The sequence below is a fragment of the Halichoerus grypus genome, chromosome 1 (genome assembly GCF_964656455.1).
Source record: "Halichoerus grypus chromosome 1, mHalGry1.hap1.1, whole genome shotgun sequence".
NCBI lineage: Eukaryota > Metazoa > Chordata > Mammalia > Carnivora > Phocidae > Halichoerus > Halichoerus grypus.
The window spans coordinates 152,706,625-152,950,417 of NC_135712.1; the positions used below are offsets into that span (position 1 = coordinate 152,706,625).

Consider the following 243,793-nt stretch of genomic DNA (forward strand, 5'->3'; position numbering starts at 1 on the left):
CAGGACCCTGGGATCATGACCTGAGCTGAAGGTGGACGCTTAACTGACTGAGCCACCCAAGGGCCCCTCTTTTTTTTTTTTTTTTAAGATTCATTTTCGAGAGAGAGTGATCGTGGGTGGAGGGGCAGAGGAGGGGCAGAGGGAGAGGAGAGAGTATCCTCAAGCAGACTCCCTGCTGACCACGGAGTCTGTCACAGGGCTCAATCTCCTGAGCCAGAGATCATGACCTGAGCCGAAATCAAGAGTCAGACACTTAACCGTCTTAGCCACCCAGGTGCCCCTGGATTGTTTTCTAAGAAAAGATAACTGGAAATGGGATTACTGAATCATTTTAGGACATTTGATACATAGCATTAGCGTGATTTTATTACCATTTAAAATATGGTGAATATGATAAGCTAAATGGTATCTCAGATCACTTTTTACGTTTTCCACTGGATATAATATTGAAATTATTCCGTCATGATTTATTACTAATTGCATTTCCTCTTCTGTGAGTTGTCTTTTTTCATTTTGCCCAATATTGAAGTCTTAATGTTTTTCTTATACCTTTATATATAAACCACTTATACTGTAAAGATATTCACTCAACATACAATCTTGAGATTCTGTATGTATAATGCTGTTCTATGTGCTGAATGTATAGTATTTAGCAATCAGGCAAAATTTTTTGCACTCATTTAGCTAATTTCAAAAGTATGAGAAAATAAGTAAGAAAATAGAATAGTATTTTAAATATTAAGAAATGTGAAGAAGAAAAAGAAAAGCAGAGTGGAGATGGAGAGAACATATAAGGGGGTTGAAATTTTAAAAATGGGGAAGTAATTTTTTGGTAAAAACTTGAAGCGAATGAGACAGTTTACTGTACATATCTGAAAGACAAGTATTTGAAGCAGGAAACACCAAATGCAAAAGACCTGACGTAGCAACATGCTTGGCATCTTTGAAGCAAAGGTAGACTGGAGAGAGAAAGGGGAGATAGTGGGAAATGAAGTTAGAATATTAAGGGTAGATCATGTAGTCAAAATAGGGGTGCTGACTTTTGTGTATATTTAACAGTTTCATTTAGATATAATTCACATACTACTAAATTCACCTTTTTAAAATGTGTAATTCTGTGGTTTCTTATATACTGAAAGAGTTGTGCAACAATTATCACATTTTATTATTATTATTATTTTTTAGTTTAAGGAGTAGAATTTAGTGGTTCAACACTTACATACAGCACCCAGTGCTCATCACAAGTGCCCTCTTTAATACCCATCACCCATTTAACCCATCCCCCCACCCACCTCCTCCCATTATTACAATTTTAGAAACATTTTCATCACCCCCAGAAGAAACCCCATACCCTATTAGCAGTCACTCACTATCCTCTCACTCTTCTGCCCCAACCCTATGTAACCATTCATCTTTCTGCCTTTATAGATTTGCCTATTCTGGATATATATATAAATGGAATAATATCTGTTTTTTTGTGACTGGTTTTTTCACTTACCATAATGTTTTAAAGGCTCATCCATGATGTAACTGTACTAGTATTTTATTCCTTTTTATAGTTGAATAATATTCCATGGTATGGATATACTACATTTTAATCTATTCATCATTTGATAGGCATTTAGATTGTTTACCCCTTTTTGGCTATTATGAATAATGTTTCTATGAACCTTCATGTGCAAGTTTTTATATGGATATATGTTTTTATTTCTCTTGGATGTATACCTAGGAGTGGAATTGCTGGGTCATATGGTAACTCTTCTTAATTGGGGAATTGCCAAACTATTTTCCAAAGTGGCAACACCATTTTTCATTCCCACTAGTAATATATGAGGGTTCCAATTTCATCAATCCTTGCCAACACTTCTTACTATTTGTTTTTTTGTTTATAACCATCCTAGAGGATGTGAAGTTGTAAATCATTGGAGTTTTGATTTACATTTCCCTAATGGTTAATGATGTTGACCATCTTTTCATGTGCTTATTAGCTGTTTGTATCTCTTCTTTGGAGAAATGTGTATTAGCCCCTTTCTCCATACTATATTTGGTTATTTGTCTTCTTACTGAGTCATAAGCATTTTTATATATTCTGGATAAAAGTCCCATATCAGATAGATGAATTACAAATATTTTTTCCCATTCTGTGGCTTCTCTTTTTACTTTTGTGGTGGTATCCTTTTTAAAAAATTTTTATTTAAGTAATCTCTACACCCAATGTGGGGCTCGAACTCAAAAGAATAAGAGTCGCATGCTCCTCCAACTGAGCCAGCCAGGCGTCTCTCACCATATACTTTTTGGAGAGAGAAAAGTTAAAATTATTTAACTTAATAGTATTACAAAAAATACCTGACACCTTGAAAGAATGTTGGAGCCTGTTAGGGATCCTAGGACCACACTTTGGGAACCACTATACTATATATATACACACACAAATTTTTGATCCAACTCAATATCAGTATTTAGTTTTCATATATGACTTTGAGTTTATTTTATTTATTTATTTATAGAAGTAGAATTTAGTGATTCATCAGTTGTATATATCACTCAGTGCTCATTACATCAAGTGCCCTCCTTTATTTTATTTTATTTTTTTTAAAGATTTTGTTTATTTATTTGAGAGAGAGAGAATGAGAGAGCACATGAGAGGGGGGAGGGTCAGAGGGAGAAGCAGACTCCCTGCCAAGCAGGGAGTCCAATGCGGGACTCGATCCCGGGACTCCAGGATCATGACCTGAGCCGAAGGCAGTTGCTTAACCAACTGAGCCACCCAGGCACCCGCCCTCCTTTATTTTTAAAGTGAGAGAGAGCACATGTGTGCATGCACACACACAAGCGGGGGCGGGAGGGGCAGAGGGAGAGGGAGAGAGAGAATCTTAAGTAGGCTCCACGCCTAACACAGAGCCCAACGTGGGGCTCAGTCTCACAACCCTGAGATGGTGACCTGAGCTGGAATCAAGAGTTGGATGCTTAACTGACTGAGCCCCCGGGCATCCCAACTTTCATTTTATTTTACTTTATTTTATTTTATTTTATTTTTATTTTTATTTTTTTTAAGATTTTATTTATTTGCGAGAGAGACAATGAGAGACAGAGAGCATGAGAGGGAGGAGGGTCAGAGGGAGAAGCAGACTCCCCGCTGAGCAGGGAGCCCGATGCGGGACTCGATCCCGGGACTCCAGGATCATGACCTGAGCCGAAGGCAGTCGCTCAACCAACTGAGCCACCCAGGCGCCCCATTTTATTTTAAATGAGTACATTATATCTATTTTTAACTTTTTAATCCTGAACTCTGTGATGACAAGGCTACACATGCATATAATCAATCAGGCTGTGGCCCTTAAAATAACTGCCAAAATGAAGCAGGACATTTTAGTTTGGGGGCAAGAACAGTAATAAAGATCTGCCTGCCATATGATGTAACAGCTGGGGTAATATCTTTATCATGAAATTAATTATGTGAATTTTTCTAGGTTTTAGGTTACAGTAAGATTTTCTCCCCAAATATTTCAAGCTCTATCATAATAAACTGACTGCTAAACCATAAGGTGTGTGGGAATGATATTGTTGGTGATCATCTTGATATTGTTGGTGATCATATGTAAGAATTCTGAAACTTAGTTCTCAATTTCATGAGAAGGAATATATTTTCATACATAAATTTTCCACACATCTAAGAATGATAATATTCTTTGGATCCTCCAAATTCATTTTTGAACTTCTGAGTCTAAATGTTAGATATAAAATAAGATTGAACTAAAAACTGCTTACATTACTTCATAGCACACAACCCATGAGAGGTCCTAGTATGCAGATGAGGATGTGACAGTGAGTTTGGAGCGAGAGTCAATTCTGGAGGCAATAGAAGCGCCAAACAGAAACTCTTAGAGAAGCTGAAAGAAGCTAAAGCATTTTAAAACATATGAAATGGGTGAGTTTTTTAAAATTTTATTTTATTATGTTAATCACCATACATTACATCATTAGTTTTTGATGTAGTGTTCCATGATTCATTGTTTGTGCACAACACCCAGTGCTCCATGCAGTACATGCCCTCTTTAATACCCATCACCAGGCTAACCCATCCTCCCACCCCCTCCCCTCTAGAACCCTCAGTTTGTTTCTCAGAGTCCATCGTCTCTCATAGTTCATCTCTCCCTCCGATTTCCCCCCCTTCTAAATGGGTGAGTTTTAATAGTATAATTCTAATATGGTTATTCCCTTATTTGCAAAACTTAGTTGATTATCAGATTTGCCCATGATGTTACACTCAAAGTGGAAAATGCATTTCTTTGTTTCATGATTCTATTTTTATTTTTAAATTTTTTTAGAGAGGGAGAGAGAGGTGGGGGAGGGGCAGAAGGAGAAGAGGAGAGAGAATCCCAAGCAGACTCCACGCCCAGTGCTGAGCCTGACGCAGGGCTTGATCTCACAACCCTGAGATCATGACCTGAGCTGAAATCAAGAGTTGGACACTTAACTGACTCAGCCACCCAGGCGCCCCTGTTTCATGATTCTAAAATCAGTTTTGTATGTTAAAATATGCTTAATGTAGCTTGACTGACACTTTTGACCAAATCGGTTCCACTTCTCAATTATATGAAGGAGTGATTGTTTTCCAGCAGTCAGTAACTGATTACAACCCCTCCTCATTTCCTCCTTAAATAAACCAAGATATTCAAATACATCTTAGAACTGCTAACACCGTGCTCTTGTCTCATAAAGTAAAATGAGCCCAGGTTCAAAAAACATATGAAGGAGCCAGGGCTTTTATGATCAAGACATACTGTTGTACCATGGATAACTCTTATTACATTTGCTTATTATTAGTTCAGGCCATTGTGTAGATGTGAGTATTGCTCATGTAATAATTTTTGTACCCAAAAGTATATTTATACAGGCACCCACGCACATAAGCTAACACACACACACACACACATTTTTGCTTGATAATATCTTCACTATCATATTGTGTTATTTTTTTTTTTTAAGATTTTTTATTTATTTGCGAGAGAGACAATGAGAGACAGAGAGCATGAGAGGGAGGAGGGTCAGAGGGAGAAGCAGACTCCCCGCTGAGCAGGGAGCCTGATGTGGGACTCGATCCAGGGACTCCAGGATCATGACCTGAGCCGAAGGCAGTCGCTTAACCAACTGAGCCACCCAGGCGCCCTATCATATTGTGTTATTATATAAAGTTTAAGTATTTTCAGAAAAGAGCAAAAGTTAATGTTTTCTACATAACTTTTTTTAAAGATTTTATTTTATTTTTTTAAGTAATCTCTACACCCAACATGGGGCTCCAAACTACAACCCCAAGATCAAAAGTCACGTGCCGTACCAACTGAGCCAGCCAGGCGCCCCTCTACGTTCTGTTTTAAAGTACCTTTGATAATGTATGAAAGATGTTTTTTGATTAAAAATGCATTTTGTTTTATATTAGGTATCAATTCTTATCTTGAAATGTTCTTAAATACTATGGCACGAGAGAACCACGGTGGCCATGTGGATGTAAGGTAAATGCTCAGCCATTCCTATTGCATCTCCCTCTCCACATGGACTTCTGGCACTCAGGGAAGCTTAGTACATCCCAACCCTGAGCCCTGTGGGGCTAACATTTGAGCAGATTCTGGGCCTGAGTGTTGATGTGGGAGTGTCAGGGAAGTGGCAGGGCTGGAGGAGCCTGGGGGAGAGTGAGGAAAGGGCTATCTCTTTCTCAGGGATGGGAGAGATAGCGTTTGACCCCTGGGAGCAGTGAGGAGGGAGTAACCCTAAAGGAATATGGCCCAGGGTTTCTCCCACTGCTTCCTAACAGTCTCATTTTCCTTTGTTGCAAGCCTGGGTTTTGCACTCTGAGGCCCCATTATTTGGGTCATTGTGGTGCTATTATTTTCTGACAGTTTTCTTGTTTGTTTTTCTTTTTCCCCTAGACCAAAAAGAGATGGCAGCGACAGAGCATGGTGCTCCTCAGCAGCCTGTTTCCCAGTCTCCACAGCCACGTCCTGCCTCCCCAGGTCCCACCTAAGGATTCTCAGGGCTGCAGGAATGAAATTTTTTTTCCAACTGCCTTCCTCATGGTGACTCCGCATGTCATCTTGAGGGCCGTCGTAGCTCTTCCTCTGTAGTAGTAATTCCTGTGATACTCTTTTCTCTACCCCTCTCTCATATATGACATGACAGTATTAAAATTGCTTATACTGAATGTACTGTCATTTCCAAACTTATTTGCATGGTGAGCTAAAAACATACTCTTTAAATAAACAAATCTGTATTTGTGTGATTTGTGCCTCCCACTATGCGTAGCAAGGAAGGGATAGCACCGTGGGTTAAGGAGAGAAGCTCAGCAGGGCTGGCAGACTTAAAAGTAGAAAGTCAGGATTAGAGGGAATTGGTTACTACAGACGGAATTTGGTGGATGGTGTGTGTGTTGGGTGGTAGTCCCTGGAGAAGAGAATGGGAGTGTGCGGAGTATATGCCCTGCAGGACTGTAACCCTTGGGTGATGAAACATGTTGGTATCTAGCTGTATGGAAGGGACCATTCTTCTTTGGACTCTAGTTGCTATTCCATGGAAACTCTGCTGCTCATCAACAGTCTCCCATTGTTTTTTTAATAGTGGTTCCCAGGGTCAAACAACTGCAATTTCACCAATTGGGCTATAGTCTGGGGAGTAGAGCATATTTGGGGGGCTTCCTAATAATGTAAAAATCCTATCTCTGGAACAAAGTCATTGAAATTGGTCTCCATAATTGACTGATTCAACAAGTAAACCGTAGATCAAATGGTTACATATATGTTTCTGTTGATTAGGCATAGCAAAGATTAAGAGGCAGGAGTGTTTCTCCAGCCCTGCTCTAGTCTTTGGCACTCTTTATTGGGGGAATTTGAGAAAATGGATGAGCATGTTCTTAGATCAACCATACACCCTTATCCAGAATCTTCCCAGTTGTTCCATCACCCAAGGGTTAAGATAGAAGCAAGGGCAATGGGATGAGGAACTCTACCACAGGGGTGGCTGCTGGGAAGAGCGGCAGGTGTTTCCCCTCTCCTACTGGTCTCCGTGTTGAGCCATGATTGACGGCATTGCTCACTCCAACCTGACACAACCCCCTTGAAGCTCGCCAGGTGGCGCCTGCTTGGCTTTGATAGGCTGCAAGACTTATGCCCCTCCATGTGCCATTCAGACAGGGCCCTTGTGAGCTGAGACTGGAGAGAAAGAAGCCTTTCAGCAGTTACCCACATTTTCTCTTCCTCCTTGCTGGCCAGCTACTGGGTTTTGTGTTGGGATTGGGGTAGAGGAGGTTGGAATTCAGAGGCTCGAAGGTCGGTGAGAGGACCAGGCCTCATTCTCCTCAAAGCACCAGGGTGCACACTACGGGGTGGGCTATAGGGTCACCGAGGCTTACTGCCCCACCCCCCCAAATCTGCTTCAGGGGATAAAAACACCCTGGCTGATGCCCTGGGCAATTTCTTCTCCTCAGTGAGTCTCTGTCCATGGGTACAGTCTGGGTGGGAATAAGGCCGTTGGGGTCTGGGTCTCTTCTGGCATCAAAGGGCTATACTCGGGAGAACTAAGATGTTTCATTAACCATCCTTTTGAGGTGACTGGATTTGCTCTTTGATGAACACTGACCTCTTGACTTCACACAAACAGTTGATCATAAGATAAAACTGCATGTTTTATTCCTCAGGTTTTAAAGAAAGGTACTTGTGTATTATATATAGTTCCTTGGATGCAAAGAGGAAATTTACTAGTGCCTCCTATCCTCACTTGAGTGGGAGGAAGAATTGTCAGGGTTAAATCCAAAGAAAGGTGCTGCAGGCTGGCTGAGCTAGCCCTGGTGTGCTTGGAGGAAGAGGAAGACTGGCCTTTGGGGCAGAAGAAAACCATCAAGAGCTCAAAACAAAACAAGGATGTGGAAGTTGACTATCCCATGGGGTATTTCTAAGGGCTACCTACTGGATGAAGCCTTAGACACATCTGCATTACTGCACTCAGAGGTGGAGCTACCATTCAATATGAAAGAAGACGTAATTTATTTATTAGAGAGCAAGAGCGTGAGAGAGAGCGTGAGTGGAGAGAGAGCATGAGCTGGGGGAGAGGCAGAGGGAGAGGGAGAAGCAGACTCCCCGCTGAGCAGGGGGCCCCATGCTGATGTGGGCGGGGCTCAATGTGGGGCTCAGTGCCAGGACCCTGAGATCATGACCTGAGCCAAAGACAGACGCTTAACTGACTGAGCCACCCAGGTGCCCTGAGATTATGGTTTTTCTTATTTCAAATAACACTGATGCCAGTGATGACTTCAGCCTATGTCTGATTTCAATTACCATTAATATCAACTGCAATCTACCACACTAAACAGTACCATCCACAAACAGGCTGCCTGGATTTTCTCTATTCCTTCCTTGTCTCTGACCCCACCATTTCCTTTGCCTTGCCAGTCAGTACTTACCTCAAGCCTTCATCTGGCAAATATAGTTGGCAAATAGCAGCTTTGTTCCTTCCTACAAACCACAGCCTGTTCTGTGTTGGTAGAATTGTGCTCAAATCTCACTTCATTATGACACTTGATAGAGTTAGCAATTTTACTATGTAATTCTGTTCAAGTTTGTTTGTACATATTACACTCTATATTGTAACTATCTCTTCGCATCTTTGTCTCCTCCACTGGACTGCAAACTGGTGCCCTGAAACATGGACATTTCATCTTGAAATCTCCATTGCTCGCTATGTAGATGTTCAGGAAATCTTGATGAATCACTGAATGAGTGTTCACTGAAGAGAACTGGCCATAGCTTAAATTCCTAGGAAGAAATCTCTTGGTCAAAGAATATGAACAGTTTAAATTTGAAACACATACTGCCAAATTGTCCTGCTAAAAGATTGTTCCCATTGATATTCCCAAACAGAACTTTTCTGTGGCTACATAATGTCCCAACAAGCTGTTTTAGCTTAGTTTACATTGTTGTGATCATAGTTATGCCATGCTTTGTTACATTCGATATGTAACCATTTTCATTTATCACTACATTGTCTTCCTAAACAATTTTCATGCCTATATAAATGGTTCATAAAGTGTTCCTCAGTTTACTTAGCTGTTCCCATATTGTGGAATTGGATTTATTATCATTCTTTCAATATTACACATAAATTAACCAGTGATCACCTTTACACATAAATGTTTTTGTGTGTTTTCTCAGGGAAAACAAATGTTACTAGGTCATTTCATGACTCTCCATACATAGCCTCAGTGTGATTTGATTACCTCTTAAAGTGTTTGTGAATAGGATGGGATAAAATGGTATCTCAGAATAATTTTAACTTTTTTTCCCCTTTACTAGGAAGATTGAACATTATTCCATTATCATTTATTGCTAATTGTATTTTCTATTTGGTGAACTGGAATTTTTATACCTTTTGCCCATTACTGAAGTCAAGTGCCTTTGTTATTTCATATAAAGTAATTCATGTAAGATATTCATTCGGCAAATAATTTTGTGCATTTCTCATGTGTGTGACATTGTAATAGATGCTAAAGATATACTAGTTAACAAAGAAACAAAAATTCTTGCATTCCTGGAATTTACATTCTAATGTGTGAGAGAAAAGAAATAGAATATTCAGTTTTTTATTTGTTTTTAAAGATTTTATTTATTTATTTGAGAGAACGAGAGAGTGAGCAGAAGTGGGGGGTGGGGGCAGAGGGGCAGAGGGAGAGGGAGAAGCTGACTCCCTGCTGAGCAAGGAACCCGACGTGGGGCTCAATCCCAGGACCCCGGGATCATGATCTGAGCCCAAGGCAGACGCATAACCGACTGAGCCACACGGCACCCCAATATTCAGTCTTTTAAGTAGTGATAAGTACTTTTGAATTGAGACACTTTTCTTTTTTTTTTTTTTTTTTAAAGATTTTATTTATTTATTTGACAGAGAGAGAGCGACAGCAGGAACACAAGTAGGGGGAGTGGGAGAGGGAGAAGCAGACTCCCTGCGGAACAGGGAGCCCGATGCGGGGCTGGATCCCAGGACCCTAGGATCATGACCTGAGCCGAAGGCAGACGCTTAATGACTGAGCCACCCAGGCGCCCCGAGACACTTTTTCTTTTAAAGATTTTATTTATTTATTTATTTATTTATTTGTCAGACAGAGAGAGCACAAGCAGGGAGAGCGGCAGGCAGAGGGAGAAGCAGGCCTCCTACTGAGCAGGGAGCCCGACGTGGGGCTCGATCCCAGGACCCTGGGATCATGACCTGAGCTGAAGGCAGACGCTTAACTGACTCAGCCACCCAGGCGTCCCAAATTGAGACACTTTTATTCTTTATATTTTTTCTTCTATTTAAAAAGTTATATTCTATCCTTTTAGAGTTTTCCCTTAAAATTTAAACTACAAAGTTTACTAATAAAGTTTTAATATAGGACTTTAAAAATGTGGAACACTTTAGTTCTGACCATTCTCCTCTTTGTTTTATTTTATTTATTATTTATTTATTTTTTCAAACAAAAGTTCTCACGTTTATTACTGAACCAACATACTAGAGCAGAAGGCTAGTAGAGAAAAGTCATTTCCCCAATAAAACATGTCTATTGTTCAGGTAGTAGTGATGTTTACAGAGTGATAGGATATGAACATGTGACCTTCATGCAGCATAAATATGTGCGCCATCTCATGTGCGATCCTTTATAGACCCATCTTGGTTCTTCTCCAGTGCCTCCTCTCCGAGTTGTACCTGATTTTATTACCAATTTTCATCTGAATCCCCTGGGGAATGGGACAATTTTGTTTTTGTTTCTTGGCCAGGAATCCCTTGATCCTGAAGGTTTAGTGAAAAGACATGGCAAGGAATAGTCAGCTGCACACACCACAATGGCAGAGCGAAGGAGAGAGCTCCTGGTAGTTTATATTTTATTTTTGAACAATATTTTAATTCTATCTCATATTTACTTATCTTCCAAATTATACAATTTTTCTTGTTTTATTCAGTTAGGATTTTTTAGTTTGTGATAATTTGTTACAGCAGCAACAGAAAACTAATATAGTGATATTTTGATATTAGGTAATAAAATGTGGACGATTTCACATTTTCTTAATTTTCATAATTCAGCCTAGACTAAACCTTGACCAAATTGATCCCACTTCTCAATTATATGCAAGAGGGGTCATTTATCAGCATTCAGTCATTCATAACCTCTCTCCTTATTTTCTCCTTTTAAAAAGCCAAAAGACTCAAAGAAATATTATTATCTCAAAATTGTTAACAATGGACACATGCCTCATACAGGAAAATGAGCCCAGATCCCAAAAAGATGATGCTGAGGAGTTTTGTGATTGGGATGTACTGTTGCACTGTGGATACATTTTATGACATGAGCTTATTCCCTCAGCTTCTTGTGTAGGTGTAAATATTGCTCACATAAGTAGTCTTCGCACTCATGAGTGTGTGTATACATAGGTACACATACACACGTTCACACACATATATTATATATCATGTTATTATATAAAGCTATAGATATTTTCAGAGAACGAAAAATGTCATTTTGTTCTAAATTAAACTACCATTTTTCAGTACCATTAGAATTATGTGAAAAAGGTTTTATGATTAAATGTAATTTCATAGGAAGTGTTACTTATCTTGGAATGTCCTCAAATATTATGGCACGAGAGAACCACGGTGGCCATGTGGATGTAAGGTAAATGCTCAGCCATTCCTATTGCATCTCCCTCTCCACATGGACTTCTGGCACTCAGGGAGGCTTAGTACATCCCAACCCTGAGCCCTGTGGGGCTAACATTTGAGCAGATTCTGGACCTGAGTGTTGATGTGGGAGTGTCAGGGAAGTGGCAGGGCTGGAGGAGCCTGGGGGAGAGTGAGGAAAGGGCTATCTCTTTCTCAGGGATGGGAGAGATAGCGTTTGACCCCTGGGAGCAGTGAGGAGGGAGTAACCCTAAAGGAACATGGCCCAGGGTTGCTTCCTAACAGTCTCATTTTCCTTTGTTGCAAGCCTGGGTTTTGCACTCTGAGGCCCCATTATTTGGGTCATTGTGGTGCTATTATTTTCTGACAGTTTTTTTGTTTGTTTTTCTTTTTCCCCTGGACCAAAAAGAGATGGCAGCGACAGAGCATGATGCCCCTCAGCAGCCTGTTTCCCAGTCTCCACAGCCACGTCCTGCCTCCCCAGGTCCCACCTAAGGATTCTTAGGGCTGCAGGAATGACTTTTTTCCCCACTTCCTTCCTCATGGTAACTCATCCTGTCAGCTTCTCCAAGGCCATGGTAACTGTGTCTCTGTTACTCTCTTTCACTTACCATCCCCCTCATATGTAAAATGAGACCATTAACATTGTTTATACTTTAAAAATATACAAACCTGTGTTTATATATTTTGTGTCTCCAATTGTGTATAACAAAGGAGGGATAGAACATTGAGTTCAGGAGGAAGAACCTCAGCCAGGACTGACTGAAAGGTGGAAGAAGGGAATTGGTTATTCCGGAGACAGAATTTGGTGGTTTGTGTGTGTGTCAGTTTGTGGGGTGGGAGGTGGTGCAGAGAATATGCCCTGAAGAATTGTTTATTTTTTTAATTTTTAAATTAAAAAAATTTTTTTTGAGCGGGGTAGAGGAGAAGAGGGAGAGAAAGAGAATCTTAAGCAGGCTCCGTACCCGAGCTGAGCCCGATACAGGGCTTCATGTGGGGCTCGATCCCACAACCCTGAAATCATGACCTGAGCCCAAACCAAGAGTCGGGCACTCAACTGACTGAGCCACGCAGGCGCCTCCGCCCTGAAGAATTGTAATCTGGGTGATGAAGTATCTCTTGGGGGCATTTGGAGGTGACAGCTCTCCTCTGGGTTTTAACCTATTAGTAGTATCTCTAGTTATATTGTTATGTTAGTGTCTTGGGGGGGAGGGTGGTTGATTTCACACATGGGGTTTCACACATAAGGTTTCTGGGGAGTAGGACATTATTGGAGATTTTTTAAATAATAAAAAACATATTTAGTCTGTCTCTGGGACAGTCACTGAAGTTCATTTCTGGATACTTTATTCTGTTTCTATTTTCTATCCTTGTACCAGTACCACCAATCAGATTATTTTTTCTGTTGTTGAGTTGTAGGAGTTCTTTATATGTTTTGGATATTACTTCTTATCAGATGTATAACTTGCAAATAGCTTCTCCCATTCTGTAGATTGCTTTTTCCCTCTGTTGATTGTGTCCTTTGATGCACAGAAGTTTTATATTTTGGTATAGTCTTTAATCTATTTTTATTTTTGTTACCTGAGTCTTTGATGTCATCTTCAAGAAATCACTGTCAGATCCATTGTCATGAAGCCTTTCCACTATGTTTTCTTCTATGAATTTTATAGTTTTAGCTTTTATATTTAGGTCTTTGATCTATTTTGAGTCAATTTTTGTATGTGGTGAAGCTAAGGATCCAGCTTTATTCTTCTGCACCAGGATATCCAGTTTTCCTAGAACCATTGGTTGAAAAGACTTGTCCTTTCTTTATGGAATGATCTCGCACCCTTTTTGAAAATTATTTGACCATATATGTGAGGATTTATTTCTGGGCTCTCTGTTCCAGTTCATTGGTCTACAGGTCTGCCTTTATGCTGGTATCACACTGTTTTGATTACTGTAGCTTTATAATAAGTTTTAAAATCAGGAAGTGTGAGACCTCCAACTTTGTTCTTCTTTTTCAAGATTGACCACTTCCGGGTTCCTTAGGTTCCATATGAATTTTAGGATGGGGGATTTTTAAAAATTATTAATTATCTATCTATCCATCTATCTATTTACTTACTAGAGGAGGGAGGGGCAGAGAGAGAGAGAGAATCTTAAGCAGGCTTCACACCCAGCACAGAGTGTGATGCAGGGCTCGATTTCACAACCCTGAGATCATGAGCTGAGCTGAAATCAAGAGTCGGACTCTTAACTGACTGAGCCACCCAGGTGCCCCAAGATGCTTTTTTTTCTATTTCTGCAAAATACACTTTTGGAGTTTTGATAGGGATAACATTAAATGTGTAGATTGATTGGGTAATTCAACATCTGATTATTTAGTCTTTCAATCCATGAACATGGGATGGCTTTCCATTTATTTGTGTCTTCTTTAATTACTTTCAGCAACATTTTATAGTTTTTAGAATCCAAGTCTTTGACCTGCTAGATTAAGTTTATTATCAGTATTTTATTCTTCTTGATGTTATTGTAAATGGAATTGTTTTCTTAAGTTTTTTTAGATTATTGATTGTTAGTATGTAGAAATGCAACTGATTTTTGTGTATTGATTTTGTATCCTGCAACTTTGTTGCACTCATTATATCTTTTATTTTAAAATCTTGTCTTTTTCTACCAGCTCTGATAGAACTGGTGCTGGTGGGCATTTCTAGTCATGGTCCTGATTTTGAAAGGAATGGCTTTTGCTATTTACAGTTAAACATTGTTTTTCAGAGATTTTCTATGCAGATACCTTTATCAATTTTAAAAAGTTCCCTTCTGTTCTTAATGTCCTATGGTGTGTTTTTTTTCCCCAAATCATGAATATTGTTCTACTTATTCAATGCTCTTTTTATGTCAGTGGCTCTTCTCTTTTATTTTGTTAGTGTGGTGATTTGCATTAATAGAGTCTACAATATCAAACCAACTTTGCATTTCTGAAATGAACTAATTTGGCCAGTTTTAGTGTTTGGTTTGTTAGTATTTTATATAGGATATTTGCATCAATATATTCAGGAGTGAAACTGAATAATTTTATTTTTTTCATACAGTTTGGTTATACTAACTTCATAAAGTGAGTTTAGGAGTATTCTTTTTTTGTAATTCTGGGTAAAAAAGGTGTATGAGATTAGAAATATATACATTGCAGGTTTGGTAGAATTTTCCTGTAAGTCCATCTGTCCTGAATTTTTTTTTTACTTTGTTTTTGTGCAAAGCATTTAAAGTACTGATTCAATTTTTTAAAAGATTATAAGTCAGATTTTGTATTTATTTTTGGGTCAATTTTGGCAAATATGCTTTCTAGTAATTTATCCATTTTATCTAAGTTTTCAAATTTATTGTGATGCAATCATTCATAATGTTTCTTATCTTTTTTAAAAAAAGATTTTATTTACTTATTTGACATAGAGAGAGAGTACAAGCAGGGGGAGCAGCAGGCAGAGGGAGAGGGAGAAGCAGGCTCCCTGATGTGAGGCTCAATCCCAGGACACTGAGATCATGATGTGAGCTGAAGGCAGACGCTTAACCCACTGAACCACCCAGCTGCACCCTCTTATCCTTCTTTTTAAATTTTTATTTAATTAATTTATTTTAGAGAGAGAGAGAGCGAGTAGCGGTAGGGGTAGAGGGAGAGGGAAGGGTAGAGGAAGAAAGAGAATTTTAAGCAGACTCTGCACTGAGCACTGAGCCTGATGCAGGGCTTGATCCCAGGACCTTGGGATCAGGACCTGAGCCAGAATCAAGAGTCGGCTGCTCAACCCGCTGAGCCACCCAGGTGCTCCTGTTTCTTATTTTTCAAATCTCTGCTCTGTATTTATATCTCCCTTTATGTTCCAAGATTGCTTCCTTTTTTTTTTTTCTTTACCTATCTTCCTAGAGGTTTGTCAATTTTGTGTTTTCAGATACTGTAATGGGTCTATTTTACTTTCAAATTTTGTTTAATTTCTGCTTATTGTTTATTTCCTTATACCATTTTTGACTTTATTCTACAATTCCTTTTTCTACTGTTTTTTTTTCTAGTTGAACAGTTCTCATCCTTTCTTCTCTTCCGATATAAACATTTAAGGGCTAAATTACCCTTTCAGGACCACGTCAGCTGCCTACCATAATTTTGAATAAGTGATAGTTTATTATCATTCAGTTACAAGTGTTTTCTATATTCCATTATGATATTTTCTTTGTCCAGGTTACATGAAAATGTGTTTTTTAATTTTTAAATGTGCAGGGAGTTTTATTTCTCTCTTTAAAAATCAATTTCTAATTTAATTGTTTGCAATTTTCTATTTCCTTACCAGTTTTGTCTGTGTAATCAAACCTCCCTCGTAAAATGGCTTATTTGTTTTTTCAAGTGCTTTCTTGATCCAATTTTGAGGCCCTGGCTAGAGGCCGATCAGTTCCCCTTTTTGAGCAGTCACTTCCTTATCAGCATCTCTGCTCTGGGGCTACTGTCTACCAGCCCTAATCACCCTGGGACCAGATACCAGAGAGCTAGGGACAGTTCCTCTGCCCCAAGACCTCAAATTATCCAAATTAGCAATCAACAGAGAACCTATGAAAACTAACCTCTCCCTGCTTGTCAAACATAAGCTGCCCCCTCTAGCTCCAGCTTACTGTTGCTCAGTCGCTGGGTACGATGCCCTGGGTGGTTCTGCCTGGCAGCCTTCTCTCAATAAATGAAAGTAAACAGGTCTGAACTCCAGATCTTTGATGCTTTCTTTTTTTTTTAAGATTTTATTTATTTATTAGAGAGAGAGTATGAGTGGGAGGTGGAGGGGCAGAGGGAGAGGAAGAGGGAGAAGAAGCCAACTCCCCTCTGAGCAGGGAGCCCGGCCATGGGGCTCCATCCCAGGACCCCTAAATCATGACCTGAGCCAAAGTCAGATACTTAACTGAGCCACCCAGGCGCTCCAAAATCTTTGATGCTTTACTACCACTGCTGTGCAGCTGAGTCCCGTGGAGCTCCTCCTGAAGGCGTTGGGAGTGGCTTCCAGGGCCACCCAGGCTGGTTCCTGTGGGTTGGTGTGGCATGCATGGCCTGGGGAATATACTTTAGCGTTTTTGGTGTTGATATAAGGTTTGGTACACCAGAGGGCGCTGTAGGCTTATGTTACGGCTTTCCTTCCTGTTGGCCGCTGGGCTGGGCAGCACACCACCTTGCCTCAGGGGAGGGTTTGCCCTGAGTGTATTTTGCTGGTCTGCTCCTCTCTGGTCTGGTTTGAGTTTCTCAGCCCAGTGGAAGATAGTTTCTGCAAATGTCAGAGCGTACGTGTTAGCCCCGACTGCGTCTCAGGCTGTGCTGCCCTGAGCATACCCTGTCCCCTTCTAGGTTCCTATTTCCCCATCTATGAAACAGACATTAGTAAATATGTGATCTTTTTTTGGGGGGGAGTATTGTTTAGTTTTGAAACCCCTACTGGAGGGAGAACCTATTTAGTGTTTCTCCAGGACAATTAACATTACGACTTTGCAAACCTGAAGACTGACTTTCTCCAGGACAATAACCGTTGCAACTTGGAAACCTGAAATGTGCTCTTCACTAACTCAGAAGTGGAATGTGGCGCACTGAGTCGGCATCCAGGTATCTCCCAGATTCCTCGCTGTGGCTACGGGCCACCCGCCAAGCTCAGCTACTTCATGAGAGAAGGCTAGTACTGTGCATGTTGTCGGCGCTACTGATCTTCAGCACTAGTGATCGGGCACCAACATTAGCTCGCCGGTCCTCTCAACGTCCTCATGCAGTAGCACCCCTTTTGCAGATGAGAAGACTGAGGTTCACATAGCTGTGAAGTGGTGGCACTGGGATCCAAAGCCAGACGGAGCAGGCCTCAAGGCCGGTGCCGTCAACCAACACAGATGCTGGAACTCATGTTCTCATGTTCTCCCTCACTCGGACCCGGCGATGCTTCTCATGCAGGCAGCTTCAGTCGAGGGAGCATTAACTGCCTTTCAAGGGAACTTCTCCAGACCCACAGTGACCAATGATAACACATGATCATTGGGACCTCTGGCTATCACATGTTCTAGAACCCTAACACCCCAAAGCCAGGTCCACGGGGGCTTAGGCGCTGTGCTCAGATGGGCTAGACCAGGGCTTTCCCAGCTCCCAGCTGTGCCCCCAGCTCTCTAACTTGTCCCTCAAGGCCTGGTATTCCATGATAGAAGCTTCCTCAGGCTCTGCATTTCTAAAAACAGGGAGTTTTTGTGGGTTTTTTTTACTGCTATAGTCAATGAAAGGGATACTTTATTGAAGCCCTAGGGCCTTGGGCCTTGGGCAGGAGGCCACCCTCCGGTCAAACGGGCCCTATTTGACCTTCTTGGGGCACAGTTTGTTGGTGTGGCTGCACTTCTCATGGCAGGTGACAGAGTGGGGGTGCAGGGAGCATTGTGGCAGATCATCTTGTCGCCGTTGTATTTCTGGGCCACTTATGGAGGGGAGGCTCGATGAGGCCACCCCGCAGGTGAAGCACCAAGGGCAGGGTTCACTCTTTCTGGATATTGTAGTCCAGCCATTTGCTTGCAAAAATAGATGCTGCTGGTCAGGCAGGATGCCCTCTTTGTCTTGGATTTTGGCTTTCCATTCTTGATGATGTCACTGGGCTCGACCTCAGGGGTGATGGTGTTGCCCATTGGGGTCTTCACGAGGATCTGCATTTCTGCATCTGCTGCAAGGCTGCCTTCACCAAACCTTACCTGGCCACTCTGTTGAAGAGAAAGAGGGTGGCAGAACCTAAAAATATGTTAATTCTATAAATTACCCTGTGTAATGGGCATAGATTCACTGGCCAAATATGTTAGGGACTTTTTTATTCTATATCTGCTTCCAGAGTTCACAGTGATATTGGCATTGGAAAGCCCCAAGACTGCTGCAGTCTGGAGCGGTGTTTAACCTGAACCCAAGCCCAGAGTTCCCCGTACTGATTTGACCTCAGATCTTCATTTCTTTTTCTCAGGGTATCTGTGAATCTGGTTCCCCAGCTACACGCTGGGGATGGCTGCCCCAGCTCAGGTCTCTCAGCCTCAGCTCTGTTGACATTCTAGGTGGGAGCACTCTTTGTCATGGAGGGCTGTCCACTGCCCTGTAGGATTTTAGCAGCATTCCTGGCCTCTTCCCGTTAGAAGCCAGAAGCAGCTCCTCCCATCCCCAGAGAAAGTGTCTCCAGATTTCATCCATGAGCCCTGGGGCCAAAGAACCCCTGGGGACCCACCACTCTAACTCATGCCTTCTTACTAAAGGCAGCATTGCCCTCAAGGAGGCAAAAATTGGTTTTGGGGGGTGAAAAAAAAAACCCTTCTCTTTTTATGTATAAAGCACTGATATACACATACCACATCATAAACAGTATTAAGATTTCATGGGGAGGTGATTTAAGAAAAAAAATAACTGAAAAGACTCTTTGGAAGAGGTAATAATGAGCAAAGGGTGATAAACGTGGCTCTGGCTCAGTTTTTTCATTCCTTTTCCTGCAAACTCCTTAGGGAAAATGACCTTTGTGGCTCTTTTAAGCCGAACTGGAGAGCTAAGCAACTGTAGACAGTAGAGGGAAGACGTCTGGAAGCCGGCAGAAGCTGAGGCGGTGACCGACAGAAGATAGGACTGCTGTCCGCCGCTTGGCTGTGACTGCCACGTGAACTCAGAGGGACTCGGCCACGATCACTGTCAGTGGGAGCCCCACGATTTCCAGGTAGAGGGCTGTGGGGAGGGGTCTTCCTGTTGCAAAGGGGGCTTGAAGCTAGGTTGTCGGATGCCACGTTACACCCAGTTATTGAACGTGGTTGACTAAAGCCCTCCGATTCCCTCCTGGACACACACATTCACATCCGCGTTTCTCCCCTCTGGTTACCCTTTCTCCTGCATGTGTCTGGCCTCCCCCTCTGGCCTCCTCAGATCCCACTTGTTGGAGGATATGGCACATCGTGGTTGCCCACCACTGCACGACCTCCGGAGGCAAACAACGGACGGCCCACTGATCCAGAACATAAAGATCATTTCTACTGCAGGTAGCCGGCCAAAGGCAATTTTTTTAAATTAAAAATCCAGCAAATAAATGTTTAAAAATCCAGAAGTTTCTCTTTTAAAAGAAAACTTACTTCATTTTCCTCTTTAATCTAGGAGAGAGCAAACCTTCCTAGCTTTCAGTTTGGGGAAATGAGTGACTCTGAGTCACTCGTTTTCTGCTTCTTACTTCTATCAAAAAAACCCACTTGAACTCAGCATAGATGGGTGAGGGATAGAGCTGGTGCTCACAGGAAGCCACGCGCCCTTCAAAGGCACCTGTCTTTCTTAGCGCTGTGCTTCTCGAGCAAGCCTGGCACTGGCTCACAGACCTTCCTCAGAACCACTGTCAGAAAAGCAAGGTAAGTGGGGACGGGGCCATTCCCAGGGCCTCAGGCCACACACTGCTCTCTAGACACTGGACAGGTGTGTGGACTTTGGAAGTGCTGTAAGCTGGCCCGCTGCCCACCCAGTCCCAACACTCAGGCATCTCGGGCACTCTGGGGCTCCCAGCGGGCTCTTGTCTTGGAGCTCACACACCATCTACTTCTACTCACATCCTCCGAGCCCTCGTCTGAGGGGCATTCGTAGACGCAGGGCTCTCTCCCTGCGCACCTCTGGCCCAAGTCCACATGCTCAGAATACACAGATAATTTTTTTTTATCAAACATCCACATTTTTCTGCTTCTTGCTTCTATCAAGATTCCCAGGCCAAGAAAGCAAATAAGGCTGATTCCCACCACTTACCAGCTGTGTTTCCTTTTTTTGTTCTCCTGATAATTTCTTAACTCCTCAGCTTCGTCTATTCCTTAACCTTTCACAAGCAAAATGGTGGAGAGAGACTAGGATTGTTATTTATTTAACTAGAATTGATAATCATTTTACAACATTGTTTCAGGGGCTCTGCAATGCCCCAGGTCTTCAGTTATCTGTTTGCAGGAGGAGATCCAAATCTCTCTCTTGAGAAACCAAACATAGTTTGTCGTTTGAGTGTTTGGGCTTGTGGTGGTGAGGGTGGTAGGGAGGAGATGTGAATTACCAAACAGTATTGTAATAAGGAACACAGGCTGCCATTAAGAAGGAAGCAAGAGGAAGTAGCCTTGAGTCAGAAAGCCCTTCATCCCTGAATTGCTCTGATTCACATGTGAACATGTGAAGGTTTAAGAAGGTTTTAACTTTAAGAAGGTTTTAACCTCTTCACCTGCCCATTTAGATAGGAAATGAGGGTGGTTGGGAGATAGAGGGATTTCATTTCTGGCTCTGATGTGCCTTTTCGAGGTCTGTCAGGCTAATTCCCTCTGTGATGGGATTCCGTGCACAGGACTGATTTTTGCATGCAGTTTTGATGAAAAGACCAAAAAGTTCCCTCAAGTTACCATCTGAGTGCTGCAAAATGATCTGAGTGCTGCCGCCTTCAGAAGGGCCTTAGCATCAGACTGGCCCAGAAGGAGCCTGGAAGGCCAGGCATGTTCCCATCTAAGATGGTGTTCTAGAATGAACAGGGGACCGGGTGGTGTATGCCAGAGACAACTTGCACCAACTCAGGACTGCTAAGATTCAGGAATTTTGTGAGGTGGTTGGTAGCTGGAATTTTGCCATGGTGGAAATATCTGCACCACAGAAACCAGCAAACACCATAGATCAGAGTCCCCTACCACCCAACCAGCCCCTACCGGGACTTGGGGCCCAAAGAAAAGTTCTGCATATAGCTGTGTGGCCTCATTTAACCTCTCGGAAGCTTTCATGAGTCATCTACACCACGGTTCGGTATGCTTGCTTGGCTTAGAGCGCCTGATTTTTGTTGGGAGGGTGGTGGGGGACAGGAGCATGGAATTAGGATTCAATGCACAATACCAGGGAACGTACTTTGAAATCTATGTGTCAAGGTTGCAGGAGGAATTAGAATTTTTATATAAAGGCAGGTGACGAACCTTCTAGCCCAATGATTGTCTAAGCAATTCATGAATTTTGGGAGCTATAATCTGAAGGGGAAACCTGCGTAGATTTTTCATCTTTTTGTTTTTTCTTTTGCTCTTATGTCACAAAGGTGGTTCTGGGTGTAGGACTGTTGGAAATCTCAACTGGCCTGCAAATGATTCAGTAACTGCAGACTACTATTTAGAAATGCATCCTTGAAAAAACCTCCTCAAGAAGGAGGTTTTTCTGTCCCCACTTACAAATGAGAGAACGGAAGCTCCCCTCAGAGGGATAGAAAAGGGGCAGAGCTGGAACGTGGAATCTGCTAAACTCCCAAGGGCAGCGTCCTTCCATTTGGCTGCACTGCCCTGTGGGGAATGGAGCCCTTCAACTTGGGAAGGTTGGGAAGGGTGTGTGATGATCCGGGGCAAAATATTAAGCAACTATGCTCTGTATTCAGCACCACTTTGATTTGGTTTTGTTCTTACAGAAATCTTGTTTGCTCTTCCCCTCGTTAGCTTCTGGTTGGGCTCAGACCTGAGTCAAGGTGCTGGTAGATTTGACAATGAACCCCACGGATATAGCGGACACCACCCTGGATGAAAGCGTCTACAGCAATTACTATCTCTACGAAAACATCCCCAAGCCTTGCACCAAAGAAGGCATCAAGGCGTTTGGGGAGCTCTTCCTGCCCCCTCTCTACTCCCTGGTCTTTCTGTTTGGTCTCCTTGGAAATTCTGTGGTGGTTGTGGTCCTGTTCAAGTACAAGAGGCTCAAGTCCATGACGGACGTGTACCTGCTCAACCTTGCCATCTCGGACCTGCTCTTCGTGCTCTCCCTCCCTTTCTGGGGCTACTATGCTGCAGACCAGTGGGTTTTCGGACTAGGTCTCTGCAAGATTATTTCCTGGATGTACTTGGTGGGCTTTTACAGTGGCATCTTCTTCATCATGCTCATGAGCATCGACAGATACCTGGCGATTGTGCATGCGGTGTTTTCCTTGAGAGCGAGGACCCTGACTTATGGGGTCATCACCAGCTTGGCCACGTGGTCCGTGGCTGTCCTGGCCTCCCTTCCAGGCCTTTTATTCAGCACCTGTTATACTGAGCGCAACCATACCTACTGCAAAACCAAGTACTCTCTCAAGTCCACGAGGTGGAAGGTGCTGAGCTCCCTGGAGATCAACATTCTTGGACTGGTGGTTCCCTTGGGCACCATGCTGTTCTGCTACTCCATGATCATCAGGACATTGCAGCACTGCAAAAACGAGAAGAAGAGCAAGGCGGTGAGGATGGTCTTTGCTGTGGTGGCCCTCTTCCTGGGGTTCTGGGCACCTTACAATGTGGTGCTCTTCCTGGACACATTGGTGGAACTGCAGGTCCTTCAGGATTGCACCTTTGAAAGGCACCTGGACTATGCCATTCAGGCCACAGAGACCCTGGCTTTCGTCCACTGCTGCCTCAATCCAGTCATCTACTTTTTCCTAGGGGAGAAATTCCGCAAGTACATCGTACAGCTCTTTAAAACCTGCAGGGGGCCGTTCATGCTCTGCCAATATTGCAGGGTCCTCCAACTCTACCCGCCTGACACTCCCAGCTCGTCCTACACGCAGTCCACTGGGGATCACGATCTCCATGATGCTCTGTAGAAAACGAAGAGGCAAAAGATGGAGTCGAGCGTCCCGTGTCAAGAGCTTAAAATTGTATTATAGTAAGAGTTCCTGAGCAAGTGGCGGGAAGGAGACTTACATCCACAGCCAAGCGCGGGCTTCTCACCCCGCAGTCAGCTTTTCCTCTTGCCACAGGCGAGTTCAGTGCAGGAAGAGCTCAATGGGGCTGCGGCAGCCCTCCTCTCTCATGGCCTGCCTGCAGGGATGAGTAAACCGAAGGAGAGCGCTAAGCAGCATTTCAGTGAGGCTATCCATAATCCTGTAAGGGAAGGACCATTCATTCCCTTCTAACTCGAACTGATGCCGTTCTCCAGGAGGAACTGTGGAGGATTGACTGGTGCAATCAATTGCTACTCCTTGCTGCTCGCTGTGAAAAATGGGCCCTTTTAATGAACTTCTAGCTTTTGTGGAACAATACAGAAAACTTTGGCATGCCGTCCTAGGGTTTTTCTAATAATATATCCGAAGCATGGTATATTCCCGGAAGCCAGGTGTACTCAGAAACAAATAGCGAAGTAATGAACCTGGATCTTGAGTCTTTTATTTTAAAGGATGATTTGTTAATGGAAGCCAAACTTTTGATGCTGATTACAAGTATAAGGATGTGAAGGCATTAGCGTGGTCTGATTTCCAAACGTGAAATACAAGGCATTAAAAGATCCAAACACATTTGTGGAGATTCAAACACACTTTCATATGCTTGTGAGCATGTTTTGTTTTAATTATAACAGATGAATATTCAAATTTCACAAATAATATGTAGGTGCAGATACATTTATTTAGGGTCTCTTATTCGTGTACAAACAGAACCTTCAAAACTAAAAATAACGAGGGCTAATAAAGTATGACAATGCTTCCTTAATAAGTTTGAAGTGCCTGCCATCAAGCGAGGCAAGAATAATCAACTAATGGTTATTACTGATGTGGCATAAACTGGACCATCAAAAAATTATGAAGTTGTGAAAAATGTCATCCTGTCTTTTAAAATATTGGCCTCCTTTTTAACTGTTGGATGACTCAAAATTTCAGTCATTTCTTACAAGTCATAATCATGTAATTAATTGTTTGACACCATTAAAATAAATTTCTGTTCTTCCAGCCTTAATTAATCAGAATTAAGTAGAGACTTTAATCAAGTCGGGAGAGACCTGTAATCCCTCCCCCCAGAAAAACCTGTCTTGCAAACTATTAACTGAGTTATCTGTTCAAATGCTTCTGTAAATTTACACATTATTACATGCTCTACATTTATAAAGGACGCATTTCCAGAAAGTTGGTTTTCAGAGAAGTGATTTTAGAAGGGTAAGTGGATGTTGCCTTTATAGACAAAAATAAACTTGTATATAGTCCCACAGAGCCTTTTTTCCTGATCCTGTTTGTATTTGGTTTCCTTTTATTTATTTATTTATTTATTTATTTATTTATTTGCGAGAGATAGCATGAGCAGAGGGAGAGGGAGAAACAGATTCCCCGCTGAGCAGGGAGCTGGTCGTGGGACTCGATCTCACCACCCAGGATCATCACCGGAGCCCAAGGCAAACGCTTAACCGACTGAGCCACCCAGGCGCCCTGTGTTCGGTTTCCTGACGGGGCTGCGGATGCCAGCTGATGTGGGTGTGGTGCACTGGGCTGGCAGCGGGAGGAACCAGAGGGCAACCTGTCTAGGCAGCCACGTGGGGCGGGGGGGTGGCGCCATGGGCAGCAGTGGCCAGGAGGCTGGGATGCATGGCAGGGAGGGCTAGGCTGGGTTCACGGGCGGTTTCCCCAGAAAACCTCCCTTCGTGTGGCCTGCCCCACCCGGCCTGCAAATCCTAGCTCTGCACTCCCGTGTGAACCTGAACACATTACTTTCAGCCTCAGTTTTCCCTCATCTGTAAAGCGGAATATATTCCAGGGTGATGGAAAGAAAGATGATTATTCCCTGACAGAGCTTGTAATGGTATTCATTTAATCACAGCAAGAGGGAAATTTTAGGGCCCCGAAAGACAGATGGACTGAAGGGGTTTCACTGTCCCTTTGTCCCTCTGAGCACACAGTGGTAGACAGGGTGGGGTGCAGTCTGCCCGCTGCCGTCCCTCGTCCTGAGGGGGGTCATCCATCACCTCAAGACCCTCAGGCCTTCCCTTGTCCCAGAGCTTGGGCGGATTCCCTCAGGATGGGGAATTTGGAAGCTCCAGTGACACCCCGACATGACACTCTCAGAACACTGACAAGAAAGTGTCTTCCCATTCAGCACCAGAAACGTGAAAACAAGCCAGCGCGATTTCCACACAAAGGTAGTACCACAAAGGGGAGGTTAACTCTCCGTTCTCAGACACTGGACCCATCCCTTCCTCTTGGCAACATGCCCAGCTTCTGGGGAACGCAGACTCGGTGCAATTTGTTTAAGAACAACAGTCGTGGTGGTTACGCAACACCGTGAACATACTACGTGCCGCTGAATTGCACGTTTTTAAATGATTAGTTTGATAGCCTGTGAAGTTTATCTCAAGAACCCTGGGCAATAGCCCTGTGAGTATCTGTCCCATAGTAGGCACTCAAATTCTACCGAATAAATACATGTCATCTTCTTTCTGGGAGAAGAAAAAAATACTGGGTGTTGGCAAATGGTCTTCAGACCCTTCGGGAGATTTTCCTTGAGAAACTCTCTTCATAGTTTGGAACATTGGCTGCAATTAGTTCCAGTTGGTTGAATGTCTATTTTGTGCTAAGCAGGATGCCGGGTTACGGAGAGACTAATAGGATAAAGGAGGAAGCTTGTGGAATTTACAATCTGCTAAAGGGAAAACACAAACACTAGATCAACTCGAATGCAAGCAGGACAGATAGGACAACAGAGCAACAAACACAATGCTTTGGGACTTCCGGGGAAGGAGAAATGGGTTCAATTTCCAATTTCAGCATACAATTAGCTTTTAAAAGGACCGTAATTTTGTTTTTTTTTTAAAGATTTTATTTATTTATTTGACAGAGAGAGACACAGCGAAAGAGGGAACACAAGCAGGGGGAGTGGGAAAGGGATAAGCAGGCTTCCTGCGGAGTAGGAAGCCTGATGCGGGGCTCGATCCCAGGACCCTGGGATCATGACCTGAGCTGAAGGCAGACACTTAGCCATCTGAGCCACCCAGGCACCCCAGGACCGTGATTTTGATGAACAGAAGGGGGGAAGGACATTCGAGGCTGATGGAAAGGCAAGTGGTGTTAAGAGCATACTGTGTGGTCGGCGGGGGGTTGGGGGAGGAGTGGTTTGGGTAGTTAAAAGAGAATATGTGGGGGGTGGGAGGCAGCAGCAAAATAAATACTTGCCCTCTTGCCTTAATTTGGGACAACTCTGACAGGCCCTTCCAATTCCAAGCACCCTGTACGATTAGCTGGGGCATCTGTTGCGGCCACATGCTAATGCAATTTTTCCTGTTGTTCAGTCTTGCTTCCTTCACGCCCTCATAGATGTTGTTCCCAGGACGACTCCCCATTCAATCTGCCGTATGCTAATCTCAGAGTCTCAGAGGCTGTTTTCAGGAACCCCAGTCTACAACGAGGACTTCAGGATCACACAGGGGCAAGTGAGCCCCTAATACAAATGGAAATTGACCCCCAGGTGTGGGGAAATGAAAAGGCATAATCTCTGCCCCGGGGATGTCCTTCATTCATTGCTCCCTGGCCATCAACCCCGTCTGACTCTTGGTTCTTATGCTTCCATTTGTCAATTGCACCTTTGCCCCCATAATTTGCCTGCCTCACTCCCAGAGGCATCTCCCTTTCCACTACTGTTGTGGTCATGGACCATCTCCACCTTTGCTTGTGCTATAGCCTCCTGACATCCTATATTCCGTACCCATCAGTGACTTCCTGGACTCAAATGAACCAGACACAAGCTCCACCCATTTTTTGTGGTCACAATACTTTACTCCTTAAAAGCTTATAATGGCTCCAAATTCCCCTTTCAGAAAAGCAGAAATCCACCAAGTGTTTTCATATACTGAAACTCAATTGAGCTTCATTGTAAAGTAGATAAGGTTGGGTTTACCCCAAGAAACTGAGGTTCAGGGGGAATAATATTCTAATCATGAATTAAACTAACTCCAACGGTAACCACTACCTAACTGCCTGGCAAAATGCCTAGCACAAAGCAGTTGTTCAATTATTTTCTAGTGAATGAGTGAATTTCCTTATCTCTTAATTAAGCCCTCTATACTGGCAATTCAAGTTTCTATTTCACTACACAAAGTTCAGCAGTCTTCTCTCCAAAATCCCCACTATGTTTCTAATAAAACTTTGTGTGACAGAGTTCAAAGATTGATTGAATTGCCTCCTAGTTCCAGAAATCAGTGGGTGTTCTTTGGGTCAAAAATTACTTCATTAAAACTTTTGCTATGAGCACAATTGCAGAAGTCTGCATTTTCGCCTTCTCTAGGACCTATAAAATAACAGCAAGAAGAATGTATTAAAAAGCCCACAAACTCCATTTTTAAAAATTCTTTTTAAGTAGGCTCCACACCCAGGGTGGGGCTCGAACTCATGACCCTGAGATCAAGAGTCACATGTTCTACCGACTGAGCCAGCCAGGTGCCCCACAAACTCCATTTTCAGTCAAACTCGGAGAGAGATAGTTTCTCAGACTTCAAAATATATGTAAGAGCTACTAAAAGCAGCCACTCTCAGGCAAGAATTATGGGGGAGAAGGTGAAGAAAAGGGCAGTCCGAGGGGCGGCGGGACAGACTTCATACAGCCTGCAAACACCTGTTTCCTGAGGGAGGGGTGCACCATGAAGATCAGGAGCTGCTGACACAAACATGCTTAACAACCCAAAGCTAGTCACTAAGAAAAATAACACTATCATCAGGGTAGGATAGAAGTGTAGGAATATAATATTTTATTACCATGACCCAATATATCAACCTCAGCTCAAAATGCTTCCTGGGGCACTCCAGAGGTAGTCCAGCTAAAAACAGAAGAAAAGAAAGCCTGCTATCACTTCTACCAAACATCATACTGAATATGCTAGCTCCATGCTCTAAGAGAAAGAAATCAGTCGTATAAAAAGTGGAAAAGGGGGCAAGTTGACAAAATACCTGCACAGTACCTTTCAAAACTGAATGTCATCAAAAACAAGGAAAGTCTAAGAAATTGTCACAGGCAAGAGGAGCCTAAAGAGAGAAGACAACTAAATGAATTAGTTCTGGAACGGAAAAGGACATTAGCTAAAAACTAAGGAAATCTGAATAAAGTATGGGCATTAGTTAATAATAATGTATCAATATTGGTGCATTAAATATAACACACCATGCAGGAAATTGCATGTGGGGTGCATGGGAACTGTTTGTACTTTCTTCGTGATTTTTTGTAAACTTAAAACTGTTCTAAGATTGGAAAAGAAAAGACAAAGTATCTCTAGTTGTAATGATAGTATTGAATAACTGGAAAACACAAGAGAATCACCGGAAAGAACTATTATGAATAACAAGATAATTAAGTGAGTTAATAGGGGAAAGTGCTAATACATAAAACTCAATTATATTTATATTTACAAATAACTACTAGTTAGAAGATGTGATGGAAAACCAGACCTGCATTTTAAAAGAGAATAGAAAAAAAAAATCCTAATTAAGATACATATTATAGAGGCGCCTGGGTGGCTCAGTCGTTGTGTCTGCCTTCGGCTCAGGTCACGGTCCCAGGGTCCTGGGATCGAGCCCCGCATCGGGCTCCCTGCTCCGCGGGAAGCCTGCTTCACCCTCTCCCACTCCCCCTGCTTGTGTTCGCTTTCTCGCTGTCTATCTCTCTGTCAAATAAATAAACAAGATCTTAAAAAAAAAAAAAGATACATATTATACATATGAAATATATAGGAAATAGATATAAATATATGAAAAACCCCCACTTTAAAGCACTATTGCTGAACACCAAAATGATGTGGATGAAAAGGCCTAGATGCTCTTTTGCAAGAGGACTCAACGTTATAAAAACGTCAGATCTTCCTAAGTTAAATGATTAAATCCAATGTTATTCTTCAAGACACATCAGTGGTTCTTTAAAAAGAACTACATACACTGATTTAAAAGCTTCTGTGAAAATGAACAAAAAATGAACACTCTGAAAAGAAGAGCAATAAGGATGTCTATATTATAAATTACTATGTATATTAAATTAATTAGTTAATTAAAATAGTACGGCAATGGACCAGAAAATTGAGTGGAACAGAATGAGAAATCTAGTATTAGATCAAAACATACATGGGAATTTAGCATATATTAAAGATGGCATTTTAAATCAAGTGGGGGATACAATAAATTTCTTATTTAAGGAGTGAGCCAAATGGACTATCATCTGAGGAAAAAAATTAAGCTTGATTCTTACATCACACTGTACATGGTTAAACCTCAAAAATATATTTAAATGTAAAAGTTGAACAATAAAAGTTCTAATAGGAAAAACAGGAGAATTTCCTCATAATTTCGGCATGGGCAAGGCCTTTCTCAAATTCAGAAGCCTTAAAGAAAAGATTAATAAATTCAACTATGTGAATATAAAAATATGCATAACACAAACATCACCAAAAGAGAAATCAGAAGACAAATAACAAACTGGGGAAAATGTTTATATGCAGTTGAACATTTTCTCTAATAACTAAGTGGCACATGCATGTTTATGCCATTATTTTTTTTTTTTTAAAGATTTTATTTATTTATTTGAGAGAGAGAGAATGAGAGAGAACACATGAGAGGGGGGAGGGTCAGAGGGAGAAGCAGACTCCCTGCCGAGCAGGGAGCCCGATGTGGGACTCGATCCAGGGACTCCAGGATCATGACCTGAGCTGAAGGCAGTCGCTTAACCAACTGAGCCACCCAGGCACCCTGTTTATGCCATTATTCTCAGTACTTTTCTATATGGTTGAAATATTTAATAATAAAAAAATAATTAATTACTGTGTATCCATACTATGGAATGTGATGCTATTAAAAAGAATGCTTTCCAGCTAGATACCTATTATCATGCAGAAATGTCCATGACGTATTAACAGCATTTTATTTTATTTTATTTTTTAGACTGAATTACTAATAGACACATTGTGTTATTGAAAGGTGACTTCATGTGGTTTTCCCCTTAAAGACAGTACTTGCAGGTACAAAGACGCTGAGATGTCTATAGCCTTCAGATGTTTACTTGAAAAGTTTGATATTAGCTTTCCTTATCTAGCTGAGGATTCACAAATTCTCCATAATCAAACTGACATCTTTGATAGATGACTAACAAAATTTTTAATGAATTTTTAAAAAAGATTTTATTCATTTATTTATTTGAAAGAGAGAGAGAGAGAAAGAATGTGAGCAGGGGGAGGAGCAGAGGGAGGGGAATAAGCAGATTCTTTGCTGAGCGCAGAGCCCGAGGCGGGTCTCTATCCCAGGACCCTGAGAGCATGACCTCAGCCGAAATCAAGAGTTGGATGCTTAACTGACTGAGCCACCTGGGCACCCCAACTAACAAAATTTTTAGTAATCTGGCTAGGATCTCCCCAAGGAAGAGACACACAAATAGGACACATCACAGGAGTGATCTGGAATAGGTGATCACAGTTACAGCAATCCAGTAAACGCTGTCTGGTAAAGTGTGATTCTTGACAAAAGGGACCCTTAAAGGTGGGATGCCCAGAACTTGTGTTCTTGGCTCAGTTGGTTAAACGTCGGACTCTTGCTTTTGGCTCAGGTCTTGATCTCAGGGTTGAGTTCAAGCCTGTGTTGGGCTCCATGTAGAGCCTGCTTAAAACAACAACAACAACAACAAAAAACTCATTAGGGGCGCCTGGCTGACTCAGTCATTTGATCATGCAACTCTTGATCTCAGAAGTCACAAGTTCAAGGCCCATGTTGGGCATGGAGCCTACTTAAAAAAAAAAAAAAAGAACTTTTATTCTCTTTATAAGTTTTTGTATTATCAGATGTAGATCTTTCACTCCTATTACTGTTCCCTACTGAATATTGAGAGATCTGAAATTTTGGAATGATAGAGAAAACACCATATTCATCTTGATACTTCTTACAAGATTTGTAATGATGTCTCATGTGGTAGAATTTTTTTTTTTTTAAGATTTTATTTATTTATTTGACAGAGAGAAACATAGCGAGAGAGGGATCACAAGCAGGGGGAGTGGGAGAGGGAGAAGCAGGCTTCCCGCCGAGCAGGGAGCCCGATGCGGGGCTCGATCCCAGGACCCTGGGACCATGACCTGAGCCGAAGGCAGACGCCTAACGACTGAGCCGCCCAGGCGCCCCTCCTGTGGTAGAATTTAATCTGTTTTGCACAGCATCTGCACCTACCGGAAAACTTCCTCATGATAATTTCAAGGTCTAAGGCCTCTCTCTCTTCTAGTCACACCTCCACGACAGAGGAGACAATGTATTCCGCTCTCTCTCATTGCAGTCAGGCTGGGTCCTCATGGGCGTTTTGAGCACCTCCTGACAGGGTAGTAAAAATCATCTTTGGTGTGGGATGTGGCTGTGGAGAGCTCCTTGGCCATGGTGGTGGAGGCATTGGGGGATCAGGTGATTACCATCATAAGACTCTCTATGAGAACTATTAACAGCATTCTAAAAACCTGGAAGGATAAACCTTAAACTTAACCCCCAAAATGTTAGTCATTAAAAATAATTTTTTTCCGGATTTATCGAACTATTACTGATGTTAGCCATTTCATAGAAGGAAGAATGATGCTTTATACATTCCAGGCTTCTTTATTTCTTTAAACAAACATGGATTACTTTCATAATCTGCCAAAACAATAGAAATATTTCCATTTTAGAAAAGAAAAAAAAGGAGATCTTCGTGATTATGGAAATTGACTAATGAACCACAGAGAGATAGTCTAAAAAAGGGGGCTCACAGGTGAGGTGAGCAGGTGGATGCTCATCCTGATATGACGCCGGCCTTCAGAGAGATCAGTGTGTAGCCGAGTTCGTGGTGGGAGATGTGTACGAGATAGCACTAGGAGCCTGCAGAATGTTTGCTTTTTTTGATCTCACAGGAGATAAACGAGACTATAATTGGAGCCCAGCTAGGCAGGAAAAACGTCTCCATCATCGTGCACTGTACAGCTTCCTCTCCATGGTGGCCTTGGTTAGAGGGATTCCTCGTAATTTTGATGACATTACCATGAAAATATCACATGTAAACAAAGTGAACAGTGGATCAGGTGATGCATTTTGTGGTCCAGCTGGGCTCCTCGTGGGGGAATAACTGAGGAGGAGTTAGAGAGGGTTTGTGCAGTGGACAAAGAGTGAGCTTATGAGGGAACGGGCACATTAGGGCACATTTCAGTGTGCCTTGAAAACTTATTGAGGGTCACAGAATTGCTGAGTTATTCACTGGGAAGACTTCTAATTGAGGTGCAGCAAAAGTTCACAGTTTGGGGGGGTCTTCCTGTCTTCTGAAACTTACTGAGATGACAGATAACATGTAATAAATTTAAAAGATGGTTCTGTACAAAAGCCACTTTGGGAAATAGATTGACAGTTCTTTGTAAAGTTGAACGTATACCTACTCTGTGATCCAGGGATTCTATACCCAGGTATTTACTCAAGTGAAATGAAGACCTCAGCCTTAAAATCTTAAAGACTTACTCAAGAATGTTCATAACAGGGCACCTGGGTGGCTCAGCCGGTTAAGCAGCTGCCTTTGGCTCAGGTCATGATCCCAGGGTCCTGGAATCGAGTCCCGCATCGGACTCCCTGCTCAGCGGGGAGCCTGCTTCTCCCTCTACCCCTGCCTGCCTCTCTGCCTACTTGTTCTCTCTCTCTCTATGTCAAATAAATAAATAAAATCTTAAAAAAAAAAAGAATGTTCATAACATCATATTTAATGGTGAAAGACTGAGTGCCTTCCCCTTCATAAGATCAGGAACAAGACAAGTACATCTGCTCTTGCCCCTTCCATTCATATTGTACGGGAGGTTCTTGGTAGGGAAAAAAGGCAAGAAAAAGAAATAAAATGCATCCAGTTTGGAAAGGAACAAGTAAAACTATATCTATAAGATGACATAATCTAAGGAATCAGTAAAAAAAAGTATTAGAACAGATAAGTTCAGCAAATTATGGGATAAAGCATCAATATAAAAAATCAATTCCATTTCTATATACTGGCAATGAATAATCAAACATGAAATCAGAAAACAATTCCATGTACAAGAACATAGATAAATTTAACCAAAAAAAGTGCAAGATATGTGTACTGAAAGCTAGAGGAGCCCTAAATCAATACAAGGACATTCCGTGCTCACTGGTTAGAAGATTTGGTATTTTAAAGATCTTTCAGGGCGCCTGGGTGGCTCAGTTGGTTAAGCGACTGCCTTCGGCTCAGGTCATGATCCCGGAGTCCCGGGATCGAGTCCCGCATCGGGCTCCCTGCTCGGCGGGGAGTCTGCTTCTCCCTCTAACCCTACCCCCTCTTGCGCTCTCTCTCTCTCTCAAATAAATAAATAAAATCTTTAAAAAAAAAAAAAAAAAAAAAAAAAAAGATCTTTCAGGGGCACCTGGGTGGCTCAGTCGTTAAGCGTCTGCCTTCGGCTCAGGTCATGATCCCAGGGTCCTGGGATCGAGTCCCACATCGGGCTCCCTGCTCAGCAGGAAGCCTGCTTCTCCCTCTCCCATCCCCCCTGCTTGTGTTCCTGCTCTCGCTGTCTCTCTCTCTCTGTCAAATAAATAAATAAAATCTAAAAAAATAAATAAATAAATAAAAAATAAAGATCTTTCAAAAATGTCAATACTTTCTAAATTGATTTCTAGATTCGATAAAATCCCTATCACAACCCCAGCTGACTTTTAAAAATTTTGGGGGAGTAGAAATTGACAAGCTGATTCTATATAGCAATGAAGGGGATCCAAAAGAGCTAAAACAACTTTGAAAGGAATTAAAATTGGAGCACTCACACTCCCTGATTTCAAAACTTATTACCAAGCTACTCTGAGTAAGACAATGTGGTACAGCATAAGGATAAACATATAAATCAAAGGATTAGAGTTGAGAGTGGAGAAATAAATCATCGTGTTTATGGTTCATTGATTGTTTGACATGGGTGTCAAGATAATTCGATGGGGGAAAGAATGGTTTCTTTCAACAACTGGTGTTAGAACAACTGGATATCCACAGGCAAAAGAATGAAGTTGGACCACACTACCTACCCCATACACAAAAAATTAAAATAGATCCCAGATCTAAATGTAAGAGCTAAAACTGTAAAGTTCTTAGAAGAAAACATAGTTGTAAATCTTTATGACCTTGGGTCAGGCAAATCTATAGAGACAAAAGTCAATGAGTGGTTACCCAGGGCTAGGAGAAGAGGGAGTGGGGAGTGAGCACTAATGGTACGGGTTTCTTTTGGGGTGATGAAAAGCTTCACAATGTAGATTGTAGTGACGGTTGCACAACTCTGTGAATATACTAAACATCATTGAATTGTGCATTTTCAATGAGTAAATTTTATGGTATGTGAATTATATCTCAATAAAAATATTTAATAAAAGAATGTGTGTAATAGCTTTATTCATAATAGCCAAACATTGGAAATAATCCAACTGTCTGTCCATTAGCAAGAGAATGGATAAACAAACTTGGTATATTCATGCAATGGTATACCACTCAGTAATGTAAATCAAGGAATAAGTCACTTAAAACATTGATATGCCTAGAAACATTATGTTGAGCAAAAGAAACCAGACACAAAGTGGCACATATTGTAGTATTCTACATATATGAAGCTTTGGAACAGGCAAAACTAATCTATGGAGAAAAAAATTACAACAACGGTTGCCTTTGACGTGTGGTAGAGTATCAGCTGCAAAAGAATACAGAGCAATAAACTGGTGATGAAGACTTCCTATATCTTATTGGGTGTGGATGACCTGGAGAGATACATTTATCAAAATTTATTGTACTATACACTTAACAATATGCATATTTTATGGCATGCAAATTATACATCAATAAAAAAATATTACAGAAAAATTACAGGATTAAGTATATCAGAGGACCGGAACTGGGAAATGAAAGCAAAGTGGTGAGCAAAGCTGAGACCTCAAGTCTGCTGGGTCCTGGGACCTGAGGCTGGTAGTAGCTGTCAGGAGTTCTGATCCTGTGGGGTAACTCTGCTCCATATGATATGGGGGGTGGGGGGGAGGGAGTTGAAGCCAGAGGCTGGATCGAGGCAGGGCTATCTCACCTCTGAAAGAAGAGGGAAGAACTGCTGGTTGGCAGCTGTAGGCCTTGTAGGCTGGAGGATAAACACAAACTCACAGCTAAGATTGGAACTAAGCCCCAAGCACAGGGCTCAGTGGTCAGATCTGTGATACCCTCAGAACTGTAGGACTTGAGATTCAAGCCACTAATAAAAGACTTGGTTGTAGACTTTAACTCTAACCTGCTAACTGGAATGAGTCGTAAATTGAATTCTCTTGAAGTAGAACCTGGACAGGGATTCCCTTGCAAGTGGTTTACTGGGGGCTGCTCTGTGGAGAAGGGAGGAAGGATGTAGGGTAGGAAAGGGGAAGAAGGTAAGCAAAGATGTGTTCTGTATTAGGGTTCTCCAGAGAAACAGAACCAATAGGAGGTTATTTAACTATCTGTCTATCTACCTATCTATCTATCCATCCATCCATCCATCCATCCATCCATCATTTATTTAGAGACTTTTCTAAGGAATTGGTTCATGTGCTTATGAAGGCGGACAAGACCCAAGATCTGCAGGGTGAGTTTACAAGCTGGAGAGCAGAAAAACTGATGGTATAGTTCCAGGATGAAGGCCTGTAGCCTTGAAACCCAGGAAGAGCCAGTGTTTCAGTTTGAGTCCAAAGGCAAGAAAACAAACAATGTCCTAGTTTGAAGGCACTCAGGCAGAAGGAATTTTGCCTCTTTTATTCGTGGGAGGGTCAGCCTTTTTGTTCTATTCAGGTCTCCAACTGATGGGATGAGGCTCACCCGCACTAGGGAGAGCAGTCTGCTTTTCTCAACTTAGAGATTCAGATGTTAATCTCACCCAGAAACCTTCACCAGAATCATGTTTGACCAAATGTCTGGACTCTCCATGGCCTAGTCAAGTTGACACATAAAATGAACCATCACAAGCTCTCTGCATGGGCTTGTCCCCACAGGGCCTCTTGGGCATGAATTGTACCACAGAATTAATCCCACTTTGAGGCAAAGGGTCTGGTCTTTTTTTTTTTTTTTAAGATTTTGTTTATTTATTTATTTTTTAGAGAGAGAGAGAGAGCACAAGTAGGGGGAGGGGCAGAGGGAGAGGGAGAAGCAGACCCCCCGCAGAGTAGGGAGCCTGATGTGGGACTTGATCTCAGGATCCTGGGATCACGACCCGAGCCGAAGGCAGATGCTTAACCAACTGAGCCACCCAGGCGCCCAGGGTCTGGTCTTTTGTGTCTGCATGTCAGTGAGGCATCTTCCTAAGTAAGCCCAGACTAGTTCTGCGGGGAAAGGAGCGTCCAATGCTCACAGCAGAGGCAGGAAGGGTGCACCAGCAGGCAGAGGCTTCTGGGTAGGGCACCAACAACATCCTGTACAGAAGCCACCTCAAAATTCCTATATAGGGATGGAGGAGCACAGAGACAGACAGACAGGCAGACAGAAACAAATCTTTATGACAAACTAACAGAAAATTTCCCAGTGAAAATGAGCATGCAAACCAAAATTCCATAGTTTAAGAAAAAAAATATAATTCTAAAACAATGAACAAGATCAATAATCAAAACAAGAGCTCACTTGAGATGAACTCAATATAATAGAATAGTGTAGAAAATACTTTTAAATAAATATGTTGATTTTTGAGGAAGTAATAACACCCACTAAAATAACAAAAGATTCTAAAACATTTACTGACACCAGGAAGGGCCGATCCTACCAGAGGTGTTAAACGAGATACACATGGGTGTCAACAGTAAACTTCCTTCTAGAACTGAACTTCTTTTCTATTTTGAGACCCCAGTTCTCCCAGAGGCAAAAACATAATCTCAGTCAATTCAGGGTCTCACCTACTGCCCCCCGCACCGTGTGGGGTTACAAGGGACTCTGGTCTTCGTTAGCTGGTGATGTCAGTACTGCTGAGATGCACCTCAGCCTGTCCGGGCCTCAAGCATCAATCCATGAAGTGACCCGCTGAGTTGACCCGCCCTCGCATAGGCTACTTATCAGATCCTTTGGCACTCCTCTTGTGACACAGGAGACACTCCATTTTCTCCTGTGTTCCTCTGTGGCCTCAGAGGCTTAGTGAGGCCGTCTGGATCTTCGCTATTTCATGCTGCGCCAGCGGGCATAGGAGACCTTCCTACTGCTCTCCTCTCCCGGTCTGGCTCCTGGGAACCCTCCGCGGCTGCGTCGGCCCGCGTGTAGACACCCATGCTGTGCTGCCTCCCCCCCGGCACCGTGAGGGGGACCTCAGGGGGCTTGCTGCTTCCCCGAGCTCGGCCTTGGGAATGATGGCTCCAAAAGCCCCATTTGCTGAGATACCAAAACCTTGGTGGGGATGCTATTATGCTGCTTAACCCCAAGGACTGGGTCGTGGGAGGTGGCAGTGCTAGAACTCTTCTCAGGACTCAGGGATGTTCACACAATCTGCCTGTTTTGCTTTCCTTCTGACTTCTCTCCTCCTCTCTCTCAGCTTGCCTCTAGGGCCTCTTCCAAAGAAATTGAACCTGGAGGGCAAAGGTGAGCATGTGTCATTTCAGGAATACAGACGGAATATGTTCATGTTAAAAATTATTAGAAATTCAGAGGTGGGGGGCACCTGGGTAGCTCAGTGGGTTAAGCATCTGCCTTCAGCTCAGGTCATGATCCCAGGGTGCTGGGATCGAGTCCGGCATCGGGCTCCCTGCTCAGTGGGGAGCCTGCTTCTCCCTCTCCCTCTGCTGCTCCCCCTGCTTGTGCTCTCTGTCAAATAAATAAAATCTTAAAAAAAAAAAAAAGAAATTCAGAGGTGGGAGTAGACAAAGAAGAGGAGAGAAGATAAAAGGATGGGTAAGCAATATGGATGATGGGAAAGTGTCTTGTGAAAACTAGAATATCTAGGGGCGCCTGGCTGGCTCATTTGGAAGAGCATGTGGCTCTTGGTCTCGGGGTTGTGAGTTCAAGCCTCATGCTGGGTGTAGAGATTACTTTAAAAAAACCCTGGAATATCTAATATTCAAAACTACTGAGCTTATGCTGTTGCAATATGGACCGCCCCAGCCCACAATCTCTTCAAAGCATCTATAAAGTTCTAAAGATAAAAAGGCCCGATGTGGGTGAGGTTTTTGTGAAACTCAAGGGACTCAGCTCCACATTTGAGTCAAGATACTGCAACAGGGCGTGTGGGATGGTGAGATGGTTCACGAACTGAACTAATTCAGTGGAAGCCGAGGCAGAATGTCTAGCCAGAGGAAACTGTGAGAAAGTGAGGCCTCCAGGGGTTCACAGAAACTTGGGAAGGTTTTAAAGACAGATCTTATCTAGATTCTTCAAGAGAAGGACACCTGCCCTCACATCTGTGTCAGACATGCCGGAAGGAATGCTGGAGACACGTGGACACCCCCTTAATCTGTGGGCATAGTCACGGAAGTACTCTTTCACCCACAAAGCATTGATTGAGAACCTTCTAGGGGCTAGATGCGCTGGCCTGGGTACTGAGGATACAAGAATGAAAATCACATGTACCTTACACGCAGGCTCTCTCGGTCAGTGGGAAACAAATGCGTAGACTATTCCGAGCTACGGGCCATAGAGAGGAATGTAACTGCAGAAAGAATTAGCAGCCCCTGCACAAATCACCTTCAGGGCAACCTCGCTCTTCAGGCACCTGTGGGTGCTTACTATCTGCCCTACACATTTCCTCTTCTGCCCCCAAGGCTCACAGAATGTTTTGCCAACGTGGTCCCAATCTGCAAGTCTGCATTTCTGACACCGCGCCCCGGATATTTACTTGTGTCCTCTGCCTAATTAAAAGTGGGACATTTCTCTTCTTTGTTGGGTATTGTGATCATCAGGAACGACTGCTTTGGGAGACCAGGGCCACACTGCAGAAGCTCCACGATGACCACTCTCTGACATCGGGAGAGTACAGGCGAAGTGTCACCAACGGTGTCGCCAAAACAGGAAATTGCCCCTCATCTCAAAAACCCTTGGGTGAGATAATTGCCTTAGCGTGCAGAGTTAGGACCAAGAAAAACAGCCTCTTTCTGGAGAGGGGCCTCTGTCCCAAGGAGACTGAGCTTCTTGGTACATTTAGTGTGAAGATGTGGGGATTTTCAGGGACATGTTTTCTCCGGGTGGGAGTTGGAAAGAACAGCTCTCCCCCACCATTTTCCATAATAACAGCAATCAAAATAAAACAAAAGTTATAAGTTTCAAGAGTTGAGGAAGGAAATAAGTTCATGTATTGTAGATTCCTGCAAGAGAGGAATTCGTGGGATTCTGACACAAAAGGAATTTTGTAACAAAAATTCCTGCAAAAAATCCAAGCTTCTACTTCCCTTTTCTTTTTAATGGATGAACAAATCAAAATATTCAAATAAACAAATCAAAGGCAAAATATTCTTCAAGACGACTCAGCAGAGAGGCAGCTCTCCCCAGTGGAGGCCTTGCTTACCCGCTGGAATAACTGGGGAAGGTAGGGGAGGGGAGGACGGGGCGGGGGGGGGTGGGGGAGGCCACAGGTGAGCTGGACCTGAGCCCTGGCTTTGTCTGTGCTGACAACTAACTGGCTGTGTGGCTTTAAGTCTGCGTTTCCCCTCTCTGGACTCAAAGTGCTCTGCCTTCATGGTACAGATGAAAATTTAGCTACTTTATTTTGTAGTTCCCAAAGTTCTATTTAGTTCTTTCACAAATCTGTGAGGTCTCATCATAGCTTCCTATTTCCTGCAGACATTGTTTATTGGTCTTTAAATATTGTATTTATTTTAAAATATGTCTCATAATTTCAATATCTGAAGCCTGTGTGGGTCTGTTTCTGCTGGTTCTAGTTTATATTGCTTTGTTTTTGTGTGTGTGTTTGCTTATATTTGACTGTGACTGCTCTTTGACCCTGAATATTATTTGGGGGGATTTCCCAAGATGTGGGAGGAAGCTGCCCTTATTCCAAAGATGATTCTGAGTTTGCTTCTGTCAGACACAAAGGGGCATTATCAGTTTTGCGCAATACTTCAGCTCACAGCCTGATGTTTAGTGGACTAGCTCAGTAATGCAAGTTTAGACCACAGATCCACACAAGGGCTGGCCTGTGCTCACAACCTCAGGGAGGGGTCCTATCACTTATTCCTGTCTTGCTGCACATCCAAGCTCTTGTCCTTCCATCCCCTGGGATTCAGACAAAGGAAGGTGGTTTCCATTTGTTCCACTCGTACCCTAAGGATCAGAGCCCCCCAACGTAATGTGGGTCTGGCTCCTATTGGACCTCCCAACCTTGAAGACCCCTGCCCCCCATGCCTCACGAAGCCACCCCAAGACAGTTTCTAGTTTCCCTGTCAGTTTACTTTGGATCGCCAAATGCAAACATGTCTCTAATGATTTATCTCCGTTTTACTATCCCATCAGCTTTTCAGGGCTCTCTGATAAAGGGTTGTCCATTTCTCTTTATCGTTCTATCATTTTTCTCTTTATATATTTTATTTATATGCATATATGTTTAGGACTGATCTATCTCCTTGATGAAGAGTAATTTCAGCATTTTTGAGGTGACTTTCTATTCCTAACGACGCTTTCACAATTCAAGTCTGGTTTTTATTGTTGTTGTTTGGGGGGTGGGCTATCACTGCACTTTGGCAACTATGGGAGGAATGCTCTGGGTGGTGGCTGTTCTGTCAGCCTGGGGCCTTGTGTGAAAACAACCGAGACCCCCGACAGATGGCAAAGGATGTAGCAAGAATAAGAAATAATCTTGCTTTAAACTACAAAGATTTGGGTGTTTTTTGTTATGTGATGTAACTTAGCCTATACTGACTGATACAGAAATATCGGGCTAATGCCTCAAAAATGTTACCCTCATTATATACAATCATATGAGACACTTCACATCAGGTTCCCGGACACCTGTGCACCCCCTGTGTTCTCAACACTGTCCACCTGCATCACCCACATGTCTGGGCTGGCCTTGCTCTCTTGTGTCTCTGGCCATCTGCAAATACAGTCAGCTTCACCCAGGACACTTTCCCCACCCTTCAGGGGGCCCAATCTTATCCTTCAGGCCTCAGTTTAGAGACCTATAGCAGATGCAGATGATGCCTGCCCCAGTCTCCAGCGTCTGTGAGCACTGGTTGCAACCTTGCAGACGCCCCTCTTCCCTTGTTTTTGGCTCCCCTCCACGAGTCCCTCAGAGCACAGCTAGTCCCTCTCCCTGCCCATGGCAGCCTGCAGCCAATGGCTGGCTGACACAGCTTCGGGTAGTAAGTCTGGCCCCCCTGACTCAAGGTGAGACCAACTTTGTGATACGATGAATATGTGTGTTTCTCTGGAACTAGGTGCCTCAGCTGACTTACTGCCTGACCTCAGACATGGCAGTGAGACCAGCCAACATCAGCAGAGCCTAGTCCAGACCAGACCTGCCCAGCAGAATTGTGAACTAAGTAAATAGTGGTTGTTTTTGAAGTTAGTCTCCTGGCTTATCTTTATTCCCCTGCCCTTGTTCTTCCCTCACTCCCTCTCTCCTCGGAACATCCCCTCTCTAAACTGCATGCACCAGAGCCCTCGTCTGAGGTCCTGCAGTATGACAGGGTCCCCGACTGCCTGCCCCTGGACTATGAGCTTGGGCCAAAGGTGACTAGGACTCAGTTCATGCTCTGGGGGTTCTTAGACTTGGAGTGGGACAGATAGAAATACACAAAACTGGCTGGGCTACCCCCCAGCACTCTATGTACCTGTGAGAGGGTTATTATCCTTTGTCCTTCCTCCTATCAAGTGGTGGGACCTCTGGGCCCTCCCCTTGAGTCTGGGTGTGCAGCAGAGTCCGGTGGAATTGTGTGGCTCCGAGTCTGCGTCTCGCAGGCCAGGCAGGTTCCGCCTGGCTCTCCTGGCAAGCTTGCTCACCCTCTCAGGACCCGGCCGCCGCACCGGAAAGCCAGAGCCTCTCAGAAAGGCCCCACGGAGTTGCTTCAGTGACAGTCCCACCGGAGCTCAGACGTCAAGTCACGCCAGCCCCAATGCCAGACTGGAGTGAAGGAAACTCCAGATGATTCCAGGATCCTGCAGAGGCCCCAGCTGTCACAGAACAGAGACAGGCCATCCTACCCGCCCCTGTCCAGATTCCTGATCCATAGCATCATGGGCAACACAAAATAATTGTTTTGTGCCACTTACACAAACTTAATTGAAGTGCTTTATATACAATAAACAGACAACAACCAAAACAGTACACAATGATGAGAAAGCCCTTTGGGCGAAGAATTCAATACATTGGCACTGGAAAGCTTCCCCCCCCCACCCTGCTTCTTCTTCTGTAAAGGTTTTATTATGCACAGAGCTGGAGGAGGGGCTGAGTCCTTCTTGGCAGCCTTGGAAACCTTCCTATGTGGCTGGGACATTACTCGGCTCCTCGCACTTCTTCCTGGTGTGGATGTGAGTCTGGCCCCTTCTTGATGAACTTGAGGGCCCACTTGTCCTTGGAGACCTTGAGCAGCTCCTTGGTGCATTGCTCATAGAGGGCAAAGCTGCATACCCACTGAATCATGTCCTGCATGAACTTGGCGTGCTTGGTGAGGTGCTGTGGGCGGTCGTGGTGCGTCAGCTTGCTCACATTCTTGGCTGTCCTGTGGCCCCTGTGAAGACCCATGGCCATGGGGTAGCGCAGAGCCATGGCAGCTTCTCTTCAATGGCTGCTGTGGCAGAAGGGCCCTACTTAGGTTTTGAGAACAGGAGTCTTTTCCATAGGCTGGGGCTGCCCTCCAGTCACTGCCCACCACCCTCTCCCCCCTCAGCGTCATGTTAATGCTGGAGGGTCTTTTTTTTTTTTTTTTAGATTTTATTTATTTATTTGACAGAGACACAGCGAGAGAGGGAACACAAGCAGGGGGAGTGGGAGAGGGAGAGGCAGGCTTCCTGCTGAGCAGGGAGCCCAATGCGGGGTTTGATCCCAGGACCCTGGGATCATGACCTGAGCCGAAGGCAGCTGCTTAACAACTGAGCCACCCAGGTGTCCCAATGCTGGAGGGTCTTGACAGATGACACACCTTCACTCTTTGTGGAACCTCCTCTTCCACTGCCAGTCTGTGTCCATATTTCATACTAGACTGTCTCCTTCCCCTTTGCATCCTTCAGTCAAGCACAGTGCCTGGTCAGGAGAACCAGCTTGTTGAACTGAACACAAAGGGGTACAGGGTAGGGACGGTGGGTCCTAGGTGGCATTTCTTCTCCCCTTGTCCCTCAGGCTTTCAGATGATGGCTTACTAGCTTCTGTGGGGGTATGTCATAGGAAAGAATCCAACTAGCATTCAGTAAGCACCTACTACATGGCAAGTGCCATCTGAGGTGCGTTTAGGATTACTGCATTGGATTTAAAACCCCATGAGGTGGGGAACCACACACAAGAGATGAGGAAATTGAAGATTATAAGTGAATTGCTTGCTTGAGACCATGCCAGTGGTAAGTGTTGGAGTGGGAACAGGAACCTGCATTTCTGTCCCAGAGCCTGTCCTGTTTCAGCTGGGGATACAGTGCTTCTGCTTGGGGGAGTTCAGGGGAATGAAGCTCGTGGGAGGCTTCCTCACGTGGGAAAGCCCCTTGGGATGCAAGCAGAGCAACTGTGTGGTGCGGAATCTGTTCAGAATCCTCATGGGGCATTTACACAGTGGCTGGGTGTCCAGTTAACAAACATCACTGCCAGAAGGCTGGTGGGCCAGGGGTGACCCAGAATGTAGTGCTCAGTCAGACCAAGAGCAGAGCCAGGGCTCAAACCCAGAGCCACCCCGTCTTGTTGGACACTGACTGGACTTTCCTCACGGCCCACGAGATAGTGGTTCACATCAGCCAGCTAGTCTACCACAGACCAGACAGAATCCTTCACAGTGACTAAAAAAGCGATTTCAGAAAATGACTTTTTTTCTCCTAAGGCAAGAAACAAAGACCACACAAGATCATTTCCTATTTGTGTCATTTGACAGAAGATACATTGCTTGTTGGGGAAACAATGAAAAAAACCCAAACTCAGATGAGCACTAAACAATTTCATTCTGAATAAACTGAGTTTGCTGAGAAACAAAGACTGACAGGTTAACAGAGACAAAAAGAGAGACGCTCACAGGGGTGGAGCGGGGAGAAGAGGGGACAGAGGACAACTCTGGATGGTGCCAAGTACACTCTGCTGCTTCTTTGGTCTTCGCTAGCCTCAAAAACGATGTTCTGAGATTGTCTGGCAGTTTCTTAAAAAGTTAAACACACATTTACCATATGACTAAACAATTCTACTCAGGGGAAATGAAAACATATGACCACACCAAGAATTGTATATGGATGTTCACACCATCATTATTCAGAATAGCCCCACACCTGGAATAATTTAAATGCTCATCAGTCGACAAACAGATAAACAAAAGGTGTTGTGTCTGCACAACGGAATACTCCTCAGCAATAAAAAGGAACAGATTCCTGAACACGCTACAGTATGGATGAACCTCAAACTCATGCTGCCACGTGAGAGAAGTCAGACACGGAAGGCCGCATATTGTGATCCCAGTGATAGCAAGCTCCTATAAAAGGCACAACCATAGAGGCAGCAAACAGATCGGCGGTTGCCTGGTGTGAGAGCGGGAATGAAGACTTCCTGCACGGAGAACTTTCTGGGGTGTTCTAAAACTGGACTGTGGTGATGGCTGCACAGCTGCATAAATTTAGTGAAACTCATCAAGACTGACCTTCATATGGGTAAATTTTATGGTATGTAAGTTACTTTTCAATAAAGCCGTCTATTTATTTTTTATTTATTTATTTAAGATTTTATTTATTTGAATGAGAGAGAGAGAGCATGTGTGCGCGCACGGGGGTGGGGGCAGAGGGAGAAGCAGACTTCCCGCTAAGCAGGGAGTCCGACGCAGGGCTCGATCCCAAGACCCCGGGATCATGACCTGAACCGAAGTCAGATGCTTAACTGACTGAGCCACCCAGGCGCCCCCAATAAAGCTATTTATTTTTTATGCAAGCACACGCTCTCTCGAGGAGACCCCGCTCCACTGCCTGAGTCTTCTGGAGTCTCGACAGGGAGTGTCTAGAACAGTGCAGGTGCAATTACCAACACACATAATGCTTTGCAAGGAACTGTCTCACATTTCTTTCTAAAGCTTATAACTGGGCACAGTTCTGGAGTATCATTCTATAAGTTTTTGGTAACCAGCAGTGAAAGGAGGAGTAATGAGAACATGAGTCCACGCAGCACCTCCTTTGAGGCCCTGCAGTAAGCCTCAAACATCAAGTGCAGGACATCTAGACAAAGGTGCTACGGAATACGGTCCTAAGTAAAGTTCTAGTCTCAGTTTGTCTCAACCCAGAGATGTCTCCGGCAGCTGGCTTAGCCAGAGCTCTGGTACTCCCTGGTGAGTCTCACATATTTGTTATTGATGTCTACGAGACAGGGAAAATGACTCTATCGTGAAAACATGTTGTAGATTAGCATCAAAAATCTCTCCTTTCTTCCTCCTTCAAAAACTTTTACATCTTTTCTGTAAAGGATTTAAAACTTGGGTGAGCAATAAAGAAAAAGTAAACTCTCTCTCAAATCCTTACCACCCAGTTACGATCAAGTAACATTTTGGCTTACGTCGTTCCAATCCTTTCCGGTGGGAACATAAGCATGTATTGATATATTATGTGTGAACTGTGTGCCTGGACACTCGCACCAAAGTGGCTTGGCTTCCAGTGCTGTCTCTACCACTTACAGCTGTGTGGCTGGGTAAATCGGGGAAGATGCTAGTACTTTCCTCAGTTCTCTCGAGGGATGAGTGAATGAAATCTATGATATGCTTGGAAATGGGCATGGTGTAGGACAAGTGCTCAACAAATGAGAGCTACGGCCCCATGGCAGGACAGGCATATTCTGCGATGCCACGTCCCCGTGTATCCGTGTATGCACACACACCCACGTGTATGCGTGTCCACCGACGTGCGTTCAGGCCTGTGCTGCGTGGATACGTGCAGTTCTGATATCTAAACACACCAAACGGGACCAAATTTAAGGTAATCTGTTTTTTTCACATAGCAGATCACGAAAGTGTTTTCATCTACAGATCTACACCAGCATTTTCGTGGTTACGTGGCATCCCGCCGTGCAGAGGTGCCACGTTATGTACACTCTCCATGGCTGATCATTTAGGTGGTTTGCATAATGGTTTTGAATCGCATTTATGGGCCACCTAATAGACATCACAGAAACACAAAAGGAAGTCAAATGAGGATCAGAGAAGCAGTAGTCCACTAGATCAAACCAAGATGATTTTCCATTCCTTTGAACCGCAAGTTAGTGAAGTGGCTTATTCGACCCACTCAAGTCTAGTTATGATTTAAATCAGAACTTATAATTTAATACCCACTCAACATGAAAAACAGTAACATCACTTGAATACAAATTTTATTTCACAAAAAGATAACATGATTCCTCTGAAATAAAAATCAGGAACACCTTTAAAGCTTTCATTCCAACCGGGCAGATGCATCGTGCCTTCCTGTGCCACCAGGCTCATCACACATTCACGGTGGTCCCTGCCGGTGGAGGGCTGGGCACCACGAGGCTGCCCGGAAACCTCCGGAGAAAATGCACATGCTAGATCTATTTTCCAATCGAACTTTTCAGTGAATGTTGGCATTACCCGGGGGTATGTGAGGTATGTGTAAGGCCGAAGAAACTCCAAAGGGTCACAGTGGTTAGCTATCAGACATAGTCCAGTCCCCAGTGTTGATAAGGCAGGTCTAGAGGGGGATGACTGGGGGTCGGGGTGGCACTGATAACTGGCCTGTCCACAAACTCCACAGTGCACAGCTCCGGGCCGTTGTCGCCACAGGGCGCGTGCTCCAGTTCCAGCACCATGATGGTGTTTGGGGCTGAGGTCACCAGGATGTGCCGTGGCACAAACAGAGTTATCTGGGGGCCCCGCGCTGGCCAGTATCGCCCCAGGTTAAAGCCATTAATCCATACCTGACCCTGGAGAGAGAGAGAGAGAGAGAGAGAAAACCATCAAGCCCGGCTGCACCGACAGCCCTGGGGGGGTCTGACGCTTGGGGCCAGCAGCGGCAGAGACAGGAAGCGCCCTCACGAAGATGTGCTCGAGCCCTAGGCCCACACCAGCCTCAGCTCCCACACCCTGCTGAGATGACTGGCTGAGTCGGGCCGGGGCTGGAGGGCAGGAAAAACAAAACGTTGCCCCAGACACCCGTTCCTGCTTCAGGACAATACACGTTTGGTGCTTCTGCCTGGTCGGTATTGGACAGTACCGGACAGCACTGTGGCAGTTTCGCCGGGTTTCGGAATGTTGTCCCGGGTCCCGGGGGACTGCTGCCTCCATATGCCAGGCCCTCCCTGACTTCTCTGTCCACAGAGAAGAACTGCTGAGCTGTGCCCCAAGGAGATGAGCTCTAGTTCTTCGCTCCCCCTCCCAGAGGCAGGGCTCAACCATGTCGTCTGCATGCATGGGATGAACACAAGGTCTGCAGCAGCTTGGGAACCCAAGCCCCAGGAGCCATCCTCAAACATGGTGGGAAGGCCACACTTGCTCCCAGGAGCAGACGTGATCCCACATGCTGCAAAGACCATTTCTGTGAGTAGAAGTTCCCTTCCCTATAAAACTGAGAGAAGAGGGACGCCTGGGTGGCTCAGTCGGTTAAGCATCTGCCTTCGGCTCAGGTCATGATCCCAGGGTCCTGGGATCAAGTCCCACATCGAGTCCCCTTGCTGAGCAAGGAGCCTTGCTTCTCCCTCTACGTGCCTCTGTCTCTCTCTCTCTCTGATAAATAAATAAAATCTTAAAAAAAAAAATATTAAAACTGAGAGGAGAGAAATGCCTAAAGAATAGGGACCACGTTTGGGTGTGTCTACACAGCCCCCCTGCCTGGCCTAGGGGTTGCTCACAGGGGAGGACTTAACACGTGGCTGAGTAAGTGGAACATTCTATTACAAAGAAAGGCGGGGAGGAGGGGAGATCACACACACACACACACACAAACACACACAGAATGAATATACGGGAGATGAAGGAAGGAAGGAATAAAGGGAGAAGGGAAGGAGGGAGAAGTAAAGAAATTGCTATCCACAGTGGCCGCCCTGGATATGGACACCCTGGATACCTCAGCCCTGGGGTCACCTGCTGAGCCCTGACTCCTGCACGCTTCATGACCCAGCTGCAGCCGCTCACCTAGAGTGACTCAGCTGCTCACTTTGGGTATTTTTCAGCCTCCAGGTGTCCCCTTTATTCTCCCTCCCTCTGGATTTCCTCCCCGGGTTCCCATCTTAGTCCTGCTACTTCCTGGCTGCCGGATGTCAGGCAGGTGACTGGGGACGGCGGAGGAAGCAGCGCTGGCTGGCGGTCAGCACGGTGGCTGGCGCTGGGGACAGAGCCCAGGGAGCATCAGGCTTCTCACACTAACAAAAAAGATCATGGCGCTCACATGCCTACAAAGGAGGCCAGTGATTGAAAACCATCTGTCTGTTGAATTAAGTCATTTAGAGAAAGGATGACAGTTTCATGGTTCTCAGAACTATTTTACTCTTGTTTTTACCACGGGATATGCTCTCTCGATCCTTCCTCCCGGGCATGGGCAATGACAGCTTTACCAGGTCCTTATCAGCTGAAGATCTGCCGGGGCCTTGTTTTTGCAGTAGTAGAGAAGGGCAGCACTTCACTTTCGAGGCTGAGGGGGAGACAGGTTCAGAGGGAGAGCAGCGGGAGGGCTATGAGCGCCCCGGGCTTCACAGGTGTCCTGACCAAAGCAACGCCCACTCCCAACCCAATGACCAGGTAGACGAAGTGGAGGCCTGATCCCCTCTCGCCTGAAATTCCCTTTCATGAGGATCCAAGGGACCGTCCCTCACATCCCTTGTGCTGAATTGGGCATGTCCATCTGGAAAGCTGGGAACCGTTTCCCTGAATCCCCTTTGCCAGAGGGTTTTGGGTTAGAGTTGGTCAAAAGAGGACCCTGTTTGAGACTGGGCATGTGGAAGGGAAGCGGAGGCCACTGCTCCTGGGGGGGTTATCTCAGACACACGGCTGACAGAACCACAGGAGCACCTACAGGTTCAGCCTGTCCTCGCTCCTCTGCTCCGTGTCCGGCTCATCTTCCTAAATGCTGCCCTGCCAACCAATCGTGCAGTAGCCTCCCTGAGCAATAGTCCCAAAGACCTCCTTGTGAGCTCCCCAAAGTACTACTCTGGCAGCTAGACTTGCTTCTGAGGGGCCCCGGGGCCGGCTTGACCAGCTTGGCAGGGATCTTAGTGTGTCTGCCTTTGATTCCCTGGCCCCTCTCCAACTTTCACTTTCCTGGCTCATCCCACATTCGTGTGAGGTCTCACTCCTTCTAGGGAATACTCATATCTCCACAGACTGCACTGACAGACAGACAAGATCCCAAATTTTCGCTCCTGGTTGCTGATCAAAGTTGATAGGATTTTTCTCCTAATTGCTACCTTAATTCTGGACACAGCATGATCTAGTCCAGTTATTCTTTTCTCCCCCAAATGATCCACTCCCATACGAACTCTGCCTCCTGGCCCACCCAGATGATGCCCCAGTATGTGGGCATCGTGCCTTGCCCATCCCCTCTAACTTTCCCCGAACCCAGGGTTATACCTTCGGTGGCCTTGGTTAATTCTGGAAAGCTGTGAACTTCTTCAGGACAAAATGTCCCTCCACTCTCAGCTCCTAACAGAATGGGCATTAAATGAAGTTTAAGGTGGCCTAGATGCCCTTCCAGGACAGGAATAAAGCATTTGGAAAGAACAAACAAGGAATTTGGAAAGAATGGGTCACAGGCCCCTAGCTCTGAAGCACCCGGTTGAACGGAACTCTCTGCAATGATGGAATGTTCCACACTGCCCCAACACAGCAGCAACTTGGCAATGGCTACTGAGGGCTCGAAATGTGGCTACTGTGAGGAGGAACTGAATTTTTGCTTTTCATTAATTCGCATTTAAACCTGAACAGCCGCGTGTGGCTAGCACAGCGGCGGAATGGTGAGGTGCCTGGCATCTCGTTGTCAGACCACAATGTCTCTGCTTCTCTTGGCCCTCACAGCCGTCTTCTAGAGAAAGTCATAATCGATGCTGTCTCAGACTCCTGCAGCCTCCTCACAGGTCCCCCGACGCCCTTCATTAACTCTAGAACCAAGGCTCGCCCAGCAGCAAAATGAAAATCAGATGATTTGGGGGCGTTCTTGCCTCCGACCTCCTCCCCAAGGGCCCCAGGCGACCGGTGCCTGCTTCCTCCCCGCCCGGTCTGCACCACTCTCTCCCCACCTGCCCACTCAGATCCCCACTGGACTTTTCCCCGTCACCTGGACACACCAAGCTCGTCTCCCCTGTGTAGTAACTGTTCCCGCCACCTGAAGGGCTGTTCTCCCAGATCCCGAGCCTTCTGATCGCAGAGATCTCAACCCCACCAGCACCTCAGGGACAGGAGCCGTGGACATCCTCAATCCTGGGCCTTCCAGTCCAGGTCACACACTACCCCCTCAGGCTCTTCTTTCTCTTCTAGTTATTGTCATTGTTTGATCTTTGTATCATTTGTTTGGTCATTGGCTTATCAGCTATTTCCAGCATAGATTCTATGAAGGAAAAAACTTGGTCCATCTTGCTCACAATGGGAGGGACTCTCCGTGCTCAGCGCAGTGATAGTTTATACCTAGCAGCACCCGTCAGGGAAGACTGGCTGATACTTCTGCCTGAGGGCAGATTCTACGAACGGGTGACATGAAGTCCAACTGAAAGAATATTCCAGGCTCCTCTGCTCCCAACTTAACAGTTTTAGAGAATCCTGTTCTCTGGGAAGAAAAATAAAATATTTGCATTGCTCCTTGATTAGCGCTGTGATTTTTTTAGTTGTAAAAAATTACTTTAAAAGACCCAAATTTTAGGAGCACCTGGGTGGCTCAGTTGGTTAAGTGGCTGCCTTCGGCTCAGGTCATGATTCCAGGGTCCTGGGATCAAGCCCTCCATCGGGCTCCCTGATCCGTGGGGAGTCTGCTTCTCCCTCTCCCTCTGCCCCTCCCCCCTGCTTGTGCACTCTCTCTCTCTCAGTCAAATAAATAGAATCTTTTTTTTAAAAAGTCAAATTTTTAAAAATTCTATTTAAAAATACACACACTGACTATTGTTTCTCTTTAAAAAGTGATGCTGAAATTATTGGGGGCAGGAGGAAAGTATGCACATGTTAGTAAAAGTAGACTCACTCTTAATACAGTGAGCCCCACTGGGGCCCAGCATTTCTAGAGTGAACACCAATGGCTTCTGGGACTTTGTGGGGGCTCTCCCAGCTAAAATAGTTCCATGACAAAGTCTGACTTTCTCTGACCATGGCTTGACCCCTGGCAGACTCCCCACTCTATTATCACCAAGGTGATAATAGTTCCAATAAATGTTAGGTTCCAGGAAATATGTGACCTTCTTTGTTAATCAGACAAATGTGTGTCTGTTTTAAATTCTCTAGATAAGTACAATCCTCGAACTTAAAGCAAAAATTTCAATGCTGTTTTAAGTCACAATTTAAAAATTTTCAAATGTGCTCCAGTGTTCCTTCAAAGACAACAAACTCCGGTTGAACACACTGACTCGGTCAATCTCTGAAAGAAGTCATGGAGACACCTGGAGGACTTAAGAGTGGAACAGACCAAGGTCCATTTCTCAAGGTTAAAAGGCTCTCACCACACACAATTAATGAGTAATTGTGATGTTACTTTGGGAGAAAGAAAAGAAAAAGAAATTTTTTAAAAAAGGTAAAATAGTGAGGGGCTTGCTTAGATAAGATGGTAAAGAGATCTCACTGCACAGCAGTGCACGGGAGAAAATGGATTCTCCGCTTCCTTTAGACCCAAAAGGGTCTGCAGCTGATGCAAACCACACTCCCTGCTTCTTCCTTGGTCTTGGAGCAATACAGAACTCTATGATCTCCCTGTATTTTATGATAGACGCAACTAGAATTAAAGCCACGAAAAAATATTAGCATAAAAGATGAATCACTTTTTCCTTTTTTTTTTTACAACCCCACACATAAATTCCTTTCCTTCTTAGCCCCCAAAGTTCCAGCACTGCTTGACCTTTTTAATAGCAGCTCACCTAACAATGGGCATCACGGGGCCTCGCATATCTGGAACAAAGCTACGAACCTGCTGAGTAAAAAGTGCTGTATATTTGTTACAAAATAACATACACCCAAAATTGCAGGAGATCCCCCCTTCAACTCAGAGCCTCTTTACTCCTGTTTACACGTAATTCTCACAAGTTTGTTACTAAAATTTTAAACATGTTTAAATTTATTTTTTTAAAAGTAAGCTCTAAGCCCAATGTGGGGCTTGAACTCATGACCCCCGAGATCAAGAGTTGCATGCTCTATGGACTGAGCCAGCCGGGCACCCCACTTGGGTGCCAAATTAATATCTATTCGTGGAAAGAAGTTTGATTATCTAGTTTCCAAGCTCACAGGACTTGTGACTGGGAAACAATGAATTAGATGGAAATAGTAGACTTTGTAGGGGGTAAAAATAACTGTAAATCAGGCCCAAAAAGCTTAAAAAGCATTATCAGATTCAGAATGAAAGTAGGGTCAACAGGGCTAAGACTTGGGGCAGGTTGCAGAAATGGTCCCAGTTCTCTGCAGCTCCCCCTATCAAGAGACAGAATCTGTTCCTCCCTCCTGCGAATCTGGCTGGTCTCGTGCCTTGCTCTGGCCGAAGAACATGGAAGAAATGACTTGTGATTTCTGACTTGGGCCTTAAGAAGCCTTGTACATCGGCATTCTTCCTCTGAACACTGCTGGTCACCACATGAACAAGTCTGGGATAGCTTGCTGGATGATGAGAGAGACATGGCCCAATCTCCTCGGTCACCTCAGTGGACAGACAGCTAACATCCGGGAGCACAGCCTCCTCGCTGACCAGAAGGGCATGGCCGGCTGAGACCAGCAGAACTGCCCAGTTTGCCAATACTCAAAATGACAAGCTGAATGAACTGTCATTCCTTTAACCACTAAGGTCTGATGCTTTGTTATACGGCAAAAGCTAACTGATACACATCAAGGTGCATTAACATGCTACTTTTCAGTAAAGGAAATAATGTTTATAAATCCAATTTAAAAACAGAGTCATTTTCTAGTATTCAGTTCCTCTTTTACTAATCAGTCACCAGATCCTGTCAGGGCTGCCTAGCAGTATTTATGCCCCTCTCAGGGTTGTTCTAAATGACTAAGTGGGACGACACACGTGAGCACTCAGCCCAGTGACATGCAGTAAGCGCTCAATAAATGCAGCTGCTAGGGGAATTTCCCACAGTAGGACCCTCGCCCCCACCCCCACTGCTACACTGAAGTCCCAGCTTCATTCCTTCTCCCTGGACCACTTCTCCAGCAGAAGAGCAGATGTCAGGGCTAATGAGGAGGAAGAGGTGTGTTTTATTCGTAGCAGGCTGGAGGTGCCTGGCAGAGTCCTAACGGCAGGCCAACACTGGTGGTTGGATATGGTTCTCTGGGTCCTCAAAAATGCTGGGTTGGAGCTGGGAATTGGGGTGTTGCCGGCACATCTGTGAGGACGACGTCCCTTGGAAGTGTTAGAAAGGGGCCCAGGATCAAGTCCTGAGGACTGCAGCATGGGAGCTGAAAGAGAAGCCTGAGAAGGAAGAAAGAGGAGGAAGGAAACCCTGGAGGAATTTCGCACAGAAGTCAGGAGAAGAGTTTCCAGGGAGGGAGCGGTTCCTCATGTCAGACGTTATTGCCAAGATGTCAAGTAAGACACCGCTTGAGAACTACCCGGGGGACGTGTCAACAGGTGGTGTTGGCAAGAGCAGCTTCAGAGGAATGTGGGGGCAGAAGGGAGTTCCTGCCCATGGCCCTCCGCTCCAGAGTTAGTTCTACCGACTGAGGCCTTTCCCAGAAGCTCCAAATGTGGGACAGGTACCCCACCTCTGCATTCCCATTACAAGCACTGAATATAGGAACAGATACCTTTTGTTTTAGAGATTGTATTTATTTATTTAGAGAGAGCAAGGGCTGGGGGGGGAGGGGTAGAGGGAGAGAAAGAATCGCAAGCAGACTGTGCTGAGCGTGGGGCTTGATCTCATGACCCTGGATCATGACCTAGGCCAAAATCAAGAGTCTGATGCTTAACCAAATGAGTCACCCAGGCGCCCCTGAATATATACCTTTGTTTGCAGCCCACCTCCCGATTTGTACAGACTTCTATGTATAGACTCAAGACCCACAGGTCTTATATAAGATGGCTATTAGGTCTGGTAACATGGAGAACACGATTTCATTGTATTGAATGTAGCTTTACTTATTTATTTATTTTTGCTATGTTTCAGACTTGATGGCCACTTCCTCTTGGAGATTAGATGATTAGTAAATACTTGAGGCTGAACATGTCTAAAACAGAGCTTCTGATCCCCGCCAGCACCCCGCCTGCCCTGCTCCAGCCTTCCCACCTCAGAAACTAACCACACCCACCCCTCCCATTACACGGGCCTCAAACTCTGGCGTCCTCCTTGACTACCTTCTCTTGAACACCATACAGGCTCCTTCAGCAAACCTTGCCTTTTCTTTTCAGTATGAATCTTGCACTTCTCTTCACCAGCACCCACGCCCACAGTTTCTTGTAGGATTGCTATACTAGCTTCCCATTAGGACTTCCCGCATCAAGCCTCGACCTCCTCTAATCCATTCCCACTGAGAAGGGAGCTTTCAAAGCCAGTCAGCTCTTTGACTCTCTGCTTAATACCACCACCAGAGTGAGGAGAAGCCAAAATCTCCCCCCCCCGACTTGGCCAACCCCCATGCCAACTCCTCATCTCCCACACTTTCCCCTTGCTCACAGGATCTTTCTCTCTGGGCCTTCCCACTCGCTGCTTTCTGGCTCCAGAACATTCTTCCTCTGGCTTCTCACAGGGATGACTCAGTCTCATCCTCCAGGTCTCAATGGCTATCTTCTCCTAGAGGCACCCTTGACCACTCCTTACGTGGTGGCTTCAAAATATGTTCATACAGGGCGCCTGGGTGGCTCAGTTGGTTAAGCGACTGCCTTCGGCTCAGGTCATGATCCTGGAGTCCCTGGATCGAGTCCCGCATCAGACTCCCTGCTCAGCGGGGAGTCTGCTTCTCCCTCTGACCCTCCCCCCTCTCATGTGCTCTCTCTCTCATTCTCTCTGTCTCAAATAAATAAATAAAATCTTTAAAAAAAAAAAAATATGTTCATACATTCTTAACACTTCTCCCTTCAAAAGGCAGAATCTAATTCCTATCCCAAGAACGGGGACTGGACTCAATGACTCTCTTTTAACTAACTGAATGTGATGAAGGCTATGTGACTTCCAAGGCTAGTTTCAGCCTGGCTCTCTCTTTCCTAGATCTCTCCCTCTGGGGAAAGCTAGTCACCATGTCATGAGGACACTCAAGCAATCTATGGAGAGGCCTGTGTGGGGAAGAACTGAGACCTCCTGCCAACAGCCAGCCCCAACCTGGCAGCCATGGGAGTGAGCCACCTTGGAAGTGGGTCCTCCTGAGCCAGTCAAGCCTTCAGATGTAGCCCTGGCTGATAGCTTGACTTCATGAGAGACCCTGATCCAAAACCACCAGGCCAAGGTGGTCCCAAATTCCAGACCCACAGAAACTGTGAGCCTAATAAATGCTTATCATAGTTTTAAGCCACTAAATTTTAGGGTAAAATTTGTTACAGAGCAATAGATAACTATTATGCCATATAAGATAGCAACATCTTCACCCCTATACCTCACTTTAGATCACATCATCACATTTACTTTCTTCCTAATTGTTATCACTATCTGAAATTATAGCATTTAATTATGATGTCTTCCCCAGTAGCAGTGCCCTTGCCTATCTTGCTCACATGCTGAATACCAGTCACCAAGTACTTCATAGTTTCTGGTACTTCCTACACACTGTTGCCATATTTGATCATATCACTTTGATGCTTAAAATTGCCCCTAGTTCTACAAAGGTCTCAAGATAATATCCAAATTCCTTGATACATGAGGCCATGAAATCACCTTTCCAACTGCACTTTCTATCACTCCCTTCCTGGTTCCTTCTAGGATGTTTTCTGTGACACCAACGAATTCTCCAATTCTCTGGACACCAGCTGCATGTCCAACAATTCAATTATGACATAACCTACCTGGAGCAGGGGTCAGATCCCGTAAGTTAAAAGGGCTCTGACCCACACTTCTGAACTACCAGCTACAAATTAGGGGTTCCTATAACCTCTTCCTCAGGCTCATAATTTGCTAGAATGGTGCACAGAACACAGGAAAACATTTTACTTACATTTGCCCTCACCAGGTGTATCTTCCAGCACCTGGATGTGTTCACTCACCAAAAGTTCTAGAGTTTTTACAGAGCTCCATCTCCAGCCCCCAATCCCTACCCCAAGAAGTCAGAGGTTGGGGGGTGGAGCTGAAAGTTCCAATCCTTTGATCACTTGGTGTTTCTGGTGATCAGGTCCCACTGGCACCAGAAAGACCAAATGATGAGGGTATTAGAAATTTCAAAAAACAAGATGCAGAAATAATTTAAATATATGAAGGGATTCTTGTCAGCCTTTTTTTTTTTTTTTTTTAAGATTTTATTTGAGAGAGAGAGAGAGAGAGCACAAGCAGGGGGAATGGCAGAGGGAGAGGGAGATGCAGACTCCCCGCATGGCAGGGAGCCCAACGCGGGGCTCGATCCCAGGACCCTGGGATCGTGACCTGAGCCGAAGGCAGACGCTTAACTGACTGAGCCACCCAGGCGCCCTGTCAGCCCTTTGTTAGAAATTCTTTTATTTCATGATTTTTTACATCTTGAAAGAGGGAATACTTGCCTTTAAAAAATAAAATTACTTTTAGTCAGTATTCTATTTGGATTCTTAGCTTTCAAAGCCTAATTCTGGCCGAGGAAAGTGGGACACGACTCCACCGCTCTCATCCTCATGCTCTGTCCGGCACCCAAAGCTGCCCCGAGAGGATAATACATGCAGGAAGGCTGTGGCGGATATGGCCACGGGACGTGGGCACAGCATACGGCGGAGAGAGAAGGAGCACAGAGGCACTGTGGTGGCCGAGCAGGACACCTGAAGTACAGCACACGTGACACGGCCAGCACACCGCCTATCTTAGGGAGCTTGTGGTCAGATAAGAGTTCTGTGCAGCCCAAACACTGGCCTGTGTCTCCTGCAAAGAGCAAAACATGCCTGACCACTTCCCACTGTAATCCCAGTTTGATGGTTGGGCATTTAACCAGAAAGCCACAACCTAACCAGAAGTGATTTTTTTTTAATCGCCCTTATCAGTGACTTTGTTCACTAAATCAAGGCAGTTTCTTCATATCAACTGAAGAGCACAAGCCCAGAGGCTGGGACAGGGCCTCCCTGATGGAGGAGGGCGGCAGAGGGTTAGCGTGTCCAGAGGCAGGGTCCTAGGAATGGCTCCGGCTTCACGTGTCATTCGGTCCACCCCTACCCCCACCCCCACACCTGCCAAAGTGCTCATTCTCCCAAAAGCCAGAACTCAGTGGTCTGTGGGGTGGGTTCTATTTGTTCTGCATCTGTTGATCTTTCAGAACCTCAGAAGCTGGCCTGGGACTGTCCTCAGTAAGAGGGACAACTGTTCACCAGAAAATAACAGAAAACAGAGGGGCACCTGGGTGGCTCAGTAGGTTAAGCGTCTGCCTTCAGCCCAGGTCATGATCCCGGGGTCCTGGGATTGAGCCCTGCGTCATTATTGGGCTCCCTGCTCAGTGCGGAGTCTGCATCTCCCTCTCCCTCTGCTGCTCCCCCTGCTCGTGTTGTCTCTCTCTCAAATAAAATCTTAAAAAAGAAAAGAAAAGAAAACAGTATGAACAGTATGCACTGTCTTAAGTGTATGTGCGACCTTCGGACCCATGTAACCCAGGTCCACAAATCCCATAGATGGGCCTTCGTGTCTGCTTTATTGAGATATACTTCACACTCCATACAATTCACTCATCTTGAGGATACAATTCAGTGGCTGTGAGAACACTACAGAGCTATGCAACCATCACCACAATCAATTTTAGAATACTTTCATCACTCCAAACGGAAACCCTGCACTCCCCATCCTCCCTCCCCACCCCCCCTCCTTCCCTGCTCTAGGCTACCACTGATTTTTCTGTGTCTGCAGATTTGCCTATTCTGGACATTTCATATAAATGGAACCTTCCACATGTGTGGTTCGTGATTGGGTCCTTCCACTTAACATGCTTTCAAGGTTCATCCATGTTGTAACATATATGATTACTTAATTTCTTTTTATGGCAAATTTATTTTCCATTACTATATATAATAAACATTTTGTTTATTCATGCCAGTGGATGGACATTTGAGCTTTCCACCTTCTGGCTGATTCTGGATAATTCTGGATAATGCCGACTTGACCATTTGTGTGCTAGTGTTTGAGGGGACATATGCATTCTATGGGTTTTTGGGGTTCCAAACCTTCTGACACATTTGGAAATATCACGTGTCTATGTACCTTCCAAACGTGAAGGTGCGGAACATCCATCAGACTGACAAGATTAGTGCAGAGCCCCTGTCTCCTCATTGGCCTTCCAGGCCCTGTACGTTGCTGCCTGCCTTTCCCCGCGGGCCTGCAAGTCGGACGGACTTGAGGGTCAGCGAGCTGCACTACCACCTACTTCTGCTCCTCATGCAAGTTCCTTAGCTCTCTTGAGCTGCTCCTCTGCAAACTAGAGCTGATGACAGGATATCGCACTCCTCCTGCTCTTTTGGTGATTACAGAGGTCGTGTGTCCAAAGTGCTGAGCACCACGCCTGGGTCAGGCACTCTCGGGTGTGACACCTTTATGACCTGGCCAAGGTGAAGCCTCTCTGACTTCCAAAGATGTCTCATGCTTTTCCACGTCTGCACCTTTGCATCTACCATTCTCCCACTTAAAATTCCCTCCCTGACAAAACTCCCTCTGACTCCGGGGAAGGGCTGTCCGTCTGTCAGGTCTGCTTCCACCTGAGTCACCCCACTCTTCTCATCGTTCCTGTCATGCACAGCTTCTCTTTCTGCTTCACATCTCCTGAAAGTTCTTTCTCTTAAAGCACGAAACTGATACCACCTGGGGAGCAATGGTTTGTCTTCTCGTCCGCCTTGGCCCTATACCCACAGCACCCTGCAAAGCCCCTCATCACCTACAGGGCTGCCTGAGGGCCTCCACTCCTCCCACCTGCTTTCTTCCCTGGTGGGGGGGGAAGGTGCCCAGGGGTGGAGGAGCTCAGCAACACAGCCACCTGGGCACCCTTCCACCTAGAGCATTTACAGAGCAACCAGGCCCCGGGAGGTGAGCAGGATGGTGAAGAAGCTGAGCACTTTTAAAAAATGCCGCTTCTGCAGCTTATGACCCAGTGGGTGAAACCGAGGTGCCAGCCAAAGTGTGATGAGTCCAGGAGGGGCACAGAGGGGGCTCAAGGGAGGGCTGGACTAAGGGTCTAGGAAGGCCTCTTAGAGGAGTTAAGGCTGGTCTTGACAGATGAATACGTGATGGCTGGGTGGGCAGAGTGAGGGAGTGAAAAAGCATGAACAAAGGAGATATATGACACAGCAGGACACCAAGAGGGAAAAGGGGACAAGGAGGGAGGGGAGGAAAGGAGGGAGCAAGGGAAGAAGAACAAGCCTGCTGGCTAAAGTGGGAAGGTCCAGAGAGGGTTTTAGTTTGTTTTGGGGTCTTAGAGCCCCCAGATGTCACTTCTTGGCTGCAACCCGGAAGTTGGCAGAGGAGACTGAAAGGCTGACATGATGCAGGACAGGAGGTTCGAGAGCAGGATCCTGGCCTGGAGGAAGAAGGTGGGGAGGGATTCAGAGCTTAGACTTCCTCCTAGGGCCACTGGGCAGGAAGTGAGGGTAGAGGCCGAGATAAGTCTAACAGGAAGCTGGGGGAACAAAGGAGTTACACTTGATAGCAGTCAAGGAGGGTGAGTGGGTGGGGGAGGAGTACGGCGTCTAAGGGGAGAGGTGAAGGTTAGAAAGACCAGCTGGGGAAGGGGGAAGAGACCAAAGACTGCTGGGCAAGTTGGGGGCCTCCAGAGGCTGGAGAGAGTGAAGGGATAGGGGCCCTGATGAGCACGCTGGAGAGGCCCCCTGGCAGTGCTCAGTCACTGGTGAAGGAGCAAAGGCCGATTGTGGACCCACTCAAAATAGAGGATGAACAAGGAGACAGAGCGGAAGGTCAAGGGGGCCAGTGGATTGATGGCTTTTTAAAAATATTAGTAGTGATGTCTAGACTGGATAGGGAAGAACTGTGGCCTTAATGGGGGAGAGTTTCAGGTCATCAATAAGATCCAAGAGCAGGCTGGAGGGCATGAGAGTTTGGGGGATAGAAACACGTAGCAAGAGAGAGGATATCACAGCTTAAAATTCTGGAGGTAAGTTCATCAAGATACACCATGTGCTCGGTCATGAAACAAGTTTCAATAAATCTAAGAAGACCGTGGAACCATCACCATGATTTAATTTTGGAACATTTCCATCATCCCCAAAAGAAACCCCATATCTACTTGCAGTCACTCTCCATTCCCACCATCAGCCCCAGACAACTATCAACCTACTTTTTCTTCTCTATAGATTTGCCTTTTCTGAACATTCCATATAAATGGAATCCTACAGCATGTGGTCTTTTATGTCTGGCTTCTTTTGCTTAGCATGTTTTTCAGATTCATCCACATTGTAGCATGTATCAGTAGTCTGTTCTGTTTTACTGTGGGACACTATTCCTTTGTATGGATATACCATATTTTATTTACCCATTAATCAATTGATGGACATTTGAATTACATCCAGTTTGGGGTTATTATGAATTATGCTGCTCTGAATATTTGCACAGAAGTCTTTGGGTAGACATAGGTTTTCATTTCTCTCAGGTATACACCCAGAAGTGGAACTCCTCAGTCCGTGTTTAACCTTTGAAGAAACCCCAAACCGTGTTCCCAAGTGTTTGTATCATTTTACATTCCCACAAGTGACATAGGAAGGTTCTCATTTCTCTATATCCTTGCCAAAATTTGTTATTGTCTATCTTTTATTAGTATAGCCATTCTAGTGGGTGTGAAGTAGTATTTCACTGTGGTTTTGATTTGTACTTTTCTAACGATTAATGATGTTGAGAGCATTATACATGTACTTATCGGCCATTTGTATATCTCCTTTGGTGAAATTTGCACATTTTTTGACTGGGTTGTTTATCTTCCTATTATGAGTTGTAAGAATTCTCGATGTATTCTAGAAACAAATCCTTTGCTAAACATATGATTTTCTCCCATTCTGTGGCTCGGATTTTCATTTTCTTAATGATTTCTTTTGAACAGCAAACATTTTTAATTTTGATGAACTCCAATTTATCACTTTTTCCTTTAAGGGTCCATGCGTTAGGTGTCAAATCTAAAAAATCTTTTCCTAGGGGCGCTTGGGTGGCTCAGTTGTTAAGCATCTGCCTTCGGCTCAGGTCAAGATCCCAGGGTCCTGGGATCAAGCCCCACATCGGGCTCCCTGCTCAGCAGGAAGTCTGCTTCTCCCTCTCCCACTCCCCCTGACTGTGTTCCCTCTCTCGCTGTCTCTCTCTCTGTCAAATAAATAAATAAATAAAATCTTTAAAAAAAAAAAGTCTTTGCCTAATTGAAGGTCATAGACTTTCTTCCTTCTTCTAGAGGAGTTTTATAGAGAAATTAAATTAGAAATCAATAAAAATAAGATGCTAAAAAAAACCCTTACAAATATATGGAAATTAACACATTTCTAAATAATCTATGAGATTATTTTTTTGAGAGAGAGAGAGGATGCAGGAGGGGGGAAGGAGAGGGAGAGAGAGAGTCTTAAGCAGACTGCACGTTCAGTGCAGAGCCTGACATGGGGCTCAATCTCACAACCCTGAGATCATGACCTGAGCCAAAATCAAGAGTCAGACGTTTAACTGACTGAGCCACCCAGGAGCCCCAAAAGGACAGTTCTTAAACAAATGTTGTGCGCATCTTTTTCCCTCTTAAAAGCGATTTATATACTTTTCTCCTCTTCTCCTTCAGGGTCAAAATTCTCAAAAACAATGTTTATATTCAAGTATCCAAATTTATGCTCCTGGGGCGCCTGGGTGGCTCAGTCATTAAGCGTCTGCCTTCGGCTCAGGTCATGATCCCAGGGTCCTGGGATTGAGTCCCTCATCGGGCTCCCTGCTCCGCGGGAAGCCTGCTTCTCCCTCTCCCACTCCCCCTGCCTGTGTTCCCTCTATTGCTGTGTCTCTCTCTGTCAAATAAATAAATAATATCTTAAAAAAAACCCAAACAAACACATTTACATTCCCAAGTTTGTTCCTTTATCTGACACTCCTCAGTAGCATGCAATGCAGCCTGTGGATGCCCCACTCCCATACACTTGCTGAGGGTCCCAGGGAGCTCCGTGTTACTACATCCCGTAGAACAGCTCCTGTCTTTCACTCATCCCCTCAGCAGGACAAATGCCAGTTTTCCTCCTCACTCTCTGCCCACCATGTTTGTGCCTCTTTTCTTCCTTCTGCATCCTTTCTCCTTAGGGGATCTCCTCCATCCCATGTCTCCATGACCATCCACACACAGATGATCTGATACATATATTCCCAGCCCAGATCCCTCCTCCAACTTCTCCATCCACAGATCCCACAGCCCTCCTCCAGTATCTTCTCTCAGCTGTTCTCAAAGTCCTCTCAAACTCAATCTGTCCAAATCCAACTCATGATCTCCCCCTCCTAGCCCATGTTTTCCTCTGAAAACTCTTCTTTCAATAAATGGTACCATCTGCCCAGCTACCAGCCTGGGACCTAAGAGTCATCCAGGATATGTCCTTCTCTTTAAACCCCAATAACCAATCCATCATTACATCTCATTGATTTAATGTCACACATCTCTCAGATAGTTGATATCATCTCCATCTTGGCTACCACCATCCTAGTCTCTCACTGAGACTACGGTCCAGTCACCTAGATAGCTTCCCCAAATCCACAGGTGCCCTCACCCAGCCCTCTCTGTACCCTGGGGTCAGAGAGGTTTGTCCCATCACAATCATGTGATGGCACCCTCCTGCTTCAAAGGCTCTCAACACAAAGACAAAACTTTAATGTGGTTTAATTGGCCTATTCCAATCTCATCTCTACCCACTTTCTAGTCTTCTCTCTGAACCACACTCCACACCTAAACCCTATATTCGGGTCCTTTACCAGGTCCTCAAGCTCCTCATTTCCCCTATGACCACATGGCCTTTGCACATGCTATCTCCTCTGCCTGGAATATGTTTCCCTCCCCCTTTTGCCACATTAATTCCTTCTTAACCTTCATATCTCTGTCAAGCATCACTCCCACAGGGAAGGCTTCACTGACCTTCCTAACAAGGTCAAATGCCCCAATTATTATCAACTCCCATATTTCTTCTTAGCACTCACTGCAGCTGCAGTCTCACCATTTAATCTGGGTGATTATATGATTTGGGTCTCTCTCCCCAACTAGCATGTAAGTTCCATGAGGGCAAGTCATTGTATCCTTACTGTTCATCGTTGTATCCTTAGCACCTGGCACAAAGCTTAGGCACAGAGTGGCCAGTGAAAAATACTTGTTGAATGAATAACTGAGTCATGGTAAGGTCACCCAAGATGAAAATAGGACTGAAGTAAAGAAGACAACAGTGAAGGAAGACATGCGAACGTCTTCAAAGAATAAAGGGGAGGGAGGGTGACCAGGCAGTAAAATGGCCAAGGAAGAGCAGAAGATCATGCAGACAGCGGTGGATGTCCCAGGGTGTAGGGCTGGTGGGGTGTTGTGGGGGTACAGAGGTAGGCCCGGACAAAAGAAAAACAAGTTCTCCCAGTGACTCACCCCTTTGCCTGGACCAAATCTTCTTCAAGAGAAAGAGAAAGTGTCCCTCATAAGCAGTATCCAAAGGAGCTAGAGTTTTTCTTAGAGGAAGCAGGAAAGCCATCATTTGCTCAAGGAAGTTGTCAGTCAGTGAAAATGGGGCAGATGGTACATATTCAAGCTGGCCATTGAGTCTCTGAAGATCGGCCAAGGTCCCACTACTGAGAAATGGATAAACTAACACGGAAAGCCCTCCACTCCCGAACTGTCACACACCATCTCATTAGCAGCTCTTTTTGATTCTTTATCACTTTCCACGAAGACACGTACCTTGGTCCATCCAGGAAATTGGATAAAGGTGTCCTGGGGCAAGTCTGGGATCCCACTGGGAATAGAGAAGTTCCCCATATAAAAGGCCGGCAGTGTGTAGTTAGACGAGCTGTGGGCCAAGGCTTTATCATGGCGTCCATTGTTATAGCCATGCCAGTCTCCCAGGTGTCTGCGCACCGCATCCTCAGTGTCCAGTGGGAAGATCATCCAGTCCGTGAGGATACTGGAACCAAGGGTCAGGTTAGAAATAAGACCCTGTAAAGGAGAAACACAGCAATGAGCTGGGGTGGGAAGCAAAAGGCTTCAAGTGTCTCTGTGTCCCTCCCTGAATTCTTGGGGAGAACAAACTAGGATATGAAACACCAACAGTAAGTGAGACTCAAACTGTGCATATGTCAAAGTGACATCTGGCTTGAGGCCAGAGCTTTTGACCCCATGACCCCTGATCTTCAATGTTTGGTTCAGAGTCACTGCTGAATGGAAGGGATGATGGCATCTGAGGCACGGGAGAATGAATGGAGTCAGGAATGCAGAAGAACACCTAGCCACTGTAATGGGGGCTGGGGGGGACAGATTCTGCCCCCTCATATGACCAGGAGCAAGTCTTGGCATTAAGCCCCTCAGCAGCACTCATGGGATGATCACGCCTGAGTCCATTCACCCACCGTGGGACTCAGTGAGGTAACCATAAACGAGGATACTTTGATATGTGTGGAACGATAGAAAGGAAGTGATGATGAAGGTGAACAGTTGGCTCTATTCGTCCAGCCGGGTCAGCAGGCCGGGGTGTCCACGGCCCCAGCCACCGCACTGAAGCCTATGCTCATGGCTCACCTAGCTTCCTCTCTCCCGCCTTTTACATGGTGAACTTCTCCATTCCCCAGGAGATCCCAAATTCATCCCAGGACAACTCTCAGTACCAAGTCTCAACTGCCCCCTTAGTAATTCAATAAACATGAACCAGGCAGCTGTGTGCGGGTCCCTTGCTGGGTACCGGGACCCAGAGAATACACAAGAATCCCTGTCACTCCGTGTGTCAACATGGCCTGTGATAGCCAAGCAGGAAGGCCACTAACTACAGCCTGAGCACAAGGACTTTAACGGGTACATTTCTACTGGAGGTAAAGGTTGCCCCACACGGCCATTCTCTAAGAGGGTAATCGCCTTGCCTCTGAGCTGCACCAAGAGGGTCAGGAAATAGCCCCATACACCGGTTCTGTCCTAGAGTGGGTGGTACCATCAATCCTTCGATGCGGGCCTTCTCTCCTCTAGCAGATGGTGAGCCACCTTTCGGGAAGCCCGTATCTCAACATCTTTGCATGCCCCAAAGCACCTTGCGGAGCATCTTACAGAGTATGAGCTTAACAAGTGTTTGCTGAATAATGTTCGAAAAATGTTTTCCAAGGAACAATATTCAGGCTAGGGCTAGACACCTGGACACAGAGTAACCAGCAGGGATGAGAGGCCATGCATCAAGGGAAAGGCTTTCTACGATTCAAGACATTGTCATGGATTGTCCACACCCAGAAAACAGAGCAGACCAAATGCTAGGCTGGCTTTGTCGGAGACCAAGTGCCTTTCGAAAGTGAGCTGGGTTTGTTAAGCAAAGGAGCAGCACGGTGGAGTTGCTTCCTCCTTCTGTTTCTTCCTACCAGGTGACTGAACCTGAACACAAAGCAAGGGTTCTCTTTGCAAAGCACAACTTTCTCATCACCTGCAGAGGAAAACAGGTCTTCAAAATAACCCAACTCTGAAGTTGCAAAACAAATCACAGTAGGTTCACTTGCCAAACTTGGCAAAGTGTGCACGGTTTTAAAAATCGCTTTTGTGTGTGAACGGGGCTGGAGGAGAAGAAGGTATATGTGAGTTTTTAAATGGCTTTACAGAACCTTCCTTGGGTGGCACAGGCACAGTTCTGTCAACCTTTGAACCTCATTCCTGACAGTGAGGTCGGTCCTACCTTAAAATCATTGATATATCTGCCATAGTTCACACGTCCCATGTTCTCCACCAGAAGGTCCAGAGAGGCTCCAGCTTTCCCGGTGATGTTCAGAGTGATCACCTCACTTCGATCCAGGACTCCCTGGGGCACCTGCGGGGTCAGAGTCCAGTGGGAATTAGCTGGGGTGAGAAGGTCAGCAGAGCACGGCTTGCTCAGTCATCACACTCATTTTCTTGTCTCGAAGGGTCACCGGACTCGGGAGGCAATGCTCTGATGGCCCCTTTGCCCAAGTCACCGGCCGGGTGGTCAAGTTCCCCCCACACTGCTTCTGAACCAGGCAACTCAGCAGATGCAGCTCCGAGCAAGGGAAGCTCTAGGCTAGCTTCCTTTGCTCTGGGGTGTTTTGCTGCACATCTATTTTTAATAGGAAGGGAATGGAGGCAAAAATTCCAGGAGGGGGTCCCTGCCACAGGAACTGCTTTGTGTTCTCACAGCACAAAAGGCAGTCATGAAAAGCAGCTTCTAAACAGCGAGGAGAAATGAGACAAAATCAGATAAATGAGATAAAATCAGAGAGTTAGGTGGAGTAGTCTCACCTCAAAATACCTGATAGGGTGCATTAACCATGTAAATTATATAAGAGAGTGAGAAAAAACAACAGGTATTTTAGCAGCAACATATTCCTAACTTTTTGAAAGGGGAGGTTTTTAAGAAAAAAAAAAAATGAAGCTACACTGACTATAATTCACTAAGACAACCCCTAAAATGGAATTCAAGAAACTGCCATCAGTATACACATGGGCAATATACACATAATGTCCTAGAAACTTGCTCCCACTGAAATGAAAGCCTTTGATCACAAGAGAATGGAAACTTTTTTTTTTTTTAAGATTTTTTTATTTATTTAACAGAGAGAGACACAGCAAGATAGGGAACACAAGCAGAGGGAGTGGGAGAGGGAGAAGCAGGCTTCCCGCGGAGCAGCCCGATGCGGGGCTCGATCCCAGGACCCTGGGACCATGACCCGAGCCGAAGGCAGACGCTTAACGACTGAGCCACTCAGGCGCCCCGAGAATGGAAACATTTTAATTTAAAATTTTCTGAACAAATTGCCTCAGTTCGAACAATCTCTTCATGTGTTCTCTCACATGATTATTTCAGTGTGTCTTTGCTGTGTTTGGAGACAAAGATCTCTGCATATTGTAGCGATCGTTATCATGAACAGTGCTCTAGAATGGGATTTCTCACACAGGATGAAGGCGCAGGGTTAAATGAATCAGCGCTCTGGCATGTACAACACGGACCCTGTTCTCAAGGAGCGAAGGAGACATGGGCAACATTCTGTGATGGGGCAGAGAGGGTGGCGTGGACTGGGGAGACCGGGGAGGTCTCTGAGAAGAGCGGAGCCTTGAGCACTCCCCTCCAGGTTCAGATGGGTGAGGGGACGTATTCCAGGCAGAGGGAGCATGGGTGAGGCCACATTGGCAAGCAAGGGGGCACAGTGAAGGGACATCAAGAGGAGGCGCAGAGCCCAAGTTTGGAAAGGTGGGCAATGGCCTGGAATGCCACATTACCAAGCGCAGACCACACGTCGCCCTGCTGGGGCAGACAAGCACACAGCTCAGAGACAGCTCTTACCCCATCCACGGCGACGTAGGCCCGGTCGTGGACTCCACTGAGGGGTGACGACAGCGGTGTGGGGTCACTGCAGTCTTGAGGAAGCATTGTTCGGTACAGCACAAACCCAAAATACTGGTTAGAAAAAGACATAAGAAAAACACATCACTCTGTTAAAGATACCCTGGTCACCTTGATCTGTGGGAAAGCGATGTTTCTAAGAGGTTCCCCAGCCTCCCACAAAAATTCAGTCTGAATGAAGGGACCCGGCTTACATTTTTAGATCATACACTAGCACGGCAGTAACAGCAAGGAACCCACATTTTATCAGACAGCCCTTTCCCACACGAGGAAACTGGACTCTGGGACATGTTCGATGATTTGCCCAGAATCACTCGGGGGGATCCTATCATATATATCGAAAGGTTATTTCTGGTATCTCAAAAACACGACACAACACAACACAACAACCAAAAAGACAAACAGGGGCGCCTGGCTGGCTCAGCAGGTAGAACATGTGATTCTTGATCTCGGGGTCGTGATGTCAAGCCCCACATGGGGTATAGAGGTTACTTAAAAATAAAATCTTAAAAAAACAACAACAAACAAACAACAACAAAGCCAAGAATGTTCGGTAAAACATTTTCCAGGTTCTTGGGCTACATGTGCTCTAACATACAAAACAAGAGTCAACCAGAAACTGTTTAAAGTGGAGGGCCGGGGGTGGCGGGGATAGAGATAGTGAGAGATGGGGGTGTAGCCTGTTGCTAAGTCAGAAAACAGTCGCATAGATGCTGGTATCCCTGGTCTGAGAGGAAGGCGCCAGACTATCAGCCCCAGCAGCAACAGCACCCTGAGCCTCAGCTGGTGACGCTCTTGCTGCGGACGTTGGCCAGGGTGAGCTGGATCAGACCCCGCCATACAAGAGCATCCAACAGACATCCAGCATGGGGCAGAGAAACAGTTCCTCGCGTCTAGGGCCCAGAAAGCAAGGAAGTGCATCTTGGCAAATGCAAAGGTGATTTGGAGGAGCTGAAAAAACCCCAATGTTAACCCACGTTCCTGTGTTGCAGGAAAGGGCTGAATTCAAGAAATGTCCCTGGGGCCACCACCCCAGGCTTCAGGCACAAGGATGCCTCCCCCCGACCCCAAATCTCCAGCTCTTGTTTTTTGTTTTTTTTCTTTTCAAAGTAACCAAAGTGGTAAGTCCTAACTCAGAGGCTGAGGAACACTTTGTGCAGGGCTTCAACGAGGGGAGCGGAAGCTGCAGTCCTCCCTGCGAAGGTGGCTGAGGCCACCGAAGTGGGGGGTGGGGGGGCGGGCAGCTGCAGAGGTAACAGGGCTGCACCCTACTCCCTGCAGCTGGGCCCTCGATGGGTTTCGCTGGAAATAAACATCCAGCGGGCTTGCCGCAGACCTGAAACAGCCAGGGCCCAGGGAGTCCCCCCAGTCCTCGAGTACTGCCTTGGCCAGAGATCGCAAAGCAGGAGGGTCCGGCCAAGAACAATGAGTACAAGTGTCTCCACACCAACCTGGAACTCACTTCCCAGGTTCCAAGTGCTCTAGTGACCATGTCTTGCCGAAGTGCTCCCCTACGAGGTGGAGAAGGCGGGGTGCATCTTCTAGATGAAGATGTGGACACATAGCCTGTGTTGGCTGGAGCTAGAGCAAGAATTCTATCCAGTGTTAAGGAGAGGGGGCTCATTACTCATTTTATTGATCACAGAGTTGCTGGAATAAAAATCACAAGTGTAAAAAGAGTCACTGGGGGCAAAATACACTAAACTAAGATTAGATATGCCATTGTTTTATCACCTTCCAGAAGGGGAGCTCCACAGACAGTCAGTGAAGGGGGTTCCAGATAAGTTTCCATTTCAAAAAATGGGGCTGAATTCCTAACGAAGTGTTCAAACTTAACATCACAACAAAGGGACAAACTGACCTCACGGGCATCCTGACATGGCGCTCTGAGAAGGACACACCATCTTTGTCGTGTTCCCGCCAAAAATGTGTTACTGAATCTAATCAGTGAGGGGCAGTCTACAAAACAACTGGCCCAAACTCTTCAGAAATGTCCATGTAGCGAGAAGGAGAGAGAGGAAAAACAAGACTTAGGAATAGTTACAGATGAAAGAAGACTAGAGGGACATTGTAGCTTAATGCAATGTGTGATCACAGAGTGGAAACTGGATTGAAAAAAGTTAGGTATCAAGGACGTCATTGGATACTTGACTATAGAATACATACTAAATAACAGGATTATATCAATGGTAAATGTCTTAAGTCTCATCATTATATTGTGATTATGTAGGAGAATGTCCTTTTTCTTAAAAGATATATGCTGTAGGGGCTCCTGGGTGGCTCAGTAGTTAAGCGTCTGCCTTCGGCTCAAGTCATGATCCCAGGGTCCTGGGATCGAGCCCCACATTGGGCTCCCTGCTCTGTGGGAAGCCTGCTTCTCCATCTCCCTCTGCTTGTGTTCCTTCTCCTGCTGTCTCTCTCTCTGTCAAATAAATAAATAAAATCTTTAAAAATATATATATATGCTGTAATATTTAGGGGTGAAGTGTCAGGATATTGACCACAAACTCAAAGGGTTAAAAAAAGGCAGTTGACTGCATACATACACTCAGAGGAATTGTTAACACTTAGTGAATCCAAATGAAAGCGATATGGGTGTAATTATACTTCTCTTGCAACGTTTTTAGATTTGAAAATTTCTAAAATAAAAAGTTGGGAAAAACATTTTAAATAAACATGAGGGGCGCCTGGCTGGCTCAGTTGGTAGAACATGAAATTCTTGATCTCAGGGTCATGAGTTTGAGCCCCATGTTGGGCATGGAGCCTACTAAAAAAAAAGAAATGGGGCGCCTGGGTGGCTCAGTGGGTTGAGACGCTGCCTTCGGCTCAGGTCATGATCCCAGGGTCCTGGGATCGAGCCCCACGTCGGGCTCCTGGCTCAGCGGGGAGCCTGCTTCTCCCTCTCCCTCTGCCTCTCCCCCTGCTCATGCTCTCTGCTCTCTATCTCTGTGTCTCAAATGAATAAAAAAAAAAAAAAGAAAAGAAATATGAGGCAGTGCCTGGGTTCACCACACACATGCATGCGTGCACACACATACACACACACACACGTGCCCTGCTCTCTGTTCTCTTCAAAAGCAGGAAAGAGAATCTCTGAGAACCTGATCTATTAAGAACACAGCCCTTATACCTTTGAGCAAACAAGGCAAATAATTGTCTTTTTTGCATATTAAAATGTGATCTTCCCTTAGTAATACAGATTAATTAGATCAGAAATGCACTGTTTATAGCTTGCACTAAAGAATTATGTTGAATCAGGCTGAGTTACTACCTTGTTTGAGTGATAATAAGAAATGGGGAGGTGGGAAGATAGGAAAGATCAGCCCACCATGTGGTACTTAAAGCCGAAGAGAGCCTGGAAATATGTAGTGAATTTACCTGGGATCTGATTTATCTGCCTACCGTTCTGGTCCCTGCACTCAGGACAGGCCCTGCAAGGCAGTGCAGAAAGGACATTTTTGTAAGCAGAGAAAGGCTGAAGGATGCCTACCTGTTTCACCTGGATAAACGTCAAGGGATAAAGGCTTTTTATGGGCCCAGGCGGACACAGAATGTTCAGTGCATCCTCCACTGTCTTTAACTGAAAAGAAACAAAAGCAGCATTCACTCACTGTCACCCCTGGGTGGAGGGTAATGCCATTTGCAAATTATCAAAGACATTAGTGGATTTCCCCCAAATCCCTAAATAGACCTAAGTAGTTCAAATCCCGCTCAATGCTGCACTGTCCAGTCACCTTCAATCATGTCTATCCATGAGTTAGGGAACTCTTGATGAAAAATAACTGATGGTAATCGTAAGGTTTCAAACGTACCTATTCGCAAATACAACCTCTTTGTATTAAAGGCCCTTAAAATGAATGAAAACCAAGGCTCAGAGGCTGCCTCCTCTGGAAAGCCTTCCCCAGCATCCCTGAGGGAAGTAACCATGACTGTGCCTTCCTCTGAACTTGTCTGGAGCATATTTTCCACACCTGCATCACTGACTAGTTGTTTGCCTTTGCTGTCCTTGCCAGACTGTCAGCTCCTTAGGGCAGGGTCTGTACGGTGCGGTGTCACCCAATACCCAGCACACAGTAGACACTCAATAAATACTTATTATATTCAGTCTAAATGACTGCGTATGCTTGCAGCCCAGGAAGCTTATTCTGATGCAGTAACAGGATGGTAACAGCTACTGATCACTGAGTGCCTACCCAACTCCAGGTGAGAGCACCTTACACGCACACCTCCCTGAATCCTCACACCACCCAGGGAGGCTGCCCTCGATGTCCCCATGTTAGGGATGAGGAAACAGGTTCTCAGAGAGGCTCACCGCAGCAACGGCAGAGCCAAGATCTGCAGTTAGGTTTGGCTCCAAACCCAGGACTTCCCATGGCATGATACTGGTTGGGAATTTTATAAACACTTGCCAGGGTTACCTTACCTTGCTGATGTGTGGCATCAAGGAAAACAAAATCTTAAGTACAATTCCATCAGTTCAGCTACTCACATGGATGTCTTTCTATTTGGACAGCTAAAGAAATTCAACTCACGGTAAAAGGTTTTATTCTATATGACCATGTCCAATATAAATTTAATTCAGTTATATGCTAACTTGCTCCCTTAAATTGTACACATTTAGTTAATAATGAAAAGCTATTTCTGCTTACACAATTTTCCTTCATTGTAAACAGAATGTATTTTTGGTACTAAGATTGGTTTTGTTTGGTTTTGCAATGTTGCCGTATTAAATATTTGCAGTTATTTTCTGTTGCATAAAAATAAATTTCTCACAGCTCCAAAACAAATCAACCTTTACCTTAAGTAGCAGCAGCAATGAAAAAGTAGAAGGTGCTCCCTTTACAAGTGTGATTGAAGTCTGATTGAACTAAATAAAGATTTCTATCAGGCAGACAGACCACATTCTTTGTAGAATGTAACACATGTATCTGACACTAGGTGGAAAATGTTACAAGAGCTCAAGCAACCATAATATCAAAGGGCTTCAGGGACGGAAAAATTATACAGTCATGTTTGGCATTTTGGTTAGATAAAAACTTACGCTATTTTAGAATATCAAGATTCTTAAGAAATATGTAACTGCTTGTGTTATTTTTTTTTTTCTTGTGAGTTAACAGATGTAGGAGTTAGGGATTATAAAAGGGGAAATCCTGAAGACAAAGATGATCAAAACAAATTGATTTTGGCTTACGTCACTCCTGACAAGAAAATGAAATCTCCCCTCTTCTTCTTTCCTAGAATAAAATTTCTCTCTTATTTATGATTAATTTCTAGCTTTCCCCCTTGATGTCCCATTTACCATATAAACCACAGAGCACAAAAATTAGAACATGATTTTGAGATGGAGGAGAGTATACTGAATTGTGCAAAGATCTATGAAAATGCCTGTGAGTTTTGGAAAAGAGCCTCACTGGACATAACAAGGTACCATGTTATTCCCACAAAGGCTCCTGAAGCTGCTTTGGATGACTGATCATCGAACCAAAATGACCTGAGTGATCTAAGAACGCCCACCTACTCCTGCTCATGCCCCGTGTACTCATCCTGTCAACCTGCACACATATCCTCTCACCTCTCACGTCCCCATGTTCCCAGAAACATCACCTACCCCAGCAGTCTCACAGAAAACAAATTCACAGAAAAATAGAACCAACGCCCCAGTGTAACACTTTCACTCACAACTGCTGAGTTCCATTCCCCACTCTCAACAGCTCTGCTTATGTGCTCTCTTACCTTCTTCAGAGCAACTTTTCCATACGCAAACTTGGGTGTAGATGGAGGGATAAAACCTTCTGGTACTTTTTCAAACTATAAATCAGAGTGGAAAAAGAAGATAAAAAGCTGTTAAATCGTCAGAAACACAGTTATACAATTCATTTTTCAAAAGGAGGCTCAAAGACTCCAACAATAGTGCCAGTGATTCTTGGAAAGGCAAAGGAACAAAAGACTTTTTCCATGACAGGGTCTGGTAAAGTTTTTACTTCTAAGTGTGTGCTTGTGTATTATCTCTGCATTTTAAGCTCCAGGAATCATTCAAATAATTGTAGAACACAAGACTTCGAAAGAGCAAAAACAAGGAGAGAGAATGAGGTGGGGTGGGGGGAGAAAAGGAAGAAGGCCCACAGAAAGACAGAACCTGAAGGGAGGTAGCCCTAGTAGGGAGAAGTGTTGCTTGCAGGTTAAATCTTACTGGTAGATTAAAGTTTTGTGTCAGTGTTAAATCTCTTGTCATTATATAAGAGCATATGCCTACCTATTATGAAACGTACACCGAAGTATTTAGGGGTAAAGGCTCATGACGTATGCAACACTCCAGTGGTTTAGGAAACCCAAGGGGGTGGTGAGGGGCAAATGATGATGCACAGAGTGTAATGTTGACATGGGTGTATCTGGGTGTGGGATACTCAAGTGTTCTTTGTACTACTTTTATTCTTGAAACTCTTCTGTAACTTTGAAATTATTCTTAAATAAAAGTTAAAAACTAACATAAAAATAAAACCTTATTAAATGCACACACACACACACACACACACACACACACACACACACTTTAGAGTCAGAAGATGTAAGTGCCAAGTCTCAAAAGTCTGTGTCCATCTCCAAGTAGGTTGCATTATGATCTCTCAGTCTCCTTATATTTCCTTCCTCCTCCCTTATTCTCTTCCTCCCTTTCTCCCTTCCTTCCCTTCAGTTTCCCTTTTTAAAAGTAATTTAAGAAGGAAGATAACAGACTGCTATAATGAAAAACAATAGTCTCCTGACTCACTATTCTCTTAGTTCTATTCTTCAGAAGAAACCATTTTAAATTCATTTAATTGTTCCCCTTTTGCAATTTTGGTCTCTAAATAATATACTTACTGCGATTTCTTATTTGATCTATTAAAACATTATCATTGATTTCCTTAATACACGAGAATTTAGCTCAGTTGTACTATTCTGAATATCTCTCTTACTAACATGGTTATATCAGCATTTTCAGTTTCTCTACTGGTTACCTTTGTAGCTTGAAATAATATACCTTTATATCTTAGTTCCATCAGTTAAGATTATCCTTTGTATCCACACCTTTTAAGGCTGTTTGCATCCTTCCCTGAGCTCTCTTCCCTACTCCCACCCCCAAACCATCAGCTATACTTTTACATTGTCAAGGTTAAAACAGTCTATCCTGTACCCATAGATCTTCCCTTCACCTGTACATTGACTCTAAATTCAAAATCAATCAATAGTGCTTGTGCTCACATGATTATAATTACATAACATTACTCCCTGAAAATTTAAGTAGTATATACCATGATGTCATGTTCTGTCTTGTTCAGCTTTTTGTGTTTTTTTTTCCCTCCCCTGGGGCTTCTAATTGCCTTTCTTTTTTCCTGTCTGCCTTTAGGTTAATACCTCTACAGGTTGTTCCAAATTTCCAAAGACGGTATCAAGTTTCTCCAAACATCCGTTTCCCCCCTAGGGAACTCCCTATTGGAACTCTCAAGTCTTCTTGCTCCAAGGAACTGACTCTCCTCTAGGCTTGATATTCTGGGACTTCTCTTCATTATTCTCCTTGTTTTAGCTTCTGTTTCTAGGATCTTATAACTACCTCATTTCACTGGAGCAATCTTAAGTAACTTCCCAAGTACTAGTATGTGGAAGGAAAATTTTTTGAATCTTTGAATGTCTGAAAATGGCACATTTAGCTGATAATTTGAATGACTATAGAGTTCTATGTTGAAAATCATCTTCCCTCAGAAGGGAAGATATGTCCTCCTTGTATCATCCAGTATGACTGATACCAAGTTCATTGTTGTTCTTTCAAAGGTGATTGGCTTTTTCTCTCTAGAAGCTTGTAAGTGCTTTATTCTCTCTGTTTTAAAATTTTCCAAGGATGTGTTTGGATATGTATGTTTTTTACATTTACTATTCTGAGCAACTCAAATATCCTTTTCTGTTTTGGAAAAAAAAATTCTTTGATATTTTCTTTTTCTCCATCTTTTTCCCTTAAAGGTAAATTAAACATTCTAGATTGTCCCTCTATATCTCATCTTTTCTCTATTTCCATCTCTGTCCTCTAGTTTTAGTTTCTAGATTATTTTTTATTTTGGGGAACTCTTTTTTGTTTTTTAGTGGCTCCTTTTTCAAAGCATCCCATTCTTATATTGTGGAAGCAACATCTTTTCAAACGTCTCTGAAAGATATAAATTTGAGAGGGTCTGCTTTGTTTTGCTTAAGATCTTTCGTTCCTGTCCCTGATTTCTCTGTTGCCCTTAGGTTATTTTTCTGTTTATTTCATTTTGGGCTTTCTCTTTTCCTTTACAGGTTTTATGGACGTCCTCAAACATCTGGCCACCCTTGGCCATTCATTCACATTTAATGGTAATGCAAATGAATACACCAACATTTGCATAACCATCCTCTCTATGCCAGTCCTGTTCTGTATATAGGAGCAAGGCTTGTCCAGTGGGGAACTTTGTTTTAGGGTGATTTGGGAGGGAATCAAATATAATATGTAAGGTCTTTGCTCTCAGGCTGCACACTTTTTTTTTTTTAATTCTGATTTTCTGACTGTTAAAAAAAAAAGCTTCCCTGACAGTCTATTTGAAAGAGGGGTGGAAGAGTGGAGGACTTGATGGGAAGTATGTAGAATTTCATCAGCCTTCTCATTTTTAGCTCTGTTTCATTCTGTCTCTTGTCACACCTGCACTTCCAGGACCCTGGCTCTCCAAGGTTCTTTAACGGCAATCTACTCTCTGTTACCTGTTTCTATAACCCCCTTTCATGCTCACTGGGGACCTAGAGTTCCTTATGCTACTTCCTTAGTCCCCTCCACCTATTTTGGTTTCCCAGAAAGTTTTTGAAATCTCTCATGCATGGACAGCTTCCCTCTCATTGGCTTAATTTTAGAAAAAAATTTTTTTAAGATTTTATTTATTTATTTATTTGACAGAGAGAGACACAGTGAGAGAGGGAATATAAGCAGGGGGAGTGGGAGAGGGAGAAGCAGGCTTCCCGCAGAGCAGGGAGCCAGATGCGGGGCTCAATCCCAACCCTGGGATCATGACCTGAGCTGAAGGCAGATGCTTAACGAAATGACTGAGCCACCCAGGCGCCCCTTGTTGGCTTCATTTTAAATATTTTATTTATTTGAGAGAGAGAGAGTGAGAGAGAGAGAGAGAGATCACGAGCAGGGGGGAAGGGTAGAAGGAGAAGCAGGGAGAAGCAGACTCCCCACTGAGCAGGGAGCCTGATGCAGGACTCGATTCCAGGACCCTGGGATCATGACCCAAGCCGAAGGCAGATACTCAACCAACTGAGCCACCCAGGCGCCCTTGTTGGCTTCATTTTAAAAAAATATTTTTTTACCATTTAATAACATTTTGAAAGGCAGAGTATGTGGTCAGTCAGCCATCTTGAACTGGAAGTCCTTTATATTTCTAGTATTCTATGAATTGATATTTCTGTGAAATTTTTAAAAGAGTACATTAAAATGATCTTCATGATTCGTATTAAAATGAATGTGAGGCCAAGGAGTTATTACTGTTGATCTCAGACAGACAAAATGTGAGCTCTCTTCCAGCTTTCCCTACAGTCCTAGAACACATTCATTCTCCTTTGGCAGTTTACCCACCTCTTCCTTCTCCACCTCAGCTGGCCCAGAAAATCAGAAAACACAAATTCACAGAGGGGATCTGAGAGTAGTCTGATCTGTTTTCCGAGGTCCCCCATTCACCTGCACATAGTAGTGACCATGTCATATCTAACTCCGAAAGTCAAAGTGGATTCCAGTGTAACTAGGACTGCCATCTCATCTACCACATTGGAAGAAAAAGTCACTGCACAGACATCTTTCTTTAAGCTCCATTCACCCAACATCGATGGAGTGCTTCTCTGCCGGTTTTGTCGTCTCATTTGCTACTCACAAAGACCCTCATCGCCAGTATTGTATTCTCTTTTTAGAGGTGAGACTAAGGAACTTGCTCAAGATTATCAAGAGGGCAAAGGAGTGAGCTGGGCTGCTGACTCTAAGCCTAGTGTTGTTTCTACAGCTCCATCTGACCTCCTTTATTGTACAACAATAATACGACAGAAAGTGTCTTCTATTAAACATAATTCCAAAGACAAAAACACCCCACAAAACCTTTTCTCTTCCCGTTTTCCTCCTGGACCATCCCCTTATGCACATACACCATGTAAGGTTAGAGATAGTTTTGTAATTTGCTACTGCTACTTACCAAAAGTACTTTTGGTATGACCAAATATCGACAATAATTATATTTATTGCATATTATATCCAAATGGATATGACCATCCTTTCAATATTAGGAGTTAGATCATTTCCAATTTTTGATATTATGAATAACATTGCAATGAACAACTTTATGTTTATAGCATTATCTCGGTTTAAAAAAATCCTTTTTTTTTTAAGATTTTATTTATTTATTTGACAGAGAGAGAGAGCACAAGCAGGGGGAGCGGCACAGGCAGAGGGAGAAGCAGGCTTCCCGCTGAGCAGGGAGCCCGACGCAGGGCTCGATCCCAGGACCCCGGGATCATGACCCGAGCCAAAGGCAGATGTCAACCGACTGAGCCACCCAGGTGCCCCTAAAAAAAGTCTTTTTAATAAAACTCCAAGTGAGGAGTTAATAGTCCAGATCATGAGAAATGTATGTGTAAACAAGTTGTATCAACACACTACGGGAAGTAGAGTGTTCAAGATTTCCACACTGTAAGGTGGTGGAAGAAAACAAAGTGTGATTAACTCTGCAGAGAGACAGATCAAAGACAACTCCCCAAAGAAAGCAACTGAGGTGTGTTTTCATTTTCCAGATGGATTAGGGCAGAAGGAACATATGTGCAGCGGCCAGGAGGTATCAACAGTACTGTCCCGTTCATGGAATTTTATGTACCTTCATTTTAAGGCCGAAGAGTCACGTACAACAAGGGGAGAATTGAAAAATGAGGCTTGAGGAAAACAGGACGCCAAATCATGGGAAGCATCCTGATCAGATCAGCATTTTAGAGAAATCACTCTGGAAGATAGACTAGAAAAGCCAAGTCTGCAGGAGAGGAAAAGACTAGTGCCACAAGAGTGTAGGCAATGCTTTAAAAGTCGAACATTTGTTACGTAATAGTCACTTTGTCATCCTTAATTATTAGACATAAAACACTGTGTTTCCACCAGCACCATGGATCAGCAAGAGATAGCTTGTGTCTACTCACTGAGCTAATGTCATTCCATCCATAAACCAAGAACAATCAATCAGCCAGTGTAGACTTGTCCTCAGTCAAGTTTCAAACTTCATTAAGCTTTTTTTTTTTTTTGGAAGATATTTATTTATTTATTTATTTATTTATTTATTTATAGCATGGGTGTGGGGGGGAAGGGCAGAGGGAGAGGGGGAAAGAGAGAATCTCAAACAGACTCCACACTGAACACGTGGAGCCTATGTGGGGCTCCATCTCACAACCCTGAGATCATGACCTGAGCTGAGATCAAGAGTTGGATGCTTAACCAACTGAGTCACCCAGGCATCCCTTCATTTAGTTTTGAAGTACTAAGAGTCACTGTGGCCATTTTCGCATTCTGAGTCCCCACCCAGCCCCAATGCCCACCTCAGGGAATCCTAAGATCTGCTCTACTGATCAAGGTCCTCAACATACAAATTGATTAATTTTTGTAAAATGACCCATTGCCAAAAACCCATCTGGACTTTTATCTTTGATAGAATCCCTCTGAAGAAGTGTAACAAAACTCCTAAAAAATGGTCTTAAATTCATTCAAAAGCATACAAAAATAAACTCACCACTGCCCCTCTCAGGGACTGGTAGGGAGGAGGAGGGCGCTGCCCCACAGTATTATGGTTCATCCTCGAGGTCAAAGTGTTAACCATGTCTGGTAGAGTTTTACCCACACCAAAGAGAATACCTTAGAAAATGCAAATGTCATGAGCTTTGTCATACCTTAAAGAATCATATGCAAAAAGGGCCACCTGGAGCCTTTATCACTGAGCACAGGTCTGTGCAGCCTGATGGGAAATTATCCCTGAGCGTCCATGTCAGTGAAAGATACTGTCCACAGACACCCAACTTACTCTTGAAATAGATTAAAAAAAGAGACCCATTCCACTTTTTAAGTCTCTGCTAATGGAAGAGACAGGAAGAGCTATATAGGGGGGTGTTTATGATCCCATTCTTTTCCTCAATGCAAGCAAATATTTTGAATATCATTTAACAAACCACCCAACTGAGCATCTACAAAGTCTAAGAAAGTAGTTCATTTCTCTCTTGCAAACCTAAAATATCAAAAAAGAGAATAGGGAAAACTTTCTTCAGACGGTCTCCTTCATGGGTTCATCTTCCTGTGCCCCCTGGTTAAACACTCAGGATACCCTGGGTTTGTCTCTTCTTGGCCCACTGCTCCTCTCCCTGAGCTCTCCATGGGCCATCTTAACCTCTCCTGGACTTCAGCCTCTACATCTACTGATGACCCTGTCCTACTGACTTCTTCTGGAGTTTCTCCCTCTTAAGTGAGGTGCTTGCTGGATAGACACCTCCACCGGGATGTTCCCAGAAGCATCTGGAGCTGCACAAGCCCAGAATGGAAGTTGCTTGCCTTGCCCCTTCGCAGCCTGTACCTTGTCTGCAATCCTCTATCATGATTGCTGCCCACAATACCCATCCAGTTATCCAACTGAAGCTGTAACCTGGACAAATCAACGACCCCTCATACTTCCTCACACCTGCAGGCAGTCAGTTACCAAATCCTACCAATTTTACTTCCTCAACATTCTTCAAATCTCTGACTTCCTCTCCATTCCCTGCTGCCCCTAACATCATCTCCTTCCTAGGTTATGGCAGCTGCCTCCTAGCTCATCTTCTGCGTCCAGAAATGTCCCAGGGGAGGGTCCTGGCAGTGCGTTCACATGGTCACAGGTGTTTGTAAAATGTGCAGAAGTAATCTAATTTAACCACAATAAGCTAAGACCCTTGTCTCCTTCTGCTCCAGCTTCCCTGTGTCACATAACCCTTTCACATCAGGAGGCTTTGGAGTTGCTACAGGCATTTTTGGAATTCAACCAAAGGAGAGCTGAGGTGGAGATTTATTTAATTTGGGTGTAGAATATATCTACACAGTTCATAGTCACTTCATAGTCAATGTGCTGACTCACTTGCATATCACTTGATAGTGCCCTGAGACACCCAGCCTCAGAAGTATGGGGGTTCTAGAGGAGACACAAGGTTTCAAATGTATGGGGCCAGAACCTGTCTGGAGAAACTTCTTCCAAATACTGCAGCTCATGTAGGAAGGAACTGGAGAGAGATTGCCCCAATTTTGTTAACAATTCTAACCATTTATATAACATTATCAGTAATAAAACATGAAATTTTCTGTTTTCTAAATTTTTAATACATACTAAAAGACAAGGTTCAATCAGCCACGCTGAAGAGAAAGATTTCCGTTCTCTCCGGAGAAAAAGATTACAAACATAACAGAGACAAAAAAAAAAAAAAAGCATGCAGCCAAAAGAATACTGTAAGGAAAGAAGGATAGCAGATATATTTTAAACAGTTAATAAATCCAAAATACGCTTTTAAGTTTTGTGATGTTTGTGATTATTTTAATCTTTAAAATTTTTAAATTTGTAATGATTTTTTTTACTCATTTAAATACACATTTGGGGTGCCTGGCTGGCTCAGTTGGGGGAGTATGAGACTCTTGATCTTGGGGTTGTGAGTTTGAGGCCCACATCGGGTATAGAGATTACTAAAAACAATAAATACACATTCATTCTTGTTGCTTTATCCAATACCCTTTCTGAAATGCGTATCTGAATACATCACTTTCTTCACGTTCCTCAACAGGGCGTATGCAATAGTATTAATGTTCTTGGTGATAATGTCACCTGTCTATTAAGGAGAGTAATATACCAGTTACAGTTTACAGTTGAAAGAGATCGGAGAACAAAAGGGACCTGGAGACAGTTAAAGGTCTCTGGTAATCTAAGAGATGAATAAAGCTAAAATCCCTACCTCACTCCCAACAGCAAAAACAGCAATTCCATGTGCATCAATATAAAATATGAAATCACAAAAATTTTAAGCACTTCACAGGAATTTATTTACACTACTAGACTAGGGAAGCAGCCATGAAGGAGAGAAGTGGTAGATTTGACTACATAAAAATTCAGGATTGTTTTTTACAGAAAAAAACAATGAAGAAACCCCCCCCAAACTGTTAAAAATGCCACAATAATAGAACTCTTGCAAATTACAGAGAAGACAAATAGGCAAACAGAGAAATTATGAAAGAACCGGCAAAAGTAGAAAAAGAAATGCGTATGGACGATTTATGCATGAGAGGGTGTACAACTCTAGCACTCATCACTAAAGAAATGCAGTGTTTTCTTTTAAAACAATCCTTTATACCTATCAAATGGCAAAGTCAAAAAGTCTGATAATTCACAGTATTGGTACTGTGGGGAAGTACAATTTCATTGAAGGACCATTTGGTAATATCTATCAGAATGTCAGAGGCAAGCAACATTGACCCACTAATTCCATTTCAAGAAAGTTTTCTACAGCTATCCTTGAACTCGTCCAATGCCATCTCACCTAAATGGTTGCAAAAGCCTTGGAATTGGTTTTCCTGTTCTATCCTTGTCTTGCCTCCCAGAGTCTAGTCTCCTCATAGCAGCATGAGCAATCCTTTAGCTGCTCTGTTCAACTCTACAATGGATCTCCATTGCACTGAGAGTCAAAGCCCTGTCTTACAATGGCCCCCAATAAGGCCCTATGGGATGAGTTTCCCATTATCTCTCTGATCTCACCTCCTACTACTCTCCCCTTGGCTCACTAGGCTCCAGCCGCACTGGCCTCCTTGCTAGTTCTTAAATGTCATGCGCATGCCTACCCTTTCCCTGGCGACATTCTATTTGAACGCTCTCGCCCTGGATGTCCCACATGGCTGTCCTACCACCTTAAAGTCTCCACTCCAGCTTCACCTTCTCAAGGAGGCCTTATACATACCGAGTGGCTAAAACCATACCTGGCGTGTAGAGGGAACTTGCTAAATACTTGGAATTACTTGTGAATAAATAAACAATGTGGGTCAGGTCAAATAGTGTCTGAAACAATTATAATAATGTCTTCTAAGGTTTTTTTAAAGAAAGAATTGAAATACATGAACTCTAAACCGAAGAGAACTAAACTACATGACATTAATAACATATAAGTCAAGAGGGATATAATTGGGGTTAATGTGAAATAAAGTTTTGGTTGGATGGTTGTACTGATTACTTTTTTAATTATTATAAGCTAAAACTGAACGTTAAATTTTTTTGAGAGCCGGACATAAAGGTAGGCATACTGTATGAACCCATTTATATAAAGTCAAAAAAACAGGCAAAACTAACCTATGGTGACAGAGGTCAGGATAGTGGTTGGCTCTGGGGATTGAAGGTTCATGACTAGAGAGGAGCATGAGCATGGCTTCTGGGGTGCTATCTGTTGGTTAGAGGGGTGTGTTCACTTTGTATAAGTTCACTGAATGGGATGCTTATGAGTTGTGCTTTGGGGGGGATACATATTTTACACTTCAGTAGGTAACCACTAAAAGAACAGAAATATACTGAATAACTTCCCAACTGGGGGGGGTGGAAGGATGATGGGTGGGGGGGGCTAAGGGGGAGGATAAAAATAAGAAAAAAAAAATGACTCAGAAAGTAATCAAGGGAAGACAAAATGGAAAACGTGGATAAAAAGATTATTATAAAATGAGACAGTTGGAAATAATCAATGTGTATCAAGAATCATAATGAATGAGAATGAATAAATGCACCAGTTAGAAAACAAAACTGCTCAAACTAGATTTTTCAAAAATCCAATTATATCTTGTTAATGAGGGACACGTTAAAAAAATACTTAAAGATTGAAATTCAGGATGCTTGGGTGGCTCAGTTGGTTAAGCGTCTGCCTTCGGCTCAGGTCATGATCCCAGGGTCCTGGGATCAAGTCCCACATCAGGCTCCCTGCTCATTACGGAGCCTGCTTCTCGTTCTGTCTGCCACTCCCCCTGCTTGAGCTCTCTCTCTCTGACAAATAAATTCTTTAAAAAAAAAAAGATTGAAATTAAAGCCTTGTGAAAGGTACACCAGGTAAATATTAACCAAAAGAATGCAGATAAGCTTTATTAGTATCAGACAAAAAAGACTTGAAGACAAAAAGCATTATTAGAGATACAGGGTTACCACATAATGATACTAAATAAATGATACTGAAGGATTTAATTCTCAGTTTGCATACCTAATAACATGGCTTCAAAACTGATACAACTAGGGGCGCCTGGGTGGCTCAGTCGGTTAAGTGTCTGCCTTCGGCTCAGGTCATGATCCCAGGGTCCTGGGATCGAGCCCCACATTGGGCTCCCTGCTCAGCGGGGAGTCTGCTTCTCCCTCTGCCCCTCCACCTGCTTGTGCTCTCTCTTTCTCTCTCAAATAAATAAATAAAATCTTAAAAAAAAAAACTGACACAAGTATAAAGAGAAATATGTAAACACAATTCTTTCAATAAGTAATCGAATAAATGGACAGAAAGCCAGGAAGGATAGCAAAGATATCAACAGCACCTTGAATAAGTGCAATCTAAGGAACAGGTATATAGATTATGTCCAACAATTATAAAACATACAGTCTTTCCCAGAAGGCATGGAACATTCATTCATTGTGATACACGCCAGGCTCTGGGACTGGGTTCGACACATTTCAGGGGATTGGTATCATACAGACCATATTCTCTACCCAGAATGCAAATATGTTAGAAACCAGCAAACTAGAAAAAATACTTATGTTTAATAATTGCTACTTCTGAACATTTCTAGGGCCAAAGCAAATCCAAATAGGCATTTTTAGAAGTCCAATGCACTATCCATCGCGCACAGAGCCCAGATAGGCATTTTTAGAAGCAAATGATAATAAATATATTACATATCAACACTTAGGAGCTGGAGCTATAGAGGTGCTTGAAAGAAAGGCTAGGTTACAAAGTTTCAGATAAAGGAAGGAAACACCAAAGATAGGAACAGAGAGGTTTGAAACAGAACAAACACAAAAGAGGGAACTTGGGAGTCATCACTTTAAATTGTGCAGAGATGAAACCCATAGTAAAAATTAGCGTGCACAACATTTCAACCACAAATCTGAAAATCCAGATGCAATGGACAAATTCTATGAGTAGTTAAGTATTGATCATATTTTTCAATATGCTTAAAATATTTCATCATGTAAGTTTTAACACTTAGTCTTAAATTGAGACTAAGGCATACTTAAAACAAAGGTCCATACCATTTATAGGCAGAAAACCTTTGTTTTTTAACTTCAAAACTCAGGTGACTGAGCAGAAAAATTGTGGGTTTTTTTTTTTCTTTTCTTTTTTTTTTTCCCCACAGCAGAGACAGGAAACCCCACCTGGGTGCTTTAGATGCCTCAAAAGGTCACAGTGTTAGTGGGACTGAGCAGTTGAGCTTGCAGGCCAAAAGGAAATAGCAATGACTTGCCCCAAATTAAAAAATGAAGTATTGCTGACAGCTCACCTTTGTACCGTGTTTCACAAAAGCCCACGGATTTGCTCTCATCCATGCTTCAGCTGTGTGTGTGGACACACATTTTCTTACCTTCAGTATAAATAACTGCAATGGCTACCGCTCGGTGCACAACAGATGGGCCAGGCCTATCCTGGATGCCCGACCGGTGTTTTTAATCCTGATAATGCAACGAGGCGCTATCGCTCCGGTTTTACAGGGAACAGACTAGCGGAGGAACTTGCTCACAGGCTCACTCTGAATCAGGTGGGGGCCGAGACTCAAGGCCAAATCCCTCTGAGGCCTCCCTTCATACGTCGTTTGAAACAGCAGGGAATCACCGACAGAGCACAATGTGTCCGAAGCAGGCTCAGTCCCAGACCAGCCCACTGCAGCCTGCACCAAGCACCCACCTTCCGAATAACATCTCGCAGAGCAAAATACTTCTCAGTGAGGTCCCCTGCCTCGCTCAGTGGGGCGTCATAGTCGTAGCTGGTGGGCTGCGCTTGGTAGGGCATGTTGGCCCCTAGAAGACAAAAATACACCACTAGTTACTACCGAAGGCCTTCCCCCGGGACAAGGTTTTTGGGATTTGTGGGCTCGGGTTGTGGAGGGAGAAAATAAAGGACACATTAAGAACCAATTGTCAAGTGATACAGAGGTGGCCCTGAGGAGTCCAGGTTTAGAGAAATGAGTTTCTTCCTGCAGGTGGCCCTCACCAAGCACCTGAGAGTCTACAAGGCTCTGTCCCCACCCATTCTCTCAGCAGAAGCTCTTAGCAGGGACCCCAGCAGATATCACCATCACTGAACCAGGAGGGAAGCTGAAGCTCCCCCCAAAACCAGCTCGATGTCTCACAGCCAGGAGTGAAGGGCTTCTGGCATGACCCACACCTCTGACTGATATCCCAAAGTCTGTGATCTTTTCCATGCCCTCGGACCAAGGACCAGCCAAACACAACCGAGGGGTTATCAGAACACACAAAGCAGGAGATGACTGTGACACACGTCAGTCCCCAAATTCAAGTGGAACCCTAAGGTCTTTGTTAACGTCTGCAGAGCAAGGGTGCTGTGGTGTCCTCTCGTATCCCCTTCAGGAACAAGTCATGCCCCCACGCCCCCAGCTGCCGGGAGGGTTAGCTGCTGCTGGCTCTCAGAGGAGTCCCTCTGCTCACGGGTCTCTGCTGGGTGACCTTGCCTAGGTTATGGCCCTCCAGGGAGGGCCCATATCCAATGACTGATCAAGGGGGGCTCAAAAATCCAGACCCTTGGCGGTCCCAGCTGCAGGGTTCCCTCTAGAATCAGCTGAGCCACCTTCAGAGAGGCCTCATTGGTCAACTTCTTCCTCTGCCCAGGGCTGCCACCCACACCCTCTAAAGGTGCTGCTCCTGGGAACGCGCCCCAATAAACCTCCTGCTGGGCAATCTCAGTCTTTTTCCCAGGGAATGAAACCCACAACAGAGACCAATAAATAATGCCAAAAAAGACTAGAAGAGTAGATGACTTTGCAATTATCATTCAAGCAGCACAACCTAGAGCCTAGGCCCCTCCCCTTGTCACAGATGATGTTCACAGGTAGGAGATCGGATGCAACAGTGGGCTGTGATTCTATGCTGCTACTTAGAAACCTCACCCATGCAACATGGAGAGCTTGTCCAGATTCCTAAGCCCCACCCCACCTGAGATTCTGAGTTGGCAAGGCTGTGGTGGGACCTGAGACTCTGCATTCCTAACAGACTCCCAGGTGATGCTGATGCTGCCCTCTGTGGACCAGCCAGGCTCTGGGCCAGCCCTTTCTCTTCTACTCCAGAGAGCGTTTTACAACGCAAGGGTATGAGAATAAAGTTGCTTTCAGATCATCTTAGAGCCAACCTAATTTTTAAGTAAATGAGGCATAAAATCTGATAGTTCACCTGTGATTTAGTAACAAGTTCCCTCGACTGATCCGCCAGCCCACAAATGATGGAGCCACCTTGGGTGATCCTGCTGGTGGTGAAGCTGACAGATGAGCTAGGCTGAGGATCAATTCCACCCGCCCCCCGGCCCCAGTACTCTGTTTCATTTGTTCTTTGTACAAAATCTACATTTCCAAAGGACCTGGACCACTCAGGCAATTGAACTGACCCAGTCCTATTACCTTTACCATCTTTTGTATTAATCAGAGGGAGCAGCCTGCCAACAGGTCCACCTGCCTGTGGGGATACATACATTAAAGCACATCCTTTGCTGTGAGATGCAAAGGAAAATAAAACCACATCCCTTGTTGCAAGGAGCTCACCTCTTTCGTGGCCCCTCCTCTAGCTCTAATGTGGCAGTCACCTTGCCCCCACACCCCGGGCCCCCCCTTCCTATTTATATGCACGGCACCACACTAGCTGCCTGCCCCTTGGAGGTAGATGCGGCCTCACTTACCCGAGCTGAGCTCAATCAGTGGTTACCAAGTTGAATTGAACGATGTAACTCCCAGAAACAAAATTACAGGCTGAGGGAAGCCAGGCAGGAAAGCTGGCCAGTGAGTTAAAGGATGGACTGAAACACGAAGTCTTTGTTCTAGTTCCACCAGCAGAATCTTTCTCTGGAAAATTCTCTGATCCTCAGACCATCACAGGGTAGTATCATAGAGAAACAGTCCTAACTTAAGTGTCTTCTGTCCACAGTAGGGAGTGCGAGGTGGGAAGGCAAGGGAAATGGCAAGGCTTACCATTCCTCAACTCTGTGCGTCGTGTGAGAAGCCTCGGATGGCCTGGATCCCGCAGGGGGCCTCACAGATGGGGATGCACACAGGCAGAGTGTGGTGCACACGCCTGCATGAGCAGGTGCATCTACTGTGGCCAGGATGAGCAGGAAGCCCCCCACCAGGGGCTTTGCTCTCATTGCTCTCCTCTGGGATCTGGCCTGAAGAGCAGCAGCTAAGAAGCACGGACTGGCCCTCCTCCATGTCCCCAAAGAGACCAAGCGCTAGAGCAGGTGAGAGAGGCCCACAGACACAGGTGGGGCTGGTGTGGGGGTTTCAGGATGCAAGAGGTGATCCAAGGGCAGTGACCAGCTTTCCAAGGCCCAGGTTCGAGGCCAGCCCTATCCCCTGCCAGCTGAAGGGGAAACACGTGGACTTTTTTTGGTACCCTGCTTTTCTTATCCGTAAAATGGGTCCATAATCTCTGGCACAAATGAGACTGCTATGAGGACTAAATGGGAAAACAGAGGCAGAAAAGAGACTTTTATGGGGGCTTATGGCAGGGTCAGGAGCAAGGCAACAGACTTTTTCTAGAAGGACAACTTCCATTTTCTGAGTGGTTGTTTTTATCTATCTAAATTTTTAAAAAAGATGAATGTATCATTTTAAGTAAAATAATACAAGATAAAAAAAATTCTATCACGGACTGTAAAGTTTCCCAAAAGTATCAGTCTTTATTCCTGGACTGGATGCTTGGCTCAAGTCCCTGAATGGAAGGTAGGTGGAGTCCTTATCTACTGAATGAAAAAGGTATCACTTTCTAATGAGAAGACTACACACAGACATGATCCAAGACTTTGACGAGCAAGCCTGGCATACTATGATCTTTTAGGAAGTGACGTTTGAGTTTTGCAGTATCTCCATTTCTTGGCTCTGATAATAGTAATAATATCAGTAACATTTGTAAGCAAAGTCTTCTCCTAGCCCATCCCATCCTGCACAAAAGAGAGCAGTTCATAGGAGCTGGTAGCACCCAGTTACAGATCCTAGGAGACTCAGGCCCAAAATAGCTTCCAAAACTCAGCATTGAGGAGCATCCTCAATGATTCAGAGAGAAAAATGCAGATGTGGAGAGGGGTGAGCAATGAGCCTGAGGAAGAAAAAAAACCTAATATAGCACGATTTGTCCACAAAAATCAAGGGCAACGAAGAGAATTTTGTCATAATTTTTCCTATTTAAAAAAATAAAAAGAGACCACATAGGAATTGAAAATGGTATGGTACAGTCATTTTGGAAAACACCATAGCAGTTCCTCAAACTCTAAACATAGAATTAGTTATACTACGTGACCCAGCAATTGCACTCATAGGTATACACCCAAAAGAACTCAAATGAGGATTCAAATGAATACTTACATGTTAGCGTTCATAGCAATATTATTTATAATGGCCAAAAAGTGGAAACAACTCAAATACCCATCAACTGACAAATGGATAAACAAAATGCTTTATATCCATAAATAGAATATTATTTGTCAGTAGAAAAATAAAGTACTGACCCACACTACAACATGGATGGACCTGGAAAAGATTATGCTAAATGAAAGAAGCCAGACACAAAAGACCACATATTGTATGATTCCATTTATAAGAAATGTCCAGAATAGGCAAATCCATAAAGACAGAGAGTATAGACTAGTGGTTGCTAAGAGCTGGGAAGAGGAAGAGAGGGAAGTTTCTCAGGTAAGGGGTTTCTTTGTAGGGTAATGAAAACGTTCTGGAATTGGATGGTGGTAATGGCTGCACAACTTTGTGATATGCTAAATACCACTAAACGGTACACTTTAAAATTGTGATTTTTATAGTATGTGAATTATATCTCAACAAAACAAAACGTTAAAAAAAAAAGGAAGAAAAAGATCATAGCAGAATACATGAGCAAGTAAGCTATCGCCAGAGACTATGGGACCTGCCCAGCTACTTGGTTTGAAATAAGGTTTCTGGGGCGCCTGGCTGGCTCAGTCGGAAGAGCATGTGACTCTTGGTCTCGGGGTTGTGAGTTTGAGCCCCACACTAGGTGTAGATATTACTTAAAAAATTTATAAGTAAACTTTAAAAAAATTAAAAAACAATAAGGCTTCTAAGTGCACAAGTTATGTTCCTTAAAAATTTTTTTTAATGATTTTAAAAATTATATAGGCAGTTTTTATATCAGGAAATTTAGGAATAAACAAAAATAGAAAATAAAAATTGTCTGTAGGTACTTCCCACCCCCAAATCAAGCACCAGAAACTTTCTAGCATAAGCTTCCACAACCTGTAGGATTGTTCTTACCATTCCAATAGGCAAAATTGGTTCCACCTATAAACATGTACCTACAAGGAAACAAGAGAATAGACATACTTCACTGTGAGCCCACAGCTGTGGAGGGTGCCCTGCCCTTCAGAAATTAACACTCACAAGTTCACATTCGCCCCACGGGCAAGTATATCATGGAGGGAGGAAGCCACCACTTCAGTCCTCACTGTTGAGTGAGGTTGGCCCCAATGGTCTAACCAGCCAGTATAGAATTCAGAATTCACCTAGAAAGAGAAAAGGACATGGAGCTTAGGATGGACTTAGGACCTTCAAAGGCTGGCACCTCCCTGTACCCATCGCCCTCTCTACTCTACCAAAGGACGGGTGGAGAGCCGTGTGTTACATGTAGTGCTTAACCCAGAGCTGGGGAGCCCCTGGGGGGTTCCAATGACAGCACTGCCCAAATTCAGTGTTTAGGCACCGACGACACAGGTATTCCTGAAAAGTTGTCCCTGCAACAAAATTTTGTTAGCCAACCCTGAGTTTAAACAGGCGGGAAAGTTTGTTGGGCAAAAGAATTAGACGGCAAAATATTCTAATAAAATTATCCAGTCTAAGTTCACCCTTTGTGTCAGTCCAGATTTTTAGGTCCCAGGTTGACTTCAAGTGAGGTGGACTCATCCAAGTGGTTCTGCAAAGCAGGCCCCAAGCACTTCATGTTTCTCCTGAACATTACCCTGCCACACCCTTCATCTTGAGAAGGAAAAAGAAGTCTGGACGTGTTCTGGGGCCTTCTTGTCTCAGGGTCTAGGAACCCCCTCCCCGGCCACCGCCCCCCCTGGGTCTGTGAATGCAGGTTCTCCACAGCTCACCAAGCAGCAAAGGCTCTGTGCACCTGCCGCAGGGCAGGCACAGGACATCAGCCCTTCAACTGTGCCAAGAAACAACAGGAACAAGTATAGAGCAGGGAAGAGCCGAGCGTGAAGAGCTGAAGGACCGTTCAGACCTGCCCGGGTCTTGCCATCAGCTCCCCCGCGGCCTGTCCTGCGCACCACAGGGCCCTGCAACTCGACGTGTGCTCGCCAGGCTGCCTGTCACAAACGCAGAACCTCAGGCCCCACCTTGGGCCCAGCAGATCAAAGCTGGCATCTTCACCAAGATTCCCACGTGATTCAGGAGCACAGGGAAGATGGAGAAGCTCTGTCACAAAGAGATCTCGGGAAACACCACACTGATCTCGGATCCTGGCACTGCCACTCACCAGCTTTGTGACCCTGGTAAGTGACCTGTTCTCTGAGCCTCGTGAAAAGGGAGACCATGATATTACCTATGAGCAAGGCCAAATGGGATGAAGCATGCAAGAGCACAGCCTGATTCATGGCAGACTCTCACATTTGTCCCCATCTTGTTCCACTCAAGAGCAGGGCCGCGGTTTCCAGTAAGAGCACAGCTGCTGTCACTCATGTGTCCAGAGGGCCACGTGCCCACAGTCCCATCAGCTGCTGAGCCCTCAGCCAGAGAAAACAAGGCCCTATTCCCTTAGTGCAAGCAAACCCACACCTCATCCCCAATTCTTACCAACGGCCCTCTGGGCTCACTCTTTCTCTGGATTCCGAAAGCAGCGGTGATGTTGGCACCTGAAAATTACAAGAGGGAGAATCATGGGAATGATAAGAAGTTAAATAAAAAGAGTCCTTCACAGACCTTCAGCCTGAGGCCCCATGCTTTGCCACAGGCCCGTGGGCCTGGAACACCGCCCGACCAGCTGCAGGCTGGCCTTGGACCATCCACCCAATGGACGTGTGGGGACCATGCAACACTGCTTCCTCTCTGAGTGGTCCCCTTGGCCTCTCCTGATTGCACTGCCTCAGGGGATCACGTCGCAGCCTTGTCTTCTCTGAGTTTCCCCAAGACCTGGACACGTGTTTTGTGTTCTTCTCTCTTCACATGGACATCTGACCTAGATGCTCCCTACAGGAGGGGCTTGCTTTGAAGGTACTTCCTTGCAGCCTCCATAGCACCACACACATAATAGTGCCACAGACATCTGCCCAGTACTTAACAAATCAAAGGGATGGATGTGGTCTAACTGTCTTTCTGCCTGAATCATGGCATATACGCTGATTTTGAATTTGTACATCATTGGCCATCCCAGGCTATGTGGTACGTGCTCTCAAGTTTTCCTTCTAAAATACCCCATTAAGATGCCTGCATGCGAGCTTGCTCCTGGTGTCTTCTTTCTCCCTCCTCCTCTAAAGGGAACGAAGCTCTCCTGACAGAGGCAGTGGTCTGCCCTCCTTCTGTGACCGAGCAACAATGAAGAGTGTCTCTCTAGTCAGAGAAGGGGACCCCCTGGCCCCAAACTTCATGACCCACTTCCCACAGCACCCACAGTGGAAGTGACAGTGGCCAAGACCTCCAAATAACCCCTTGCTCTCTGGAAGGCCAGGTTTCAGGAGAGAACGTGCTCAGCCAGAGTGTAATCTCATTTACTTTACGGCTGTTAATGTCTCACTATTAAGCGTCGGGTGGCATTCAGATCTCTCAGTTCTGTTCTCATGAGCTTCCTCCCGTGACCTGACCCTGGGCGCTGCCCCCCGTCCCACACACATGAACGAGCCTGCCCTGAGCCCCACCTGCCCCGCGACCACGGGCCTTCCAGTGGGCTATCCTTCAGCCCAGAGCCACAGCCGGTGCGCTATCACCCCCCGCACACGTAATGCTTAGAACAAACTCGGAATAACCTTCCCGTTGTTGCTCCCAACAGAAAGCTATGCGCTTCTTCATCACTGTGATGGGAAGTGTGCCAAGGCAGGAGGAAACCAGCGGGCCACTTCCCGGGCCGCTCTTTGTAGATGGGTTATTTCAGCACCAGATGCTCGCAGCCACGCACCATGTGTCTAGAAACACTCCATTCACCTAAAGCCAGTCCTTTTCTTTTATGCTAACGTAGAGACATGTCTTGCAAAGTGCAACTTCAGTCTTCCGTACATCCGTCTCGAGAGAAAGCCAGCACTGGGTGTGTTGTGGGCGGGCTGTCTTACCCCTCAGCCAGGAAGGCCATGGGGTCTTTATGCTACTTGAAGAGCAGCTATTTTTTGGGGGGGGGGACGGGACGGGAGTTAACATTTATTTTGAAGTAATTTCAAACTTATAGAAGAGTTGTGAGAATAGAACAAAGAACTCATACTCCCAAAGAACCAAGATTCCCCAATTGTTAATATTTTGCCACATTTGCTTTATCAGTTTCTCTCTCTCTCAATACACTTATTTTTTTTTGAACCATTTATGAGTAAGTTGCAGACATGAATTCCCTTTACCCTAAATATTTCAGTGTACGTTCCCTAAGAGCAAGGGTATCCTTCAAATAAACACAATACAATTATAAAAAACCAGGAAATTAACATGGATACAATCCTGTTATGTAATCCACAGAATTGATTCAAAAATTCGATTGTCCCAATAATGTCCTTCATAGCATAGAAAGATAGAAAGCAAGCAGGCAAGTCCAATCCGGGATCCTTTTCAGGCGCACACGCTGCCTGTCGGCGTCATGCCCTTCATGAAAGCTGCTCTCTTAACGTTTACGGCAGCCAGGAGCCTCCGGGCCACACTGCCTGCCCCCAGAACCTGCCTGTGTGGAGCCTCTGCAGCTTACACAGCATGAACCAGTCAGGGAACACAATTTGTGCGGCATCCGCTAACCACCTGCAGGCCGTCCCGGTTCAGAGTGTTGAGCTCCGCAGAAAGAGAACGGAAGCGCAGGGAAGTTCCCTGCACTCCAGGGTGGACAGGCCCACCGCACCCCGCCAGTGGCTGACCCTCCAGGTGCGTTCACCAGCGCTAAAGACGGAGCCCTTGCCCAAAAGGGCCAATCAGCTTAAATAAAATCTGCGCACCGGAGGGGTGCTTTATTCATTATTCCGTTTCACCAGCTCCTCCGTAAAGGAAAATTTGAGAGATCTCATTCAATGTTCCCACTTAACACACAGCTGCCCTGAGCGACTGACGGAGCTCACTGCCCAAGCCCGCATGGCCTTAGCTGGGTTTTACTGTGATTACAAACACCGACCTGGTCCGAAGTCCACTGTGGCATAGAGCCCCTGCAGCGCCCCGCACTGCAGGAATGTCTCATGTGCCCCGTCAGTGGTGAATAGGAGCACGTCAGTGCCCAGGTGGTAGCGGAAGAGCTTCTGCAGGAACCGCAGGTAGTCATAATCACAGGTGAAGTAGCTGCCATATTCATTTTCAACCTACAAATTACAAAAGAGGCGGGGGAAATCAGGAGAGCCCGATACCCTCATTCTAAGCAAGCTTTTGTTTGTAGACAATACCTGAGCATCTATGAGAGATGACAAGGCCCAATGATTGCCAAAAATATTTCTTACCCTCGGTCCTCAAACACTCATTTTCCAAAGAGCAATTCAGCATAAAAACTTACCTTCTACTATGTCCCACTCCACCAAAGTAAGAAAAACAAAAACCACCACGTTGGTTTTGGATTGTGGTGATGTTCTAGCCAGTACTAAATAATAGGTACTTTAAATGTGACATAAATAAGATCTTCCCATGGTAGAATATTAGAAAATGGGGGGAAATGCAAAGAAAATAGAAAAACCATGTGTTAATTCCTTTCACCAGAGATAAGTGCTATAAGCATTCTGGCTTAGTTTTCCAGATTTACACACGTACACACACCCTAAATACACACGATAATACACAGTCATTGTTCTCTGTTCTCAAAACTGGTATCACATTACTTGCACCAGTTGTAACATAAGTTTTGTACCTTAACACATTATGCAAAATGTCCATGGCAGTAACGAGGACAAATGCTGGCTGGATAAGGATGTACCACCATTTCCTTGATCTGCTGTCAAACGTTCAGGTGGTCCTCCTCCTTTTTGTACTCCATCACCAACGCTCAGTCTGCGTTCAATAGCATCAGTGGTTTTCAACCAGGAGTTATTTTCCCCCCAGGGAACATATGACAAATCTGCAGATATTTTGGGTTGTCACAAGTGGCGGGAGGGGGGAGTGTGCTGCTGGCACCCCAATGGGTAGAGGCCAAGGGATGCTCCTAAACCTCCTACTTGTCAGCCTCCACACAAAGGATTATCAGGTGCAAAATGGCAATAGTGCTGAGGGCACATTTCCACTTTCGCGAACTCTCAATGGGGGAGGACAGCACCCCCAAAGAGGTGAAAATTGATTCTTACAGGAGAAAAGAACACCTTACTCTTTTTTATCTGTAAAGCACAGATATACATACACTTATACAGTAGATGGAAGGCATTAAGAGTTCGTGGGGGAGGCAATTAGAAAAAAATGTCTAAAGAGACTCTTTAGGGGCAACAACGAAAAAAAGGTGAAGAAACATTGCTGTAAAGCAATAAAATGAATGACCTTCAGCTCCACCCAATACATGAAAGAATCTTAGAGCTACGACATTGAGGGAAGCAATACAGATAGTATGCCCCCCACAGAAAATTCAAAACGGGCCCAACCCAACTATAAATCTGGGTACATACACAGGTGGCAAAAATAGAAACGACACCAAGAAACAAATAGCCGTGAAGGTCAGGACAGTGGGAAGGAGTGGGGTGGTCACGAAAGACACCAGGGAAACTTCTCCGGTGCTGGCCATATGCTATTTCCCGTCTGGGGTGGTGGTTATGTGGGTGTTCTCATCCTAACGCTTCATTATGCCACACCCTGGTGTTAGAGTTCACGATTTTACAAAAATGACAATAATACCCGGCCATCCAGTCTCAACCTGCACATAAGGCAAATAAATTTTTGTGATCCTGGGGAATCCATAGTCATTAAACTTAAGCACAAGAAACTGTGATCCCTCCGAAAAGAGGGTGACTGGGAGAGATGGGTAAGGAAGCTTCTCTGGAGGGGCTGCCCAAAGTAGCTCTAGGGGGAAAGGCACTACCAGGGAAGAAGACAGGTAGAGAGCACTCCCTGTTTGCTAGATGGCCAGTAGCTTCATGTGACCTGTGGACAGTCAGGGAGTAGGCACAGGACGGTGAAGGATGGAGATGAACTAAACACCACCATCATTCTCTGCACAGGGCTGCTTCTCAAAGAGTTTAATGAATGACTATTTCCCTTTGATAATACTTTCATGTTACAGGTTCAGACTGCAGCGAGTATGCCCAGCACCAAGAGCTTCACTGGTCCTGAAGCCACCTTGAAAAAGGAGGAGTTTGCCCCTCACACAGAGCAGATTCCCCCCCCCCCGCCCCCCACCGGGGCAACTGCTCCTGACACTGATTAGTCCCACAGGTGTCCCTTTGGAAATAATTGAGAGCAACTTGAAGAAAAGCTTGCAAATACTGGCGAGATACTTTCCTCCTCATTTTCTTTCTCCCCCCCTCTTTTAATAAGATCTACTTAAATGGCTGTGTGTTCCTTTGTCCTTTGGCCATTCACAAGTTCAGAGCTAGTTCCAGGGTCAGCTCTAGCAACTAAGTGGGCCCAGAGCCTTTGCACCTCGTATTCCTTTCTGCCCACCACCACACCCCAACCCAAGGCTCACTTAGGGTCACTTATTTTTTCAAGCTTTAACTACCCATGATCACGATGATTATTATCATGATTGTACGTTAAAATAAACAGGCTTGAAACAATTGCATGAACACAATTTGGCTAAGTTATTAGAAAAAAAGGTCCACATTTGCAAGGCAGTGCAGAGCTGTGGGCACGGGCATCGGAGGCCCAGCTGTCCACGTGCAAGTGTCCCCTCTGCCATTTCTTGCCCGCGGGGCTCCGCCCGTGAGGCCGTGCGGTCTGCAAGAGGCCACGGAGCCTCCCTCGCTGGGCTGCTATGAGGATTGACTGAGTCAACTCGTGAGTACCTGGCACCAGTCAGGGCTCACCAAACTACTCAGAGTACACTCACATTCGACGCCAGAGTCAACCAGAGAGACACAGAGGTGGTGCCCAGACGGGGAAGGTGAGAGGAAAAACACACAGACAAGTCACAGTGAGATTCAGAGGAACGCTTGAGTTTTCTAGAGCAAGGGGTCAGTCAACCTTTTCAATCAAGGCCCGCGGGGTATTTTAGGGTCTGTGGCCACATGTCTCTGCACTGATGAACTCTGCTCCTGACGTGCAAAAGCAGCCACGTTCACACGTGAACGACTGGGCGCGGCTGGGTGCCAACGTACCTTTATTTACAAAAACAGGCCACCGCGGGTCCCCGTCTGAGAGTTTTAACTGTCTCATCCTGCAAGCTCCTTAATGAAGCCACAAGGCACTGTGACTTCTAAAGTTGTTGATCTTACACAACATCAGGTAGAAGTAGGGCTGTTACCTTAGGAGGAATGCCCCATAAACTGGATGAAGTGAAGTTGTGCGTGAAAGGTCCCCACTCCTAATTATTTTCACCTTGGATATTATTAATAGGCATCTGCGGCTTTACTTATTTTAGGTGTGGTCTTGGTACAAACTGAGATAAACATCCACATAGGCAAACCAGCTAAGGTGGTGCTGGATTAGCTAACCCCTCCAGAAGAGAACACTTGCTACATGACTGAGTCATAAGGATGAATAAAGGACCAGGCAGGGCTCTCTGCACCTCACTTTTGTCCTGCCTGCAGACACATAGGCAGGGCGTCTTCAAACTCTCCAGGCACCCAGACAGAGCACCAACACCATGAACTGAGTAAAGCCATCATTTTGCCCCATGGCCTGAATGTAGACAGACATGGAAATCAGCTTTTTTTTTTAATAAGATTTTATTTATTTACTTGACAGAGGGAGAGAGAGCACAAGCAGGGGGAGCAGCAGAGGGAGAGGGAGGAGCAGGCTCCCCATTGGGCAGGGAGCCCGATGCGGAGCTCGATCCCAGGACCCTGGAACCATGACCTGAACCGAAGTCAGACGCTCAACCAACTGAGCCCCCAGGCATCCCGAAGATTTTTTAATGATATGAAAAAATGCTTATGACATAAGAGTAAAGTAAGAAAAGTCGGATAAGAAACTGGTCACACAGTTTAAACTGACTCTGTAAAAAGAAATTTTTTAAAGGCATGGGAAAAAATTCAAGGAAATCTCTCTGAAATATGAAAAGCTTGCTTCTGGCCCCTGACATTTAAGTGAAATTATGGCTTTTCTGTTTTCTTATATTCTTCTGTAGCTCCCACACTTACTTGTTTATTTAGTAGTCAAGGGGCACACAGACTAGGTGGCATTCAAGCAGGTGGACGTGTGAAAGGCGGAGGAGGAGGCTGAGTCCCCGGGGAGGACCCACAGTCAAGTTCAGACCATCCGAGGCTGCCAGGGATGTACTCAAGAAATGCCCCCAGGGCAGCCAACATTGCTCTCCTCTGCGGAGTTCATATCTGATTATGCTTTTCGTGGCATTTCAATAACCAAAAGGTACAGAAAAGTTGTGAGCAAAAATTAAAAGTGACTTGGAAAGAAGCAGAGACTAAAAAAGGAGGAAGACTAGAGAAAACTTGAGATTAAGAGAAAGGAAGAAGACCCAGCCATGCAAAGACACACTCAAGTTGCAGCCTTGAAGCTTCATACAGAGAAATGGGCTCCTGTATGCTTCACCAGTACCGACTCAGGTCAGGTGGAGGGGCATTCGGCACTCCCTGGACATCCCTCTGGGAGCAGCAACCTGGCCTCTCTTCAACGTGCAGTGTTAGAAAGGTCCCTCTGGCCAGATCCACCTTCTCATTGCTTCATTCGACATACACCTGCAGGCCAAGAGAGCGGCCATGCTCCCTTCCCACAGTGAGCGTCCCTACAACTGTCCATAGTATTGTCCCTAAGAAGGAAATCTTGGCCATACTTCTGTAGGGAGCACCACACTGCACCCCATTGTTTCAGGATGCAGCCAGTGTTACATTTATTCCTTGGCAAATGACTAGTGAACATGCTTTAATGTTTTAACCTAAGGAATTTTGCAAACATCACAAGTTGTTGCAGGTCAAGGGTCCCAATTTTTCACAGGGAAAATACTTGGCACACGATCTACCCCATAATATCGCAGTCTTTGCAGAGCAAAGGACAGATGAAAGAAGGAGAGTGGGGGCAGGAAGCAGGAGGGAAAATATAATGGCCCCCAATTCAGCACATCCTCTTTCCACATCAGCGTGAGCTGACAGCCTAAGCAGGGCAGACACCGGAGCATTTCCATCTGTGCTGTATCCCTGCGGCCTGACACACTAGAGAAAGAGACAGGCCACAGGATCAGCGGACCTGGGACCTACGCTGCCATCCTGATTCGGCCACCTGCCAGCCGGGTGACCTTGGCCGAGTCACTCAACCTCTTCAAAGTTCTTCTTCTTCTTCTTTTTTTTTTTTTAAAGATTTTATTTATTTATCTGACAGAGAGAGAGACAGCGAGAGAGGGAGCACAAGCAGGGGGAGTGGGAGAGGGAGAAGCAGGCTTCCCGCGGAGCAGGGAGCCCTACGCGGGGCTCGATCCCAGGACCCTGGGATCATGACCTGAGCCGAAGGCAGACGCTCAACGACTGAGCCACCCAGGCGCCCCGAAGTTCTTCTTTTAAAAGAGACGGTGGTTGGAATAACGGAATAGGGTCTATAGGGCCGTCAGCACAGGGCCTGGTACACAGCAGGATTCAAAACAATAACGCCTCCCCAAAACGCAACTTCAAGAAAACCACCAGCTGTGGCACTGCCTCGCAAAGAAACAGACTTGTGAGGCTCATAGCTGCATCACTCCTGCATATGCTGTGGATGGATGAAAGCTTTCCCTACCGCCCGCCCATGCTCGTCTCTAGGTTACCTGCACGGTTATGATCGGCCCTCCATTCTGATAGAGGAGAGGCTTCATCTTGGGCAGGAGGACTCCCAACCATTTGTCCACGGCTGCAAGGTAATCTGGAAAACAAGACAGGTTAACTCCACTCCACACCTGGTCCTGCAAACAGACACAAGGCCGCCCCCTTACCCTGGAGCTGGCAGCTGAGACCAGGACATGCTGGATTCAATGACTACGTGAAATGGGGTGGCTGCGTGCACTGAAAGTCTCAGAGAAGTTGTCCTGCAAGGAGCCATGTCTTCAATGAGCTCTCAGTAGACAACGAGCGGTACACACGGTACCCGTCCTCACTACTACACACCAAGCATGGAGCGCAGGAGGCATCCAGCCCATGTTTGTTGAATGAAGAAAAGAGTGCCTGAATGGTGTCTTTCTCTCTGTCAGAGTGGGGGGGGGGGGGTGTTTTTCCTTTTTATTTATTTTATTTTATTAATTTTCAATTTTTTTATTTAAATTCAATTTAGTTAACATATAGTGTATTATTAGTTTCAGGGGTAGAATTCAGTGATTCATCAGTTGCATGTAACACCCAGGGCTCATTACGTCATATGTCCTCCTTGATGCCCATCACCCAGTTACCCCATCCCCCCACCCATCTCCCCTCTAGCAACACTGTTCGTTTTCTAGAGTTAAGAGTCCCTTATGGTTTGCCTCCCTCTCTGTTTTTGTCTTATTTTATTTTTCCTTCCCTTCCCCATGTTCATCTGTTTTGTTTCTTAAATCCCACATATGAGTGAGATCATATGGTATTTGTCTTTCTCTGACGGACTTATTTCGCTTAGCATAATACCCTCTAGTTCCATCCATGTCATTGTAAATGGCAAGATTTCATTTTTTTTTTTTGATCGCTAAGTAGTATTCCATCGTATATAAGAACCACATCTTCTTTATCCATTCATCTGTCAGTGGACATCTGGGCTCTTTCCATAATTTGGCTACTACGGACATTGCTACTATAAACATTGGGGTGCAGGTGCCCCTTCAGATCACCATTTCTCCAAAGAGGACATACAAATGGCCAAAAGACACATGAAAAAATGCTCAACATCCCTCGGCATCAGGGAAATACAGATCAAAACTACAACGAGATACCACCTCACACCAGTCAGAATGGCTAAAATTAACAAGTCAGGAAACGACAGATGTTGGTGAGGATGTGGAGAAAGGGGAACCCTCCTACACTGTTGGTGGGAGTGCAAACTGGTGCAGCCACTCTGGAAAACAGTATGGGGGTTCCTCAAAAAGTTGAAAATAGAGCTACCCTATGACCCAGCAATTGCACTACTGGGTGTTTTTCCTTTTTATCTTATTTTAATTTAATCAATGGTTAGCTGCTCTTATCACCATCTCCAACGCTAGCATCACCAGGAAAAACTGAAGTCTTCAGAAGACAGAAGTGCAGCTAAATGGGAACTTCTGAGTGATCAGGGTTTACAGCTAAAATAATTTCTAGTTGTTTAAAAAGACAAGAAAAAGACTTCATTTACAGATCACTCTTAGACAAATGAATTGCCAGTTTGATTAGCTAGATGCTATCACTGGCCATGTAATTTAATGAGAAAGCAGGAAGAGAAAGCATTAAAGTGAGTCGGTAAACCACAAACAGGGCCCAATGCCAGTTCAAAGTTACCAGTTTATCAGCAGGATCTGGTCAGATAGTTCAAGCGAGCCTTACTTCCTACACATTCGAAGCCTGCAGTGGACAGTGATTAACCCTCGCACTTCCAGTAAGCTTTCAGAGGCACAGGGGTGCCCCAGCCTTCAAAATACCTGATGCTTCTGATATAAAATGTCTAAAGACATCATACATTCTCTCAAGACATCTGTAACAACTTACCTGGATCCGAAGAACGGAGAATAATAGACTCTTTTAATAATAGCCAAGCAGGTAATCCTCCCTAGGATGGGGGTTGGGAAGGGGAGAGAAAAGAAGAAGAGAAAAGCCATTATAACGTCTGGGGATCGGGGAGGGGACAGGAATGACTCTTAGCAGTGAGGGAAAAGAAGAAAAGTTTCATGGAGAAAAGGTATTAACTGGGCTTTCTGGTTTGTAACTTCCAAGGAAACTAGAAATTGTAACACAGTGAAAGATGACTTCACACGCATGCAGTGTTTGGAGAATCAAAGCCTTTGTATAGATTATTCCACTTGAGAGGGAGACAGAGCCCATACCACTAGCTGCTGTTTACAAAGGGGGAAACTGAGCTGCATGAGTGCGCACTAAGAGGAGGACACCTGCCTTCTGACCCTTACCGGCTCCTCTCCGCCGAGGCACCTCCTAAGGTAAAGGACGCCTGCGCTGGCTACAGTGACAGGCTCAGCGGGATCTGGAATTAGAGACTTATTTAAACTGCTTTAATTCACTTTCTCCCAGATCCCTGCCTGCCAGCCCACCCCTGTCGGGCGCACCAGCCAGGTAGAGCCCAGTCTAGACGTACTCACCATGTCCCACTCTGCACAGATGTAGGGTCCAGGCCTCAGGATGACCAGCAGTCCCAGCTCCTGGGCCAGCTTAATAAAATATTCCACATCATGTTCCCCAGAAAACTGGTACTGTCCTGGCTGGGGCTCGTGAAAGTTCCAGGGCACGTACCTGCCGAGACACACATAGCCCCTTCTTGGAAAGGGTTAAAAAATCCAGGGTGTAAACCCTCAGACACTCACACAGCTCCCTCCTGCAGCCCCTTGGGAACCAGGCCTTATTTCAAGTTTTCTCAGCACTTACCCAAGGGAACCAAATTTGGTGGGGGACACTTAAGTTTATGACCCACAAAGAATGCCCATTCCTACGTAATGACTTTAAAAAACCACAGAATTACATGAGCACAAATTACTACTATGTAAAAATTATGTATGCCCGTGTAAGGCCAAGGGAAAATGAAAATATCTATGCTAAGGTAATAAGAGGTATACTTTTCTTTTTGAAAATTTTTTTAAGAAAAATAAAAAACAAAAAAAACCTCTCACCCCTGTGTCCTCCTGCAAAAGATTTTGTCAGGAACGGCACACAGGAAGTAAAGTGACAAAAACTTCTACCAGTTCCCCTGGCTGCCTTCAGCCTAGACCACAGACTACATTACGAAGCTACCCGCTGCCATCACAGAGGTCTCTTGGATGACCCCTGGCTCGTGGCCTTTTCCCACAATCCCATGGCTTCAGGGCTCCCTGGGACAGATAGCCTTGGTCCCCCAGACGAAGTGTTAAACTGCAGGTAGGTCCCCGAGCCCCAGGAATCTGCCTCTGCATTTCCCTCACCCCTTATCTTGAAGAGGCTATCGGCAATCCTCATCAGTAGTGAGAAAACCAGAGTGGCCAGCCGCCCCAACTTTCCCCCAAGTTAGTCACCTTGCAACAGCAGAAGAGATGAGGAGAGATAGTTATTGGGGGAATTCTGTAAGTCTAGGCTATAGAATTACCCCATCAGAACCACAAGGAAAACTGGGTTTCAGGAATCTACCTGACATGGCATATGTCCCCTAGAGCTGAGGAAAGCCGTGGCTGCCTACAAACACTCCAGATTCTAGGGAGACTGCTGGCCAGAAACAGGCGCTTGCGTAAATTTCAGTGTCACCAGCTGTAAATGGGAATGAAGAAATGGAATCTTTCATGAAAAGTGCCCTGCACACGGTAAATTCTCTGTCACTGTTACTCCCCTTTGCCTTTTTAAGCTAAGGTTCATTTTATGATTTCCAGAGACCAAGTTCAAGATCAGAAGAAGTGGTTAATTATCTGAAGAAGGGCCAATTGAGCTGATGCCAAGCCCCTCCCGGAACTCCAGATTATGTTGTGTCCCATTCTGAGGAGCGAAATCACTAGCTGCATGGAGAAATGCAGCTGTGCCCTCTGTCTAGGTGTGGGTGTCTAGGCCCAGTGCCCTCCTACTTACGTTTGGATGGCGTTCAGCCCAGCCATCCTCATCTTCAGCAGCCGGTCCTTCCAGTAAAAGCGGGGCACGCGGGAATAGTGAATGCTTCCTGAGATGTAGCGGAAGGGCTGGCCATCCTTCAGGAAGCGGTTGTGACCATAGTCGATCTTGAACGTCCTCTGGGAAGCATTCTACAGAGCAAGGATGGGACAACATGAGAACCTCCACCTTCCGCATTTCGGAAGCAGACACTCTGACCATGGCAAGTGGCTCCCTGCCTCTTTCATTTGCGGAATTTGCTGATGGAGTTAATGCCTGGCTTCTGGGCTATAAAACAAAGCACCGCTAAGCCAGTGGCTAATGCACCCAGGCAACAGAAATCATCAGGGAGGACCCACGTGCAGGACTCCAAAGGTTTTACCTTCCAGAGGCCAGCGCCAATGTGACAATTGGTGGTTGAGACACAGAAGTTTTATTCCCAAAGGGAAAACCCTGCTGGAGGAGACTCTCTCCTTGGTATAGCAAAGCACAGTGTCCTGGGAATAGAACACATACATGGACACCCTCCATCCCTGTGGCTGTGACCGGCTGGAGCACTAGATGTATCTCGACAGTCATGTCACCTTGCTGAAAGCAACAGAGGAGAAGTCTAAAGTCCTGGCTGGGGCTCTAAGTCTTGCAGTGACTAGGCAAACGCCCTCTCTAACCCTGTATCTCCACTTCCATAAACACACAGGATGTCAGACTAAATGAACTTTAAGGCGGTATATTTCAAATTACAGGCTGCAACCCAATTTGTGATTCACGAACCTAACTTGGGTGCTGATTGGCAAGTATTGTTTTATTAAACTTTTGTTATATATACATATACAGAGTTGCATTTGATATATGTCTCTACTGGGTTGCAATGAAAGACGTACTTCTAGCAAAATCTAGGCAAATCAAATTTCGAGAAACACTGGGGATGGGTTCAGAAGCTAAAATGCTAGGATTTGAAAGGGAAGCCAATGGTTAGGTAGAATAGAACACTGCCCTCTGGTGGATGGAAAAAGGCAGCGAGGTGTCCTAAGTGCCAACAGGACCAGGGCCATAAGAAACCAGTTAATTGCTTTCCTCCATTGCTGGTAAGACTCCCTGTGCAGCTTTAGGCTTTTTTTAAAAAAGCTTTTTTTCATAGCAGTACCACAGTCCATGACAGCTTTGGAGGCCTCCCTTGAAGCCATATCTGGAAACAACTGTAAGAGCATAGGTCCTAGATCACATTTGGCCTGAAATCCAACTAGGGAGTTAAAGCACTGTGATGGAAAGTTAAACAACTCAGAGTAGATCGCTCAGGGGCAAATGGAAAGCTATACTGTATGTGAGTTCACCTCAATAAAGCTAACCAAAAATAAATGAATAACTAATTTAAGAATCATTTCTGGGGTGCCTGGGTGGCTCAGTCGGTTAAGCGACTGCCTTCGGCTCAGGGCATGATCCCAGGGTCCTGGGATCAAGCCCAGCATCAGGCTCCCTGCTCAGCAGGAAGCCTGCTTCTCCCTCTCCCTGCTGCTCCCCCTGCTTGTACTCTCTCTGTCAAATAAATAAATAAAATCTTTAAAAAATAAAAAAAGAATAATTTCTAAAGAAAGGGCCAGAGCATCAATTGTATATCACTTTGTTCTTCTAGTAAACAAGGCTTTGACTGTCATTCAAATGCAAGAAACTCCTGAAGAAACAAAAAATATGAAAGTTACTTCTTATACCAGGTGCCCCAATGGATGATTTTAAAAACATTTTCACAGCACATATATGATTAGGTGCCAAAAAAGGGTTTGCTACACATCCTGTGAGTTCAGAGGTGATGCATGAGGTGCGGAAATTCTTTGGACATGTAGAAAGGGGGTAAGCTACGGGGAAATGCAGAGGGGCATTTGTAGCCCGCCTGTCTAGGGGAAGGGGCTCAGAGGAGCAGATGAGGTTGCTGAGACCTGATCTTAGCAGACAATGGACTCAGGCCTTTGTCCCACTCAGCGGAGCACCACCCCTGCATCCAAACAACCCCAGAATCCAGCCCAAGTATCTCCCTGCCGTCCATTTACAAATATTACCAACCACCTACTATGTGCTGAGTAATATCAGAGGGAGCCACACAGATGTGGCCACAGCCTACATGAAGCTTCCATCTAGACTAGGTGTCAACATCGTGAGGCCCAGATGGTAAAGTAAGGATAAGATCATCATGCTGCACACCTTAACTTACACAGTATTAGCTATCAATTATACCTCAATAAAGCTGGGGTCAGGGGTAGAGTGGAAAGCTGCAGTGGTAATAAATGGCACATGACCCAGGAGTGGGGCGTGCGGACAAGTCTCCCAGAGGGAGGAACTCTGGTTCTCAACCTTGGCCAGGCATCAGAATCACCTGTGCAAATTTTTAAAAACAGCAAAGTCAGGCCTCACCTCCAGACATTCAGATTTTATCTTGGGTGGAGGCATCAGCATTTCTTAAAACTGCCCAGATGATGATGTCATGTACAGCCAAGGTTGGGAATTACTGGCTTGAGCTAAGCCCCAGGATGAGGAACAGCTGGGCGAGGGAAAGGACACAGGCAGAGAAGACAGTGTGTGGGGTGCGGAGAAGGAGCCCTAGAACCTCAGTACAGACCGTGCACGGCAGGGAGCTGAAGATGGACAGGGACCAGACCAAATGAGCCCTGATGTCCACATTCACAGGCCTGGGCTTTATGCCAAGAGCTGTGGAGAGCAACTTACACGGAAGACCACGTGAAAACATGTGTTTTCAAATGTCGGGCACTCTGGCCTTTTCCTGAAGCTGCAAAAAGGAAACAGAGTCATGGACCGTGGCGGCGGCAGAGAGGTGGGCAGTGGACAGGAGGCGGAACCCCCAGGACCAGGGGGTGGTTAGATGTAGGACACAGGGGCTAACCTGAAGAGGCTCCCACAGGTCTCAGGTGGAAAAATTGGGGGCATTTAGAAAAAGAGACAGACTTAAAAGAGGTATCAACTGGGGGAAATTAAAGCCTGCACGGATATTAACAACTGGGAGTTACATGTACATGATTCCTCTGCTCAATGTCAGCCTCTTAAAAATGGAACAAGCAGACACTATGTCCCTCATGTTGTGATTCAACAGGAAGTACAGCCCCACCTAGAAGCAGGCCTCATTACTGAACTTGAACCTCAACTGAACCTTAATCTACCCATAGCACAAGGAAGCAAAATATGCCAAATCCAAAATGTGGGACACTCTAGAAGTCCAATGATAGAGTTGCTCCAACAGACTGATGGCATTAAAATCAAACAAAATAAAGAGTATTGTTAGAAAATAAAAGAGAACTTAAGAGGCATAATGACCTAATGCAGCATCGGAACCTGGTTTGGATCCTGATTCTAAGGAACTGCAAAAAAACCCAATGTTGAGATGGAAAGTCTGAACAGAGATCAGGCATTAGGTGGAATTAAAAGAATTGCTGTTCATTCTGTTGGCTAAAACAGTGGCATGCTGATTACACAAAAGAAAAAAAAGTTCTCATCAGTTAGAGATACATACAGAAGTTTCTATGGGTAGAATGACACAACCTCTGGGGTTACTACAGACGAAAAAGAAGAAGAGCAAACAAAAGAGCAGAGGGCACACAGCGCAAAGCTGATCACTGTGGAAGCTGGTATGGACACCTGGTATTCTTTGTTCGTTTGTGTGTTTGTTTTAATTGCAACACTGTTTAAACCACCTCAAAATAAAGCCTTTTTCTTGGTTATAAGAAAAACAAAACCATACTTTCATGAAAAGACTAGTAACAAATGTTCACAGCAGCTTCATTCATAATTGTCTAAAACTGGAAGTAAGCAAATGTCCATCAACAGGAGAAAGGATACACAAACTTCAGTGTGTTCATATGATAGAATACGTCTCAGCAATAAAGCAAAACTACTGGTGCTGCCGATAATACGGATAAATCTCAAAACTGTCATGCTGAGTTTGAGCCCTACACAAAAGGTTCACACTGTATGAGCCCATTTATATGAAGTTCTAGAACAGGCAAATCTAATCTATGGCGGGAAATAATCAGAGTAGTTGTCTTTGGGAGGGGGAAGGCAGGTACTGCTTGGTAAGGAACATGAGGGAACTTCCTGGGGTAATGGTAATCTTCTAGCTGAAAATGGGTTTTGGATTATACAGGCGTGTGCATTTCTCAATACTCATCAAAGGGTACCCTTGAGATCTGTATATCTCATTGTATGTAAAGTCTACCTTAAAGGGGGAAAAAGAGTTATAAACAAATATTCACCTCTAATTAATGATAGAGGACATGCTTGGGGGAAAAGTACACTGACGCCTGCAACTTACTTTTGAACACATCCAAAAAAGATGGATTGATGGGTGGATGGATGGAGGGATAGAGTGATAGTAATATGTTAATGGTGGAATCTGGACGGTGAGTATAAAATTCTTTCAACTCTATGTGTGAAAATTTTCCTAATAAAATGTTGACAAAATAAAAAAGGGGGGGGGACTGGGGAAAGGCGTTCAAAAGGTACAACTTCCAGCTAAAAGATAAATAAGCACTAGAGATGAAATGTACAACATGGTGACTATAGTTAACATTGCTATGTGATATACAGGAAAGTTGTTAAGAGGGTAAATCCTAGGGGAGCCTGGGTGGCTCAGTCGGTTGAAGTGTCTGACTCTTGGTTTTGGCTCAGATCGTGATATTGGGGTCCGTAAGCCTTGGCACTCAGCAGAGAGTCTGCTTGTCCCTCTCCGTCTGCTCCTTCCCCCCTCTCATAAATAAATAAAACTTTAAAAATATTTTATTTATTTGAGAGAGAGAGAACATGTGCATGAGCAGGGGGAGAGAGAGAAGCAGACTCCCCACTGAGCAGGGAGCCCGATGCGGGGCTTGATCCCAGGACCCTGAGATCATGACCAAGAGTAGGCTGCTTAACTGACTGAGCCACCCAGGCACCCCTCACAAATAACTAAAATCTTTTTTTTAAAAAAAGAGGGTAAATCCTACAAGTCTTTTATCACAAGGAGAAAATTTTTTTCCTTTCTTCTTTTTTTCTTTCTTTTCCACCATATCTATATGAGAAGATTGACATTAGCTGAACATACAGTGGTGATCATTTCACAATATATGTAAATCACAATATCATGCTGTACACCTTAAACTTATACAGTGATGAGAGTCATTCGTCAGTAAAACTGGAAAAATAAATATAAATAAATAAAATTAAAAAGTGGACTGACGAAGGGCGCCTGGGTGGCACAGTGGGTTGAGTGACAGACTCTTCATTTCAGCTCAGGTCGTGATTTCAGAATCATGAGCTCGAGCCCTGCCTCAGGTTCCATGCTCGGTGGGAGTCTGCTTAAGATTCTCTCCCAGGGATCCAGGAGTGCTGGGGTGCCCATGCCCCCGGGGCCAACCCTCAACCAATGGGGTGGATAGCTGCATCTTTTAGGCAGACAATACTGGAGATGTTCTGTGTACCTTCCAGGAGATCCTGGCAGAATTCTGACCCTACTGCCCACAGCGAGAACCATGATATATCCTTACACAGACTTCTGCTTCTTTCCACCTGTGCTTCATGCCTGCATTCTTGGATCACTTCTCAGATCACCTGCACTCAAGCCCTTGTTTCATGTTTTGCTTCTAAAAGAACCCAAATTAAGACAATGGGTACCAGGATTGGCCTAAACAGCAGATCCTCAGGCTGTGAACCTATACCTGGATTTCTCATATCTATCAACAGCAACAAGACCCTAGAATTGGTGTTAAGTGGGTGGTGACACCCCACATTATGCAAAATGAATTCTACGGTCCTCACCTGTGCCGGACTGACAGCAGGTACCGGCAGAAGAGGAGTTGGCGTCTACATCAGCTCTACCCCTGGAATGGGGGGGAGGGGTACTGGTAATTCACAAGGATTGTGAAGTTGGCTGATTTTTATTAGCAGATTTGGAAGCTTTGAAGGAAGATTGCCTGATGGGATCAACATCCACTCCAGGCATTCTGTGATGCCGGAGGCTTCTGTGACCATCTTTAAAGAGACTACGTCTCCAGCTAGAAGGGTAAGGCTCAGGACTTAACCATGTGGGCACACTGGGAGAGGACCTTGAGGGACAGAATGTAAGGCCGGCCAGAGGGAAGTTTATTGACAGTGCACTCTCCCATGACCTGTGAGTTACCATCTTTTTTTTTTTTTTAAGATTTTATTTATTTGCAGAGAGAGACACAGCAAGAGAGGGAACACAAGCAAGGGGAGTGGGAGAGGGAGAAGCAGGCTTCCCGTTGAGCAGGGAGCCCGATGTGGGACTCGATCCCAGGACCCTGGGATCATGACCTGAACCGAAGGCAGACGCTTAGCGACTGAGCCACCCAGGCGCCCCTGTGAGTTACCATCTTGACAAAGGTACCTTAAGCCAGTTCCGATGCTGTTGGGAGCTGGCTCATTGGAGCCGGAGCATGATATCGGCCTACGGGAAATGAGGTGGAGATGCCAGGATGGGCTTGGCATCCTGAGGAATGTGTGAGATGTCTCAAAGAGATGGGAATGTAAAAATGGTGACCAGACAACCCACCATCTGACTATATCCCCCAGGACAGGCCAGAGAACACTCCCTTCAGGAAGAAATGCACTACTGAGGAGGGCCCTGGCATCCTCGAGAAGCCCAGTGAGGCTGTCCTCTGTAGGCGAGGCATGACAGAAAATGCTGCCGCGGCACCGAGGATGACGAGACTCTGGCATAACCAGAGAGGGACCACACAATCACCACAACGACCAGCTAGGCCAGAGTGCAACCAGGCCGTGCCGACCTGTGGCAATCTCAGGCAAAGGCTCATAAGCCACAGCACTTCCAGTGGGTGGGATGATAACCAGCAAGTGTGCTGCCTGACGTGTCCAACAAGGACAAAACCACCAAGAACTCACGAGTACTGCAACGGAAAACTGACTGAAGGGAGGGCTGGATGGATCCCCTGAGGAAGAACCCTGTGATGCCACTCCAGTACACACAATGAATAGTCCCCTAATCCTTCCCCAACAGAACTCAGGTACCTGGGCAACATGGCCCCCAGGCCCTCTGGGGACGGTTGGATCCACCTGAGCTGACATACCAGGGTATTCTGAAATGTAATGGCATTTACCGCTCTTTAGAAGACCAGGGAGAAAAGGACCCACGGCCCAAGTCCTTCTCTACATGGGTCCAACAAGTCAGAGGGCCTATCCTATGGTGATTTCCCTGGTCCTGAGCACGAATTCGGATGGTTTTACTTAAGAGTCCCCTGAACCCACACCGCAAGTCAGAGGCATTATGGAGGGAAGAGCCAAGTGGAAATCGTGGAAGTGCCCACTCCCCACCTCGATCCAAGATAAATCTGAGGCAAGCCCACAATTCCTCCTGGGATGGCAGATCCTCATATCCACTCCGCAAAGTCTCACAAAACATTCTCATCATATCCCTATTCCTGTCACATGTGCGCCCCTGCAAAAAGCAGACAGATCACGGTGCAGGATGGTGGGCTACAAACTGAGCTAAGCGGCACCTGCCGTGTGGGTGTAGTATTATTACTGGAGAGTCAACGCAGCCCCGGCACTTGGTCTGTGGCTAATGTTCTATTCTTTTCAAAACCATCAGTAGAAAGGATCAAAAGCAGTTTGTTTGTAAGCGGGCAGGAGAGCAGTACACATTCTCTCTCTTGTCCCAAGGCCCCCCTGACTGCCCCACTCTCTCCCGTGAGACACCCTGGTCATCAGCACATCCCATGGGCTGTCATGCTGGTCTGACAGATAAACAGCATCATGTTATTTGGATCCAGGGAGCAGTGACAAGTTTCTGAAACTGAGGCTTAGAAAAGCAGCACAGAGTGGAGTGATAGGGACAGCCACAGAAGCAGCATCACCTAAGAGACAGCTTCCAAATGGTGGCTGTCATGGCCAAGGTCAAGAGGGAAAATCTGCCTCGTGGCTCCAAAGTGACCCCTCTCAACACTGAAGGACCTGAGAGGATCCAGCTTAAAGGGCCAGCCTCCTTAGTATGTCTGAGCTGTGGTACCTCTGACAGAAGTAAGGCAATTGAGAAATGTCAGGGGACAAGGAAAGAGGGAAACTGCCTTCAGAGCTTATTCCCCCAAAATACAAACAACATAAAATTTGACCCGTGGGCAGATTCCACGCCTTCTAAATTAATTGGCACGGGAACGGAACACTGAAGAGCCATGGTTTTATTTCATACATGCAGGGGTGTGGTAGCATCAGTGTTTACAATGCATTACAATGCACAGAAACTTATAAAAGAAAAAGCAATTGCAGGCAAGGCAAAGCACACACCTTCCCAAGACCCCTGTGTACATAATGCATATAATACTGGAGAAAAAAGACAGCAGTACAAACAAAATACCCTTGAACCAATTACACAGCAGAGACCTAATACTGTCCTACAGAACATTTTTAAAGTTATTTATTTCGTGTAGATTATTTCAGTGGTAAATAAGCATTTCTTTAAGAAAACTAAACATAATACCAATACTTATGTCACCAAGTAAGGTGAACATTCCCCAGGTTTCCTAATACTCAGGACTAAAAATCATTATATTAGCATTACTTTATGCACATTCCTCAACCAGAACAAAGAAATAAAAGGAGCTCAGTGACATCACAAGTTATGGGTCATGCTGACCATATGAAGACAATACATCTTCAAGCCCTTCAGTAGGACTCTAGTAAAGCACCTATTCACTGGATCTGCATCCCCAGCACCCTGTATGCCCTTTCACTCACCCCAGAGGCCCAAGAGCCTGGAGAATTCCTGACATGAGCTGCTCAGCTCCAGAGTGGCAGAGACCCACCCTCCTAGGCGGCTAGTGCCCTCCGGTTGAGGGACAAGGGATTGAGGGGAGTGGGGAAGATAGGGATGGAAGGGTGTTTATACACATGGGCTTCCCAGATCCCTCAGCTCACAGAATAGAAAGACAGAGGGGTATTTCAGATGACTATACAACAAACTTTGTGCCAGAGCTAAGAGCCTTTCAAACATCCAGTGTCAGGGAAGCACCAGACACCAGACGGGCTGAAGAAGCAAAACAGCCACAGGGAAGGGTGATGATCAATACGGATGGGGAGGAAGTTGTGGATGACCTGCTATGGCATATGCATTCTATTTTTATCAATGTTGTTATTTATTTATGCCTGTCTTGTTCCAAAAAGATTTTTGTCCAGCATTCCAAAGACGGTGGATGAAGAGCGTAAATTACAATGGAGCATAAATTACAATGGAAGCGGAAGGAAAATGGCAGAATGGAGGAGAAATGAACACAGCTTGGGACCAGCTCCCAATCCTCCAGGACTCACAGGCAGTTACAGATTTAATTCTGCCTCCTCAGCTCAGAGAAAAGTACATAGTCTTAAAAAAATAAAAACAAGTTTTAAAATTATAAAACAGTTCTTAAAAGTTAAAATCAGACCTAATTTTCTTTCCACACAGAAAAGAATCATTTCAAGTGAATTTGAAATAGTATTTTGATGGTATTTAGCCTAAGGATAAAAATATATCTTAAACTGCATTCAGGTAAAACAAATGAACAAACAAAACTGCATCCAGTAGATTTCATCCTAGCAATAATATTTCATTGCTATTTTGAATCCATAATATATGTTAAGTAGGATAAAGTAAATAAGTAATTACATTGGCTGTTAGGAACCAAAATTTTCAGTGTAAAACAGAAACAAACATAAAATCTGAGAAAGTTAAGTAAAAACCCTGTAATCTGGGTTCTGCGAGAAATCTCTGTACCTTCCATTCAATTTTGCTGTGAAACTAAAACTGCTCTCTTGTTTTTTAAAAAGCTCATAATTTGCCATTTAAATTGGAAATACTAATATAACTTATAATTTTTTTCTTTCTAAAAAATATTTATTTCCTAGCAACAGCCACTGAAACAGCTTAGAAACGACACTAGCTAGTAACACTTAGCTCCTCTAGCACTTAAATTATGGCCTTTAAATATTTCCCACTCAAAGGAACCAGAGCTCCTTCAAGAAATTACTTAGTCCAAGTCTAGGACAGAATACATACAAAATAAGCCTAAAACTATCAAAAACCATTACGGTATGATACAGAAGCAATTTCGCTCCAACTGGCCAAAGGTGGGAGATTTTGAGCAGCAAAAGATTTATCACTCAGGGGTGCCTGGGTGGCTCAGTCAGTTAAGCGTCTGCCTTCAGTTCAGGTCATGATCTCAGGGTCCTTGGATCAAGCCTGGCATCAGGCTCCCTGCTCACTGGGGTGTCTGCTTCTCCTTCTCCCTCTCACTCTCCCTCTGTTCTCTCTCTCCCTCTCTCTTTCTCTCAAATAAATAAATAAATAAATCTAAAAAAAAAGATTTATCACTTCAATGGACTGAAACACATCAGATATATGAAAAGAGCCAAATTCATGATATTCCCTCCCACCCCAAAGAAGAGATTATTGAACATCCTTGGAGTTTGCTGGGGTATCAACTCTTTATTCTGACAATTGATGAATAAAGGGGAAGAGTCTAGCATCTCTCTTGCCTGTGTTACAGCCTTTTTCAGAGTAACCAACTGATGAGGAGAGTTCTTTTTAGAAGAACCACAGATGATGAAATTAAAAATCACCATTTTGGGGGCTGATGGCAGGATTATATTTCTGAGTGCTCCAAAAACTCCTTCAGAATTCAGAACAAAGGTAAAAGAAGTTTCCATTGTCTCCTGAATATATAAAAGCTAAGTAATCAACTATTCCTGGAAAGCCTTCTTAGTACTCTGGCTCACTAAATTCTATAATGAGTGTAGCAAACTTTAAAAAAAAAAATCACAACTTTGGAATCCCTAGTGGAATAGTCAGGCAATAATCATCAATGACTGCTGAAACATTAGATGAAAAGATGATGAGGAACTTTCCAGTGGAGGGATCAAGTTGACAACACTGGACCCGTGGGTCAGTCTTAGCCTCACTGAAAGCAATGAAGTCGTCCTGCCCAAAAAAGAAAAAAAGTTGAACCTGAATCTATCCAGCCTCTAACTGCAACTTTTATAGGTCTCTAGCTCTACCAGTTCACAGACAATATGAGGGATAGTACAACACATTAACCACCACAATTCCAAAATGTAGGAAATACTAAGATAATATCCAGATAACTTAAACAAATAAATGACATAAAGAGGGGAGGATGTTTTATAGAGTTAGATTTAAGAAATATATCATATACAGTATATGGGTCTTATTTTTAGGTCCTGATTCAAACAAAAGAACTATAAAGAGACATAATTCCTCAAGTAACCAAAGAACAGGGCACCTGGGTGGCTCAGTCGTTAAGCGTCTGCCTTTGGCTCAGGTCATGGTCCCAGGGTCCTGGGATCGAGTCCCACACTGGGCTCCCTGCTCAGTGGGAAGCCTGCTTCTCCCTCTCCCACTCCCCCTGCTTGTGTTCCCTCTCTTGCTGTGTCTCTCTCTGTCAAATGAATAAAATCTTAAAAAAAAAAAAGAAACCAAAGAACAAACTAAACCCAAAGCTAGCAGAAAGAAGGAAATAATAAAAATCAGAGCAGAGATAAATGAAAGACAGAACAAACAAACAAACAAACAAAAAAAAATAGGGAAAAAAATCAATGAAACTGAGAGTTGTTTTTTTTTTAAAGATCAACAAAATCGACAAATCTTTAGCTAGATAACTAAGAAAGAGAGAAGACTCAACTAAAATCAGAAATGAAAGAGGAGATATTACAACTGATGCCACAGAAATAAACAAGATTATAAGATACTACTATGAACAAGTGTATGCCAACAAATTGGGTAATCTAGAACAAATGAAAAGATTCCTAGAAACATACAACCTACCAAGACTGAATCATGAAGAAACAGAAAATCCGAGGAGACCAATAACTGGAAAGAAAATTGAATCAGTAACTGAAAATCACAAAGAAAAACCCAGGACCAGATGGCTTCACTAGAGAATTCTACCAAACATTTAAAGAAGAATTAACACCAATTTTCTTGAAACCTTTCCAAAAAATCAAAGAGGAGAAAGGCTTCTAAACTCATTCTATAAGGCTAACACTACCTTAATACCTAAGCAAGACAAGACATAACAAGAAAACTATAGACCAATATTTCTGATAAATATTGATGCAAATATCCTCAACAAAGTACCAGCAAACTGAATTCAACAACACATTAAAGGGACTGCACCCCATGACCAAGTGAGATTTATTCCTGTAACACAAGTATGGTTCAACATATGAAAATCAATCAATGTAATACACCATGTTAACAGAATGAAGGACAAAAAACACATGATCATCTTAATTGAGGCAGAAACAGATTTGACAAGATTCAACATCATTTGAATGACAAAACACTCAACAAACTAGGAGTAGAAGGAAATCAACTCAACATAATAAAGGCCATATATGAAAGTCCAGTTAACATCATATTCAATGATGAAAGACCACAAGCTTTTCCTCTATGATCAGAAACAAGGCAAGAATGCCTGCTCTTACCACTTCTATTCAACGGAGTACTGGAAGTCTTAGCCAGAGCAACAAGGCAAGAAAAAGAAAAGATTCCATATACAAAAAAAAAATTGTTATGACTAATAAACAAATTCAGCAAAACTGCAGAATACAAAATCAACAAATAAAAATCAGCTGCATTTACAATAGCATCAAAAAGAATAAAATGCTTAATAAACCTAACCAAGGAGGTGAGACTCATACACTGAAAACTACAAAACACTGCTGAAAGAGATAAATGGAAAGAGATCCTGTGTTCATAGATTAGAAGACTGAGTATTAAGATGTCCATTCTACCCAATGTGACCTATAGATTCAATGCAATCTCTATCAACACTCCACTGCATTTTTTTGCAGAAATAGAAAAATTCATATGGAATTTCAAGGAACCCCAAGTAGCCCAAACAATTTTGAAAAAGAACAAAGTTGGAAGACTCACACTTCCTGATTCCAAAAATATTACAAAGCTACAGTAATCAAAACAGTGCAGTATTGGTATAAAAACAGACAAATAGGGGTGCCTAGGTGGCTCAGTCAGTTAAGCACCTGCGTTTGGCTCAGGTCATGATCTCGAGTCCTGGGACTGAGCCCTGTGTTGGGCTCCGTGCTCAGCAAGGAGTCTGCTTCTCCCTCTTCCTCTGCCCTTCCCCCACCCTGCTCATGCTCTCTCTCTCTCTCTCTCTCAAATAAATAAATAAAATCTTTAAAAACAAAAACAAAAACAGACAAATAGACCAATGGAATATAGTAGAGAGGCCAGAGATAAACCCTCATATTTATGCTCAAATGGTCTTCAACAAGGACTCTCAGACAACTCAACAGGGAATGGAGAGTCTCCTCAAGAAATGATGTTGGGAAAACTGGATATCCACATGCAAAAGAATGAAGCTGGACCCTTACCTTACACCATATATAAAAATTAACTCAAAATGGATCAAAGACCTAAACATAAGACCCAATACTATAAAACTCTTAGAAGGAAACAAAGGGGAAAAGCTTTAACACTGAACTTAATAATTCTTTTTTGGATATGACAGCAAAGCACAGGCAACAAAAATGAAAACAGACAAATAAGACATCAAACTTAAAAACTTTTGCACATCAAGGGGCACAATCAATAGAGTGAAAAGTCAATTTTGGAATGAGAGAAAATATTTGCAAATCATATATCTGGTAAGGGGTTAATATCCAGAATATATAAAGACCTCCTATAACTCGGTAACAACAAAAATCAAATAACCTGATTTTTAAAATAGGCAAAAGACCTGAATGGACATTTCTCCAAAGATGATAGGCTAATAGCTAATAAGCATAGGAAAAGATGCTCAATATCACTAATCATCAGAGAAATGCAAATCAAAACCACATTATCAAAAAAAAAAAAAAAGAACAAGTTTTGGTGGGAATGTAGAGAAACTGGAGCTCTTATGCACTGAAGGGAGTGTAAAATGGTGCAACTGGTATGGAAAATAGTAAGGAGGCTCTGCAAAAAAGGAAAAATGGAACTAACATACGCTCCAACAATCCCATTTCTGTGTATGTACCCAAAAGAATAGAAATCAGGGCCTTGAAGAGATATATACACACCCATGTTCGTAGCAGCCACTATTCACAATAGACAATAGGTGGAAACACCCCAAATGTCCACTGATGGATGAATGGAACAAAATGTAGGCTATACATACAATGGAACATTAGCCTTAAAAAGGAAGTCTTGTCGCATATTACAACATGGTTGAACATTGAGGACGTGATGCAAAGTGAAATAAGCTAGTTGCAAAAAGACAAATAATGTTTGATTCCACTTATATGAAGTACCCAGAGCAGTCAAATTCATAGAAACAGAAAGTAGAATGGTGGTTGCCAGCGGGGGGGGGGGGGGGGGGGGGGGGGGGGGGAGAAGAGGAGTTATTGTTTAATGGGTGGGGTTCATGACAACATAAATATACTTAACACTATTGAATTGCACACCTAAAAATCATTAAGATGATCAGTTTTACACTACATGTTTTTTTATCACAATAAAAAGAAAAAGACAATTGACGTAATCAGGAGAAACAGAACATGAATTCTCTACGCAGTTACTTTCATTTAATCCTGTACTCAGATACAACTACTTAACCCTGAAACAGCAGAAAAACACACTTTATTAAGAGGTAGAAGACCTGGCTTTCAGCCCCAGATCTCCTAACTAGGTATTAAATGATGTTAAAGAATTACCTTTATTGGATACAATGACATGGATGTGCTTTTTTAAAAAGTATATTTGGGTGAAGTTATGTTTTCCTTTTTTAAAGAAAGATTTATTTATTTATTTGAAAGAGAGAGAGAAAGAGAGAGTGAGCATGGGGGGGGGAGGGGCAGAAGGAGAGGGAGAGAGAATCTCAAGCATGAGCGCAGAGCCTGACATGGGGCTCGATCTCAGGACCCTGAGATCATGACCTGAGCCGAAACCAAGAATCTGATGCTCAACTGACTGAGCCACCCAGGCGCCTCTGAAGTTATGTTTTCTAAGATTTGCTTTAACATATTCCAGCCAAAAAAGAAAAAAGAGTACTAGGCAGTGGTACATGAGAAAGTACAGTGAAATAGTCATAATTACTGAAGCTGCATGATGAACCCGGGGATTCAGTATACTATTCTCTCTGCTTTGTGAATATTTTTACTTTTTCACAATAAAAAGTTTAAAACAAAATAAAATAAGGGTGAGAAAAGGATGGCTGGATGTTTGGAAAGGATGACAGAGCATTGATTTATTGAGATTTTATAACAACAGTATATTTCACATGCTATTGTTAATTTTTAAAAAGCATTACATTTCATTTTAACTTGTGTTTAACAAATTAAAAAAAAGAAAGAAACAGAAAGGAAATTGAAAGAATTTTCAAGCTTCAAGTAAATGTTCCTCACCACCTCCCCCAGCCATAAACGAACAAAACAAAGAAGGTAAGTGAGTGGGGAACAGGGAACAGGTGCAAAGGGTAGCGTGGAGAGCAGAGTGCCAGAGCCACATCTGCACAGTAATGGAGGGATTTCTGCTGGGAACAATTGCACCTCATCATGGGATATAAACCACGCACGGGAAGTTGCTGCTCAGTATTCCCGAGACACACAGGATGGCCCTGTCTTACTTCCAGGAATAGAAAGAAATCAGTCAAGCAAGGACTTCAGAACAAGGATGAAGGGTACACAAGACCGCAAAATGACAGCCTTCAGGAGAAAGAAGAGACAAAGATGCAAGATAAAAAATAAGGAAGGAAGCTAATTTCATAAAGCTCAGAACACTGATGAAAAAAGATCCAAAAAGGTAGGCAAGTCAACCACCAGCAGCTGCACCTAAGGCTGGACGACAAATGGCATCAACTAGCAGAGTCTGGTGAGATCTAAACAAAAGGGAACAAGAAAGTCAACTGGAATGATCCAGAAAATGGCGTCAGGTCCCAAGGAAGGGAGAGGGTTTGGAAGAGCAGTCACCCTGAGGCCGGGAGGGTGGCCAGCGAGGAGCGTACTGTGGGAGCTGGGCGGCAGCCCCGGGTGAAGCACTTCACCTCTCTGTAATCCCATCATCTGCAAGATGTATTCAAAGAAAGGCCAGGGTCCCTTCCTCAGTTCTGAGTAAGTTTGTTCTCCAAATACTCCTGGCTGCAAGGACGACTGAGCACAAGGGGATACAAAATAAGGAAACCACTGACATCTCAACTCAAAGACAGATTTTAGATTTGCCTGGAAGGCTTGCTGTCAGTATCTCGACTTCCTGCAAACAAGAAAGGGGGTCTTCAGGATGGCCTAGGATTCCATTATACACCAGGAAGACAGGAGGAAAATGAAGAAACTCCCTGCGGCCAGGCCCAGTGTGCACAAGGATACTGTAGCACAGGCCAAGGGAAGCGGACCCCCAGCAGTTGCTGCTTTGACAGATCACCGGACCCTGGCCACAGGCAGCATGCTACCCACTCACACTCCCCAGGTTTGGCCACTCCATAAATTCTCTGGGCACCTGTGCACAACACAGCTCCCTAGCGTGCCCCATGTGATGTTTAAATATTACCACCACCAACATGGGCCACATGTACCTTACTCCACGTCTTAATACCAGCCCCACAAAACAATCTTGAGGTAGAGAGAATTATCCTCATTTTAGGGTGAGGGAAACTGAGGCTCGGTGAGGGCAAGTCATTTGCCAGTTGCTGCCGGACCAATGAGCAGCAGGGCGAGCTTCTCCAGGCAGAGTGGTGTTTTTGTTCCCCGTTGGAGAAAGACTCCCAATTACAAATAAGTCAATGCTGAGCCGAGGTCCCCAGGCTTCTCAGTGAGGCCTTTTCCAACAGGAGAGCTTATTGACTGCTACCTCAGGGCTGAAGGGTCTCTTGCCTCTGGCACAAGAGGCTTGGCCAGCAGGGTGGGGTCACTCCAGAGGGTCCAGAGCCCAGCAGCATGGCGCTATGGTTCTATGGCCAGAGCCCTAGGACAGTGCTGATGGGGTCAGGACGGGGTGAGGGATGGAGAGGAAGGTGTTGGCGTGGAAGTCACCCAGCAGGGAAGGCAGTCCTGGCATTCCACAGCCAGGGCCCAGGGGGAGGGAGGGAAGGAAGGTCTCGCTGCCCTGCCAGAGCACAAAGTCCTGCCATGTCCCCATGCAACCTCAACTTCCCCTGGTAGAGAGCGAACCCCAGTTTCTCACAAAACACACACCCAAACCTGGGCGGTGGGGGGAGTCCACTTTCTTGACTCTTCTTCCAACTTTACAGACATCCTACGCTGAAACAAGCCAACCCCCTTCCAGCCCTGAGAGACCATCAGGTTCTAGAGCCTTGTTCATTCTCTTTACACAGTTGCATGTGCTTGAGTCCTGCCCTCACTTGTCACAGATCCTGCTCCTTAAGCATCGGACCGTGGACAGGGAGGTAGAAGACCTGGCTTCCGGCCAAGGGTCCCCTACATACCCTGTCATGTTGCCAGCATCCTGCTTCTCTCTGCCTCCGTTTGCTCACCTTCGAGGAGGAAAAAAGCAGCTTATCCCTAATTACTTCACCCAAGTGTCCGATAAAAGGAGACCAGGGAGGCAAACCCCCTCTGAATTCCTAAGCAGCAGTACTATTACCAATGCCTACCACTGTGCTCATGTTTCTTTCCAACCCCAACCCCCACCCCCAATCCCCAAGGCCCAGGAGTACGGGCAATAAAATAGCAGCACTGGAGGCCCAGAACAGCCCGAGCCCTGTGCCCCCGCGGGTTTGCCTGATGCCCTCAATAAAGGTGACTCTGACAGAACCACGAGGGAAAAGGAAACATTCTTCTCCAGCAGCCAGAGGGGCTTCCCTCTTGCCTGTCCTCCCAGATCACCTAGCAACACTGCCCCTTCCCCAGAAAGCTCTGGATCAATGATCCTGGGAACTGCCTAAGTCCTAAAGAGGGTTTAAAAACGCCAGTGTTCCTCTCTGTTCTGCTTTCTAGAGGTATCCTTTCAAGCAACCCCATGTTTCAGTTCAGCCTTGTGAGCTCTGCAGAGGAAGAGAGCTTACTCCACATCACCTGGAAAACAGATGCTCGTTCTTACATATGTGACTTGAGTGGCCTCACAGAGACATATAAAAAAGTAACTGGCCATCTACAGAGTGAACCAGCCTGGACTTGCCAGGCAGCCCCAGCACAAATCACTGTTCAAGCCAGGCCTGAGACCAAGCGTGTATTGGCAGGGCTGGGCAGGAGAGGCTGAAGGGGGCAAAGCAGGCAACCCGCTCTAGGGAGGGATGGCTGGTGAAGGGCAAGGGCACTGAAGAGGCGTACGAGGCAGGGCCAGGTTCAGGGAGCCCGCTGCAGGATGAGCTCCGTGATCTCCGCCCTGCTACCCAACCTCATGGGTATCCCATAGTAGGCTGTGCCTGGGCTGACATATACAAACGTAGTCTGGGCCACTTGGTAGAGGCCAGCAAAGAAGGGGTTCAAGAGATAGGCTGCCACGTTCAAGGGGAAGATTTGCCCAGCATGCGTGTGCCCAGAAAGAATCAGGTTAATATCTGGCCGAGCCTGCAGGGCTCTCTTGGCAGCCAGCGGCTGGTGAGCTAGCAAGATGGTGGTGTGGTCTGGGCTGCAGCCCCCCAGGGCCTTGACGAGATCCATGCCGTGGCCAGAGTAGTGCAGGATGTCCGCTTCGATATCGTCCACCCCAGCCAAGCAGATCCAGTCCTCCTCCTCTCCACCCCCCTGCTGGGCCCCCGCGGCGGAAATCTTCACATTCTCATTGTGAAGGGGCTTGACGTTCAGGGATCCCAGCAGCGCAAACCAGTTGCTGACGTCCGACGTGTAGTATTCGTGATTCCCCGTGACGAAGTAGGTGCCGAGGCGTGAGTGGAGCTGGCCCAAAGGAGCCACAGCTGTGCGGAGGATGGAGGCTTCGGCGTCACAGAGGTCACCCACGATCACTGTGACGTCTGGTTCCAGCATGTTCACCATCCTCACGAACATCTCCATCTTGGTCCTGCCCACCGTGGGGCCCAAGTGAATGTCTGAGAGGAGCACGATCTTGAGGCTGTCCATCGAGGGAGGCAGCTGCTGGATGGGCACCTCCACGGTTTTCACAGCTGGGGGCTGGGCGGCGTTCAGCAGCCCAAGCACGCTGAGCACGGCGGTCACTGCCACTGCCAGGGCCGGCCTGACGGCCAGCTTCCTTGTCTTGTCAAGGCTGCCCACGGCCCGACCACCGCGCCAGGCCAAGAGCTGGGAGGCCTGCTCCATGCCACTGAGGGTACACAGGAAGAAGAGCATGATGATGTATGCCCCGAGGCAGGAGTAGGCCGCCACGGAGAAGAGATAGGGCTCCTCGGCCACTAAAAAGAGCATGGTGAAGAAACTGGAATGGGCCAGGGCCAGAAATGCCACAACAGCCATCTTCCAAAGCTGAAAACAGGTGGACTCTGCGGCTGGGGAGTGGCTGAGGTTGCTGACTGTGCTACGCCAGATGTAGAGGGAGCCAATGAGCATGAGCGAGTTGGCAAACAGGGCGAGCTGCAGGCGCAACAGCCAACGCCAGGCCCTGAGCTCGAGGCTCCCCGCCAGATAGGAGCGGGACACAATCATGGACACGAAGACAGTGCCGGCGGCCAGGGCAGCCTTTGCACCCAGGGACAGCTGCCTGAAGATCGCCATGTTCTCTGCTCCTAAAAGGGTCCCCTGCCAGTTCTGTGCGGGCGGGCTCGGGAAGGCGAGTTCCTTAGAAAGGACAGTGGCCAAGCAGAGGTTTCCAGGTCAGCTCCGCCTGCAACCAGGAACCGGCGTCAGCTTTGTGGGATATTAGAGCTTCCTTGTCCCCATTCAAAACCTGAAGGCCACTCATATCTACCCAACCCTCCTTGAATCCAAGCCACTCAAATGCCAGTCAGTTGCTACACTTTATTATTAAAATACAGAGTGGATTGTCACATGGTGGGCAGTTCTCGTTTTCCTACTGATAGTTTTCTGAATGTTTAAAAAAGTTTTTCCACAGAGCATATGAACTTTTTTTTTATAATAAGAAAAACGTTATTCTAAATTAGCGGTTCTCAAAGTGTGGTCCGGGGAGACCCTTTCAGGAAGTACATTTACTGAAAATTATGTTCATAATAATACTAAGCTATAACTGTCTTTTGCACTCTCATTCTCTCATGAGTGTAGAGTGGGGTTTTCCAGAGGCTCAATGACATGTGATGTGGCAAGACTGACTGTTCCCGGCTATCATCTATTAGGACAGGTGCGAAAGAGGTTTGCAAAAATGTAAAACAGTGCCACTCTTCCCCCTCAAGTTTGGGGAGAAATACTGTTATTTTTCAAAAGATATAGTTTGTTAACATGTAATGATTTATTATTTCTTAAATAAAATAATAAATATTTTAAATTTTTCTATTTTAATTTCTAGGACAGTTAAAGTGTGAGAACCGCTGTTCTATATACGGGTAAACAAGGAAATCGTGGAAAGCTAGTTTGCTGGTATCTTTCCAAAGCTCTGGGCCCAGGAACGACACCTAGACACCTGACATAAGAATTCCTGGGGTGAAGCCGGCCTCCCTGTGTAGGCTCTGGGCACCCCCCCCGCTGGATGATGCTGCACAACCGTTTTCCAGGGGGCTGCCCTTCCCACCAGCTCCCCATCCATAAACCCTGATCTCTCTCCTCCCACAACCCTCCCAGATATTGGATCTGCCACCACCCCCCATTTTCTCTGCCACTGTTCCCTGCAACAGTTCCCCAACTCCACCCTGGCCAGTGGTTCTCACAGCTGGGTAGCTCTCCCCCCCAGGGCGCGCGCGCGCGCACGCGCGCGCGCACACACACACACACACAAAATGGGGCAGGGAAACCAGAAACGGAGGCAGACAGAAGTTAGCAAACACTCAATTTGAGATGACCTTTCCCTGGAACCCCAAATTAAGCTATTTTCAGCAGCTGTTTTTCAACTACTTAAAATTTTCAACTTTGATTCTAGATAAATCCATGACTTTTCTCTAAGCACTCGTTGAAAGCCTTTTATCAAGGGATGCAATTTACAAGTAAACGGGCCCAAATTTCCCCTCCTTCTACTGAAAACACGCCCTAGCATCAGCCCACCCAAACTTTGGGGGAACCACAGTCGGTTCGCTAAACGTGCAGAGGGGCAGGTGCCCATTTCAATTACTGCCCACCCCCCCCCCCATCTGTCCACGACTGTGATGCTGACCTCCCCAGGCAGCGGTCTGGAGGCCCGTCGGGCCCATGCTTTAGCTCTGACTAGTTAACTGAGACTGTCCTTCTCCCGCCAATTTTGCACTCCCCCACCACCTCACCTACTTGCTCCGCCGGACCCCCCTCCAGCAACGCTGGCTGCCACCTGCAGCCTATCTCTTGCCCACCCTTGGCCTGCACCGCCAAACCCTGAAGATCGGGAAAATCCAAGCCAAAAAAGTAGGCATCAAAGAGTGGCGAGAAGGGGACGAGATGTCTGAAAAGAGAACACCTCGAAGGAATCAATCCAACGTTCCCATCGCGGGGGCCTCATCTGACCCCATTTTTCTCCTTCCGGAGCGCTCCGCAGCACCCGAACTGGTCAAGGGAGGGCGCCTCAAGCCACAGCACAAGGCGCCCTCCAATGCCGAGAGCTCCTTGGAATCCCCCTCCCGGAAAACTGCAAAGCTGGAAAGGTTTGGGCGCACCTTATCTCGCCCCGTCCTTGCACCAACGGGGAAGTGGGTCCAAGCGAAAGGAGCGACCGGGGCTGAGCACGCGAGCGACAGAGCTTACCGGGAAGGACGCGCGCCCCGCCCGGCCCGCCCCCGACGGGAGGGCCGGTCCACTGCCTGCGCTCCTCCAGCTGCCTGCCTGCCGGGGCGCGCTCCGGGGTCCCAGGCCCACGCCCTGCAGGGCCCCCGGGAAGCCGCAGCCCCCGCCCGGTCCCCCGCCAGCCTGCCCCCCTATCAGTGTGCCCCCGCGCGGGGTCCTGTGGACTTACGCGCAAGCCGCGCGCAGAACCCAGCAGCAGCGGCACCAGCAGTAGAGAGAGAATGCGAACCACCCCCCGCAAGTCCATTCTCCAGCCTCTCTGCTCCGCAGTCGGCGCGCGGGCCAGCCGCTCCGAGTCACTTGACTGAGGACCCGTGGCCTGGCACCGCCCCTTACCGGCCCTGCTATCGGCCCCACGCCTGCTCCGCCCCTCGCTCCGCCCCGCGACCGCGGAGCCGTGGGCCGGGGCAGGGAGGGGCCTGGGCAAACCCGGGGGCCGCGGGCGGTCGCGTGACTCCGGGATAGTGTTATCTGGAATTTGCTGGCAGCTGCCGCGGGGAGGGACCCTTTGGACAGGCAATCAGGAGGCCTGACTGTCAGCAGCTTGATAACGCGCCCCGGGGTTGGACTTTAACAAGGGTCTCCTTGCTCCCTTGCCTTGAGAGGACAGAAGGGGAAGTTGAGACCAGATACACCTAAGCGGAGGAGATAGAATGTTAGCCCTGCGTCCGGGGCTCTCCGCAAGACTAATCCAGGGGTCCGCAAAGTGTGGCCCCTGGACCAACTGTATACCTGGTACTTGTCAGAAATGAAAGTTCCAGGGCGTCACCCAGAAACGCTCAATCAGAAACTCTAGGAATGGGGTACAGAAATCTGCATTTTTACAAATGTTCCAGGTTATTCCAGTGAGAATTTGGGAACCACTGTGCTAGGTTACTAGTTTTAGAGGTAAGGTTCAACCGTGACAAAATTTGAATACCAACCCGCAAAGCACCCGGGTTTGCAGAATTTCTCCTTCATGGTTGGGTTTTGAGAGGTAAGAGAAGCAACACCTCCCACCTTTCAATTTTGCACATGAGTCTCCCAGCATCCTTGCAATGCAGGGAATCTGTCAAATGGGTGTGAAATAGCATTATATCTTTTTACACTTGGGAAGAAAAAGTCTCTGCAGCCTCAGTTAACAGAATCTTTTCCCGGCTGGTTCCCCAGGAGCTCTGAAAATCCCACTTCCCTTCACTGACACTGCAAGAGTCTCACCTTTAATGGAAACTGAGTTTCAGAGGGAAATCGCTTCTATTTTTTTTTCCTTCAGTTTATTTATTTATTTAAAGTTTTAATTTTAATTCCAGTTAGTTAACATAGTGTTATATTAGTTTGGGTGTACAGTATAGTGATTCAACACTTCCATACATCACCCTGTGCTCATCACTACGAGTGAGCTCCTACTCCTCATCACCTAGTTAACCTACCCCCGCACCCCCTCTGCTCTGGTAACCATCAAACTGTTCTCTAGAATTATGAGTCTGTTTCTTGCTTTGTCTCTCTTATTTTTTTCCCTTTGCTTGTTTGTTTTGTTTCTTAAATTCCACATATGAGTGAAATCATACGGTATTTGTCTTTCTGACTGACTTATTTTGCTTAGCACTGTACTCTCTAGCTCTATCCATGTCATTGCAAATGGCAAGATTTCATTCTTTATTATGACTGAATAATATTCCATTATATATATACACCACATCTTCTTTATCTATCAATCAATGGACACTTGGGCTGTTTCCATATCTTGGCCATTGTAAATAATGCAGTTATAAACATAGGGGTGCATGTATCCCTTTGAATCAGTGTTCATGTATTCTTGAGTGAATGCCCAGTAGTGCAGTTGCTGGATCATAAGGTTGTTCTATTTTGCATTTCTATATATATGTGTGTATGTATATATATAAAACTTCTAAATATATACATATGTTTAATTCTTTCCAGCTTTATTAGTTATAATCGACAGCACAAAATTCTTTTAAATATTATATTTTGCTAACTCCTTATTTTGAAAAATAAAAGGTAAGGTTAAATTATGCTATTAACAGCTTCCCTCCTGAACTAAACTTCAGTTAGGCCCCTCCTGTCCTTGGCAGGCCTGCATTGCCTTGTCTTAGCAAAGAATCCTGCTTAGTCAGTTTAGGGAAGATTCCCTGACTCTTGATACCTGATCAAGTTCCTCATCCCCTAACTTTGACTTCTAAGTCTTTGACCTGCCCTTAGCAAGAATTTTCTGATATCCCCTGTTGTAATTTTCTACCCACAACCCCCTCACTCTGCTGGTAAGCTATAAATCCCCAGCTGTCTTTGTTTTTGCTCTACTTAGAATTGAAACCTAAAAAATAGAAAGAAAGAATTGAAACCTCTCTCCCCTATTACAACATCTTTTTTTTTTTTTAAGGTTTTATTTATTTATGAGAGAGAGAGAGCGCGAGTGAGGGGAAGGGCAGAAGGAGAAGCAGATTCCCCGCTGAACAGGGAGCCTGACACGTGGCTCCATCACGGATCCCAAGACCCAGAGATCATGACCTGAGCCAAGGCAGACACTTCACTTACTGAGCCAACCAGCTACCCCACATTACATCTTGAAGGAAGTCTTCCTTACCATTTTAACAAGTGTCAGAATAATTTTTTCTTTCAACTTGTGGATCCTTAAAAAAACCTCAATTTGGTTTTTAAACGCTGGGAGAAATGGCTATAGAAGTCAAGAATAGTGGTTACTTAGGGGGGTGAGGAGCTGAGATTGGGACCCAGGCCACGCAGGGGCTTTTGGGGGCTGGGAGGCAAGAGAGTTTTGTTTCTTGAACTGAAGGGTGGTTACAAGGGTTTTCTCCATAATATAACTCATTAAGTCATGTATTTGTTTTGTGTCACTTTCTGTATCTATTTTTAAAATAAGTTAAAAAGTTATATTTTACTTTTAAAATGTTTCAAAAACCTTTTGTATTGTGTAACAAAATAGCTAAAATTCCATTTGTTCATGCCTTTCTCTTTTCCCACTGGGCATTTCCTTGAGAAACTGAGAAATAGTCAGGGGCTCTCCCTTCTTCTCATGCCTGAAACACCGACTGCGTCTCCTTGTATGGTGAAGTCCTTTTCAAACCCTGCAACCTGGGTCCAGTACTGAAAAGCAAGGGCTTTGGAAGCTGACACACCTGAATTAAAATTCCAACTATGCCACTTAGTATCTATGTGACTGTGGGCAAGTTACTTAACTTCTCTGAGCTTCAGTTCCTTCATTGGTAAAATAGTACCATTCTTCATTGGTAAATTGGTAAATCATTTTACTTCATTGGTAAAATAATATCAAACTCACAGGGTAGTTGGGGAAGTTAGCAGAGGTGATGACTACAAGACATTTGGCACATACAGAGTGTTAGTAGGACAGTTGATGAAGTCAGAATTAGGTCTGTAAGTTAATTTCTTGAGTTCGATAAGGGTACAAAGTCTGAAGATTAAATAATAGTTTTGTATTAATTTATTGATTTGGATACTCACACTGTGGTTATATAAGAGGATGTCTTTGTTTTTAGGAAACAAAAGGGCATCACCTTTGCAACTCTCAAACAGTTCAGGAAAAATGAATATATACATACACGTGGAACAATAAAGCAACTATGATAAAATGTTGACATTTGGGGACTCAAACAAGGAATTCTTTGTACTGTTTTTTCAACTTTTTTCTAAGTCTGAGTTATTGCAAAATGAAGTTAAAATTTTTTTAAAAAAATCCTTAGCACATGGCAGATTCAGTTTTTCCCACTTTCCCAGCTTAGAGGCCCAAGGTGATAATATACAGCAGGCATTCTTAACTGAATTGAGGCACAGGGGTTGACAAAGACCAGCCGCCCAGATCTGGCCTGCTGCCTATTTTTGTATGGCCTGTTTGTTAAGAATTATGTTTGTATTTTTAAATGGTTGGGGGGAAAAATCAAAAGAAGAATGATATTTTGTGACATTCGAAAACAGTATGAGATTCCAGTGTCATTGTCCACAAGTAAAATTGTATTCGAACACAGCCACTTCCCTTCCTCCACGTTTTGTGTATAACTGCTTTTGCACACCGGCAGAGGGGAGTCATCGAAACGGAGCCCTTAAGGCCCACGAAACCTACAAGGTGTTTTATCTGGCACTTTACAGTAAAAGCTTGCCCAGGGAGTATGGATTGTAGTTTGTTTCTGAGATTTGAGTCCTTGCCTTTGTGTTGTAGTCGAGCTGACTGCTTTATCAGCAGTGTGTCACTTCTGACTCACAATCCAAGTTGCATGTTGTTACCCACATTTCACGGAAGAGAAAACTGAGGCACGGAGGAGTTAAATGACTCGCCACAGAGCTAGACGGTAATGGAGGCTCTAAAGTCATATTGCCTGACTTTAGAACATGAGTTATTTTTACAAAGCCGGGCTTCTGGCTATATTTTTTAGTTCCTGTTCAAGTGTGCACATAGAGTTTGCTGGGATATAAAGCCTCCTGCTCTGGCTTGTGGGGGATATGAAATGACCACGAGAAGTCTGTTGCCCTGTAGGGATAGGGACTCCTGTCCAGCGAGAAAGATGTTCACATACACAATTAAATATGGTGCATGCTAGGGACGCCTGGGTGGCTCAGTCAGTTAAGCGTCTGCCTTTGGCTCAGGTCATGATCTCAGGGTCCTGGGATCGAGTCCTACATTGGGCTCCTCACTCAGCAGAGAGCCTGCTTCTCCCTCGGCCCCCCTGCTTGTGCTCGCTCTCTCTCTCACAAATAAATAAATAAAATGTTTAAAATAGAAATATGGTGCATGCTTTAATATAGACCAGTGATACTCAGTGTGGTCCGAGTACCAGTGGCGTGAAATAGGTTCAGGAATTCAGAGTAGGTCTTTAGAAACTTGTAGCAATTTGAGAAAGTTTGTCAGGTGAATCAAATAATGCAAAAAGAAGATGTGAATTTTGTAAGTCTGTTTTTATTTCCTTTCTAGTTATTTACTTTTATTGTATTTTTACAGCAGGATCAGTCCTTGAAATATGGGGAAAAGCACTGATAACCACAGAAACAAAACTGATCCTTCACCAAAGGTACTTTGAGAAGCACAGAGGCCTCATCTGTAGCCTAAGAACAATGAAGGAGAGAGAGATGTGTGGCCCAATACAACAGATGAAAATCCTATTTTTCTATGCTAACAGGGCTTTGTGCACAGGAGAATGAATCTCAACCCCTTTGACCAACCTAGTTCCCCTGATGGTCTTAACAAAGCTTTGCTATTCAGCAAATTTCAAGTCCTTATGTCAGTTCTGACCTGTATTTCAGCATAAAAAGTTAACAAACTTTACTTTTCTAGTACTTAGAAAATTCTATTAAAATACTTGTAATTTGGAATAGCTTTTAGGAGTATTAAATGATATATGTTAAAGGCAAGGAAAAAAACAAAGCCTCCGCTAAAAAGACATGACACCTAAATACAATGCATGATCTCAGACCAGAGAGGGAAAATAGCTAAACAAGACATTATTGGGACAATTAACGAAAGTTGAATATAGACTATGGATTAAAAAATAATATTGTATCAATAATAAAATTCCTAATTTTGGTAATGATACTGTGGCTATGTTTTTAGGAAATACACTGAAACATTTAGGGGTAAAGGGGTATAACTTACTCTCAAATGGTAATAATAGTATGTATCTATTTACATATATAATTATATATTATACATAGTGTACACATAGATTACATGTCTATGATGAGACAGCACATTATGGAACAAATAAGGCAAAATATTAACTATTGATGAATTAGGAATAGGGCATCCAGGAATTCTTATGTCAAAATACAAAGCTATTTAAAAATAGAAAAATAAAGTCTCTAGCCTACAGACGTGGGTAGTTCTGCTGTGTAGCAAATCCTTATCTTTCTCATGTCTTTAAGTTTTCTGACATAGAAAGTCCTGAGACTTGTATCCTGGGGTTAGGTTGTGCAACCAGCTGATGGGTATGGTTATGAAACGATAAAAAGATAAAATTGTGAAATAATTGACCAACAGTTTGTCCACAGTTCCAATAAAAGTCAGCAACTGTGTGTCAGGAACTGGATCACACCATATGGCAGTCATAAGGGTTAGGATATCCTTGTCCCCATGTCCCCATGTCCCTTGTCTCCCTTTGAGGAGTTTGAGATGTCTAGAAACAAAATGTCCCAAGTGAGACCTGACTTCGGGGAGAAAAATTGATGACTTTGTTTTAGACACTTTGTTCTCCTATCTTCTTTCTGTCACCCTATTGTCAACAGCATCTGCTTCCCCAGAATGTCTCAGCTGCACTTTTCGGGAGTGTTTCTTTCCCTCTCATGTTTGGTCTAGACCTGCTGTTTCTTCTTCAGGGGCCTGTAGTCAGCCCACCGTCTCTGTCTTCTCAGCCACATCTGTGACTGTGACTCACTTCTCTGAAAGATCAGAGTCATTTGCTAGCTCATTGAAGGTTGCAACCAGCTGTGGCCAGAATGCCTATTTGTTCTGACAACGACCATGTTGGTCCATCAGTGTCTCACATTCTGTGTAATTGCTAGAGTTGTCAACATTTAATCAGGGGGATTTATGTAATCTGGATTTCCGGTTTCTCTTCAAAGATCAGAAGGTCTCATGACACCAGATCCTTGGCCCCTTCAGGGTAACAGTGGTCAGAGATATGCATTGGGACCTGCTTTAGGCAGGGTTGGCCCCTCTAGGAGGCAACAATCTCCATCCATCTGGTCCCCTTCACTTTTGACATAACTGAACATCCCCAGGAGATACTTCATTTTGTGACTCCTAGGTCAGAGAGTATCAGTGGTAATGTGATCACAATGTATATAATTGCTGTATCAAACCCATCTCAGTGACACCACAGATTCACTAATCACCTGTCCCCTGAGCCCTAGGCTGCCTGCTTCAGACTAGGTTAGTGCTGTCGACTGAATGTTGGTATCCCCACCCCCAAAGTCCTGTGTTGGAAGCTAATCTACCATGTGAGGGTATTGGAAGATGGAGTCTTTGGGGGTCGTTTGCATGATTAGATCATGAGAACAGGACTCTCATGAATGTGATTCATGCCCTTATAGAAGAGACTTCAGGGAGCTCCCTGGCCCCTTGCACCATGTGAGGACACAGTGATAAGACGGCTATCCATGACTCAGAAAGTGGGCTCTCACCAGAACCAAATCGGCTAGCACCTTAATCTTGGACTTCTCAGCCCCTAGAACTGTGAGAAATCAATTCCTGCATTTATAAGCCACCCATTCTGTGGCATTTTTGTTGTAGCAGCTGGAACAGTTTAAGATGGTTACCCAGCCCTCTTTGGGGCCCACACAGGACTCTGTCCATGTCTCCAATCCAGCTCTAATGGGAGGGTCATTGAAGGCTTACTTCCCTGTCTTCTCCAGACTTTGAGTTCTCTGAGGAAAAATTTGATAATCTTTTCTCTAATATGTACCTGGCACACAATAGTTTACTAGAGTAAATAGGTTTACGTAACAAATAAAAAACAATGATGTCTTATCTGTACTCAACTTGCAGTCCCTCATGGTCAAGGATGTATGTTTGATTCAACTTTGCATTCCAGCACCAAGGGCAGGACCTGCTATAAGGTGGATGCTGAACAGAGCTTTGAAAGAATGAATAAATTGATGATACAAAAGAGAATTTGTCATTAAAGTCCCATGGGGGAACACTAGCCCCTATAATGAGGAGATACTGTTAGACCTAGCTCTCTTGAGGCTCAACAGCCCCATAAACAGGGGTCAGCCACACAAGGGAGTGTCTGGTTTCACTTCCTTCTACAGGTTGTGTTGAATTATTATGGGAAGCAATTGTTCTCCCCACCTCCACCTGCACACCCACAACCTCACTCCTCAAAGGCAACACATCGCATCTTTGCTGTCCCATACTCCCTTACCTCACTCTTCATATTCAAGCCCTGGTGGCCTTCTTACAGTCTTTCATACCCTTCATGTCTCCTCCCCTAGAGTTACCTTCTGTGGGGCTGGCAGGTTGGCTTGCAATATGTGGAGGTTGCCTGGGATCCAAGCAGCTCCCAAAGATTTCCCAAACCCCACTGTCAAAGCAGAGTGGCCTGGAAGTGGCATAGAGCTGCCGGACCTGGAAGGGCTTGGCCAAGGGTAATGAGAAATGACTCCTCAATGGTGACCAACCAGGACCAAACGATGTTTCAGCAGAGGTCACAGCTTCCATTGGACTTAATGGGAGTGGCAGGCCCCGGGGGACCGGGCACACTCCACTCCCAGCTCAGCTCTCTCCACAGCCTCCTTCCCTCCATTCAGAAGGGATAGTTCAACAAGTTTTTTTCAAATAACAAGTAACTATAAAATAATATCTTAAAAAAATATACGGCATAAAAAAATGATGCAGTGGGCATCCTCATGGTCATTCCCACCCCCTCATCCCCATGGACTCTCTCCCAATTCCATGCCCTTCCTTCCACCTTACAGGAAGCCACTTTCCAAAGTTTTGGTTTACGGTTCCTTTCTCATTATGGTTTTACCCTGTGTGTTTGTGTGAACCAGACCATATTGTTTGCATTCCTAAAGAATATTTTGTGTACTTCAGTGTATTTTTAAATTCTAGACAAATACAATCACTCTGTGTTTGTTTATTTGAGATTGTTTAGATTGAACTGTTGTTATGTGTGGCTGGGATTCTTTCATTTTTCTCCTGCTGTAAAATGTTCTTCTATGTGCACATACTTTAAAAAAAAACTACTCTTCTGCTTATTGGATAGGTTATTTCTGCTTCCTGCTAGCTGTTTTATCTTGCCAAAAACACGTATTACTTATAAAAAAGAATGAAGTGGAGAAAATGGACGCAACCCTAGCAAAGTAATCAAAATTAACACCGCTGATAAAGGCAGACATTGTGTTCCTCCCATGTGACACCTGAGAAGGATGCAATATTACTTCCGTGGTGTTCAAGTCAAAAGCACTTAATATGTATCTAATCATGAGGAAAGATCAGAGAAACACCAATGAATAAATAGACTTTTAAAAATACTTTATTTATTAAAAAATTTTTTTAAAAAATAGACTTTGTTAGAGCAGTTTTAGATTTGCAGCAAGATTGAGTAGAAGGTACAGAGATTTTCCATATACTGCCCAGCCCCCCCTTGGTTCACAACCCTCTGGGGAGCTTCCTGGGTGAAATCTGACACTGAATGCGAAGGGAGGGGGCAGGGAGAGATGGAAGAAAGAGGCAGGCCACTCCAGGCTGGTGGATGGCAGTTTTAATAGCAAAAGGAACTTACATACAAAGACTTGTCTTGGGCGGCAGCATCAGCATCGGATCCCCGCACCTGCCCGCCACATCTTAAGTTCATAAAGAGGCCTTACTTGGGCTTAGTCAAGTATAGTGTGCAGGTGTTCTCAACACCACATCACTATCTCAAGGCTGTGTCCTTGGAGTAGCTTCTGGGAGCAGGAAAGGCATGGGGAACCCACATTCCAAAGACAAGGGAGCGGGTGAGTCACCTTCCGTGTTCAACGCACAGGTTGATAGGCAATCATGTCTTTTTGATGACCTCCCCCAACACCCCTGCCTCCACACATGCACAGCCCTCCCCAATATCAAAATTCTGCACCAGAGTGGTACATTTGTCACCATCAGTGAAGCTATGTTAACACGTCATCACCCAAAGTCCACAGCTTACATTAGGGCTCACTCTTGGCGTTGCACATTGCATGGGTTTTGACAATTGTATGATGACACTTATCCACCATTATAGTTTCACTGCCCTAAAAATTGTCTGTGCTGTGCCTATTGATCCCTGTGTCCCCCCAATGCCTGGCAACCACTGATCCTTTCACCGCCCGCCTTCATAGTTTTGCCTTTTCCAGAAGGTCATACAGTTGGAATCATACAGTATGTAGCCTTTTCATATTGGCTTCTTTCACTTAGTAAAATGCATTTACATTTCCTCCATGTCTGTTTGTGGCAGGATAGCTCATTTCTTGTTAATGCTGAATAAAGTTCCATTGTCTGGATAAATTATACAGTTTCTTTATCCATTCACTTATTGAAGGACATCTTGTTTGCTTCCAAGTCTTGGTGGTTATGAATAAAGCTGCTGTCAACATTTGTGTGCAGGTCTTTGTGTGGACATAAATTTTTCACTCATTTCAGTAAATACTAACAAGTGCGATTGATTGCTGGATGGTGTGGTAAGAGTATGTTCAGTTTGGTAAAAAACTGCCAAACTGTCTTCCAAAGTGGCTGTGCCATTTTGCATTCTCACGGCAATGGACGAGAGTTCCTGCTGCTCCACATCTCGTTAGCATTTGGTGGTGTCGGTATTTTGGATTTTGGCCATTCTAACAGTTGTTTAGCAGCTCGCGTTGTTGTTTTGGCCTGTATTCTTGAAAAATGTCAATGGAATAATGAGAAAAGCTGAAGAAAAGAAAAGCTAAAAGATTACAGACCACTAAATTGTGGAGACAAATAGATACAATACATAATCCTGGACTATATTCTGTCCATGGGGGAAAAAAACCCATAAAAGACGTTATTAAGACAGTTGACAAGACTGGAATAGGGAATGTAGATTAAATTATTCTCTTAATATGAAATTTCCTGGATTTGATCATTGTCTAATTTTGTTTTTAGGACCTACAAACTGAAAGATTAGGGTCAAGTAGGCTTAATGTATGCAACCTGCTTGCAAATGATTCAGGAAAAAAATATATAGATAAATTTAAAGAAAGGAAATGTGGCATAATATTAGCAATTTGGAATGTGGATAATGGATACATAAGAGTTGTTTGTACTATCCTTGCAACTTTTCTGCAATTTATTTAAAAATAAGAAGTTTAAAGAATTAGAAAAATAATAGTTCTGCCTTTAACATTCCATCCATATCTTTTGATGCACACACACGTTTCTCGATCATATTCTGAAGAGTGGAATCGCGGACTCAAGGCGTGTGCATCTTCAACTTGATCAGCTAAATAGCTTACAAAGTGCCACTGACATCCTTATTAATTTTATTTATTCTTCCTCTCTCATTGAAATGTAAGGTCGTTGGCAGTGTTATCAAAGTGTGGGCCTTGGGCCCTCAGCATCAGCCTCACCAGGGTGCTGGTTAGAACTGCAAATCCTCAGACCCTCACTCCAGACTTGCTGAGTCAAAAACGCTGAGAGCACGGCCTAGAAATCTGCGTTTTCACGTCCTCTAAGTGATGAGAAAGTTTAAGTCGCGCTGTGATGCGTTAGGGCCGCGCCTGGCTTGCAGGCCGCCAGCTCCAAACAGATGAACAGTGGAGGCCGGGAGCCCGGGTTAGACGATGCAGAACCAGAGGGCAGCGCGCCATCCCCAGGGCACCGTCCCTGCGCCGGCAGCGGCTCCCGGACCCCCCGGCTGGGTGGGGAAGGGCGGCAGGACGGGGCGGGCCGGAGGCTGCTGTCCCCGCCTCCCAAGCCTTGGGCTCGCCGCGTAGCGCAGTCCTCCGCCTTCCTTGCCTTCTCGTCCCCCTCCTTCCTTCTTTCCTTCCTTCCTTCCGCCGGGCGCGATGGAGCCTGGGCGCGGGGCAGCCGCGGCGCTGCTGGCGCTCCTGTGCGCGGGCTGTGCGCTGCGCTGCGGGCGCGCCCAGTACGAGCGCTACAGCTTCCGCAGCTTCCCGCGGGACGAGCTGATGCCGCTCGAGTCGGCCTACCGGCACGCGCTGGACCAGTACAGCGGCGAGCACTGGGCGGAGAGCGTGGGCTACCTGGAGATCAGCCTGCGGCTGCACCGCCTGCTACGCGACAGCGAGGCCTTCTGCCACCGCAACTGCAGCGCGGTGCCCCAGCCCGAGCCCGCCGCCGGCCTCGCGCACTATCCCGAGCTGCGCCTCTTCGGGGGCCTGCTGCGCCGCGCGCACTGCCTCAAGCGCTGCAAGCAGGGCCTGCCAGCCTTCCGCCAGTCGCAGCCCAGCCGCGAAGTGCTGGCCGACTTCCAGCGCCGGGAGCCCTACAAGTTCCTGCAGTTCGCCTACTTCAAGGCAAGTCGGCCCGCTCCGCCCCCAGGCCCGGGCTCCGCCCCCAGGCCCGGGCTCCGCCCCTCCGTCTGGGGCGGCCTCGCACCGCCTTTCCCGAGCCAGCCTGCTCCCACCCAGCGTTGCCCAAGGACGCCTCCAAATCCTGTCTCCCCGCTTCTTCATCTTAAATAGGGATGAAAATACTTTTCTGGAAGGGTTATTCTGGGGCAGAGAATACGTACACAGAGTGTCTAGCCATCCAACAGTGCCTGATAAATGTTAGCTGTTATTTGAAGACAGACTCGTCTTTTCTGTGCGTATCATTAAAACCCCTTTTTCTCAAGTAAGTGGTGACTTTCAGTAATGGAGGGGAAGAGGACCTGAGCTGCCGGCTAGTTCCCTTTAAAGAGGAGGAAGTTGAGGCCAGGACAGGGCAGGGGCTCGTCGGGAGCACACACCCAGCCTAAAGGAGCAGAACTGTGCACTGTGGTGGTTCATCAGGATTGGTATCGGCTCTCTTTCATCTGGAATTTAACACAGTTGTCTTCCTCCTTCTCTGTGGCTGCTTAAATTCTGTGATTGCTGGCTAAAAATAGCCACAAATTGCAGTTCTTGATCCTTGGAGTCCTTTCTCTGGGAACCCGCAAATTTTAAGAATGGCATGAATGCCCTGTTCCTGGATAAAGCGACTTTATCTTGGCGGGTCGTTACCAGGTTTTGCCAAGAAAGCCCTCTCAAAGTCCAGTTTCTACTTTATCTAATTGAAAACGATTTTTAAAGGAATATATTGCATTTATTTTAATGACTACAAAAATAGATTCATGGCATATTCCAGACTCGAGGTAGAAGTTGTTTTGTTTTGAAACTTTGCTTTGAGTCTTTGGACTGCAAGATCTGTTTTTCGTATTTCTGAAACAGAGCCACCTTACGTTGTTGCATTCATAAGAGCAATAAAATAGCACAAAACCCTAAATAGGTGAAAAGATGAGTTATTTCTGTGCTTACATTTTATAAAGTATCAGTTTTGTGAATGTTTATCCTGGCAATAAAAAAAACAGTTTTAAAATAGAACCAGGGGATAAGATTAATAAAGCTCCAGGACATTGAAAAATGATGGCTGGCTCTTAAAGGACTATGTTTTAAGTTAAAAATGACTCATTTAATTCTCTTTTTTGTGTAGCTTTTGCCAGATACAGTCTGAACCAAATTTGAGTCATATAATCAAGGGGGAAATGTTTTATTTTTAAAACTGGAGGATAGTAGAAGCTGATTTATCTACAGATGAATTTGAAACAAGTGATATAGGGAGCAGGGGAAGAGTATTTTACTTAATGTGACCAGAGGGCAAAGGTTTTCTCCTTCATGATGGTGTCCTCAAAGGTCAGGATGGTCACAGCTATTCTTCAAAACCTTCCACCGGTCTTGTAACAATCACTTACTTAAAACTAAGTGAAATGCCATCTGTCTTGGTATTTTGAGATCTCTTAAAGGACAGGAAAGGTTCAGGATTTTATTAGTAAGCCAGGATCTTCAGTTAGTTGCTTCAACTGAAAGTCACTGAAGAAGTGATTTGAGGTGGTGTTACTGTATGGTTTATTTTTTTCCTTAACGATGTTTCTGTTGTTACACTCGGTGCGTGGGTAGGAGGACGTGATTGGCGGCAGGCACATACACCCTGCCGGGCACCCGAAGGCTGGAGGCTGGTGCCGGAGACAGAGCTGCCTGCTGTGGCGGGGCTGAGCAGTGTTCTTGTGCTGCCCTGGTTCGCAGGCCTCCGTTTCACTGATTAAGGACAAACGTCTCAGTTGAACACACAGGTGGGGATGGTGGGTTTGGCCTGTCAGAGGGAGGTAAAGAGGCACGGATGTGTGGTCTTGCAGAGAAGGTGCTCCTGGTGGGTAGCCCTGAAGCCCACCATAGGGGTTTATGTCATCAGCCCATCTTAGGTCCACACCATCAGCTGTGGGTTCCCTCCAGGGCTGCATCTCTGTGAAATGCCCATCTTCCCTGTAGGCCGAGCAAAAAGTGGGCCCCCACACTTGATCAAATTTTTAATGGTTGTTAAACTGAGCGGGTAGAGCTGGCCCCCTCCCAGGCACTCCTACCCCCGACCTTGCCTGGACAAGGACTCTGTCTCCCCACCCCCACCCCCACCCCCACCCCCAGCCACAGGGCCTGCCACTGCATTGAGGCCGATTTAGGAGTAGCTCGTTTGGTAGGTAGCTGGGGTCCTCTCATGCAGGTGGCTGTCTCTCAGGAGCACCTGGGAGGGTAGTGCTCCCACCCCCTTCTCCAGAACCTGCCTGGGTTTCTGTCAGAGGGTTAGCTGCCAAGATGTGGCTCCATGTTCCAGCTGGCAGAGCCCAAGCTGAAGTGAATAAATCACCCTTTCCTCTCCAGGAAGGGGTTCCATTTTGTTAAAACTCAGGTCCTAAGTTAGAGGCCTTAAAAATCCCTTTCTGTGCCCCTTTTCTAAATGCTCTTCTGAGAATTAGCGAATCGCAATTCGTTGGCAAATGCTTTAGAGGGCTGCATTCATACCTCCTCCCCTCCTTGTAGCTGGCAGACTAGCCTTTTTCCGGCCAGGGGTGTAAGGCGTTCTGTAGAACTCTTTGAAAAGCATTCCCACATAGGCCACTGACTGGCCCTTCCAGAACATCAGCACTGACACCTGGGAGTCTGCCCTCATTACCACCCAGCCCTTCTCCAGTGCAGCCGCTGCCTTGTCTCCAGATGACTCGGCACCAGTCCTGTTTCATACAGATAATCTGCTACCCTCTGATTCTCAGAAATCCAGAATGTACCAGATATCCCTTTATTTTCTCTCTGCAAACCTAATTTCCTAATTCCCACCTCTGAGCGTCGCTCTGGATTGGCTGAAGGAGTCTCTGTGCACATGTAGGGTGCCTCCCCTTCCCCCACAGCAGGTCGTGCCATGATTCCAGGGGACAGCCAGAGACAGCACATTAGCATGGGGGCCCGATGCTTGTTGGCTGAGTGTCCACACAGGGAGGTGTCCGTATTGCTCTAGCCCATATCCCCCAACACACAGATCCCCCCCAGAGGACCTCTGCCCTCTGGGCACTGTCCACGAGGGGGCCAGACCTGAAGCTCCAGGGCCAGAGACCTTAATCGAGGTTGCTCGGGGATACACGGAAGCATACTGGAGTGTATCGCACATGGAGGCAGGGCTTTCTTCCCCTGTTTTGCTCATTGTTATGGACCCACTTCCTAGGATAGCACCTGGCACGTAGGAGGGCTTGTGTGCTGAGTGAACGGATGAGTGAATGGGGGGGGGTCATCGAGAATGGTAAAGCAGGAGGTTCTGTGAGAGACTTGGGAAGATAGTAATATATTTGGGGATATATCATATATATATATATATTTCCAATATATATATATTGGAAAATATTAGTATATTTTTCCAGCAGAAAAGGTGTGGTGTAGTCCCACTGGGTAATTAGAGGGATGTTGAAAGGTGGTTATTTACAAAGGTTAGTAATAGTGGATGTGACTCCCCCTGGGCCAAAAAGGGCACGGGAGAGGAAAGTTCCAGGAAGCAGGAAGGAGCGAGACTATCCAGAGAGGGCCACCTCGAGAGGAGCTGTGACCTTCAGTTAAGGGCCAATAGCGGCCCAAGGTGACTGAAGGGAGGGAGCCAGGAGACTAAGTAACCCAACTTACCCCCTTGCCTTCCTTCCGACTCCCACTGGGGCTCCTCACTGGTGAACCCCATTGGAAGCTGGAGAGCAAGAGAGTGCAAGGCTTGATGGGCCATGGTAGTCACTGAACCCTCAGCTGGAAGCATTGTGTTGAAACACAGTTACTTGAAGGACTGAACATTCTTGTTTTGCAAAAATCACTGCTCATCCTCCATTGAGTAGAGCTCCTCTTACTTTGTTGTACTCAGGCGAATAATCTTCCAAAAGCCATTGCTGCTGCTCACACCTTTCTACTGAAGCATCCTGATGATGAAATGATGAAGAGAAACATGGCGTATTACAAGAGCTTGCCTGATGCCGAGGACTACATTAAGGACTTGGAAACCAAGTCATTCGAGGTATATTTGGGTTTTTACACAGCAAGGTAGCTGCAGTGTGAGTGGCTAAAGAAGCGGATCTTTATGAACAGCTATTGATCTAAGGACCTCTAATGGTTTTTGATGGCATTGATGAATATTATGACAATGGAAATGATTGACTTTTTAGCATAAAGTTGACCCATTTGAGAATGAGATTTTATATTCTATGATGCACTTAAAGCCATGTTTCATTTAAATGCTGTATTTTAGAAATAAGGTCATTTTGGGGTGCCTGGGTGGCTCAGTTGGTTAAGTGTCCGACTCTTGATTTCTGCTCAGATCATGATCTCAGGGTCGTGAGAGCAAGCCTCATGTCAGGCTCCTCGCTCAGTGGGGAGTCTGCTTGGGATGCTCTCTTTCTCTCCCTCTGCCCCCCTCCACTCCTGCTCTCCCTCCCTCTCTAAAATAAATAAATATATATTTTTTAAAGAAATAAGGTCATTTGATCATTTAGTTTTAAGATAGAGGAATAAATACATGTCTTGGAGATCATCCAGAAATGACCAAGAATACAAGAAAAAGGAGCATAAGTTTCCATTTCTGATGAAACTAGAAGACACATCTTTTTATACACACACACACACACACACATACACACCCCATATGTATTGAGGTGGAAAGGGAATCGAGGAGCTTGGAGGACTGACTTGACAGATTAGAGGCTACTACTGAAATCTAGGCATCTTGAAGGGGAGTCTGATGGGAATGAATGAGGAAGACTAACTCCTTTGAGCACTTACTGTTGTCCAGATCTATCGAGTTTGGATGCTAGGGGCATGGGTACCAAGGAAGGGTTAGGGCAGGGTTGAAAATAGCAGGATGTGCTGAAAGTATCCAAGGACTGACTTTAGGGTTACCTGTCGTGTGACCAGACTGCAAACTCACTTTGTCATTGGTGGTGACCCTCAAATATAGGGTGCAGAGTCTCTATTCTGGTGGCCCTTCAGTTTTCCAGGGAAGAATTCTCCAGCCTTTTGCAGGACTAGTGAAGTGTCATGCTTGTCTGCCTGTGTCTGAGAGCCAGTCTGGGGAGAGGGGTGGGGGCCTCATAGCTGAGTCAGAGACTTTACCTGCTTCTTGGTTCTTAGCCTCATGCCTCAACTCTCGATCTGCAATGCCTGATCCCTGACCCTACAGCCTTTATAGATAGAGTCTCTAGAATAAATCACCAGTCTCTGGTGAGGAGCAGCTTTGGGAGGTGGGACCCCTTGGGGGCACAGGTGGGTGGGCCTCCAACAGCCCCGTTCAGACTTTCAGCCCTGCCTTCTGTTCTGGGCCTGGCACCAGTCTCTGTGGTCGTCAGTGCCTGCAAATGCCGACACGTGTGTGATGTAGTGCAGTGCGTAGTGGGGGAGGGAGGTCGCTTTGCCCCAGACCCTCCTCTGTGATAATTTGGCTTTCTGTCCTTCCAAAAGTCGGAATGTCTTGTCTGCTGCTGGCTCCTTTTCCATTCTCCCGTGAAAAGGATTTCTGCCTGTGGTTTTCCCTGGGCTTGGGGAGCAGAGCCGAGTGCTCGTGGTCAGTGCGCTGTGCCTCACTCCTTCCCTCTTTGGAGTCCTGCCGGGTGTGGTGGGGCTGCCCGGCTGTGTGCCCAGGGCCACCCCCGCCATGCCTGGCTTTCTTCTTGCTGCCGCCGCCCTGCCACCCCTGCGGAGCCGGCTGCCTGGCGTTGCTGCTCGTGTTCCCAGCCTCTAGGCAAGTGGTTCAGCTCTCTGCCTGCCTGATTTCCAGGGGATGCTGCCTGCTCAGGACGTTTAGGGGAGATCACCCTCTCTCCCTGACACCTTAAGCTTGGTGAAGAGTTCTGGTCTGAGGGGTGGTCCTTAGACACCCCCATTCTGGAGCAGCTGAACAGGAGCTCTAAATGGAGTGTGCCACGCTTATTTCCGGGCCTGTCCTGGACCCTCCACGTGAGCAGGGTCGTGCATGTGCCCAAGATCTCTACTTATTTCTTGTGAGACCAAGCAGCTTCCTCAGCCTTCGTTATCTCTCTTTTATCTGGTCCAGTCAACAGGCAGCAGAAATTTCTTGAAGTTCCACTATCCCGCGCATGGCCACCCCCCTAGTAACTAGTACTAATGCTTGGCATTCCTATTTTATACTTAACTGTTGGGGGAAGTGTATCTGGCACCCGCTCTAAAGCTTGTATCTTTTCTCTGCTTCAATTTTAAAGATCAGCTTTATTGGGGTAGAACTTATTTAAAATTTATTTACCAGTTTTAAGTATATAATTCGATGAGTTTTGGTAAAGGTATGCGAGTGTGTAACCACCACCATAGTCACAACATAGAATATTTTCATCTCCCCTTTCCAGTCAAGCATTTGTCCCAACCCCTGACCTTCGGAGGCCACTGCCCTGATTTCTGGCACTCTGGTTTTTCTTTTTTTCTTGATTTGAATTTGATTTTATTATCAAGCACCTCCTTCTTTTTGAATTAAATTGAATAAGAAGCGTGCCATTGTACATAGGACAGAAAAAGCTAGATATAAGTCAGTTCCTGGCCGGCCTCATCTTTAATTAAGGGTTGGCGTGGTTTTCTTGGGACGCATGAGAGTGTAACTCCACGGTGGTCTGACTCCTTTCGGTTGGACGGCCCGCCTCCTTCATGTCTGGGAGCTTCACCCGCCTCTTCTCGCTTTCCAGAGCCTGTTCATCCGGGCGGTGCGGGCCTACAACGGCGAGAACTGGAGGACGTCCGTCACGGACATGGAGCTGGCCCTTCCCGATTTCTTCAAAGCCTTTTACGAGTGTCTCGCAGCCTGTGAGGGCTCCAGGGAGATCAAGGACTTCAAGGATTTCTATCTTTCCATCGCAGGTTGGTGGCGGGCAGTATTCCACACGTGAATGGGACAGCTGCCCTGTGGCATCCGCATGCCTTCCTGGTGGCTTGAGTGACTCTGAGGAACTTTTTTTTTTTTAAGATTTTATTTCTATATTTGACACACAGAGAGAGCAAGCAAGAGAGCACAAGTAGGCAGAGTGGTAGATAGAGGGAGAGGGAGAAGGAGACTCCCCACTGAGCGGGGAGCCTGATGGGGGACTCGATCCCAGGACCCTGGGATCATGACCTGAACGGAAGGCAGACGCTCAATGGACTGAACCACCCAGGTGCCCCTCCGAGGAACTTTTGAGCTTCAATGTGAATGGTGGCTGGGGAGGTAATATGTAACCCACACGTCCAGCCTTTGGTTTAGTAGGGGTTTCTGGAAAAATACCTGAGTACAGTGTTCAATCAAGCACAGGTCTGGAAGGGGGTCTAGCAGATCAGCTCTGCCTGGTTACAGATCCCCCACAGGCTTTTGGAAAAATAAAAATGGGCCCAAGAGCAACTCATGACTCACGTTATATAAAACGTTACTAGTTGAGCCACCCTTAAGAGTGCAGTCCAGTGGCATATAATACATGCACACTGATGTACAGCCACCCCTGCTGTCCATCTCCACCACCCATCATTTCATCTTCCCAAACGGGTGTTCTGTACCCATTAAACACCAGCTCCCCATCCTCTGCCCACAGCCCCTGACAACCACCACGCTGCTTTCTGTCTCTGTGAATTGGACTACCCCATGTACCTTGGATACGTAGAATCCTGTAGCATTTGTCCTTTTGTGACTGGCTTATTTCACTTAGCATAACATCTTCCAGCCTCAGAAATAATGTAGCAATTTGGTTGTCTTTTAAATCTCTTTTAACTGGTAGGTTCTTCCTCTATGTCTATTTTGCCCCCGTGGCTATTGAAAAAAACCAGATCATTCGCCCTGTAGAGATTCCCATAGTCTGGATTTTGCTGATTGTATCCCCTTGGTCCTCTGTTCTCTGTATTTCTTATAACTTGGTAGCTGGATGTAGAGGCTTGATCAGGCTCAGGTTTGATTTTCTTTTTTTGTGGAAGTTGGGGCACAAGCCAGCTTCCTAGTTGGTGCTCAGTTCTCGTGTCAGGAGGCACCGGATGTCTGGTTTTCTCTTTCTTTGTAGTGTTGGCAGCTGCTGGTGCTCATGCTGGCCCTCACGTAGTGCCTGTTAGCCAGTGTGCCTCTGCTGGTGAGAGGTCATTCCTTCCAGCATCCCTTCCTGCCTATAATGTCAGGAAGTACTCCTTACACTCAGACTGAAGGAGGGGGACAAAAGGGTGCTTGCTTGGAGCTGCAGTGTTTTGACTATAGGTAAAAGACAGTTACTAGAAAAAGTAACATTTACTATGCTCTAACTAGATGCCAGGCCCTGTTCTATGCTCTTTATGGGTATTATCTAGAGTTTGCAACCCTATGAGAAAGGTACTAGCATTCTCCCCATTTTACAGCTGGGAAAGCTGAGGCCTAGAGAGGTTAAGTACTCAGCTTGTTGTCCTCGGGGGAAGGGCTGGGATTTGAACCCAGGCCGTTTTGACTGGAGTCTTACCTCTTAACCCCAGTGAAATAGTCTCACCTCACCTACATTGCACTTAATCTCGAACTTTATTTCATTTTTGAATAGGTAACATGTATGCACATAGTGTAAATTGTGAAAGACACAAAAGGATAGACTGTAAAAAATAAGTCTTCTGTATGGTCAGGGTCTTGACTGGAGACAGATGGCCGACATGCATGAGGATACCTCAGGATGGATTTATTTATAGAAATGTGGGTGGAGGTGAACCCAGGGGGGCAAACTGATCCCTGGAGCTACTAGTAGCTGAGTTATTATCTCCTTTGAGCTTCAATGTGAATGGTGGCTGGGGAGGTAATATGTAACCCACACGTCCAGCCTTTGGTTTAGTAGGGGTTTCTGGAAAAATACCTGAGTACAGGGGAGGAAGGAGTTACAGGCAGTTAGAAGGAAGTCTTGCTTCTATCCACATCACTTCTACCCATTCCACTCACCCCAAAGGTAACCATTTTTATTAGCTTCTGGCTTATACCTCTAAACGTTTTTTTTTTCCTACAAAAATAAGCAAAGATCACTTTATCTTTGATCTACCTAAGATATATCTCTATAACTGTATCTTTATATGTAGATAGATAGACAACTGAGAAATTTTTTTTTGTTTTAAATTTTATTTTAAAATAATTTTTTATTTTAATTGTTTATTTTTAAGTAATTCCAAGCCTGTAGAGAAGTAGCAAGAGTAGTACAAAGAACTCTCATAAACTCTTTAGCCAAATTCACCAGGTTTTCACATGATTGTGTCTCATTTACTTCATCATTCTCTCTGGATGTGTGTGTATAATTATTTTTATTTCAGAACCACTTGAGAGTACGTTGCATACATCATGACCCTTTACCCCATAATACTTCAGTATATTTCCTAAGAATAACAATATTCTGCAAAACTCCACAATACAGTTACTAAATTCAGGCAACTTAATATTGAGACAATACTTTTATGCAATCTATAGTTTATATTCCCATTTTCTCCATTATTCCAATAATGTCCTCTAGGAGCTTTTTCTTTCCTGGTGAAGTGCAGTCCAATATCATGTTTCCTATTTATTTGTCATTTTTCTTCAGTGTTCTTTAATCTGGAACAGTTCCTTGGCCTTTCTTTTTATGCCATTGATTTTTTTTTTTAAGCTATTGATATTTTTTTTAAGAATATAAGCTAGGGGCGCTTGGGTGGCTCTGTCCGTTAAGCGTCTGCCTTCGGCTCAGGTCGTGATCCCAGGGTTCTGGGATCGAGCCCCGCATCGGGCTTCCTGCTCAGTGGGGAGTCTACTTCTCCCTCTCCCTCTGCCTGCCACTCTCCCTGCTTATGCTCACGCTCACTTGCTCTATCTCTGTCAAATAAATAAATAAGTAAAATCTTTAAAGAATATATAAGAATACAGGCCAGTCACTTTATAGAATATTCCTCAGTTTGGGTTCCTATTACATTCAGGTTGTGCACTTTTGGCTGGAACACTACGGAAGTATGCTTCTCGGGGTATCCCATCCAGATGCATGTGGTGTCTGTTTGCCCCTTACTGGTGATGTTGACTTGTAAGCATTTGGTTAAGGTAATTTCCAGTTTCCAGCTTCTCAGCAATACTATTTTTCCTTTTGATATTAATAAATAATTTGGGAAAAGATACTTTAAGACGAGGACAATTTGCTCTTCCTCAGACTGTCTCTACCCTCTCCCCTACTACCACACATATACCAGTTTAGTGTGTATTGAAAATTCTTGCCTGATTCTTTTTTCTCTATAAAGGTCATATATGTATATATGTACATCTATTTTTCTGTATTTTTTTGTTTGCTTTTTTCACACTGAATAGGTACCATATTTTATACACTGTTCTGTTCTTTGCTTTTTCCACTTAGCAGTATATCCTAACTAGCACATAGAGAGAGTCATTCTTTTTTGTTGTTGCTGACTACTCCACTGAGGGGTGGGGGGAATGATGCACCACAGTTTATTCAACTATCTGATGGACGTTTGGTTTGTGCCAATCTTTTGCTATTACATGTAATACTGCAATGGGGAACTTTAGGCATTTTCTTTTCTTTTCTTTTTTTTTTTTGCTAAGTGTGGAGGTATGTTTTCAGAATCAACATAAGTGGGATTAATAGTTCAAAGAGTAAATGTCTCTGCAAATTATTTAGTATTTTAAGTTACCATTTTGTATTCCTAGAAAAAATGTGTGAGAATGCCTGTCCTCCCCAGTCTTGCCAACAAAACGTGTACCATCATCATGGAGTCTTTTGCCGCTAGCTGCCTGAAGGGAGAAAAGGGAGGGGGCCGAGGATCATGTGGAGGATTTTAGGGACCAGTCCTTAAAGCGGTAGAAGTAGCATTCATTAGTTGTTGTGGTCCACATTTCAATGGCACAACCAGTCATATGGCCCCAACCCAACTGCAAGGGAGGCTGGGAAATGTAGTCTTTGACGTCTTTATCTGTTAACATATTTAGGTCTACCTATTCTCTTTTAAAGACTCTATAGAGGGGTGCCTGGGTGGCTCAGTTGGTTAGGTGTCTGCCTTTGGCTCAGGTCATGATCCCGGGGTCCTGGGATCAAGTCCCGCATCGGGCTCCCTGCTCCTTGGGGAGCGTGCTTCTCCCTCTGCCCCCCCGCGCATCACTCATGAATAAATAAATAAAATCTTTAAAAAAAATAAATAATTCTGTTTGTTTGTATATACCATAATTGATTAATCACTATCGTATTGATTGGCATTCAGGTTATTTCCAAGTCTGTTGTTGCAAACAATGCTTATGTGTGCCCATGTCTAAAGAAATTTTCCTAGAAGTAGACTGCTGGGCCAGAGGATGTGTGCATTTTAACCTTTGATGCATTTTGCCAAATGGCTCTCCAAAAAATGTGTTCCTGTTTTGCTTCTACCAGCAGACTATGAGAGTGAAAGTTTCACCATTTTCTCCCTAACACTGGATGTTACCAAATTTTTAAAATTTTCCCAATTTAAATGACAGATGGGAGCTACACTTGTGGTGAGCACAGCATAATGTATAGACTTGTTGAATCACTATGTTGTACACCTGAAACTAACATAACATGTGTGTCAACCCTACTTCAACAAAACAGGGTTTTTTTTGTTTGCTTGGTTTTGGTTTTTTGGGGTTTTTTTTTTTGCCAATTTAGCAGTTTAAAATATTTTAGGTGGGATTGTGTTCCTTCATTACAAATGAGGCTTAACATCTTTTCACAATGTTTATTAGCCATTTTTACAGTTTCTTTTCCGTGACCATCCTTTGGCCATTTTATATTGGGTGTTTGTCTTTTTCTTACGGATTTTTTTTTTTAAAGATTTTATTTATTTATTTGACAGAGAGAGACACAGCGAGGGAGGGAACACAAGCAGGGGAAGTGGGAGAGGGAGAAGCTGGCTTCCTGCGGATCAGGGAGCCCAATGCGGGGCTCGATCCCAGGACCCTGGGATCATGACCTGAGCCGAAGGCAGACGCTTAACGACTGAGCCACCCAGGTGCCCTTTCTTATGGATTTTAAGGAACTTTGCATATTAAGGGTTTTAGCCCTTTATCATAAGTGTTGCAAGTATTTTACCTTTATCATCTTTACCTTTTACCTGGATCGTTGAGGGAGGCAGAAGTGGTACTGAGAAGCTGATGGATGCACTGCTCTGAGAATTTGTGTGTCTTCTTTCAGATCATTACGTAGAGGTCTTGGAATGCAAACTACAGTGTGAAAAGAACCTCACCCCCGTTATAGGAGGCTATCCGGTGGAGAAATTTGTGGCCACCATGTATCATTATTTGCAGTTTGCTTATTACAAATGTAAGTAATTATCTACTACAGATCTTGGGCAAGGTCCTTAGTCCTCCTAAGACTCAGCTTCCCCATCTGTAAAAAATTGGGGTAATAACCCTTACCTCTGGTTTTTGAGAGAATTCGTCAAGGTCGCATTGACAGCCCTGGTGCGTGCTTTGCACGAAAAGGCAGCAAGTTCTGGTGATTCCGGGCACGGCCCCTGGAGCCAGACTGCCTGGATTTACATTTCAGCTTCATCACTTCCTAACTTCTCTGTGCCTCAGTCTCCTCATCTGTAAATTGGAGATAATTTGTACTAACCTCATCAGTTGCTACGTGTGGAGTGCTTCGGGTAGTTGTACGCTGGCACCTGGCATTATTTCCTCCCTATCATCCGTCTTCCCTTCCAGACTGAGTTTTGTCCCACTTGGTCCTCCTTGGGCCTGAAATTTGAGTTAATCAATCAGAACATCCCAAGGAGTCGAAGGGAAACAAAGAGAAAGAGATTCAGAGTTCAGGCTTCAGAGTCTGTCTTTTTGCCTTTTCCTCCTCTCCCCGTAACTGATGTCGTCTGAGTGGGGGTACCGTGGTGGTGACGCGCACAGGAGGATCCTTCCCGCTAGGGGGTGGGTGCCCTCGGGATCAGGGATGCGCTTGCTGTCAAGAGTGACCGGTGACCTTGGCTCCCACAGTCCCCCTTCCCCACTGTGGCTGTTTTATTCTTTGTTGAGTTCCCTCTTCTTGCAACAACCACCTCCTGTCCTCTGCAGGATGCCTGCTGAAGGTTGAAAAAGGGACAAAAAAGAAGAAAATTTTCTTCTATATGTATATACATATATTTTTATTTTTATTTATTTATTTTTTTAAAAGATTTTATTTATTTGACACAGACAGTGAGAGAGGGAACACAAGCAGGGGGAGTGGGAGAGGGAGAAGCAGGCTTCCCGCCGAGCAGGGAGCCCGATGTGGGGCTCGATCCCAGGACCCTGAGATCATGACCTGAGCCGAAGGCAGTCGCTTAACCAACTGAGCCACCCAGGCGTCCCTATACATATATTTTTAATTTTTAATTTTGCTAATCAGGATTGTTCCTGAGAAGACTCTGGAACAGTCATTTACTGCAGAGCTTTGTGAGTAAGGGAACTTGCCTCTTTTAGCAGTGAACCTGCTATCATGACAGCCTGAATCTCACCTAAGGATGTGATGAGATATCCTGAAATGTCCCTTAGTTGGGACATTTCTGAGATCAACAGAAGGGTGAGGTGTGTCTTCAACAGGTGTCCTTTCCCGTGCACAGAGGGCAGGGATGAAGTTTTATTTGCCGCTATAATCCTGGCACTAGCTGTTTGGTAAAGGATTATTTAGCATAGAGGACAAGAGTCTTATTCTTTTTTTCTTTTTCTTTTAGAGAGAGATTGAAAGTGAGCTGGGGGTGGGACAGAGGGAGAGAGAGAATCCCAAGCAGGCTGCATGCTTAGCACGCAGCCTGACATGGGGCTCAATCCTACTACCCCAAGATCATGACCTGAGCCAAAATCAAGTCAGATGCCCAACTGACTGAGCCACCCAGGCGCCCCAAGTCTTATTCTATATAATCTAGGAACACGCTTTCACAGAAGACGCACTAAGCTCACAGTGGGTCCCCAGCAAATACTTATTTGGCTGCGTTCTAATGCTGTGGGGACAGTTATTCTACTAGGCAGTGTTTTTGCTTATGAAGAGCCCTCTTTTTTAGTGTAAGTGATTGATTAGTGCTTTGTTACAAAAAGACTTGTAGTATAGGCTTGTCACAGCAAACCGATCATCTCAGAGATGTACAAAGAAACACCCAAAGCAAACCACCCATTCCCATCTCCCCTCCTCCCCCAAATCCCTCTGTTAACTGTTTGCTTATATTCATCCACACTTGGAAGAGCCCTGCTTTAATGAGAATTATGGAAAGTTATGTACATTTTATTTTATTTTTTAAAGATTTTATTTATTTGAGAGAGAGAGAGAGCATGAGCAGGGTGAGGGACAAAGGGAGAAGCAGCCTCTCCGCTGAGCAGGGAGCCTGACGTGGGGCTGGATCCCAGGACTCCAGGATCATGACCTGAGCCAAAGGCAGATGCTTAATCAACTGAGCCACCCAGGTGCCCCAAGTTATGTACATTTAAAAAACTTATTCTGGAAAAAAAAGCAACCTTATTCTGGAAATTTAAAAGTGTACATTAGAGAGGATGGTATAATGAACTGTAGTATGCCCATCACCCACTTGAATTTTGATCAACACTTTGCCAATCTTGGATTCACAGTTTAAAAGTTTTCTGCTGGGGCGCCTGGGTGGCTCAGTCGTTAAGCATCTGCCTTCGGCTCAGGTCATGATCCCGGGCTCCTGGGATCGAGCCCCGCATCGGGCTCCCTTTGCTCAATGGGGAGTCTGCTTCTCCCTCTCCCGCTGTCCCTCCCCCTGCTCATTCTCTCTCTCTCTCAAATAAATAAACAGAATCTTTTAAAAAAGGAAATAAACGTTTTCTGTGGATGAAAACATAAGCTGATGTTGTAGTTGTTTTTTGATAAGCTACTGTTTTTATTTCATTTTCACAAAAACCTGCGTTGGCACCTTCCTGAGCTAGGCCCCGAGTTGGACTCTGAAACGCGGGGAAGAATCCAGCAGGTGTTCTGGCCCTCTGACCGGGGCTTGGCTGTGCTTGCACAGAGCCAGGACACTAGGAGTTTCGAAGTGTTCCAGATACATGCAGGCCCCTCGGGCAGCGCACTGGTCCTTGGAGTCCTCGCATGCTCTGAAAGTCGCCGTGCGTATCAGGGACTGCGGCAGTGACTTACAGACACCAGTAGACCAGAACCTCTAGCTCTGCTGGTTGCTTCACGGGAATCTTTGCTTTCTGAGTTTATAGGTAAACAGTATGAATTAAGATGTACTTCTTGAAATTAGCTTCTTGAAAGTCAGCCTGTTGCGAACTTTTTTGAGATTATCTACCACACTGAGTTTTTTGAGGGAAGGTGTTATTTATGCTTGAACCCCAGCCCCGTAGGCCTTGAAATAAGTACCTTTCCCCGCCTTGTAGACTTTGTGAATAATCTGTGCCCTGAAGCGCTCGGTTTTTAAGGTTGTTGTTACAGGAGACAGCCACTGGGTGGCACAATTTATTCATACCCACGTTTTGGTTACTCCGCCAACCAGCGCTTTAGCAAAGGTAGTGGGTTGAAAATTGGAGCATAATGTGCCAGGATAAATACACAGGGGCTTGTGGCTTATCACCTCTTTCCCCTTGCCGCCCCCCCCCAGCCCCCAAATAAATCCCAACCCTGCAGATCTCCTGTGCTGAAGGTGCTGTCCTAGGTGGGGCGACTCTGAGGAGGGATGCTAGAGGTGGGAACCCCAGTTTCCAGGAGGTGTCAACACCACGTGACTTCAGATCTCTTCCAGCCCAGAAGGCCCACCATCCTTTGGGTCTTCTAGGTTTAGGGTAGCTGTAGGAGGGCTGCCTGGATGTGGGGGTTGTGGTGCCATCCAGATGGGACGCAGGCACATCCTCCCTACCTCCCTCAGCCCCAGGACAGTGCAGGGGACCCAGCTTTCCCAGCTCAGGTCAGTGGAGCTTGAACTGGAATACAGTAGACATTTCTGGAAAGGCAGATTCTGCCTAATGAGGAACTTCCATGTTTCAAAACCGCTCCCCAGGCTGCCGTGGAGACCCAGTCTGTGACCTGCCCACCCAGGGATAATTCTGGCTGGTCACAGGCTTTGCCAAGGAGGGGCTGTGGAGAAGGGGCTTGCCCATGGATATTTTCTTTAGGAAGCCGTTGCTGCTGAGGGGGATTTCAGGGCACGGTTGGCTGATTTCCTGTGCCTCTTTTCTCCCCGGCCTCAGTGAACGACCTGAAGAACGCAGCCCCGTGCGCAGTCAGCTACCTGCTCTTTGACCACGACGACAAGGTCATGCGGCAGAACCTGGTGTACTACCAGTACCACAGGGACAAGTGGGGCCTCTCGGACGAGCATTTCCAGCCCAGACCAGTAGGTGGCGGGGCACGGGACGTCACGTGTGCGGGCCTCCTCTTCTCACTTTAGGGGACTGCTTTGCCCCTTACAGGAAGAAGTTATTACAGAAATGAAGGGGAACTCCTTTTTTTCTGTTTTTTTTTTTTTTTTTTTTAACATTTTACTGCTCTATTCTGATTCCTAAATCAGTAAAAACTACCAAACATTACAAAAATGTTTTACTTAGAAAGTGAAATTCCCTCAAAACCCCATACTTTTCTTTACCCCCTGCCTTATCGCTGTGCGTTTGCTCATACATACGGCATGTATTTATTTTTACCGAAACAGGGTCACACTTTACCTGCTGTTGTGCGACTTGCTTTGTCTTTCCAACAATTCATCATGAACGTTTTCCATGTCACACTCCTACAGCTACTTATTTTTTAACACCTCCAAGATAGATTCGTTTATGGATGGACCATCATTTAATTCACTTGACGGACAAGCTCAGCTTCGCATGTGTTTGTTTTCAGGGAACTCTAGGGATTATATATTACTTTTTTTTTTTTTTTAAGATTTTATTTATTTATTTGAGAGAGACAGTGAGAGAGAGAGAGCACGAGAGTGGGGTGAGGGGCAGGAGAAGCAGACTCCCCACTGAGCAGGGAGCCCAATGCGGGACTCCATCCCAGGACTCCGGGATCATGACCTGAGCCGAAGGCAGACGCCCAACCGACTGAGCCACCCAGGCGCCTGGGATTATATATTACTTTTAAAAGATCTTTTCTAGTTGGTCTTTGCCCTTAACTTGTATTTTCATTGAGATTTTTGTATGCTGTCCCAGTTGGCCATGCACACCTCACTCCCCTGCCAACACACAGAAACACACACACACAATCTCTCTCTCTGTCTCTCTCACTTACTTGGGGTTGGCCACTCTTTTTTAATTGAGGTATGTTTCATATACAGTAAAATTCATGCTTTTAAGATGTACAATTTAGTGGTTTCCAGTAGACTCACAGAGTTGTACAACCATGACCACTGTCCAATTTTAAACATTTTCATCACCCCCAAAAGAAATCCATACCCTGTCTCCCCCTCCTCCCAGTTCTGACATCAAAGGGTTGGTCATAGAAACTGTTCTGTGTTTGTGTCTGAACAGGAAGCAGTTCAGTTCTTTAACGTGACTACACTCCAGAAAGAGCTGTATGACTTTGCGAAGGAAAATATAATGGATGATGATGAGGTAAGTTTTCATGTTTAGCACACGTCTGGCTAAGAGAAAATATTACTCACATCTTTGCAGAAATCACTGGAAGGCTAAGTCATCCCTGAAACAGAAGGGAACCTTGAGAAATACAGTTTCTATGGGCGTTTTAATGAAAGAGCACTGGAGGGGGGAACACCGCTTTCTAGGAAACCCAGGTCATAGCACCACATTTCCTGACAGTGACTATGGAGGAACCCACCGTAGAAGCCATCCAGTGATCATTTTTTACCTTTAGAAAAACGCAGTGCATTTTCAATGACTCAGCGCTCCGAACACACTTGGAAAGCCTCATCCCAGTTTTTCTGGGATATAATTATTATCTCTTTTCTTCTTTTTCTTTTTGTAAATTCAGTCCTTGCTGTGAGTCATTTTATCGTTCTCTGAGATTGCTTGAAATTCCTGATTCTCACTCAGCTGTCTCCTTTTTTTTTTTTTTTTTAAGTTTTTATTTAAGTAATCTCTACCCCCAGCGTGGGGTTTAAACTCATGACCCTCGAGATCAAGGGTCACATGCTCCACTGACCGAGCCAGCTGGGTGCCCCTCAGCTGACTCCTTTTTTTGACAAAGACTCCACTGGTGATGGATGAGTCATTTTGGGGTGGGGCAGCCTAGTCACAGAAAAGCCCTCATTATGGGGATATTTAGAGAGATGTGTTTGAAACAAACCAGAGCATGCTTCTATGGCCTCTGGGGACTTGTCAGCTTTTGGAGCTTGCTCTGGCCTGACCCCTCACTTCATAGATGAAGAGCCTGGGGGACAGGAAAGTTCGATGAGCTGCTAGGCCAGACCCAGAGGCCCCGAGCTTCCAGGTCTTCTCTTTCCACTGCCCTGGTTTTTGGTGAAGCACTTTTAAATAAGATATGATCATGGAATTTGGGGGTAGACCCCCACTAGCAGGTACTGAATGGGGGTAGACCCATCACTAGCAGGCACTGAATTCCCCAGAGCTCTGGTTTTCCATCTGTAAAATGGGACTAATAATGTTGACTTCACAGGGTTGGGAAAATGAAGTACTATGCTGCATGTGGAAATGCTTTATAGACTAGGAAGTGATCATTGTGTTGTGAGTCTTAGGTTGGGTTAAGAAGCGGAGCCTGACATAAGGTCACAAGGATGCTGCAAAGGAAGGAGTGCTGGCTAGAATACAAGCAAGGCTGGCTGCTCTAGTTTGGAAAGTGGAGAAAAATATATTTAGAAAAAGGAAGGGTTGAGTTTCTAATGATCCAGAGCAAGCCGCTCTTGATATTTTGATATAGATACTTCCAATGTTTTCTATACATTTCTAATATATATTCATAATAAACCCAACTGTAATAGATATCATGGCTTTCCATTTAGCATTGTAATATGAGAAGTTGCCCTTGTGATGTTTTCCTAGAACAGCTTTATTGAAATATTACTCACACACCATAAATACTCCTTTTTAAAGTACACAATCTAGTGGTTTTTAGTATATGTGCAAAGTTGTACATCCATCCCTAAGAATTTTAGGGCGTTTTCATCACCCCAAAAAGAAATCCCAAACCTGTTAGTAGTCATTCCCCATTCCTTCTCCTCTGCCCACCCCTCCCCCACATCTGTCCCCAGCCCCTGGCAACCACTAATCTACTTTCTGTCTCTATGGATTTGCCTGTTCTGGACATTTCATATAAATGGAATCTTATGGTAGGTGGTCTTTTGCGATCGGCTTCTTTCACTGAGCAGAATGTTTTCAAGGTTCAGCCATGTTGTCATATATAATTCTGTTACAATGTAAGATTCCTTTTTTTTTTTTTTAAGATTTTATTTATTTATTTGACAGAGAGAGACACAGTGAGAGAGGGAACACAAGCAGAGGGAGTGGGAGAGTGAGAAGCAGGCTTCCCGCTGAGCAGGGAGCCCGACGCATGGCCTGATCCCAGGACCCCGGGATCATGACCTGAGCCGAAGGCAGACGCTTAACGACTGAGCCACCCGGGCGCCCCTAAAATTCCTTTTTATTGCTAAATAATATTGCACTGCATGGATATACCATATTTTGTTCACCTGTTCCTCTGTTGATGGACATTTGTACTGGGTTGTTTCCACTTTTTTTTTTTTAATTTTATTTATTTATTTGACAGAGAGACACAGCGAGAGAGGGAACACAAGCAGGGGGAGTGGGAGAGGGAGAAGCAGGCTTCCTGCGGAGCAGGGAGCCCGATGCGGGGCTCGATCCCAGGACCCTGGGATCATGACCTGAGCCGAAGGCAGATGCTTAATGACTGAGCCACCCAGGCGCCCCTGGGTTGTTTCCACTTTTTGACTATTTTGAATAATGATGCTATGAACATTTGTGTACATGTTTTTGTTTGGACCAAAGTTTTTAATTGTCTTATGTACCAGGAGTATATATGTAGAAGTGGAATTGCTGGGTCAGATGATAGCTCTGTGGTTAACTTGAAGAATTCCCAGACTGTTTTCCAAAGTGGCTGCACCATTTTACATTCCCACCAGCAATGTATGAAATTTCCAATTTTAGTATATGTGCTGCCGAAGCGAGCACAATGTATGAAATTTCCAACTTGCCACATCTTTGTCAGCACTTCCTGGTGTTTGTCTTTTTTATTATAGCCATTCTAGTGGGTGTGAAATAGTATTTCATTGCGGTTTTGATTTTAATTTCCCTAATGACTAATGATGTTGAGCATTTTTTCCTATGCTTATTAAGCCATTTGTGTATCTTCTTTACAGAGATGTCTAGTCTATTCAAATTCTTTGTCCATTTTTTAATTGGGTTACTTGTCTTTTTATTGTTGAATTGTGAGTGTTCTTTACATATTCTGGTTATAAGTCCTCCGTCAGATACATGAATTGCAAATATTTTCTTGCAATCTGTGGGTTGTCTTTTCATTTTCTTAATGGTGACTTGAAGCATAAACGTTTTAAATTTTGATGAGATCCAGTGTGTCTGGTTGAAACTACATCATCTTGAAATTGAAAGTATTAGTCTTCCAACTTCATTCTTCTTCTAGGTTGTTTTGGCTATTCTGGGTCCCTTGTATTTCCATATGAATTATAGGATCAGCTTGCCAATTTCTTTTCTTTTTTTTTTTTTAGATTTTATTTATTTATTTGACAGAGAGAGAGAGCACGCACAAGCAGGCGGAACGGCAGGGAGAGGGAGAGGAAGAAGCAGGCTCCCCGCAGAGCAGGGAGCCCGATGTGGGGCTCAATCCCAGAACCCTGGTATCATGACCTGAGCCAAAGGCAGATGCTTAACCGACTGAGCCACCCAGGTGCCCCAGCTTGCCAATTTCTGCAAAAGGCCTCTGGGATTTTTGATAGGAATTGTGCTAAATCTGAAGATCCTTTAGATAGTATTGACATCTTAACAGTATTAAGTCTTCTGATCCATTAACATGGGATATCTTTCTACTTCTGGAGGTCTTCTTTAATTTCCTTCAATAATGTTTTCTTAAATTTCGTTATTCTTGATGCTGTTGCAAGTGGAATTTTTTCTCATTTTTATTTTTATTTTCAATTGTTCATTGCTAGTATATAGAAATACACAGTTGATTTTTGTATAATGATACGGCAATTCTGCAAATTTGTTGAACTTGTTATTATTATTCTAATAGTTGTGTGTGTGTGTGTGTGTGTATTGCTTAGGAGTTTTTATATGCAAGATCATGTTATCTATGAGTAGATGTGATTTTACTTCTCTTCCAATCTGGATGACTTTTGTTTATTTTTCTTTGCTAATTGCCCTGACTAAAATCTCCAGTAAAATGTCAGATAGAAATGGAGAGAGTGAACATCCTTGTTTTGTTCCCAATCTTCGAAGAAAAACATTCTGTGTTAGCATTAAGAAAGTTGCTAGCTGTGAGGTTGTTTTTTTTTTTTTGTAGGTGCCCTTTGTCAGGTTGAGAAAGTTCCCCTTCTAATCCTAGTTTGTGTAATGTTTTTATCATGAAGTGGTGTTGAATTTTGTCATTTGCTTTCTGCATCTATTGAGAAGATGTTGTGGTTTTTGTTAACCTTGTTAGTTAATGTTTATTATAAATATGACTTTTTGATGACTAATATTCCATGGTATAGATTTTTTAAAGTAAAGCTTTCTGTTTTTTTTTTAGGCATTTAGGTTGCTTCTAACTTTCACAAATAACATAGCTGAGACTAAATTGGTTACTTTTTTTCTAGTCATTTCCTTAGGATAAATTCTTATGGGTGGAATTCCTGGGTCCAGGGCTATGAACATTTTGAGGGCTTTTGATGTACAAAGACAATATGTTTAGAAAAAATCATAGATATTAGAACAAGAGAACTTTTATGATATTCAGTAAGGCTCTGTCATGTCACAGATGAGGAGAAAAATTCAGAAAGGTAGAGTGACTTGCTCAAAGTTACACAGCTGGTTTGTAATCATCCATTGAACACCAGGCTTATTCTAGGCTTTAAAATTCCTAGTATTCTTGGACTTGACACTGTCAAGATAAAAAAAAGGAGTCTGTTGAAGGTCCTGGAAGTAATTAGCTTATTAATCAAAGCTTTAGAATTTTGAAAGAATTAATCCATCTCTAAAGAACAAGCTATTTTCTTTTCTATATATCAAAGTATGACAAGTAATTATTTGAAACAAAGTATAATCAATACAATAAAATTCTTAGTTTAACCTTTAAAATTTCCAAAGGACAAAATACTACATTGGAACAAAACATCAATACGATTTAGCTACTGAAGATAGGGGCATTCTCCTTTATTATCTTTCTGGGGTTGAAATATGTTGTAAATTGTTGTAAGCTCCTGAAAGTTTGCACACTGGTTAAAAATTTTGCAGATGCTTATTATGGTTTCAGAAACTTTATAAAGCAGGCTGAAATAGATGCTTCAAGTTTCGGGTTCTGATGGTTGTTTGCTTTGGGAAGGTCTAAAAGAAATAGATTATAATTTGCATGAGTGATTTATTGAGGGAGTGCTCTCAGGTAGGAAAGAAGTGAGGGGCAAGGGAAGGAGCCATGAAAAGATACGGTCTTAGCTGGTGTCAAGCTTAGCCTGATCCCATGGGAGCTCTGGAGCATGAATTGTACCACAGAGTCTTCCTGCATTTTCTAGGCAGCTTATCCTTCTCTCCTTGGTTGTTGGCAGCCCAGAGGGGCTGGTGTGTAAACTCCCTGGTGGGGCTCCCCTTTTAGTCAAGATCAGTTGTCCAGAGAAGGGGCAGCTATCGGCCCATCAGCAATTGGCCCTCCCAGCAGTTGGGGCATGGGTGCATTCCCAGAGCAGATCTGAGCTAGGCTGTTGGTGCCTCGACTATAACAGGCCACAGAGGGGCTTGTGTTTCTTTCATCTGTATTGCCTTGGGTGCTTATTAGTGAGCTCAGAGCAGGCAGTACCATCATCCCAGGTCGCAGCCGCCGCACAGCAAGGAACAGTAACTCTGGGAAGAGCTGTCACGGCCGTACATGGAGTCCCTCTACGGTGTTTTCCTTTTGGGTTGCTTCCAGAAAGCAACCAAAGAACATCGTTTTTTCTTTTTTTAAGATTTTATTTATTTATTTGAGAGAGAGAGTAGGGCAAGAGAGAGAGAGAGAAAGAGAGCGCGGCAGGCAGAGGGAGAAGGAGAAGCAGGCTTCCCGCCGAGCAGGGAACCTGACACAGGACTCGATCACAGGACCCTGGGATCACGACCTGAGCCGAAGGCAGACGCTTAACCGACTGAGCCACCCAGGCGCCCCAGAACATCGTTTTTTCAATCAGTGGTCTTCCACTTCCGTGACTTTAGTTTCTGATCTCAGGCATGACAAGGTAGAAGTATTTGATGAAAATAATAAGACCCCCTGTTGTGTCTCATGTACTTGGGAGATTTCCCAACTATTCTCAGATGCTGAGATTTTATAACGGAAAGTGTGTTAAAATATCAAAAAGAGCACATAGGCTCTTGGCCTGTGATGGTGGCCTCTGTGAAGGAGGCCAAGCTTTAGCAGGGGTGATTAGCTTCAGTGGGGCTGACCCTCTCGTGGGAGTGGGACTTGGCCTCCTTGGTGATTCACTCATTCTTGGCAGTAAAGAGAATGGGTGTCATCAGCTGGGCCCAGGTGTGTTGTGGGAGAGAAATCAATGCAGAGAAGGAAATCAGAAAGTGTGCTGGGCTATTTCAGGTTGAGGCCGATTGTAGAAGGAGGGAGCAGGTGGGCTCCTGGCCCTGACAATGGGCAAGTGGGTCCCACTGTACCCAGGAGACTGTCTCGTAAAGGGAGTGACTGCTTGAGCCACACCAGAATTATGCACGCATACTCTCAATCATTCTTCCTTTAGCGGGTTTCCCACCTTCTGCATGCCACGTTCTGGGGAAGAAAAGCAACCCAGGTCCTGGTCCTTGAAAAACTCCTGGTCTGCTGATGAGGGCAGAAGGGGACAGATAGAGAGTGTTCCTGTGGAATAAGTGCTAAGGGGTAGGGGGGATGCCCAGAAAAGGGGGCACTAAACAGGTCTTTCAGAGGGTGGCTGGATTGCCCCTTCCCACGGGCCGTCTGCGGGCGTTCCAGAGCACGTGACTGCACGTTCACATGGAAGCCAGGTCCCTCCGAGGGGAAGTCAGGTCCTCTGGGCCCAAGGGCAGTGGGGAAGGGCTGCTCCAGGCCACGCAGGCCGCCGGCAGTGACATCTTAGAGACCGTCTCTGCTTACCGGCACTTTTAAAGTCGGGTAGCCCACCTAACGCAGATGTCCTCTTGTCTCTTACAGGGAGAGGTTCTGGAATATGTGGATGACCTCTTGGAGCTGGAGGAGACTGGCTAGTCCGCAGCAGAGAGATGCCCTTGATGTTCAGGAGACACAGATTCTTCGTCTTCCTTTCCCCAGTAGCCCACGTTGTTGACACCTCAGAGCCCTCTCTTTACTCTGTGAAGTGAAAGGGAAGCCTCAGCTCTCACTACATACAATAAGGGGTGAGCCTGCCTTCCCCGTGACCACACCTGCCTCCCCAGGGTCGGCCCATGCTCACACCTGTCTCCCTCCCCATCTTCACACCTGCCTTCTCCATGTTCATGCCTGCCTTTCTCACCGTTTTGGTTGGAAGGACAGTCTTCCATTTTTTTCCCCCCAGAAAATCACTATTGTATTTTAAATAAGAAAAATACCCCTAAAATTAAGTAATTGTGAAAACCTACTTTGGGTTTTCACTCTTCCAGATTTTATACTTCTTCATCCCCATGCCCTGATCCAGGAAAGATAGTGGAAGACAAAGGCCAAACTTCTCCCCGCCCCTGACAGCCTCCACATGGTCTGACCTGAACCATTTCCGGCACCCACTGAAAGACAAGTTGGGTAGATAGTGCAGGCTACAGAAATACGGCTTTTGCCCAACACTTCTGCATCTCCAAAGTCTTACAGTGGTTGGTCGGCCCCCCTTGGGGACAAGAGTCAGTTATAAGTCTCAAAGTTGGGAATGGAAGAAAGCAGAGAGAGTCTAGTTTCATTTCATTCTTTCAATAAATATTTATTGAGCACCTGCTACATACTAGACATTGACCTGGGCATTGGAAATACTGCACAGAATGACAGAAAAAAAAACCCAACAAAACCCTGCCCTCTGGAGCCTACATTCTATAAGGAGAGACAGACAGCAAATAAATAAGAATAAATATATACAGACTATCAATAGTGATAATTGCTATGGAGAAAAATAATGCAGCGAAGTGGGTATGGAAGCCTGGAGATGAGGCTACAGTTTTAAATAGGATGGTCAGGGAAGAAAGACTTCACTGAGAAGGTGACATCAGAAGCAGGTCTCAGGGAAAAGCATTCCAGGCAGAGGGAACAGCATATGCCATGCTTTACAGTGAGAACATACTCGCTGTGGTGAGGGAATAGCAAAGAGGCCAAGAAGAGGGGTGAGCAAGGGGAAGAAAGGAAGGAGATAAGGTGAGGGAGGTGGGAGAGAGGACAGACAGCTTAGGCCAGTGTAAGGCCTTTGGCTCCTACTCTGAGTGCGATGGGAGCCATTGGAAGGTTTGGGTGGAGGAGTGCCTTGGCTGACTGGAGCCCTCCAGCTGCCATATTGTGAGCAACGGTGGATGCAGGGATACGAGGCAAAGGGAGTGCTGGCTTGAACCTGAGCCGTCGCAATGGAGATGGTGAGAAATGGTCAGACTGTGGGCTTATTTTGAAAGCAGGGCCCGTAGGATTTGGTGACAGATTGGATGTGGAGCATAAGAGAAAGAGGGGTTAATGGTGACCTCAAAGGTTTTTGGCCAGAGTAGCAGGAAGGATGGAGTTGCCATTTACTGAATATCGGGAAGTTGGTTGTGTGTGGTAAGTAAGGAATTTGGTGCAAAGCAGGCTGTCTGAGGCTGGGATGGGAGGTTCAGGCTGCAAATAAAATTTGAGAGCGTTCTCAGATCAGGCCTTCAACAGAGCCTGAAACAGGGATCCAGATGCATGTGGTTTCTTGTGGGGGTACATTCAGAAGAAACTTGTGAAGGCCTCCATCAATCCGTTAGTTATCGACTGTCCCATAGGGGGAAGGGGTGTACCTTTGAAGGCAAGTAGCTCGGTCGGCTGAGGGCAGTTCTCTGGAAGAAGGACTGTGACCACCGGGAGTGGATAGGGGCCGGGGGTGCGGATGTGGGTCTTGGCTCTGTGAAGGGTGTCTGGGAGGAACACCAACCCTCGCCCCCTGCTGAATCATCAGCACGTACATGGTATATAAACCCAGGAGCCTGGATGGGGTCACCTAGACTGCATGCATGTATTAAGAAATGAGAAAAGGGCCGAGGACAGAGCTCTGAGGCTCTCTGGGAAATGAGAAACTTGCCAAAGAGACTGAGAAGGAGCCACCTTTGAGATTGGAGAAACCCAGGAAAGTGGTGTTTTGGAATCTGAGTTTTCTTTTTTCAACCTTATTCCCTCCTCCAATAAGCCGCTTAGTCGAGTTGGGACTCTCTGGGGATGGAGGCTGGAGGAGGCTGGCTCAGCATTTGAGAGACAGGACTTTTCTTACAGTGGCATGGAGTGAAGGGAGCTAGAATTTGGGGTCTTTAATGTAATGGTGAATAATTGGAGGTGGAAAACTCCTATATTTTCCCCTACCCCCCATCTCGCTACTCCAAGCTCTGGGAACACAGATGGGCCCTTCTGTTCCTCCTTCTGCACTATTCTGCTTCCCTCATCCCTTTCTCCTAAGAGCACTTCCTCCTTTACCTGCACAAGAATCCTCCTGCCAGGTCCTTCTCCTGGGGCACTCAACTCAAGACAATAAGCTGCTACTTACTCTCTTTGGCTGGACTTGGCCTGCCTACAGAGCCTACACTCCCAGGGGCTGTGTGGCCAAGGAGTCCGTGTGACTGGCATTGTGATGGCCACACTGGTGTCCCCAGCAGCCTCCAGTCAGGGCACCCTCCAGCTCAGCAACGAGTCAGATGCTACTGCCTTCCGCCCCTCGAACACTGGGTCCTCCTTCTTCCCTCGCCCTGCCCTCCACTCCACCAGAGAAACTTCCTTTTGAAGCCAGTGGGGAGGAGAGTCATAGGGCAGGACTCTAAAGTAGAGGGGGCCCCAGTGAGTGGATGCCCTGCCCCAGGATGCCTGGAAGCCAGTTGCACCTGGCAACTCCCGGGGGACCTCTTGGCTGCAGCTGTCCTTCCCAGCTGTGCGAGAACAGCCGAGGACACCACCACGGGGACCAGCTGGGTGGGGTGGTCTCACCCACTCCACCTCTGTGTGCCCTGCAGAGCTTCCATTTTGTCCTCTTCCTTGAGCCTGGGCTGAGCTGAGCTCTTTGTGGATGATGTTCTTCCACACAGGGTTGAGTGGTGGTGGTGGTGGCAGGGGTCCTCATTCACTCTCTGAACTTGGCCCCTCTTTATGGGGGGTTGAAAAGCACCTCCACCCCCATCCTAGCAGTAACCCTGAGGAAGAAGCCCTGGGAGCAGGCTGGTCGGCATTGTCAGCACTTTGCTTTGACTGAAGGCTGTGGAACCCGGTTCCTGATCTTTTTATTCCAAAGGAAACCAAACCAATCTTAAAAAAAAAAAGAAAAAGAGGTGGGCCGATTCCTCCACACCTACCATGAAACCCAGTACTCAGGCTGCACTCAGCGACCTCAACCCAGCACCTCCCTGAGCGTGTTTCTTGGAAGAGCCTAGAAGATTCCTGGATTGAGACTGCATGGGTTCAGCATGAGTTGCGCCTGTCTTTTGAAAAAACAAACACATTTGTTAAGCTTTGTGGGAGTTTCCAGACCCAGGCTTGCTTATCCTCCAACCCATCTGCATGGAGCCCAGCTGGGAGGCACGGGGACGGGGTGATCTGTCCAGCCACCTTGTCCCCTGGGCAGCCCAGGGAGGGGGCACCCACTGTGGCCCCATTAATGTTCAGTCTCTACACTAGTGGTGGAAGCGGGTTTAAAAGGGACTAATTGAAATGTCTCACACACCAACATGTTCAGTGTGCTGGGACCTCTGAATTTGGAGCCTTTCTAATGAGGGCCACTAACCTGTTGTGCGCACCTCTGGGAACCGGGAGAGCCACGGGGTCCGTTGGCCACGAAGGCCGCCTTGGGAAATGCTGCTTTTAGGAGTTCTTACTAAGGGAATTTTCAGAGCACAAACATTTTATTGAACCAAACTCAGTGGCAAACAAAAAATGATCTGTTCGATTGTCAATGGGGAAGGGTTTATTATGACTGCTGGTGGGATAAACAGCCGCCGGTTCCCGCCAACATTTATGGAAATAATGTTTTTAAGTTTTGAATGTGAGCTGTAAACCTAAGCTACTTCAGTTTTTTTTTTTTTTTTAATTCAATACTGAAACCATGGGGGAAAGGTGGGTTGGTGCCAGAGAAAACATTCTCATTTAATAGTGTTTGCACATGGAACTGCAACCCAGTTTGTAGCGAGGCCCTGAGAAAAACCCACAACTAATCCTTCATCACAGCTGTCTGCGCTCTTGATCATCTGCCATCCCCCGAACAGCGACTTCTTTTTTCTGGTGACTGCAGGCTTGAATGACCTAGTGTGGAGAGTTTCAACTATATACAAGGGGGGAAAAAGGGAAAGGAACCTCAAATAAGCCTCAGCCAAAGGTTTTGTGCATAGGACTTCCTGTGCCTGCAGCCAGGGTTAGGGCCGTTCCCCACCCCGTCCGTCCCCGTAGCGTGTCCCCGACAGGGAAGACACCGGGGCAGCCCAGCTTCGCCTTGACTGACCCACTCCTGTCCTTGAAACCAGTCAGGAGCGCTGTGGTTTGTGCCCCACGGTAGGGCCCTTCTCCCCCTGGGGCAGGTGTGGGAGCAGCCTGACCCCAGCCCCTCTCACTGCCCACTCTGGTGCCTCCCCGCAAATACCTGGCTTTGGTGGCTTGTTGAATGAACAGGTTGGCTCACTATTCTCTTGGAGCTGCTAGGGTAAGATACTGGTGCCTCATTTTATAAGAAAATAAGAAGGAAGTAAGCAATTTGGCCAACAGATACAAGATGGACGGGTTTTCAGGCCTACTTGAAGGTGGCAATCGGGAGGCCAGACTATGAACATTGTTGCCAGTGTCTCTCCCCTCCCTTCCCTTGGCCAGGGCCATATGTGCAATCCCATTCTTACAGGAAATTAGAACTTGGAAAGTCATTGAAAACAAAGATTTTTTTTTTAAGGAAAATCACATTAAATGTTTTATTTTGCTTATGTTCTACTGTTTATCTGCTGGGTGGGACTGAGCCACACCCCGTCATTCGAGGATGTGTGTTGTAATGAGCTCTGTTTTCTCAGGTCCCTGAGATTTCTGACGGTCGTCTAGCAAAGCAGAACCCTTACCCCAAGGACTCTGGGATCCTACTCAGCGGAGGGGATCCTTGCTAGCCTCGCGGGCCGAGGGCCTTTTCAGGAGACAGGGACTCATTCCTCTTCCCAGGAAGGTTCTCTTTTCGAGGAAATCTAAACATTTGGGATCCAGGGCTTGCTTTTGATCTAAAGAGCTGGTCCCTTGCTGCCAACATCGGAGAAGTGATAAAATATGTACTGTTTCAAACAAGGACCAAAACACCTTCAGGTATGACTGCTAACAGCTTCCATGCTTCGTGCATGTCAGTAAAGGGCAAGGAAGGAGACAAAGAGCGGAGGAAGCAGGTGCAAAGAGTGAGGGACCAGACGGGACAGTAGCGGAGACAGGGCATGGAGTGTTCAAACAGTAGCCGTGTGAAGGAGGGCGGTTGGGGGGGGGGGGGGGACACAGGCGTTTTGTTGGAGTCAGCCCAAAAATCCACAAGATACAGGGGAGAAGTATGGATTGAGGAGGAGGGGAGATGCAGGGAACCAGAGCTTGGGAAGGCTTGTGTGGGATGGAAGGCTCTGAAGTGGGGTGTGAGGGAAACCAGCCTTAGGCTGATCGCATGGGAGGTCAGGAGCACGAGTGATACCAAGGGTAGGCCCCGCTGCAGGCAGGGAGGCAGGCCTCAGGTATGCCCGTGCCCGTCCGAGCTGCAGGCTGCCCTGGCCGTGATGAGGTGGGTCTGACTCCTGGGGAGGAACTCCCATCAGGCCGAAGGCAATCCTCTGGAGGAGAAGGCATTTTTGAGCATTTTAGCAGCCAACATTCAGGGCAGCTGGAGGATGGGTTCACCTGCAGAGTGAAGGGGATCTGGGCGGGGCACAACAGTGTCCGTGACACTGAGGAACCTGGGAGGCATGCCTGGCCTCCTGGAGGTTGCAGAAGTAAAAGGGGACATAAGGCAGATGGGATTGATGCTGATGTTCTCTGAGCTGCATCTCTCCATTTGTCTCTCCAGATCTCTTTCTCAGCCTGCACTGCACCCCAGGGGCCTGACCCTTATGGTTGACATTGCCTGGGCTCCCTCACCCTCTGACTTCGGGTTGCCACTGGGACGTGCTGCCAAGATTGCAGGGTGAACCCTGCTTCCTTCAGGCCACCATTGGACAGCGGGGCTGTGCTCTCCTTGAGGCTAGAGGTTTTGTCCCGAAGAGCCGTTCCTGTCACTGAGCTCTCCTCCGGTCCCCTAAGAGCCCTCCAGCACCCCTGGATGTTTCTGTTAACCCTGCCCACGCTTTTATGACTGGTCTCTACATCTAACTCTCTTGAATCATCCCTCCGAGTGTCCAGTCAGGAGAAGGAGGGCAATCAGCCCTGGGCTCTCAGCCCTGCACGCCCCTGCACACCCATCAGCTACGCACCCTGTTAAATGCGGAGTCTGAGTCAGCGGGTCTGGGGTGGGCCTGGGATTCTGCATTTCTAGCAAGCTTCCAAGTGGTGCCTGTGCTGCTGGCCTGGGAACCACAGTGAGCCCTGATCCTGGGCTTCGTCGTAGTGAAGGGCCGGGTCTCCGGGTGAGGTGAGGAAGAGGAAGGGAGGCAGGAGGAGGGGCGGGGCTGTGCAGATGTCCCTGAAATCCTGCTGCAAGAGGTAACAAGGCAGAGACTCCAAGAGGGTGGTCTTAGAGCAAATATGAAGACATGATTTTCGGGTTTTAAACCATCATGATGTAACCCAGATATGAAATACATTTGGCAACCGTTTAGGGGAAATAATTATTTATTTTAAAGATCTCAGAAGCTTTGTGTTGATGGACCATCTGACCCTCAATTTTCATGAACACGTCTCAAGACATGCATGATGACATAATTTAGATTTACAAATGTTTTCATCATTCCCTTTCCATATGCATTTTTAGATCCTGTAACATTAATTTATTTTTTTTTAAAGATTTTATTTATTTGACAGAGAGATAGTGAGAGCAGGAACACAAGCAGGGGGAGTGGGAGAGGGAGAAGCAGGCTCCCCGCTGAGCAAGGAGCCCGACATGGGGCTCGATCCCAGGACCCTGGAATCATGACCTGAGCCGAAGGCAGACGCCTAACGACTGAGCCACCCAGGTGCCCCTGTAACATTAATTTAGATGACAGCAAATCAATAAAAACTTAAAAACTGATGTGTTGGGTTTGTTTTCATGTAGTTCATATCTATAAAATAATATATTTGCATGTATTAATGTATCTGTAATAAATTTATTAATACATTCGTATTACCATTACCTATTTTTGTGTTGGTATTAAGTCAGTGTTCTTGGGTTATTACATAATAATAGTCAAATAACACAATCCCAATGTTGAGATGGGGGTTATTTTATATAGTTAACAATAGAAAAGTTATCTTGTCATAGATTAGAAAAGAATCTAATTTATAAATATATACAGTCTCTGGCGTCTATTCTGTCGTGTTTTGCTTTGGCTACATGCAGAAAGTATTTCAGTTCTATTCTAGATCTCACCTGACACAGAGGTGTCCCATCCCATAGCTTCCGGCCTTCATTTCACCCAGTAATGGGGACTAGCGTCTTTGATTTTGCTGCATTGCCTTTAGAGCTACTTAGCCAGTTATTTTTCCAAAGCTTGCACCGGAAAGAGGTGGCAGGGTGGAAAACATGTTATGCAAATTCCTTTTTCCTTAGGTCAAGGACCACCACCAACTGTTCAGTTGTAACGATCAGGATTTCTCTCATGCCCCATAAAAGCACGTAGACACTTAGGGTCCCAAAATCAATGTCCAGGCTTCACCACTTTTTACCACTGAAGACTGTTTCTAAGAAGGTGACTCACACTGTAAAAATATAACGTGTTTCGTTTCCGTGCGGATGCGCAGGAGCCCACCGGCGATGGCGGGGTCGGACGCTGCCCCCCGGGCCCGCGGCCACGCGGCCTTCCGGGCGAGGCAAGCCGTGGGTGTTCCTCACCGTCCGAGCCGCCAGAGCCTCCGCCGGCTCAAAGCTCACAATTCACACGACAGAGCAACGGTTCTCAAACTTGAGTGTGCTTCAGAATCACCTGGAGGGCTCCTCACAGCGCAGCTGGCTCAGCCCCGCCCCCACGCTTCGGCTGCCTGCTGAGCGGACGCAGCCCGTCTGGGGGCCGTGCTCCGAGAACCACTGCCGTAAACGTGCTGAGCCATCCTAAGGTGACCCAGGTACCAGGAAATGGGTTGCTCAATAGCCAGGAGGAGTCCATCCTGGGCTCATGATGTTTCCATGGAGCTCCCAATTGCCACAACAGAGTACAGAGGAGGTCAGCACAGAGCATTTCGTATTCCTTTTTAATTCCTCTGCTTTCCCACTGAATAGGTACCCATACTTGATATCCTAGTCCTCTTAAAACATTGTTTTCCTCCCGTGTCATTCCCTCTGACTTGGGTTCAGAGAAATGGTTAATCCTGAGAGAGGAAACCAAGAACTGAGTTTTGTTAGTTCAGCGAAAAATTCTAGGACATTCCTAGGCACAGGCTGGTCAAGGACAACTAGGCCACTGCTTCCAAGAAGAAATGATGCTTACTGGTACAAAACTAACCGTTTTTAAATTTTTTTCTTTTATTTTTAAAAAGATTTATTTATTCATTTGGGAGAGAGAGAGCATGTGCTTATTTATTCATGTGAGAGGGAGAGAGAGAAAAATCATCAAGCAGATCCCCTGCTGAGCACGGAACCCAATGTAGGGCTCGATCCCAGGACCCAGAGATCATGACCTGAGCTGAAATCAAGAGTCAGACGCTTAACCGACAGAGCCACCCAGGTGTTCCCAAAACTAATCACGTGTTTTTTAAAAAAACAATGGTCTGTCCTACAAAATGGAGGGAACAAAGGTGGATGTGTCTTGCTACTCCTCACCTCCCTCCCCACCCCAACAAAGCATCAGTCCTAAATTCTCTCGGATTTCTTTTTTTTTTTCCTCCCTCCAATTTCAACAAAAAATTAAAAAGAAACCAAAAGCTTCTAGACTATGTCCTGGTTCTTGGCTCATTTGCCTTCACAATGTCACAACATTAAAAGGAAATAACCCATTACTTTTCTATGTCCCACCCCCAACAATTAAATATCTCTATCCTAAATAACACTGCTCTCAAGTGCTCAGTTTATCACACTTTTTCTAAAAATTTCAGGTCATGGAGTTATTAATTTTTTTTTCTTAAAACAAGGGAATGGAGACAAGAGTATGATGAAGTGAGAGGTGAGTTTTGACCTCATACTGGAATTAGGGCCTGAGCACAGGTCTGAGATCAGCGCAGTACATTCCAGGGTGGTTGGTTAAGGAGATACCGATGCATATGATGATGCCACCAGAGCCTTCTTGTCCTACCAGGTGCCTCCAGAGGGACTTCTCGGCCTATAGAACAAAGACCCGAGAAAAAGAGAGACGAGCCCTACTCCACCTGTTTCATGCTCTAGTGAATTATCAGTGTTTATTAATGAGACGTGGCAGTTTCTTTTCCTCCTAAGTGGCTTCGGGAGAGCCAGCTCTGAAGGTGGCTAGACCTTCTCCATTTCAATCTGCTGGTGGTAGTGCCGCGCCTGCCGCTGCCCAGCATTCAGCTTGTACACGGAGCTCTTGTGCTGGCACTTACGGTGGCCCCACACCGCCCCCACGCCTGCCAGGAGCACCAGCAGACACAGGACGGTGACAGTGGTGGCAATGACAGGGCCTCCGCTGAGGCCGGGACACCCATCCCCTATACACGGCTCCACACTTGGAAGAAGCTCCTCACCTGCACCTGGGCCAGGGCTTTCCTGTCCCAAGAATTCCTCAGACAGCAGGTATGGGAAACTATCCTGGACCTCAGTAGCAATGGTTTCCCCTGGAGTCTGGCTGGCCGCCATGATAGTTGAGGGAATGCGATTCGGCATCTGCTGGACAGCAGTTGTCACTGTCCCCAGGGTAGAGCTGGTGAGTTCATAGGGTAGGGTGGCCATGGGAGATGTCTCTGTGGCAAAGCTCCAGGGAACAGTTGACTGGTACCTGGTCAAGTCACCATCTCCCTTGCTCGGACTCTCAGTTTCAGACACATTCATTGGTCTGAGAGCCAAAGCTTCTACGTCTGGTGTTTGAGAGGGAAGAACTGAACTATGGGTCATGTCGTCACTTGGTGTGAGGGTGGTACTCCCGGGCTTCTTAACTTCTACAGGAATGGGCTGATTAGGAGTAACGGGAACCCTCTCTTCCAGCCCTACTGACCCAGCTCCCTTGTCCCCATCTTCCTCCTCTTCCTCCTCTTCTGCCTCTATCTTCCTCCAAGCCCCATCGGTCACAGGGTAGCCATCTAACCAGGACTCATCACTGCTGCTCACCATTGGGTCCCCTGTCTTGCTGTCAGTCCTACCTAAGAATGGCCCCAAAGGACCACGAGTGCTGCTATAGATCACCTCGGCTTCAGGTTCACCTGGAGCTGGTGTTGGGCTACTATGGCTGTCTCTAGCTGGAAACTGCTTTTTGGTGCCATCATCCATCTCCTTCTCCAGCTCAGGCTTGTGGAAGTTCTCAGCAGGAAACCAGAACAAGTACTTCTGGTTTAGCTGGGATCCTGGCAGGTCTGTGGGGACACTGCTTCCCATGATGGACAAGCCTGTAGTTGGCACAAAGGCTGTATCCTGGGCTATGTTTTCTCTCCCCACAGAAATGGAGACCAGACGGTCCTGTCTTGGAGCCTCCTCAGAGGCCTCTCCCGGACCTCTGTCCTCCTCTGCCTCTGTCCGGGAGTCCTCCATGAGCTCTCTGAATGACACGGATCTGTCATCCGGGAAATTATCCTCATAGTCAATATGTGCCTCAGCTGCATCTGGAAGGGGAGAAAGAAAAACCCCATTAGGTCCAAGGTCACAGAGCCAGCAGCGTAGAACACAAGAAAAGGAAATAAAAAGCATAAGGACTGGAACAGATGAAATAAAGCTGTCATTCACAGATGATATGACTGTGTATCACAGACAAATCCAAAGAATCTACATATAAACTGTTACAATTAATATATGGGTTTATCAAGGACACTGGGTCTATTGTCAATGTAAAATATCAACTGTATTTCTATATACCAGCAATATACAGAAACAAAAATTTTAAAAGACACCATTTGCCATAGCATTAAAAAAATCAAACACCTAGGAATAAAGCTAACAAAAGATGTGCAAGATTTCAACATGGAGTGGTACGGAATATTGCCAAGCAAAATTAAAGACCTCACTAAATGAAGGGATATACCATGATCATGTAATGGAAGGCTCAGAATTGTTAAGCTGTCAACTCTGTCCAAATTGATCTATACAGATTTAATACAACCCTAATAAAAATCTCAGGCATTGACAAGCTGATGCAAAAATTTATGGAAATGCAAAGAACCAAGAAAATTTCTTGAAATCTACAAAATTTCAAGATTTACTCTAAAACTGGAGTACTTTTTAAAACTGTGATATTGGTGGGGCGCCTGGGTGGCTCAGTCATTAAGCGTCTGCCTTCGGCTCAGGTCATGATCCCAGGATCCTGGGATCGAGCCCCACATCGGGCTCCCTGCTCAGCAGGAAGCCTGCTTCTCCCTCTCCCACTCCCCCTGCTTGTGTTCCCTCTCTCACTGTGTCCCTCTCTGTCAAATAAATAAATAAAATCTTAAAAAAAAAAAAAGACTGTGGTATTGGCACAAGGATTGTGGATAACTGGATTACATTAACTATAGGAACTTGTGTTTATCAAAAGCCACCATGAAGGGAGTTAAAATGCAAGCCACAGACTTGAAGATATTTGTGACACATACTATCTCCAAAGGAGTCCTATCCAGAATTCATAAGGAACTCCTACAAATCAATACTAAATAGGCAGACAAGCCATAGAAAAGTTGGCAAAGATACTTGAATTGGCACATCACAAAAAAGACATCTAAGTAGTCATTAAACATGTGGACAGGTGCTCAACCTCACTAGTAATAGAGATATGCTAATTACAGCCATAAAAATATGCCATTCCATAGCACCACAATGGCTAAAAGTAAGCAGACTGACAATATCTAGTGTAAACTGATGGTATCTAGTGTTTGGGCACCAAAGGACATGCACATGAATGTTCATAACAGCCAAAACCTGGAAACGATTCAAATGTCCCTAAACCACAGAGCTGATATAAACCATAGCATATTTGTACAAGGAAAATCTGTACATCAATGAAAATGAACCAACTATTACTTCTGAAGGACATAGATGAATCTCACAGCCATAATGTTGAGGAAAAGAAGCCAGACACAAAAGAACACACTTTGTGTGATTCTATTTACATAAAGTGCAAAAATAGGCAAAGCTAATCTATGATGTTAAAAGTCAGGTTGGTGGATGGAGAGAAGGGGTGATGACTAAGTCTGGGGACAAGCATGGCTTTGGGGATCCTGGCAACATTCTACTTGACCTGTGTGGTGGCTAATTTCTTTGTTTCTTTTCTGATAATTAATTGATCTGTCCCCTTACGATATGTATGTATGTTAAGTAAAAACATATCTTTTAAAAATTCTGATTTGCTCTTTGCTTGAGGCCATGCTGTGAAATATTCTAAATCCAGCCAAGTAAGAATGAACAAAGGGCCCCGCAGTTAGGAGACCAGAATGTAAGGATAGCAGGTCAGGAAGGCTCAAGGAGCTGTGTCCTCAGAAGACAGCAGCCCACTGGGCTTTCCCCATTCTCAGTGGTCTTTGAAAGTCAAGTCCTACTGGAAGTCATACTTAGTTATTAAAACAGAAAGGCCCCCTAGGACATTGCAATGTAATAAGAAGTATATGTTTAGTCTTTGCCCCCGGTTCCTGGCACAGAGCTCCTAAAACCCTTGGAATTACCTAAGCAATGGGGGTGATAAGAACATCTTTTGTTACTCATAACAAGCTCCTTTCAGCCTTACCTGAATTTATGCTAATGAGGTGACCCCTAGATGGCTTCTGGATGGTGGCTGGTTGCCAGAGGAACCAACCAAGTGATCAGAGGGTTGGAACTTGTAGCCCCAGCCCCTGACCTGTGAGGAGGGGGAAGGGGGCTGCAGGTGGAGTCCATCATCAATGGCCATGATTGAATCAATCATGCCTAAATAATGAAACCTCCATAAACCCCCGGAACTACAGGGTGCAAAGAGCTTCTAGGTTGGTGAATGCATCCACGTGCTGGGAGGGTAGCTCACCCCAATTTCACGGGGACAGAAGCTCCTGTACTCGGGATCCTTCTAGACCTTGCCCTTTATATCTCTACATCTGGTTGTTCATCTGTATTCTTTATAATATCCTCTATAATAATTGGTAAATGTAAGTAAAGTGCTTTCCTGAGTTCTGTGAGCCTTTCTAGCAAATTACTGAGGCTGAGAGGATGGTCATGAGAATCCTCAATTTATAGCTAGTTGGTCAGAAATACAGGAGGCTCAGGACGGAGGATTGGCATAATTGGTTGTTGGTGTGAGAAGTGTTCTGTGGGAAGAAATAGATCTTAGTAGTCTTCCCCCACTTCAGTTTGCAACTCGGAAAGCACAAATGCAAAGAGCTCCAGAACCAAGGTCTAGATAGAGTGCTGAGATGTCATGTGGTGAATTCCTGGGCTCTGAAACTGGATTAAAGGACATTTGGCTTATTTCTTACAAGACTCCTTATTTTGCTTCCTTAATGCGAGTTATAAATAAATTTAAAAGTCCTTTCTGATCTGCTCCTAAAATTTAAGTGCATTCACTTTATTTGTGTCTTCAAAAATGCAAAGGGGCGCCTGGGTGGCTCAGTCGGTAGAGCACGCAACTCTTGATCTCAGGGTTGTGAGTTTGAGCCCCACTTTGGGTATAGAGATTACTTAAAAATAAAATAAGAAAGAAAGAAGGAAGGAAGGAAGGAAGGAAGGAAAGAAAGAAAAAGAAAGAAAGAAAAAGAAAGAAAGAAAGAAAGAAAGAAAGAAAGAAAGAAAGAAAGAAAAAGGAAGGAAGGAAGGAAGAAAGGAAGAAAGAAAGAGGAAAGAAAGAAAAAGACTGTCTAGTAATTATTTCAGGAGACCCTTCTACCACATGATGTCCTGTTCACAATCCCCAGACAAAAGCCACATCAATGGCGGGACCATGCTAGGAGCATCCCAGAATTCCAACACAGGGCAGGCTGGCCCCCTACACGCTCTCTGCTGTCATAATGCCTCACGCTCCACTGTACCTCCATTCCAAGTACTGCAGTCACCTGCTCCGACATTCAACAAACTTCCCCGAGTGCCCACTGTCTGACGCTGCGAAGGCTCCAGGTCACTGGTGAACAGGACAAGCAGTCCCAGCCCTCATGGAGCATAGGGGATGGAATTCCATGGTCCTGAGACCTACCAGCTTGAATCGCAGAGCTTTTGTATGCACAAATTCTCACCCATCCTGCTGAATAAAGACTAGGTTTTGCATTCAAGTACCATCTTTTCTTAAAAACACAACAAAATGAAACAAAAGCCACTATGACACAGCTTTTCTCTAAAATTTACCCAAACAAGTCATACTGAATCCAGCTGGCCATTTAAGAAGGCCATGACTTAAATCTCTGACCTTAATGCGGTTATACTGTTTGTTTGAACGTGTGTGTCCTGACTGACTGCGGTAGGGTGATCACAAAAATGGCCACGATTCTCCATCCTTCCCTACACTGAGTCCTTTCGCAATGGGATTGCGTAACTCTTCCCTTCAAGAAGTGGTGTCTCTTTTTCCAGCTCTCAAATTGGGACTGGCCTGTTGCTTGCTTTGACCCACAGAATACAGTGAAAGCCTTGCATGCTCTCTCTCTCTCTCTCTGCACCCCCAGCTGCCACGCGAACAAGCCTCGGACAGCCTACTGAGGGGTGAGAGGCCATGTGGAGGAGAGGCCAACTGTTCCAACTGAAGCCATCTTAAACCAGTCAGCTCCATCAACCTGCGAGCTGACCACATTCACCTGAGTGACCCAGCCAAGCCCAGAAGACGAAGAATGAGCCGGGTAAGCCCAGCCCAAACTGCTTACACAGAAAATTGCACCCAAATAAATGAGTGTTCTTTAAGCCATTACCTTTTTTTTTTTAAGATTTTATTTATTTATTTGACAGAGACACAGCAAGAGTGGGAACACAAGCAGGGGGAGTGGGAGAGGGAGAAGCAGGCTTCCCGTTGAGCAGGGAGCCCGATGCAGGGCTCGATCCCAGGGCCCTGGGATCATGACCTGAGCCGAAGGCAGACGCCTAACGACTGAGCCACTCAGGCGCCCCAAGCCATTACATTTTGGGGGGTGGTTTATTATGTAGAAAAAACTGACACACTGGCCATGAGCTGGCTCGAGGACAGAGACCAAGTCACTGTATCCCTAGAGCGGAATGGTGCCCAACCCGTTATAGGTGTTCTTATAGGTATTCTTGAATGAGTGAAAGATTAACTGGCACTGGGAGAAACAGGAAGGAATATCTCCTCAGCTCCCCAGTTTCTCCTGATTCCTGCCTCATAATGGCTCAAAGCTAAGATCTAGTGCCAGGAACACAGTGTTCTAAACACAAGAGGACTTTGGGCTCGTTTCCAATCTCTGAGGAATTAATGACATATAACCATAGTATCTTATAACACCTCTGAAAGATACCACCACTGAAGTACTACTTGAATATAGACACATACATGGGAGTGCAACACACACATACACACTCACCTTTCACACACAGGTGAGCAAATCAGTGCACAGCCTGGCCCATGAGAGCACCTACTCTCCTCCCAGCCTTTCCTTGGTGCTCCCGCACCTACCATCATAAAAGGACACCCCAGGAGAACTCCCTCCCCACTGCTAGCAGATTCATCTTCATGAGGCAGGGAAGTGAGCCATGTCCACCCAAGTTTAGTCCTAATGCAAAGAAACTTGGCATTTCACACATCTGACAGGTCATTTTTGCCTCAAATCTGCTGTATCCAACTTGTTTTTTGTTTTAAAAAAACAGAATGTGGGGCACCTGGGTGGCTCAGTCGGTTAAGCATCTGCCTTCGGCTCAGGTCATGATCCCAAGGGTCCTGGGATCGAGCCCCACATTGGGCTCCCTGCTCCGCAGGAAGCCTGCTTCTCCCTCTCCCACTCCCCGTGCTTGTGTTCCCTCTCTTGCTGTGTCTCCGTCAAATAAATAAATAAAATCTTTAAAAATAAATAAATAACCAGAATGTATTTTAGGGCATTGTGGAAAAAAATAATATGTTTGCAAAACAATGTACATATACCAGTTGTCTCCCAGAGGTTCTGCTGTTGAGGATGAATACGCCTGTGTTCTCAGCTAGAACACAGCCCCCTTTCATGATGGGGAAAGGCAGGAAGCAGGTCTCTCCAAGACCATTTTTCCTCAAGAAGCTTTCCCCCACTTGAAATCGCAGGCTATTACCTCATGCACGATCTGCAATGGAGGGCCTCTTACCACACGTTATTTTACTAGGGAGTATTTCTTGGTTGCCTCATTACAGCCCCAAGACACCAACCCGTCGAGAGCCCACAAATGGTTCTGTTTCATTCCATGGAACTTCTGTCATTTCTGGTTAAATTCTGACACTGCATTTATTCTCTATCAGGTCATCCACTGGAGCTCACCAACCATTGGGTATAAGGGCTAAAGGAGCCCACATTTGCAGAGTTCTGCCAGTGTGAAAGCTGGCGGGGGCCCACGTAAAGGCGGGTAGTGGAGTGGGCATGTTCTCTTGTGGTCCTTGCAGCCACCTCTTTACAACCCCAGCAGGCGCCAACCCTGATGTGGTCCATGGGTAAACAGAACTCCACCCAAACAGGCAACAGCTAAAAAGTGTGAGTGAGGGATACTCAGGATCTTCCAGTACTTCAGAGTATTTGTTGCCTTGACACGTCCTTGTAACCTCTGCTCGGACTTCTTCCTTTCTCTTCTGCCCAAACCCCGATTCCATTGCCTCAGCTGCAGTTCCATGTGCTTCTTGTTCTCCTGACAACCCCTCCCTCTGCTCTGCCTTCTCCTTCTTCTACCTCACTGCTCACACTCCAGACTCCTTGAGTATATCACCAGGGGCAGAAGCGCAGATGACCTTATCATTAGGGTGGATTGTATGCCAGGTTTGAAAATATCCAAATAGTGCAGCTAAAACAGCATCACATATTTTCTCTACCCTATACCTTTCAAAATGAGGAGACAACACCTTTTTTAAAGTACGTGTGTGTGTGTGCACACACAACTAGGCTTGTTGAATATGAATTTTTTAAAATGCAAAAACTATATTAAGCATCAGGAAAAAGTTTTTACAAACAACCACAATGCATGGAAAAGGACATAATATTTTGTAACAAATTTCAAAAAATAGTTATCAGAGGAGAAACAGAAGATTCTGGAGCAGAGTAGAGAAAGGCAGCATGGCTCCACTCCTAACCCACCCTCACCCTTCAAAAACTGTACCGAGGAGTCAACAAATCCCAGACAGAAGCCAAGCGGGTGGAGAGAACCAGACCAGTAATCAGCAGGGCTGACTGTTCTTGATGGAATCCAAAACGCCAGGACTTCATCTTGTGAAGGTGAAGTAAATCTCGGCATAGGACACTTAACCTTTCTGAAGAGAGAGCAGAGCCCAGATATTTTAAAGCAAACAGATAAACAAGCAAAAGTAAAACTACATACCCCTTCTGCTGAGTCGTCCCCTTCTAGCTACCATTCCCTCTCTTGGATGAAAGGAAGATGCATGTAAAAGGCAAAAGAACCTAACTTAGAAGAAAGAATTTATGGAACAGAATGAATTCCTCACAACGGTTTCACACTACAGAACTTAAGAAGAAAGTGAGTGCAATAGAACAAAAGTTCAAAGTGGGGGTGATAACAGAATGTCATGAAAAGGGTGATTTTAAACTTCAGGAATCAAACTGATGTAACATCATGACAGAACTAAAAAATAAACAAACTGTAAGGAATAGAATAGAATGAGAATTTTACAAAACTGAGAAAAAGACGTGAAGACTCATATTCAAGAGTCAATGCAAACTTCAGGCAGAATAAATTCATAGAAAATTACATGTAGGCACGTCAAATTAAAACTGCTTAAAACCAAAGAGAAAAAAAAGTAACCAGTGAAAGCAGTCATATAGCCTTCAAAAAAGCAACAGACTGAGAGCGACTTAAAAAAAAGGAAAGAAAGCCAGAAGACACTGTGTGATACCTTTAACATGTTAGAAGAGGGGCACCTAGGTGTCGCAGTTGGGTTCAGCGACTGACTCTTGGTTTCAGCTCAGGTCATGATCTCAGGGTCAGGACCTCAGGGTTGTGAGATCAAACCCTGCATGGGGTTCTGAGCTCAGCACAGAGTCTGCTTGGGATTCTCTCCTTCCTCTGCCCGTCCTGCTCATGCGTGCTCTCTCTCTCTCTCAAATAAATAAATCTTTAAGACAAAAAAGTGTTAGAAGAAAAGAACTGCCAACCTAGAATTGTTACTCTGTGAAAATATCTTTGCTGAAAGCATCCTTGCTGAAAGCCCCAAGATGTAGGAAGGAAAGAACAATGAAGCAGGTAAATACAGGGTGGGGGGCAAATCTAAGTGAATAATACTGCCTGCATAAAACAAGTATACACACACACACACACGTGCACGTGACTGCTTTTCTCTGGGCACTCACTGAGGAGCGGGGCCCCGAGTTCTCGGCTCCTCCGGGGAGGAGACTGGGAGGCCGCTATTTCACTCCCGGCCTCCAAAGCTGTACGGAAAGCTTGCAGGGAACAAAAGCTCCCGAGAGCAAACACGAGCAGATTACTTAGCCCGGACTGGGCAACGGCGGGGCAATTCCGCCTCCGGCAAAGACATCTGAGAACCACGGCAACAGGCCCCTCCCCCAGAAGATCAGCAAGAACATCCAGCCAAGACCAAGTTTACCGATCAACGAGAATGGCAGAACGCCAGTGCTAGGGGAATACTGCACATAGAATTAATGGCTTTTTTCTCATGATTCTTTAGTCTTTCAAAGTTAATTTTTTTAATTTTCTTTTTTTTTTGAATTTTTCTTTTTCCCTTTTTCAACCAACATCTTATCAATCCCTTTTTTAAAAATCTTTTTTATTTTTCATTTTTAGAGTCATATTCTATCCCTTCATAGTAGTTAACCTTATTTTTGGTATATATATATATATATAAGTTGTTCTCTCTTTAAAATTTTGGGATACAGTTTCTTCTAACAGACCAAAATATACCCTAAATCTCTAGTGTATGGCTTTGTTCTAGTCTCCTGCCTGATCACATTCTCTCCCTTTTTTTTTTTAAATTCTCTTCTTTCTTTTTTCAACCAACTTCTTATCTTATCAATTCCTTTTACAAAATCTTTTATAATTTTCATCTTTATAGTCATATTCCATCCCTTCATTGTATTTAACCTTATTTTTGTACATATATAAGCTTTTATTTCTTTAAAATTTTGGGAGGCAGTTTCTTCTAACAGACCAAGATACACCCAAAATCTAGTGTGTGGCACTGATCTATTCACCAGGCTGATCATATTTGATCATATTCTTTTTCTTTTTTTTTTTAACCTTTTTCTTTTTCTTTTTTTTCTTTTTTTTCTTTTTTCTCTCTCTCCCTTTCTTTCCCCCCTGTTTCAGGGTCTCTTTTGATTTGTTTAGTGTATATTTTTCTGGGGTCATTGTTACCCTCTTAGCATTTTGTTCTCTCATTCATCTATTCTCCTCTGGACAAAATGACAAGACGGAAAAAATCACCTCAGTAAAAAGAACAAGAGGCAGTACCAACTGCCAGGGACCTAATCAATACGGACATTAGCAAGATGTCGGAACTAGAGTTCAGAATCATGATTATAAAGATACTAGCTGGGCTTGAAAAAAGCATGGAAGATATTAGAGAAACCCTTTCTGGAGAAGTAAAAGAACTAAAATCTAACCAAGTCGAAATCAAAAAGGCTATTAATGAGGTGTAATCAAAAATGGAGGCTCTAACTGCTAGGATAAATGAGGCAGAAGAGAGAATTAGTAATATAGAAGACCAAATGATGGAAAATCAAGAAGCTGAGAAAAAGAGAGATAAACAACTACTGGATCACGAGGGCAGAATTCGAGAGATAAGCGATACCGTAAGACGAAACATATTAGAATAATTGGGATCGCAGAAGAAGAAGAAAGAGAGAGAGGGGCAGAAGGTATATTGGAGCAAATTATAGCAGAGAACTTCCCTAATTTGGGGAAGGAAACAGGCATCAAAATCCAGGAGGCACAGAGAACCCCCCTCAAAATCAATAAAAATAGGTCAACACCCCGACATCTAATAGTAAAACTTACGAGTCTCAGAGACAAAGAGAAAATCCTGAAAGCAGCTCGGGACAAGAGGTCTGTAATCTACAATGGTAGAAACATTAGATTGGCAACAGACCTATCCACAGAGACCTGGCAGGCCAGAAAGGACTGGCATGATATATTCAGAGCACTAAATGAGAAAAATATGCAGCCAAGAATACTATATCCAGCTAGGCTGTCATTGAAAATAGGAGGAGAGATAAAAAGCTTCTAGGACAAACAAAAACTAAAGGAATTTGCAAACATGAAACCAGCCCTACAAGAAATCTTGAAAGGGGTCCTCTGAGCAAAGAGAGAGCCTAAAAGTAACATAGACCAGAAAGGAACACAGATAACATACAGTAACAGTTGCCTTACAGGCAATACAATGGCACTAAATTCATATCTTTCAATAGTTACCCTGAATATAAATGGCCTAAATGCCCCAATCAAAAGACACGGGGTACCAGATTGGATAAAAAAACAAGACCCATCGATATGCTGTCTGCAAGAGACTCATTTTAGACCCAAAGACACCCCCAGATTGAAAGTGAGGGGGTGGAAAACCATTTACCATGCTAATGGATACCAAAAGAAAGCTGGGGTGGCAATCCTTATATCAGACAAATTAGATTTTAAACCAAAAACTATAATAAGAGATGAGGAAGGACACTATATCCTACTTAAAGGGTCTATCCAACAAGAAGATCTAACAATTGTAAATATCTATGCCCCTAACATGGGAGCAGCCAATTATATAAGCCAATTAATAACAAAATCAAAGAAACACATCGACAACAATACAATAATAGTAGGGGACTTTAACACCCCCCTCACTGAAATGGACAGATCATCTAAGCAAAAGCTCAATAAGGAAATAAAGACTTTAAATGACACGCTGGACCAAATGGACTTCACAGACATATTCAGAACATTTCACCCCAAAGCAACAGAAGACACATTCTTCTCTAGTGCCCATGGAACATTCTCCAGAATAGATCACATCCTAGGTCACAAATCAGGTCTCAACCGGCACCAAAAGACTGGGATCATTCCTTGCGTATTTTCAGACCACAATGCTTTGAAACTAGAACTCAATCACAAGAGGAAAGTCAAAAAACTCAAATACATGGAGGCTAAAGAGCATCCTACTAAAGAATGAATGGGTCAACCAGGAAATTAAAGAAGAATTAAAAAAATTCATGACCTCAATGTGAGACAGGAGTCCATCAAAATCCTAAAGGAGAACACAGGCAGCAACCTCTTCGACCTCAGCTGCAGCAACTTCTTCCTAGAAACATCACCAAAGGCAAGGGAAACAAGGGCAAAAATGAACTATTGGGACTTCATCAAGATAAGAAGCTTTTGCACAGTAAAGGAAACAGTCAACAAAACCAAAAGACAACCGACAGAATGGGAGGAGATATTTGCAAATGACATATCAGATAAAGGGCTAGTATCCAAAATCTATAAAGAACTTATCAAACTCAACATCCAAAGAACAAAGAATCTAATCAAGAAATGGGCAGAAGACATGAACAGACATTTTTTCAAAGAAGACATCCAAATGGCCAACAGACACATGAAAAAGTGCTCAACATCGCTCGGCATCAGGGAAATCCAAATCAAAACCTCAATGAGATACTACCTCACACCAGTCAGAATGGCTAAAATTAAAAAGTCAGGAAATAACAGATGTTGGCGGGGATGCGGAGAAAGGGGAACCCTCCTACACTGTTGGTGGGACTGCAAACTGGTGCAGTCACTCTGGAAAACCGTATGGAGTTTCCTCAAAAAGTTGAAAATAGAGCTCCCCTATGACCCAGCTATTGCACTACTGGGTATTTACTCCAAGGATACAAATGTAGGGATCCGAAAGGGTATGTGCACCCCGATGTTTATAGCAGCAATGTCCACACTAGCCAAACTATGGAAAGAGCCAAGATGTCCATCGACAGATGAATGGATAAAGAAGATGTGGTATATATATATACAATGGAATATTATGCAGCCATCAAAAGGAATGAAACCTTGCCATTTGCAACGACGTGGATGGAACTGGAGGGTATCATGCTGAGCGAAATAAGTCAATCAGAGAAAGACATGTATCATATGATCTCACCGATATGAGGAATTCTTAATCTCAGGAAACAAACTGAGGGTTGCTGGAGTGGTGGGGGGTGGGAGGGATGGGGTGGCTGGGTGATGGACATTGGGGAGGGTATGGGCTATGGTGAGCGCTGTGAATTGTGTAAGACTTGAATCACAGACCTGTACCTCTGAAACAAATAATACATTATATGTTAAAAAAAAGAAGAAGATAGTAGGAAGGGAAAAATGAAGGGGGGGAAATTGGAGGCAGAGACGAACCATGAGAGTCTGTGGACTCTGAGAAACAAACTGAGGGTTCTAGAGGGGAGAGGAGTGGGGGGATGTGTTAGCCTGGTGATGGGTATTAAAGAGGGCACATATTGAATGGAGCACTGGGTGTTATACGCAAACAGTGAATCATGGAACGCTACATCAAAAAAAAAATAATACTAGAGATAAGGAAGGTCATTTTATAAAGATAAATGTTTCAATTTACCAGGAAGATATTAACTTTTAAATGTGTATGTACTTAAGAGAGCTTCAAAATATATGAATCTAAAATATGGGAACTAAAAAAAAGAAACACATAAATCCCTGATCATAGAGAGATGTTTTAAATACCTTTATCATCAACAATTAGAGCAAGCAGACAAAGAGCTAAGAATATGTATCTAATAAATTAGATAATACTAATAAATTTGATCTACTTTACATATGTAGATCACATCCAACAACTATAGAATAAGCATTCTTTTCAAATACACATAGAATACTTTTACAAAGTAGACCATAAATGGAATGTCAACAAACTTTAAAGGATTAAGTTCTCCAGCCATAGTGAAATTAGGCAAAAGATTACTAGGAAATTCCTGTATTGTATAAAAATTAAACAAAATATTTCTAAATAACTCATGGGTCAAAGGAGAAATTACAATGGAAATTAGAAAATATTTTAACTGAATGATAATGAAAAATGACATATCAAAACTTGTGGGAAGCAGCAAACACTGTGCTAACGGGAAGTTATAGCTTTAAATACCTATGTTAGAAAAGAAGAAAGGCTGAAAATCACATTGATTTCAGGAAGCTGGGAAAGGAAGAGTAAGTTAAACACAAAGAAAGTAAAGGAAGGAGGGGCACCTAGATGGCTCAGTCAGTTAAGCCCCAACTCTTGATCTCACTTCAGGTCTTGATCTCAGGGTTGTGAGTTCAAGCCCTGTGTTGGGCTCTATACTGGGTGTGGAGCCTACTTTAAAAAAAAAAAAAAAAAAGAAAAAGAAAGGAAAGGAAGGAGATAAGAAAGAGCAGAAATTAATAAAATAAAAACCAAACATACAATAAAGGATCAATGTAGCCAAAAGTTCATTCTTGGAAAAGAACTACTGATTAATAGCTCAAAATACTGATAAGTCCCTAGAAAGACTACCTCAGAAACATTTAGAGAGAACACAAATGAAAATATCAGGAATAGAAAGAAGCATCACCACAGATCTTTCAGATATTGTCAGGAAAGACAGTGACAAGATTATGATAAATTTATGCCCCCCAAAATTCTTTTTTTTAAAGTTTATTTTATTTTTTTAAGTTTATTAATTTTTTTTACTAATCTCTACACCCAACATGGGGTTTGAACTCAACGACTCGGCGATCAAGAGTCACAGGCTCCTCTGACCGAGCCAGTCAGGTGCGCCCCCCCATCCAAAATATTCTGATGAAATAGACAAAATCCTAGAAGAAGCTCATCAAAAGTGCCACAAAAAGAAATACAAAAATTTTATATGCCATTAAGTATTAATGAAATTGAATCTCACTACACAGGTAGTGAGAAAACTAAGCACAGGTGGCTTTGTCAATGAATTCTATCAAATATTTAGAAATATAATTCCAATGTTACACAAATTCTTCCAGAGAACAGAAAAAGAGGAAATACTTCCCAACTTATTTTATACATCTAGTGCAACCTTGGTACCAAAACCTGGCAAGGACATGATAAGAAAGTAGATCTGCAGGCCATTCTCACTAAAAATAGATATAAAAATCATAAATAAAATATTGACAAATGGAAACCAGTAATATATTAGTATTGATAGGCTGAATAATTAAGCATTACATTAAAAAGATAATCTATTATACCAGGCTAGGTTTATCCTAGGAACTCATGATTGGTTTATTTGAAAAAAGGAGTTTCAGGGGCACCTGGGTGCTCAGTTCGTTAAGCATCCAACTCTTGATTTTGGCTCAGGTCATGATCTTAGGGTTGTGAGATTGAGTCCCACGTTGGGCTCCCCACTGGGCATGGAGCCTGCTTAAGATTCTCTCTCCCTCTCCCTCTGTTTCCCCCCATCCCTTCCCTGTCCCCACTCATGCTCACATGTTTTCTCTCTCGTTCTCTAAAAGAAAAAAAGGAAAAAGGAGTTTCAGAAAAGCATCTGACGGAAGTCAACAAGGTAAAAACCCTTAGGAATTAGGCATATAAGGAAATTTCCTTAATTTGATTTTTAAAACTGATGTGGAAAGGATGACTATCACAGCCTACAACACGGATGAACCTTGAGGATATTGTGCTAAGTGAAATAAACCCATCACAAAAAGACGAACACTGTCTGACTGCACTTACATGAGGGACCTAGAGTAGTCAAATTCACAGAAATGGAAAGGAAAAGTGTGGTTGTCAGGGGTTGGGGGCAGGTGGTTGTTATTTAATGAGTACAGAGTTTCAGTTTTGCAAGAGGAAAATGTTCTGGAGGTCTGTTTCACAACAAGATGAATATATTTAATGCTATTGAACTGTGTACTTAAAAGTGGCTAAGATGGTAAATTTTGTGTTATGTATTTTTCACCACAACTTTTTTAAAGGAAAGGATTAATAAATTGGACTATGTTAAAATTCTTTTCATCAAAGATACTATGGAGAAAGTGAAAATGCAACTTACCTAGCAGAAGATATTTGCAACATATATAACCTCAAAAGTTCTGGTATCCAGAATCATATAAAGAACTACAAATCAATATGAAATAAATGGACAACCCAGTAGAAAAATGAGTGAGAGAAATGAATAGACACTTTAGAAATGAGATATTCAAATAGCCAATAAACATATTGATAAGGTGCTCAACATCATTAATAATAGGGGAAATTAAAATTAAGTGGTATTACGACCTATACATTGGAATGCTTAAAGTCAAGAAGAACGACAATACCAACTATCAGTGAGGATATGGGGCTCCTGGAGCCCTCATACACTGCTGCTGGGAGCATAACTTGGTACAACCATTTTGACAACTGGTTAGGCATTATCTACTAAAGTTGAACCTATCCACACCCTATGACTCAGCAATTTAACTCCTATGAGGAACACATGCCACACAGACACCAAAAGACCTGCACAACAATGTCATAATAGCCCCAAACTTGAAACAACAAAAATATTCATCAACAGTGGAATGGACTATTCCACAGCAAGGAAGAAGAATGAACTGCAGCTTCATGGAACAACATGGATGTGCCTCACAGACATGATGTTGGACAAAGGAAGCCATACCTAAGAGTACATCCTTTATGCTTCCACTGAAATAAAATTCAAACAGGGAAAACAGAGTTCATGGTCTTGGAAGTCTGGATATTCTTAGGAAGGCAAGGACGGGAAGGTGACGCTAGGAGTGTTTTCCATATAATTCAACAATATTACACATTAAGTTGTCACTAAACCATAAATACAGTAGGCATTCATTCTTCCTAGGATGGTTGTACTTCGAAATATTTCAAGAAAATATTGTTTGATGTTATGCATACGTCACTTACATTAAGCTGTAAACCAGGTGCTGCTGACATTCCAATTAAGAATTCACAGTCCACGGGTGGACAGTTAGCCTTCTCATCAGGAAACTCACCCTCTAGATGTGCCTACTACAAATACTTCTATTATCTGTACCTTGCTCAAAGCCACTGCTATGCTAATTAGTGCCCTGAATATCTGAAATGGCTATTGGCGAAATTAGTGGCCTATGAACTATGACAATACATATCAGAAATGGGCTCTCATTGGTAAGATGCAAGGTGCTTATGAATGGGGATTGGCTAAGGATATTTTGGAGACACTTCTCATCCTTATATGGACAGGGTAACTCCAGTATAGACCTCGATGGTGCTTGAGACTTAAACCTTACGTGGTCTCATTTGGGAATCACGTGTTACGCATGGGACGATGGGCGCAGCATCCATCTGTGCACTGGGTACAACCACCCTGCTCACTGCAAAGCACGCCCAGCCCTTCCCAGCCCGGGAACGTCAAGAACAGGAACTCTGCCTTTGCATACCCTGCACACAGTGCAGCGCTTGGCACACAGTAGACACTCCAGAAACGTTTGTTGAGGGAACAAACGAGTGAGTGAAGAGGTGAAGTAGTGAGCGGTAGAAGCCCATTTTGATAAAACTTGATTTGGTCTGGAAGTCCATCAAGCAGGGCATTATTTGATTTGTGACAGTAGCAAAGAAGAGTGAAGGAGCTCTTGGTTCCATTACTGGGCATAATCAATGTCTGCTAAGTCCCTTTTCCTGTATAACTTACCCCATGAGCTTCATTAAATATGTCATGAAGTCAAAAGCACCTGGAATGTGGGTAGTCCACGAGCCATGTTTTCTTCCCCCACCCCCCTGTCTTGCAGGAAACTGGCCTCATGCAGAGTTAGAGCTATGGGTTTGGGAAAGATCAGTGCACTGTGGCTGTGGGGGGTGCCTTCCTTGACTGGACCCTTACGGTCAGCGTGATAGTGTGAGTTCTGTGTGTGTGTGTGTGTGTGTGTATGCGCACGCGCGCATATGTGTGTGCATGTGTGTGTGTGAAGGCTCCACCCCCAGAGCCCCCTGAGCCTAGAGCATCCCTGCATGGCAGCCTGGGGCTGCTTCCTGTCTCCCCAGGTTCTCAGACCAAGGTCCTGGCTTAGAAACAGGTTTTCACCGTGTCACAGTTTTCCCAAACCTCAAATGAAGATAAGGACACCAACTGTTTACCAGTAGTCTACCCCTGGCAACGTATCCCAAGCCTGTTTTTCTCTTCATGCGTAAGAGTCAAGCTTGTTATTCACTGAATCGCAACCCCAAATTAAATTCTGCCCACAAGCGGGAAAAGCCCAGCTGTGTGCCTACTGAGGTGCTAGTTCTCTCAGCTCCCCTCTAATGTGTCTACGCTCCCCGTAATCATCCAGCCATCCTTCTTGCCCTCTCCCCTCTCCCACGCTCTCCCTGAAACCTGTGCTAACACAACATGGGGCCTTCTGATTAGACCAACAAGTCCAGGAGATGTAAACTCATGGGAAAAACCAGGTCATCCAGGTGTTTCTATTTCACTGTTATTTTAGGGAAACAGAAGAGCACAGATCGAGAGAACTCGGGAGTAAAAGCAGAAGCCTTGCTTGTGTCCTGCCCGCATCTATCCAGGTGTGACAGGGCTGAAGGACACAAGGTCACAGTCCAGAACCCCGAGGCTCTGTCCCAGGGCGTCATGCTATTGCATTTCCAGAAGTCCACACATACCTTCTTTTTCCTCTGGTCTTGATGACATAGTCTTTAAAAATAGTAATTCTGAAAAAGACAACCAGACAAGCCAGAAATAACCACTGGTTCAATGAACCTCTGAACAAATATGGCAATATTGACAAGGAAATTCTAAATTTGGTTGCAGTCTCATGCTTTATTCTATGAAGGAAGTTAAATCCAAAAAATGAAGACAAACAGAAACTGAAGTTAATTTAAGAAAACAAAAGGAAGCCTTTAGAAATGAGATAAAAGAGCAAAGGAACATTCTGAGGGAACAACTAGTTTGTGGGGCCTTGCCCTGACCTGTGGCTTTGCTCTCCTTGAGCATCACAGGCCCCTGGAGGAAGCAGAGATGAGACAGATGTTGGAACAAGACCTGCCTACTTTTATGTCCTGGCTCTAAGGCTTTCTGGCTGTGTGACGCAGGTAAGTCACTGAACTTTTCTGTACCTCAGTTTTCCCATCTGTACATTGGAGCTAGCCATTTCTGCCTTCAGATTTGTGCAGATTAAATGAGATAAAATGTGTAAGACACCTCTCATTGAAATGTTCTCTATTTGGATTGTGGTGGTGGTTTCGTGGTTGTTTGAACCTGTGACAACTCAGACACTTTTGTAGTTGCAATGGGCACAGTTTATTGTAGGCAAATTAATCCTCAATCAAGTTGTTGAAAAAAGGGAACAAAAACATGGGACACCTGGGTGGCTCAGTAGGTTAACCATCTGTCTTCAGCTCAAGTCATGATCCCGGGGTCCTGGGATCGAGTCCTGCATCTGACAGGCCCGGGAAGGGAAAAAGAGAAGCTGTCTATTTGTTGTTGGACTCGGAGGTGGTGGGGCTGCTAGGGTGAGGTCAAACTGGGTGTCTCTCACGTTCCTGATATTACAGACCAGAAAGGATCAACAGAATCCATGGAGCTTGGGGTGGAAAGTCTTAAAGGCTTTTCTGAGCCTCTCTTAACTTGGCAGATGCCCTTTGTAAGGGCAAGTTTTAAAGGAGAAACAAGGGGCAAATCACAGAGGAAGAGTCTATGAATCCTTCACTTCCTGGGTCATCGTCCCTATGCTACTTTGCAGCAGCTGCTCTCTCCCAAGCCAATCACAAAGACAGGATAAACAGCCTCACCTGGAACGGGGGCAGATGCCACAGGACCACTGAGTGTCGATGTCAAGAGAGAACAGAGGTGTTGAAGGCAGCGTGAAGCCAGGACAGTGAGCATGCCAGGGAACCAGAGGCTCCTTGGGCAAGCCACAATTGAGACTGCATGGGCACCATCACTGGGGTCATGTGGCCAGGGGAGGCCTCTTGGAGGGCTGGGAGGTCGAGACTCTTTTTAGGGTACAGGTGACCAGAGAGAAAACAGAGTTTTGAAGATGGACATGGGACTTGGCATAATAAGAAGCTCAAAGGAAAGCAAACCTAGCATGGATGTCTACTGCATACACACGGAGGGAGCAAAACATCAGGATGTTTCTGTAATTAGGGCAACAACCAATTATAGTTAGATATCAAGAACATTAGAGAGGTATGTATGACAGACATTTCCTGCTGCCTAGCTGGGAACAGAAACCAAGAAGATGTGTGTATTTGGACAGGAGAATGGAAAGCTAAAGGGCCAGATCCAGACCTGGTCTCTAGGAACCAAAGCTAGAGAAATACCAACACACAGAAGGAAAAAATGGTGGTCAAATAAGTCCTCACCCATTTAAGTTCATGGTCAAGGACAAAGTCACCATGCTTAGGTGAGAGACCTCACTACCACCACTTGAGGCTGGATCTTAACTGCAGTGAACACATAGGCAGCGTGTGAGCAAGGTATCCTCCTGTACCCGCCCCCCCACCAACCCAGGTGTACATGCCCCTATGGGTTCATTCATGCTCATCATTACAAATTTTAAATTTCAGCAAGCTCATTCAGCAAGTCCCCACCTTACTAATGGACTAAAGAACAAACAAACAATCAAACAAACAAACTGCTGCTCTCCAGTATTGATGGTCTGCACTGTAGGAGGGGGCGCTGTTGACGCCCCATCCACGGCCACTTCCCGGGCCAGCGCACCCGCACCCACCACTGTGAGTGCGGGCAGCTAATTGTTCACAGCTGTTCCCCTTCTCTGGAGAGCTGCCTTCGGGGGAATGGGAGCTCTGCTCAGGTGTCACATGCGCACCATGCCACCTAGCCCCGGCAACCAATGACAGATGGAGATGGAGGAACTCAGGGCTGGCCTCCGTGCTTCCAAGTGGGACCAACCCTGTGGTACAGTTCATGAGATCGGGCAAAGGGAGAAGGCCGCTGAGGTCACATCCTCTCCTCTCCTCCCCTATCCTGCTTCCCTCCCTCAGTAAACCACATGCATCTGAACAGGCTCTGCTTTTAGAGAATCTGGCCCAAGGCGTCCAGTCAGTCTTCAAATGTCTATACAATGCCAACTTTGAATGGAATAGTCTTCATGGTAGCTTGACCCCCTAAGCCTCGGGAATCTCCAATACCAAACTCATCAGAGCCCTCAAGTTCTTTAAGTCTTGATGTCCAGGGTACTCATGCCTGAAGGCTCTCTGGGCCTGGAGAGGTCGAGAGGGGAAATAAGGGACAAGGATCCTACCATGACCTCAGCAGAGCTGCTCCTGAGGCAGCATCTATGGGCAGCTTCTACCAGAGGGTTTGGAGTGGGCACCAGCAGCTCACAAGGAAATAAAAGGAAATACTCTGGGGTAAGAGTAGGGGGATGTCCCGTGTCCTGAGGGCCTGAGGGGAGGAGGGTGAGGAGCCAGGCCCCAGTACAGAGAGGACAAGCACTCCTTGGAGGAGTGAGGCAGCTGTGGCCCCAGTTTCTGGTCTCCAGGACCCGAGACACCTGCTGGCAAAGGCTAACTACTCACTCAAGGAACAGACAGTTCTAAGTCAGAGGATGCCTTTGGTGACTTGTGGTAATAGGGGCTAGAGTCGATAACCCACAAGGAAGTGGGGAGGGAGCCAGACTCATGCACAGAGCCCCTTAGATCCCGTAAGTGAGGGGGCCTGAACGCTCTCCTGGATCAGCATGAAGGTGAAAGGGAAAGAAGAACACTCCTTGAGCCCATTCACCTCGCAGGTCCTGTTCTAAGTGAGGCACCTGCAAGACGCCCATGGGGGAATCTATGTGAAAACTAGTATCCATGTTCTCATATGAGCAAATTAAGGCTCAGGGAAGTCAAGAAAATAATTCGGTTTCCCCTTCTCTTCCAAGCCTTTCCATTGTCATTTACATTAACTGCCATCTCTCCAACCTAAAAATAACAGAAGCAAGCAAACAATACAAACCCCCACAATCTCTTTGGTCCCCTGATCCTCTTCCAGCACTCTGCCTAGTGCTCTTCATGAGCCCCAGAGATTCAAGAATGAATTGTCTGCCCCCCACCCTCTTCTCATCCCAGTTCATTCCTGCACTCACTGCAGTGTGGCCCAGCGGCATCCCACTCCCCACATTCACACTGAAAATACAAGACCACCAGAACCTTCTCATGCTGTGAAGCCAAGGCACACAACTGTAGCTTTCATTTATTTGATGTCTGCAGCCTTTCGCGTCATTGAGCACTTCCACTATCTGGAAACACACATTTCCTTTAAAAGTCACCTTGCTTTCCAGCTCTCCCTTCCACTGCATCAGCTACTGCTTCTGTCTCCTTTGAGGCACCTGCTTTATAGAGTTGCCTTTAGTGATGGGACAGCTTTGCTTCAGTTTGTACACCCAGCACCTGGGCCCTGCCACAGGAAGGGATGTGCAGTGAGTGGCCAATCAGCCCCTACAAGGAAGAGCTCTCATCCAAACCCGCCTGGGTCCAACCCTTGTGTGGCCCACTCTCCCAAGATGACTGTTCTCCAATTTGAAGCAGTTCCCTCATCAAAAAAGTGGATGTCACTATAAAAATAAATGTGCAAGAGGGAGTGAAATCCCTGGTGAAGACAGTCTTGTAACACACACACACACACACACACACACACACACCCGTTATAATGACACAGCTAGTTTAAATGTTAAATCTACAGGGCGACAAAATCTCTTAACAGTCTGTATACTCAGCCAAGTACAGAAAGCAGAATTCCTGCCCACCAGCTGAAAGCTCCAAAAACTCTGCCTTGCCGTGAGAAAATAAACACCATTGCAGACAAACAAAACTTGCTTTTAGTTCTCATTCGGCCGGGGCCTGTAAACAGCCCATTTGGCTGGTGGGTGTGGCTCCTGAGATGGCCAGGCTTGAACCTCACCAGAAATAAAGCCAGGTCGTTATCAATCTCAGGGTGGGTATGGGTCTGCTTTGAGGTGACACACTCCACAAGCGGCAAGCTTGAGCCTTATGCCTGATCATCTGCTGCAGGTGAATGATCAGGATTGGCAGGGAGCTCCTGCCTGCCACAAAACAACAGCAATCTTATAATGATGAGGCAAGTGCCGGAAGATTGCTCAAACAGTGCTTCTAGTGCTTGTCCCAGTCTGTAACTTTGGTTGCTAGCCTGTAATGAGGCATGTAGATACCTGAGAGGATGTTCTGAGAAGCTTTCATAACAATTTGGCAGGGGAATTTTATGTCCATTTAATTTAACAAAAAATCGTGTTTGTATCTGGAATATCTTTATTTTAGCTTCATATTTTTTTTAAGATTTATTTACTTGTCAGAGAGAGAGAGGGTGTGTGTGTGTGTGTGCAAGCACGGGCAGGGGGAGCAGCAAGGAGAGGGAGAAGCAGCCCCCCCGCTGAGCAGGGAGCCCGATGTGGGACTCGATCCCAGAACCCCGAGATCATGACCAGAGCCGAAGGCAGATGCTTAACCGACTGAGCCACCCAGGTGTCCCTATTTTAGCTTTATATTAATTGATTTTTTACTGTATTTTGCTAAGGTATCAGTCTGCCAATACTAGAAAACAATTTTTAATGGTCCACAGAAAGTTTGAGAAGTAGTGAAATAAACAATAAAAGGAAAAAAATCCTATTCATTAAAAGATCCTCCAAGAGGAGAAAGATAAGCCACAGAATGAGAAAATGTTTGCAACTTATGAAAGTTTTATGTAAAAAAGAAATCCTACATTATATAAATAATTCGAATCAATTAGAAAAATGGGCAAGAAACTTGGGTAGACATTTTACAGAGGAAATGCTAGTGCCTGTTTAAAATGTAGTAAGTGCTCAACCAGACAAATGAATATCACAACTAAGTCACCCCAAGGTAGTCACCAGATTGGCAAAAAGGTAAAAGTCTCCCAATCCCGAAGGCTGGTGAGGATGCTGACCAACAAGAGAGTAAAGTGGTCGGAATAGTTTAGCAAACTCTCTGGCAGCATCCACTTATGCTGAAGACACACCTACCCCATGGGCAGCAATTCCACTCCCAGGAACCAGCAGAAATATGTTCACATGTGAACCACATGACCTGGATGAACACAACCATGGCAAGAGAGCTTGTGATGGCCACCAAACGAAAACAAGTCAAACGTCCACCAGCACATTGGAGAAATAAACAGTGCTGTATTCACACTTAGTAAATAGCAGTGAAGACAACAAACCACAGCCTAGGCAACAATGTGGATGAATCTCGACGACAAGACAGTGCTCTAGTCTCAGCATGGTCCCATGGGAGCTGCAGGACGTTCTGGGGACAGACTGATAAATTCATTCACATTGTGGTGCTGGAGTCATTCCCCTCCATGGAGCTAGCCTCCGCTTGGTACCCAGATATCATGGGGGTCAGGAAGCGGCCCCCGAAGGAGTCTTAGGGTAAGAGGAGCCTTGTGAGGTCAGGGAACAATTCAGAGTCGGGCATGAAGCCCTAAGGTCAAGAGTGGGGAGGCCAGGTCAGGCTGTGGCTGGGGACAGTGATTTCTGCTACTGGGAGAATCCCCAAGGGGCTGGGCAGAGGTGGGATGCAGAAGCCTGTGACCCCCAGGTGTACGACAATAATGGAATGAGGACATCTAGGGGAACCACATCAGGTTTCTGTCGAGGCCCACCAGGAGTCTTTTCAGTCTCAACTAAGTATGTCGGCTCACGTGACTGCCATAGGCTACAGGCCAGGGAATAGAGCAAGGCTGCAGGGCAGCGACAGGTGGCTCTCGTCAGTGGGGCCAGGCCACACAGCTGTCTTAGAGTATCCTCCCTGCCTCAACCTCCCCAGGACTGCTCCCGGGCAAGGGAGCAGGACTTCCATGTGTGGCTGTGGACCCACCCTGCGTTCGAAGCCCCATGCCCCAAAGAGCCAGAAGCTCCTGTCCCAAGCCATAGCAAAGCCCGCAAGGTCCCTACAAGGGTTATGCCCGGTCACAAGAGTCACCCCTCAGGGAGCCCAGCTTGCAGCCTGCATTCATGACAGCCCTCCCGGCCCAGTTTACCAATCCCGGGTCCCTTTCCCCACAAGTGCTCTTTCCTGGTACCGCATCTTGATCAGATTTCCAGGTAAACTTTCTAAATAAGTTAGAGTGGAGATGTTGTCAGCTCCAGAACCCAGGGGAAAGGTCTGGAAGCCTCTTTCAAAGGGACCTTTGTGGAGAAGAGCCCATCCAGCACAAGTGGGGTGGCTCTGCTCCCAGGGTGTGGGGGCAGCTTACCTTTCCCGCAGACCTGCACCAGGCCGTACCACTCCCCACAGCCATTACACAGCAGGGTGAAGGCGGTTTCGCGGTGGCCCGGGACGTGGCCGGGGGCGCACACGTACAGCAGCTCGTCCCCCATCTCCAGGCCCGTGCGGCCCTGCAGGATGGTGTGTGGGAATGAAGGCGGGTCTCCACACGGCTTCTCTGAGGACAAGGAGTCACAATCAGCTTTCCCAAAGCATGCAGCCCTTGCGCAGCCGGGGAGAAAACCAGGTTAAATACAACTCTCCCCCTCCCTGGGTGCTGCCTGCACCCTGAGCTGGGATCACAGAGGCTAGTTCTCCTTCGCCCTTGGCATCCCCAGAGCCTGGACAAATGCTGGGGCCCAAATGAGGCACTCAACAAAATACTTGTTGCAACTTTGTATTTTGAAATTGCCAGGCATCATTACCCTCTCATGTCTCCTTGAAAGGAAGATTCGGAAACATATGCCTGGCAGCAAGCTCCTTTTTGTCTTACTTACATAAGTGAGCAGGTACTCTCTGTCAAAGAGCTAAGAGGTTACAGACTATCAAGTGCAGCGGAAGGGGCCTCTTGCTTCCCCCAGCCTCAACTCTGATGCTGTCGCTGTTACCCGTTACGTCTACACAAATAAATACAGACAGAGGTATAAATATATACCAACATACAGACAGACTTAGGTAGGTGTAGATAGGTATAGTTCTTATTTATTTATTTATTTGAAATTAAAATTTAATATATCACAAGTTTATGGTATTCTACAAAAACTAGTGAGACATCCAGGTGAGCCAAATTCCAAACAAGTTAGAAAATTATGCCACAGAGTTTGCTGTGACTTCATCCACACCCTCCCTATCCCTGGGTCAGTCCTACCTGCTGTAAGTTGTTTTTTTTTTTTAATTTTATTTTATTATGTTATGTTAATCACCATACATTATGTCATGATGTAGTGTTCTTTTTTTTAAAAGAGTTTATTTATTTGAGAGAGAGAGGGGGGGGAGGGAGGGAAAGCACAGAGGCAGAGGGAGAGGGAGAAGCAGGCTCCTCGCTGAGCAGGGAGCCTGACACAGGGCTCGATCCCACGATCCTGAGATCATGACCTGAGCTGAAGGCAGATGCTTAACTGACTGAGCCGCCCAGGGGCCCCTAGGTAGGTATACTTCTGTGTGTGTGTGTGGTTTTTAACATAAAAAAGGTTATATCATATGTATTACTGATACCTGCTTTTTTAAAAACCTATTTTTGGGGGCGCCTGGGTGGCTCAGTCGTTAAGCGTCTGCCTTCGGCTCAGGTCATGATCCCAGGGTCCTGGGATCGAGCCCCACATCGGGCTCGCTGCTCGGCGGGAAGCCTGCTTCTCCCTCTCCCACTCCCCCTGCTTGTGTTCCCTCTCTCGCTGTGTCTCTCTCTGTCAAATAAAACAAAAACAAAAACAAAAACAAAAACAAACCTATTTTTGGGGCCGCCTGGGTGGCTCAGTCGTTAAGCAAATGTTTTTCTGTATCTATCAATATGATCCCATGCTTTTTCTTTAGCCTGTTGATATCATGGGTTGTATTAACTGATTTTTGAATGTTGCCCCAGGCGTGCACACCTGGGATAAATCCCACTTGGTTCTGGTGTATAATTCTTTTCTATATATTGCTAGGTTCAAATTCCTAATATTTTGTTGAGGATTTTTACATTTATGTTCATTAGTTATTGGTCTGTAGTTTTACTTTCTTGTGATGACTTTGTCTCATTTTGGTATGAGGGGTAAATGCTGGCCTCATAGAATGTGTTAGGAAGTATTCCCTCTGCTTCTAACTTCTGGAAGAGATTGTCTTAACAATTGGTATAATTTCTTCCTTAAATGTTTGGCAGAATCTCTAATGAACTCATCTGGGTCTGGTGCTCTCTGTTTGGCAAGGTTATTAATTATTGATTTAATTTCTTTCCTTACATGCTGGGCTAGAAACTAGAAGTCTGTTTTTTCCCCTAATGTTCTAGAGCTGTTTCTACATAAGTACCGTAAATTACCTCAATCTTTTAAAAGGCTATACTATAGCACATTATTTAGTCATTACAGAGACATTTTGTTGATTCCAAGTTTTCACTGTTATAAATAATGTTACAAAATGAACAGCTCATTTGTACATTTTGGTACATACTTTATTAGGATAACCTTCTAGAAGTGGAATTGCTGCATCCAAGTGATGTGATTTTTTTTCAAAAAAATAATTTTTAATTTGAATTTCTTCTAGTTTTATGTTAGAAAGGAGAACCTTTAGTCCATATGCAGTCAAATCACCTAAGAAGCACATTGCTTAAAAAAAGAAAATATGCTAAGAAAAGATGAAAATAGAAAACAGAACTTGTGCCTTAAGCCACCCTGATTGGCCTGTCAGCTTGTAATTTTGGTAGCACTTTTTCAAAGAGAGTCATTGCTATGCATGTTCTTTAACACAAGAGTTTCTGAATGAAAAAAACGGTGTGGTTGCATTTCAGGGAAGCTGGCACAGAGTGCCAGCCATGTCAAGATGGTAACCCCAACCATCCTGACTGTGTAGCCCAGGAGATCAAGTGTTTGCTTCATCTATGGAGTAAGTAGGGACAGGCAGCCATCTGAGAGTTGCCACAAATCCAGCGCTGCCCGCACTGGGCAGAGAGGCGTCATCACTCGGTCTGGGCAAGGCATCCTGAGAGGAATAGATGAAAGCCTCAGTCATGCAAGGCTGGCCTGAATTCCAACTAGCACCTCAAGGGCCAACAGCCTCCATCTCTCTCTCCACCATCCTCAGAGGGCTAGGACTCATGCTGGACATCCCAATTTTCTCTCCTCTTAACAGGACCTCATTCTGGGAAACTGGAGGCTCTTTGTCAAACACTATCAAAGGACTGGTAAATACGATCAGTCTCATGCAGCTCTATCTTGGGACACAACACCAACTCCTTGGAAGGAAAATTCGGGAGCAGAGTAACTGTTCTGAGAGTAGATAAAGGGGGAACTTCAGGCCAGATTCACACCCTACCAGACTCACAGGATCTTCTCCCTCACAGTATCTTCTCCCTCACAGTTAATTTCCAGAACAGCACAGGCTAGAATCTGGCTCGGGAAAACCACAATCATACTCCTGAGAGTCTACATACACATACCATATATTTCTGAATCTCCCACAAATGTTCAAGACAGGAAACACACTGCTTCTTACGTGGTGTGATTTCAAAAACTTCAGGACAATGGTTCCATGTGTTAACACAACCAAGGGCATGCCAAAAACACCACTCATGTCCAGGCGCAACTTGAATTAGTTCCTTTCATTAACCTTCCCATCTTAAACCTCACAAGGGAGCTCTGAAAAACAGCTGGCTGTAGACCTAGATCCTATTCCCTTAGCCTTCCCTACTACTTCTCAATTATTCTGCAACTAGGGATGGTGGTTTGTGAATTTCTCAGACCCTAAAGTTGGGTTTCAGCAATTTCAATGTAAAGAGCAATTTCTGTTACTTTCCCTTCCAAGAAAAGAGATTTTATGAAAGATCTTGTCTATAAAATAGTATTAATAAATGACTCATTTGCCAATCACAACTTCTGATAGCCAGTTTCCATAGAATTTAGAACTCATATGAAAGCTGATGCTTTGGGGCGCCTGGGTGGCTCAGTCGTTAAGCGTCTGCCTTCGGCTCAGGTCATGATCCCAGGGTCCTGGGGTCGAGCCCCGCATCGGGCTCCCCGCTCCACGGGGGGCCTGCCTCTCCCTCTCCCACTCTCCCTGCTTGTGTTCCTGCTCTCACTGTCTCTGTCAAATAAATAAAATCTTAAAAAAAAAAAAAAAAAAAGAAAGTTGATGCTTTACTTTTGAGAAATTTTAAGCCTACAGACCATCATAGCTCCTTCGCAAAACCAAGATGCAGACATTCTGACACAAATGCTTGACCTCTCCTCCTTCCTTTTGGTGTTATCTAAGCTATGTGAAAAAGTTGTCTTTTGTGCCCACCTGCCCAGCTCCCTCCCACCCTACTCACCCCATACACAGCCAGCACTGCTCTCCCTGTTCTGTCCAATTTTATTGTGAGTTTCCAGGCTCTCCATATCAGGGCTCCTCAAACTTGAACGTGATCAGAATCACCCAAAGGCTTGTAACACACACACACCCTCTCAGAGACTGCTGCGTTTTTGAGTTTCTAACTTAGTAGTAGGTCATAGTTAGGGCCCAAGAATTTCCATTTATAACAAGTTCCCAGGTGATATGAATACTATTGGTCCAGGGACCATTCTTGGAGAACTAGTGCTCTAGATAAAAACCTACCCTCAAAAACAGGCAAAACTAAAATACAGTGATGGGAATCAGAACAGATATTGCTTTGGCTCTGCTGGGATGAGGAGGGGCAGAGGATCTTTGGAAAAGAGCTCCAGGGAACTTTCTGGGATAAGGGAAATGTTCTGTATCTTGACTGGGTGTTGGTTACACTGGTGTATATGTCTGTCAAAACTCATCAAACTTAAGATCTGTGCATTTTGCTGATATAAATTATACCTCCATGAAATAAGTTAATTTTAAAAATATCTCCCCTTCAGAAAATCTGCTATTTATGCAGCATGAGGTATAAATGGGTGAAAATTATTCACACCCTCTCCCAAGGGGAACTGCATTTGACAAGGATCCATGCTTTAAGGCAGTGGTTTCCAACTTGCAGACTTTCTACCCCGGACGTACGATAAGCGTGTGGGCAAGTTCATACGAAGTTAAATTCTGTGTCGATCAATAAATTGAAATCATTTACTGTCACATGGAACCTACATGAGACTAGTTCCTGAGTTTCCCCTTGTAGAAAATAATTTTTAAATGTTCTAGAATAAAATGACATAACGCCCAGCATTTGCTTTAAAATATCTCGATAGGAGAAAAAAAAATCTCAATGGGAGAAAAATGCTGGGGAAAATAGATGAAATCAAATTGGCAAAATATTGACTACTGAAGCTGGGTGAGGGCACATGGGGATTTGTGATACTATTCTTGCTACTTTTGTGTTTGTTTGAAAAATTTCATGGTAAAAAGTTTTAAAATTATCCATATAGGTATTTCTTACACAAGCCAGAAAACTCAAAAAACTCACAGGGAAAACAATACCACAGGAAAAATAAAAATTCTCCTTGAATTTCACCAATGATAACCATTGTTAACGTGGGTTTTGTTTTCAGTTTTACACACACACACACACACACACACACATACACACAAACGTATATGATATTTTGCCACACGATGATGTAACTGCTTTGTTTTGTAGCTTGTTAATTTAACATTATATTGTGATATTTTTCCTCATCAACAGATATTTGTATTATTTGTTGTTCTTGTTTTTTAGTGATTTTATTTATTTGTCAGAGAGAGAGAGAAAGAGAGAAAGAGAGAGAGGCAGGCAGAGGGAGAAGCAGGCTTCTCGCTGAGCAAGGAGTTTGATGCGGGACTCGATCCCAGAACTCTGGGATCATGACCTGAGCCGAAGGCAGACTCTTAACTGACTGAGCCCCCCAGGTGTCCCTGTTATTTTTTAGAGACGGAGAGAGGGGTGGGTAGTGATGGGCAGAGGAAGAGGAAGAGAGAGAATCTTTTTATTTTTATTTATTTGTATTATTATTTTCAGTTAGCCAACATATAGTAAGTACATCATGAGTTTTTGATGTAGTGTTCAACAATTCATTAGTTGCATATAACGTCCAGTGCTCATCCCAACACATGCCCTCCTTAACACCCATCACCCAGTTACCCCATCCCCCCACCCCCCATCCCTTCTGTAACCCTCAGTTTGTTTCCCGGAGTCCAGAGACTCTCATGGTTTGTCTCCCTCTCTGATTTCTTCCCATTCAGTTTTCCCTCCCTTCCCCTGTGGCTGAGAGAGAGAATCTTAAGCAGGCTCCATGCCCAGCACAGAGCCTGACGCAAGAGCTCCAACTCACAACCCTGAGATCATGAGCTGAGCCAAGATCAGGAATCAGATGTTTAACGGACTGAGCCAGCCAGGCACCCCAAATACTTGTATTATTTGAATTTACTTGTAAATGACTATATATTATTCCATTTTTAGGGATTTACCATAAAGGACTCCCCTATTGTTAGACGTTAACTTTGTTTCCAATTTTCCCTATTAAGTAATGAACATGTTTGTAACATTCTTTTATATTTATCCATATTAATTTCCTTAGAATAAAATACCCAAAGTAGAATTGATGGGTGAAAGGGCATATTTTAAAGCTTCTGATAGTTTGTGCCAAGTTGAATATGAGTGTTTAAAAGTCTATACCCCTTAGTGGTATATAAACTTGCCTCTTTCTCCTTAGCACACTAGGGACTACCATCTTTGTAAACTTTGACAACTTCATGAGCCAAAAAAGGTGATTTCTTATACTAACATGTATATCTTTGAATTTGTAAAAATAGTTGAATATTTATTAACCAGTTGTATTTCTTAAAAGTATTTATCTATTATGGTCTTCACCTTGTCAATCTTTAAGAGATCTCCATGTATCAGTACAATAATGCATTGTCTTATCTTTCCAAATTCTTAACCGATCAACTTAGTACTATCAATCCACCCATCTTTCTCCCACTGACTGGAAGTCTCACCACCCACTTCACTATAAACTTATACTTAGGGGCGCCTGGGTGGCTCAGTCAGTTAAGTGGCTACCTTCGGCTTGGGTCATGGTCCTGAGACCCTGGGATCAAGCCCCCCATCGGGCTCCCTGCTCAGCCGGGAGCCTGCCTCTCCCTCTGCCTGCCACTCCCCCTGCTGTGCTTTCTCTCTGTCAAGTAAATAAATAAAATCTTTAAAAAAAATAAACTTAGGCACATTGGGTCTGTTTTGGTGCTTCCAGCCTTTTGCATTAAAGTGTTTATCTACTTGTGTTTCTCTACAGTGCCAAATGATTTTGTTTACTATAGCTTTAAAATGTGTTTTGAGGGGCGCCTGGGTGGCTCAGTCGGTTAAGTGACTGCCTTCGGCTCAGGTCATGATCCCAGGGTCCTGGGATCGAGCCCCACATCGGGCTCCCTGCTCAGCGGGAAGCCTGCTTCTCCCTCTCCCTCTGCCGCTCCCACTGCTTGTGCTCTCCTGCTCTCTCTCTGTCAAATAAATAAATAAAATCTTTAAAAAAATGTGTTTGATATCTGAGCCTTTCTCATTATTTGAGGAATGGCAAGAAGTTAGTAAAACTGAAGCATAAAGTACAAGGGAGGTAGGCAGCCATGAGTTTATGGAAGGCCTTTGTAAGCCAGGGAGGAAATCTGGAATTTGTCTGGTGGAGAAGGGGGGACAATTAAAAACAGGAAATAACACAGTCCCCTTGGCACCTTAGACAGAGCACTGTTGCAGGGTAGAGAACGGATTGAGGAAACACCCTGGAAACTGAAGGACCAGTTAGGAGGCCATTTGAGATGTCCAGGAGAGCAGGACAGGAGCTGAAGTGAGGTGCAGATGGTAAGAACCAGGTGGATATGGGAGATACTAAGAAGGAAGGTTCTTGCAGAACTTATAATTGAAAAGTTGTGGGAGTAAAGGAGAGGATGGGGCAAGGGAAGGGGTAAGCAGGTTAAGGGATATGAGCACAGTGCAGGACTGGAGTTTGAGGTTCTAAAAGAAGCATCCATAAGTAGCTGTGTGTATGGAATCTGGGGCTTAGTAGGGGAACCAAGGCTTAAAAAAATGATTTGAGATTAGGAGCGCATGGGTGGCTCAGTTGGTTGGGTGACTGTCTTTGGCTTGGGTCGTGGTCCTGGGGTCCTGGGATGGAGTCCCACATCAGGCTTCCCTTGCTCTGCAGGGAGCCTGCTTCTCTCTCTGCCTCTGTCTGCCACTCCCCCTGCTTGTGCTGTCTCTCTGTCAAATAAATAAATAAAATCTTTAAAGAAAAAAAAAAAGAAAATGATTTGAGATTAATGAGCATTTATTTTTTTAAGATTTTATTTATTTGACAGAGAGAGAGAGAGCACAAGCAGGGGGAGCAGCAGAGGGAGAGGGAGAAGCAGGCTCCCCACTGAGCAGGGAACCTGACATGGGACTCAATCCCAGGACCCTGAGATCGTGACCTGAGCCAAAGGCAGACGCCCAACTGCCTGAGCCTCCCAGGTACCCCAGATTAATGAGAGTTTAGATGAAAACTGAAACCACTGAAATGCTGAGTTACGGGAGAGGAGGGTCTAGGTGAAAGCCCCAGGAGGTGAGCAGAGAATGAAGAGTTCACACAGGTCACCCCTGCAGCCAGACAGATACAAAGGAAAGCCAAAGGAAGTCAAGGGAAAAGATGTTTCAAGGACGAAGGCATGGTCAAGTACTTAAGGCTGCACAAACAGCAAGCAAAATGCAGGCTGAGAAGCTGCCACTATAGTTATCTGTAGGGAAGCTGCCAGAAACCCTGGGGAGAACAGTTTCACTTCCGTGATAGGACAGAAGCCAGAAAGCAGTGGACAGAGAGATGAAGGAGCAATAGGAAGTGAGATCATGGAGACCATGGATGTAGAGGAAGTTCAGGGCCATGAAGGGGAGGAGAGAGATGGGATGGTACGTAAAGGGACATGGAGTAGCTCCTCAGTGAGAATATGAATTATCTTCTAAACAGTTTCAAACAGTTTCTTTGCTCTGACTCCTTAAAGGGATTCCCTCTCTTTTGAAATGTTGACACCCTTTGCTTTTCTTGAAATTCTTCCCTGCTTGCTTATTCCCCCAACTGACCAGTGGCGTGCTGGTGAATACTAACAACAGGCTCTTGGTTGAGGATGGTACTGTTGAAGGAAGGGGGAGGGGACTGTCATTGTGTAGGTAGTTAAGCATGTCTGATGCAGCACACAGTTGACAAGGTCTTAGTGCAACTTCTGACACATAGTTCTCAATAAATTGTAACTATAAAAAGAGCCTGAAAATTAAAGATGGGAAGAAAGATACATGTGTGAGGATGTTCAATCACGGTATTATTTATCATAATGAAAACCACAGAACTACCAAAATGTCTAATGACAGAAGAATGTCTAGTTTACATACATTCATGTGATGGATTGTCACAATAGCCATTAAAAAATCATCCTTTGGGACGCCTGGGTGGCTCTGTCGTTAAGCATCTGCCTTCGGTTTAGGTCATGGTCCCAGGGTCCTGGGATCGAGCCCCGCATCGGGCTCCCTGTTCATCGGGAAGCCTGCTTCTCTCTCTCCCACTCCCCCTGCTTGTGTTCCTGCTCTCGTTATCTCTCTCTGTCAAATAAATAAATAAAATCTTAAAAAAAAATCATCCTTTGGAGCATATTCAGTGTCAATGGAAGATATATATTACGAGTGAAAAAAACAGAATGCAGACCTATATATTGTCCATAAAATCCCAATTTGGTGAACTAAAAATGCAGCGTAAACAGGACTGATGCTTAAGTACTTATCTCAAGGCAGACTGATTATAAATGATTTTAATTTTCTTTAGACTTTCTTGACTACAGTGACCACCTATTCATGTTTATAATTTAAAAATATATTAAAAATGTAACATGGAGCTAATGACACCTATTTCATACGATTTTTACCAGAATTAAATGGCCACTACATGCCTGGAACTTAATGGGGACATAAATAAAAATGAGTTCCATTTCCCAAGCAAACAGTTGGAGACTGATGGTCTTTGGAATCATTCGTCAAGTCACAATGGTAATTGAACACCCAGTTCCCTCTGGCCAAATACAGCCAAGCACACGATGGCTGGACAGGAACTGAATGCCCTCTGTGGCCACAAAGAAGGGCAAAACAAAATGGTTCATAAGAAGACCAGAACAGACATGGGCCCAGGTTTCCCACTGTTGATATGGCAGCAGTGGTCCGTGATGGAGGCTAGGTTCAAGGTGAGAGAAAGCACAGAGGGACTGCTGAGGGATACAAACTCTTGGGGTCAGGCTTTGGCTGTTGAGAGTAGCAAATAACCAGGTTAAGTTCAGATGGTTACACCACAGGATGTGTTGGAAGGGTCCCCTGCCGGGCCCTGGGCATGGGCTGCATTTCTGGCTCTGTCAGGTTATCTGGGCTCCAACAACAATGAGCCTCTGTGGTGAGCAGGGTAAAGCCCAGATCCACACGGAGCTATTCTGCCATTCACACACACTCCCCTTTTGGTAAAGAGAGTTCCGAGGGAGAATTTTCCTTCTAATTCAAGCCTGTAGTGATAATAGCTAGGGTGACCATATAATTTATTATCCATATTAAGGTACTTATAAAAATGAGAGGGAACCCTGTTAATAATTACAGTGGGACAAGTATAAACAAACACAAACTGTCCCAGGCAAACTGGGAGGCAGGGCCACCGAGTATGAGCACCGCACCTCCCAGCTGGGACAGCAGTCCCCAGGGAAGATGAGCTGTTCCAGGGTAAAAAGAAGAATACCTCAGAGAACAAAATCCTTTAGTGTCTGGGTTTGACTCCCTGCTCCCCTACCTGCTAACTGTGTGACTTTGGCAAGTTACTTAACCTTGCTGTGCCTCAGTTTCCTCATCTGTAAAATAACAATAGTAACTTTCTGCAGGGTTGTTGTGTTAAACAAGTGAACACAGGTAACACAGTGGGTGCCACAGCAGGTGTTAGCTCTTAATATTCTCTTCCTGAAGTCAAAAATTTGAAGCATGTGCCAAGTCCAGATTAGAGCTGCAGCCTCAGGGTCAACAGGAGTCATGGAGATGGATGCATCAGGCTTGACTGGCTCTCATGTCCTGCTGCACAGAACTTGGAAGAGCAGGGACAGGAATGTGTTTGGGTGAGGGTTCCCATATGCACCTTCCAGGAGCTGTGTGACCAAAGACAATGCCCCAAACCTCTCTGTTCTTCAGTTGCATCACCTGAACAGAAAGAATGATAATACCCTCTCCACAATATGGCTTTGAGAATTAAATGAGATAGTATATGCAAGAAAGCTCTGGAGAGAAAGAATTTTGGAATTCTAAAGCTGCTCAATATTTTTTTCTTGTTTTTTGTTTTATTAAATATTATTTATATAACTAAAACTTGCCAATTTTAAGTGTACAGCTTAATAGTTTTTGGTCAATATATACAATTGTGTAACTGCCACCACAACTGAGGTATAGAACAGCTCTCCTCAGCTATTTCCTCCTTGCTCCTGGCCTTGGATGCCCTCCCAAACCCCAACCCAAGCAACCACTGTTCTTACTTTCCGTCATAGGTAGTTTTGCCTTTTCTGGAATTTCATTCAAATGGAATAATATAGTATGTAACCTTTTTATATTTGGCTTTTTAGGTTAGCATAATATTATTCATCCATAGGGACACCTGGGTGGCTCAGTCAGTTAAGCGTCTGCCTTCGGCTCAGGTCATGATCCCAGGGTCCTGGGATCGAGTCCCACATCGGGCTCCCTGCTCTGCGGAGAGCCTGCTTCTCCCTCTGCCTCTCTCTCTCTCTGTCTCTCATGAATAAATAAATAAAATCTTAAAAAAAAATATTATTCATCCATGTTTCACATGTACTAATAGTTCATTCTTTTCTTTCTTTCTTTTTTTAAAAAATTTTATTTATTTGAGAGAGAGGGAGTGCAAGCAAGAGAGAGAGCATGAATGGCAGGGAGGGGCAGAGAGAGAGGGAGAAGCAGGCTCTCCACTGAGCAGGGAACCCAACGCAGCTTGATCTCAGGACTCTGAGATCATGACCTGAGCCAAAGGCAGATGCTTAACTGACTGAGCCACCCAGGTACCCTAGTTCATTCTTTTCATTGCCAAATAATAACCCATGATATGGATATACCATAATTTTTTGATCCATTCACCAGCTGATGGACATTTGGGTTGCTTCCGGTTTTTGGCTTTTATGATAAAGTTGCTATGAACATTTGTGCACCCATTTTTGTGTGGCCATATGTTTCTCTTGGGTCAATACCTTGGCATGGAATTGCTTGGTTGTATGGCATATGCATATTAAATTTTGTTCAATGTTTTCAAAAGAAATTATGGGTTGCTTTATTAGAAATAGTGTGACATCAAGGTGAAGAAACCATGCCACTAACACCCTGTATTGTTAGAGTTTGTATGCAGCTAGATACTAATCAGTCACCGCTTGTATTTGCTAGGTCTTACTCTGTGCCAGGCACTGGGCTAAGTGATTTACTTGCATTGTCCTATTCTGTCCTCTCAACACCTCTACATCATGAATACTAATATAATTTCCAAGGCAGGTAAGTGATAGAGCCAAGATTTGAACCCAGGGATTCTGGGTACAGAGCCCACAGGTCTAACCACTGTGCACTATTGTGTTTGAGGTGTTATTTCCCTCGAACACAACATGGTTTAGTTCCGATTAACCTTCTTGTCATAAACAGAGGGCTCCAGAGCACTTTGCACAAAGTTTGGAGGTTTCCGATCTATTGGACTGCACACTAGCAGCCAAAATGATCTTCAGAAATTTTTCAAAAATCAGCTGCCAGCTAAAAACCTTGCAATGGTTTCGCATTTCCCCTTAAAACTCAGCCCAATGTTCTCACCCCTGCATAGCTAGCTCTTTTCCCCACCTCTCCAGCCCTATCTTGGGCTACTCCTTTGTCACTTGAACAATCTAGGTACACTGTTCCTCAAACACACTAAGCGCTTTCCTGTACAAAGTACATTTTTTTTAACGACATAAATTAGGTCATGCTATACATATTCTGAGACCCGCATAATATGTCTTGGAAGATTTTCCATGTCCTAGCTCTCACTTCATTCTACTTGCTATTTCTTCCTTCCCTTCTCCCCACCTCGTCTACTTTTTCCCTTCCTTCCTCCTCTCTCTCTTTTATGATCACTCAGTAGAGTTGTGTTAAAAGTAGAAAGTAAAAACATCTCTTCCCCTAGATCAGCCCTTTCCACTGCCCCAAGGTGACCCCATTCATGGGTTGAGGGTAAAAGGTAGTTCAGGCAGTTCTGACTCTGCCCCAAGGCCTGCATGGCCCCCAGCGACCCACCCCCTCCCTCGCCACAGCTGCATCAAACCAGGCCCTCCGAGGTGTGAAATCATGCATGAGTGCAGCTCCTTCCATTAAACGCTTTTTTTCTGTAGGGGCATCTGGCTGGCTCTGTCAGTGGAGTGTGCAACTCTTGATCTCGGGGCTGTAAATTCAAGCCCCACGTTAGGTATAGAGATTATTTAAAAAAATTTTTTTTAATCTTTAAAAAAAATTTAAAAACCAAAACATTATCTGTAAAGTACACCTGAAACTCTTGGCCCCTACAAACAGAGAGGAATGCTCATGTGTGGTTTACTGCAGGGAAATGTTAAGAGCCCAAATGTTGCTGTAAGTTGATGAGTTGCCCAAAAGTCACACTAGGAGAGCTAGCTGTGTGGATCTGAGTCCCCACATCTGGGAAGACAGGCTTTAAAATGATCTTACTATTGAGTAAACTGAGGCAGGTCAGGCCTTGATGGATATAGGGAGGTGCCCAGGAGAAAGAAGGAAGCAGGTCTGCAACCGAATTGCATATGAGTCAGAAATCCTGGTGGCTTTGATTACGGCCTCCCAAGGAGGGAGTGTGCTTGAGCGAAAACTCCATCACAGTCAATGGGATTCTGGCTACACTGAGGGGTGGCCCCGGCCCACCTGTCCTCTGGCACTCTGGATCCTCTCCACACCTCGAAGTTTCTCTCAGCTCATTTTTACCAATGAAAGATGAGACATGAAGGGCAGGGAATCTACATTATTAATCCTTTTAAAGCGTAAACAGAAGTGCAACTGAAGCCTGGAGGCCCCAGGCAAACACTAGACAGGGATGTGGTTCTGGGAGGAGGGCTGCCCCCCGCTCTGTGACGCTGTGCCGGCTGCCTGGGTGGCATCTGCCCCCGTGGACGGTCAAGGAAGCTGCTAGTTCCTGAGGCATACTGTGTGACGGAGCAGAAAACCTGGGCTTTAGAGTAAGAAAGATCCACACTCTAATCACTGCTGATGATGGGTTGGGCAGCTTATAACTCTCTGAGCCTGTACGAGCTGCTGGGGGATTCAGAGAGGTATTATAAACCCTTCTGATGATATCCTGTAAATGTGTGGCCTCTGCTCTACCTGAAGAACACCTGGCTCTAGGTTCTCTTTCCGCAGAACTCTGAGCCCCATGAGGACACTCTCTAGGAAAGCTAATGACAGATGGTCACGAAGTGACTTACTGATCCAGAGACTGTTGTGGGACTGCACATTGTTAAGGACCTCCGAGAATCTCGAGAACAAAGTTGCCACTGGAGTGCTCAGCTCTGGGGGCTCATGTGTGTGTCTGTGAGGCAGGACTTCGGGCTCCTCCGCCCAGCGCATACAAGAAAGCCAAGCACAGGCTCCCTAAATGCACCAACGGGTTCAGAGGGCAGCCGCAGTTCTTCTGGGTAGCAGGGAAGTGGAGAAGTCCATCCAGATTGTTGGTGCCTGTAGCCCCAGGTCACAGAGACATCACCATTATCTGCCCCAGGGGATAAGGACCCACTGGCACTTTTTCTCTAGCTGCCCAGGCACCTAGCATCTCTGGGAACTGGCTGTTTGTACATCAGGACTGTTCTAGCCCAAGTTTTTGGAATGGAAGACCTCAGTCTTGGGAAAGCAAGACCTGATGCTGTCTAGGCCTGGGGGTGGGGGTGGCAGAGGAGGGGGCATCCCTGCTTCCTGCAGTGGGGATTATTTGGGCTGCCTTCTGCAGCCACCTCAGTCCTGCCCAGCTGCTACTCAGGACCACAGGGATGTTCTGAACCCAGTTCACTCCCTGAAGCACTAGTACAATGGCTCTCCCAGAGCGAGTCTCCCCCAAACCACTGGGATCTATGCTTCTAGGCTTTGCTCCACCTGCTCTCTTCTGTCTGCAGTGTCCTCTCTGCCCTTCCTTAACCATTATCCCTATGAAACCAACTCCTTCCAACTCCACCTCAACTGCCACCACTGCAAGAACCTCCCTAATTACCCTCCTAAACACATTCATTTCTTACCTATCTTTATACATTGTCAACTCCTCGAGGGTGAGGATGAGTCCTCTCTCTCTTTCTCTCTCTCTCTCCCATAAGTCTGGGCACTAGACTTCACATTACCCTGGACAAATAAACAAATGGCCAATACCAGGTTAATGCTAATAAGCTCAGAGTCTTCCACACTCCCTTGGGAGAACCTAAATTATATCAGTTCTATCAGCGGTTCAAAACCTTCAATTAATGGATTCCAGTCTCTTCAAAGCAGTGGGAGAATTTCCCCAAAGTCAATCCTGAGGCACAGGACCTCCTCTAGGCAGACTTGGGAACTGGCTACTCTCACAAATTCCTGATTGCTCTCAAAAAGGTGAGCATCCAGCTCTACTTGATGACATAAAGGAAGGGAATAATTCCTTTTCTGTTTTAAGGGAAATACAGGCAACAGTAAAGTATGCAGGGGAACAGAAGCATACCCGACATGGAGCCTTGGGGGGTGCAACAGGGAGAAGGCAAGAGGACACACGAAGCCTCCAGACCCCATGCCGTCGACCCCACAGACAAGCCGCCAAGAGAAGCAAAGCCAGAGAACCCAAGTGGAGGCAGCTTATTTCATCAGCATCCAGCTGGTTAAAAATAACTTCACTTATTAGTTTAAGTGAGATCACCACAGGGCTGGAAATTCACTGTCAATGAAACAAAAATACTGGAAGGAAAATGAGAAAAGTCTACATTCATGATGAGCTTTATTTCAAAAAAGAAACACAGGAAGGAAGCTGCCTGGATATTCCACAGGCTCTGTTTTCCTTCTGGGCTCTTCATGAGGCACTCGTCTACCATTCTGGGAGTCAGCACGCTTCATTCCTCCCATCTTGCCAGAGAGAAGCAGCAGCACGGAGCCAAGTGCCGTGGAGCATCATCAGGAAAAAGGCAACCTTAGGAGATGACGCGGCACTGGTGCGAACACTGAACCAGACCAGCCCCCTCCCCTGCCGCAGAACCTCAAGGAACTGCCTGTTCTCGGCTTCTGCCGAGGCGCTACACCTTCCTTCAGCACACAGATTTCCCTTGTTGCCTGTGCGGCCAACAAAGGCTCTACTGAGGAAAAGCGACGGCTCCCGAGTAGGGCAGAGGCCGGGAAGGAGTGCTCTACAGGCTCTTCCCAAAGGAGGAAAGGCAGCGCTCAACAGGGACAGTGCTCTCTCTGAGTGACTTTGGGGAATCCATCCTGCTTTTCTAGAACGCTCAAGAGAGAGCAGCCCTCCAACCCTAATCTCCCCTCAGCATGCATTCCTGAGTCCCCTTTGTGGCCCACCTGAAGCCTCCTCCTAAATCAGGCCCATAGGACCAAGACTCCAGTCTTCGCCATATGAGCTCATCTGCATTGACCCGGAGGTGCGGGAGGCCAGGCGAGGCTCGGGCAAACTGCTCTGGGAGGCAGGGCTCTGGAGCACCCTGACGCTAATGAGCCACACACAGGGGCATCGCTCCTCACATTGGTTGACAGCCGTCATGAACTGTCTTCCCTTGTTGGTTCCCATGAGTCAGAGTGTTTTTGTGTTTGTTTTTCCTGTTGTTGTTATTGTTGTTTTTGGAAGTATGTAGACCATTTTTTGGTCGGAAATTTTTCATTCTTACATAATTTCAAAATTTCAGAAAAATTGTAAGAATAAGGATTTCCCATAAAACCGTTTATCCAGATTCACCAATGTGTTTTCATCTTCCCCATTTGCTTTATCATTTGTCTCTCTCTCTCTAGATAGATGGATGATGTAGATATCTATTTATACAGAAACAAATATATGTATGCGTATATACACATACATGAATACATATGTATATCTGTACCTGTAATTCTTTTCTGAGCCACATTCGAGAATAAGCTGTAGATATGATGTCTCCTCATTCCTAAAACCTTGGCACACATTTCCAAGAACAAAGATATTCTCTTACAGGACTGCAGTACAGTTATTAAACTAGTCCCTAAATCATAATCCATACTCAGATTTTATCAATTATAGCTATTTTTTCTGGTCCAGGATGCAATCCCCGATCACAAATTACATTTTGCATTTTATTGTCAAGTCTTTTTAGTCTATTTTAATCTAGAAGAGTCACTTCGCCTTTCTCATCCTAGACATTTTTTAAAGTCATTTTGTGGAATGTTTCTCAATTTGAGTTTGGCTCATGTTTCCTCTTGAGTAGATCCAAGTTATGCATTTTTGGCAGGAATGCCACTGAATTGAAGTAATGTTCCTCTGATTGCTGTATATCGGAAGGCACATTATATCCATTTGGCAAAAACTCAGTTCTGGAGTCACTGTCATGGCTTGAGCTTGGTGCCCTACAGGGATGTGAATGGATGTTTCCAACCTCTGGCTTCATGCACTATAATTGTGGGCAAAAAGGAGCACATACTTGCACAGACACCACCTATCTGAAGGCCAGTGAGGTGGAAAGCCCAAACTATCCTGTTGGATGATGATGAACATATGGCTCAGTGGCCCCCAGCACCCTAGCCAACAGCCACCAACTCCTAGAAGCAAGGCCACCTAGCCATCAGCTGACTGTAGACTCAGGAATGAGCCCAGCCAAGACCAGCAGAAAGACAAACTGCTGATCCAAAAAACTAGTGAACTAAATAAATAGTTATTTTAAGCTACTACATTTTGGGGTGGTATGTTACATAGCAAAAGCTAACTGATACCCCTTGTTCAGCAGGGAAAGAGAAGATTCAGAAGCCCCACATATTCATTGAGATCACTGAAGAAAGAAGATCATGCTCTTTTTCTTCTGGCTCTGTGCTGTCTCTCTCAGGAATCTGAACTTTTGCCTATGTCTGGGATTCAAAGGATCATCTTAATTTACTTACGTGGTTTTGAAAAACAAACCATGGATATTGTTCTCACCAAGCTTTACACAGCAAGGCCACATCATTCAGTAGCTCAACTGGGCAGATATCAGAAGACTCTCCCAACACACTCTTCCATAGCAATGAGCATATGAAGACTTTCTGGAGGAAGACCCCATAGGAGCAGGGAAGCTTGTCACTGATAAGTATCTAACAAGCGTCAGCCAGGGCCTTGGGGTTCAACTGGCTCTCTGATTTCCCAACTCCTCCGACCCCTTCCCTGGAGATTAGGATTTGGTGCCTCTAGGATGCAGCCTGAGGGAAATTTCCTTTTGGGGAAAAATGATTTTTTCCTTGTTCGTGTGCTGTCCACCATGAAGAGAGACTGGAGGGCAAGCTACATCAACAACGGTAGCAGATGCTGTCAGGGGTCTGCCCCGTATTGCCTAGATACCTTTACCAGTTCCATGCACAGGGGTTCCCAGTAGGCATCTCTGCATCTTTGTTGGAAGGTGGCGCCCAGGCTCCTGGAACCCTTTGCCAGCACACAGCATAAACCACAAGTGCCTGGGAGTTTACATCCCCTGAAGCAGCCAACGACTGACAGGCGCAGTGGTATAAATACCGCTGCTCTCACCTCTGATCAGAAAAACTGGTGACCTACACTGTCTCCAGAGATTTCCTATAGGACTGAGCCAAGGTCACCCCCACCTCACTGCCACTGTGGACTTTGCTCAGTATTGCCACACCGCTTGGTCTACCTCCTTTCTCTTCCCACTGCCCCACTGCCCTATTGGCTTTTCTTTGGAAGACTTCCTCATCTCAAGGTCTGCCTCTGGAGAATGCAACCTAAGATGGCGACCACCATACGCACCCTCCAGAAACTTGACAAAGGCTCCGGCACTGACCTTCATCCTTAATACAAAGGGCACTGTACGTGCCACCAGGAACTGGGTTGCTTTCAATTCTCACATCAATGGCTCTCGTGATTTGCTGTTCATCGCTCCCTTTGCTACACACGGTTGTCCTGAAACAGACAAAGAAGACACTGTATTAGGAGTACTAACTAAGAATAGGAAAGAACAATTCTTTTCTGCCATTGGTTCCCAATCAGCAGAGATTTTTCTGAGTTAGGATCTTTGGCTGAAAGCATCAGTAGGGAAGTACTCTTCCCAGACAAAGGCCTGCAATCAGGAAGACACAGGTGATGCCTCTGTTGAGGCCCACATGTATCAGTTCAAGTTTCAATGCCGGTACGTTGTTGATCTTTTCTAGTGTATGTGTGTTTTATTTCACAAAATGCTGCTCTTCTTATTAGTTCCTTTCTTTTTGAGGGGGTTTGTTTCTGTTCTTTTTCAGATTTCTTAAAATGGATCATTACTTAATTCATAAACCTTTAGCCTTTTCTCTGTTTTAATACAAGCATCTAAATGTTTTACATTTCCCTCTAGCTATAGCTTTAGTAGCATCTTATAAGTTTGAGTATGTTATAGTTTTAGTATCATTCAGTTCTACATACGTGCTACTTATTAACAAACCATAATTTATTCTTCTCCCGTGATTTATTTAGGAGTATTTTTGGCAAACAGCAAATAGTAGAATTTTAAAAAATCTCTGTTTTCTAAATGGAGCATCTCATCTATTTTAATCATCTAATTTAATCACAGATCTCTTTGAATTGAAATCTGCCATCTTTCTATTAGTTCTGCACATTCTTTCTTTCTCTCTTTTCTTTCCCCAATTCTGATTGTTTGAATCTTTTTTTGGCATTCTCTTTTTCATATTGGTCTGGAAGTTATATATCCTTTTACTATCCTTTTAGTGGTTATGACTTATTAATATTTAATATTACTTTTACTCTCTTCTCCAATGATACAACTTAAAAATACTTAAAATACTATGTATTAGCATACCTAAAACATTACCTGATCTATGTGCCGTTTTTTAGTGTTTAGTATTATTTACTGCTTTATATAATTACATAATTTCAATTTACCCCATATTTACTCTTGACATTCATTTCTTTTTTGCATCTCCAGCCTTCCACCTGTAATTACTTTTCTCCTGCCTGAAGATGAGCCTTTAGTGTTTCTTTTAGTGCAAGTCCAATATAATGGATTTTCTCACCTTTTGTCTGTCTGAAAATGTCTTTATTTTACTTTTATTCTGGGAAGATATTTTCTCTGGGTATAAAATTCTAGGTTGGCAATAATTTTCTTGCAGCTCTTTGAAAGTACCACTCAGTTGTTTTTGGGCTTTCATTGTCCATTTATTGTTGCTCCTTGGAAGGTACTTGTTATTACTTTTAATATTTTTCCTTTATATTTGATTCTTACCAGTTTCACTATGATGTGCTAAGTTTGAATTTATTTGTCCTACTCAGGTTTTGTAGGGCTTCTTAAATCTGTGCCTGGGTGTTTTTCTTCAGTTGTAGATAAGTCTCATATCGCTTTTGCTCCTTCTTTCAGAATTCCAATTACATACATCTCTTCCTTTGACCCTTTCTTCTGTATTTTTCATCCTTCTTTTACTTCTGTTCTTTATTCTGGATACTTCCTCTAAAATATCTTCTAGTTCACTAATTTTTTCTTTGGCTCTTTTAAAATCAGCTGTTAGATCCATCCATTATGCTCTTAATTTCAGTTATTGTATGTTTCACTTCTAGAGTTTCCATTTGGTTATTTTCATAGTTTCAGTCTTTTGCCAAAATTCTCCTTCTTGTCTTCTGTATCTTTGAACATTTGAGAAAGTTATTTAAAGTCTGCATCTACCAATGCAAATATTTAGAGTTTCTATTCGCTGTCTTTATTCTGGTTGCCTTATCTCCTATGTGACTGGTTATTTTATATTGCGGGACAAAGCCTATATTTTCTAAAAATTGTTTGTGGAAATAAATTGCCTAGGATAAGGCTATCCCCTTCTAGAGAGGATTTTTAAAATCAGTTCTGCTAGTTATTGGGCACACTGGAACTCCAGTATCATCTCAACCCACATTCGTGGCTCCAGAGGATTTTGAGCTATGCTGTGGCTACTATGAGGGCCTGTAAGCTTCTTCCAATTTACTCTTACTCCTGGGGTACAGCCCTGTAAAGTCCCAGCCCAAAGCAAAAGACTCTGCAGGCCCTGACTACACAAAACCTGAATTCAAATCTCTGTCCTAGTCCTATAAGGCCATCTAAATTGCTACTGTTTTTCAGCCATCCTTTATGGAATCTGCAAAAGCTTCTAGGAGGCAAGTGGTTCCCAATTCTGTATTCACCACTCTAGGCCTCCATCCTCCTCTGGATTTATGTGTACACTCAACATAAATTCATGGACATACAGATCAGATCTACTATATATTTACTATGCCATCAATTGCAAGATGCACCGTGCATTTAATAATTGGTTTTCAGTGTGGAGGGGGGATGGCTGTATAGGAAAGACCCACAGTGAAATGTATATACTAATGATCAGATGCTTCTTGGTTCCAGAAACATTAAAATAGTTTTATTTTTAGAATTAATATGTTGTGTAGTAAATATATCAAGTAAGTATGTTTGCTACAAAGAAATATCATCTAAGCAATGTAGAGATCTACTAATATGTCCTAACATTTTAGAGCAAACCTAGAGAGGATGGACCTTTCTAAAGACCCAGTCCTGATTTGCAATGCCTGGGAGACGGAAGTCTGGCTCCAAGCTGGCTCTTCAGAATTCCCGAACATCCTGGTTATCTGATGCAATGATAATAACAGAGTTATGAAAAATATCCACATTTGACTACACTGTGGAAACATGCATGTATAGGACCTGTTTTGTCTGTTCAGGAACCTGGACGTAAAATGTCAGGCAGAGAGGGCCATGGGTCCAGAGTCACTGGGAGGCTCTGGATGTAGCCTAGCTGTCCTCTTTATTCAACTGCTGCTTCACACATGACACAACCAGAGACGTAAGTCAGTCTGGTTGTGTGTGTTTTCTATGGCCATCTGCCAGCCCATCTTCAAGGTTATTATCAGCCAAAGTAGTTGCTGGAACCCACTTTGCTCTTTCACATTCCTGTGGCATGAAGGAGACAGTGGAAGGGCTCCTGCCTTTTCTGAGTATGACTAAAGAAGCAGTTAGCAGAACGAATGGGCAGTTTTCTCCTAGCTAGCCACAAGAATTATTTCTCCACAAGGATTCCTTGGGTCAGGAACTCAGAGAGGGCACGATGCAAATGGCTTGTCTCTGCTCTCTAATCTCTAGTCTAGGGCCTGAGCTGGGAAGACTCATAGCCTGGCAAGAACTCAACAGCTGGGGGTGAGACTCACGCCGAGGCACCTTCACTTACATTTCTGGCAATTAATGCTGGCTATGGGCTGGGACAGCAGTGGGGGCTGTCGGTGGAGTCACCTTTGTGGGGCATCTCCCTGTGGCCTGGGCTTCCTCATAGCATGGCCTGCTCAGGATAGGCAGACGTCTTACTTGACATCTCAAAAGTGACTGTCCCAGAAATCTGGGCATGGATTTTTCTGACCTAACCTCAGAAGTCACATGGTATCAATCCTGCTGTATTCTATCGGTCAAGGCAATACTATACCGTCCCTGATTCAAAGGGAGAGGACACAGACCCCACTTATCAATGGGAGTAACGTGAAAGAATTTGTGGCGATACCATCCTCCTATTCATATGTATGTAGATGAATATCCACAGAGAAAAAGAAATAAAGAATATATACCAGTTAAGAGTCACTACAATCGAGGTGGGGAAAAAGAAAAAAAGAGAAAAAACTTGATACTTTTACATGTATCTGTATTATTTGAAATTCTTTACAAGCATGTATTATTTTTGTAACTTAAAAAGGAAATTCAAAATAACAAAGGGGGGAAAAACTGTGACAGAATGCCACAAAAATGTTTTTATTTGAGAACTCAAAACAAGAATGTGCTGGAAGCTACTGCCCATTGCATGTTGCCTATCCTGGCACCTCAATAAAACAATTACTGAGCTCCCATACAAGCCCTGGTAGGCAGCGGGGGTGAATGGGAAGGAGAGCTTTCCCCAGCACACCTGACTTACCCCAGGGTGCCATCCGCCAACCAGCCGGTGGTGCACACCGCAAAGGCACAATCCTGGACCACCCTCCGCAGCTCTTCCGCAGACACCAGGTGAGCGCCCCTGCTCTTGCAGGAAAGCCGAGCCACCTCCAGTTCTAGGCCCTGAGAGCCATTCTGAGACTCCAGCACAAAAAGCTTCCCTGTGTGGGGACAAGCACGAACACAGGCTTACTCCAGGATCCACGGGAATTTAACCTGAGCAAACTCACTCTCTGGCAGACACCTGTCAGAACTGGAGTTTCCTGCTTGCCTGAAGACCCGAGGGCAGCAACTACCCCATTGCACTCATCCCCGGGACTAGGTGATGACAATTACTTTGGTGCTTTCATCTGTTTTTTGCTCCTGTCTTCTTTAAAAAAAAAAAAAAATTAACCATCTGCTCTGGTATGTTTATCTGGATAAACCCTTCAAATCTTCCTTTCTACAGGCTATTTTACAAACACCACGGGGTGAGGCTCAGTGTTCTCCGTCCCCCTGAGTTGGGTCAGTTGGTGTCCGGGGCACTGATTTAGGTCTCAGCTCTGCCTTCTGCCCCAGCCCTAGGGGTGACCCCATACACAGTTCTCCCCATTCCCTTCTCTCTGTCCTATTGTCTCAGGACACTATCAGGCCCTTCCCGCAATGAGTTCACTTGTGCTTGCTGCCATTTCTCCCAGACTGGACGAGGTAGCAGAAACCATATCTGGTGCACCTTGGCTCGCTGCAGCACATGGGCATGTAGAGGGCCTCAAAAGACGTGTGGCAGATGAGCGGAATGGAAACATGAATTCAGGCAGAGGTGGAAGCTGAGGCTGAAAGCAAAAGAGAGCTTTAGGCAAGAAACCCATGGAGGAGGAGGGGAGCACTGCAGTCCCTAGGAGCTTCCTGTAGAGATGAAGCAATGCCTTAGATAACCTGACCAAGTTTAAGGTAAAGGCAAGGGAGAAAAACACCCAGTTAGAATGAGACACTTCACTTCTGTCTATTAGCAAAATTATCATAATATACTGATTTTATTAGAATGAGACACTTTAACTGTTATCAACTGCAAAATAACTATAATAAATATAACTATCCCTCAGCTTTGGAACCAAAGTTATGAGAAAAATGCAAAAATGTTTCACAATAAATGTATGTATAGGTGACTGGTCCTCCCTTAGACTTGGTACCAGTGTGCAATACACAATCTGAACAGCTATACTTTATGGTTTGGTCTGGAGAAGCATGTGCCCCAAGACACTTTTGTATTAATGGCATTTGCCTATCTGGAAAAAAATATTATGAAATTTAACTAAAGTGTTGATGGCCAAGCCCCCGAGCAAGGGGGATAAAAGTGAAAGCCCAGGGCTCACAAGGTAGGGAATGTGATAGACCTCTCCGCCCCCCTCCACCACCATCTCATGCACATATTAATACACAAAGCTTGGACACTAAAGGGTTAAACTCTCAGGATAAGAATGAACAAGGATAAACAATATTCCGTCCCCTCATTCTCAAGGGACTGTTGGAAGAGTTGTCTTGGTGCTAGGAACCCAAGTGCTAATCCTCATTGGGAATTGCAAAAACTAGCCTCTGAGATACTTTAAGCCATGAATTTAGCTTAAAATGGCTTGAGATCGACATTTATCCAGACACCTGGTAAGAACAAACATAGATCTTGTCTGGAGAAAAAAATATTTTCATCTTATGCTTCAGGAAATCCCATGCAAATATTTTTTCAAAGGCAATGACAAGGACAGTAAAATACAACTAAGTGTATAGGAAACAAGGCACCACTAGTGAGAAGCAACATATAAAACATTCAGCAGACACTGACTTACAGAGAAATCTGATACTGGTGTTAATAGGCATAGATTATAAAACAGTGATGATTACTACATATAAAGGAATAAAAGGCACATCTGAAAATACCTGCAAAGAATAGAAGACTATAAAAAGTGGCTTAGCTGATAAGAAAAAGAACCAAACAGGATTTCTAGAAATTAGATACAATGATAAATTAAAAATGCAATGGATATTTTTGGCTGCATATCAGACACAATTGAACAAAGAACTTATTCTTGAAACAGAAATCAGAAGAAAGCATCCAAAATGTAGTAAAGACACAAAAAAGTTGGAAAATAATAAGATAATAAAGAGACATGGAGGAAAGAATAAGATTCCAGAAATAAACCTTCACATTTACAGCCAACTGATTTTCAACAAGGGTGTCAAGACTATCCAATGGGAAAGAAGAGTCTTTTCAAGAAATGATGATGGGACAATTGTACGGGCACCTGTAAAAGAGTGAAGTTGGACTCCTGCCTCACCCCCTACACGATAATTAACTCAAAGTGAATCAAAGACCTAGAAGAAAACATAGGAAATCTTTGTCATCTTGGATTATGCAGTGGTTTCTGAGATATAACAACAAAAGCCCAAACAAAGAGAAAATACATAAATTGAACTTCATCAAAATTAAAAACTTTTTGCTTCAGAGAACAAAATCAATAAAGCGAAAAGACAACCCATAGAATGAAAGAAAATTTCTGCAAATACACATCTAATAAGAAACTTGTATATAGAATGGGTAAGGAACTCCAAAAACTCAACAACAATTAAAGAAACCAAATAACTTGACTGAAAATGGGCAAAGGACTTGAAAAGATGTTTCTCTGAGGAAGTTTTACAAATGGCCAATAGAACATGAAAAGATGCTCAACAGCATTAACCATTAAGGAAATGCAAAGCAAAACTACAATTAAATACCACTTCATACCCATTAGGATGGCTATTAATAAAAAAAGAAACAACAGAAAATAACAAGTGTTGGCAGAAATGTAGAGAAAAATTGGAACCCTTATGCATTGCCGGTGGGATTATAAAATAGTGCAGCTGCTGTGGAAAATAATATAGTGATTCTCAAAAAACTAAACATGGAATTACCATGTGATCCAGCAATTCCCAAAGAAGTAAAAGCAGGGACTTGAATGATATTTGTACAAATTCATATCAGTATTATTCACAACACCCATGGGTGGAAGCAACAAAAGCATCCAACAACAGATGAATGGATAAACAAAATATGGTGTATTATATATATATAAATATTAATCAGCCTTAAAAAGAAGAAAATTAATCAGCCTTAAAAAGAAGAAAAATTTGACACATGCTACAACATGGATAAATCTTGAAGACATTATATTAAGTGAAATAAGTCAGTCAAATTACAGAGACAGAAAATAGAATGGGGGTTACCAAGGGCTGGGGTGGGGAGGAAAGAGAACTAATGCTTAATGGGGCAGAGTTTCAGCTGGCAAAGATGAAAAAGTTCTGGAGATGAACAGTGGTTGGTGATGGTTGCCCAACAATGTGAATATACTTAATGCCACAGAATTGTATACTTAAAAAGGGCTAAAATGGTATTTAACAAATGGGTAAAGGGTCTGAATAGACATCTTTTTTTTAAGAATTTATTTATTTATTTGAGAGAGAGAGAGCGAGAGAGAGAGAGCACGAGCAGCAGGGAGCAAAGGGAGAGGGAGACCAGACTCCCCGCCAAGCAGGGAGCCCTACATGTGGCTCGATCCCAGAACCTGGGGATCATGACCTCAGCCGAAGGCAGATGCCCAACCGACTGAGCCACCCAGGCACCCCCTGAATAGACATCTTTAAAGAAATAGTCAATCAGCACATGAAAAGATGCTCAACATGGTTAGCCAACAGAAAAATGCAAATCAAAACTACGAGATATTACTTCATATCCACTAGGATGGCTATCATCAAAAAGACATATTTTGACATAAGTGATGATGAGGATGTGGAAAAAGTAGAACCTTCAAACACTGCTGGTGGAAATGTAAAAGAATGTAGCTGCTTTGGAAAATAGTCTAGCAGTTTCTCAGTTAATAGCAGTTTCTCATAGAGTTACCATATGACCCAGGGATCACACTCTTAGGTGAATACCCAAGAGAACTAAAAACACATGTTTACATAAAAACTTCTATATGAATGTTCATAGCAGCATTATGTGTGGTAAATAATAAATTAAGTTCATAATTGTAAAATTGTGTTTATAATAGCCAAAAAGTAGAATCCACCCAATGACCATCAACTGATGAATGGATCAACAAAGTACGGTATGAATATCCATACAATAGAATGTTATTTGGCAGTAAAATGAAGTGCTGATACATGCTGCAAATGGATAAAAACATTATGCTAAGTGAAAGAAGCCAGTCACAAAAACCCACATATTTTATGATTCCATTTACATGAAATGTCCAAAACAGGCAAATTCATAGAGACAGAAAGTAGTTGCTGAGGACCTGGGAGGTTGAGGAGAAACAAGAAGTAAATGCTAATGGGTATAGGGTTTATTTTGGGGTGAAAAAATGTTCTAAAATTGTGTGTAGTGATTCATAACTCTGTGAGTATACTAAAGACCAGTGAATCACACACTTTAAATGGGTGAATTGTACGGCATATGAATCATATTTCAATAAAGCTGTCATTGAAAAAGGCATCACTAGAGAAGAACAGGTTCTGTTATGATGATAGTTATTTCATGAGTAATATAAAATAATTTTAAACACTTAAATAAATAACAACTCTAGACTGGAAGAAGGCAATATTAACAAACTACAGGGAGATTTGGAAAAATCCACAGTGCTTATAATTTTTTTTAAAGATTTTATATATTTATTTGACAGAGAGAGAGACAGCGAGAGAGGGAACACAAGCAGGGTGAGTGGGAGAGGGAGAAGGAGGCTTCCCGCGGAGCAGGGAGCCCGATGCAGGGCTCGGTCCCAGGACCCTGGGATCATGTCCTGAGCCGAAGGCAGACGCTTAATGACTGAGCCACCCAGGCGCCCCTCACAGTGTTTATAATTTTAAGCACAATCCTCCTCAGTAATTGATAAAACAGGAAAAAATTGGAACGAATATAGAAGATTTAAGCAACAAAATTAACACGCTTGATGTAAGGACCAATGCACAATACTGCATACTACAAAATACACATTCATTTTAGACACACACAGGACATTTGTAAAATTGATCAAATACTGAGCTACAAGACAAATTGAAAAACTTTTCAACACTCAAATCATACAAAGCATATTTTTAAACCACAATACAAACAACCTAAAATCATTTGTTTTATTTATCAAACACTTATACAGTGTTTACTATGGTCCAGGTGTTATTCAAATTGCTTTACAAATATTCATTAAATTAATTCTTATAACAACTCTATGTTGTAGGTGTTATTATGATCATCCCTATTTTTTTAAAAGATTTTATTTATTTATCTGATAGAGAGCACGCGAGCGCACAAGCAGAGGGAGCAGCAGAGGGAGAGGGAGAGGTAGGCTCTCCGCTGAGCAGGGAGCCCTATGCCGGGCTCAATCCCAGGATCCTGGGATCGTGACCTGAGCTGAAGGCAGACACTTAACTGACTGAGCTACCCAGGCATCCCTATTATCCCTATCTTATAGTTAAGATTTAGTATTAATGATTTGTCCAAGATCACACAGCTGAGATACAAAACCAGACTCTATCAGTGATCCTAACCACTGAATTATACTGCCTCTCAATAGCAAAGTAATAACTAGGAAAATCCCCTTGTGCAAGGAAATTACAAAATATACTTTTAAATAAACCATGGTTCAAAGAAGAAACCACAATTGAAATAAAACATTTTTATGTAAGTGACAAAAACTGGTAGAGAAACTAAAGTAGTATTTAAGGGACATTTATAGCCTCAAATGCTCATATTACAAAAGTAGAATTGTTGGGGCGCCTGGGTGGATCAGTCGTTAAGTGTCTGCCTTCGGCTCAGGTCATGATCCCAGGGTCCTGGGACCGAGCCCCGCATCAGGCTCCCTGCTCTGCGGGACGCCTGCTTCTCCCTCTCCCACTCCTCCTGCTTGTGTTCCCTCTCTCGCTGTGTCTCTCTCTGTCAAATAAATAAAATCTTTAAAAAAAAAACAAAAGTAGAATGGTTGATAATCAATGATCTAATTTTCTATCTTAAAAACACAGAAGAACATAAAATTAAAGTGAAGTAGAAGGAAATAACAAAGACAGAACAGAAATCAATGAAATGAAAAGCAGACATACAATAGAGGAAATAAAGCCAAAAGTTGCTTCTTTCTAAAGAATGACAAAATTGATAAATCCCTAGCAAAACTGATCAAGACAAAAAGAGAGAAAATACAAATTAGCAATATCAAGAATGAAAGGGGACATCACTACAGATCCCATGGACAGTGAAAAAATCACGAGATTATTATGTTATATATGCCAGTACATCTGGATGACAATTTAGATGAAATGGACAAATTTCATAAAAAAACAGATTTAACAAAACTGACCCAAAATGAATAAGAAAATCTGAATATCTCTTTATCTACTTAAAGAAATTAAATTCATCATTTAGGGGCCCCTGGGTGGCTCAGTTGGTTGGGCGTCTGCCTTCAGCTCAGGTCATTATCCCAGAGTCCTGGAATCAAGCCCCGAGTCAAGCTCCCTGCTCTGTGGGGAGCCTGCTTCTCCTTCTCCCTCTACCTCTCCACCCCTGCTTGTGCTCTCCCTCCCTCTCTCTCTCTCTCTCCCATTCTTCTCTCTCTCAAATAAATAAATAAAATCTTTAAAAAATAATAAATTCTTCATTTAAATTCTTCTCATGAGAAAAACTTCAAACACATATGACCTCACTACCAAACACTAAATAAAGCAAAACAACAGCTCACCTTGCAGCAACCTTTTCAGAGAACAGAAGAGGGAACAACTTCCCAACTTATTTTAGAAATGCCTGTAATCCTAGGGGCACCTGGGTGGCTCTGTCGGTTAAGTATCTGACTCTTGGTTTTGACTCAGGTCATGATCTCAGGGTCGTGAGATCAAGCCCCATGTTGGACTCTGCTCTCAGCGTGGAGTCTGCTTGAGACTCTCTCTCTCTCTCTCTCCCTGTACCCCTCTCCCATGCTCTCTCTCTCTAAAATAAATAAATAAATCTTAAAAGAAAATCATCACAATCCTGATGTCAATACCTGACGAGAATATTTTAAGAAATGAAAATTATAGGCCAATATATTTCATGTACACAGAGTCAATAACCCTAAATCTGTTTCCTTCACTCCAGGCTCATTTGTAGGTCATCTCTTCTCACTGTGAAACCTTTCCCTGGGATTCTATCCACACACATGGTTTCAAAGACTATACTTAAAACAGATGACTCACATTTTTCTCTTCAGTCCAGACCCTTTCCATTCACCCCATCCACCTCTATACTTCCACCCTCTCCCACCTGCACAAATAAAATGGCCTCTCCATATCTAGTCTTGCCTTGGTCCCATCCATTCTCGCTACATCACAATCAGGGTAATCTTTTCAAAATGCAAATCTTATCAGTCACTCTACTACTGGAAATCATCCAGTGGCTTCTTTCCCTTTTTTGGATTAAAACAAAACTTCTTTCCATGAGGACCCACCTCACTGTACCCACTCCAATTTCCTTAGCATTTTTTCAAACCACTTCCACTTTGGACTCTTGGCTCCAGTCATTCTGTCTCTTATCACATAGCCCATTTTCCTGGCTCACAGTTTTTTTTTGGTATATGCTATTCTCTACTCAGACACTCATTCTTCCCCCTCAGACCCTCCTACACCAAATCCAAACTTCCTAGTATATGCTTTCATAGTACCTCTATCCTTTAATTTCATCATCTATCAAAATTACAACTTCATGTTCCATTCATGTAATGATTTATCTACTGACTCTCTAACCCATTGGATTTTAAGCTACCTGATAGCAAGGACCTATTTCTCCTCACCATTCTATCCCCAACAGCAAGGCCTGTACCTAGCCTACAGTAGATGCTCAATAAATTATCTGTTGAATTAACAAATCTTTTCCTGTAATGCAGTTAATTTGCCTTCAGTTAATGTGAAAAATTTTCAATTTCAAAAGTATTTTAAAAGTACAGTAGAAAAAAGGGAAAAAATACAGATATCTTTTATATATAAGATGCGTATCTTATTAGTCAAATGTAAACTAAATGCTCTTTATTTTATCTCATTGACTTATTTTTAATAGGTCCATAGAGTTAAGAACTCCAAGTCTCTCTTCAAATGTCTATAACACATCACAGTTTAGCTGAACTTTTCTTCTTCTTCCTTCCATCACTGTAGAACACAAATAACTAAATGTGGAAAGTGGTAGTAGTTAAACATATATTTGGTAAAGAAAAGAATCCTTTCATAATATAGGTTCTAATTCTTCAATGGTTCTATTATAAAAGTTGGAACTCAGCAAATGGAGTTTCTTGAAAGCAAGTGTACCCATAATTGGGGAAGGGGGAGAAGGAAAGAAAGGAGAAGGGAGAAACGGAAGCATTTCTGGCAAGGGGCAACAAGAAAACAAGCTCTCATGCTGCGGTTACTCTCTCCTTCTCCAGTGATATTTCTGCTCCATTTTTCTATGACCCACCTCAAGCCAGATAGGCACAAAATATTGATCCATATCCACTTGGCATTCCATTTAAGCAGTAACAATAGGGTGAAACTCTAAAACCTCCGGGATTGCAGAGATATTTCTTTAAAAGGAATTAAGTTGGTACAATAGTATACATTGTTCCAAAAGTTAATACTAGCTCCAATTTATTCTACTTGCATTCTTTAAAATCAGCTAATTTTCATGACTCAATGTCAGGCAAAAAAAAATGCTACAGTAAAAAATGAACAGGGGATTGACTGCTAATAGGTATGGGATTTCATTTCAGGGGATAGACATTTTCAGGAGTTAGATCGTGGTGATGGCTGAACAACATAGTGAATATGCTAAAAATCATTGAAATTAAATTTTTAAATGGTAAATTTTATGTGAATTACATCTCAATTTTTAAAACATGAAGGGTTATCATGAGGAGCCTTCAAAGTTAAAACTGTTTTCTCCTCTAACACTCTGAGGATATGAAGAAATAAGGCATTCATCCTTAATTAGGAGCAAAGAGTTTTTCAAGCTGGCACTTAGGACAAAAAGTACCAAAAATTCTAAGATAATATCTGGAAGTTTTTTCTTACTTTACTCCTTTCCTTAACCACCATGCTTCCTTTTGTCGGGTCTTCTCATTTCACCCGATATTGCTTACTAAAAATCAATGACATTTAAAAATACACAAAGCATCCCAAATCAGGCGAGGGTTTTTCTCCTTCAACAATTTAATTTGTCCCAAGCTTGGATTTTCTAGAAACTGCTCATGGATGTGAGAACTGCTGGCTTGTTTTCTTTCAGATCCTCCTTCACCAAGTCAACAGGGTTTTGTTCCAAAATCAAAATACAGCTGAATTAGCTTTTGGAAACTTAGCCGATATAAGGCTCTGATCCTGCCAATTTAAGGGAAGTACTGAAAGCTGAATTGAGGTTCAAGAAACAAGAAACAAACAAACAAAGCAGATCGATTCTTATAACCTGCAATAATCTCTTCCTTATCTACTTCTCCAGCTTTGTGTCAAACGACATCCTCACCTTGCAATCTTGGCTCCAGCCAGTTTATCATTTATCTCATTTTCCCTGCCATTCACAGGGCCTTTACACATGATATTTCCTCCCCCACAAGACACTCTCCTCTCCCCTTTATCTAGTTGATTTCCACTCATCTTTCAAATATTCTTGGACCAAGCCACACTACCAAGGGCGTCTTCTCCGCCTTGCCACCAGGAGTACGTTTAATACACGTGGAAAGTTGTATCTCGGCGGAAGAGGTTCTAGGGCACCCTAGACGTGACTTCATTGTAAAGACCTCTCATGAAGATCTTCGGAAAGCTAGCGGCAGGCTCCCGGACCATCGCACAGGCTTTCTGCGGTGCTTGGAGGAAGGGTTCACGGGCCGGGGTTGGGGTGGGGGGCGCTGGGGCGAGCGGAGACCCGGTGGGTCAGGCGAGGGACACAGGGTCGCCCGGGCGCCGCTCGCGTCGTTCCCCGCCAGGCTTGCGGGAGGGAGCACCCCAGCGAGCGTCGCTTTCCCCACCCGGACCCCACGCGCCACCCCCGGCACCCCGCGCACACTCACCATCCGCCCGCACGGAGAGGCGCGGCAGACCGAGCAGGAGCAGCGCCGCCGCCCAGAGCTGGGCGCGGGGGCCGCGTCCCTCTGCAGCCATGGTCCGGGCGTCCCCGCGCGGCGGGCTTGAGCGCGGGCTCCGGCGGCGGGCGCGGCTGCGCGGCCACTGCCCCTCGTGCGCCACTCGGCTGTGCGCGCTGCGCTCTGCTCCGTGGGCTTCGCGCCCCGCGCGCCGCAGGGAGGAGCGCGCGCAGCTCGGGGAGGCCGGGCGCCCGGAGCCGCCGCGCTGGGGCCCCCGAGCTCCCGCGGGTCTCGTCCGAGGCGCCGGGGAGGCGGCTGGACCCGGCTCCGCCTTCGCGCCGGGCACCTGGAGGCCTCGGTACCAAAAGAGGCTGCGCCGGACGCCGAGCTCCCGGGGCGCCGCCGGGGCGGAGGATGAGGGCGCCGGGAGGCGGGGAGAGCCGGCTGCAGGGAACCCCCGCCTGCTTGGGGGACCCTCGGCGAAAGGGTGACGCAGTCTGAGAGGCCGGGCGCTCCGGGAGGACCATTCAAAACCGAATGCCTAATTCTGTCCTCTGCCTCTTGACTTTGCAGTTGGCGTCCTCCCACAGAGCAGGAACATGTTTATGAAAAAGAAGAATCTAACTTGCCAACCTCACTCTAAGGAGTGAAACGCACGGAACAGCGAGACTCCTCCTAAAAGCGTAGCTTGAAAGTCCCTCAGAAAGGAGCATCTTCGAGACGCTTCCTTCACGACTTTTCAAGGTACGCCCTAACATTTCTCAGCACCGACAGCGCGGGCGTGGTTGTCACCATTTTCACACCTTCCAAATCAGGGCTTCCTTGACCAGGAGAGGGCCTAAAATTCGGATTCTGTTGGTCTGGGCTGGGAATCCACATTCTACAGTGGCCATCTCTGGGGCGCCTGGGTGGCTCAGTCGTTAAGCGTCTGCCTTCGGCTCAGGTCATGATCCCAGGGTCCTGGGATCGAGGCCCGCATCGGGCTCCCTGCTCCGCGGGAGGCCTGCTTCTCCCTTTCCCACTCCCCCTGCTTGTGTTCCTGCTCTCACTGTGTCTCTCTCTGTCAAATAAACAAAATCTTTAAAAAAAATAAAAAATAAAAATAAAGTGGCCACCTCTGGATTGGTTCCTTTTTCCCGCTCACCCCCTGTCCTGTTCATAGCATTAACATCATTTAGTGAGGAAAGGAGGATTTGCATTTTTCGCGCGTGGAGTAATAAAGATCAGTATTGTAACTGGGGCACCCGTGACACTGTACAGTGTATAAGTCCCTTCCACCTTCACGTACTGGCCAACAGACATGTAGGGAGGGCCCACAGTGTGCCTGACCCTGCGTGAGGCTCCAATCTGTCCAAAAAAATGCTCAAACTTAAATAAGACAGATATTTAAGGAAGATGAACAATTGGTGCTAAAAGGAACAGATGCTTGTCCCCAAGACAATGAACTAGGACACAGACATCGAAAGACTACTTACTTTCTTTTTTAAGGTAAAAACTGGTATTTGAACCCACATCTGATTTACTACAGGTGTCATTTTTCAGCTCATATAATTTTTGAAGTGTACTGAAAAGATATCTCCTCTCCTTGTTCTAAATGTCAACAAGGCTATTATTAGTGATTAATTCCTTCGTGAAATAAAACTTTGCTTTTAGGGGCTCCTGGGTGACTCAATCCATTAAGTGTCAGACTTCTCATTTCAGTTCAGGTTATGATCTCAGGGTTGTGAGATTGAGCCCTGCCTTGGGCTCTGTGCTGAGCATGGAGCCTTCTTGAGATATTCTCTCTCTCTCTCTCTCTCTGCCCCTGCCCCACCCTCTCCCTTAAAAAAAAACAAAACACAAAATTATGCTTTTAAAATAAAAATGCTCTGGGGCGTTATATGCAGTAAGGCCCGACAATCATTCACATGTAAGTGTAAATCAATTTACTTAGTTACTTCTCTTCTAACAGCTAGCTGGTAACCTAAGGAGTGAGACTTCACATGTCTGAGCTGGAAGGGACCTTTTAAAGCCTGATTATTGCTGAGAATGGAGGGGAGTGGCCAGGAGGCTCCTGCAGGAGCTACTGACAGACTCCCTCAGGAGCTGTGCCACTAATGTGTTTAGAATAGTCAGTTGACCATTACTGTCTAATCCTGACATTTTAAAATTTGTCTTTTTTCAGATCTGTCTTGGCCTGTCCTAATTTGGGGAGATGGCATGCTCCAAAGGTTTGGTACCCCTGATTTAGAAAACTGTTTGGCACTTTCCTATACAGTTAAATATACAGCTCTCCTGTGACAAAGAATTCCACCTCTAGATGTATATCCAAAAGAAATAAAACTTATATCCACAAAAAGATTTGTACACAAATTTCACAGCAGCTTTAGTCACAATAGTTAAAGTTGGAAGCAACCCAAGCATCATCAACAGATGACTAGAAAAACAAACTGTGTCATAGTCACACAATGGAATGCTATTTAGCAATCAAAAGAATGAAATACTGATATACTCAATAATGTGGTTGCTGAGTGAAAGAAGCCTTACACAAAAAAGTTTATGATTCCATTCATATGAAGCTCAAGAGGGGCAAAACTAATCTGTGGTGACAGTAAATACTGTGGTTGCCTTTGACAGGGCAGGAACACAAAGGAACTTCTGACCTTATGGGAATGGTCTATATCTTGATGAGGATGGTGGTCACATGAGTGTATATATTCGTTAAATCTCACTAAACTGTACACTTAAAATCTGTGCATTTTCTTGCTTAATAGCAAATACTTCAAAATTTGCCCTAAAGAATAAGTAGGTTTAATAGAAGAAAGTTTAATAAAAGGACCACGTATAGAGATGTAGGTAGGGTTGAGAGAACCAATAAGAAATGGTAGAGGTCTTGGGACTGTCAACAGTAGGAAGCCATCACAACTCTGAGGACTGAAGGTAGGAGGGGAGGTGGAGGTGTTACCAAAACTCAGCAAGAGCCATGGCCATGAAAGAGGTTGCCTGAAAGGAGCATCGTCCATACATAGAGGAACAAAATCGCTGCCACTTATCTGGTAGGAAGGGAGTGGGGAAGAAATACCCCAAAATCTCTCCTTTGGCCCTTCAGATTCCTCATTATGCCTCCTATTGGCTGAACCATTTGATAGCTGCAGGGCAAAGGAAAACAGGTGCCAGAGTCCTTAGAGGTCATCCTGTCATGGTGCAGAGTTGGTCAGAGAAGGGCAGAAAATGGAGCTGGAGAGACATTTGGAAAGTGACCACACAGTCCATCTATTCTTATCTTTCATTTGGAGGAAGAGAATTCAAAACAAAACAGGGGAAACCCAATGTCCTATCAGTTTTTGTATGTCGATTCAATGGTATTCTCATTTGGAGCTAAACTGTAATATTAACCACCATCAATGGTTATTTTCACATAAGTGCTGTTTCACATAAAAGGAAAAGGGGAGAAGTAAGTAATTAGAAAATATGGATGCTAGAGACACATTTCCATAACTGGTCATGAGGCCTTATTTGATAATCATGGCAATGCTCCCCCCCTTCCATTCTCTGAGCATCTTGGCCTGCATGAATTTTTTTTTTTTAACTGGTGGGAGGGGCCCAAACTTTCATGCATACTAAGGATCTATCTTAATTAGTTTGCCATGGTTTCTCACTGACTGTTGTCATTGGACATGGGAGTTCTCTGGGATCTGGACATAATCATTCATGCCTTATTATGTAGCAGCAACCCAATTTTCCCTTGGTAATCAGGACCAATCACCAGCCAGTACAGTGACCTTCTCCTCTGTCTGTTAGAGAGCAATCTTTGCTTCCAAGTTACTAGCACATGCCTGTGTGTTTACTGGTGAAAGTATGTCCTTTGCCCACCCAAACCTCTCAGTTCACTGATCTAAAGGTTGAGGGGATGGTATGCAGAACTTTGGTAGGCGGGTTATTATGTGTAATGGGAAGGAGGTCATTCCCACTTCCGCTCCTCGGTTTTTAGACAGTGTATTCTGTCTATAAGAGAAATGACACCATATATTGGCTGATAGTTTAAGACACATCTGTATCCTGGGTAAATGCCCTAACCTCTCAAGGTATTGTCACCAGCTAGTGACCTCACATTTTTATCAAGCCACCTGCTTCTGGGTAAAGAGGCATATAGTAAAACTCAAGGGCACAACTACACTGTCCTACTGCCTTTGCTGCAAAATTAGTTTTTTTGGTTCTAGATAATGTAATGCATGATTCTATGGCAAAGGATGAGGCATTCTAGGAGACCATGGTAGTCATGGTAGTAGAAGCAAAGTAGGCAAGGAAGACAATATCATATCTAGAATAAGGATCTGTTCCAATGAGAACAAATAACTGTGACTGGGAAAAAAGGATCCAATACAAACAACTTTTCCCCACGTAGCCAACAGGAGGGACCAGCTAGGGAATTAGGCTGTATGGGGACTCACGGGACCTCTGCTCTTGGCACACAGGACAATCAGCAGTGGTGGTAATCAGATCAAATCTAAGAAGAGAAGAGATGTTTGTATTATTCCACTCCTGCATGGCCTCCATCTCTGCTACCATCATCTCTACATATATGGTTCCATTATAGAAGCACAGATGTGGCTGTAGAAAGAGGCACCTGATGACTAGAGAATGGGTCTCCAAGGTGTCCACCTGATATATTAAGGGCATCCTCTGCACTGAATGCCTCTGGGGAGCATAGGCTACATATATTCACAGGCTTCTAATTCTAAGAGGTCCATACTGATACCCTTGTTATCAGTCTTCTAGTCTTAAATTTTTCAGATCTCTGACCAACTATTTTAGGCATTATCCATAGATCAGTGCAGATTCATGAGTAAGGCCATTGGTCATATTAACCAAAGTTCTACCCATTGGGAGAATTTTCTTCTGCTATTTTTTTTTTCATTGTGGTAAAAATATACTTAACACAAAATCTACCACTTTAATCATTGTTAAGGGTAATCTGTGACATTAAGTACATTCACATTGTTGTGCAACCATCACCCCCATCTGTCTCCAGAAATTTTTCAGCATCCCTAACTGAAACTTTGTACCCACTAAACAATAAATCTCATTTCCTCAGCCTCCTAGGCCCTGATAACCACTGTTCTACTTTCAGCCTCTCCAAATTTGACTGTTCTAGGTACCTCATGTGAATGGAATCGTATAATGTTTGTCCTTTTGTGTCACTACTATTTTTTTAATATTTTATTTATTTATTAAAGAGAGAGCAAGAGTGCACACAAGCGGGGTCAGGGAGTGCAGAGGGACAAATACACTCCCTGTTGAGTGGGGAGCTGTTGCGGGGCTCGATCCCAGGGCCCTGAAATCATGACCTGAGCTGAAGTCAGACGCTTAACCACTGAGCCACCCAGGCACCCACTGTTTTTTTAGTGCTGTACCACAGTGGGGATGGCTAGTTACATGTTGTGGACACTCAAGTGTAGAGAAGGCCCAAGGTTTTTCCTCTTCTGTTAAGTGAAACTCCTCAATGGTCCTTAGGTGTGGGTTGAGGTAGAGGCAGCAAAGCAATAGAGAACCAAGTGCCATGGGAATCTGAGCCACCTGCTCATCAATTTACTTGTTCCTTCCAGACCTACTGATGTATATAACCATTTTTGTTTAAGAGTGGAATTCTGCTATACAATTCAAAATAGCCCCTTCATAAGACCAGCTAAGGTCTCATACTTTCATGGTATCCATGGTCAAGCAGTCAATCTCCACCAGGGCACAAACTTCTTATCAAATGGAGCGTAGTTGATTCAACTTTTAAACTCTAGGGGTTTGCATTGCCATTCTACTATCTGGTCTGCCCAAGCTTCATAAGGCATCTCTATCTGCCACACACACTTCAAGTATTGTGTCTTTTGTGACATGAGGCCAAAGTGGCAAGGCAGTTTGTACTGAAGCCTGGTTGCTACAGAGTTCCCTATTGCTATGAACTGCTTTCAACACTGTAAGCCTTATGGGTTTCCACCCATGATTATATTTGCTGATGGAATTAAAAATAAACCATTTACTCAGTTAATAACTACCTACAGGCACCAAAGCCCGTATTGATTTATTCTAGTAATGACGATATTCTGGGAAGAACAGGTATCAACCCCTGGTATTTTTGTTTTTGTTTTTGTTTTTGTTTTTAAATTTTGTTTATTTATTTGACCGAGAAGAGACACAGCAACAGAGGGAACACAAGCAGGGGGAGTGGGAGAGGGAGAAGCAGGCTTCCCGCCGAGCAGGGAGCCCAATGTGGGACTCGATCCCAGGACCCTGGGATCATGACCTGAGCCGAAGGCAGACGCTTAACGACTGAGCCACCCAGGCGCCCGACCCCTGGTATTTTTGAAGATAAGCCACTAATATTTTCCAGACTCTTCTGTTTTTTGCTCTGGCAAACAGGAATCTGAATGACCAAACATCCTGGTTCATACCTCCTGTTTATACCTGTTGTCCCAGTATCCCATCCGATTTCATATTTGACCCAGATTTTTCATTTTCTGAAGAAATATTACTAGAAGGATTAACATAAGCCAGAATGGAATCCTCAATCTTGTATTTCTAGTTTGTGAATGTTCTCATCTAATAGTGTGTGAGATGCATGTGTAGTTCTCACTTGAAACATGATTAAACATGGAAGCTAACCAGTGACGCATCTCATTTTCCCTGTTCTTTTTCTGATCCCATGTAACCAACTTCTCCCTTTCAAGGACAGTATGCAGACTAATCAATTATATAATCAAGGGTGCTCAGTCCCAAGTAACTAGGGACAGCTCACTCCTTACGGTCTGTGGTCATTGTGGGAAAAGTATTCAAAGCTCCTGGCAGCCACTTAGTTTATTAGGCTGTTTGCAGTGGCCTGAAAGATGCATGAGGCCACCAGTCAGCAGGTCAGTAGGAAAAGTGGGATATTATAGGTTAAGTTTATGTGAAATATGTGCAGCAAATAGGGACTAAGGAATTTGGACCTGGAGCACTTAGTGTGTAGTTTGAATGCTCTTTCTACTCAGAATGATCATTTATTGTATGGTGTAAATCTACAACTCTTCAGTTATTTATGAGATTGACAACAGTTTAATAGTTATAGTGTAGGGGAAGAGGACACTGCATGCCATGCAGGACCACATAGGGGTTGGCACTTGGGAACAGAGTGAACAAGTAGGGGCTAAGGGATATAGGCTTTGAGTAACAAGAAGGTCAGGTGACCTCTGGTTCCTCTGGGAGGATGTGACTGTCCTTTTGAATAATTTCCTCAGGCTGGTGAAGAACTGGAACCTGCTACTCAGAGAAAAGCAGAAACTATGCCTGGTCGCCGTGATAAGGAGGATTGTCTGGCTAGGGGACCTTATCCTTGGGATCACAATGGGGAGGAGAACTTGAGGTTAGCCCTGTGAGGGCCTCCTGATTTTACCAGATATCATGACCTTGGGGAAACAATTTAGGTGCTGAGTATCACATCCTTGTTTATTAAATGGGGATAGTAATACCAACGCCTTATAGTTCTCGCTGTGATTAAATAAGATATCCCAGCACACTGTAAATGCAGCAAAGTAATTGGCTAAGCAATAGGTCTGTAATTCATTCTCTTCATTACTTGGGAGACACACCAGGAAAGAAAAAGGGCGAGCCAGTCAAATATTTTTATGAACATTTAATGCAGACCTCCTAGCAAACAAACTAATGGTATTGCTAGTGGGAGAGTCTTATCCTTGGAATGCTTTTAGAAGGATGTACCCGGTTTTCTAGGATTGCTTATGGTAAACAAACCTGTAATCTATGGATTCCTGGGGCCTGGGTGCCTGGTGAGATCATGTATGTTATGTAACCATCTACATAGAAAGTGGAGTTGTATTGTGACTTAGATGGCTCCTTACATGTAGGTGTTGTTACAGCACACATCCCTTGATGACCTCATCTGCTGAAAGGTGGACAATGCAGGGTCACTAGGTATCTGAGGAAAACCTGTAAGATGATAGATAGAGACCTAACTAAAGAAATGAGAAGTGGGGAAAAAAAAGAGACAATGCAGGGAAAAGAAATCTTCAACACAATAACTTTAGTGCTCTCATAGAGATAAGATGCTGCATTCAAAAATGTAGAACAGAGTGTTGTACTCTGTTAAAAAGAAAATCACAGGCCCAAAATGGTGTCACTTAAGTCAAGTCACCCAATCTGAGCTTAATACCTAATTGCAGTTTTAACCTCCCCCAAAATGTAGTCTTAATTGGTCAGTCAGGAATTTTCTGATCAGCGTCTATGAGGAATCTATCACAGGCGCTCTCTCCATACCCCCTAAAGAAGATGAGGTAATCCACCTAATAAGACCTGCTGTCCTTTCCCCTAAGGAAAGGTGACCTTGCCTGAAACAATCCTTTCTTTTCTTTTGCTAATAACATCTTGCTCCACCCTCCTTCCTATAAAAACCTTCCATTTTGTACAACTCCTGAGAGTTCCTCAACTAGGTGGGATGCTACCCATCTAGTTCATGAATCGTTCATGAATCATTTAATAAAGCCAATTAGATCTTTATGCATTTACTCAGCGGGATTTTCTTTTTAACAACCCCTTCCGCCCCCAACAAAAGGAGTATTTAGAGAAAAAAAAAAAAAGATTTCTTAGGAAAAAGTATGGAAAACTCCATAAATGGGTTTGAAGGTAAAGTTGAGAAATCTCCCAGTTAAGTATAGTGGAAAGATAGAGATAGCAAATATGGGAGAAAAAGTAACACCCAGGATTCCCTTCGCCTGCACTGCTGTGATCTTTCCACATGGTCCCTTGAGGCACGCCAAGTACCTATTCCAGGACCTGTAAATAATAAACTTCTTTATGGCTTTACTTAACACATGTTAATTTAACAAAGTCACAAGTTTCTGTGAAAAGTCCAAAGTCCACCCAAAGGTTTCTGAAAATTTCTGAGACATGGGTTTTGAATTCCTGCCCCACTTCTGGTTCTACAGAAAGTGGCTGCCCCTTTATTTTCACCCTTGTGTCCATTCAAATGTGGAATTCATGTTGGAGTACCTTTTTCTTTTTTCTTTTTTCTTTTTTTCTTTTTTTTAAAGATTTTATTTATTTTTATTTGAGAGAGAGAGAATGAGAGAGAGCGAGTACATGAGAGGGGGGAGGGTCAGAGGGAGAAGCAGACTCCCTGCCGAGCAGGGAGCCCGATGCGGGACTCGATCCAGGGACTCCAGGATCATGACCTGAGCCGAAGGCAGTCGCTTAACCAACTGAGCCACCCAGGCACCCTGGAGTACCTTTTTCTTTATTTTTACCAAAACTATTTATTTAAGGCTTTACCTATGAAATAGTCTTTTATTAAAGGATTTAGAAAAGTGAAAGGATATTTTTGCATAAATGCAAACAACATAAAACAGAGTATTATACTTCCCTATTCTTTTTTTTTTTTTTTAAGATTTTATTTATTTGCGAGAGAGAGAATGAGAGACAGAGAGCATGAGAGGGAGGAGGGTCAGAGGGAGAAGCAGACTCCCTGCCGAGCAAGGAGCCCGATGTGGGACTCGATCCCGGGACTCCAGGATCATGACCTGAGCCGAAGGCAGTCGCTTAACCAACTGAGCCACCCAGGCGCCCCTAGACTTCCCTATTCTTAGCAGTCCTATTGGTCACTCTGCCATTTTCTGTGGCCACCTTCTTTTGTTGTCTCCCTGACCCCTCATCTCCTCCTCTCTCTTCTACCCCCAAATCCATACCCTTTTCAGATCCCCCGCCTCCCCTAGTTTCCCATCATCACATATAAACACACCACTCATAAACATTCTGTGGTAATTAAATTTGTATGTGAGAAATGGAGTGAGCTTAGACCCTCCCTGAGAGTCCCATTGTTTATATTCAAAATATTTTGCTTCGGTTATGATATTTCAGAGGTCATGCATTCAAAAAGATGTCTGCCTATGCTCAAAGCCTTAGATAATCCATACACTAGTCTATACTGTCTAACTTGTTATCTTGGTTGTAGGGCAAGTTGTTTTTCTGTCTAAAAATCTGACCAAGGACTCTAATGGCCTAGATCATTAAGTAGGATCTTAGAATAACCACTAAAGATTTTAAAATTTAATTAGCTTACCTGGCCTCATTTATATCTTGTTATGTCCATATTTCTCCTGGGCACATAGAGTCAGAAGGCCAAATATTGATTGTAGTTTTCTTTTTTTTTTTTTTTTTTTAAAGATTTTATTTATTTATTTGACAGAGAGACACAGTGCGAGAGGGAACACAAGCAGGGGGCGTGGGAGAGGGAGAAGCAGGCTTCCCGCCAAGCAGGGAGCCCGATGCGGGGCTCGATCCCAGGACCCTGGGATCATGACCTGAGCTGAAGGCAAACGCTTAATGACTGAGCCACGCAGGCACCCCTGATCGTAGTTTTCTTAACAGTGAAGTAATGAATAATGATTGTCCTAAATAAACTTAACATATCACTTTGGTACTGGAAATTCCATTCTCAATGTTAAATGTGCACTAAGAAGTAATTGCCTTTTATTGATCATCTATGATAACCAGGCATTTTAATACATATGTTATCCCTAATCCTTGCAACAACTCCATAGTCAGGTTGCAGATGAGAAAATGGAACTTTTTTCTATATAGGTTATGCAAATTGCCCAAGGTCACACAGCTAGCTTGGCAAAAGTGGGATTTGAACACAATTGTATATGATTCCAAAATCTCCACCCTTACCTCTTATACACCCTGTAAGCATTTCTTCCTATTAAATTAGGGTTAAATTCTAGAAAGGCAGACTCTAATGTTGACAGTCTATGTTCAGATGTGAGAAAGAAATCATAAGTAACCTCTTGAGTACCTTGTGACTGTACAGCTTAGGTCATGTTTTGTGACTATGTATTTATGGGTCTGTCCCTTTTTCTGGAGATGTTTCCAGGGGTCTTTCCATCCTCTGTATCACCAGTCCCTACTACAGCCCTTATTCCATGCCTGGCACATAACAGGTACTCAATAAATGTCTGGTGAAAGAATGAGTGAGGTACTTTCCATGGTATTGGGGACACTCCATTTCCCACAGTCCACCTGGATGAACACCTGCTCATCTTTCTTGAATCAATACCAGCATCATCTCCTCTGTGAAGTCCTCTTTGTAACTTAGTCCAGTCTCTCCACTGATGACTCCTTTGTGCTTCCACTGGAGCCTGAATAGTTGTCTCTTAGTCATTATGGCTCTTTAATGCAACTGTTGTTCTGCAGATCTGTCGCTCCCACTAGTCAGAATATCCTTGAGGACAGAGTCCATGTCTTTCCTGTGTTGTTATCTCTGCTGCCTTGAGAAGTACCTGGTTCATTGTATGTTCTCAACCTATGTTTGATGAGTTAATCATATACCTCAATCTGCTGTTAACTCATCAAAGGATCCCAAGAAGAGAGCATGTCAAGTGTCATAGTAATGCTCTCAGTATAATAAGGAACTTGCCAGGGGATTGCACAGGTATCTTCTTAGCATCTTCTTTTTAGGGCAATGACTATGTCCTTTCATGTCTCCTTATCTCTAATAGCTAATACAGTACCTAGCACATAGTAGGCATTTAATTAAGCTTTGATGAATAGAAGGATGAATGAATGAGCCTTCCAAGCAATACACACCAGCCAAGGTAGAATTTCAAATGTGATGGATCTGAAGCAGTCTCACAAATCATCTGCCACCAGCCTGAAGCCACGTAACCAAAAAATCACTGCACAATGTAGCATTTACATGTAGGCTGCCTCTGGGGCTATGGAGGTTGTGGGCTGCTCCTGAATAAACATAGGCTGCACTGAAGAGCCATTGTGGGCACTGGTAGTTCTTTCAAGTTCCTCTGGGGTCTGAAGTTGATTTGCAGCTGGAGCCAAGTCCCTGCCAAGCCCCCCCCCCCTTTTTTTATAAACAGTTGAATTATTAACTAAAAGAAAACCATCCAGGGTGTAGCTGTTAGCAGTGGGCTACCAATGCTAGGGAATTTTTATTCTGTTTACTCAGAGTGTTTGCACCTAATCTAATGAAAATTAGGAATGAGCCCACAGAAAGCAATTCAGAAGCCCTGGCCCCAGAGGAAGACAGGCTTTGGACTTGGCAGGAAGGCCATTCCAGGCAGCCAAGGAGTGGGGCTGCAGTGCTACCCTTCTTTCCAGGGGCGTGTTATTACAGGTTACTGCCATGCTGGCTTTTCAGGGACCCAGGGAGGACCCCCGTGCTCCAATCTCCCAAATAGCTCCAGAAGTCCCTGGTTTGAATCCTACAGCTTTCATGGAAGACTTTTATCCTTGTTGAGATGCAGATGCCACTGAGAGGGATGACTCTGGTAAAGGAGTCAGCAGAACTGAGTTTAAGTTTGACTTTTGGAACTTAATATCCATCATGGAGACATCACTTTACATCTCTGGTCTTAGTTTCTTTACCTATAAAATAAAGATGATAATGCTACCTAACATTCAGGGTTTTTGAGATTGGAATTACTTGGTAAACCAAAAAACTTCCTACATATAAAATGATTATCCCTAATAATTTCTATGTGCATGGTACCTTAGCACATTGTCTTGCTCTGTAAACCACATGAGGGCAGAGGCTGTGTCTCCCTTTACATCTGCAGCTTCTAGCTCAGTATATAGCACAGAGTAGGTGCCCAATAAAGGGTAGGCGAATTGAGCAAGGACAACTTGTGGAGCAGGAAGGATAAGTACACTCCAATCTTCTATCATGTCTGATGTCAAGATCCTCACTTCCTTAAAGATCACAGAGGAACTGCTGAACTACATCCTTTTGCTCTGGGAAAGCGGGACACCTCCTGCTCAATTTCCAGTGGAACCCTCAGCCATTAAACAAGATGACTGCTATTCTGGGGACCATTCATCCTAGATCTCCTTCAGATAGTCCATGCATTGTTAATAGAGAGTCCTATTGTACCCGTTGGTATAAATGTACTTGTCAGACTATGCACCCAAATCTTTATTTCCAGAAGAATGGTCATCATATACATGAAACATGGTGACAAAACAGGGAAAACCCAGCCTAATGATGTGACATGTTAAATATCTCTCATCTTCGCCCATATGTTGATTTTGCTTTTTACTGAAGTATAACAAAGGCATAGAGATTTTAACATTTACTTCAAGAAATTGTGTTGATAGAAGGGCCCAAGATGCCTGGCCATTCGAAAAGTAGATTCGGAGGGCGCCTGGGTGGCTCAGTTGGTTAAGCGTCTGCCTTCTGCTCAGGTCGTGATCCCAGGGTCCTGGGATTGAGCCCCGCATCAAGCTCTCTGCTCATAGGGGAGTCTGCTTCTCCCTCTCCCTCTGTGCCTCTGCACCCACCACTCATGCTCTTTCTCTCTTTATCTCTCTCTCTCTCTCTCTCAAATAAATAAAATCTTAAAAAAAAAAAAAAGAAAACTAGATTCCCCCTCATAGACTGTCATCAAACCTATTGTTAGGTTAAGTATTCTGTTGCCCTCCATTTGTTGTTCAGTAAACCCCAGCAATGGAGAGATGACTGCTAAGCAGAATAATTAAAAGCCCACTGTTTTTCATTATATTATATTTTAAGCCAGCATATTTTCTTATCTACTGACTTTTAAGAGGGGCCTGCCAGATAGTCTGTGTATGAATAAATGAGCAAATAAAAGGATTGTTCTGTTGCTATTTGGACTTGGTTTTTAAGAAAATTCTTCTTCATTCATATAAAAAATAATATTGTTTAGAATGTATTTTAATTTTTTACATGAATGATATAATGTGTAATCAGCAAATTTCTTTATTTTCTCAATAATTAGGTCTTGGGCTTCTATATTAGAACATACAGATTTTCCTCATTCTTTTTTCTTTTTATTTTTAAGATTTTGTTCATTTCATTTGACAGAGAGAGAGAGAGAGAAAGAACACACAAGCAGGGGGAGCAGCAGAGGGA

At 44.6% G+C, this 243,793-nt stretch overlaps 5 protein-coding genes and 2 pseudogenes across 11 annotated transcripts; 2 read left to right on the top strand and 5 right to left on the bottom strand.

Annotated features, from left to right (window-relative positions):
• The first annotated feature begins 19,978 nt into the window (after positions 1 to 19,978).
• CCR4 (C-C motif chemokine receptor 4) lies at positions 19,979 to 24,667 on the top strand. Of its 2 annotated transcripts, none has more exons than XM_036071495.2 (2): positions 19,979 to 20,073; positions 22,119 to 24,667. In XM_036071495.2, the coding sequence occupies exon 2, from the start codon at positions 22,194 to 22,196 to the stop codon at positions 23,274 to 23,276; it is 1,083 nt and encodes a 360-aa protein (XP_035927388.1). In that variant the 5' UTR covers positions 19,979 to 20,073; positions 22,119 to 22,193; the 3' UTR covers positions 23,277 to 24,667. The 2 variants fall into 2 exon arrangements, with proteins under 2 accessions (XP_035927388.1, XP_035927387.1); XM_036071494.2 differs by having other exon boundaries at positions 22,147 to 24,667.
• Positions 24,668 to 30,450: 5,783 nt separating this feature from the next.
• On the bottom strand, positions 30,451 to 31,813 carry LOC118522458 (E3 ubiquitin-protein ligase RNF138-like; annotated as a pseudogene).
• A 10,808-nt stretch (positions 31,814 to 42,621) lies between these two features.
• LOC118522459 (large ribosomal subunit protein eL36 pseudogene) lies at positions 42,622 to 43,295 on the bottom strand (annotated as a pseudogene).
• A 143-nt stretch (positions 43,296 to 43,438) lies between these two features.
• On the bottom strand, positions 43,439 to 126,617 carry GLB1 (galactosidase beta 1). 4 transcript variants are annotated; one of them, XM_078074071.1, is made up of 16 exons: positions 126,485 to 126,617; positions 104,512 to 104,681; positions 103,068 to 103,218; positions 102,463 to 102,523; positions 100,590 to 100,684; positions 94,890 to 95,070; positions 92,396 to 92,454; positions 90,980 to 91,101; positions 90,854 to 90,894; positions 86,260 to 86,372; positions 74,020 to 74,094; positions 71,777 to 71,866; positions 68,227 to 68,340; positions 66,607 to 66,738; positions 64,647 to 64,901; positions 43,439 to 43,585 (listed from the first exon to the last, which is right to left on the bottom strand). In XM_078074071.1, exons 1-16 carry the CDS (start codon positions 126,560 to 126,562, stop codon positions 43,535 to 43,537), a joined length of 1,788 nt encoding a protein of 595 aa, XP_077930197.1. In that variant the 5' UTR covers positions 126,563 to 126,617; the 3' UTR covers positions 43,439 to 43,534. The 4 variants fall into 4 exon arrangements, with proteins under 4 accessions (XP_077930197.1, XP_077930189.1, XP_077930194.1 ...); XM_078074063.1 differs by lacking the exon at positions 43,439 to 43,585 and adding an exon at positions 46,854 to 47,440; XM_078074068.1 differs by lacking the exons at positions 43,439 to 43,585; positions 126,485 to 126,617 and adding exons at positions 46,854 to 47,440; positions 126,189 to 126,302.
• On the bottom strand, positions 119,049 to 126,609 carry TMPPE (transmembrane protein with metallophosphoesterase domain). Of its 2 annotated transcripts, none has more exons than XM_036085795.2 (2): positions 126,485 to 126,609; positions 119,049 to 124,282 (listed from the first exon to the last, which is right to left on the bottom strand). In XM_036085795.2, exon 2 carries the CDS (start codon positions 124,171 to 124,173, stop codon positions 122,830 to 122,832), a length of 1,344 nt encoding a protein of 447 aa, XP_035941688.1. In that variant the 5' UTR covers positions 124,174 to 124,282; positions 126,485 to 126,609; the 3' UTR covers positions 119,049 to 122,829. The 2 variants fall into 2 exon arrangements, with proteins under 2 accessions (XP_035941688.1, XP_035941689.1); XM_036085796.2 differs by lacking the exon at positions 126,485 to 126,609 and adding an exon at positions 126,189 to 126,263.
• Positions 126,618 to 137,714: 11,097 nt separating the features above from the next.
• CRTAP (cartilage associated protein) lies at positions 137,715 to 163,262 on the top strand. The gene is made up of 7 exons (XM_036085792.2): positions 137,715 to 138,288; positions 142,175 to 142,324; positions 144,990 to 145,161; positions 150,429 to 150,557; positions 154,406 to 154,551; positions 155,678 to 155,761; positions 162,492 to 163,262. The coding sequence occupies exons 1-7, from the start codon at positions 137,818 to 137,820 to the stop codon at positions 162,543 to 162,545; spliced, it is 1,206 nt and encodes a 401-aa protein (XP_035941685.1). The 5' UTR covers positions 137,715 to 137,817; the 3' UTR covers positions 162,546 to 163,262.
• Positions 163,263 to 171,192: 7,930 nt separating this feature from the next.
• Positions 171,193 to 230,105, bottom strand: SUSD5 (sushi domain containing 5). Of its 2 annotated transcripts, XM_036085779.2 has the most exons (5): positions 229,885 to 230,105; positions 219,813 to 219,990; positions 215,681 to 215,799; positions 197,001 to 197,189; positions 171,193 to 173,348 (listed from the first exon to the last, which is right to left on the bottom strand). In XM_036085779.2, the coding sequence occupies exons 1-5, from the start codon at positions 229,973 to 229,975 to the stop codon at positions 172,045 to 172,047; spliced, it is 1,881 nt and encodes a 626-aa protein (XP_035941672.1). In that variant the 5' UTR covers positions 229,976 to 230,105; the 3' UTR covers positions 171,193 to 172,044. The 2 variants fall into 2 exon arrangements, with proteins under 2 accessions (XP_035941672.1, XP_035941673.1); XM_036085780.2 differs by lacking the exon at positions 197,001 to 197,189.
• Positions 230,106 to 243,793: the final 13,688 nt, after the last annotated feature.

Excerpts from the sequence above, each read along its gene's own strand:
- CCR4 (XM_036071495.2), top strand. The coding sequence starts at position 22,194 with ATGAACCCCACGGATATAGCGGACACCACCCTGGATGAAAGCGTCTAC.
- GLB1 (XM_078074063.1), bottom strand. The coding sequence starts at position 126,562 with ATGGACTTGCGGGGGGTGGTTCGCATTCTCTCTCTACTGCTGGTGCCG. Across the intron at positions 74,095-86,259 it reads TGCGAGATGTTATTCGGAAG|TTTGAAAAAGTACCAGAAGG; the intron begins GTGGGTGCTTGG and ends TCTGATTTATAG. Across the intron at positions 64,902-66,606 it reads GATATATCAATGATTTTAAG|GGTCTTATTTCTAACCTGAC; the intron begins GTAGGACCGACC and ends TCTCCTTTACAG.
- SUSD5 (XM_036085779.2), bottom strand. The coding sequence starts at position 229,975 with ATGGCTGCAGAGGGACGCGGCCCCCGCGCCCAGCTCTGGGCGGCGGCG. Across the intron at positions 219,991-229,884 it reads CCTCTCCGTGCGGGCGGATG|GGAAGCTTTTTGTGCTGGAG; the intron begins GTGAGTGTGCGC and ends GTCCCCACACAG. Across the intron at positions 197,190-215,680 it reads CCTTTGTATTAAGGATGAAG|AGAAGCCGTGTGGAGACCCG; the intron begins GTCAGTGCCGGA and ends CCTTGTCCTCAG.
- TMPPE (XM_036085795.2), bottom strand. The coding sequence starts at position 124,173 with ATGGCGATCTTCAGGCAGCTGTCCCTGGGTGCAAAGGCTGCCCTGGCC.
- CRTAP (XM_036085792.2), top strand. The coding sequence starts at position 137,818 with ATGGAGCCTGGGCGCGGGGCAGCCGCGGCGCTGCTGGCGCTCCTGTGC. Across the intron at positions 138,289-142,174 it reads TGCAGTTCGCCTACTTCAAG|GCGAATAATCTTCCAAAAGC; the intron begins GCAAGTCGGCCC and ends TGTTGTACTCAG. Across the intron at positions 155,762-162,491 it reads ATATAATGGATGATGATGAG|GGAGAGGTTCTGGAATATGT; the intron begins GTAAGTTTTCAT and ends TGTCTCTTACAG.